The 288,358-nt window shown below is 44.4% G+C and overlaps 2 protein-coding genes across 3 annotated transcripts in view; both read right to left on the bottom strand.

Moving 5' to 3' along the window:
- Positions 1-107,458, bottom strand: part of FBLN5 (fibulin 5) — a 115,006-nt gene extending 7,548 nt beyond the window's left edge. Inside the window, exons 1-9 of the mRNA XM_033952519.1 lie at positions 107,204-107,458; positions 99,945-99,999; positions 92,979-93,027; positions 88,935-89,180; positions 62,197-62,319; positions 25,416-25,532; positions 13,711-13,830; positions 4,131-4,253; positions 773-899 (exon numbers count right to left, since the gene is read on the bottom strand). Of these exons, the coding sequence (XP_033808410.1) occupies positions 773-899; positions 4,131-4,253; positions 13,711-13,830; positions 25,416-25,532; positions 62,197-62,319; positions 88,935-89,180; positions 92,979-93,027; positions 99,945-99,999; positions 107,204-107,217 (974 nt within the window). The 5' untranslated portion in view covers positions 107,218-107,458. The remainder of the gene's footprint in view (positions 1-772; positions 900-4,130; positions 4,254-13,710; positions 13,831-25,415; positions 25,533-62,196; positions 62,320-88,934; positions 89,181-92,978; positions 93,028-99,944; positions 100,000-107,203) is intronic.
- A 27,003-nt stretch (positions 107,459-134,461) lies between these two features.
- TRIP11 (thyroid hormone receptor interactor 11) lies at positions 134,462-288,084 on the bottom strand. 2 transcript variants are annotated; one of them, XM_033951325.1, is made up of 21 exons: positions 287,655-288,084; positions 275,779-275,855; positions 275,493-275,603; positions 273,912-274,181; positions 264,601-264,669; positions 252,506-252,671; positions 245,701-246,048; positions 242,027-242,067; positions 235,857-235,955; positions 233,970-234,185; positions 230,019-233,045; positions 229,125-229,265; positions 215,032-215,225; positions 206,875-207,038; positions 198,170-198,273; positions 194,631-194,730; positions 161,440-161,521; positions 151,900-152,014; positions 151,647-151,772; positions 148,087-148,231; positions 134,462-135,526 (listed from the first exon to the last, which is right to left on the bottom strand). In XM_033951325.1, the coding sequence occupies exons 1-21, from the start codon at positions 287,791-287,793 to the stop codon at positions 135,312-135,314; spliced, it is 5,949 nt and encodes a 1,982-aa protein (XP_033807216.1). In that variant the 5' UTR covers positions 287,794-288,084; the 3' UTR covers positions 134,462-135,311. The 2 variants fall into 2 exon arrangements, with proteins under 2 accessions (XP_033807216.1, XP_033807217.1); XM_033951326.1 differs by having other exon boundaries at positions 252,515-252,671.
- Positions 288,085-288,358: the final 274 nt, after the last annotated feature.

The following is a 288,358-nucleotide window of genomic DNA, read 5'->3' as shown; positions in this document are numbered from 1 at the left end:
AGGCACATCCTCCGTGTCTCTAGTTGACCAGCATGTGCTGCTACTGTATCAACAGCAGTTGGTGATGGCAGCCACCTTCTCTTGCTTCCCACCCCAGCCTCTGGGACCAAGAGCTGGGTCATCATCAGGCTCCATAAAAAGGAGGATGGATTGAGACATCCGCGTTTTACTTCTATTGCTTTCAAAGGAAGTCAAACCCGGAGGCCTAAAATTTAATGCTACGAAATGCAAGTCATGCGGCGCTCAGGAACAAAACCACGTACACTGAGCCTTTGTCGCTAAGCTTCCTCATCAGCCTATTTTCTTCATATTTTGAGTCCCATAAGAATATATAATGGTCTCACTCAAAATATGAAGGAAATAGGCTGATGAGGAAGCTTAGCGACAAAGGCTCAGTGTACGTGGTTTTGTTCCTGAGCGCCGCTTCTGATGGCCTTCTAAAAGCAAGATAAGATGATTAAAAAAGTATGTTGAAAAATGCTATTCTGGTATTGAAGAGACTCTTTGTAAATTACCAAAATTAAAGTTTGTGACCTTTTATAAAGAGATAGCATAGTGCACTGCAGCTTGAGTTACAGGGCTAGCCGATTTGTAACTTGTAATTAATATTACAAGCATTTTAATTTTCTTTAAGCATTTTGATAATGATTCTTCCACTGTTGCATTTGAAATAGTTTGCTCCTGCTATAGTACTGGCATAATGGTCTGAATATTTTTTTTTTTAATTATATTTTAGAACAATATAGTTTGCAAAAGTGACTAGGCCACTTACTTATCATTGAGGGTTATATATGGATCCTCACATTTCACGGGAGCAAGACATTTAAATGACCCCGGGACATTGAGACAGGTCTGCTGCACTGTACATGTGTGGTTCCCATAATCGCATTCGTTGATATCTGAAATGCAAACACAGACGATACGTGTTTTCAAAATCCTTAAATAAAGTAGGTAGAGAATGACATGGGAACAAATTTCTCCCTGTGCTCGCGGGAACTCATTTTTCCTTTCCGGCGAGTTCTTTTCCTGTCCCTGCCCCATCCCTGCAAACTCTGTCCTCATCTGCACAAGCCTCAAACACTTTAAAATCATAAGAAGCAACATTCTAGAGCTCAGATTGTGATGTCATAATGCCTCATTCCACCAATGCCTAAGCTCTGTCCTCATCTGCACAAGCCTAGAACACTTTAAAATCATAAGTAGCAACATTCTAGAGCTGATTGTGATGTCATAATGCCTCATTCCACCAATGCCTAAGCTCCGTCCTCATCTGTACAAGCCTAGAACACTTTAAAATCATAAGTAGCAACATTCTAGAGCTGATTGTGATGTCATAATGCCTCATTCCACCAATGCCTAAGCTCCGTCCTCATCTGTACAAGCCTAGAACACTTTAAAATCATAAGTAGCAACATTCTAGAGCTGATTGTGATGTCATAATGCCTCATTCCACCAATGCCTGAGCTCCGTCCTCATCTGCACAAGCCTCAAGCACTTTCACATCATAAGTAGCAACATTCTAGAGCTCAGATTGTGATGTCATAATGCCTCATTCCACCAATGCCTAAGCTCCGTCCTCATCTGTACAAGCCTCAACCACTTTAAAATCATAAGTAGCAACATTCTAGAGCTGATTGTGATGTCATAATGCCTCATTCCAACAATGCCTAAGCTCCGTCCTCATCTGTACAAGCCTCAACCACTTTAAAATCATAAGTAGCAACATTCTAGAGCTGATTGTGATGTCATAATGCCTCATTCCACCAATGCCTAAGCTCCGTCCTCATTAGAAACATAGAAACATAGAAAGATGACGGCAGATAAGGGCCGTAGCCCATCAAGTCTGCCCACACTATTTACCCACCCTCTTAAATCTACTGACCCCCTAAAGAATAATTGTAATTATACTGTCACTCTACTGACCCGCTCATTCAGTCCTAGTGACCCTATCCCTTGTAATTATACTGTCACTCTACTGACCCGCTCATTCAGTCCGAGTGACCCTATCCCTTGGCATGACCTCGTAGGGATCCCACATAGGTATCCCATTTGTTCTTGAAGTCTGAGATGCTGCGTGCCTCGACCACCTGCACTGGAAGCTCGTTCCAATGCTCAATCACTCTCTCCGTGAAGAAGTATTTCCTGGTGTCTCCACGAAACTTCCCTCCCCTGAGCTTGAGCGGATGTCCTCTTGTGGTCGAGGGTCCCCTGAGAAGAAAGATATCATCTTCCACCTCTACCCGTCCCGTGATGTACTTAAATGTCTCAATCATGTCTCCCCTCTCCCTACGCTCCTCGAGAGTGTAGAGCTGCAATTTGCTCAGTCTTTCTTCGTACGGGAGACCCTTTAGCCCCGAGACCATCCTGGTGGCCATCCGCTGAACCGATTCAACTCTGAGCACCTCCTTACGGTAATGCACAAGTCTCAAACACTTTTATATCATAAGCGTTCGAGGCTTATGCGGTTAAGGCAGAGCTTACAGGAATGGGGAAGGGATAGCGACAAAACTCGCAGGGATGGAAATCCTAAATATATGCTAAATATTTTTCCTTAAGAATTGTTTTAAAACATTCCAAAAGTTCTGCACCGATGAATTCAGTTCCCCAAGCACAGCGTGAAATATGTATGACAGGTTGTGCTGTGGTCAGACTAATTTTGAATGAAAGAACAGTGACTAACCAGACTTTTAGAAAGAATTCATGTATTTAGCATTATCTCAGACCTATATTCAGGGAAGACTGCATGCCTATCGGCTATCAAACAGCGCTTCAGACCTTGGCAGCAAAAACTGCTACTGGAGATACTCTGGGCAGGATCTCTCTTCACCTTTGAGTACAGGAATGATCCACACCTTCCTCAGGCTTTTTAGTAACATAGTAGCTGACGGTAGATAAAGACCCGAAGGGTCCATCTAGTCCAGGGATCTCAAAGTCCCTCCTTGAGGGCCGCAATCCAGTCGGGTTTTCAGGATTTCCCCAATGAATATGCATTAAAAGCAGTACATGCAAATAGACCTCATGCATATTCATTGGGGAAATCCTGAAAATCCGACTGGATTGCGGCCCTCAAGGAGGGACTTTGAGACCCCTGATCTAGTCTGATGAACCTGATTCAATCTAAAAATTTGTTGGGGGTTTGTTGTTTTTTGTTTTTTTTTGGTTCTTCTTCTTAGCTATTTCTGGGCAAGAATCCAAAGCTCTGCCCGGTACTGTTCTTAGGTTCCAACTACTGAAGTCTCCGTCAAATCTCAATCCAGCCCATCTACACCATCCCAGCCATTGAAGCCCTCCCCAGCCCATCCTCCACCAAACAGCCATATACAGACACAGACCGTGCAAGTCTGCCCAGTACTGGTCTTAGTTCAATATTTAATATTATTTTCTGATTCTAGATCCTTTGTGTTCATCCCATGCTTCTTTGAACTCAGTCACCGTTTTCCTCTCCACCACCTCTCTCGGGAGCGCATTCCAGGCATCCACCATCCTCTCCGTAAAGTAGAATTTCCTAACATTGCTCTTGAATCTACCACCTCTCAACCTCAAATTATGTCCTCTGGTTTTATCATTTTTCTTTCTCTGAAAAAGATTTTGTTCTACGTTTATATTTCAAGTATTTGAACGTCTGAATCATATCGCCCCCCCTGTCCCTCCTTTCCTCATATGGCTGTAACCAAACCGCATGGTTTAATTTTATAAAAGCCACTGCTAAGCTATGGACTGGATTCCCAGATATTTGGATTTTCTTTTTTTTTTTTTCAGTTCAAGAACATATTATCTCTGCCTTTGTCAAGAGTCTCAACGGCTGGTAATTCTATCACATAAATAGAGCATTCAATGCAGGTCAGATTTAGAAGGAACAGGGAAATATCTGGTGTCTCATCCTCACGACGCGTGTCAAAGCAATTCCTGACTGGTGTAGCCTGACTTTACTACAGGAAGAGGCAGCCGGAGCAGACCGCGAGTGATTTTCTTCCCCCGCCGGCACTCCAGCTGCCCTCGCCTGCCTCTCCTGCCTTTTGCGGTTTTTCAAAATTCGCGGGGGGTCCTGGAACGGAACCACCACGAATTTCGGGGGGGAGTACTGTATTTACCAACCTTTCTGAAGGTGCCACATCAATGAGGTTGCTTACCTTCGCAGCTTCTGCTGTCGTCGAGCAGAGTGTAGCCGGAAGGACAGGCGCAGTAGTAATTGCCAGGCTGGTTCACACATTTGTGCTGGCACAGGAACTCCGAGAAACTGCACTCGTCCATATCTAGAAGGAGAGCAAAGTCACCGCTTAGGGAAAATGGCATTTCAGGCACAGGAAAAACCCCAAAAAGGGAGCCCAAGGAGGCCTCAACGATGAGACAATCAAGGCACAGTGAGGACGAGATGTCAATAATTCAGCCACGGGTGTAAACGTCAAAGTTCACTTTCTTGACAGTAGCACCGCGAGAACTTGAAGACTCGACACTGATAGGGTTTTGGCATCTATGTCTTTGTCCAGTCTCAACGGCTGTTAGTTCTATCACATAAATAAAGCATTTCATGTGGGTCAAATTCAGAAGGAGCAGGAAAATATCTGAAGTCTCATCCTCGCGACTCCTTTGTTTTGTTTTTTTTTAATTTAAATTTTAATTGCAAATTTTCATAATATACAACAGACATTGAACATCAACCTTCAGTCACATCAATAGTAGAAGCATCAACTACTAAAAATGCTCAATAAAAAAATGCACATTTACCCTACAATTTTCACCCCAGGACCCCCCCCATCCCTCCCATCTCATATAGCCCCAACTCCATACCCCCATCCAACCCCCCCCCCAGAAACCCTCTCACCATCCAATGAGCCAACCAGGCAGAATGAACTAAGGAACCCCTACAGAGTATCCAATAAATCTCTTATTTTGATCGTGACTCCTTTGTTGTGCCATTTCAGACACAAGCCCAGATTGCAGGCTTCCCATCATATTTCTAATATTGGTTCCCATAAAAACCATTTTATTTTCAACTTGGCTGCACGCCGTTTTATGAAGATTTGTACTCTGAGCATGCTAGAAAAATGATAGCAAATCGGATACAAAATCACCCAACTCTATTGAGAGATCACTTTTAGAAATCATATCAACTTATAATGAAACATGTGCTCAGAGACATGGAGGCAAAACACCAAGGGGCGAAGCCCAAGAACATCGCCTCATCATCGCATTTTCAATATATTGCAGTTGATAGCAAAAAAAACTCTTCGTTCACTTTCTCATTTGATTAATAGTTCAAAAATGACAAGCTTATCTTGAATTACAGGTTCCGACGTGGCCCGTTTCGATCCTGCGTCAGGGAACCAAACCCTTAATTCAAAGTGTTATTTCAAAGGTGGTGTTGTCTCAAAAAAATTCCAAATAAGTTCTCAAAGGGGGAGAAGACCCGCTTGATACAACACCTGAGCACCAATAAGAATATCATTTAATGAAAATATGCGAAACGGGGTGTCCTCGGTGTATAAGAACATAAGAAATGGCTTCGCCGGATCAGACCCTAGGTTCATCCAGTCCGGCGACCCGCACTCGCGGAGGCCAAGCCAGGTGTTCCCTGCTGAGAAACCTCGTTTACTCGTATTCCCCAATGTGATTTGCGAGAAGGTGTGCATCCAACTTGCCCTTGAATCCCCGGAATTTTGGTCTCCATCACAACCTCCTCCGGGAGAGCGTTCCAAGCGTCCACTACTCGTTGTGCGAAACAGAATTTCCTGATATTTGTCCTGGGCCTGGTGCCCCTCAGTGTAGGGTCAGCGATAGGAGAAGACCTCCAGCGTTTAACATAGAAGGCACAGATTAACCAACCTGTGTCAGCACACCATCACTGGACACCTCACGTGTGCTCAAATTAATAAGTGAATAACTTAAACAGTGATATGAATACTTTATAAATCACACAACTGCTGTAACAAGCGTGCGTCCCGCTAAGAGAACCCCCCCCTGCCAACTCCAGCAGGTAGTAAACTCCTCCCAGCTGGCTTGGCATTCTAACTGATCGTCAATTCCAACGACACTGGCAGCGTGCCAGATTTTAAGAAAAGATGGGATTGGCATGTGGGATCTCTTCATGGAGGTAGTTAGGGGGTGGGCCATTAGTGTGGGCAGACTAGAAGGGCCGTGGCCCTTTTCTGCCGTCATTTTCTATGTTTCTATGATTATTCTTCTGCCTCCTGTTTGGCAACGGGTTCCTGATGAAGGGACTTTTTGTCTCCGAAACCTGGCTTGGTTGAACCTACTTCCAGGATGCACAGTTAATATGTTCTCCTGTCTTGACTACGGACATTTGGACCAATCATTAAGCTAAGTCTGAGTTTACTACCTATTGGAGTTGGCTGGGGGGGTTCTCTTAGCGGGACGCACGCTTGTTACAGCACTTGTGCGATTTATAAAGTATTCATATCACTGTTTAAGTTATTCCCTTATTAATGAATTTGAGCACATGTGAGGCGTCCAGTGATGGTGTGCTGACACGGTTCATAGACAAAACCACGGAAGACAAAGGTGTGCGCCAACTGAGGACAAGACGGAGGCGCGCGCCGAAGAAAATGACAGTTTTTAGGGGCTCCGACGGGGGGTTTTGTTGGGGAGCCCCCCCACTTTACTTAATACAGACGGCGGCAGCGTTGTGGGGGGTTTGGGGGGTTGTAACCCCCCTCATTATACTGTAAACTTAACTTTTTCCCTGTTTTTAGGGAAAAAGTGAAGTTTTCAGTAAAATGTGGGGGGTTACAACCCCCCAAACCTTCCACAACGCCCCCACAGCGCAGCGCGATCTGTATAAAGTAAAGTGGGGGGGTTCCCCCCACACACACCCCCGTTGGAGCCCCTAAAAACAGTTATTTTCTTCGGCGCGCGCCTCCATGCTGCGCTTAGTTGTCGGCGTGCGCCTTTGTTTTCCGCGGTTTTGACCTGACACCGCTGACACAGGTTGGTTAATCTATGTCTTCTATGTTAAGCGCTGGAGGATTAGGACCGCTGCGAGCGGTGGTCTGAAGATCCCTATAAACATTAGAGTTTTGTCTGCACTCATAGAAAATTTCGGGAGTGGTTAGATACAAGCAGTGGCATACCCAAAAGAGGGTGGGCACTTCATTTATGCCCCAGCCCCGCTCTCTGTGCCCTCCCCCCGATGACCCCCGACGTAACATCATCGTCTTCTTTAAAGCAGGTCAGGGGAAACACGGAAGGTAACACAGGGTCATGGATAGAGTTTGAAGGGAGGGCTAACGAGAACAGAATTATACGGGGACACTTTAGTGCAATATATGAAGGAACAAACGATCCCTCGGGGTCTGGGATTTACTAAGGAGCCAACGTGTTTCTCTTATGATAAAGATTTTGCACTTAACCCGACAGCGGGGAGCCAGCTTGGGACTCTGGGATGATGCCTCTTGTGTTAAATGCAAATGCCAGCCAGGTACGTACCTCCACTCATTTTTGGAATGCTCTAAACTTACTCTATGGAGGGGGGTGCTGGCCAAGTTGGAGGCTATCCTTCAACGGTCGGTGGAATGGGACTATGGGGTTTTACTTCTAGGGTTGCAGGAGCCACTTATTGAACAGGGTTTGTCTGTCCCCCAGCGGCGCTTCCTTTACAATGTATTCTTAGTGATTAAGAAAGCAATTCTTTCTAGTTGGATTTCTGAGGCCCCTCCCCCTACTGCGATGTGGCATGCCAAATTGCGGGACATGGCCACTTTTGAACGCCAGTGGTATGAGGGATCTTCCAACTGTGATAAAAGATATTATGTGGCTATGTGGGAAGGCTTACTGCGCTCGATCTCTGCTCCAGAGCCAGTACCCAGTGACAGCTAATTGTGAGTTTCTGGTCCAGAGGAGAAGACCCCCTTTGGGGTTCTCGGGAGCCCCCTGCTTACCGGGGTGACCTTCTCTCTATTTCTCCTTCTATTTTCCATCCGTAGGCCTATTTCTTTCTATATACTCATAGACAGCTCCTCTATCTAGGACTGGGGGGGAGGGGGAGGTTTGCTTGTGTGTGTGTGTGTGTGGGGGATTAGTGAGAAAGGGGGGTGTGCCTGTTGTCATGTGTGTGCTTGGTGAGCATGGGTTTTGAGTCGGGCTTGGGGGAATGTTTATTTGGTTATTTGGTTATTTGAGGGGGTAAGTAAAAATAGGTGGAGTTGGCACTGCCTTGTGGCGGGGACTTTCCTTGTATTTCTTGTTCATGGATCCTTCTCGAATCCCTGATGTCTCTGGTTTGGTTTGCATTTACCAGCTGTTTATGTATCCCTTGTGTTATCTGCTTGTAGATTATGGCATTGTTGCCGCCTGAATGTATGTGCTGCTTCACTGTTAATAAACATATGTTTAAAAAAAAAAAAAAGATTTTGCAGCCAAATGGAATGCAATTCTGAACAGATGTCGTCAGGATTTAATGTTATTAATGGCGGAAACTATGTCAGGAGTTGAGCAAGAGCTTAAAATGTTTTTTTTTTCAAATTTCTGATATTGAGTCCAAATTGAAAGCTGGTAACAACTTAAGAGACATAAGAGAAGCTTCGAAGGGATTTGCAGTCCAAGATACAGAGACCTTTAAAGATTCACTGTGACAGTTGAAGATTGAAAAATGCAAATGAAATGTACATGATTATCTACAGAATACCATTTATCCATGCACGTGGAAAGAAAGGAGCAAAGTCTATAACCTTGAGACAGTATTTAAAGATTCTGACTATAGTGGAGATAGCATTTCAAACAAGATCAGTAAAGGATCTGCTAAAAGTAATTTTTTTTTTTTTTTTTAATATCTTTCGAAGTGTGGACAAACTTCAGAACCCAGAAGAATTGGGTTTCACAAACAAAAAATGAGCAGTCCAGTAACCAGAGCTGGTTTCCCATATTTTTATCCTTGCTTTCTTCACTGAGCTTAAAGCGTTCAAGTATCTTACGGGCCGCATCGAGGCGGAGGAAGATATCTTCTTTTTCAAGGGTCCCACGACAACAAGAGGGCATCCGTGGAAAATCAGGGGCGGGAAACTGCGAGGTGACACCAGGAAATTCTTTTTCACTGAAAGAGTGGTTGATCGCTGGAATAGTCTTCCACTACAGGTGATTGAGGCCAGCAGCGTGCCTGATTTTAAGGCCAAATGGGATCGGCACATGGGATCTATTCACAGGGCAAAGGTAGGGGAGGGACATTAGGGTGGGCAGACTAGATGGGCCGTGGCCCTTATCTGCCGTCTATTTCTATGTTTCTATGTTACACTATGGCCCTGGTTTACTAAGCCACTGTAGAGGCTTCTACCATGGCCCAGGACACTAAATGCTACGAAGCTCATAGGAATTCTGGGCCACAGTAGAAACCTCTCTACCATGGCTTAGTAAAAGGGGGGGGGGGATATATATGTTGTTCTCCCTGGGACTTTATAAGGCTGATTGGTTAGACCTCACAAGATATTTCTTGAGTTACTCTTTTGGTGGATCAAATCAGAACCTTAAATTTGAGTTACAATTTATTCCAGCCACGGTTTATGATCCTATTATAACTAGAGTGGTCTTTCTTTTTTTTTAGTTTTATTCACAAATTAAAGCTTTGCTAATTTTCAATATTATCTCTACTTGGATTGCATATATTGATTAATCATCCTAGTTTTTGATGGATACCACTAGGATCTATGGAACCCATAATTGCCACATTTAGAGATCTGGTATTAGGGGACATAATCGAAACATTCAAGATAATGAAGGGAATAGATTTAGTAGATAAAGACAGGCTGTTCACCCTCTCCAAGGTAGAGAGAACGAGAGGCCACTCTCTAAAGTTGAAAGGGGATAGATTCCGTACGAACTAAGGAAGTTCTTCTTCACCCAGAGAGAGGTGGAACACTGGAACGCTCTCCCAGAGGCTGATATAGGGGAAAACACCCTCCAGGGATTCAAGACAAAGTTAGACAAGTTCCTGCTGAACCAGAATGTACGCAGGTAGGGCTAGACTCAGATAGGGCACTGGTCTTTGACCTAAGGGCCGCCGTGTGAGCGGACGATAGACCACTGGTCTGACCCAGCAGTGGCAATTCTGATGTTCTTATTAAAAAATATTGAGCGTATTGGACGTATACTAATAGGACAATTATGGGAATCAGTAGCATTAAGAGAATTGCTAAAGAAGAAGATGATTATGATTTTGCAAGCAGATAAGGGAGGAGGAGTCAGTGGCGTAGCGAGGGTGAGTGGCGTCCCTCCCCCACCCTCATCTCCTCTCCCCCCCCACCCCCAATCCCCCTGATGCATGCATGCTCCCTTCCCTTGTACCTCTGGTTGTTCACCGCCGTGAGCAACAATAACCTCAACATGCTCCTCGCGATCCCGTCATCTCTCCCACTGACGTCACTTCCTGTGCGTGGCACCCGGGAGGGATTACGCAGTCGGGAGGAGAACGTCATAGTTGTTGCTCGTGGCAGTGAACAATTAGAGGTAGGGGGAAGGGAAGTGGGCATGTGCTAGGGGGAGGAGTGAGAAGAGGCAGGGCGGAGAGGAGGAGGGTTGCCGACGCCCCCACAAACATGGCCCCTGGGGCAGACCCCTCCCCCCCTTACTACGCCACTGGGCGGGGTGGTGGTTCAACTTTCAGAGATTACCACCAATTGAGGCCTAATAGAAGATCTTGATCAGCGACTACAATGTAATATTAATGGGGGGATTCATTAATGTGTGCTACTGTTAAGATGGGTTATTTTTGCACAAGTCGTGCTATTTTACTACAGGGGCACAATTTGAGGTATAATAACCCGCGGCTAGATCGATAACTGGAACGCTAAGATATGAGCATATTACTCCATATCTCCGTCAACTGCATTGGCTGTCAGTTGTATTTAGAATTCAATGTTATGTCACCAATTCCTATATGGCACGATCCCTGAATTTTTAAAAGAGTTTGATGTCTGGATATCAACCATCACGATCACTGCGCTCCGAAAGTTCAGCATTTGCTGAAGACAAAGGCTAATCCTAAATATGTGGAAATGAAGGCCATGACTTTTACATGTGCCGGAGTAAAGTTGTGGTCGGACTAGCCTGGTTGGTCAAATTTGAAAATGTAGAGACAGGAACTCATTCAGGAAAATGTTAAAAAAAAACCCACAACTATTTGTAGATGCATTTCTTTGAGCAACTGATCTTATGTAAGGATTGAATCCAGGGCCGTATTTAGATGAAAAGAGGCCCTAGGCTATTCCACTTACGAGGCCCTTTCACCTCCCATTTTTAAGTTTGTAAATTACATGAGAGATAATAAAATACATCATTACTGCGATATATATCAATATGTTAAATGAAACATGTTGTTATTGGTACTAACCTTTATAAAAAATGTGACACGGATCTTGAGGCCCTAGGCTGAAGCCTAGTTAGCCTATAGGAAAATCCGGCCCTGATTGAATCTGTCTGCTTTTGTTCTGATTTGTTTTAATATTTTATGTATGTAACTTTTTGTAAACCGTTTTGGAAAAAAACAGTATAGAAATTTTAAAGATACATAAATACATAACAGTAGCATACATTGATGAATTCCCCCTTTAGCAACTTGTTACCTCTGCCATGGATCTCGTATGTTAAGCAGGTTTTCTATTCCGCCTTTACCTATCCAGTTCAAGGTCGGATTACATTACAAGAGGTTGGATCAGTTACCCAGGAAGTTACAATGGACAGATTGATGTGGGTATTCAATAGGGTTGCTAGTATAATTAAGTCATAGTTACATATACATAGTTACAAGAACAAGTAGGTCATCGTTGGCTCTTCGTTATGTCCCAGGAGTTCCATTAGACAGTTTAGAAATGAGTCTCTACAAACTACTGTTTCAGTTACTTCAGGGCTGGCTCCCTGTTTAGGTACAGAAGTGCTTTTAAACATTTTCTGAACCTGAGAAAGGGGTCACAAGATTGTAATTTAAGTGGTTGTTGGTTCCATCATTTTGCTAATTGATATTGGATGGATAAGGTAATTTGCCTGGTAGATTGTATGTTGTTGCAAGCTAGAAATTTTAAGAGGAAAGATTTCTGGTGGAATATCTGTTGAAGGCACCCTGGGGTAGGATGGCCAACTCTGTTAGGTATTTTGGGGCGTTCCCTCTCAGGATCCTAGAGGCAGTGATGCCTAATGTAAACTTGACCCTTGCACTTATGGGCAGCCATTGCAGGTGTTCCGATTTCCATAATCCATATACGAGTCTTACTGCTGCATTTTGAACTCGTTGTAGACACAATAGCAATGTTATGCAGCCAAGAACTAGTGTTACAGTGGTCTAGTCAAGATAGGATTACAGATTGCACCGCAATTTGGAAAGCCTCTGTTTCAAAGTATTTTCTGATGGATCTTAGCTTTCTCATCACAGGGAAAGATTGTTTTATTATTGATTGTACGTGGCTCTTCATGGATAGGTGGTGATCAATTTTTACTCCTAAGATTTGGGATTGTAGTTCTTATAGAAAGTCTATGTCGTCTACTGTAATCTTTGGAGTGTAGCATGGATTAGTAGAGGGGCCTAGCCAAAAGAATTTGGTTTTGTTCTTATTTAGTTTGAGGCGGTGGGTTGAGGTATGTTAATAATTAATGCAGCATATCTTAAAAATGTCAATATTGATGTACCCCCTGTCTATTATTTTACCAACAATTCATAAGAATTTAGCTTCACCTCTGGGCCACCCTATTGTTTCTAAGCAAGGATCAGCATTACGTTGGCTTCGGTTTTTAGATTATTTTTTTTGCAACCAGCTGTGAGACAAGTAACATCACATATGCAAGATACGTGTGTATATTGCGTTTACTTAAGGATGTAACAGATCTTCCTAGACCAGCTTGGTTCGTACGAAGGATGTGACATCACTATATATGCAGATACCACAACAAGAGGCATTATCTGTAATGCAGGGTACGCTTAACAACTGGGTGGGCTTTCAACATGTATCCACTGATCTTTTGATGGATTAGCCACTTTAGAATTATTAATGGTTTCTTAGCAATGGGAGCTTCTCCCCTCAGGGGCTACACTGTGGAGGAAATTCTGTAAACAATGCTCAGAATTCCTGAGTGCTAGATTAAAAAAAAAATATCGCATAAAAAATCTGTTGCAGCCGTTATAGTAGCAATTGTAAAAATGCGAGTCATTCTCCAAAAAAATGCTCATGCAAATGAGGTTGGCGGAAAGTAGCAGAGACTCGCTAGATTTGCATGCGCCCATCGCTGGGTAGAGTGATGGACACATGCGCAGAATAAACACAAAACACATCAACAGCGGGAGAGATGCCCAATGTCTCCCACTGCTAACCAAAACCTCTTTAACTCCCCCTCAGCAGCGGGGAAGATGCCCAATCTCTTCCGCCCACATTTCAGATGCCTAGGGCCGCCTAAGCTCATCTAAGACCACTTCTGGGTGAAACCATGCCCATGCCTAGCCTTGGGCGAGCTTAAGCAACCCTATGTGCCTCCCTAGGCTCGCAAAGACACCTAGAATGTAGGCAGCCTGCCTCGGGGTGTTTAAAAAAACACGTCCTCCAATTGGCTGGTTAGACAGTGGTAGGATGTCTACCGGCTCCTACAATCGGGGCTCTGTTTATAGAATTTGCCCCTAAGTATTAGAAGGGGAAAGTTACACGTTTCTATAAAAGCCATGAGATAATCTGTACAAAACAAGAGACATGCTATGAATGGAAAATGTATGGATTTTGATGTTACCAGAGCAGCTGACACCATCAGCCTCCAGCTCGTAGCCATTCCCACAGCGACAGAGGAAAGAGCCGTAGGTGTTGAGGCAGCTTTGCACACAAGGGTTCTCGGTGGCACATTCGTCGACATCTGCAAGGCAAGAGAACGCTCCTGAATTTTCTCACACAAAAAAAACCCAAAACAATGGTATCTACTGAATTTGACCTTACAAATTTTCTTGAGGATTCGCAGGATGCGACAAAACTAGATCTGCCCTCTTAGTGACTTGCCTAAACAAGAGTGACAAAAGGTTGATGATGAAAGCGTATCTTAAAAATAAGAAAGCAGTGTTTTGTGGTGCCAATGTTTTGATGTTTCCAGATGTGGCTAAGGCAACACAGCTCAGACATAAAGCCTTTTGGGTGTTGAAACCTAGGCCTGTGGCCTTAGGTGTCAGATTATTTTTGAAGTTTCCTTGTAAATGTCTTCTAAATTTTCAAAGTAAGGATTTTGTTTTTGGGGGGATGACCCAGGGGCATAGTAAGGGGGGGTGAGGGAGGCGTTCCGTCTTGGGTGCAATGTTGGGGGGGGGAACACCCATCCTCCTCTCCACCTTTTTGACTCTTCCAATTCCTCCCCTCCCTTCCTCCACACCTCTACGTTGAAGTTATTGTTTGCGACGGTCAACAACGTGCTCTTTGTGACCCCTTCAGCTCTCCCACTGATGTCACATCTGGGTGCCACGCATAGGAAGTGACATCAGAGGAAGAGCCGACGGGGTCGTGAGGAGCATGTTGTTGACCGCCGCGAGCAATAACTTCAACTAGAGGTACAGGGGTAGGGAAGGGGCGCTTGCGGCAGGCGGGATTCTATAAATGGCACCTTAATTTAGGTACCTAACATAAGATAAAAATGCTGTTTAAAACCAATTAAAAGTGGTTTAAAAAAATGTAGGTGCCTACTAATATCACGTCAACGTAGGTATTTTATGATGCATGGCTAACGCTGGAAATGGCGTCAGACAGCGTAAAGTCCTTCTGTAGGCATGATTCACATGAAAAGTTGGCCACAGAAATGCAGGCATTCAAAACCTTGGCCTACTTTTCTGGCGCCTACCTTTCCCGATGATGTAATTCTATAAACAGTGCCATCACATGATTGGCTTGTGATTGGCGACCATTTTTAAGGCGGCGGCTGCTGCCAGCACCATAAAAAGAATCCAGGCCATAGGGAACAGAGCAGAACTACTGGACTTCCAGCGTAGTCATGTGAAGGGCAATTCTATAACTGGGTACCCACATTTAGGCACTATATATTCAGTAAGCGCTGCTCAAAAAAAAAAACCAAACGGTGCTGAAAAAATATCTGCGTGGAACGCAGTTCTACAAATTGCAGTCTGAGCTGCGTGTTGTTTATAGAATAGCGCTTATAGCTGATTTCTTCGCCAAACAGTGGACTTGAGGATTTATTTATTTGGATTTCTATCTTGTTGTCCCAACAGCTCAGAACGGGTTGCAAAAGGACATTCACAGTGTAGGGAGAGGATATGACGCTTAAGACGGACTATTGAGGACAAAAGAAGTAAACAAGGAAGAGAAAATAGCAATAGAAGCATACAAGGGGACAGTGGCCTAACTCTATAGGGGCGAGAGGTTAAAGATAGTAGCTTTCAAAGGGGTCAGATGAAATAGAGAATGACACGGTGACAAAATTCATCACCGTTTCCGTCCCCGCGGATAACCGCGGGAAACCATCTTCATGTCATTCTTTAAAGAGAGAGGGAAGAATCAGAGTTTGAATGGCCACAACCACTGACCCTCAAGCTTTGCTTTGAAGAATGCTGAGACTGAGCAGCAACGTTCCAGAGCAGATATTGTGATGTCATAATGCCTCATTCCACCAGTGCCTAAGAGCCAATCACATCAGTGATGTCACAATGGCTTCATTATCCTTGGCTCCCATAAGAATCAGAGTATGAATGGCCACAATCACTGACCCGCTTTGCTTTGAAGAATGCTGGTGTAGAAGGACAGAGGATGAAATAGACACTAGAAAATGACATGGGATTATTTCCCGCGGTTATCCGCGGGGACGGGAACGGTGATGAATTTTGTCACCGTGTCATTTTCTAAGCTGAAACCTAATCATGATGTGTAAGTTGTACACAGATCCCCAGTTTTCAGTGACACTTTAATAAACACCTCAGACCTGCCCATGCTCCTTTCAGGGCCACGCTCCCTTTTGAGTTGCGCGTGGATCTGTATAGATTAGAACCTACCAAGATGCATTGCATAAATCCCAACTGCTGCCAAGTAACGCCGATAATTTAACACCTAATTATTGTTGCTAATTGACTCGTGCACCTCAGGATAGTGCGCAATTTTGCGTGTGGAAATGTTCACATCATTTATAACACTGGTTCCCAACCTTGTCCTGGAGGACCACCAGGCCAATAGGGTTTTCAGGCTAGCCCTAATGAATATGCATGAGAGAGATTTGCATATAATGGAAGTGAGAGGCATGCAATTCTGCTCCATGCATATTCATTAGGGCTAGCCTGAAAACCCGATTGGCCTGGTGGTCCTCCAGGACAGGGTTGGGAACCACTGATTTATAGAACCCAGCCATATATGTGCAACACGACTAGCTTTATAAGTATAGCTGCTTCCAGGGTGCCTAAGTGCTAAAGAATACATCAACGTAGGAATTTTTTTTAACAGTGAGAGACTACTTTGATATATTCTTTAGTCGAGGGTTCTCTGAGGCAGCTGGAAGCGAAACGTGTCGGAACCCAACGGCATAGCGAGGGAGGTTGGTGCCGTGTGCCCCCCCCATTCTTATTTGCCTCCCTCTATATCTCGTGAAATGTTTGCTGGCACGAGCAGCATTTTCCACCCACTGTTCGCGCCGGCATATGCTCCTTTCTGACATCACATCCTGGTCCCGCAATCAGAAAGTGATGTCAGAAGGGAGCCGATGCCAGCGAAGGCAGCAAGCAGAAGAAGCTGCTTGAGCCAGCGAACATTTAAAAGGAGACACAGGGGGGTGGAGAGAAGGAGAGGCACTGGCGCCCCCCCCCCGCAAAGATGGCGCCTAGAATGGTCCACACTCCCACCCCTCCTTACTAATGCCACTGCCAGTACCCGCTGCAAAGCTAAGTGCAAAATTATACCCTTTTCACTAAATAAGATTTTTTACACTAAAGCATGATTGGGCTACTGAAATATGTGCGATGATTGAGAAATAACAAAGACACACAAATGCTGGGCTTGACCCTTCTATTGGTCTCGTTCCACACCTCTGAGCACATTCAATATAATCTGGAACATACAAGGTCTGTTCAAAAAGTTCCAGGACAGTTTGAATTGCGTGCCAATGGGAAGTTCTTTTGAGACACACTAGTCAGTGTTGAGTAGCTTGAAACCTCACGAGTAACCTCCTTTTTCCTGTTTGTTGACAGACTACAAACCTTCAAAAAAGAAATAAAAACCCTTCTATTCATACAACACATAAAACCGAACTAACACAATCAGAAATGGCCCAAGCATCACCTGCATCTACTACATATGAACTTCCAATACCATGACAACTCAGATGTAATCCTTAACAACTCAAGAAATGTACAAACTACTCCCTAAATACTTCTAATCTCCGGACAATTACATTACATTACATTAGTGACTTATATTCCGCCTTTACCTTGCAGTTCTAAGCGGATTACAGTGTAAGACAGCTGGACATATCCAGGAAGTTACAATTCAGGGGAAGTATACAGATCAGGCATAGAATAGAGGGGGATAGCTGGGGTTTTCTAGGAAGTTATAATTGGATGAAGCTTACATAATAGATGCCGGAATTTACAAATTTAGGAGAAGGTTTAGGTTTGGTTGCGAGGTTGTATATTTTTTTTTGAAAAGTAAGGTTTTGATTTCCTTTCGGAATGATTTAAAGTCGATAGTTGTTGACAGCAAATTGGAGATAAAGGGGTCCAGTTTCGCTGCATGCGTTGCTAGGAGGCCATCATACATCTTCTTTCGCTGAGTTCCCTTGAGTGGGGGATAGGCGAATAGGTTCTTAGTTCTATTTGCCTATCCCCCACTCAAGGGAAAGAAGATGTATGACGGCCTCCTAGCAACGCATGCAGCGAAACTGGACCCTATTTGTAATACGCCTTGAACCGCAAGTTAATGGCAGAATAGAAATCCCTAATGTAATGTGTTTTAGTCTCCAAGCTATGGCAGTTTTTGTGAAATTGTGTTTTCGTGACTGGCTATTTTTCATCATGTGCGACCTCATTAAGCAGCACTACAGAGTGACGTTCTGTTTTAAACTGGGTAAGACCGCTACAGAAATTTATGAAATGTTGAAAGTGGCTTATGGGGAACATGTCACGAGTCGTTCAAGGTGTTTTGATTGGTATTCACGCTTCAAAAGTGGTTGTGAATTAGTGGAAGACAGTTCGCAAACTGGAAGACCATCAATGTCAACTGATCATGATCATGTTGATCAAGTGTGCGCTAATTGGCAATTAACTGTTAGAGTATTGGCAGAGGAATGCAACATCTCCATTGGTTCATGCCACAACATTCTAACAGAGAAGTTGGGGATGTCTTGCGTTGTGGCAAATTTTGTTTCATGGTTGATGACTGACAACCAGAAGAACTACCACATCATGATCTGCTAGAATCTTCTTCAGCAAGCAAATGAAGACAAAACATTTCTTGATAACGTGATGAGACATGGGTCTATGGTTATGACATGGAAATCAAAGCTCAATCATCTCAATGGAGAACCAAAACATCGGCAAGACTGAAAAAAGCTTGACAAGTTCGGTCAAACATCAAAGTGATGTTAACAGTTGGTTTTTTTTTTTTACAGTTGTGGTGTTGTTTACTATGAATTTCTACCACAAGGATAAACTGTCAACAAAAATTACTATCTGAAAGTGTTGAAATGACTCCATGAGAGAATCAGGAGGAAGCAGCCCGAACTTTGGAAGGAGCATTCATGCTTCCTGCATCAAGGTAACGTGCCCGCTCATGCCGGCATCAAAATTTGTAAATTTTGCACAAAACAATGCGATGACAGTTCTTCCTCAGCCACCTTACTCTCTTGACTTGGCCCCTGCTGACTTCTTGTTGTTTCCTAAACTTAAATCCATGCTGAAAGGAAAGTGATTCGACACCATTGAAGGCATAAAGCAAAATTCGACGCAACAACTTTTGACAATTCCTGAAGATGCGTTTAAGGACTGTTTCCAGAAGTGGAAATGACGTTGGGAAAAAAGTATACGTAGGGAAGGGGAGTACCTTGAAGGGGACCCAATGGAATAAGTTGCAAGATTGTTTAATAAATTGGTATAAAATCAGTCCTGGAACTTTTGGAACAGATTTTGGAGATTTTTTTTTTTTCGCTGTGAGTTTGTGCTCGACTTTAGGATTGTGCACTTTCTGTCAGCACATTTTGAGTTTAGTTTTCGCAGTTCTTTTTGGGTAGCCTCACAATATACCACAGCATTAGTACAAATACATACTGCATGGGCAGTGTAGAATTAAAAAAATATATATATGAATAAAAAAAGAAGAGTGAGCTATAAAGGACAGGAAGTGTAGGTACGAAGGAGTAGAGCAACATAGCCAGTAGAGAGTGAAGGGAAGAAAAGAGTGACTAGTCATCACTGGATGCTACTGTTCCCTCTAAGCTGAGCGGGAGTCCTCCACCTACAATCTGGCCAGTGGGTGGTGCTGTTTCATGATCACATTTTCAATAGTGAGAGACAGACAAGCTCTGTAGGACTCCTGGGAACCTTCCTCTCCCTAGCAATTGAAATTACAATACTGAAGCAACACCCCCCATGCCCCCTACTGGCAGTTGGAGGACACCCACTCAGGTTAGAGGGAACAGTGCTGTAAAACGTTGGTATTTGATAGGCGTTTAATCAATCAAATTTTTAAATAAACTTGGTATGCTGAGATATGTACCACTCAGCCATAACTAGGACTGCAGTGACAGTGGGGATAATCCGGAATGCCAAACGAGTGCTCCGGAATGGACCAGCTGAGTTTCTCTGCTCACATGTTGCAGTTTCACTAAGCTAGGTCCATGGCAGCTGAGGACTGTGCTGTGGAATCATTCTTATGTTGATACCTTCCCACTCATTCCTGCCCGATGCCACTGCTGAATCAGGATAGCTGCCAGAAGTCCCAGAAACCATTTTGATACTGGCACCCAGCATATACAAGAGCAGGGGGGGGGGGGAGGAGAAGCGACAGCGCAACCCATTTTCTGCAGGTTGGGAGTGGAGCCTCCGCAGTGCACTTTTTCTGCCGGGAGAGGGGAAGGCAGGTAAGGAGGGCAAGTCATTTCAATTTTAGCTTTAGCTCCTGTTGAAACGGAGTCCTGGATTTCAGCCAAAACAAAAACCACTGGTTTTGGGTTGACCCCTGAGGTATACCTGCACTAGTTGCAAATAATCTTAATCCATGATGCAGAACTTTTCTGTGTAGCAACTACAGGGGATAATGTGAGCATACTGCACCACCCTTTGCACTTATCACGCTTGCTCTACACTCTCGAGGAACGTAGGGAGAGGGGAGACATGATCGAAACATTTAAGTACCTCACGGGACGTGTCGAAGTGGAAGATGATATTTTCTTTCTCAAGGGACCCTCGGCCACAAGAGGGCACCCGCTCAAACTCAGGGGCGGAAAATTTCATGGCGACACCAGAAAGTATTTCTTCACAGAGAGAGTGGTTGATCATTGGAACAAGCTTCCAGTGGAGGTGATCGAGGCAGACAGCGTGCCAGACTTTAAGAATAAATGAGATATCCATGTGGGATCCCTACGAGGGTCAAGATAAGGAAATTGGGTCATTAGGGCATAGACAGGGGGTGGGTAAGCAGAGTGGGCAGACTTGATGGGCTGTAGCCCTTTTCTGCCGTCATCTTCTATGTTTCTATGCTCTTCAATACACTAACATTCTCTGTTGTGTGTGGAAATGATTCAGCATGCCCCCTGGCCCTTCAAGCTTTGCCACAAGGCCCTGCCAACACGTCTCTTGTCTTTATCAGGAGACACCCTTTCTTCTGGTAAGTTCCTTGCCCATCCAGTCCATGGACTCTCTCGTCAGACTGCCCGTGTAGGCGCCGACAAATTTTCTTTTCACAATGCGGATGGATGCCTGACCAGCTGGACTTGGAATCCGCTCAGTTCAATGAGGCCACGACATGGTCTTTTAATGCCAGTGTCTTTTTGTCACTGAGCCTCGGTGCAATCAACATGCCAAACCGTAAATCTATGTTTTCAGCGCAGGGTCCGGCGTTGTGGAACGCTTTGCTGTTAACATTTTCGCCAATCGAATATTTTGTTGCAGTTTAGAAGGGGGGGGGGTGAAAACTGTGCTGTTTGAGCGCTTTTTGGATGCTAGTTATGCAGCAGTGTGATCCAGAGCAGGTTTTTTTTTTTTTTTTGCTGTTTTTTGATTCGTATTTACTTGTTGGTTTTGTGTTTGTCCGCTTTTAATTTTGTTCTCCGCCTAGATTTGCAGATAGGCGGGTTAGAAATATTTTTAAATAAATAAATAAAGCTGGAAGACCCTGTGGCTTTACAGTCATTTCCTGACCCAAATAGTCTTTGCAAACATTCAGTCATTAGTAACCGATTCCGTTGAAAACCCTATGCAAAATATATTTTAGTGCCTAACAGGAAACTGGTACGTTAGTCTCAGTTTCCAACTCTGTGGGCGTCTTTGCCAGCAAAATGAATTTAGTGCAAAAAATAAACATGTTATTTAATATTAATACCATAACAGTGGCATAATTAGCTTGTTCTTTTTTTTAACAGAGAAACAGAATTAAACTTTGCTGCCCACCCAACACATAAAGAGAAAAAAAAGATCAGTAGAGAGATATGATCTGTATCTAGTTACCTACAGCAAGATCTTGTGGCTGATTAAAATATTCACTATTCTGTTCCTTTGTGGATTTTGGATTTGCCAATTTAATTGCTCACGTTTTCACAGGTGATTGTAAACAGTAGTTACTTCCCATTTTGATTGACTGATCGATAGATACACACATATGATTATATTTCCTTGCTCTTATGAACTGAAAGGCATGCATACTTCCAGGGCAAGATTAATTCGTTGAGAGCCCCTAGGCACACAAGTACACTGGGCCCCCTGCCCCGCCCCACCCCACCATGCGCCCAGGCGGAAACAGGAAGCTGCCTCAGAGGGAAGCTTTGGGCAAGCAGCACCGCTTGCACAATTACAGTTCCCATTGCCTTTCTTACCCGCGTTGCTTGCTTGTCTTACTTTCCGTCGATAGGGGGGGGCGCGTTGCCGATCGGGTTGGAGGGGGCCCATCGCCGTTTGGAAAAAACAATGTTGATGCCCTCCTTCATCGGACTCCCCTGACCATTTCGGGCCCTAGGCACGGCACGTAGCCTATTGGTTAATCCTGCACTGCATACTTCAGAGCCAACACAAGAAGGGATTTGGGGTAAAAATAGTGTGGGGGGGATGGTCCTTTTGGAGACTAAGGAAGATGATAATGCAGAAACCAGGACAGGTCCCCGCCCCCAAAGATGGGCCTCTAGCATCCTTTAAAAAAATATAGAAGATCTTTTTAGAATAATCTTCTATTTGCAAATGTACTGGGATCTACCGAGCGTCAGTTCCATCTATAAGGACAGGAGGTGTTTAAATACAAGGTATTATTCAAATCTCACCGGCCAATATTCAGAACGATTTAAGTGGCTGGAAGTGGCCACCAACCGATTAAATCACTTGTTCGGGGTTATTGGGTCATTTTCAGTGTGTCTGGGAGGGAATGCATGGATGGGAGAACATCGCAGGGGAGGAGACATAGGCATCCTGGGACTGTCTGCCAAGTCTCTTCCCTGAAGAAGCCCTTTCTGGAAACGTCAATTGCTCCTCCTAAACTTACTTGCTCCACTTCATCACTGACGCTGAAACCGTGGATTGAAGACAAAGTTTTATTTTATTTTTCTTTCCAGCTTATGATTTATCTTTAATCTTATCTATTGTTTTGCCTTTTGTCTTTGTTTTGTTCTATTTCTATCATTTAAATTTCTCCAGAATTCTACTGTTCAACAGCTCCCCCTTCTGCTTCTATTCCTTTCTCTCCTCTCTTCTACCTTCCAAAGTATTTAGATCAATGCTGTCTTGTTAAAATGTTTATTTTATTTTTATTTTTCCTCTAACTCTACTTTTCACTTCTCTATTACCCTCCAGGTACTTTAGTTAGATTGTGAGCCTTCGGGACAGTAAGGGAATTTTTCAAGTACCTTTCTTATTTCTAATCTTAATGTATATTTTCTGTAAACCGCTTAGAACCTAACGGATGTAGCGGTATATAAGAAATAAATTACATTACATTACATTACATTTTCAGTGCCACTTAATCGGTTATCTTCACTGAAAATGGCCAGTTAGCACCAAATTCATAAGTGGCTAACTTGTGGACATCCTAGGAGTGGAATCCGATATTCGTTTCCTCACTGCGTAAGTAAACCGCTTAAATCAGGCTGCATAAATAGCAGTCCTTTCTTTAACCGGTTTGGCTTATGCAGTTAAGGGCTAAATATTGCCTTAGCTGGCTATGTGTTGTTAGCCAGCTCAAAAAAAATCCCAGATATTCAATGCTGAAGTCAGTGGCATAGCGAGGGAGATTAGAGCCTGAAGCGATGGCATCCAACATTGCTGCACCGTGCGTCCCCGTCCCCCCGCTCCCCGCGTACCTTTTGAAATGTTTGCCAGCACAAGCAGCGTCTTACACCAGCTGTTTGCGCTGGCCTTGGCTCCTTTCAGACATCACGTCTTGGTCCCGCAACCAGGAAGTGACATCAGAAAGGAGCCAAAGCTGCTGCGAGCAGCGAGTGGAAGATACAGCTCGCAAACTTTTAAAGAGGTACATGGGGGGGTGGGGGCAGAGATGAGGAAAGGCACCTGGGGTAGTCTGCACCCCCCCCTCCTTACTACGCCACCAGCTGAAGTCCGTTCAGGTCCCGGCATTGAATATCTGGGAACAGCAGCAGCAAAACATTCAATGCTGCCAGCTGAGTAGCAGGGGATGTGGCACAGTGGTTAAAGCTACAGCCTCAGCACCCTGAGGTTGTGGGTTCAAATCCATGCTGCTCCTTGTGACCCTGGGCAAGTCACTTAATCCCCCCATTGCCCCAGGTACATTAGATAGATTATGGGACAGACAAGAAAAATGTTTGATTACCTGAATAAATTCATGTAAACCGTTCTGAGCTCCCCTGGGAGAACAGTATTGAAAATTGAATGAATAAATAGTGTGAAAAGTTTCAGCCTCTGATAACCAGAGCTGGTATTGTGACATCATAATGCCTCATTCCACCAATAAGAGCCAACCTCATCAGTGATGTCACAATGGCTTGATTATTCCTTACTTGGCTCACTTTTACTACATTTTGATTTCTAGAGTGGTGCAGTGGTTAAAGCTACAGCCTCAGCACCCTGAGGTTGTGGGTTCAAACTCACACTGCTCCTTGTGACCCTGGGCAAGTCACTTAATCCCACCATTGCCCCAGGTACATTAGATAGATTGTGGGACAGACAAGGAAAATGCTTGAGTACCTGAATAAATTCATGTAAACCGTTCTGAGCTCCCCTGGGAGAACGGTATAGAAAATTGAATAAATAAATAAACCCTTCCGAGGAATGTAATCTTTGAAGGCAGTGGCTTAGTGAGGATGAGAGGTACCTGGAGCGGTGAGGCCCCTCCCCTGCCCTCTTTTCTGCCCCCCCCCCACTGTGCACATGCACCCCTTCCCCATCCTGTACCTCTTGACTTCTCCAGCGCAAGCAGCATCACTAATCTGCAGCCCGCTTAGGAGTCGGTTCTCCCTCCGACATCACTTCCTAGGCGCAGGACTCAGACGTGACATCAGAAGGATAGCCAATGCTGGTACGAGCAGTAGGTTGGCATTGCTGCTTGCTCTGGCGATGAGATAGAGGTATGGTGTGGGGGGAGGAAGTGAAGGTACGTGTGCAGCGGGAGGAGGTGTGGGAAAGATCGGGGAGAAGGGGAGGAGAGGAAGAGGGGTGCCAGTACCCTCACCAAGATGGCACACAGGGTGCACTGCCCCCCATCCCCTTACTAAAGCACTGTTTAAAGGGACTGCAGATATATAAAGAGAAAACCCTGCAGAAAGGTTTGGACAAGTTCCTGGAGAAAAAGTCTATAGTCTGTTATTGAGAAAGACACAGGGGAAGCCACTACTTGCCCTGGATCGGTAGCATGGAATGTTGTACTCTTTGGGGTTCCGGAATCTTTTGTTACTCTTTGGGATTCAAGAATCTTACTATTCTTTAGGATTCTGAATGGAATGTTGCTACTTCTTGGGTTTTGGCCAGGTACTAGGGACCTGGATAGTCCACTGTGAGAACGGGCTACTGGGCTTGATGGCTATTCTTTTGTTTTTATCGGTGCTGAGAGCAGGACAGAAAGAAGTCGAGAGCAGGAGGGTTTGCAAGAGAGAAAAAACATGAGCGCACAAATTTTAAAAAGCCCAAACAGAATTAACCCAGAACGGTCGATGACAGACATCTCTTATCCACTGATTAATTTATTCAGGGAGGGGCAAAGGAAGTCTAATATTTGTTTATTATTTTTAAAAGATGTACCTTACCGTTCTCGTATTCACAAGACATTCGATAAGGGTCTTATTGTCTGTCTACAAACCTTGGCACGACCTCCCGTCCTCATTGAGGATGAAGCCTGGATTACATGTGCAGGAGTACGAGCCAGGGACGTTGGCACACAGCTGCTGACAGTAGCCATAACGGCATTCATCTATGTCTGGTGAGAAAAGGCAAATGCATACGATGTTAACAGGAGAGGGAATTAGTGGCAGGTAATCTCAAGGTGAAATATCTGCCTAAGACAACACAGGAAAGAGCATGCTAGGTTAGTATTTCAAATTACCCAACTCCAAGTTCATTCCTTTCCTTTCAGCACCCCCCCCTCCCCCCCCGGGGACTGCAAAAATTATTGGGTAACTTTAGGAGCCAGACTGAACCAGCCATAACAGCATAATAGAGAGATTAAAAGTCATTATTTCTGCTTTAATTTCAATGCTTGGCACATATTGCAACTCACTTTACACCTGGGACTCCAAAATGGCTTAACTGATGTCTTTAGCTATCCAGAAAGCTGCCGATACTGCAGAGTGCAAAGAAAGTTTAAACGCTTCAGCTCCACCTTAAAGTCTCTGCACTGGCTCCCCACACTTTTAGAGCCAAATTCGAAATTCTGACGGTGGCCTTGAAAAGCAACCAGGTGACACACTGACCTATCTCAGCCGATGCCTAAAGCGGAGGATCTCAACCCATACCCGGCCAATTAGTGTGTGAGGATATCCACAATGAATATGCGTGAAATTGATTTGCATGCACTGCCTACTTGGTATACAGAGAGACCCAACACATAGTCATTGTGGATATCCCCCCAAAAAATCCTCCAACCCACCTGCTAAGCACCAATATCTGTCTTATCATTCACTCTGTAATTCCCCCACCTGAGCAGTTTGTGTTGATGTTCTTTTTTTTTAATAATTCTTTATTCATTTTGACATAAACAACAAGTGTACAATGGAATAACAAACAATTTGAAATAGCATCACTTGATATTCTATAATAATATATATCAAGAAAGTTAAAACCCCTACCCCACACCCGACTTCATCAATAACCGAAATACACCCTATGAATGTAATATCTTATTTTTTGATCACATATACAATTAGTAAATCAGCCATATACCCATCCCCCACCCAAAACCACCAGTAAATCATAATTGGGAAAAATGTAAATTATTCATTATAATACTTTAAAAATGGCCCCCACACATCCTTAAATTTATTATAACAACCTTTTTGAACTGCTAGCGCTCTTTCCAATTTATAAACTTGACATACTGAGTTCCACCAGAAACAATACTTCAATCTTTTATAGTCCTTCCAATTCTATGTTATTTGTTGGATGGCAACTCCTGTCAAAATCATTAATAGCTTATTGTTATTAAAAGATATTTGACCTTTATATCTCATAGACACACCAAACAAAATTGTATCATAAGACAACCCAAACTGCAGACTGTGTACAAGATGCAGGCAAAAATTTATTGTACCAGAATTAAAATGGAAATAAGTAAAATAAAACCCTTTTACCAATCAAGGGAACCGACACGGTCCGTGTTTCGGACAAACCTTCGTCAGGGGTCCATGGTGAAAAAGGTTGGGACATACCATAAAAAAATGAAGATAAGTAACAAAGTGCCTGTATATTGTGTTCGCCGAGGATCGCTGCAAAAAGTCTTATCATTCCTTCTGTAATTCCCCCACCTGAGCAGTATGTGTTGATGTTCTCATATAGCTGTGGGGGGAGACAGGATTGAAGTCTACAAAATCCTGAGCGTTGTAGAACAGGTACAAGCGAACTGATTTTTCCTCTGTCAAAATTTACAAAGACTAGGGCACACTCAACAAAGTTACAGGGAAATACTTTTAAAACCAATAGGAGGAGATATTTTTTCACTCAGAGAATAGTTCTGGTTATTTTATTTGATATAACGCAATTTTTTTAACAAAGTTTAAGCCAAAGCGGTTTATAAAAATAAAAAATAATAGGTAAAAGTTAAAAATCTAAAAAAAGACACATAGGGCAAGGGGACCAGGACAAATAAACAAACAGAGCACAAATAGGGCTGACAGGGGGAGGGAAGGTTTACAATTTTATGGGGGAAAAAACAAAAAGGAAAGTAGCAAAAGGTGACAGGATAAAAAAATAAGGGAAAAAGAATAATATTCGTGTTAACCGAAGTAAAAGAAGGCCAATAAAGAACTTGTATCAAATTTCAGAAGTAATAGGCTTTTAATTGTGACTTGAAGGTCTTGAGAGATTTTTCCGACCTTAATGGTTACAAAACCAAAATTTATTGGCATATTCTTTCACTTTTGAGGCTACAGTTTCATCAACTCAAAGATTCACATGGTATCTGTTGATTACATACACTCGATGTACGCCCCCACCTGTTACTCGGCAAACATCGATGCGATAATCGAGCTTGGACCAGATTCTCCGAAGCATATCCGGCGTGATCGCATTTATAGCTTCAGCAATGCATTCCTGCAGATCATCCATCGTTGTGGGTAGCGGAGGTACGTACCCCCCAAAGGAAAAAGACACAAACAGTAATGTCCGGTGATCTCGGGGCCCACTTGAGTCATTTTGTTGCGTTGCATTGTCTGAAGGTTGTAACTTCTGCACCAAGTGCAGCATAGAAGGGTGGAAGTGCAAGTGATTGTGTAAGATCTTGTTGACTGTGCTTTTTGGGACTTGTATTTGCTGTCATCTTATTTATAAATCTATTCCAATAAGTTTTGATTTTGTAACCATTTAAAATCAAGGAGTGTTTTTGCGGGCACCCTGTATAATGGTAGAGAGTTCCAAAGAATCGGGGCCATAACTAAAAAGCTAGAATCCCGGTTAATGTCCAGAAACATCTGCCTAAAAGATGGCACAGATAGTAAATGTTGGTGGGAAGAATGAAGATCCCTTTTTGGTGAATAGAGGATCAGGTAATTAGACAAGAATAAAGGAAGCCAGAGGTCGTGCTAAGAGCAGATAGCGTAGCTGGTTTTAAGAAAGGTTTGGATAAGTTCCTGGAGGAAAAGTCCATAGTCTGTTATTGAGACAGACATGGGGGCTAGAATCCTACAATTTCCCCCAGCCTTTAAGGCATTGCACTTTACCCACCTCACATCTTGCCCTGTTATTATCTATACAAACTAATCTGTCACTAAGTTGATAACTTGCACTATACCCCAGTTATCAAGAGACTGCAAGGATAAACAGGAAAACAACTCCTAGAGGAAGATTCTCAAAACTTACCGTGCCTTTAACGATGGCTGCTAAACCGTCCTTTTAAACCCTATACTCCTGTAGTTTCCCTTTGATGTTCATATCTTATTATGCTTCACTAAATGTTACCCTGTTACATAAATTTTCTCTCAACTTTTTCTGTTACTATCTTGTGTGGCAGAGTAGGTGTTATAAATCTGAACTCGCTTTGGGCTTTTTGGTTAGAATAATGTGCAATTTGTTGTATGTATTTACGGATATTTTTCATTTTTGGGCATTTTAAATATATTTAATAAACTGTGTGTCCACTTATCTGCTTCTTCTGTGACATCCAGAAGCTACAGTTCCATGTTGTTTTGCTTTTGGAATACATAAAATGGCGGTTCAATGACAAAACTGCCAAAGACAGAGGTGCGCGCCGACAACTGAGCGCAAGATGGAAGCGCGCGCCAAAGAAAAAGAGTGTTTTTAGGGGCTCCGACGGGGGTTTTTGTTGGGGAACCCTCCCACTTTAATTAATACAGATCGCGGCGGCGTTGGGGGGTGGTTTGGGGGGTTGTAACCGCCCTCATTATACTGGAAACTTAACTGTTTCCCTGTTTTTTAGGGAAAAAATGAAGTTTTCAGTAAAATGTGGGGGGTTACAACCCCCCAGACCCCTCACAACGCCCCCACAACGCAGCGCGATCTGTATAAAGTAAAGTGGGGGGGTTCCCCCCCAAACCCCCGTCGGAGCCCTTTAAAACAGTCATTTTCTTCGGCGCGTACCTCCACATTGCGCTCAGTTGTCTGCGCGCGCCTTTGTCTCGGCGTGCTTTTGACCTGACACCAAAATGGCAATGATACCAGCAAGTCAGATTGATATTCAAAGACCCTCCAGTCAATGTTGTCAGGTTTTAGTTTGATGAATATTCCACTGAACCTAGCAGGTTAGGTTGAGAGGAGTAAAGGAGGAGCTTAGGGGTTAGTGCAGTGAGCTGCAATCTTGGGGAATTGGACAGTGGCGTAGCGAGGTTGTGAGTAGTGCCTGAGGCGGTGACGCCCCTCCCCTGCCCTCTTCCCTTCCCCCACTCCTTCCCATCCCAGAAGTGACGTCAGAGAGAGCCAACACCGACGCAGGCAGCAAGTTCATGATACTGCTCGCACCGGGAAATTTAAAGAGGTACAAGGGAAGGCGCAGAGCGGGGGGGGGGGGGGAGGGGAGGGGAGTCAGTGAAGGAGAATGGGTACCGGTGCCCCCCACCAAGACAGCGCCGGGGGTGGACCACCCCCTGCCCCCCTTCTACGCCACTGGTACTACAGAAGTCTTTAAAAACATTTTTTTTTCAACAGGCTTTTGTAGGACGCACAGACTGATTTTGCAAGTTTCAGAGTGACATTTCTAATTTCATGCTGTTTTTATTCAGTGCTTATTGTTTGTTATAGTGTTTCAGTTTGTGATTGATTTTATTGTACTTGTTTTATCTGTACCCTGATTCAAATTGTAGATAACGCAGGCTATAATCTTTTAAATAAATAAATAAATAGAAATGATACTTAGTTCCGTGTTTCCCCGAAAATAAGACCTATCCTGAAAATAAGCCCTAGATGCTGGAAGCGGCAGCAGCGCTCCCCCCACCCCCTCCGATCCATCTCTCCCTCCCATCCGAACCGCGAGACAGAAATAAATACCTTATAACAAACCGGCAGCATTGGCAGAAATCTAGACAGGCTGCTTTGCGGCCTTCTATTGCCCAGCCGTTCCTCTGCCATGTTGCTGATGACATCATCAGTGATGCGGCAGAGGAATGCCCGGATGTAAGAAGGGCAGGCCACGATGCACCCTGTGTTGCCGACGCTGCCGTTTGTTTCCAGGTATTTCGGCTCACGGTCGGGGTTTGGATGGGAGGGAGAGATGAACGGATCAGCAGGGGGGGAGTGCGTGGTGTGCAACGGCGGGGGGGGGGATGGAAGGGATAGAAAGATGCTGCACAAGGGGATGGGTGAGAGGGGAGGAAAGATGCTGTACATGTGGGGGAGAGAAAGGAAATAGGAAGAATTGGGGTGGAGGAGAGGAAAGAAGAGATGATCATTGTACATGAAGAAAAATAAGACCTAGTGCCTTTTTTGGGCTCAAAATTAATTAGGTTTGGAGAGTAGAATGTCGACTATTCATGCTAGGATCAGAGCATCAATGATATCTGTGGCTGGCGTAGAACTATGGAATGCCTTGCCTGGTATCCTGCAGTTTTGTATGAGGAGGATGAATTTTAAGAAAATGCTGAAAGCTCAATTATTTGCCAAATGCCTTCTTATGCTAAGATATATTTCAGTTGATAATCGCCTTTTAGAATTTTCTGACATCAATCTATGATTTAAAGCTTGCTTGTATTTCCAAATTGATCAAATTTGCGCTCTATCCCTGTTTATAACAGGGACAATTAATGATGATGTTTAGACATGTCTATGTTATTTGTGATAATCGTAGGGAAACAAGATTTTATGTATGTGATATGGAAACCACATAGTTGTATGCGGTATATAAATTTTTAAATAAACATGACAGTGTCTTATTTTCGGGGAAGCACAATAGTAGCTAATGGGTGAAGTATTTTGAATCCTCTGTTTTCAGACAAGTTGTACTTTATGGTTTATGTTCTGTGTTCATAAAACCATAAAATTAAAAAAAATTGGACCAGCTAGAATTAAGTGATCTTTTGCTAACAAGTAGCACATGTTATCTGCCATAGGGCCTGTTTTATTCCTAGAAACCCTGCGGCAGATAACAGGTGCTAATCATTAGTAGATCCCCTTAGATTAGCTGGGGTTACCCTGGCTAAACTTTGTTTCATGCTGGAAATTAGCCACTTACCTAGGCTTCCTCTTTAAAAAACCAAAGAGGACACTTGGCCCTGCCCCCACAAGAATAATAATAATTATTATTTTATTTTTGTATACCGCCATACCATATAGTTCTAGGTTCACATACAATAAAAATTATATAATCAGTGAGTAAAATACAATTAACTAAAAATCAGTAAGTAAAATACAATTGATTAAAAAGGCATTAAAATCAACTAAAATTCACACACTATAAGAACAATGTACTATTTACCAATCAGGATTCTAAAACATCAGTTTATAAATTTATCAAACATATCAGTTTTTAGCAGTTTCCTATAGGATATATATGAATGGGCCTAAGAAATGATGGTACTTAACCATAAGTTCATTTTACCTGCCTGAAAACTGAGTCATTTATCAAAAAATCTCTTGTATCGGCAAGATTTAATAGTCGGATGAAAAAATAAATATTGCCCTCGAGTAATCCTGTAAGGTTTATATCGTTCAAAGCATGAGGACAGATAAGTAGGCACCATACCAAACAAGACTTTGAAGCAGGTACTACCGAATTTAAACAACACTCTAGCCTCAAAAGGCAGCCAATGCAACTGTTGATATGATGGAGTAACGTGGTTGTACTTTTTCAGACCAAAAATCAGATGGATCGCCGAGTTCTGGATGAGTGTTAACCTTTTTTGAAGCTTTTTATGAGATCCCAAATATATTATATTGCAATAATCCAGAACAGATAAAATGGAGGATTGCACCAGTAACCTAAATGATACACTGTCAAAAAAATTTTTTATCGTTCGAAGTTTCCACAAAATTGCGAAACATTTTTTTGTCAATAGATCTATATGGTCATTCAAAGTTAAGTGGCTGTCCAGTATAACTCCCAAGATTTTAATAGAGGTACAAATTAAGAAAGTTTGACCATTCAGTTGTAGTACCTTTTCTTTTATATTATCAGAAGGACTAGCCCAAAAAATTTTTGATTTTTCCAGATTAAGTTTTAGTTTGGCCCTCGTTGTCCATCGCTCAATATGAATTAGTAAAGAAGAAATTTGGCTTTTTATCTCCCCTGAGAGAGATGTAAGATGAACCACGCGTCTCCTTCCCTGAGCTCGGGGATGTCCTCTGCGCATGCGTGGATGTCGATACGATGACATCACGTGAACCTGCATGTGATGTCATCACATCGACGTCCATACAGGTGCAGAGGACATCCAGACACAGCCTCGAGCTCAGGGCCTTCCAAAACCCAGATGAACAATCCAAGATTCGACACGATCGTGTTTTGGCCAAGAAGGCCTGCCACAGGAGTCTGAAGTTTAAAATAATATATACATATTCAAATGTAAAATATTCATGTTATTTAAATATGTATATGTTATTTTAAACTTCAGACTCCTGAGGCAAGCCTTTTTGGCCAAAACACGATTGCGTCGACTTTTAATTATACAATAAAGCAACTGAGCAAAAATGGTCACCTTCGCAACCATTTTGGTTAAACCACGAACAAAGCAGTATATCAAGAATCTCAAAGGTACCCCTTTCCTACTCTTCAAATGGAATAAAAATGATCCTGTGTGATCTCTAGACACCATCCATGTACTTTATTAGTGAATAAATAGTCCAGCTCAAGGGAGATCCACTCTTGGGAGTGCCACTGGAAAGTATTTCTAGCAGGATACTGTATTTTTTTTTTTTTTACCATTTAAGGCCTGAAGGAGGGCAGGAAGTTGTTTGATTTCAGGATTATGATTGCTTTGTGTTTTTACTTTAAAAACTGCCAGGAAGGAGAGAAGGGGGTACATTTTATTTAAACCTTTTTCCATGTGTTAAGCCCCCCCCCCCCCAGTGGCCTGAAGAACAGGGACCAAAATTACTTTTATTGGTTGTCCTGACAGGGCCCGTGTTTCGGCATGAAGCCTGCATAAGGGGTCTTTCAATTAATCTGTCCCTCTGATGTATTGGAAGTAGCAAAGTCTCATGAAAAATCCCAATACTTGTAAAGAAACCGTATGAGAACATATGTTATGCGCGCCAAACTCCTATTTTCAATAGTCAGACTATTTTGCCGAAACGCAGGTTGTGTTGGGTCAGCCAATAAAAGCAATGGAGAAGACACCGTGCCGTTCATGGAAGGAAGTGTTTATGAACAACTTGAAAAATTGAAGGTGGACAAAGCAATGAGACTGGGCGGGATCCATCTCAGGATATTGAGAGCACTCAGAGAGGTTCTGGCGGGTCCTATTAAAGATTTATTCAACAAATCTTTGGAGAAGGGATGGTTCCTGGGGATTGGAGAAGAGCGGATGGGGTGTCACTTCAAAAAAGTGGTCGCAGAGATGAAGCGGGAAACTACAGGCAGGTAAGCCTCACTTTGGTTATTGGAAAAATAATGGAAGTGTTGCTGAAAGAAAGGATAGTGAAATTCCTAGAAGCAAAATGGTTTTACTAAAGGTAAATTGTGCCAAACAAATCTGATTGAATTTTTTGATTGGGTGACCAGAGAATTGGACCAAGGACTTATGCTAGATGTAATTTACTTAGATTTCAGCAAAGCCTTTGACACGGTTCCTCATAGGAGGCTCTTGAACAAACTTGACGGACCCAAAGTGATGAAATGGATTAGAAACTGGCTTATGGACAGACGCTAGAGGGTGGTGGTTAATGGAATTTGCTCGGGGGAAGGAAAGGTGAGCAGTGGAGGCCCTCAGGGTTCGGTGCTGGGGCTAATCCTGTTCAATATATTTGTCTGTGGCATTGCTGAAGGATTAGAAGAAAAGGTTTTAAAAAGGCACCTTTCTGGCCTTTTCAGATAGATTCCCTGTTATAAAATCAGGCACAAAGGTCCATATTCTATAAATGGTGTCTTAACTTTTGTCCAAATAAGTCTAAAATGCCATTTAAAAGTGAACTTAAAACAAAATTAAAGGTGCCAGAATCATGCCTCCTGAGGCTCTTCATGATGCCTAAGGCCTCTGTAGGCATGACTAATACCGGAAGTGGTGTTAGGCATCATAAAGTGTCTCTAGATGTATAATTCATGTAAAAGGTAGGCGCCGGAAATGTAGGCCTTAAAAACCCTGGCCTACATTTTTGGTGCCTAGCTTTCCCGAAGGCGGGATTCTGTAAATGGTCCCATCACACGACTGACACGTGATCGGCGGCCGACAACAACGCCGTTTATAGAATCCGGCCCAAAGTGTCCAGAGGATAGATAGATAAATAAATGTGGTAAGAGCGGATAGCGTAGCTGGTTTTAAGAAAGGTTTGGACAAGTTCCTGGAGATAAAGTCCATAGTCTGTTATTGAGAAAGACATGGGGGAAGCCACTGTTTGCCCTGGATCGGTAGCATGGAATGTTGCTATTCTTTGGGGTTCCAGAATCTTGCTATTCTTTAGGATTCTGAATGGAATGTTGCTGTTCTTTGGGTTTTGGCCAGGTACTAGTGACCTGGATTGGCCACTGTGAGAACGGGCTACTGGGCTTGATGGACCATTGGTCTGACCGAGTAAGGATAGTCTTATGTTCTTATGTGGCGATGCTGGAGGAAAGGAGATTATCTGATCTGTGACGGAGCATTCTTTAAATTTAGAAGCCAATATCCAACAAGCTGGGGGCAGAAAAATTATTGGCTCACTTTAGACCACACAAAATTTATCCAGTCAGTTGTGGGAAGGGGGATTATCAAATGAAAAGACTTGTTCTAGTAGCGATTGGCCTTTCTGTCTTTCCTCACCTCAGCATCTTTTAGGGCCTAGTCTTGTACTAACAAGAGGGTCAGGATTACAAGAGAGTCAGAAATATGCTGAAGGGCCCTAACATGATCCGTACTGGAAAAACCAAGTAGAGTGGATTAGAAGAGTGCGCCATTTTGCTACGACACTCTCTTAGGAGGTTACTGCAATGGTTATTCCCTAGATCTATAATAGAAAGAGTTTGCAATTAGTTTTAGTCAGTAAAGGAACTCTTTTCTTTTGGCCCATTAAACTTTTACTGTAGTTACAAAGTATAATCTTGGGTTAAAACACAAGTTGAGTACAAATGGTGACTACAAAGAAGGTTTTCCCTTATTTAATGGACATAGGTATAAGTCTATCGTTCCTGCCCAAATGACAAAAGTGAGAAGTACCAGCAAGCCCTCCAACCTGAAGGACCTTGCTAACAACAAAATTAAAGAACACTTGGATACCCAACTGGTACCCATGCTGGGAAGAGAAAGGAGCTACAGAACTATCTGTAAAGGTGAAGGAGGTATCAACAAGGAACAACTCGGAGGTGAAGGAGGTATCAACAAGGTGAAGGAGGTATCAACAAGGAACAACTCGGAAGGTGAAGGAGGTATCAACAAGGAACAACTCGGAAGGTGAAGGCGGTATCAACAAGGTGAAGGAGGTATCAACAAGGAACAACTCGGAAGGTGAAGGAGGTATCAACAAGGAACAACTCGGAAGGTGAAGGCGGTATCAACAAGGTGAAGGAGGTATCAACAAGGAACAACTCGGAAGGTGAAGGAGGTATCAACAAGGAACAACTCGGAAGGTGAAGGAGGTATCAACAAGGTGAAGGAGGTATCAACAAGGAACAACTCGGAAGGTGAAGGCGGTATCAACAAGGAACAACTCGGAAGGTGAAGGCGGTATCAACAAGGAACAACTCTGAAGACAAATACCTCTGCATACAATGTAGTTGTATCTCTGTATTGTTAACACCTCTAGAGAAGCTCATGTAAACCACTCTGAATTGACTCCCCAGTCATTCGTAGTGGTATAGAAACTCTCAAACAATACAGGGGAGTAAAAGATTCATATTAAGGGAAGGGAAATTCAATATGCAATAGGTATTTCCCACACACACAGCCAAGGAGAAAACAAAAGACCACAATGATCCTGGGACTCAAGGAAAAGAAAATTCAAAAGATCACAAAATAAGATATTTAAGAATGTAACAGATCAAAGGTCCATTGAATCCAGCATCTTGTCTCCCATCCAGAACCCTAGCAAGTAACCTGAGAGACTAGTTTCTATTCTTTGCAGCTTGCTTCTCCGGTTAAACAATAGTTGTCCCAAGTCTATTTGGCTAATAATTGACATTTAGTCTTGAAAATTGTCCAAACCCATTTTAAACCCAGCTGCTAAATGTCATGACCACATTCTTTGGCAATATATTCACAGCTTGATTGTTTACTGAGTAAAAACAAAAATACTTCCTCTAATGTGTTAAAAAAATGCCACAAATTACTTGAGTGGAGGGTGCCCTGGTTCTAGTTAATATTAGCGAATTAATAAAGCTAGTTAGCAGTGGGGGAGAGGAAGACAGTCCTAGGGTTGATAAGCAACGGTATCGAAGGGGAAGATATTCTTAAGGTTGAAAGCAAGGGGGATGTGATGTTATGTTCCAAGATTACATCATATAACTGTCTTTATGAGGTTAGCAAGATGGCAATTATAATACCAGTGTTTAATCAGGATGAACACGTGTAGCCTGCAGAGAGTACCAGATACAACTCTGGCTACCTTGCTGGGCAAACTGGATGGATTATGCAGTACAGAATGACATGGGGACAAATTTTTCTCTGATCCCCGCAGGAACTCAATTTTCCCATCCCGTCCCCACGAGTTTTGTCGCTGCCCTGTCCCTGCCCCATTCCTGTAAGCTCTGCCTTAACTGCACAAGGCTCGAACACTTATGATTTTCAAGTGTCTGAGGCTTGTGCAGATCAGGACGGAGCTTAGGCATTGGTGGAAAGAGGCATTATGACATCACAATCTGAGCTCTATAATGTTGCTACTTATGATTTTAAAGTGTTTGAGGTTTGTGCAGATGAGGACGGAACTTAGGCATTGGTGGAATGAGGCATTATGACATCACAATCTGAGCTCTAAGGAAGTCCCTATGGACGAGCCCGAGGCGCCTGAGCCAATCAGGGCCTTAGATCCCTCCCTGTGCATCAGCCCTAAGGAATTTCCTGATTGGTTCAGGTGCCTCAGGCCACTCCCAAGGGAGGAGCCCGAGGTGCCTGGGCCAATCAGGGCTTTAGGCCCCTCCCCGTGCATCACATGATACAGGAGGACTTTGAGGTTCCTCCTGCTCCCATCGCACCCCTCCTGCTCCCAAATGGATCAAAAGAATAAACAGCGAGCTTATGAAAACACATATGTTCCCACTGAAAGATTCTGGTGCCACACTAAGCCATGGAAATTTGTCTTTGTGGTTCTTGATTTCTAGATAGTACATTTTCATTTTAATTCTGGAAGGAAAGACTAACTTTTTTGAGAAGAAAGTAGGCAAGTACCAGCGAATGGGAGTAATGTCCAAGCCAACAGAAAATGCATTTACCCAGGATACTGACTTTTAAAATGGGGATTACAATTTTGTCATCTGCTAACATTTTGGCATCTTGTTGTACGTGGATGAAGTTCTGCAGCTTTCAGAAACTACCTTACTGTGGCACTCTAGACATGTTTTTGCTGCAGCTTGTGTTTTTAAGAGTTTTTCGTACAGTAAAATCCCAACTTTGGGTCATTAAAACCACTTCTTCAAAAAGATATAAAAAGGATGGAATCGGTCCAGAGGAAGGCTACTAAAATGGTGCATGGTCTTCATCATAAGGCCTTTGGGGACAGACTTAAAGATCTAAGGGAGTTGTGAAGGAGGAGAAAGAAATCGCTGAAAAACTTAACATGTTCTTTTCGTCTGTATTTACGAACGAAGACACAACCAACATACCGGAACCTGAGCAATTCTTCAATGGAAATCAAGCAGAAAAATTAACATTCATGGAAGTGAGCCTTGAAGATGTGCGCAGGCAGATAGGTAAATTAAAAATTGACAAATCTCCAGGTCCGGACGGAATCCATCCAAGGGTTCTGAAGGAACTAAAGGAGAAGATAGCAGAACTACTGCAGCAAATATGCAACCTATCCCTGAAAACAGGCGTGATCCCAGAGGATTGGAAGACAGCCAACGTCACGCCCATCTTTAAAAAGGGATCAAGAGGTGGGTGACCTGGGAAACTACAGACCGGTGAGTTTGACCTCGGTTCCGGGAAAAATGGCGGAAGCACTGATAAAAGAAAACATCAATGATCACTTGGAAAGAAACAAACTTCTGATAACCAGCCAACATGGTTTCTGCAGAGGGAGATCGTGCCTAACTAACTTACTACACTTCTTCGAAGGAATTAACAAACAGATGGACAGAGGTGACCCCATAGACATCATATACCTTGATTTCCAAAAAGCCTTTGACAAGGTGCCTCATAAACGACTACTCCGGAAACTGAAGAACCATGGGGTAGACGGAGACGTACATAGATGGATCAGAAACTGGTTGGCGGGTAGGAAACAGAGGGTAGGGTTGAAAGGCCACTACTCGGACTGGAGGAGGGTCACGAGTGGTGTTCCACAGGGCTCGGTGCTCGGGCCGCTGTTATTTAATATATTCATAAATGATCTAGAAATAGGGACGTAGTGTGAGATAATAAAATTTGCAGATGACACCAAACTATTTAGGGGAGCTCGGACTAAAGAGGACTGTGAGGAATTGCAAAGAGACTTGAACAAACTAGGGGAATGGGCGACAAAATGGCAAATGAAGTTCAACGTTGAAAAATGTAATGTATTGCATGTGGGAAGCAGAAACCCTAGGTACAACTATACGATGGGAGGGATGTTATTGAATGAGAGTACCCAAGAGAGGGACTTGGGGGTAATGATGGACAGCGGCTGCGGCTGCTAAGAGAGCGAATAGAATGCTAGGTATAATCAAGAAGGGTATTACAACCAGGACGAAAGAAGTTATCCTGCCGCTGTATCGGGCGATGGTGCGCCCACACCTGGAATACTGCATCCAGTTTTGGTTGCCATACCTTAAGAAGGATATGGCGTTACTCGAGAGAGTTCAGAGAAGAGCGACACGTCTGATAAAAGGGATGGAAAACCTTTCATACGCTGAGAGATTGGAGAAACTGGGTCTCTTTTCCCTGGAGAAGAGGAGACTTAGAGGGGATATGATAGAGACTTATAAGATCATGAGGGGCATAGAGAGAGTAGAGAGGGACAGATTCTTCAAACTTTCAAAAAATAAAAGAACAAGAGGGCATTCGGAAAAGTTGAAAGGGGACAGATTCAAAACAAATGCTAGGAAGTTTTTCTTTACCCAGCGTGTGGTGGACACCTGGAATGCACTTCCAGAGGACGTAATAGGACAGAGTACGGTACTGGAGTTCAAGAAAGGTTTGGACAATTTCCTGCTGAAGAAAGGGATAGAGGGGTATAGATAGGGGGCTATTGCGCAGGTCCTGGACCTGTTGGGCCGCCGCGTGAGCGGGCTGCTGGGCACGATGGACCTCGAGTCTGACCCAGTGGAGGCATTGCTTATGTTCTTATGTTCTTATGTGTGGTGGACACTTGGAATGCGCTTCCAGAGGACGTTATAGGGCAGAATACAGTACTGGGATTTAAGAGAGGATTGGACAATTTCCTGCTGGAAAAGGGAATAGAAGGGTATAAATAGAGGATTACTGCTCAGGTCCTGGACCTGTTGGGCCGCCGCGTGAGCGGATTGCTGGGCAAGATGGACCTCAGGTCTGACCCAGCAGAGGCATTGCTTATGTTCTTATGTTCTTATCTCAATATGTATACTTTGAAGGAAAGGCGGGAGAGGGGAGATATGATAGAGACGTTTAAATACCTATGTGGTGTGAATGTGCATAAGTCGAGTCTCTTTCAATTGAAAGGATGCTCTGGAATGAGAGAGCCTAGGATGAAGTTAAAAGGTGATAAGCTCAGGAGTAATCTAAGGAAATACTTTTTTACAGAAAGGGTGGTAGATGCGTGGAACAGTCTCCCAGAAGAAGTGGTGGACACAGAGACTGTGTCTGAATTCAAGAAAGAGTGGGATAAGCTCGTGGGATCTCTGAGATGGTTACTGTGGATGGTAAGACTGGATGGACCATTTGGCCTTTATTTGCCATCGTGTTTCTCTGTTTCTATAACCATAAAGCTCTATGACCTCACAATGCAGGTGCAAAGAGCCTTAGCCTATAGGAAGAGGAGATGCAAATGTTAAGAGCCTTAGCCAATAGGGAGAGAAGAAGATAGTGGATGCTGCGGATGGGCAGACTGGATGGGTCATGTGACCTTTATCTGCCAGCATGTTTCTATGCTTCTATAACCATAAAGCTCTCTGACCTCACAATGCAGGTGTAAAGAGCCTTAGCCAATAGGGAGAGGAGGAGATATTGGATTTTGCTGATGGGCAGACTTGGTGGGCCATTTGGCCTTTATCTGTCATCATGTTACTATGTTTCTATGACTCTTCTACACTGTGCTGCACAGGTGCATATCAGAAATGATGTAATCTCAGAGGAAGTTAGGTTGCTGTGGAATTGCTTTGAAAGAATTGTCTCCAAGTCAGTTTTATTGCTTCACTGCCTGTTACCAGGTTTTAGGTTTACTCTTTAAAAAAAAAAAAAGTTTATATAAACATGGCACTTTACAAATCAGATTGTATATGTAATTTAAATGATAAATGAGAGTCAATTAGCCCTGATAATTGGACACTAATAATCAATTATCAGTTTCTAGTTTGCATCAATTAAAATTTGCATGTACATCTTTAGGCATAGGGATCTGCGCATAAATTTTATGCGTGGATCCGAAAACAGGGTGCACAGCCATGGCCACTATAGCAGATCAAGAATATTCCTGGAATTTGCATACAGTATTATAGTATTCAGGGGATCCATGCCTAATTTAGGAGCAAGAATTTATATCACGTTTCAGTTGGTGTAAATCCTCGTGCCCAAAAGTGGGCATGAATCGCAGCATCAAATGCTATTCTATATATGGCGCCCAGCTCTGAGTACTGTTTAAAGAGCAGCGCTTAGTGCAAAATTTTATTGGCACCCAAATTTGGGCACCAATTACAGAATCGAGTCCCTTTATCCATGCTACAACACCCCAAGTTCCTGGCTAATAGCAAATGTTTGCCCTTTAACAGCCATCAAAAGTATGGCATCAGACTAGATTAAGATTTTTCACTACTTTGATTTTAACATATGTTGTTCCAAGAGTGAATCATATTTTACTGCCTATATGTGACTGGCCAACCAGTGTTCAATTATGAATGACTCGAAGCTGCACAGAGTGGTGGAGGCAACTCTGTTGGACAGACTGAATGGGCCATGAAGGTCTTTAGCTGCCATCATTCACTGTTACTCCGACTATATAGCTCATAGTCAGTCGCGCGCGAGACACCAGCGCGCCGACAATGGAGGGCAGACAATTCAGCGCAAGACACCAGCACACTGCGGGAAAACTTAGTTTTACAGAACTCCGAAGCAGGGTGTGAGTGCGGAACCCCCCACTTTACTGCATACGGTTCGCGCTGCTGTTGGGGGGATGGGTTTGAGGAGTTGGAACCCTCCATTATAGAGATAACGGAACTTTTTTGATTTTTTTTCTCTATAATGTGGGGGGTCGCACCCCCCCCCCCACACTCCCCCCAACGGCAGCGTGAACAGTATGCAGTAAAGTGGGGGGGGTTTTCCCCCCACACACCCCCATTGGAGCTCTTTAAAACTAAGTTTTCCCGCGGTGCGCTTGTGTCTTCCGCCCAATTGTCAGCGCTCGATTATCGGTGCGCTGGTGTCTAGCGCGTGATTGTCCCATCACCAACTACATAGTGGTTCCAGTGCTCAAGTCATTCTACCATAGCCATATGAGCACACATTGGTTGGAATGGTTGACTAGCATGACCCAAAGGGGGAAATTCTACAAGCAAATCATCCCTTTCCCATATTATTACAGGCTATATTACAGCATATAATAAAAAGATAAATGAACTTCATTAGGGAACTTCTCAAAATTATGTCATACTTAGATGTTGCTTCATATCAACATCTTTCTTCATTAATAATTTTGAGAAGTTCCCCAAGGATGCCCGTTGAGTTGAAACACAGCACTGTGTTGGAGACATCTTCTACTTATTTGGAGAAAAAGGAAGAGGCAAAAGGATACCATATGGATAAGAACACTTGCTTCAATTCCTTATATTCATGAAAAATGAGATATCACTTTCTAGCTAAGTAAGTTGTTTTTAGCTATTTCTTTTTATAATTTCTTTCTTTTTTGCTACGTATTGCATATTGGTGTATTGAAGTGGCCTTTGTTGGTTTTTTGGAAGGTTTTTCCAGGGGCAACAATGAGTGTTCTCTGTCTCCCCAACCTATATAGTGGGGTGATTGATATATTTTGAGCTCCTGTCTTGATTGTTTTTTTGGGTTTTTTTAAATTAAAGTTAGCACCTATAGGTTTATCTTTTCCCCAGTGTCATTTATATTATGAGCCTTTGCCAGTCATAGTCTGTTATTGAGAAAGACATGGGGGAAGCCACTGCTTGCCCTGGATCAGTAGCATGGAATGTTGCTACTCCTTGGGGTTCTGGAATCTTTTGTTACTCTTTGGGATTCCAGAATCTTGCTATTCTTTAGGATTCTGAATGGAATGTTGCTATTCCTTGGGGTTCCGGAATCTTTTGTTAATCTTTGGGATTCCAGAATCTTGCTATTCTTTAGGATTCTGAATGGAATGTTGCTATTCCTTGGGGTTCCGGAATCTTTTGTTAATCTTTGGGATTCCATAATCTTGCTATTCTTTAGGATTCTGAATGGAATGTTGCTACTCCTTGGGGTTCTGGAATCTTTTGTTACTCTTTGGGATTCCAGAATCTTGCTATTCTTTAGGATTCTGAATGGAATGTTGCTATTCCTTGGGGTTCCGGAATCTTTTGTTAATCTTTGGGATTCCAGAATCTTGCTATTCTTTAGGATTCTGAATGGAATGTTGCTACTCATTGGGGTTCCGGAATCTTTTGTTACTCTTTGGGATTCCAGAATCTTGCTATTCTTTAGGAATCTGAATGGAATGTTGCTACTCATTGGGGTTCCGGAATCTTTTGTTACTCTTTGGGATTCCAGAATCTTGCTATTTTTTAGGATTCTGAATGGAATGTTGCTATTCCTTGGGGTTCCGGAATCTTTTGTTAATCTTTGGGATTCCATAATCTTGCTATTCTTTAGGATTCTGAATGGAATGTTGCTACTCCTTGGGGTTCCGGAATCTTTGTTACTCTTTGGGATTCCAGAATCTTGCTATTCTTTAGGATTCTGAATGGAATGTTGCTACTCTTTGGGGTTCCGGAATCTTTTGTTACTCTTTGGGATTCCAGAATCTTGCTATTCTTTAGGATTCTGGAATGGAATGTTGCTACTCCTTGTGTTCTGGCGAGGTACTAGTGACCTGGATTGGCCACTGTGAGAATGGACTACTGGACTTGATGGACCATTGGTCTGACCCAGTAAGGCTATTCTTATGTTCTTATATGTCTCTCTTTGCTTCTTTCAGTTTTGCATGGTAATGCTTTGTGTTCCTCTTCTTGCGTTCTTTTCTGTTTCATGAATGTCACCTCTTTTGCCTCTCTCAGCCACTTCTTTGGAGAACCATATAGGTTTCCTTTTACTCTTGCTCTTGTTTACTTTCCTGCACAAGGTTATATTCATGGGGTGATTAGCCCCTGGAACTGGGACTCGCTGCCAGAGAAAGGATTTAGAACTAACCCCTTGCTGGTGCTTGATTAATCTGTAAACAGAGGAGACTACAAATTGAGGCTTGCAATTATTTTGACTTAAGTTGTGGAGGAAATCTCATGGATGGAATTATTTGAATTTATAATCCTGACAACCTCCACATTCAGCTACAAAACTAATAAATTATTATTTAGTCTTTTGCCTGTGCCAAAATTCAAAATGTCTGCCAGCAAAGCAGCAAGAAAGAATGTGCTAGTGTGGGTATAATACAGACACGTCTCCACAGTCTACTTCACACATTTGGGGATGGCAAAGATTAAAATCTGGACACCTTTCTTTCATTCCAACTAGTTTAGACCATCTGCTATAGATCATCGACATTCAGAAACATTTTCCAAATAAGTGACTATATAAATCAAGTCTGATATTACCCAAGTTTCATACGCTTCTTGTATCAGACATGCTTATCAGTTTCAAATGCACATCTGTGCACACAAACAGTAACCTTTTAATGCTTGCAGTACGCATATGGCTAAGACAAGGGTAGGCAATTCCGGTCCTCGAGAGCCAGAGCCAGGTCAGGTTTTCAGGATATCTACAATGTCTATGTATGAGATGGATTTGCATGCACTGCCTCCTTGAGATGCAAATCTATCTCATGCATATTTACTGTGGACATCCTGAAAACCTGACCTGGCTCTGGCTCTCTAGGACCGGAATTGCCTTCCCCTGGGCTAAGACAACATCTACAGTTCTAGGTTAATAGGTTACTTCATTTGCACAATATTTTTATATCTGCTAACTACTGCTATAATTTATTTGAAAGAGATAATTGAGGCCAATTTAATTAATTTGTACTGATAGTTTAATATGTGTTTGGGCCAACGCATATACACGCTATCTCCAGCGGCACGATAAAAATGCTAAGTAGTAGGGTAATAGTAGATGTTTAGAATTAACCCTCTTGTTTCCGAACAAGTCTAATACTGGATGACGTCAACTGTTACCATTTAAAAAGACATGACACAAACCTGAACAAGGATTAAGCATCATAAGAACATAAAAATAGCCTTATGGGGTCAGACCAATGGTCCATCAAGCTCAATAGCCCGTTCTCACGGTGGCCAATCCAGGTCATTAGTACATGGCCAAAACCCAAGCAGTCGCAATATTCTGTTATCTCAGAGTAAGCAAGAGTAGCAACATTCCATGCAGAATCCCCAAAGAGTAGCAAGATTCTAGAATCCCAAGGAGTAACAAAAGATTCTAGAACCTCCAAAGAGTAGCAACATTCCATTCAGAATCCTAAAAGAGTAGCAAATTTCTAGAATCCCAAGGAGTAACAAAAGATTCTAGAACCTCCAAAGAGTAGCAACATTCCATTCAGAATCCTAAAGAATAGCAAGATTCTGGAATCCCAAAGAGTAACAACATTCCATGCTACCGATCCAGGGCAAGCAGTGGCGTCCCCCATGTCTTTCTTAACAACAGACTATGGACTTTTCCTCCAGGAAATTGTCCAAACCTTTCTTAAAATGATTAGCATGTGTAAAATGCTAAAGATACCCATTATATTGTTATGAGTGTCTTTAGCATTTAGCACTCACTAATCATTAGAACACTAACACAGTTAGCACTCTTTGATAAATCCCCCCCCCCCTAATTTGCTTGTAAGCCAATTTAGTTGGATGTATATAAAATCATGACTCTAATAGCTAAGAAGAACATTACTCTATAGGCAAGTTAAAGGAATAAACACGCGTCTGTGCATTCTTTCCAGAGCTGATTTACAGGATTTGGAATTTGGACGCACTCCCATCTCAGGATCCCTCCAACATTTTCAGTCTACGTCCCTCCTTAACGTTTCCTTCTTCTGGCTCTCACAGCCAAGCAATTCCAAAGAGCGTTAGCCGAAAACAACCAACAACTGTTGTGAAAGAAAAATAAACACTCAAAAATTTGGTTTTCTTTCCGTGGTTCCAGAAGCTCAGATCCAATAAAAGCAGATGGAGCAATCGCAGGCACATTTCATCTCCCAGACTCCACTAGACCTAAAGAGAAACAAATTGAACAAAAGAGAAAAGAAAACAAAGGGAGATCTTGCAGAAGTATATGGGGATAATAATATCCACAGAAGCAGGTTATGATACAACAGGTGAGGGGAAAAAAAAACCCACCCCTAGAGTGGAGGAGTGGCTTAGTGGTTAGAGCAGCTGCCTCAGCACCATGAGGGTGTGTGTTTGATTCCTACTACAGCTCCTTGTGGACTCTGGGCAAATCACTTACACGTCATTGCCCCAGGTATAAAATAAGTACCTGTCTGGTTACAATCAAAGGGCTAGATTCACAAAGAAAACCGATCGGTTTGCGACCCCTTTACGGGCAAATTTCCCTCCGGCCTGATTCACTTACCTCTCCTGCGATCCGCTTCGAATCTGTGCATGCAGATGAGGTGAAACGCATGCAAAGTAGGCAGGGACGCGATTCACAACACAAAATTTCACATCCGACTGGACTGGCCGATCAACTGAAGGAGCGACTGCTGGGGACCGGTCGCACAGGTTTCCGCCGACTCTCCTGCTCCATGGCCCTGCTCTCTGCTTGTGTAGGATGAGGTTTCAGGCACCGGGGGAATCGTGCGGTTCCTGTCCCTGCTCTGCTCTCTGCCCTGAGCTCTGCTTTGGGGTGTCAGGTCAAAAGCGCGCCGGGACAAAGGCGTGCCCAGACAATTGAGCGCAGCGCGGAGGCGCGCGCCGCTCAAAATTAATGTTTTTAGGGCTCTGACGGGGGCGTGGGGGGGAACCCCCCCACTTTACTTAATAGACATCGCGCCGCGTTGTGGGGGTGTTGGGGGGGGTGGGGGGGGTTGTAACCCCCCACATTTTACTGAAAACTTCACTTTTTCCCTGTTTTTAGGGAAAAAGTTAAGTTTACAGTAAAATGTGGAGGGTTACAACCCCCCAAACCCCCCATAACGCCGGCGCAATGTCTATTAAGTAAAGTGGGGGGGTTCCCCAACAAAACCCCCCGTCGGAGCCCTAATTTTGAGCGGTGCACGCCTCCACGCTGCGCTCAATTGTCTGGGCGCGCCTTTGTCTTTCGCGCCGTTGTCTATGAACCCTGCTTTGGAGCTGATTTCTAACCAGAGAAGGCAGGAAGTGTGACTCTCTCTCTGCTGCCTTCCCTGCAGTGCGAGCCCATGGGTTTACAGCCCCCTTTAAACCCGCAGGCTCGCACTGCAGGGAAGGCGGCAGAGAGCAGGAAAGTCTGGGCAGCAAGAGCAGGGCTTCTTTAAATTATTTTTTTCCCTCCGGAAAAGCTGTTGCGCTCCTGCCCCTCCAGGTAAGGCCCTCGCCGCTTCTGCCCTTTACGGAGGCTACCACAGCCTGGGCTTGGACCCCACCGCCCCCACCTCGGTGTCCCCAGCCTGGCTCTCCCCCTATAGCGCTCTCTGGCGGCAGTGAAAAAAAAGGTAAAAGAAAAAAAAGCAGCTTGGACATGCGCATGCTTGGGGATCGCAGAAAAGCGATCTGTGCCGGCAGATGGGGGCGTTCCTCCGATCGCCCCATCTGCATATTTTAGCTTCCAGAATATGTTGAACCTGCCCGGATCAGGCCTGATCGGGCAGGTTGATGAATCTAGCCCAAAGTGATTTACATATTTTAAACAGAAAAAGAAGTATATCAAGTCCTTTACCCTTTACAATCAAGCTATTGTGACATCACTGACGAGGTTGACTCTTATTGGTGGAATGAGGCATTATGACATCACAATTTCAGCTCTGGTTACCAGAGACTGAAACTCTTCACACTAATGGGGGAAGTTAGCAACATAGGCCACCGGGAGTGGAAGAGTGGCCCAGTGGTTAGAGCAGCTGCCTCAGCACCCTGAGGTTGCGAGTTCAATTCCTACTGCAGCTCCTTGTGACTCTGGGCAAGTCACTTAACACTTCATTGCCCCGGGTACAAAATAAGGACCACTTTGATTGTGCAAACCACAAAAAAGAGTGGTATATCAGTCCCATCCCCTTTACCCCAGGGGTGTCAAAGTCAAATCACATAAGGGGCCAAAATCTAAAACGCAGGCTAAGTCGCGGGCCTGATTTTTTTTTATTAAGATACTTACCCCCCCTCCTTTGCTGATGTTCAGCAAGGGCCCCAGTGCCAGCGGCTGCTCCGATGCTCACAAGACTTCTGTGAGCATCAGATCAATCGCTGCTGCCACCAAAACCCAGCCAGCAAAGGAGGGGGTTAGTTTTAGTAGAAGTATAGGGATGACAACCTCTCCAACCCCACATTGGCTACAAAATAAATAAAAAAGACTTTTCCTCTCTTTTAGGTCCTAGTTCACGCTTGCTGTCTAACACCAGCTCTGGCAGGATACACATTTCAAATCTGACATATTGTAATCACAAAATAGAAAATAAAATTATTCTTTCTACCTTTTGTTGTCTGCTCATTTTGCTTTTAGTCCCAGTTTCTCTTTCGGATTTTGTCTATCTTCTAATTCTCTTTCCAGTGTCTGCTGTCCATTTTTTTCTCCTCTTCTCTCTTGCTCCAGTCCCTGTCTCCAACATATTGATCTTTCCCTTTCAACTTTTTTCTTTTTTTATTTTCTGCCTCTGACCACTCAAATCTTGCCCTCTTTCTCATCCTTCTTTTTAAATTTTCAGCTACCTATCAATTTTCCATCTCCAGATCCAACTTTTCTCCCTTTCTCTTCCCAACTGCCCCCCATCCCATCTCTCCCCCTGTCTGCCTGCCTCCCTCCCCCCCCCCAGGTCCACCATTTCTCCCTTTCTCTTCCCAAAGGTTCTCCCTTCAAGTATCTTTTTCCCTCTTCTTCCACACTACCCCAAGTCCATCCTCTCTCCCTTTATCTCGCTCTCTTCACAGCCCAGTATGCCTTTCCCTCCAGCGCTGGTCCCTCTCTCCTCACAACCCGACGTGTCTTTCCCTCCGTTGCCGGTCCAATGTTGTCACCAAGCTGAGGAGACTGCTGGCCTCAGTGATTCTGCAGTGTTGTACATGGCTCTCCCTCCTGTTTTTTGCCTGCCACGGTCTGTCTCCATAAACGCACAATTTCCTGTTTCCGCCTGGTTGACTGCAGCAGACGGAAGGCAGGAAGGGGAGCCATGGACACTGCCAAATTGCTGCTGAAGCCGGAGGACACACTGAGCTGTGAGAAGGGGAACTTCGGGAGCATAACCACGGGCCACATAAAAAGGCCAGGCGGGCTGGATTCGGCCCGCGGGCCTTGTGTTTGACACATATGCTTTACCCCATGAATGCTCCTTGAGGTTTTCTACTGGAAACCAGAGTTTCTTCCCATGCTTTCAGGAATGTTATCTATATAGTACTTTATACTTATTGATTTTATGTATTTAAAAACAAATTTATCACCCACATCATCTACAATTCTAAGCAATTTACATATATAATAACATTAATATAGAGGTAGAATAGTAGGGATCTTCAATGGCACCAATAGGTCATGTTTTGGGGAAAACTAAGCTATAGAAATTAGCCACCTGTGTAGACCATAGATTCCAAAAACAAGAGCTGCAAATGGTCTATGCTAAGGGCCCCTTCCTATGGCATCATGGTCATGATTCTAATTTTCAAGGCCTATATTAAATTGTAGCCAAGGGGTCCAAATGGCACTGTGAGAAGGTGAAGGGGAGAAATATGTAGAAGCTGATAAAGAAAAGGCTGAATTGCTTAACAAATATTTCCATTCTGTGTTCACAACTGAAGCGCCGGGAGCAGGACTGCAGAAGACAACGCGAATAGGGATGGAGGCGTGGTAGACCCTGATCAATTTTCAGAGGGTTGTGTTCATGAGGAGCTAGCTAAATTAAAGGTAGACAAAGTGATGGGGCTAGATCAGTGGTCTCAAACTCAAACCCTTTGCAGGGCCACATTTGGATTTGTAGGTACATGGAGGGCCACAGAAAAAAAAGTTAATGTCTTATTATAGAAATGAAAATTTTGCATGAGGTAAAACTCTTTATAATTTATAAATCTTCCCTCCCCAAAGGCCTGCATGTTCCCCCCTTCTTTGCAGCGTTCTCCCCTGGCCTCCCGGTATTAGTTTCAGCTAATTACCATGCCTGTAGAGAGGATCGCCGGTGCTGTTACATTCCTTGTAGGCTGTCATCGGCCTCCGCAGCACATTCCCTCTGCCGCGGTCCTGCCCCTCCTCTGATGTCAGGGGCAGGATCGCGGCAGAGGGAACGTGATGCTGAGGATGATGACAGCCTGCAAGGATCGCTACAGCACTGGCAATCCTCTCTGCATGCTGCAGTAATAATCTGAAGGTAAGAACTGGAGGCCAGGGGGGAAGCCAGAGGACGCTGGAAAGAGCGGGCAGCACTAGTACAGACTGCGGGCCGCAAAATAGTACCTGGCGGGCTGCATGTGGCCCCCGGGCCGCAAGTTTGAGACCACTGGGCTAGATGGTGTAGATCTGAGGGTGCTGAAGGAACTTAGGCAAGTTCTAGTGGCTCTGCTGACTGACCTTTTTAATGAGTCTCTAGAGTTGGGAGTGGTACCGGAGGACTGGCGGAGGGCGGATTTATAGAGATGCATTCAATACATAAATAGATAATGATAATAAACACAATATTTATCCTTTAGGAATTAAATATGCAGAACATCAAAGGAATCAAATATGTAGAACATCAACATAGAAATTATAAGAGTTCTTTTAATCTTACATTTCTTTCTTTTCTATCAAAACATCTTTTTTTTTTTTTTTCTTTCTCTCTTTCTTTCCTTCATTACTTTTCTCACCTACCCTACCCTTATGTATAAACCTTAATTGTTAAAAAAATTATTATTATTTTTTTTTAATTGTAATTCCATTTTTTCTTTACCCACTTGTTTCAGTTTGTATTAATAAAATATAATGATTAGTTTGTATAATTTTGTCTTATTTGTATTTGTCACCCTAGTTTTTTTATTGTACATTTCAATTATGTAATTCGCATTGAAATATTTGATATTGCATAAAATCAAAATTTAATAAACTTGAAACTTGAAACTTGTCCCTCTCCACAAAAGTGGAAGTAAGGAAAAAGTAGGGAATTACAGCCCGGTAAGTCTGACTTCTGTGATAAGCAAATTAATGAAAACACTTTTAAAACAGAGAATGGTCAAGTTTCTGGAATCCTGTGGATTACAGGACCGGAGGCAACATGGATTCACTAGAGGTAGGTCTTGTCAGACAAATCTGATCAATTTCTTTGACTGGGTGACCAGAGAATTGGATAGAGGATGTGCGCTAGATGCGGTGTATTTAGATTTTAGCAAAGCTTTGACAGTGTTCCACACAGACGTCTAATAAATAAACTGAGTGCCCTCATGATGGGCCCTAAACTGACAGGCTGGGTCAGGAACTGGTTGAGTAGAAGGCGACAGAGGATAGTGGTCAATGGAGATCGCTCTGAAGAAAGGGATGTTGCCAGTGGTGTGCCTCAAGGATCTGTTTTTTAAAAACATTTTTATAAGCGATAATGCTGAAGGTCTGTCGGGGAAGATGTGCCTCTTTGCGGATGATACCAAAATCTGCAATAGAGTAGACACGCCGGATGGTGTGAATAACATAAAGAAAGACCTGGCGAAGCTTGAAGAATGGTCTCAAATTTGGCAGCTGAAATTTAATGCTAAGAAATGCAAAGTCAGACATTTGGGCTGCAAAAACCCAAGGGAACAGTACAGTTTAGGGCAGTGTCTCGCAAAATTTTTCGAGCCCCCTCGTCTACAAAGCCGCGCTAGCGTCTTCCAGGGGCACTAGCGCGGCTTTGTAGAAAAGGGGGGTATACCTAGTGTCCCCGGCTCGAGACACCCGGAAGTGCACTGGCGTCAGCGTGATGACATCATGTGCATGCATGATATCAGCGTGCCGCCGTCACTGCATGCATTAACATCAGTGCACCGCAGTCAGAGCGAGCGCAAAGGCCCTTCAAACGGGCCTTGCGCCGACTGAAAGACTGGCGCTGGAGAGAAGGGGCGGCAGAGAGAAGAGGAGCTGGCATCGGGAGATTGCTTACAGGACATGCCTCTCTTTGCGAGAGACACGTCCTGTAGACAGTCATCAGGGGCCAGCACCTCTCCTCTTCCCCAGTGTATCTCGGCACACCAGAAATCTCATGAGGCACACAGTTTGCGATACACTGGTTTAGGGGGTGAAGAACTTGTGTGCACAACAGAAGAACGGGACTCGGGTGTGATTGTATGTGACGATCTTAAGGTGGCCAAACAGGTTGTAAAGGTGACGACGGAAGCTAGAAGGATGCAAGGGTGCATTGGGAGAGGTATGGCCAGTAGGAAAAAGGAGGTATTGATGCCCTTGTATAAGAATATTGTGTGCAATTCTGGAGGTCACACCTTCAAAAAGATATGAAAAGGATGGAGTCGGTCCAGAGGAAGGCTACTAAAATGGTGCGTGGTCTTCATCATAAAGCATATGGGGACAGACTTAAAGATCTCAATATATATACTTTGGAGGAAAGGCGGGAGAGGGGAGATATGATAGAGATGTTTAAATAAATATGCGGTGTAAATGCGCATGAGTTGAGTCTCTTTCGTTTGAAAGGAAGCTCTGGAATGAGAGAGCATAGGATGAAGTTAAGAGGTGATGGGCTCCGGAGTAATCCAAGGAAATACTTTTTTTTACAGAAAGGGTGGTAGATGTGTGGAACAGTCTCCCAGAAGAGGTGGTGGAGACAGAGACTGTGTCTGAATTCAAGAGGGCCTGGGATAGGCACATGGGATCTCAGAGAAAGGAAGAGATAATGGTTACTGCGGATGGGCAGACTAGATGGGCCATTTGGCCTTTATCTGCCATCATGTTTCTCTGTTTCTATGTTACTGGCCCTCTCGCCATCGCTTAGTCTTTCCTCCTCCTGCCACATTCTGAGAGAGGACTTTTGTCTTTCCCAGCATTTAAAGTAGCAATGAAAACCTACTTTTTTTAGTGTATGGTTCGTCCAGCTGAGGATTGTGTGTTAGACATGATTAATGTTCTTATGAGTTTTTGGGTGATAATTTTTTTTAAGACTGTTAGAATGAATGACTTCTGTTCTTTTAAATTTATTGCTAGAGCTCTTTTCTTCCTTTTTATTAACCTTTTGGAAAGGCGGAATAGTAAATTTTTTAAGTAAACAATAAATTTAACGCGAGAGGAGGACAAGAGCTCCCAGTACAGCAGCATGGATGACTCAATGTAAGCTTTTCTCTAAATCTGGACACAATGTAAAGTTGTTAATGCTACGTAGTGATGCAGCCTGCCTGAGCGGTCGCACGAACGGAGAGCTCCTGCCTCACTCCCACTAAATCGGCGATAAAACCGGCCTTTCTGTGTCCCCACTGCAGAAACGAGCAAGCGGGACGGGGAATAATACCCTACCCTTCCCTTGATCCTCAGGAGCGACCGCAGCAGCACGGGGTATGCCCGTTAAATCGGCAAAAGGCACCCGGGACAAACCCTCTCTTACCCCCTCCAAGATGGCGGCGGAGCAGGCCACATTCACCATCCCCGCTGGCAACTGGATCACCGACATCACGCGATCGGTCACGGCGGCGCTGGCAGATAAACTTAATAAAATCCAGTCGGCGGTGGACGAAATGCACGAAAAATTTGACTCCCACAGCCAGCGCCTGACAGAGGTCGAGCAGCGCGTGTCCGACCAGGAGGACGCGTGCGTGACGCTGACTGCCCAGGTGGAAGACCTAAAACGAACATCGCGGGAGTTACTAGCGGCCCTGGAGGAGCAGGAGAACAGGAGCCGTCGAAACAACCTGCGGCTGGTCGGGCTCCCGGAGACGGTGAGTGAACAGGAGCTCTACACGATTTTCAGCACGTGGCTCCCTGAGACCCTGGACCTGTCTGGGGGCGCGGAGGCCTTCGCCTGCGAACGGGCACACCGTATTGGAAACCGGCCCCTGGAGGGGGGAGGGCGAAGACTGCCATAGCTCGCTACTCTAACTGGAGGGAAAAGGAACTCATACTCAGGGCATTTCGAAAGGCGGGGGCCTTGGATTATAAAGGATCCCGAGTGCTCATATTCAACGATTATTCTGTGCGGGTGGCGGCCCAACGCAAGCTCATGGCGCCCTCCTGCACTGACCTCCACAACAGAGGAGTTAAATTCGCGCTGGTCTATCCAGCGAAGCTTCGAGTCTGGCATGAGGGTAAGACTCTCACCTTTAACAGCGGAGAGGAGGCCAAGGCGTTTCTGGCGACTTTACCCGCCTAATGTTATCCTGAACCGGCTGCTGTTGATTTGAGATTCACCTACAACTACAGCTTGTTATTTCCAGGAGTTGTGTTGGAGTCCCATTGAACCTAGCATGAGGGGCGGATGCCTGCTTGCCCAGCCTTTGTGTGCACCGGGGGACCGTGAGACCAAGCCGCTGTTGCGGTGGTGGGGCTCACTCCCTTAGCTTGGATCTGATTTCCGAACTCGAGTGGCTGGAGCAGCCTGAGTGAACTGCGCACGGCTTTGAGGGGCTGCGGTGCCTACGACTTCCCCGAAGACCTCTACATTTTCTCTGACTACAACACATCCTGAAAGACTCTATCTGACCTTGGTGTGGGCCGCCATGGCTGGAAGGGGTCCCTTTTGGAGCGGCCTGCGGCAGCTCTGGAGAATTCATTTGGACTTGTTGGTATCACCTTTTCACTGTCCAATGTTTATGTTTAATTATCTGCTTTCTTAATGATTACAGGGACCACATGATAGGGGTCTTGTTCGGTGGGTGGGGGGGGAGGGCTCCGGGCAGGTTGGGGGACTCATATATGGGTATGTATGCTGATGGGATGGGATCAGCATGGGGGGGGGAAGAGTGGGGGGGGGAGGGTGGAGGGAGAGTTGTGTGGGGGGGTGTGAGTGGGAGTGTGTGGCTGAATCCGGGATGAGCGGACAGGGGGGGTGGTTGGGGGTATGGGGGGTGGGAATAGAGGGCACTAAGATAACAAGGGCAGCGAAGCTTAGCTGGGAGGCTTCGTCTGGGCCTATCTGCTCTTTCTGCATAGGACGAATGCGTGTCTGGTTGGTGGAGAATGGATGAGTTCACACACCCTGGGAGGGGTATTCCCTTCCGGATTGTAGTGCTGCACAGAGCTACTCTCTCACTATTATGGCTGATTTAAGAGTTGTTACCTTTAATGTCGACGGCATCAGGTCCCCGGTAAAGAGATCCCGTATTCTTACCAGTTTGCGAAATTTGAAAGCGGATGTGGCTTTCCTGCAAGAAACACACCTCACTCAGATTGAACACTCTAAATTGCGGAGAAACTGGGTCGGGGATGTTTATTCCTCCACCTCGGGGGGACGGAAACGCGGGGTGGCCATACTGTTGCACAAGAGGCTGCCCTTTACCTTGCATAAACAATTGACTGATCGGGAGGGGAGATATGTACTTGTGCTGGGGGAACTTTGGGGTTTAAAACTGTTACTCTGCAATTTGTATGCCCCCAACTCTTACTGTCATAAATTTTTCTCCTCGGTTCTCTCCCTAATATCGGCCTATCCGGATTACCAGGTGGTCCTGGGGGGGGACATGAACATCACTGCAGACCCGGGGGTGGACTGCAAACCTCCCAGGGCAGTCTGAAGGATCATGACAACAAGGGGGTGGGCTTCCTGACGCAGCATCTAGGTCTGGTGGATGTATGGCGGACGCTGCACCCATATGACTCGGATTTCACTTTTTACTCTCATGTACATAAAGTATACGCCCGCTTGGACTACATCCTACTGGACCAACGGATGTTCTCCAGGGCTACCAGATCGGAGATAGTGGATTCCACGATCTCGGACCATGCTACTGTGGATCTTACCCTGACACTGGCAGCGGGTAGCAAGGTCTCCTCTTGAAAAATGGCGTTACACCTCTATCAAGACCGAGAATTCCGGACATTTCTCCGGGCACGATGGGCGGACTATCAGGCTACTAACGATACCCCGGATATCGGACCGATATCTTACTGGTATGCCTCCAAGGCAGTCCTGAGGGGGCATGTGATCGCATACACCGCAGCTAAACGCAAGGCCCGGGGAGCTGAGCTCCTGTCACTCACGAGACAGTTGCACAGCTTTCGCAGGGCCCATATCTCCTCCCTCTCAGACAAGGAGAGACAGGAATATAAGACAATACGTGATCGTATCGAGACTTTACTTCATCAACGAGCGGAGCAGACTCTTGCGTTTCAACGGTACAACATGCATAGATGGGGGGGAAAAACGGGGAGACTACTGGCGAATCTAGTGCGACCTTATAAGAAACGTCAAATTATTACAGCAATCCGTGATGCTGGGGGCACTCGGCACGAAGGGGAGAGACGAATTGCGGAACAATTTGTTAAGTACTATGAAACCCTATATGGCAAAAGACCTTTGGATGAGCTGGCCCTTCAGAATTTCTTCAGGGAGTTATCACTCCCACGCCTGGAGGAGGATCAAGCCGCATCCTTGAGCCTACCGATCACCGAGGCTGAACTCCGGGTCACCATACGGTCCCTTAAGCTGGCCAAGGCGCCCGGCCCGGACGGGTTTGGGCCCGAATACTACCGCATTCTAGAAGATCTGGTGGCGAAGACCCTGAGCGCAATGTATAACGAGGTGGCGAAGTCGAGGGGCTCCTTTCCGGATAACATGGCTCACATAGTCCTACTCCCTAAACCGGGTAAAGACCCGGACTTGGTGGGGTCGTTCCGTCCAATCTCCCTGCTAGATCAGGATATTAAGCTTTTAGCTGCGACTTTGGCGAGACGTTTGAATGGTATTCTTCCCGATCTTATTCACCCAGACCAGGTTGGGTTTGTGCCGGGCCGATACGCCTCCATGAATTTACTGAGGGTTTTGGGAGCGATTCATGACAGGGTAGGCAGGGGTGGCCAGGAGGCGGTGGCGGGACTGGACATGGAGAAAGCATTCGATAGCATTTCTTGGGACTATCTCTTTTGGGTCCTGTGCCGGGGTGGATTTCAGGGCGACTTTCTGGCCTGGGCTTCAGCCTTATATCATAACCCCAGGGCGCGTTTAATGATAAATGGGGGCTTAACGGAGGACTTCGGTTTGCAGAGAGGAACGAGACAGGGGTGCCCGCTCTCACCGCTCCTCTTCCTCTTAGCTATCGAACCCCTTGCGGCAAAAATCCGGCAGGATGTGACCATTCAGGGAATCGTGGTGCGGGGACAGGAATGCAAAATCAGCCTGTTTGCAGATGACATCTTACTCTACCTGGACCATGTTTCCATACACCTACCCAGAGCTCTGGAGGTGATTCGAGCCTTTGGTGCGTTGTCGGGTTTACAAGTTAATTGTAGTAAATTGGAGCTTCTGTTACTAGCGGGGGGCCGGGCGGAACCTTGGCATGCGGTGTTGCCAATCGCACCCACGACTAAGCCGATGAGATACCTTGGAATATACCTCAGCACTGATCTACCCACGCTTTACAATGCAAATTTCCGCCGGCCCCTTGAGGCCATCGCAAAATTGTGCCAGGCTTGGCAGGACTTGCCGCTGGGGATTCTGGGTCGGGTGGCCTTAGTGAAAATGATTCTGGTACCAAAACTCTTATATCCCTTACAGGCCATGCCGCTTTGGCTTACCAGACGGGATGAACTTGTCTTCAAATCCACTATCTCTCGATTCGTTTGGAGGTCCCGTACCCCTCGGATAGCGATGTCCAAACTTATCTTGGACAAATCATTGGGGGGACTCAATGTCCCGGATATTCGGCTCTATAATGTTGCTTCTCTCCTCCGCTGGATCCACGAGGGCTACACTGAGTGCCCACGCTACTCCCCTAGGGGATGGATGGCGAACTGGTGTGCCCCTTTTCAATTTATGAACCTCATACACCGACATGATGACCCAGGGAGACGTTACACTGTTTGTTCCCATTTTCTACGCCCGTTTCGACTGGCGTGGCGCTGGTGGAGGCGAAGACAGCAACTGCCACCGGACGTATCCCCTTTTCTGCGTCTGGAGGGCAACCCCAGGTTCCTGCCTGGCAGGGGTAGATCTGTATTTCAGCACTGGGCGGCCCAAGGTTGTATGTCGCTGGAACACATACTTGATTTGTCTCCTACGGGATTTCCTACTTTTCAGCGGGTTCGGGATGAGTGGGACCTCCCCTCGTGCTATATGTTTTCTTATTTTCAGATTCGCCACTACTGGGAGACGGAGCGTAGGGGAGCGGCCAGGGCCTGGGATAGGGGCCCTTTGGATATTCTGTTTTCAGCTACTCAGCCCGCGCTGAATTCTCTTGCGCACTGGTATCGAGTCCTTAAGTCGTCTCTCGCCACGTCGGCACTCACACCGGTGCGTAATTCCTGGGAACGAGACTTGGGACAGGATATTTCTGAGCACCAGTTCACTGCCTGCTTCGCAACACTTTATTCCTACACTAAATCTGCAGACTTCCAAGAACTTCAATATAAACTTCTTCATAGGGCCTTCTTTACGGCACAGAGGGGGGCGCGACTGGGACTCTGGGAGAGTGGTCTTTGTATTAAATGCAAGAGCAGTGCTGGTACATATATACATTCCTTTTTGGAGTGCCCCAGGCTGGATGTGTGGAGGGTGGCCCTCCCCTTGTTGGAACAAGCGGTGCAGCGTACTGTGGAGTGGGACTATGGGTTCATACTCCTGGGTCTGCAGACCTCCCTCCAGGACCAGGGATTCACCACACCCCAATGCAGATTTCTCTATAACGCTATCTTAGTAGTAAAGAAATTGATCCTGACCTATTGGATGTCCGAGGAGCCCCCTCCGTTGCCGCACTGGAGGAGTCGGCTCCGAGAGGTGGCTCTGTTTGAAATTCGATCCCATGCGAGAGCGCCGAGCGTGCTTAAGCAACACTACGCTGGCTTATGGGTGAGACTGCGGGACTTGGTGTCGTCACACGCAAGGGAGGAGGACCAGGGGCCTCCTTAAACTGGATTTTACTTTAAGTTTTCTTGATGGGCCTTCGGCGGTTCACCTCCACCAACTGGCTCTTTTCATCTTTCTCTTTCTTTTCTTTTTCTCTTCTCTTTCGTTACTTTGGTGTCCTGGGGAGGGAGGGGGGAGGGAGATACCCGGGATATGAGTGGCTGGTTTGTACGGGATGGATGATGGTGAGTGCGATTGGTGTTCTGAGTGTTGTGTGGTGTTTGGGGGTTCTTCTAATGGAAAAAGGCGGGAGATCACTGTTCCAGATGGGCGGCGTCCTTTACGATTGTACTTACCAGCTTTTGCCCCCGCTGCTCTTTTTGTTTTGTATTGCTCTATTCTCGTATATTATCTGCCTATGGGGGTACATTTGGGGCAATCCTGCTATTGTTCATGTTCTTGATTGTTGTGTGTGATGGACTGATACTTGCCTTTTTGATGGTTGCTGTTACGCCCTGCTGGGTGGTGTATTTTTCTCGCTGTCAATAAACATACGTTTAAAAAAAAAAAAAAATGCTACGTAGTAAAGTTTAATGTTTAAAAAGCTTTTATATACCACTTCTCAAAATATCAAAGTGATTTACAATCATTTGGTTAGAATAGAAACTACAAATATCTGTTTTGGTTCTCAGGAGATTAGATGGGAGGGAAGCGTTGTTTGAAAGGTGCAAATCCTAAATCACAACGGGAACTGATTTTGCCATAGAAATGCATTGGGGTACAGCACAAGAACTTTTTCAAATTCACCTCCTCCTTTCCTGCAATTCCAGTGCTTCACTCCCACAGACTTTGCAATGGCTGGATTGTACCAATAGCCTCTTTGACTCAGTGGTGTAGCCACCGGGGAGGGGGAGGGGCTCAGGAACTTTGGGCTCAGGAACCCCCAATATTGTGGCACCATTGCCAGTAGCGTAGCAAAGATGAGAGGTGCCTGGGGGCGGTGGCACCCCTTCTCCCCCCCCCCACTCTCCCTGCTGTGCGCATGCCCCTTCCCTTCCTCCGTACCTCTAACTTTTCTGGTGCGAGCAACATCAGCAACTTGCTGCTTGCATTGGCACTAGCTCTTCCTCCAATGTCACTTCCTAGGTGCGGGACCTGAGAGACCGACGCCAGCGCCAACAACAGGTTGGACTTGCTGCTCGCACCGGCGAAGAGCTAAAGGTATGTCTGCGATGATACCCAGATCCTTTTCAAGGGCGCTAATCCCCAAGGTGGACCCTAGCATCCAGTAACTGTGATCTAGGTTATTCTTCTCAATGTACATTGCTTTGCATTTGTCCATATTAAATTTCATCTGCCATTTGGACACCCAATTTCCTAAGGTCCACCTGCAATTTTTCACAATCCGCATGCGTTTTAACAACTTTAAACAGTTTAGTGTCATTTGCAAATGTAATCACCTCACTCGTCGTTCCAATTTCCAGATCATTTATAAATAAGTTAAATAGCACCAATCCCGTACAGACCCCTGTGGCACTCCACTGTTTACTCTCCTTCATTGTGAAAAATGACCATTTAACCCTGCCCTGTTTTCTATCCAATAACCAATTCCTAACCCACAACTGAACTTTGCCACCTATCCCATGACACTTTAATTTTCTCAGGAGCTTCTTGTGAGGAACTTTATGAAAAGCTTTCTGAAAATCTAGGTACACTATATTAACTGGCTATTCTTTATCCACATGTTTATTCACACCTTCAAAGAAATCAAGCAAATTTGTGAGGCTGAACCCATGGGGCAGTTGCAAGGGACAGTTTTTTTTGGGTGGGGCAGTTTGCAGCATGATATGGCAACTGAACAGGGTTGGGTTGGAAAGAAAAAAAAAGGGCAGGAAAAGAGAAATATGGAATTGGAAGCAGCAGGCTATACTGATGCTGGAACTTTAACGTACACAGTTATTCGGAGTATGTTCGAGGAAAGAAGACAAGAGCACCTTGTGAGCATGTACATTCATAGAGAATGGCACGGGGACAAATATCCCTGCCCCATTCCTGCAAGCTCTGCCTTAACCATACAAGCCTCAAACACGTATGATTTTAAAGCGTTCAAGGCTTCGAGGCTTGTGCAGATGAGGGCACAATAGGAATAAAGAGATCCTGCAAGGAAGGGGGAAAATCTGATTGTAGCAGGTTTTCGGGTCTTGCCGCATCTGTGAAGAAAGAACTGACATTTCAGCCATCATGCTGTGACTTTCTTCAGGGTATGCTGAGGTCTGCAGTGTGTCTTTATATATAGTTGGTTCACAGATCTGTTTGAGAACAGGGCAGTCTGTGGATCGAGAAGTTTGAATTTTTGACGAGAAAGTTTGTGGGCTGACCTGATAGAGAACAGGGCAGTCTGTGGGTCGAGAAATTTGAATTTTTGGCGGGAAAGTTTGTGGGCTGACCTGATAGAGAACAGGGCAGTCTGTGGGTCGAGAAATTTGAATTTTTGGCGGGAAAGTTTGTGGGCTGACCTGATAGAGAACAGGGCAGTCTGTGGGTCGAGAAATTTGAATTTTTGGCGGGAAAGTTTGTGGGCTGACCTGATAGAGAACAGGGCAGTCTGTGGGTCGAGAAATTTGAATTTTTGGCGGGAAAGTTTGTGGGCTGACCTGATAGAGAACAGGGCAGTCTGTGGGTCGAGAAATTTGAATTTTTGGCGGGAAAGTTTGTGGGCTGACCTGATAGAGAACAGGGCAGTCTGTGGGTCGAGAAATTTGAATTTTTGGCGGGAAAGTTTGTGGGCTGACCTGATAGAGAACAGGGAAGATGGTTGGTCATGAATTTGAGTTTTGGCGAGAAAGTTCGTTGAAAATCCAAGTTTGAATGTTGGATATTGGCGGGAACGTTCGGGACCCAATTTTTAATGTCTGGAGAGAAAGAGAGAGCCTGAAGTCTGACTTTTAAATTCTGTCAGAAAAGAGGCTGGGACATTTTGAGATGGCTTAAATGTTGGTTCTTTCTACACAGATGCAGCAAGACCTGGAAACCTGCTACAATCATGACGCCAGCCGCGGGAGCCTAAGAGAACAAGGGGAAAATTTGTCCCCTTGTCATTCTCCATAGCTTCAAACAGCATTAAAAAAAAAAAAAAAAAAACCTCCCATGACAGACAATTCTATAACTGGGTACACGAAAAAAGTCAGATTATAGGTTTAGGAAACTCTGGGATTACACCAGAACTGAGTCAGACTATTCTACAAAAATTAGAGCCTTATCTCTAGAACTGGCCCAGCAACTCAGCTTACCTAAACACTGGCCCTCTAGCAGCCAGTAGCCCTCTGTGCAGGAGCAGGTGTAGCCTCCTTCTGTATTAATGCAGACCTGGGTAGGATTGCATTGATGGCTGTCGCTTGAGCATTCATCAACATCTGTAAAAGAAGAATACAGCAGAGCAGTTAGATGAGATAGTATTTGCCAGGAAACTTTACCCATGACAGAAGGTGGGGCAGGAGGCACTTGAGAAGCCGACAGGGCACCATCCAGTCATAGGAACCAACTTTTCAAAATTTTGGGAGGTGCTAAACTCAACACACATCGGTGTTGCCTGGTCACGGTAAAGGGGTTTTCTCAACATTGGGTGTGCTCAAGGAGGAGGCACTGAACGATTTGGGAGGATATTTGATCCTGGACCGTGTCCTGAGGCTTTTCCTCCAATCCAAGGTGTTTTGTAGGGACATGAACTTGATGATGACTTGTTAGGGCATGGCATTTTTATACAAATTTATATATAAGAACTTTTGAAAAGAAAAAAAAAATTTATGAAAAAATTTTCATAACAAAACATTAATATTTAGAAATTCTTAGAGATATACATTTATTGATTGTTGGTAATTAGTAACGTTGGCGATGTGCTCATGCACCCCCCGAGCTGGCATCAATGCTACCAGTATGGAATATTTTAAGGAAGCTTTCAGCCAGGTAGCAAGTCTAAGGGCTCCTTTTTCAAAGCCACGTTAGTTCGCGCTAAACCGCCGGCCGCACTAGACGCTAACGCCAGCATTGAGCTGGCGTTAGTTCTAGCCACGTAGCGCGGGTTTAGCGTGCGCTAAAACCGCTAACGCGGCTTCGTAAAAGGAGCCCTAAAAGTTGGTACCTCACTGTAGACACTCGTATCCTATAATGGCATCTGGGTGCCTAGATTCAATTAAAGAATACGAGGTTGATATCGGCGTTCATACAACTTCCACCCCTGCAGTTACACAGCGACAGAGTCGGTGGAAAAGCAATACGGTCATACGGACAATCCAAGCAAAATATGGAAAACCTTCGGCCTGTTCAAAAACATCAAGATCATCAAACTAGGAGAGCACGCAGTTACGGGAACGTAACGTTTTATGGCCAAGACCAAGGGCTCCTTTTACTAAGCTGCGGGAGCGGTTTTAGCCGCAAATTAGCGCACGCTAAGCCCCGCGCTACGTGGAAAAACTAACGCCAGCTCAACGGAGGCGTTAACGTCTAGTGCGTGCGCTAAAACCTCTAGCGCAGCTTAGTAAAGGGAGCCCCATGACGCTACTTGATTGGTTTTTCGCGCCTTTACAGGGCTGATGGGTTCGTCATCGGCCTGGTTGAACGTGATTTCTTCACTGAGAGGCTCAAAATTGGCTCTATGGTGTATTAATTATTTTAGAATACACAAGAAGAGCGCTTAGCTTAAGCCCGACGGTCACCCGACCGTTTCACTCTCAGGTTTCCTCAGGGGCTGTGGCCTCTTCAAATAATCACACCTCGACTTTTTACTTTTTTTCTGAGGTTATTTATTTATTTTAGGTATTTATATGCCGCCTATCAAAGTTATCTAAGTGGTTTATAATCCAAGCATTTTCCCTATACTTCCTGGTGGGCTCACAATCTATCTAAATTGGGTGCAACATTTCTCTCCCCCCTCCCCTCCCCTCTCCTTCCTTCTCTTTTTCACCCCCCCACCCCATTGGAAGCGCAGCATTCACAACTCACAGCTTTTGCTGGCTTCAGGCCTTCCTCTCTGCCAGGTCCTGCCTTCATGGAAACAGGAAGCAGGTGGCACCTAGCTGAGAGGAAGGCCTGACACCAGCAGAGCAGTAAATTATGGATGAGGCCACTGCTAGAAGATAACGACGCTGGCCCTTGGAGCACCTGTTTATGGGCTGCACCCAGGGTGGACCGCTCCCCCTGCTCGCCCCATGGTATACCACTGCCCCCGAGTCCAATATCTATCAGGCACTGTTGAGGGAGTGGCATCTTGCTGCCGGGCCAGCCTACTTGCTGGTCAGCTCTTTCTACCACTTCCCTTCCCGGTATCTAATCCTTTCACCCTCTCCCCCCATGATTGGCATTTTTTCCATCCCCCCCCCCACCTTTGGATTTATTGCCTGGCGGTGGCAGCTATTCACAGGACGGCCCTGCCACCGACCCTGGCGCTTCTCTCCACTGTGGCCCACCCTCTCTGACAACTTCCTGTTTCCGCTTGGGCAGGCCGCAGTGGAGAGAAGCACTGGGGTCGATGGCAGTACCGCTAGGTGAATCGCTGCTGCTGCCTGGCAACCTTTGCCACAAATCTAAAGATACACATGGGAGTGGAAAAAAATTGCCAATCGGAGGAGAGAATGTGAAAGGATTAGATGCCAGGAAGGGGTGTGGCATGGCGAGCTGACCAGCAGTTAGGCTGGCTGATAGCAAGTGCCGCTACCTCATGAGTGCCGCCACAGGCCACTGCCTCAGTATAGGGCCACCCCTGCTCAGGTGCATGATCAGTCTGTATGCATGAGACGCACCTCTTACTAGAGGTAATCAACAATTTAAATTATCTCTTCCTTCCAAGAAAGGGATTAAAGGAGTCAAGATTTTTAGTCAATCTCTGATTTTTAAGTTTTCTCAACTTTGGAATGATCTTCCACTCCTTTTACGGCGTTCTGGTTCATTTCAACTTTTTCGTAAATCTTGAGAAACCATTTTATTTGCTAAACACTTTGAAAATTAATCTCCCGAAACTTAGTCTTATTCTTTATGGTTTTTATTTGTTAAGTTAACTATTGCAAACCAAGTCGAGCTTTCTTGGAATAACGTCTCGGTAAATAAACCCAAGCCTTAAGTTAGATTAGTTGTTCTATCATGGCAGAATGTTTCCCTACTGACTACTCTCCTAAGCAGAGCTTCTAGCTTCCAGAGATAATCAAGTTTTTCTCCCTCTTTTTGACTTGCGTTTCTAGACTGAAAAGCAGTGCCAAATCTGCTTTCTAGACTGGAAAGCAGTGCCAAATCTGCTTTCCAATGCTTCTAGGCACTCCTCTTTTACAGCTCCAAAAATCTGGTCCCATTAGGCTTTCACCTATTCACCTTCTTTTTTTTCCATGGCGTTGCACTCACTTCAGCACCATCTGGATAGCTTGCTCCATCCAATTTTCGTAATCATCTTCTTCTCCAGGCCCAGGAAATCTTCTTGAGAAAGTTCTTAACCTCTTGTAAACGGTGTTTTCTCTTTGACTCTTTTGATTCTTTTCTAGCCCCCTTCCTAGTGCTACAATAATAGAGGAAACTAGAAACAGTTTCTCTGAGACTGGTTTAATGTCAACCTGGGTTCTGCCTCACTGATTTAAGAATTCAGTGAGTTCCTTCTCTAGAGCAGTGTTCTTCGCCCGCCGGTCCATGGACCGGTGCCAGTCCGCAAAAATCTCCTGCCGGTCCGCGAAGGACCAGTGTCCCCCGCAAGCACTGAGCTAAAAAGGTGGTTCACTGCAAATGCATGGTGGACCACCCAGGCAAAAACACCAGCGCAGCCGTCCTCCAACACCTCCAGGCAGCGCCGGGGCCGCCAACAGGGAGCTCGCACGAACCTGGTGCAGTGGCCGATGGGCAACTCTGGGTTAAAGGCCGCTGGAGAGCTGGAGGTGCGCGAAGCGGGCGCCATGCGGCAAATCCGCCAACCGTGCTGCCCGAAGGCATCCGCTGTGCATGCACAGAAAGCCACCGCCTCCCCGACCTACGATCTCCTCTGGGTCCTCCCTTAAAAGAAGCAGAAGGTCCTACCGCTCCCAGACCCAGCCCAAAAGGAATGAAGGCCATAGAAACATAGAAGATGACGACAGATAAGGGCCATAGCCCATCAGGTCTGCCCACACTGACCCACCCCCAAGTCTACTATCATAGGGATCCCACTCCTGGTGACAGGTTCCCTTGGCTTAACCCTCTAAGGGATCCCATATGGGCATCCCATTTGCTCTTAAATTCTTGCACGCTGTTTGCCTCGATCACCTGCACCGGGAGCTCGTTCCAAGGATCAACCACTCTCTCGGTGAAGAAATATTTCCTGGTGTCGCCATGAAATTTCCCGCCCCTGAGTTTGAGCGGATGCCCTCTTGTGCTGCTGTAACACATGGCACGGAACCGGAGCACAAGACACAACCTCCCGAGCCCCCAGGTAGGCTGAGGAGAAGCCTCCTAATAGGAAAAGTCACTCCCCCCTCCCCCTGGTCTCCCTTGGCAGTCCAGTAGCGGCCACAGTGAGTCCACACCAGCCACCAGCACTCCTCAACTGCCGGTCCACAAAACAATTCCTCCATTTCTGCCGGTCCATAGGTACAAAAAGGTTGAAAAACACTGGTCTAGAGTACTATCCTTTGTCTGTTCTGAGAGACTACTAGCTTCTTTCACTGCTAGAATTATCCAGGATTTGGCCTCAGTGTCTGGCACAATCTCCCATGGACGTTTCCGAGGGTCTGTGTCATGAGGACATACAAACAGGACTAGTAATTTTTCCCGTGTGGAGTTCCCCAACTTACCTAGGATTTTTATACCTTCCACTTTTGTGTTTCTCTCCAGTACAGTCTGAATTTCCTGAGAAATAATTCCCAAAGGAACCTCTTACAATCAATACACCAATTTTGGTAAAGTTTGCCTTGCCATTTTCAGAGTAATATCCCAAAAGCACACAAACCAGTTTCTATTTCAGACCTTTTTCTTGTGTTTATTTTATTTTCAAATCCCTGCCCCTCTGGCACACTTATACAGCAAAGTGAATGCAGGAAAATATACCAAAATTGAGGTAAGCTCTTTGGGATAGGTCCCTGCTGTCCGGTCACCATTTCTGTAATCCCTGGCCTCCTATGGTACCCTATGGCTGGTTATGTGCACAGGAGCCAGGCCAGAAGAACACGCTGTCTGCCTCGATCATCAGTGCAGGTGATCGAGGCAGACAGCGTGCCAGACTTTTAAGAATAAATGGGATACCCATGTGGGATCCCTACGAGGGTCAAGATAAGGAAATTGGGTCATTAGGGCTTAGACAGGGGGTGGGTAAGCAGAGTGGGCAGACTTGATGGGCTGTAGCCCTTTTCTGCCGTCATCTTCTATGTTTCTATGTTTACTGTATCAAGTAAAAAGAGAAGAAAATATAACAAATAGAAACTCCCCTTATACCAGTATATTCAGGGTTCTGGGACATTGATCCCCAGAACTATATGTATAGAGGTAGCCATCTACTTAGAGAAATTCTCTGCTAGCTTCTGGCAAACTATTAACCAGAGAGAGACAAGCTGTTTTGTAAAAAAAAAAAAAAAAAAGGATACATGGCCCCGCCCCATTCTGTCCCAGCCCCGCCCCCACACAAACTTAATCTCTTCTTCCCCAGGTTGGGGCAGCGTCTGGAGGGCCTCTGAGCATGCATGGATGCAATATGATGACAAATTTCCAGGCACAGGCCCTCCAGACACAGCTCGGGGCCTTCCAAAACCTGGACAAACAGCTGGGTTTTGGAAATCTCCCCGGGCACCTGGTCAGTCCTCTAAAAAGAGGACATGTCCAGGTTTTCTCGGACATGTTTCTCCCTACTCCAAAACTGCTCCCTTCCCCTTCTCCCACCAACTGCTTTCTCTTTCCCTTTACACTATTCTCAGGTTGAAAAAAAAATCTCTGTTTTTCGAAAGAGCCAATAGTAGCTTTCTGCTCATGGCAGTGGGAGGAGTCCACATAGGGGGCATGACAGCCTCCCCATTGTCATGATATCAGAAGCAAAGCAGCTCCCTGTACCTTGAAATCCCCAACAAAACCCCCTTTTTCTTCGGCGCGTGCTTCCGTCTTGCGCTGAGTTGCTGGCGCTGAGTTGTCTTGCGCTGAGTTGTCTTGCGCTCAGTTGCTGGCGCTGAGTTGTCTTGCGCCGAGTTATCTTGCACTCACTTGTCTTGCGCTCAGTTGTCCCGCTCGTGCACATTTCGGAAAATAATTTGCGCTCAATTGTCTTGCGCTCAAATGTCTCACGCTCGGTTGTCTTTGCGCTCACTTCAAATACCTCACGGGCCGTATCGAGGTAGAAGAAGATATCTTCTTTTTCAAAGGTCCGACGGCGACAAGAGGACATACATGGAAAATCAGGGGCGGGAAATTGCACGGTGACACCAGGAAATACTTTTTCACCGAAAGAGTGGTTGATCGCTGGAATGGACTTCCACTTCAGGTGATCGAGGCGAGCAGCGTGCCTGATTTTAAGAAGAAATGGGATCGTCACGTGGGATCTCTGCACAGAGATAAATAGGGGAGGGTCATTGGGGTGGGCAGACTAGATGGGCCGCGGCCCTTATCTGCCGTCTTTTTCTATGTTTCTATGTTTCTAATGCTCAATTGACTTCCGCTCATTTGTCTCGCGCTAAGTTGTCTCGCGCTGAGTTGTCTGTGCGATTTTGTCCACGCACGATTGTCTTGCGCGCAATTGTCTATGAACCGCTAATATGCATTACATTTTCAGACTGAAAAATCTACAGGACAGAGGGTCCCCCACAAGAAGGAAAGGAATGATTTACAGCAGTGATTTTTTTTTTTTATCACTTTGTCATGTGATCACTTAAGCACAGAGCCCAGGAAAGGGGAATCACTTCAGTTCTGATGGACTGATCAGAGAAGGGGAGAATCCTTTTAACCTTTCAAATCAATTACTATTCGTACAGGACAGAGGGTCTGTGACCACTCTAAGCTGCTGTTCTGCCATGGCTCACTGGCCTAGCCTATGCGTTCTCGTCACTTTCAGCCTCCTCCATTAGGGCCCGCTCTGCAGATCCATAGGCAGCCACTCCTCAAGGAACTCAACCACTTCTGCATCTGCGAGACTCTCTGGCAGCTCAGCAAGTCTGATGTTATTCTGGTGGGAGCAATTTCCTAAATCATCTGAGTCTCATATTGCTTCAATTTTGTCTGCAACATCTGTATTTGGCTTTGGAGCTCTTCCACTTTTACCTCCCGCTGTTCCAGTTCACTCCTATGAGGCACATAATAGGTTAATTTGGCTGGAAAGTTGGTCAGACCTATTGTTTAAATGCTTGCACTGCCACTTCTGTTAGCTGAGCATTGTGCAGTGGTGGTTAGTATGTTGTATGATGTTCTCTGAGGCTTCATTAGCCATCTTGGTGTCACCTGGCCATGCTTTTCCCCCCACTTTCTATGCTGGGATAATTTAATAAGAAATCCGTCCATTCACCATCTATTTCATATTAATAATCATCCAAAGTTGTTGTCTTTCTGGCAAACAGGGAGGATGAGGGGAGATTGTCAAGTAGGTTCAGCAGGACTGGGAGTTCACATCTCCCATGTTCAGTGCATCTCATGATCCAGTCAGGCCATATGTATGACCCTTCCCCCCCCCCCCCCCGAAGAATGCTTCTGCTACAGATTCTTCAGGAAGTCACTGAGAATGCGCGCGTGTGTGTGTAGATAGAACAGGGGTGTCCAACTTCGACCCTCGCCAGGTCGGGTTTTCAGGATTTCCCAAATGAATCTGCATGAGATCTATTTGCATACAATGGAAGCAGTGCATGCAAAAAGATCTCATGCAAATTCATTGGGGAAAACCTGAAACCCCAACTGGATTGCGGCCCTCAAGGACCGCCATCGGACTCTGGGATAGAAGAACTATGTGGAAGGAGTTGGAAGACCCTGATTTAGGGCTAGATTCACTAAGCAAACCGATCGTGTACCGCTCGGTTTGCGCTCACTTTCCGATTCCGGCTCGATTCACTAACCTTCTTCCACACCTCAACCGCACCCGATCCGATCTGCGCATGCAAATGAGTAAAAAAGCATATAAATTTCTTAACGCATCGATTCATGAAACCATTTCGTCCAAACCGACTGGCCTTTCCTGTCCAAAAAGTTACGTCTGCTGAGGACCAGTCGTTTACATCTTCGCCGACTATTTCTGCCTAGCAACTGACGCGTGCATGTTAAGAACCCCATTAAAAATATATATCTACCCCTCCAAAAATCCAAAATATATCAAAACTTTTAAATATATGTAAACGTTCATGTACATAAGCATTAGAAATATTTTTTTGATTTTTTTGGAATGCACATAGCGAGTGCGGAGTGAATCTCGGATTTGTAATGCGCATGGCGAGAAAATCATGGATTAACCCCGTGCTCTCCTTGCGCATTGCACATTTCAAATATCAATGCCATATAACAAAAAAAAATCCAAAATCAAATTAAATTTTATGGGTCAGCTATCCCTCCCCCCTTCCTTCCAGCTGGATTGTCATTTGCATGTGATGTCAGGGCGTTGCTAGTGGTTGCTAAGTGCCTCACGGCTGATAGAGCCACACAGCCTCCTGGGATTCGTAGGCTGTATATAACAGCGCGTGATCCCAGCGCATTTAACTGTTGTGCCTTTTAGCAACTTAACAGTACTTTTCCAGAGAGAAATGGACGGCGCTCGTCAGCTACTCTATCTGCTTGCAACAGTACTTCAGAAAAATAACGGTTGGTAAGAAGACTTTCTTATATTTCCTTTTATACAACAACAATGCTTTGTGGTGGGCACATTCGGAGCCCGCTAATGACGTCCGCGATTAAACCACGCCCCATTTCTGCGCAGTGAAGTCCTAAAGAGCTAGCGCATGCGTTATGAGCTTCAAAACCATCCAAGGATACAGTGCGCACGCGCGTCGATCGATGTTTCAGCGCTAATAATGGCGTGTTTACGATTGGATCATTTGCATGGACAAGCTTGACTGAATCGATCGGCTACAGTGACTCGGAAACGGATAGGACACGAATCGGATAGATTTCGGGACTTTAGTGAATCCTGCCCTTAGATGGGAGAGGGGAGTATAAAAGGGAAGTGAGGCGTGAAAGCAGGACTTCTGGTTATCCTGTTCTCCCGCCAGAGCTCTGGTACCGAGGGAGACTCCTGAAAGTGCTGACAGTTTGTGGAGGGAAAGTCCATGTGGGTTTGACAATGTTCCCGGGCTGAGAAGTGTGGGTGGGATTCGGTGCAGCTTGCTGAGAGAGTAAATTGTAGGGTTACCAGATTTTCCCAAAGGAAAATCCATGCCCCGAGGACCACGCAGTTCTACCCTGCCCCCAGATGGCATCCGCGCCTGCGCTGACATGATACATCCACGCAATTTTGTTGGGAAGCTTTTCAAAACCCGGACAAAGCACCGGGTTTTGAAAAGCTGTCTGGGGAAATCCGGACGTCTGGTAACCCTAGCAAATTGGAACTCTGCCCTCCCAAGGGTGTCACCAGGAGAGGGCAGAACAAGAACTTACAGGGAAACGATTAAGGTACAGGGAAATACATTTAAAACCAATAGAAGGAAATATTTTTTCACTCAGAGAATAGTTAAGCTCTGGAACGCTTTCCCAGAGGTTGTGGTAAGAGCGGATAGCGTGGCTGGTTTTAAGAAAGGTTTGGACAAGTTCCTGGAGGAAAAATCCATGGTCTGTTATTGAGAAAGACGTGGGGGAAGCCACTGCTTGCCCTGGATTGGAATGTTGCTACTATTTTGGGTTCCGGAATCTTGCTTACGCTTTGAGATTCTGGAATGTTGCTACTCTTTGGGTTTTGGCCAGGTACTAGAGACCTGGATTGGCCACCGTGAGAACGGGATACTGGGCTTGATGGACCATTGGTCTGACCCAGTAAGGCTGTTCTTAACTGTGTGAAGACCCATCTCAGTGGGTAAACGCGAGTGTGAGAGACGCTGCTTACAGCAGAGCCTGTGTGGAGCGTTTTAGCTTGGCAGGAAGATAGCTTGGTCCCGAGCTGAGGGAAGAAGGTGAGACCCAGAGCCGCCCACCGCATATACTAAAACGGTGTCAGATCAAAAGCGCGCCGGGACAAAGGCGCGCCCAGACAATTGAGCGCAGCGCGGAGGCGCATGCCACTCAAAATTAGTTTTTAGGGCTCCGACGGGGGGGCGTGGGGGTGGAACCCCCCCACTTTACTTAATAGACATCGCGCCGCATTGTGGGGGCGTTGTGGGGGGGTTTGGGGGGTTGTAACCCCCCACATTTTACTGAAAACTTCACTTTTTCCCTGTTTTTAGGGAAAAAGTTAAGTTTACAGTAAAATGTGGAGGGTTACAACCCCCCAAACCCCCCATAACGCCGGCGCGATGTCTATTAAGTAAAGTGGGGGGGTTCCCCACAAAACCCCCCCGTCGGAGCCCCTAAAAAAAGTATTTTTGAGCGGCGTGCGCCTCCGCGCTGTGCTCAATTGTCCAGGCGCGCCTTTGACTTTCGCACCGTTGTCTATGAACTTACTAAAACAGTTGAATGAAGGGTTGGGAAACGCATTGGAGGAAGTATTTACATTAGCCATCTTGGTGTCACCTGGCCATGCTTTTCCCCCCACTTTCTATGCTGGGATACTTTCTATTTACTTTAAAGCTTTTACCAATTCCTGCACTCACAAGGAATTTCTGTAAATAGTTTTGGAAGTGGAAACTACAATCAAATGTTTAAGTAAAGTTGAGTTATTAATTTGCTTTCTGTCTCAGGATGCCTGATCCAAAGAGCTGGTTGGTACCCTGAAACTGTGTGAGCGACACCCTTTCAAAATAGCACCTAGAGCCCTGGCAATTGTGAGTAGCACCTTTTGCTGCATTTACAAGGGGGGTGCTGACAAGGATACGGTTCAATCAATGATCTGAAACAATGTCAAAACATACCATTTCGTTTCTGCAAATCGGCACTTAACGAAATAAGATAACACTCTTTTCAGCTACAGCGGCAAAATAACACTCAGAATTTAGGAAGTCGGTTGGTTGGGCTGAGAATTTTTCTAAAAGTGAGCCAAGTATAGGACAATGAAGCCATTGTGACATCACTGATGAGGTTGGCTCTTATTGGTGGAATGAGGCATTATGACATCACAAGCTCAGCTCTGCTTCCCAAAGACTGAAGTCTTCACACTACAAAGCCCAACCAAGAAGAGAATGACATGGATATGGTTCGATCAATGATCTGAAACAATGTCAAAACACAGAATTTTGTTTCTCTAAATTGGCACTTAACAAACTAAGATAACACTCTTTTCAGTTACAGTGGCAAAATAACGGTCAGAAATTAGGAAGCTGGTTGGTTGGGCTGAGAACTTTTGCAGCAGCCCCTCGTACATATGCAAATGGCCTATGATTTCAAGTGTGTATTCATACAATTACCCTTTATGCCTTTTCTCCAATTCTAAAAGAGTTTCACCACCCAGTTATCTTGCTCCTTTTCTTTACATTTGGCCGTATGAAGAATTTTATAGAAGCCACTCTGGAGTTCACATTCAGGCCTAAATCTGACCTATGATGCTTGCTGATTCTGGGTCTGGTGCTTCTGGCTTCAAGCGCACAGAGGATTCTAAGAAATGAGAACATCTGTCTCTTTGTAGTCTGTGCCAAGTGATGCTTGCCAATGCAGACTGATGTGCTAAGTGACCGTTCCTTACTTCTCGTGGATATTACAATGCAACATTTTAATGGAAAGACATTTGAATGTTTGCTCAGGTGCATTGCTTTAATCAGTAAACAGCCTAGCATTTTTGGTGGGAAAACCACCAAAAGACAACAGGAAACATTAAGAAAAAAGTACTCATGTTGAATTTACAAATGGACCCTTACTGCAACTGGTTTTTTCTAATGCTTTACTAGATGTACACACGATTAAACAAACACAGAGGCCCTGATTCTCAAAGCTCCGACAACACGGTAATAAATACCGGGATAGGAGCGATTTCTTCTATCGGGCGACGCTTCGCGCATGCACGCTCTTTGGGGCGGAGCAACCTGGCACCTGCTCACAAGAGCAAATCAGTGAGCTTAGCTCTTCTCCCTGTCCCTTGCCCGCTGCAAAGTCTCGGTCTCTTCTCCCCTGTCCGCGATCAGCTGATTGTAGCGCCGGTGCCAGCTCAGCCGATTGCAGGCACTAGAGAAGTGCTTTGGGACTTAGAGAAAAAAAAGCTAAAAAAACGGGTGCAGCTATTGTGCGTGTGCTGTGTGCGTGCGTGTCCTGCGGGACATCACTCATTAACACGCACAAGAGCTTCCAGCAGCTCCACATCTGCTGGAAAATGTTGCCTTTAAAAAAAGTGGGTGTTTCCTTTTAAAAATGACAGAGTGCTCATTTTAATACTAATGAGCTCCTTGTAATGCATTTGCATAGGTTTTTGGAGGCTACTACCAGGGTTAGTAGCAGCCAGAGAGAACCCTTTTGAGCATGGGAGGCTGAGCTTCCTTACAAATAAGCAATGGCTGGAACAGTGGCGTCCCTTCCCTGCCCCCCCTCCCCCCCGCAGACATGCACCCCTTATCTACTCTGTATCTCTTAACTTCCTGGAGTGAGCAGCATCACCAACTCACTACCTGAGTCGGCTTTCCCTCTGATGTCACTTTCTAGGCACGATGCTGGCGCGAGCAGCAGGATGAAGTGGCAGCTTGCGCCAGGAGAGGGGAAGTGAAGGCGCATGCATAGTGGGGGCAGGAGTAAGGGGCGGAGAAGAGGAGGGGGGCCGTGCCCTCACCAACATGGTGCCCGGGGCAGACCATACCCCCCTCCCTTGCTATGCCACTGCTACTCTTTGGGATTCCGGAATGTTGCTATTTTTTGGGATTCTGTATGGAATGTTGCTACTCTTTGGGATTCCAGAATGTTGCTATTCTTTGGAATTCTGTATGGAATGTTGCTACTATTTGGGATTCCAGAATGCTGCTACTCTTTGGGATTCCGGAATGTTGCTATTCTTTGGGATTCTGTATGGAATGTTGCTACTCTTTGGGTTTCTGTCAGGTACATGTGACCTGGATTGGTCTCTGTTGGAAACAGGATACTTGGCTAGATGCCCAACCCATGCATGCAAAGAAGGCTTTTGAGCATCAGGGCCAGAAAAGAGAAACTTACTGGCTAGTCAAGGCTCCAGAAAAAGGAGGACAGATTGAGACATCTAGATTTTACTTCCATTGCTTTTTCTGGAGCCATATGGGAACCCTAGCTAAGGCATTCTGACAAATCAAAAAGGTTTGCTTCTCAAACTTCTCATAGTGACTGCAGGGTCAGCGACTGTAACAACGCTGTGCTTCATCCCTCCCTCTGAGCCTGTATACGCCACCTCCATGGAACACCCAGGCTCCTTTAGCCACAGAAGACGGGCTTGGCCATCCGTATCTCCGTTTTACAACGATGCAGCAAAATGGTAGCAGACCTTCTCCAAAAGCCAGCAAAACATCCCCAGGAATTTGGCTCAGTATCGAGCAGCAAAGCAGGTACACGTGTCAAAATTAACCTCAGCTGTTGAGGATATCCCAGTCATGTCTGGGCATGTATTTTATGGACTGCCTGAAGGTCTGAGATAACTCAGGGTGAGTCAGTTCAGCTCTGCGAGGTTGAAGCGTCAGGCAAATGAATGAGGTGGTGAGGTTTTGGACAGATTCCAGACAACGTCCAACTTTTCCTTCTTGACTTCTCAGGGCTTCTCAAGGAAACAGCTGGCAGCCGCTCAGAAGCCGACTGTCCACTTTCCATAACAGTCAGAATGGCACGTTATCATGCCAGTCCCTACTATTACTACTGCGCAAACATGCAAGAAATGGTCCCTGCTCATGTCAAGTTTCAAGTTTATTAAAATATTTGTTTGACCGCTTAATCTAATTTCTAAGCGGTTAACATAATAAAATTACATAAAAACAAGTTAAACAGTTACATTGAAACGTATATTAAAACAGGGAAAACAAGTGACTTGCACAGACATACGGCAACAAAGGGACGAATGGGGAAGAACTACAATTGATATAGGATAGGCAAAACATCAATGGCTAAAACAATAGGTTAGGTAAAAAATTATTAATAAAAATTAAGATTTCATTATAAACTTGGCCCTTAAAAGGGCATTTTAACCAAAAGCGTCTCGGAATAAAAATGTCTTTAATCCTGTTTTAAATTGTTTTATATCTGATTCGTTACGAAGATATATAGGCAATAAATTCCAGAGAGAAGGAGCAGTAACAGCAAAATTGTTGGTGCGTAAAGTATTAATTGATTTTAAAGAAGGTATAACTAAAAGATTTTGAGAAGTTGAGTGGAGGGATTTTGACGTAACATACGGGATTAAAAGGCTATTAATAAAACCAGGTTGGTTATTCAGTCTGGTTGTAAATGTTAAAAGTGAAATTTTATAGTTAATCCTATGTTCAATTGGCAACCAATGGGCATTGATTAGGAGAGGGGAGACGTGATCATATTTCTTTGCCCCACTAATGATCTTAATAGCGGTGTTTTGGACGATCTGTAGTCGTCTGATCTCCTTTTTTGAAATGCCCTTATAAAGGGCATTACATTAATCTAAACAGGAAATTACCAATGAGTGAATTAAAGTTTTCAGTGCGGCAGGTTCCAATAACTTAGAAAGAGAACGAATCATTCTCACTAGTAGGAAGAGAACAGTCTTTTAGAAACCATGACAGTTCCAATGGGAAAAATTTACTCTCCAGGAAACTATTGTCCCCCTTAGTCCGGTGAATCGCAAATGGTGTGCCACAGCGAGATTCTGGCGTCGGCAGCTCTCTTCTTTTCCACCCCCACCTGAACCTCGTCTCGTTTTCCCTGAGCCCGGGGCCGTGTCTGGAGGGCCTCTGAGCATGCGTAGACGTTGACACGATGATGTCGCATGCATGCGTACTTGAAGGCCCTCCAGGCCCAGCCCCGAGCTCAGGGAAAACGAGACAAGATTTGTGTCGGGCAGGGCTAGGAAGTGGAGTGGGTGGGGTTGTGGGTGTGCCACAGAAAAACATTTGCTCTGTTAGTGTGGCAGAGCAAAAAAATATATATATATTTGTGGGAATTACTCGTACATATGACAACATTTAAGGAAATTTTAGGAACACTTAGGGGAAGAAGTTTTTTCAGCTATAACCTATTTTCTTGCAATGGTAGGGTTGCAAATTAATAAATACATAAGCTAATTTTAATGTTTCTGCATATTTAGCTAGAAGATGAATTAAACAGAACCACATATTCATAAAAGGGAAGCTGATATACAGAAAATGAATGAATACATTTTTAAAAATTGAACTGAAGCAACCAACATTTATTTTCAGGCTATAGTCCATCCAAACCAGTGCAAAATGTGCAGGCAGGATTCCAGAACTTGGCATTGTGCCTATGAAATCCTGCATCCGGCATTTTGGATTATCATAAAGGGTGCAAAGAAAAAGCACATTTTAAGTATTCATCAAAATACAGAATATGTTAATCCAATCTAATCTACAATTTTTAGAGTCGCACTCTGCCTGAGCAGGCTCATGGTGACGTACAATATGAGAGAGGGAGAGAGGAGGAAACGGGAGGAGACGGGGTAAGACTTCTAAGTGGGCGATACAGGGGGATTTCAAGGTACAATGTACATAGGAGGAATCAGAGTCTTTGAGATAGGACAAGCTATTGTTGATGGAGTAGATCGCCTCCGCGAGAAGATTTTCTGGGGGTTTTTTTTTTCCAAATTTTGAGGTAGCAAGGTTCCGTTTTGATAGCTGTTGGGAGGCTGTTCCAGGTCTTTGCACCGATGTAGGTGATATTTAGAGAATAGTCAAATTCTGGAACTCGTTACCAGAGGTTGTGGTAAGTGCGGTTAAGTAGCTAATTTTAAGAAAGGTTTGGACAATTTCCTGGAGGAAAAGTCCATAGTCTGTTATTGAGACAGACACAGGGGAAGCCACTTTTTGTCCTGGATCGGTAGCATAGAATATTGCTACTCTTTGGGGTTCCGGAATGTTGCTACTCTTTGGGATTCCGGAATGTTGCTACTCTGGGATTCTGTATGGAATGTTGATTCTGTTTGGGTTTCTGCCAGGTACATGTGACCTGGATTGGTTACTGTTGGAAACAGGATACTGGGCTAGATGCCCAACCCAGTATGGCTATGCGTAGCACCAGATTCACAGCCGTCTTTGGGCATGAGGATTTATACCAACAGATACTCGGTGCAAATCTTGGCACATAAGTTAGGCACATGTGCATCTTTAGTGAGTACCCCTAGCTTGCCCATGACTAAGACCCCTACTGAGCTGATAGACAGGACCCTAAAGCCATCGGCTCAATGCGCGGCGGTGGCAGCGAAAGCAAACAGGATGTTGGGCATGATTAAGAAGGGGATCACGAGTAAATCGGAAGATGTCATAATCCCACTTTACAGAGCAATGGTCAGACCACACTTAGAATACTGTGTCCAACACTGGTCTCCATACCTTAAGAAAGATATAACTCTGTTGGAGAGGGTGCAGACTAGAGGCGAGCCACGAAACTAGTCAAAGGCATGGAGAATTTGAGCTACAAGGAATGCCTCGGAAAACTGGGACTGTTCACCCTCGAAAAGAGAAGACTGCGTGGGGATCTGATAGAGACTTTTAAAATATTAAAAGGATTTGACCAAATTGACCAGGAAGCAGCATTACTGACATTTTCAGATGTGACAAGGACAAGAGGTCATAGCCGGAAACTGAGTGGCAGCAGGTTCAGGACAAATGTTAGGAAGTTCTGTTTCACACAAAGAGTGGTGGGCGCTTGGAATGCTCTCCCGGAGGAGGTGGTGGCAGAGGCTACTGCTCTGGGTTTCAAACGCAAGTTGGATGCAGACCTTCTTGCAAATCATATTGAGGGACACGGGAAATCCGGGTCTCCAACAAGTAGCACCTAAATGGGCCTCCGCGTGTGCGGATCGCCGGACTAGATGGACCTTGGTCTGATCCGGCGAAGGCGTTTCTTATGTTCTTATGTTCACTCCATTTGCTAAACACTTTGAAAATTAACTCTTTTGAAATTTTGTCATTATCTTTTATAGTTCCTATCTATCAATTGTAACTCCTCTCTGTTTTTATTTAACTGCTGTAAACCGAGTCGAGCTTTCTTAGAATGAAGACTCGGTTTATAAAGTTAAGTTTTAGATTAAAACTATCCTTCCCCTCCCTTACATGGTATTCTCCACGCAGGTAAACTGGGAAAATCACTTCTTTTCAAAATCACAGGTCTCTGGAATGACCTTACTATCCCGCTGCGGAACCTGAGCTCCCTCCATTTATTCCGCAAGCAACTAAAAACCTGGCTCTTCTCTAACATGTAATTTCTTTTCCCTTACTTTTCCACTCGATTTATAAACTTATGTAAACCTTTTCCTACCCTTTCTCATTTTTAAGTTCTTGTAAACCGTGCAGAGCTCTACTTCTGTGGAGATGATGCGGTATATAAACTTAAGGTTTAGTTTAGATTAGATTAGAATTGCACTTAGCAAGATGCACGCACAGCTCAAAAAAGTCGCCAATTAACGCAAATAATTATTAGCACCCAATATTAGCGCTAATTGGCTCGATAACCAAGACAGTTGTGTGTGCATCTCAGAATAGTGCACAATTTTGTGTGTGCATGGAAATTTGAGATTGTCTAGCTAGTCAGGTGATGTCAGACCACCTGAGGACCACCTTTAGGTCTTCTAACTTCAAGCTGAGAAATAATAGGTAGCAATTCAGAGTATTTGTCCAAAACATATTTTGTAAACTGCTTTGTGCTTTGCTTCCCTCTGGACCCGCACCAAAAAGCATGGAAAACTGACAAAGAAATGATGAAACAGACGTACAATCATTCTTTGAGGCTCTTGGGGATACTAAAAGATTTTCCTCATTCTGTGTGAATGTGAAGAATGCTGTGTACATCAGGCCCATGGGTAAACCGGTGGAGTTTGAGGTTGGAACGTGCAGAAAAACGGTGGATTATGAGAGACTTATGAACTATAAGGAACAACAGTGGATATTCGTGTTGAATACGGTAGCTCCGGTGGGTTTAAATGTAGAGATAGATTGCATGACGCTTCTTTAAGGGAAAGAGAATAGGGACTTGTATACTGCCTTTCTGTGTCTTTCAGAGTATCTTTTTATTCTAAAAGCACTTTTCTATTTGAAAATATTTAAAGTATTTATGAGACCGATGACAATCTTAGTGCTGATTGATTCATACAAGCTGCACTGCTGAGGTCTGTGAGGTATAGATCTTAAGATTTTTTTTGTTTTGATCTGATGTTCATGCTTTAGTCTTAAGTGTGAGAACACCGATTAAAGTGTAAAGCCAGTTTTGACTTCTTTTTGTGTCTTTGACATTTCAAAGCCAACATTCAAAGTGGTGGCACTGGAGGATTAAGTGGCTTGCCCAGTGTCACAAGGAGTAGCACCGGGATTTTATCTCACAACTTTTGGGTGCAGAGGCAGCAGCTCTACCAGTGAGCCCCACCTTCAGACTGTCCTAGTATGGAAATTCTTCAAGCCATTGTGACATCACTGATGAGGTTGGCTCTTAGGCATTGGTGGAATGAGGCATTATGACATCACAATATCAGCTCTGGAATGTTGCTACTCTTTGGGCTTCTGCCAGGTACTTGGGACCTGGGTTAGCCACAGGATACTGGGTTTGATGAAAGGGAATGTATATTGCCTTTTTGTGGCTTTGGCCTTTCAAAGCAGTGGGCACTGGAGGATTAAGTGTGACTTGCCCAGGGTCACAAGGAGCAGCACCGGGATTTGATCTCACAACCTTTCGGTGCAGAGCCCCAGCCCTTCCTCCTTTAAATGGGTCGTCCGAGTTCTGTGAAGCTGAAATAAAAGGAAGTTGGAAAAACGCCACCACCATCTTGACGATGAAGCATTGGGTCAGGAAGGAATGTTGCGTCACGTTTCTTTTAGGTTCTTGTGAGTTTTATGTTTTTCTCCAAAAACAAAATGTAGGTTTTGAAATACCAACAATAAATTTTTGCATTTTGGAGATTTTATATTTGAGGAGGGTCATTGACAATTTGTTTTTGTTGCAGGGGACATCCTTGAAACAGCCGTAAGGCGAAACACGTCAGACATAGTCCCAAGTTGACAGTATCAACATTGATCAGCTAAATCTTTTTTAAAAAAAACATGCAACTGGAAGAGTTATGATTGATTTAATTATACTTTCTTATGGGCAAACTTATGTTCTAGTTACAAATACGAAAGAATGAATGCTGAAATTTGAGGATATAGTAGTGCATTTGAAAGGGTGTGGAGCCCATTGACATCATTTATTGAGTCACAATAGCTGTCATGTACCTTTTATTTTTATCTGACCTCCTTACGCATCCAGGGTGGGAGGGAGGGCGATGGGAAAACATTATAATTATTATTCATTATATCTATTTTATTGAAATTATACATGTGGTTTTATTTTCATTAGGTAAGGGGAGGAGGGTGTGTGTGAAAATGTTTGTTGTTGAAATATTTGTCTATTTAAAGTGCTTTTGTTTGATTCGTTTATGTTTAAATTCACTGTATTGCACTGTTAATAATTGAAAACTAATAAAGATTTACAAAAAAAAAAATTGTATAAAGAAATATTTTGGTCAAGCTTAGAAAGTGAGAAAAACTAATAAAGATTTACAAAAAAAAAAAAATTGTATAAAGAAATATTTGGGTCAAGCTTAGAAAGTGAGAAAAACTATGCCAAATTAATGCAGTAAATGATCGATGATGACTATGGTGCATATTCCCGTGTGGTATGAAGTAAACCAACTGGAGGAACTTCTGAAGATCAAGCCTTCACATACTGTATATACATATAGAGAGAGATGGGTGAAAAGATTTAGGGCTCCTTTTATGAAGGTGTGTTAGGGCCTTAACACGCGGAATAGCACACACTAAAGTGCCGCGTGAGCAGACGGTAGTTTTTCGGCTGGCGCGCGCTAATCCGGCCCGTGCGCCAAAAACGCTAGCGCACCTTCGTAAAAGGAGCCCTTAGTTTAGGGCAGGGGTGGGCAACTCCGGTCCTTGAGGGCCGGAATCCAGTCGGGGTTTCAGGATTTCCCCAATGACGATGCATTGAAATCCGCGCGTGCAAATAGATCTCATGCATCTTCATTGGGGAAATCCTGAAAACCCGACTGGATTCCGGCCCTCGAGGACCGGAGTCGCCCACCCCTGGTTTAGGGTACTAAGTAAATTGTACTAATTAAAGCATGTTCTGAGCACTACTATCTCGCCAAAACATGCTGCGGGCGCTAGAGTGCGTGACTGTCCCCCCCTCCCCCACCACAGAGGGTGCCCTAACCTTTTTGTTACACAAGGTGCCACTGGACGTGATCCTGTCCTTTCATTTAAACATAGAAACATAGAAAAATGACGGCAGAAAAGGGCCATAGCCCATCAAGTCTGCCCACACTAAAGATTCACTTCCCTAAATTTATCCTCCCACATATCCTATATCTCGTCAAGTCTGCCTATTCTGATGACCCTCCCCCCATTTTTACCCTCTTAGAGATCCCACATGCGCATCCCATTTATTCTTAAAATCTGGCACGCTGCTGGCCTTGACCACCTGCACAGGAAGTGTATTCCAATGATCAACCACTCTTTCGGTGAAGAAATAATTCCTGATGTCGCCATGACATTTGTTCCTGGAAACTGTGATTTCTTTTCTATCGTTTTGAGAACGGTTTCTAGAGGCTGAGCACCAGGCTCCGCAATCCGCCAACATCGCCAGTTTCCGTAATGCACTGTCCTCTGGGTTCTATACATGGCGTCCAGATTTGGGCTTGATTCCGAGATGCATGTGCAGCTTAACTGGCTAATGAGCTGTTAACCATTGACGTTAATTGATGCCAATTAGGATTTGCACATGCATCAGGCTGCAGTCTATTTTGTACCCATAAGATGGCCATGGGAGAGGCATGGTGTGGGTCTTGGATGTTTCAACAATTGTGCACAGTGTTATAGAAAATTGGGTTTCTGCACCCAGCTTGGGCACCGGGAGTTACACCAGGTTTCAGCAGGCATTGGTCTGGCACCCAGCGCTATATGCTAATCTATAAAGGGTGCATGACCTTTATAAAATAATGCTTATTTATTTTAAAAAATAATGCTTATTTATTTTAAAAAATGTATATACTGCCTAAAATCTAGGCAGTTTGCAAAACAACATTTACAAAATAAATAACAATACAATATACAGTACTCCCCCGATATTCGAAGGGATTCCGTTCCAGGACCCCCCCGCGAATCTCGAAAAACTGCAAATACAGTTTTCATGGGGGAGCCTGAAGAAGGCAGCGGGAGAGAGCAGCAGGAACACCACGAGTGCAGGAAATCACTCGCGGTATGCTCCGACCACCTCTTCCTGCATTAAGTCGGGCCTTATCCAATCAGGAGCTGCCCGATTTAGTGCAGGAAGAGGCGGTCGGAGCGTATCGCGAGCGATTTCCTGCACTCGCGGCACTCCGGCTGCTCTCTCCTGCCTCTCCCGCTGCCCTCTCCTTGTCGGCGGTTCGCAGTCAGAAAATACCGCGAATGACCGGGACCGCCAACCACGAACGACCGGGGGAACACTGTATACTCATAGATTCTCCTACATCCTCCACTACGAACATACTCATTTCGTTCACATAAATGCATTGTCTTATAGCTAAATTTTCATGAGTTTTTAAAAGTATCACAGAAATACTTACTGTATTTTTTGTTCACATAAATACATTGACACATAACTGTCTTCAAAAGTTTCTTAAAAGTATCCCTATGTTTACATAATCGTAACTGACCTGTCAATGAGTTCCAAAATTTCACCCTTACTATTGAAAACAGAGAATTCCCGGCCCTGGTATGTATCACATTTCTCTCTCTCATCAATGACAATCTCATATCCTGTGCAGATCTTAATTCCCTTCTTGGACAATACAACGCCAATAAATCTCGAAATGTAAAATAAATGTATTTGTCCACGTAACGGTTTGACCTGTGTCCCTTCCCCACTTCCTTCTTTGCTACACCAAAGAGCTACATTCATTAAGAATCAGAATGCCCTCTCCATACACCAGTCTGGATTCAGAAGCTATCACAGCACCGAAACAGTGCTCCTTGATATAATAGATGACTGCTGGAACTACATGACAATGACCAGGATGTTCTCCTAATCCAACTAGACCCGAGTGCAACCTTCGACACACTTGACCTTGGAATCCTACTATCTAGACTGTCTGAGATTGGGATCAGGAATACAGCACTATCCTGGTTTGCATCGTTCCTGACCCAAAGACAACAATGCATCCTGGCAAACTCAGAATTCTCAAAGCTGAGAACCACAAACTACACAGTACCCCAAGGAACATTACTGTCCCCACTATTACTTAACATCTATATAAGACCATCCCTCAAAATTGCAAAGAGACACGGAATCCACATCCACTCCTTCTCAGATGAAATACAACTCTACATCCCACTGGGTGTGGCACAGGTTATGCAACTGTCTTCTTTGTGACTGAACAGCACTGCATGTGTCTGGTAGCGCTATAGAAATAATTCATAGTAGAAGTAGTAGTGTGATGAGTTTCAGTCTTTGGGAAGCAGAGCTGAGCTTGTGATGTCATAATGCCTCATTCCACCAATAAGAGCCAACCTCATCAGTGATGTCACAATGGCTTGATTGTCCTGTCCTCCCCTCTGCCTTCCAACCCAGCCAGCTGATTAACCGTTCCCCTTAACTGTGTCCATGACATCCTGTTTGATTGTTTTGGCTGTTTAGATTGTAAGCTCTTTCGAGCAGGGACTGTCTTCTTTGTGACTCTGTACAGCGCTGCGTGCACCTGTTAGCGCTCTAGAAATAATTCATAACAGTAGCAGTAGCTTCTACTTGTACAGAAATAGAGATAACACCAAGTAAGATCCCAACATGTGGAGAAGTGGCCCAGTGGTTAGAGCAGATGCCTCAGCACCCTGGGGATGTGAGTTCAATTCCTAGTGTCGCTCTTTGTGCCTCTGGGAAAATCAGTTAACACTTACCCCAAGTACAAAATAAATACCTGTCTAAAATATGTAAATTGCATTGATTGTGCAAACCTCACTGAAAAAGTGGTATACAGTACTCCCCCGATATTCGCAGGGGGTTCCGTTCCAGGAACCCCCGCAAATGTTGAAAAACCGCGAATATGGTTTTTAGCGGGGGAGACAGGAGAGGGCAGCCGGAGAGAGCAGCCGGAGCGCCGGCGACCCAAGGAAATCACTCGCGGTATGCTCCAACCGCCTCTTCCTACACTAAAGTCGGGCCTCACCAATCAGGAGCTGCGTGTCAAAGCAACTCCTGATTGGTGAGGCCCGACTTTAGTGCAGGAAAAGGCGGTCGGAGCATACCGTGAGTGATTTCCTTCACTCGCTGGTGCTCCGGCTGCTCTCTCCTGCCTCTCCTGCCCGGTCATTTGCGGTCGGAAAATACCTCGAATGACCGGGGGAGCACTGTATATCAAATTCTATCCCCTTTACTAAAGAGACAAGAAAATAAATTAATTACAGAATCCTTGCATGCTGAAACCAGCAAAAAGGTGCTGTGACAACATCCTCACGTCCTGAAGGGTTGGCTGTGAACACATCAGTCTGTGGAAAAAAAAAAAAGCTTCTCTCTCCCTGTCTCCTTCCTCCACAAGAAAAATGCTTTGTGCTATTTGCGGTGGATGGTCTGCTGTCATCAAGCAATCCGACCAGTCCCCCAAACACCTCTCAGGAAAATTTAGGGCATACGGTTTGGAATTCATGGGAAGAAATGTTTCTGATTTTTCCCAGGGTTCACCCATCCATCACGCAGTCTGTGTATGCTGGTGTTGGCATGTCTTTACCGTTGCATAGCCCAGCACGACTGCTCCATCATTGCTTGTCACAATGAGCTGCCAAGTACAGCATTAAATGATTGAACTATGAGACTTTCCAAATGTAAAGGATAAATAGACTTTAAACTTTTCTGGCAGTGACAGCTACAATCTGGTACACTAGCATTCGACTTCCAAAAAGGCTGGAGAGACTATGGCTGACATCAATCTCTCATTAGCATAGCAGCACTATCCTACATAGTAATATAGTACATGACGGTAGATAAAGACTCAAATGGTCCATCCGGTCTGCCCAATCTTACTCTCCTCTTTAAATTACCGATTTCATTTAAATTCTCCTGCTTAGCCATTTCTGGGCCAGAACCCAAAGCTCTGCCCGGTACTGTGCTTAGGTCACATCTACTGAATCCTCCATCAAAGCTCACTCCAGCCCATCTAAACCAACCAGTAGTGTACCAAGGGCGGGTCATGGGGGGGGTACACGGACCGCTTCGGGTGCACACCCTAGGGGGGTGCACAGCCGGCCGGGTCCAGAACTTCCTGGGACCTGAACTTCAGCGCGGCTGCCGGTCCACCCCTGCGGACAAGAAAAAGGCTAAGAAGCCGGCCGGAGCGGCGAAAGCGTCCTTTAAGGAACACCCTCCCGATCTGGCTCTATCCCGCCCCCTTCGTGACACCACCGGACAGCGTTTTCAGCCATTGGTCGACCTCGCCTGGGCTCTGCGAGTAATCTAAGGATGGAACAGTCTCCCAGATGAGGTGGTGGAGACAGACTGTGTCTGATGTCAAGAAAGCCTATGATAGTCACACGGGATCTCTTAGAGAGCGGAAGAGATAATGGTTGCTGTGGATGGGCAGACTGGATGGGCCATTTGGCCTATATCTACCATCATGTTTCTTTGTACTAATATTTGGCAAACTTCCAGCTGGTGAGAGTCTGGAGAAGTCGTGCAGTACAGAAACCTGACATGAGCAGGTCCTCTTGGGAGTCACTATCGCAGTGTCAGAAGACAAAAACTAAAATGATAACCATTATCTAGAAAACAATTCACACCATCTAATTGGCCAAAGCAACCTTATGAAAGATTTCACACCAACATGCTCCTCTGCCATCCATGAATTCTTTCATCCACTGGGGATTACAGGATTTCACGGCACTAGTCATGCACGTTCCTTCCTCAACTAGAGTTTTCCAATCACCTGTTCTTCTGGGGTTATCAATGTTATTGATACCCTAGAAATACAAATTTGATAGAGAGGTTTAGTGACAAACGGTCTGAACATTATTTGGTCAACAGAATAGAAATGTTTTCATGGCGGCACAAGATAACGTTCTAATTCTGTATTAAAACCTGGGGTGGTGACCAATAATATAAGGGAGAGCCTTGGCCAGGCGCAAAGCCAAGAACTTAGCCAGAAGTTTTCCATCTACATTAATTAAAGAAATAGGCCTGCAATTTGAAACCAACGTAGGATCTTTATTTGGCTTCGGCAAAACAATAGTTAAAGATTCTGCCAAAGTACCTGAGATGCAACCTTTAGTCAGTTGAGCCTGATATAAATTTAATAGATGAGGTAATAGGGGGGAGGGATATTGATGCGAGTTAAACATTGATGGTATTTTAAGTGATGTTAAAGTATAAAATGATTGTAGCTTATGTTACACTTGTTTAAAGTTTTAAAAATGAATAAAGACTAAAAAAAAAAACAAAAAAACCTAGGGTGGTTTCTGAAATCCAGATTTTTCAACTCAACACACAAATCTTAAATACTAATGGTCAATATTACCACTTGGGGGAGGTTTCGGGCATCTTATTAATTTAGATTTTTTTTACTACTTTTTGGAAGAAATTTTCCCACACAAAGAACTGCAGGGTATGTGAGTAATAAAATACAGAACCCATAATGATCCAGCAAGCAGCCCTGGCCCGACGGGACCCGATTCCTCATGGAGGTTAGAGGAGGGAGGGCGAAAAAATAAACTGGTTTGTCTTGCTGTATCTAGTGTTTTTCCAATAGGAGAAAATATTTTTTCACTCAGAGAATAGTTAAGCTCTGGAACGCGTTGCCAGAGGATGTGGTAAGAGCGGATAGTGTAGCTGGTTTTAAGAAAGGTTTGGACAAGTTCCTGGAGGAAAAGTTCATAGTCTGTTATTGAGAAAGACAGGGGGGAAGCCACTGCTTGCCCTGGATCGGTAGCATGGAATGTTACTACTCATTGGGATTCCGGAATCTTTTGTTACTCTTTGGGATTCCAGAATCTTGCTATTCTTTAGGATTCTGAATGGAATGTCGCTACTCCTTGGGTTTTGGCCAGGTACTAGTGACCTGGATTGGCCACCGTGAGAACGGGCTACTGGGCTTGATGGACCATTGGTCTGACCCAGTAAAGCTATTCTTATGTACTTTGACATTGTTGATACATGTTTGCGTTTCTTTATAGTATCTCAATAAAATATGTTTTGGGAAAAAAAAAAAAAAAAATTCAGAACCTAAAATGATCCAGCAGGCAGCCCTGGCCTGACAGGACCCATTTCCTCAAGGGGGTTGCAAAAAAAAGCTGGATGTAGTCTGTACACATGAGAGTCACAGAAAGCTGCTAGGGCTTAGATGGTAGGGCCTTTTCACGACCCCCCCCCCACCCCAAGAAGCCGGTTACAAGTGGCGAAATGTGTCTGAAAACGTATCTGTAGGCCGTTTATGATTAGTGCACTGTTATTCTCTAGTATGCCTACATTTTATCATAGCTATTGAGGTTTTGGAGTCACAAGAAATATTTATAAAGAGATGCATTATCACTAGAACATTATTGGAGAGGTTTTCCAGGATCAAGGATCGAAATCTGGAACCATCAAGCCTCGATTCATGTTTTTTCCCCCGATAACCAAACAGGTTTCTGAGATGCATTTCCTTTCCAGTTATGCTTACTGCACAGGGCAGCGGGATCATTTCGGGGTGCAGTTTGTTTTGAGTTTATCCCACGTTCCATCATTTGTTGGAAAGTAGTAATAACATTCAGCCCACAGGATACAAGGGTGGAAATGATGACACGATTACTGTACTTGCTATTTTCACCAGAACAACATCAAGCAAAATGTATTATGAGCAGTAACTTACCAACACACTGGTTGCTTGCTCCATCGATTTGATATCCAAAACGACAGAGCAGAGGCCTGGGGGCAGAAGGATAGTTTGGAGCAGGCACGGGTGCAGGAGGCGGAGCGTTGGGGTTTCCATATGGATTCAGGTAGGGAGATCGATACACTGGATTGGTTCTGGGAATGCACAAATAGCCACCATTTTGATTTACGCAGAGCATTTCTCCTCTGCAGGCATCAGGGATAGTCCGACATTCGTCAACATCTAAGTAAACCACAGAAAAAAAAAAGAAGAAGGGAGCAACAGGTCACTGGCAGTACAGGTTGTTCGAAGCCTTACTATCTGCCTTGGTAATGAATTTGTAGCAGAAAGTGGAAAGCCTCCTTGGACACTGAGGGACACTTTCTTAAGATTGCCAGCAGGCATGAAATCAGCCCCTTGACCCAAAGCAAAAAAGTGTTACCTCTACAGTGCATTTTGTCCCAGTTTTCTAAAAGAATCAAAGTTTGGGGTTGGGTTTTTTTTTTTTGTTGTTTCTTTTTGTCTTTGGCTTAGCCTTATACTTTCTCAACGTGGTCTGATCTGGGACTAGGACCCTGTACTAGGAGCCTTAAGTTTCAACTGTCTAGGTTTTGTTTTTTTTTCACTCTTGTGTGTTTGCACAACCAACAGATAATTAGCCTTTGGCCAGGAAACACAAGCCATGGCTTCCTCCTAGCTTACGTGCATCTTAAAGCTGGCCACTAGGTGTCACCACAGAACAATGTCTGAGACACTTACAGCATCCCAGCTCAGATAGACAGAAGACCTGATCCATAAACAAAACCCAAGTTCTTCATATGGCGATGCACCGTACTTAGAACTGAGCCATGGGGCCAGTCTAATTTAAACCCATATATCCAGTATTTAAATGGCCATATTAACTTCTAGATCACCATGGCAAGGCCTTGGTTTTATGTTTATTTTCACCATATATATCCTACAAAGGTGTGCTAGAGTTTTAAGCGCCGGCCGCTCGGACACTCATAGGAATTCTATGTTACCCTGTATTGGCTTTGGCGGTATATAAGAATAAAATTATTATTATTAAGCATATCTCCCAGAATCACAAAATATGCTATCCCATTAGTACATCAAGCACTAAGTGGGCGTTCCAGTGTTATATCTGGTAAGGTAATGGAAACTGTCTGCTTTGTTCTTTTGATCAGGTTTGTTCTGCTGTTTTGGGCTTCCTGCTGAGCCCAGACATCAGTCAGATGATGCCAATGTCGGGGGAAGAGTGATCAAATGGTGCCATTCATTCTGTGGGAATGTCCCCACCAGTGGCACAGCTATGGGTGAACCTGGGTGGGCCCATTTTCAGCTCAGGCCACCCAGCAGCTGTGTATATTGTTAGTGTAGCTGGCAGAGTTTCCCATGTCCTGCCAGCTATAGTCACCCCCAGAGCCTCCGCGAGCCGTCTGAATCTCGGGGAGTTGGTGGCATGCTCCTGGCGGCTGGATTGAGAGCCCCTCTGCACATGCTCATTTCATGTACATGAACTGAGCATGCTCGGGGTGAGTTTCATCATTGGCAGCTGGAAGCATGCTGCCGACTGCCCCGAGATTTAGATAGCTTGCGAAGGCTCCAGAGAAGACTAGCTGGCAGGACATGGGGGATCCCTGCCAGCCAAGGTATTAGTTTATTCCAGTGGTTCCCAAACCTGTCCTGGGGGACCCCCAGCCAGTCAGGTTTTCAAGATATCCCTAATGAATATGCATGAGAGATATTTGCATATAATGGAAGTGACAGGTATGTAAATCTCTCTCATGTACATTCATTAGGGATATCTTGAAAACCTGACTGGCTGGAGGTCCCCCAGGACAGGTTTGAGAACCACTGGTTTATACCATTGAGGGGAAGGGAGGGGAGGGGAAAGCAGGAGGACAGAAAATGTGTGGGTCATGCCTACACAGAAATAAAGATCTGGCTACACTCCTGCCAACATCTTTGGGATGGGGTGCTCCTCATGATTAGAATATTTTTGCCCCTTCAAATTTTTAGAAAATCATTAAAAACACAACTCTTTCTACATTCCGATACTCATTCAATTCAACTTTTTACACTCTTAAATAACTTTGCTGAAGGTGGATTTGGGTTGGTCTGACGTATGGAAGACATCTTAGGTCTTAGTTACTTTGTCTTCAACTTTTTGTGTAAACCGAGTCGAGCTTCTGAATTAGATGACGACGCGGTATCTAAGGATTCGATTAGATGTTTTGGGTGTAAGGCTCAATGTTATACCAATGACCAGGGCTGGTTTAAGGACACCAAAGATCTGCCTCACTGGCTGACCCTTCACTACCTAGCCGCTGGCACAGGTTTAAATGCAAGAACTGATACTTCCTAGCAGAGTTAGTAGGAGCAGAGGCAGTTTGAGGTCCCCCAGAATCCCTTCTCGTGGTATTTTCTTAGGAAATGCTGTTGGATTTGGGGGGGTGATTTGCTATGAAGACCAGAAGCTGGTGGGGGATCTGGCCAATTATATACATTTCCTAGGCTAATTTTAGGTGGTCAGCTAGGGTGCCATAGGCTGCCGCCAGGAGCTCTAGAACCAGTAAAGGAAGCGAGAGTGACTGAGCATCTGTGAATCGAAAGAGGAAATTTACCCCCTACCAATGCCAATATTCTGCCGGTCACTGGTGGGGAGTATGGGCTTGCTCCAAAATAACACAAAGCCAGTGGCTTAGGAAAAGGGGGCAGGGGGACGGCCTGCCCTAGGCGCTATGTTGGTGAGGGCACTGGCACCCCTTCTCCCCTCGCCGAGTACGCGTGCCCCCTTCCCTTCCCCCATACCACTAGCGGTTCGCCGCCATGTGTCAGCCTAGAGGCCTCTGGGAGATTATATCAATCTGACCCTGGCATGGGAAGGCAGATAGATCCTTAGTGCAGGGAAACTGTTTTAAGTAGCCCTGATTGATATATTTTAAGTTTCAAGTAGCCCTGATTGAATCATGGCTAGCTAAAAGGTGTTAATGCCTGATTAAGAGGGTGCTTAGGACAAGGGTGCACAGATCAAGCCAGAGACTTAATCCCATCAGGTTTCTCACCCTCCTTTGTTAATTAAATTAACCATTGTCTCAAACAGTTTACAAATTCTAAACAGAAAGATACTGGGAGATACAATATTTTCTCTATTCAGAATAAGATTCCAAGGTATAAAAGCCTGCTCTCTGCTCTATCAAGTTAGCTCTCTTTTTCTATCAAGCTAGCTCTCTCTTTTCCTATGGAGCTATCTCTTGGCTCTTCTGCAAGCTTCTATGTCCCTCTCTGCCTCTGACCTCTGTAAGGCAGTGAGACTGCTTGCTCTCTGCTTCAGTGTAATGCTCTCTGCTTAATTGTAATGCTTATAAATATTACTTTTCTGTAAGCCTATTTCTATAATATATTCTTTATGCAATCACCTCTGGTTGTGTCTATTATTCTACTTCCTGGTGAGTCATCTGTGAGGGAACTGAACCTGGGACCAGCGTTTGTCAGTACGCATTTCACTTAACCCCTACCACCTAATATTGTGGGGGCCACTTTCAAACTGACACCATGAACAACAACTTCAACGTGCTCCTCGCAACCGCATCGTCTCTCTCGCCGACATCACTTCCGGGTGCCACACGCAGGAAGTGACGAGGGTCACAAGGAGCAAGTTAAGTCACGCTCCATTCTGCCCTCCCCCCCTTCTTCTCGTGCTTGGAGCCGCGCCGGGAGGGCATCTATGCATGCGCAGATGGGATGCAATGTCACCGCATTGCATGTGCAGATGTCCTCCCTCGAGCTGGAAGCTTTCCAAGACACAGACAAAGCCGTCCGGATGCCTGGCCAGTCCTCTAAAACGAGGACATGCCCGGGTAAATCCAGACGTCTGACAATCCTAGTTTTGAGCAGCTATTCTCAAGCCTGTCCTGGGGGAACCCCAGCCAGCCAGGTTTTCAGGATGCCTATGAATGCGTGAGCTAGGAAGTAGCCGTCCCCAACCGAGCTCGCTGAAAAGCTTTTTATTAAGAGCACATTTCAGTGTAGTCCTACCTATGCACTGTCCAGTTGAACGATCCACGTCAAAACCATTTGTACATTGCTGTGAAGGAGGGAAAAGAAAACAAATAATATAAATGTAACACTTGCAGCTCGGCTGAGAAGACCTACTCACTTTGTAACATAGTAACATAGTAGATGACGGCAGATAAAGACCCGAATGGTCCATCCAGTCTGCCCAACCTGATTCAATTTAAATTTTTTATTTTTTATTTTTTTCTTCTTAGCTATTTCTGGGCAAGAATCCAAAGCTTTACCCGGTACTATGCTTGGGTTCCAAGTTAACTGCCGAAATCTCTGTTAAGACTTACTCCAGCCCATCTACACCCTCCCAGTCATTTAAGCCCTCCCCTGCCCATCCTCCACCAAATGGCCATACACAGACACAGACCGTGCAAGTCTGCCCAGTAACTGGCCTAGTTCAATATTTAATATTATTTTCTGATTCTAAATCTTCTGTGTTCATCCCACGCTTCTTTGAACTCAGTCACAGTTTTACTCTCCACCACCTCTCTTGGGAGCGCATTCCAGGCATCCACCACCCTCTCCGTAAAGTAGAATTTCCTAACATTGCCCCTGAATCTACCACCCCTCAACCTCAAATTATGTCCTCTGGTTTTACCATTTTCCTTTCTCTGGAAAAGATTTTGTTCTACATTAATACCCTTTAAGTATTTGAACGTCTGAATCATATCTCCCCTGTCTCTCCTTTCCTCTAGGGTATACAAATTCAGGGCTTCCAGTCTCTCCTCATACGTCTTCTGGCGCAAGCCTCCTATCATTTTCGTCGCCCTCCTCTGGACCGCCTCAAGTCTTCTTACGTCTTTCGCCAGATACGGTCTCCAAAACTGAACACAATACTCCAAGTGGGGCCTCACCAATGACCTGTACAGGGGCATCAACACCTTCTTCCTTCTACTGACTACGCCTCTCTTTATACAGCCCAGAATCCTTCTGGCAGCAGCCACTGCCTTGTCACACTGTTTTTTCCCCTTTAGATCTTCGGACACTATCACCCCAAGGTCCCTCTCCCCGTCCGTGCATATCAGCTTCTCTCCTCCCAGCCTATACGGTTCCTTCCTATTATTAATCACCAAATGCATTACTCTGCATTTCTTTGCATTGAATTTTAGTTGCCAGGCATTAGACCATTCCTCTAACTTTTGCAGATCCTTTTTCATATTCTCCACTCCCTCTTCGGTGTCTACTCTGTTACAAATCTTGGTATCATCTGCAAAAAGGCACACTTTTCCTTCTAACCCTTCAGCAATGTCACTTACATACATATTGAACAGGATTGGCCCCGGCACCAAACCCTGAGGGACTCCACTACTCACCTTTCCTTCCTTCGAGCGACTTCCATTAACCACCACTCTCTGGCGTCTGTCCGACAGCCAGTTTCTGACCCAGTTCACCACTTTGGGTCCTAACTTCAGCCCTTCAAGTTTGTTCAACAGCCTCCTATGAGGAACTGTATCAAAGGCTTTGCTGAAATCCAAGTAAATTACACCTAGCATATGTCCTCGATCCAGCTCTCTGGTCACCCAATCAAAAAATTCAATCAGGTTCGTTTGGCACGATTTACCTTTTGTAAAGCCATGTTGCCTCGGATCCTGTAACCCATTAGATTCAAGGAAATACACTATCCTTTCTTTCAGCAATACTTCCATTATTTTTCCAACAACTGAAGTGAGGCTCACCGGCCTGTAGTTTCCTGCTTCATCCCTGTGACCACTTTTATGAATAGGGACCACATCCGCTCTCCTCCAATCCCCAGGAATCACTCCCGTCTCCAGAGATTTGTTGAACAAGTCTTTAATAGGACTCGCCAGAACCTCTCTGAGCTCCCTTAGTATCCTGGGATGGATCGCTTTGTCCACCTTCAGTTTTTCAAGTTGCTCATAAACACCATCCTCCGTGAACGGCGCAAAATCTACTCCATTTTCTCGTGTAACTTTGCCAGACAATCTCGGTCCTTCTCCAGGATTTTCTTCTGTGAACACAGAACAGAAGTATTTGTTTAGCACATTTGCTTTCTCCTCATCACTCTCCACATATTTGTTCCCAGCATCTTTTAGCCTAGCAATTCCATTTTTTTATCTTCCTCCTTTCACTAATATATCTGAAAAAATTTCTATCTCCCTTTTTTACATTTTTAGCCATTTGTTCTTCCGCCTGTGCCTTCGCCAAACGTATCTCTCTCTTGGCTTCTTTCAGTTTCACCCTGTAGTCCTTTCTGCTCTCCTCTTCTTGGGTTTTTTTATATTTCACGAACGCCAACTCTTTCGCCTTTATTTTCTCAGCCACTAGGTTGGAGAACCATATCGGCTTCCTTTTTCTCTTGTTTTTATTGATTTTCTTCACATAAAGGTCCGTAGCCATTTTTATCGCTCCTTTCAGCTTAGACCACTATCTTTCCACTTCTCTTATGTCCTCCCATCCTAACAGCTCTTTCTTCAGGTACTTTCCCATTGCATTAAAGTCCGTACATTTGAAATCTAGGACTTTAAGTATCGTGCGGCCGCTCTCCACTTTAGCCGTTATATCAAACCAAACCGTTTGATGATCGCTACTACCCAGGTGAGCACCCACTCGAACATTAGAGATACTCTCTCCATTTGTGAGGACCAGATCCAATATCACTTTTTCCCTTGTGGGTTCCGTCACCATTTGTCTGAGCAGAGCCTCTTGAAAGGCATCCACAATCTCCCTACTTCTTTCCGATTCCGCAGACGGAACATTCCAGTCCGCATCCGGCAGGTTGAAATCTCCCAACAGCAGAACCTCCTCTTTCCTTCCAAACTTTTGGATATCCACAATCAGATCCTTATCAATTTGCTGCGATTGAGTCGGAGGTCTGTAGACTACACCCACGTAGATAGAAGTTCCATCTTCTCTTTTCAGAGCAATCCATATCGCTTCTTCCTCTCCCCAGGTCCCTTGCATTTCGGTCGCTTGGATATTGATCTTTACATAGAGAGCTACTCCTCCACCTTTATGACCATCTCTGTCCTTCCTAAAAAGATTATATCCCGGTATGTTTGCATCCCATCCATGTGATTCACTGAACCATGTCTCTGTGATAGCAACAATATCTAGATCTGCCTCTAATATCAGGGCTTGCAAATCATGAACTTTGTTGCTTAGACTGCGAGCATTTGTGGTCATCGCTTTCCAGCTATTTTTCAGCGATAATCTCCTTTTTCGTATGGATTTTTGGTCATAGAGAATGTCCCTGTTCTCGTCATTCACTGCGAGAAAACCCCATGTCATTCTTTAAGGAGTGAGGGATGAATCAGAGTATGAATGGCCACAACCACTGACCCGCAAGCTTTGCTTTGAAGAATGCTGGTGTAGAAGGACCGAGGTTGAAACAGACACTACAGAATGTCTCTGGTATCCAGAGTAGATATTGTGATGTCATAATGTCTCATTCCACCAGTGCCTAAGAGCCAACCTCATCAGTGATGGCACAATGGGTTCATTATCCAATACTTGGCTCACATAAGAATGGGCCCAGCCACTGACCCTCAAGCATTAAAGAATGCTGGTGTAGAAGGGCTGAGGTTGCGATAGACACTAAAGAATGACACAGGATGGTTAAAATATAAGACCATAAGTGTTGCCATACTGGGACAGACTGAAAGTCCATCAAGCCCAGTATCCTGTTTCCAGCAGTGGCTAACCCAGGTCCCAAGTACCTGGCAGAAACCCAAAGAGTAGCAACATTCCAGAGCTGAGATCGTGATGTCATAATGCCTCATCCCACCTCATCAATGATGTCACAATGGCTTCTTTATCCTATACTTGGCTCACATAAGAATGGGCACAGCCCCTGACCCTCAAGCCTTGCACTGAAGAATGCTGCTGTAGAAGGACTGAGGTTGAAACAGACACTATAGAAAGACATGGGCTGGTTTCCCGCGGTTATCCGTGGGGTTGGGGACAAATTCAGGAGCTCATTTCAGCTGCTCTTAGCTTTATGTGCAGGCAGGGCAGGATTAATTTGTCGAGGGCCCCTAGGCACACAAGTACATTGGGCCCCCTGCCCCGCCCCACCATGCACCCAGGCAGAAACAGGAAGCTGCGTCAGAAGGAAGCTTTGGGCAAGCAGCACCGCTTGCACAATTACAGTTCCCGTTGCCTTTCTTACCCACGTTGCTTGCTTATCTTACTTTCCGTCAAGGGGGGGGGCCTGCTTTGCCGTTCGGGATGGGGCCCGCGTTGCCGATCGATGCTGGAGGGGCCCATCGCCGTTTGGAAAAAACAATGTTGATGCCCTCCTTCATCAGGCCCCCCTGACCATTTCGGGCCCTAGACATGTGCCTACTTGGCCTACTGGTTAATCCTGGTCTGTGTGCAGGGAAAGGCCAAGGCAACTGGTCTGATCCTTCCACTGAATAATCAAGAGCTGAGGGTACATGTGTGCTACAAGTTAACTAGCCCTTCAGCTGGTTTTCAGAAGCACAGAAATAGAGGTTCAATACAGCAAAGTGCAAGTGTTTTTTGTTTTTCTTGTCAAACTGAGTGGCTTTCTGGCCTTGGTTAAATAGATGTGCCAATATTACAACACTAGTCTTTAAGCCCGTTACATTAACGGGTGCTAGAATAGATGTGTGTGTCTGTCTTTCTTTCTTTCTCTCTCTCCCTTTGGCCGCTGTCTGTCTGTCTATGTTTATTTGTTTTTCTCTCCTTGGACACTGCCTGAATGTCTTCCTTTCTGTCTGTCTCAATGGCCCCCTGTGTGTCATTCTTTGTGTCTGTGTCCTTGTGTCATTCCCCCGCCCCCCCAGAGCTAAGCTGTCTGCTTCCAGCATACTCCTTCCCCCAAAGCAGCCCCCTTTGCGATTGCGTCAGAGGGAAAGTGCTACCACGTGGAGAGCGGCCTGCGAGGTTCGCTACAGCCGACCGCGAACCTCAGCAGGCCGTTTTAAATAGGAATGGCAGCGGTGACTGGAGGGAGGGGAAGAACAGGAGTGGTAGCGGTTGTTGCGGGAGGGGGGTGAGTCGGCGACGTGCAGGCCGCTGTGAACAGGAGCGGCAGCGGTGGCAGGACCATGAGCCCTCCTCCTGCCATCCGCTGCCAGAGCCGCTCCTGTCGCCCGATGCAGCTAACTGGCGCATACGCCTCAAACCGCGGCCAAGGCTGGGGACTCGCGCATGCGCACTCCTGCGGCCACAGACCTACACTGCACAGAACACGCAAATAGGAGTGCACATGTGCGGCTAGCTCTTTATTATATAGGATAGTAGACCATTTTAGCACAGTTTGAGGACCAATGATAAAGGCTGCCTCAATGACTAGAGAAGCCAAGAACTATTGCAATTCTGTTAAAGCATCCTCTAGGCCAGGGGTAGGGAACTCCGGTCCTCGAGAGCCGTATTCCAGTCGGGTTTTCAGGATTTCCCCAATGAATATGCACATAGGTCTCATGCATATTCATTGAGGAAATCCTGAAAACCCGACTGGAATACGGCTCTCGAGGACCGGAGTTCCCTACCCCTGCTCTAGGCCCCTGACTATTCTGATTATTAGAGGTTGCTTTTGATTGTGAAAAGGTTCTTCTCCCGGTGCTTCTAGGCATTGCATCATAAAGCAAGAGCAGCCAATCACAGTGCACCATTTCTTCCCTCTATGTTCCAGGCCAAATGACAGTGTCTCACTGTTAGAATCTCGGAAGATTCCCTTTACAGAATGGCAGAGAATTTGATTCAATCTTTAGCCTTGTTTCTATGCAGTGTGAGCCCCCTCCCCTTTTTTATTTGAAATGGCTTTGCCTACAATTTCCAAATTTGGGGAAAATACAGGAACATAAAGGAAGATTGAACTTTTACAGTTTATTTTATATTATATTAATAATTTATATTCCGCATATTCTACAATTCTATGCGGATTACAAATTATTCAGGTACTCAAGCATTCTGCCCTAACTGTCCTGGCGGGCTCCCACTCTATCTAATGTACCTGGGGCACTGGGGCTTAAGTGACTTGCCCAGGGTCACAAGGAGCTGGGCGGGATTCGAGCCCACAACCTCAGGGTGCCGAGGCTGTAGCTGTAACCACTGCACCGCACGGATGGGCCACATCAGAGCAGTATGGAAGAAAAACTTTAGAAGGCTACATAACACCTAACTCTGAGATCACGGCAGAAATTCCGGGGCGAGATTGAACCACAACTATTTGTAATACCTGCAATTTTGCGATAGGGCTCTCAACATTTCAGAGCTTGGGGGAGGGGCCGGAGGTAAAGAACTAGAAACCTCACCTTATGTTGGAAAGGTACAAATCTATGGTGAGACCTCATCTGGAATATTGTGTACAGTTCTGGAGGCCACATTACGAAAAGGATGTGCGGAGAGTTGAGTCGGTTCAGCGAATGGCCACCAGGATGGTCTCGGGTCTCAAGAATCTCCCGTATGAGGAACGGCTGGGTAAGTTGCAGCTGTACTCGCTCGAGGAGCGCAGAGAGAGGGGAGACATGATTGAGACGTTCAAATATGCCACAGGCTGTATCGAGGTGGAAGAAGATGTCTTCTTAAAGGACCAACGACAACAAGAGGACATTCGTTGAAAATCAGGGGTGGGAAACTTCATGGCCACACCAGGAAGTATTTCTTCACCAAAAGGGTGGTTGATCATTGGAATGATCTCCCACTGCAGGTAATCAAGGCCAGCAGCGTGCCTGATTTTAAAAGAAAATGGGATAAGCATGTGGGATCTCTTCAAGGAAGAATTTAGGGGGGTGCGTCATTGGGGAGGGCAGACTTGGTGGGCCGTGGCCCTTTTCTGCCGTCATTTTCTATGTTTCTATGTTTCTAAGGTTAACTCTAAAAGTGAACAGCTGTTCACTCAGTTCTCTACAGTGAATTGTGAGCAAATGCCTAGCTCCTAATAATAAAACTGAGCTGAAACGCTCTCTCCATCATGCATCACTGCCACTCAGATCAAACAGCACTCACCTGGGCAGCTCCAAAGTCTGTGAGGCAAATAACCAGCATGGCAAGAATAAGTGTTCTGTAATCGAAAGCAAAACCATGAGTCAGTCTTTCTAAGTCAGTAGCCAGAACTTCATTATACACGAACAGTTCACCACAGGGGAGGGAAATGATCAATGCAGGCTACCATTACAATGTGTTATTTTCCTGTGAACCCCCGTCATTAGTAAAGGGGGTGGGACTTGTATACTGCTTTTTCTGTGTGGTTTGCACCATCAAAGCAGTTTATATATTTTAGGCAGACACTTATTTTGTACTTGGGGCAATGAAGGGTTATGTGAGTTGCCCAGCGTCACAAGAAGCTGCAGCGGGAGTCAAACTCAAAACCTCAGGGTGCTGAGGCAGCGGATCTAACCACTAGGTTTCGTTGCATAAAATGGGACCTGGGCTAAATCAACACAATTTACTGGTGAAATAACATCTTAATGGTAGCCCAGATTGGTAACAATGTGTGTTCGGCCGCAGGTGGCTCAGAAATCCAGGTATTCCACATGCATGATGTGGCTCTGTGGCAACTCTTGCACAGAAGAGAGGATTGTTAACCATCGTATTAGAGTTTCAGAACTATTTGATTCTTGGGATATTCAATATTGTGGCCCACCTACATCCCTAAACTGTCTCACTAGACTTACAGAGAATCTATGCATTTCAGTGCCAGATTAAAGTGCTAGATTGTGACCTGGATGACAAAGGAATGTAACAAAAAAGAAATACTTTTTATTCATGCATAATGAACTGCAGTTTATCCTTGCCTCTGTATGTACGTACTGTATCTCCATATCTTTTCCTGCTTTCTCACACACGATAAGCTCACTATGACTAGTAAACCTAAATAAACATATGTAATTTGCATATGTAATCTTTCTTTTCTTTTAGCTATTACCTGAATTGTCCCCCCTGTTCTTGCTTCCTCTCCTCCCCCTTTTACAAAAGTGTAGCACAGTTTTTAGCGTTGGCCATGGCGGCAACAGCTCCGACGCTCATAGAATTCCTATGAGCGTTGGAGCTGTTACCGCCACTGATTGCCCTGGATCGGTAGTATGGAATGTTGCTACTCCTTGGGGTTCCGGAATCTTATGTTATTCTTTGGGATTCCAGAATCTTGCTATTTTTTTACGATTCTGAATGGAATGTTGCTACTCTTTGGGTTTTGGCCAGGTACTAGTGACCTGGATTGGCCACCGTGAGAACAGGCTACTGGGCTTGATGGACCATTGGGCTATTCTTATGTTACTGCCGTGACCGGCGCTAAAAAACGTGCTACGCTTTTGTAAAAGGGGGGCTAATGAATGAAGCAGTCTGTCTCATGCCTCAGACACTTGGAGGCATATTTTCAAAGCAATTATATCTACAAACCTTTGAAAAGTGCTTTGACAATGAGCCCCAGAGGCTACAAAACAGTGAGATCATACCGTTTGAATTAAAGTTACAGCCTCGAGTTATCACTGAACAGGAGTGGGAAAAATAATCATAATAACAAGCAATGCAAATAAGTGTTCAGGACATATTTTAACAAGCCAGATTTGGATTTAGGTTAATTACTCACCTTTTCCCAACCTGGGCTTAAAGTGAGTAGCATTTAGGTAGATTATAAATACACCTGAGGCAAGGTAGAGTGAAGTGTCTTACCCAAGGTTATAAAGAGTGGCAGTGGCAGAGATGGGATTTGAACTCATATCCCTGGTTCACAAACTATCTTCCACTTCAACTCTCAAAAAAACCCCAAAAAACTGGGCGACGAAGAACTTTGGGAATTAATTTTTTTGTAAATATCTTTATTAAACCTCCCCCCCCTCCTTTTTTACAAAACCGCAAAAGTGGGTTTTACTGCAGGCCAGTGCGCTGCTCTGCGCTTGGTCCCGACGCTCACAGAACTCTATGAGTGTCGGGAGCAGCACAGAGCATTCAGCTCGGTGGCCTGCGCTAAAATCCGCTTTCGCGGTTTCGTGAGGGGGAGGGGGGGCTAAAGAAATATAACGCTGGTCAACAGGTAACACAGAAGAGTCAGGATCTGAAGCCTCAATTCCACGTACAAGAAAGGTCCATTTGGAAATAAAGAACCATCATGGGGCTCTTTCGTTAAAGCTTGGCGTGTGCTAACAGAATTAGTTTGCCCTAAATCAGTGTCTCACCAACTTTTCCAGCCAGCGGCACACTAAAACCAGTGCCCCGGCCGGAAGGTGCGACGTCATCGTGTCAACATCCACGCATGCGCGGAGGCCCGTCTGGCCACGACCCTGCCGCTACAGAGATCAGGGAGGTGCGGGGGAGAAGAGGAGAGACGCCGGCCAGGAGGAGAGTCAGCTGCGCCGCGAGAGGCACATCCTGTAGGCAGGCATCCAATGCAGACAACTCTCCTCCTCGCCAGTACGTCGCGGCACACCAGAAATCTCAGGAGGCACACAGTTTACGATACATTGCGCTAAATGCTAAGAAACCCATGGGTATATAATGAGCTTCTCAGCATTTAACACAAACTAATTCTGTTGGTATTCTTTAAGATTTAGTAGAGATAGTTTAGAGGAGATAGCTGGCCAGACCCCACTAGGAACATGATAGGGTGAACACAGTGGAGATACCCAGAATTGCTGAGGATATGATAAACAAAGCAGTGGCGTACCAAGGGGGGGATATGATGTGGGGGGGGGGGGAAGTCCGCCCCGGGTGCACACCCCAAGGGGGTGCACAGCTGGCCACCCTCCCTATTCTGCCACTGCTCCGTCTAACCACCGCTTCCCGGCACCAACTCCCCCGCAGAGTCACTCCTTAACCTGGCCGGCAACTGTGTGGTAGGTGGAGGCAAAAGGTAAGGCGGGCTGGTGGGTGGGGAAAAAGTGCAAGGACCACAAGACTTCACCTCCGGCGTCAATTCTAACGTCGGAGAGGAAGTTCTGGGCCAGACAATCGCTGTCTGGCTGACCTGGAACTTCTCCCCGTTAGAACTGATGCCAGAAGTGAAGTCTTGTGGGCACCGGTGCTTGTATGCCCCAGGCCTGGCTCGGGGAAGGAGCAGGGAGAAATCAGCTGCTGGCTTGGGGGTGGGGGTAGAGAAAGAATCGGGGAAGTGGAGAAATCAGCACAATGGCTTTGTGGGGGCTAGGGGGAGAGAGAAAGAAAGGTAGATCATTTTGACTTGTTCATTTTAAAAGTAGCTCACAAGCCCAAAAAGTGTGGGCATCCCTGCTGTAAACAGTGGTGTCTGTTCCAGCTTATGCTCCCTCCGGTGGTTGTTTCACTTCTGGCTGGCTTCCCTGCTCAAAGCCGCAGGCGTCGGCTCTTCACGCAATCCGCGTCTGCATCTGAAGGCTTCCAACGCAGGCGTGGATCGTGTGAGGTGTAGACGCCCGCTGCTTTGAGCAGGGGAACTGGCCAGACATGCTGGACAGGGAAGAGATGTTGCTGCTGCACAGGGAAAGGGGGGGAAGAAATGCTGCACAGGCAAGGGGAGAGAAATGCTGCTGCTGCACAGGGAAGGGGGGGAGAAATGCTGATGCTGCACAGGGAAGGGGGGAGAAATGCCACTGCTGCACAGGGAAGAGAGTGAGAGAAATGCTGCTGCTGCACCCAATTGGGGAGAGAGAGGGAAGAAGGGAGAAGGGAGAAGGAAGACAATGGAGAGGAACCAGAGATGCCAAGTCCATGGGAGGGAGGGAAAGGAAAAAAAGGAAAGGAGATACCAGGTCATGGAGGGGGAGGAAGAGATGCCATGGCATGGGGGAGGGAAGGGAAGGAGATAGAGATACCACACCATGGTGTGGAGTGGGAAGGAAGGAAAGGAAAAGAGAAAGAGAGAGATGCCAAAGCATAGGGGAGGGGGTGGAGACAGAAAAATGGAGAGGGGGTGAAGCTGAAATGAATCATGTGCAAAGGAGAGAAGGGACCCTGGATATACAGTTTATTGAAGGGACATAGAAAGAGGGAAGATGTCATATGGAAGAGAGAGAGAGAGGGTGGACAGTAGATGGAAGGGGCAGAGATAGTGTGGGCAGTAGATGGAAGTGGTAGCGAGAGAGGGCAGAAGCTGGGTTGAAGGGGCAAAGAGAGGGCAGATGTTGCATGGAAGAGAGAGAGGACAAGCGCTGTATAGAAAGAAGAGAGCAAAGAGAAGATGATTAAAACAGAAACGACAACAGTTAGAAAGATTTTTTTGTTGCTTTACTTAGAATCAAGTAGTATTGTAACTGTATTAATAAAAGTTTATAAATAGGAAATGGAAATAAGGCAATTTTTTTGGACTAAACCCCTTTCCTCAGGACAGGATAGCATAACAGCAGTATACTGTACTGTTCTGAAGAAAGATTTGGCCTCTGAAAGCTAATTGAAAAATGGATTAGTCCAATAAAATAGTATTTTTTTTATTTCTCATTATTTGTTTTATTTTTATTTGTTAATTTGTAAAGTGGTGATTGTTATGTATCAGTTTTTTTCAAATTTACATCTATTGTCTTTATATTTTGCACAGTATTAGGGGACATGTGTCACTATTTTTGTGGTGTTGTGGTGTTGCATTGTATGCAGAGTCTGGTTTCTTGGCGGTTCAGTTTAACTTTTGTCTACATATTTCTATTTTTAGTTTGTTATTATTCCATATTGGGCAAGGGTGTATCTCTGTCCTGTGTGTATGAAAAGGACATAGTTTTCAGTTGGCATTGACTGCAGGATCAATTGACTGTGTGGGATCTGGCTTGTTTAGTTTTACAATGTATGTGTTGGTGTTCTAGTGCTCACTGCAGTGTTTAAGATGCTGCCTTTTCCTAGGTGCACTCTTTTTGTGTGATATGTGGATTGTTACTAAAAATCTTATTTTTGATATAGATGGGGGGTGGTGTCAAAAAGTGATGGGCCCCGGGTGTCACATATGCTAGGTACGCCACTGAAACAAAGTACAGATAACTAGAATTATCAGGAAGTATGTAAATCTAAGATGAACATAGAATATGACATGGGTCTGCAAATAAGTAGGATTTAGTATGAACATAGTACACGATACTAGTATTATATATGTACTAGTCTTTAAGCCCATTACATTAACGGGTGCTAGAATAGATGTGTCTGTCTGTCTTTCTGTCTGTCTCTCTCTCTCCTTAGCCGCTGTCTGTCTTTGTTTCTTTCTTTCTCTCCTTGGCCGCTTTTGCCTCTCTGTCTTTCTTTCTGTTTCTCTCTCTCTCTCCTTGGCCACTTGCTGTCTGTCTTTCTTTCTTTCTGTCTGTCTCTCTGGCCCCCCCTGTCTGGTCTGTCACTCTTTCTGTCTGTGTCTCTCCCTGGCCCCCTGTCTGTCTTTCTTTCTCTCTCTCTCCTTGGCTGCTGTCTGTCTGTCTTTTTTACTTTGTCTCTCTCTCTCTTTGGCTACTGGCTGGCTGTCTATCTGGCTCCCTGTCTATTTATAATTCTTTCTGTCTGTCTCTCTCCCCGGCCCCCTGCCTGCCTGACTCTCTCTGTTGCGCCATGCCTGCCTGTCTCTCCGTGGCCCCCCTTCTGTCTCCCCCCCAGAGCAAACCAAGATTGCTGCCTGCCCCCCAGCACACCCCTCCCCCCAAAGCAGCCCCCTTTCCTTCTCCCCCTCCACTTCCCTGTGCAGCAGTAGCAGCCAGATGCCTTGCAGCACCTGCACCCTGTCAGCTTCATCCAGGCCGAAGGACACCCTCTCGCCATCGCTAAAACAGCCGCACATGCCACAAATGGAACACAGCCATGGAGGCACAAATCAAGGCGGCAGGTATCACACCGTTTCAACTGGGCATGCGCGGGTAAGGGTTTTATTATATTAGAAGATATACATAGGATGATTGACTGATATAAATGTCTGTATTGAAAACCATCTCAGAAAACGCTAACTCTGTATTGTAACACCTTCACAGAAGCTCATGTATTGTAACACCATTACTGAAGCTCATGTAAACTGAATTGACTCCCCAGTCATTAATAGCGGTATGGAAGTTTTCAAACTGCGGGAACTGAGGGTGATATAGCACATACAAAAACGAGCTGAAGACCCCAATGCGCTCATTTTTCAGTGCCCAGAAATATCTAATATCTAAGAAAAGTTATTAATTTATGGAGCATGTATGGTTGGGCAGACTGAATGGACCATTCCGCTCTTTATCTGCCGTCATTTACTATGTAATACAGTTAACAGCCTCTGTACTTCCTTCTGAAAACACGTGCCAGACAGCAGGTTGACACTGCCCCTAAAAAAAAATCCTGCTTCCTCGTCCCAAGTGAGAGAAAACCAAGTTTGCTCTCCTGGGTTCTGACTGAACCAGCCTTCGCATTATTTGGGGGTTCAGTATGTAACATTTATGCATGATGAATTCACAGCTATGCTCCTCTGAGGTGAATGGTTTCACTTGGTTATTAATAAACTGAATATTTATGACAAATTTTTTTTTTTTTTTTGCTTTCCAGCAACTTGCATCTGTTAAGAAAGAGAAACAGTTCTCTAAAATGAAACGGTAGCAGGCTTCAAGTCATCGTCTTTTCCAGCATTTAATGGCATTCTACTTAGGATTATACTTTGCTGTGTCATTGCTCACCATGAGTTAGAACAGATACAAGCAATTTTCTGTAAGTTTTTAAATCGTGGAAGCCTGCCATGCTATTCTGGTTCTTATTTGACTGAAGAATGAGGCATATGAGCCGCTCAAATAAGGCTGCAAGGCTTCGTTCCTCTGAAATTTATTAAATGACACAGAGGACTTTAATTTGGTCTGCAGACAATAGATAAAACAGCAATTAATTTCTGTAAAGGCATAAGGAGCTTTAAAACAGCTGTTCTATGAAGCATGCCTAGGGCTACCATATGACTCCAGAAAGGAGGACAGACTGAGACATCCGGAAGCAAAAAAGACAGATTGAGACATTTAGGTTTTATTTTCATTAAAAGCAATGGCGGTAAAAGCCGGATGTCTCCGTCCATCCTCTTTTTTTTTTTTTTTTCTGGAGCCATATGGTAACCCCAGGCATGCCTGCAAACAGCTCTGCTTAGGCTGAATGAGAATGAACCATGTCACAAAATGCAGCAGCCAGACAGCCAGCTTGTTCAAGAGATATAAAAGGCGGGAACTGAAAGTTAACGGGCAGATTCGGAAAGTGGTTTTCGCCAACCCTAACAACGGCCCCGCGTTAAGCAGTTATCATACGAGTGAACGTTTCTTTCATGCGACGTCATACAGACTGTTGGGTCACAAAAAGACTGATAAACAATAGAGGATATTATTGCTTACCTTAATGGTGACATTTTAAGCTTGTATCACTGCTTCAGTAAGAAAAACTTTAAGATTTGAAAAAAAAACTTGTCGTGCTACCACTTAATTATACAACCCAATCTGTTGCAAGTTTTAGGGTCTTTCGGCAGTGCTAAAGTCCGGTCGTGAAATGCAAGTGCCAGAGAAGAAGAGAAAGAGTCTGATCCGCCTGAGACGCTGGAGGGAGTACGGAGACGGCACCTGGTTCCGTTTAGTTCTCTTCTGTAATTCAGCATTAAACCAATTGGAGGAGGAATGTTAAAAATGAACACTTCATTTTCTAAGTATGTTAAAGAATGCTAATAGGGGCCTCAGTCAGAGGACAGCTGGTTTAGATTACAAGCTCACCAACTGGCCAGACTCCTCGCAACAACCTTGGGGAGTTTGCCAGGATATACAAGAAAAATAGAAAAAAAAAAAACCAACAACCACCCCAGTTTAACCTCAAAAAAACCCAACAAATCCTCTTCTGAAAATGAGCCCATGAAGACCTGCACAGAAAGGGAATATACGGGACAACAGCCTAGAGCAGGGATAGGGAACTCCGGTCCTCGAGAGCAGTATTCCAGTCGGGTTTTCAGGATGTCCCCAATGAATATGCATGAGATCTATTTGCATGCACTGCTTTCAATGCATATTCATTGGAGAAATCCTGAAAACCCGACAGGAATACGGCTCTCGAGGACCGGAGTTCCCTACCCCTGGCTTAGAGGCTCTTTTTGTTTTGAGGTGTGAAGACTGTGTGTTAGGTAGTCTAGAATCAGTCATTGAGAGAGAGGATAGATACGAACAGTGTTCTATTACATGCCAGAGGTACACTAGGTTAGAAGTGATTTTGGCAGAGTATGACACAACATCAAAGTTTAAACACGAGAAAAGTCATTCTGAGTTAAACTTAAGAACAACAATAATGTAGACAACATACTCCACTGGAAAAAAAAGTCCACAAAGACAGTAACAAAAAAATGTGGAGCAGGTATATGGAAATAGTCAAAGATATATTCATTCATTCACTATTTGCAAATGCATTGGCTGATTCAATATCATAAAACTATTTTGATGGTTGCTATTCAAAGAATCCTGTGGGAGGAGTGGAAAGACCTCAGTAATTACAGAACTAATCTACTCCATAGGGCTTTTTATAATCATTGGTCATACCACCTCCTCCATGAATAAATATTAAATGTGTGCCGATACTTATAGTTTCTAATCTTTCACTTATCCAAAACACTGGAAACTAAAAACTTAGCTGTAGATAGCGGGTTCAATCTGTAATTCCAGATCTCAACGGGACCCATTTCACATGACTTCTTCAGAAGATTGTATGTTTAAATGATTTTTATTATTCCAGCAGTAATAAGCAAATACAAACAGTAGTACCATTCAGGAAATAACATTTTCAACAATATAATCAGTTCCCCTCCCATCCCCCCCTACCCTCCCCAAGAATCCATGGCCAGTCCAACAGCTGAGAGTGGGAATAAAATCTTAAAGATTCAAAAGTCTACTGCGAGCACGCGGTGTGAGGTCCTGCCAGAAGTGCTCCCACACCTGACAAAATTTGCGACCCGGGCCAAGAGTCAAATCTCCCACCATGCGTCTCTCCAGTGTTGCGTGCACTATCATTAGGGATCTCCATGGTGCATATGACGGGGGATCACGGGAGAGCCAGTGGGTGAAGATGGCTTTTTTTTTTCCCACCAAAAGGGCTCTGGAGATAAATGCTGACATTCCCCCGGGTTTGGGCGAGGCTATATTATAAAATCCAAATAACGCCCTCGGTTGCGGAAGCCATCGCCTTCCCCAAAGTGATGTAGTATATAGGCCAAGATGTCTTCAAAACTGCTGGATTGCGGGGCAGGTACAAAACATGCGACTCAAAGATGGGTGAGCCTGATTGCATTTCGGGCAAGAATGCGACGCAGTAATCCCCATCCGGGCTGCACGTTCCGGTGGAATGTACTTCAGAAGATTGTAAAAAAAAACAAAAAAACAACACTTTCTTTTAGCCACGTTCCGCTTTTTACTTGCATAAGCGTGCCTGGTGCATTCTTCCGCTTATCGGACACCACGCTTCAGGATGGCTGGTGTCCGATAAGCGGAAGAATGCTCCACATTTTTTGGTATTGAGTTAAACTTAAGCCCATTGAGTCCAGCATCCAGACTCTAACAGTGGCCACAAATACCCCATAGATCCCCAAAAGTACTCTATTTTGACACATATACTATGCCCATGCATACAACTCACGCTTATTGTTGGTGTTGAGAATAAAATGGGTAAACTGGGTGGAGGTAGCTCTTCTTTTTTGCAGGACCTCTCCTCCCCCGAGAGTGTGACTGAGGCATTAGGGCAGCTTCAGCATTTGACATCATCTGCTACTACTGGAACATGAATTTAAAAGCGGAGCACACCTGCGCCTGGCTGGAGGTATCTGCTCTTTTTGCCGGACTCCCCAAGAGTGTGACTGAGGCAAAAGGACGGCATTGGCATCCAACATCAGCTGCCGCAGCCAAATATCAATTTAAAAGAGGAGTGTGCCTGTGGGGCATGCCTAAGGGGCATGTTATGCCCTTGGGAGCCCCTTAGAAGCCCAGAAGAGCCGGAACCGTGGTCCATTTTCTCTTCTATGAAGTACAGTGATAAATCAGAATCCAAACACCCCAGAACTCTAACAACTTGGAATCCAAACTTTTTTTTTTTTTTTTTTAAATTAAATTTTGCCCTGGAATCCGAACGCTGCTTTGGAATCCGAATGTACGGGAACTGCAAGCATTGCTCAGCCCAAAGCTTCCCCTCTAATGCAGCTTCCTGTTTCCACCTGGGAGGGAAACTTTGGGCTGAGTACCGCTTGCAGCTGTCGTTGCCGATCTTACTGTCTATGCCGGCGGGGGACCCGATCTTGCTGCCTCTATTAAATTTATTGGAAAATCTGAGTTTGTGAAGCATAGAATATGATGGCAGAAAAGGACTGGCGGCCCAACAAGTCTGCCCGCTCAAGAAGCCTCCCTCCCTTGAAAATCCATCTTTTAAGCATAACTCTGTAGCAACCCCATCTGTCCCATCGCCTCTTGAAGTCGAGCACGCTACTGGCCTCGACCACCTGGCATGGAAGACCATTCCATCGATCAATCACCCTTTCGGTGAAGAAGTATTTCCTGGTGTCACCATGAAATCTTCCCCCCTTAAGTTTTAGCGGATGCCCTCTTGTCGCCGTGGGACCCTTAAGAAAAAAGATTTCTTCCTCCACTTCAATGCGGCCCGTGATGTATTTGAATGTTTCTATCATGTCTCCCCTTTCTCTGCGCTCCTCGAGAGAATATAAGCGCAATCTGGTCAGATGTTCTTCATACGGGATATCTTTAAGTCCTGAGACCATCCTAGTGGCCATTTTCTGGATTGACTCCATTCTCTTCACATCCTTTTGATAATGTGGCCTCCGAAACTGGACACAGTACTCGAGGTGAGGTCTCACCAAGGATCTGTACAACGGCAGTATGACTTCAGGTTTTCGGCTGATAAAGCTCCTTCTGATGCAACCCAGCATTTGTCTAGCCTTTGCCGAAGCTTTCTCCACCTGATTGGCAGCTTTCATGTCATCCCGGATGAGTACTTCCAAGTCCCTTTCTGCAGTAGTTCTTGTTAAGTTTTCACTGTTCAAGGTGTATGTTCTGCATGGATTTCCGCTTCCAAGATGCATTACTTTACATTTTTTGGCATTAAAGTTCAGTTGCCAAGTTCTGGACCATTGTTCCAGTAAAAGTAGGTCCTGCTCCATAGTGTCGGGCCTGGTTGCGCTGTCAGGTTCTGTTGCCCTGCCCACAATGTTGCATAGTTTAGCGTCATCGGCAACTTTTGAAAACGATTGGGGGGTGCCGAGCAAAGAAAACCAAAATACATCTGGTAGCAAATGACCAGCCTGAACCTAAATGTCAAGAGCAGAGCAGATAATGCGGACAAATCAAAAGCCAGGGTTCCTGCCACTCTCTCCTCTCCCTTGTTACTTGTCAGCATCACACGCTCTCTCTCTTCATTCAAGCCATGTCTTACAGCACTTTTCTCCAACCAGTCCCTCAGCCTCTCATCTACACCATACTTTTTTCCTTCAATTTTTTTTCACTTTCCCTTAATTTTTTTTCCTTGCTCCTCCCTCTGCACTTTTTATTTCGTTCTCCTTTTGCACAGGCATAATTTGAGGTTTAAATAGCTCTCTCCCTGCTTCTCACGTCCCCTTGACCCAGACTTTTTTGCCTACACCCCCCAGCAAATTCCAGTGCACTTTTCCCTAACCCGTTGCTGTTCGATGCAGGTTTAGCTCACCCATCCCTTCACTGCTTCTCGCTCTCTACAGATGAGACCTCCTTTCCTTTGTCTTCAGTTTGTGACTCCCTATTGACCCCAGGCATGGATCATGTCCCTGCTCTGCTCTCTCTGGATCCAGGCCCATTCCTGTTCTCTCATTCTCTTTTGCACCGCAGCACTTCACCTGGTCCTCAAAGATTCCGGGCCAATGACCCCCCCCCCCTTCTGCCTGTACAATCTACATGAGATTTTTTGCCACACACTCCCCCTGAGCTCTGGAAACCCAGCAAGGATCAGTTTGAAACCTCAGAGATTACACATTGAGTGGGAAGACATAGTAACATAGTAGATGACGGAAGATAAAGACCCGAATGGTCCATCCAGTCTGCCCAACTTGATTCAATTTAATTTTTTTTTTTTCTTCTTCTTCTTAGCTATTTCTGGGCAAGAATCCAAAGCTCTGCCCGGTACTGTTTTTAGGTTCCAACTACTGAAGTCAAAGCTCACTCCAACCCATCTACACCCTCCCCAGCCCATCCTCCCCCAAACGGCCATATACAGACACAGACCGTGCAAGTCTGCCCAGTACTGGCTGTAGTTCTTCAATATTTACTATTATTTTCTGATTCTAGATCCTCTGTGTTCATCCCATGCTTTTTTGAACTCTGTCACTGGAGCCCAGTGTATAGAAGCATGCACTCGTACTAAGCCACTATGTTCCGGACTGCCTGCAATGTGTTGCTCCAGTGGCCAAGGAACAAGAACCCAGCTCAGGGAACCAAGCTGAGACCTGGAAGATGGCTCTAGAGTTTTGCCAAGAGGGGAGTAAAGATTCAGCAACTAAACAGGAGGAATGCCAGAGAGCCAAAGCAAGAAACATAGAGTTTGTGAGACAATATGTCCCTTCTCCCCCTCCCGCCAACTTTGTCAATGATTTCCTGCTACCTCTTCCTGCTGCTTTTGCTGGGCTACTTATTTGGGCCCACATAACCCAGTGCCCATTTCTACCTCCTGTGGGATATGATGGGGAATAATATTTTTAATTTTTTTGAGGAACTGGAACAGTGCCACTCTCCATTCCCCCTCAGTTCAATCCCTGACCACAGCCCTTCTTAATAACAGAGCTCCCAAGAGAAAGTTACAGGGAAATACTCTTAAAACCAATAGGAGGAAATTTTTTTTCACTCAGAGAATAGTTAAGCTCTGGAACGCGTTGCCAGAGGTTGTGGTAAGAGCGGATAGCGTAGCTGGTTTTAAGAAAGGTTTGGACAAGTTCCTGGAGGAAAAGTCCCTAGTTAGTTATTGAGAAAGACATGGGGAGGCCACTGCTTAGCCTGGATCGGTAGAATGGAATGTTGCTACTCTTTAGAGTAACGGAATCTTTTGTTACTCTTTGGGATTCCGGAATCTTGCTATTCTTTAGGTTTCTGAATGGAATGTTGCTACTCTTTGGGTTTTGGCCAGGTATTAGGGACCTGGATTGGCCACCGTGAGAACGGGCTACTGGGTTTGATGGACCATTGGCCTGACCCAGTAAGGCTATTCTTATGTTTACAAGAGAGATTTCTAGTTCATGAAGTCCAAGATTACACAACTTTGTTTCCTTTCCCTATTCTTCTAATGAAATACTACTATTAAAACCTATCTCTTTGATAAATTTCTCTGACTCCTGCCCGCCTTGTTGGACCTCTGAAATACTTGTATCCCTGATATTCTTCCGGATATATCTAACCTCTCTCGACTTACCAATGTAATTTGAAAATATTTTCTGTTACATCGCTGTCTGTGTACAGTCTCTTCCTCTGTAAACCGCTCTGAACTGCTTGTGGTATTTGCGGTATACAAAAATAAAGTTGTTGTTATTATTATTATTATAATTCTACTACTATTTATAATTTCTAATGTGCTGAAAAGGCTTACACAGTGCAGTATATGAGCATTTAACATGTAATAAATGGTCAGAAGAGTTTACAATCTAATTTAAACAAAGAGGATATACAGGGGTTGGAGAGTTTCGCACAGACAGAATGGTAAGATGGGCCACAGGTATCTTATGGTGAGTGGGAGTTAGGAATTAAAAGCAGCCTCAAAAGAGTGGGCTTTTAGCTTGGATTTGAATACCGCTAGAGATGGAGCCTGATGTAATGACTCAGGCATGCTGTTCCAGGCATACGGCGCTGCAAGATAGAAGGGACAGAGTCTGGAGTTGGCAGTGGGGGAGAAGGGTACTGATAGGAGGGACTTACCTGATGAAAGGAGTTCGCGGGAGGGAGCATAAGGGGGAGATAAGTGAAGAGACATATTGAGGAGCTGCCGAGTGAATGCACTTGTAGGTGAGTAAAGGGAGTTTGAACTGTATTCGGAAATGGAAGGGGAGCCAATGAAGTGATTTGAGGAGAGGGGTAATTGTAAGTATGACGGCTCTCGCGGAATATAAGTTGTGCAGCAGAATTTTGGATGGATTGAAGAGGAGAGAGATGGTTGGGCAGAAGACCTGAGAGAAGCAAGTTGCAGTAATGTAAGCAAGAGGTGATGAGAGTGTGGAATAGGGTTTTGGTAGTGTGCTCAAAAGGAAAGGTCGGATTTTGGTAATGTTATAGAAGCAGCAGTGATAGGATTTAGCGGTTTGTTGGTTCTGAGCGAAGGAGAGGAGTCAAAAATGACCCTGAGGTTGTGAGCGGATAAGACAGGGAGGATGAGAGTGTTGTCCACAGAAATAGAAAATGGGATGGGGGGAGGAGATAAGGGAAGTGGGTTTAGGAGGAAAGATACCTTATTTATCCCTGTGACTGCAAGGTTGGAAGAAAAGAGCAGATACTCCAAAACTGATCCAGCTCAATCATCAGTATAATACAATTCTACCCAGTAATTCTTGGGCTCGCTCAACTGATAGATTCAAACTATGCTTCCAAAAGGGATGTCTGACCAATGTCATTTCCTAAGCAACTGGTCCTGCTTCCTTTTGCAGCTTATTGGCTAGCTAAGGAATGTCTGACCAATGAGCTGCAGGGGAAGATGGAAGTAGTAGCTAAAGAGACACTGCCTTTCTTCCTGCTTTCTCCTATAACTCTACATTGGGAAGTGCTAGAAAGAAAATGGGGGGTACTCTAGCACCCACGGCAAAATTCCTACTTTCCTGCCATGACTCAGATCTCTAGGTTTAACATAGTAACATAACATAGTAGATGACGGCAGATAAAGACCCCAAAGGTCCATCCAGTCTGCCCAACCTGATTCAATTTTAATTTTTTTCTTAGCTATTTCTGGGCAAGAATCCAAAGCTCTACCAGGTACTGTACTTGGGTTCCAACTGCCGAGATCTCCATTAAAACCTACTCCAGCCCATCTAAACCCTCCCAACCATTGAAGCCCTCTCCAGCCCATCCTCCCCCAAATGGCCATATACAGACACAGACCGTGCAAGTCTGCCCAGTACTGGCCTTAGTTCAATTTTTAATATTATTTTCTGATTCTAGATCCTCTGTGTTCATCCCATGCTTCTTTGAACTCAGTCACCGTTTTCCTCTCCACTACCTCTCTCGGGAGCGCATGCCAGGCATCCAACACACTCTCCGCAGTGGCGTACCTAGGGTATGTGGCACCCGGGGCCCATCATTTTTTGACACCCCCCCCCCCCCCCCCTCATGTAAAATTTTTTTTTTTTTTTTTTTTTTGCAATAACCATGAAATGGAATAAATGGTCAGAATAGAAACAGGCAGTGAAAATTTTCTTTTTTTTTTTTTTTTTTTTTTCCAAAGTATTTTTATTGAGAATGGCAAAAGGTCCAGACAAGCAACCATGGTCTGTACAGAAACTTATACATTATCAAAAAGAACACAGAATGAGAGTAACAGCAACAACAAGCATGAACAAGCCTCTCCCAAGAGAAAATTGCCAATGAGAGGCATAGCAATACACAACAAAAGGCCAAAACTTGGGGCAAGCAAACAAATCCCACCCCAGAACCCACAAGAATAATAAGCCGGACTAGACCCTCAGCCATATTTTATAATGAAAAAAAACCCCCACAAGCAACAACACCCAGACCGCTCACCAGACACACCAATCCGCACAACAAGCACCCAAGAAACACCCAGCCACCACCCAGACAAAACTACCAGACACACCTACCCCACCAAGCCCAGACCCAACCCCCCCTCCCCAGAGAGTGCAAGCGCAAAGTGGACCGTGAAAAGGGCAGCTGCAGAAGTGGAAAGCCCCAGATAAGTAGGTTAGCTAAAGAAAGCCCACAGATAGAAGAAATCAGGATAACAGAAGTTCCAACAAATGCTCCCACAGAAAATTTTCTTTTATTGAACCTCATTTATGTAACCATTATTCCAAACATAACATAACATAAATTATGTCTGAATTGTCATGACATCAGAAGTACATATGGAGTAGTTGCAGGTGATGCTTGGGACAGTTCTGATTATGTTAGTTTGGTTTTATGTGTTTTTTTAATAGAAGGGTTTTTATTTCTTTTTTTAAGGTTTTGTAGTTTGTGGTCGAGGTCAATAGGTTGTAGAGTTGGGGGTCAAGTGTTGCAGCTCGAATGGCTAGGAGGTTGTCGAACAGTTTTTTTCTTTTGACGTTTTTGGTTGGAGGGTGTGTGAATGGTGCGTGAGTTCTCCTATGTCTGTTTGAAGTGGATTGAATTATTTAGCTGAAGAAATTAGTTACCCCCCCCCCCATTCCACACACATTAATTCTCTTCCATTTTTGTTCCCATTATAAAAAAACACTGATAAGTTCCCAGGAAAAAAATACATTAAAATAAGAAGTGAAAACAAAGGCCCCTACAGATGAGAACATAACATAAGAATAGCCTAACTGGGTCACACCAATGGTCCATCATGCCCAGTAGCCCATTCTCATGGTAGCCAATAGTGCTGCCCGATTCAGAGAAAAATATTTCATTCGATCCGATTCACCCTGTTGAATCGATTTTTCGATTAGATTCACTGTTAATGACACCGCTTTTTAAGTTTAAACAAAGTATAACAATAAATTTCACAACAACAATAAATTTCACAAAGTACTTAAAAAAAAAAAAAATCACATTTTTCCATTAAAGCAGTTCTGGAGACATTTGCTTTAACAGTCTTTTTTCCCAGTCCATAAGCAAGCAATATGAAAAAGATTTCCTTAATTATCTACTCAAACATTTTTGCTATTTACTTTCATTGTACCTATACTATTATTCAGTAGAAAAAATGGACTTAACTGTGCAGGAAATGAATCTCCTCATACACCCACCATATAGTGCAAAAATGTGCAAAGGTCTGTTTTTTTCTTTCGATCACTACATAGCCTAATGCCACACAAGCAGCGCTGTTACAAACATATTCTGAAGGTCAATGCTAAGGTTGACAAAGTTTCCTTCCTTGGACCAGAAGGAGATACTGACAAACCACTGGAAGAGATTCTAAAACAACTACCCAGAAATAACACCCAAAGACCCACTCAGTGTGTGAACCAGTTGAGTGGAGTGGACTAACTGGGGGTGGAAATGGGCCCAGAGTTTGCTCAGCAGAATTTCCCAGACTACCTCTTCCTCTCAACACACTGACATGCTACCACCACCACCAACACTAGGAACACCTCACCGAGTATGCCAGCAATGCTTATAAACTTTATAAAACACATTATTATATTTTCTTATAAAGCATATATTTTAACTGAACTCAGCCTTGCCATTCACAAAAATAGAAAAGTTCCCATTTCAAGCTGTCTCATGTACACTTTTCAAATCTAACATATTGTAATCACAAAACAGAAAATAAAATTATTTTTTCTACCTTTTGTTCTCTGATCAATATTCAAATCTTGTTGGTCCCAGGCTCTTGTTGTCTTGCTTGCCAGGGTCTCCTTTCTCCGTGCTAACCATCCGTCTGCCATCTCTGTTCTCCCCTTCCGTTTCCCTTCCCTCTCCCGGAGATCTGGCATCTTTCCTTTTTTTTGTCTCCATCCACAGATTCACCTTTTCTCAACTCCCCACCACCCCAGGATCCACCATCTCTCCCTTTCTGTTCCCAACTATCCTCCTATCCAGTATCTCTATCCCCCCTCCACACCATCCCCTGTTTCCAAGTTCTCTCCCTTTCTGTTCCTTCCCTCCCTAAATCCCATTATGCACCATCTCTCTCCCACTCCTCTGTTTTTAGACCCATTATTTCTAACCCCCAAAGTCTGGCATATGCATGTATCTTTGAACCCCCCCTTCCCTCTCTCCCTCTGTGTACTTTTACACCAGGACCCCCCTCCCCCGAAGGTCTGTCCCCCCTCCGAAGGGCTACACCCCACCCCTGAAGACCTGCACCCCCCGAAGGACTTTACCTCCCACCCGAAGGTCTGTCCCCCTCTGAAGGCCTAAACCCCACCCCTGAAGGACTGCACCCCCCCCCCCCCGAAGGCCTGCACTCCCTTGAAGGTCTGCACCCACCCGAAGGCCTGTCCCCCCCTTGAAGGCCTGTCCCACCCCCTTGTAGGCCTGTCCCCCCTTTAAGGCCTGCCTGCCTGCCTTTCCCCCCCATGAAGGCCTGTCTCCCCCTTGAAGGCCTGCACCCCCCTTGAAGGCCTGCACCCCCCCTTGAAGGCCTGCACCCCCCCTTGAAGGCCTGTCCCCCCCCTTGTAGGCCTGTCCCCCCCCTTGTAGGCCTGTCCCCCCCCCCTTGTAGGCCTGTCCCCCCCTTGAAGGCCTGCCTGCCTTTCCCCCCTTGAAGGCCTGCACCCCCCTTGAAGGCCTGCACCCCCCCTTGAAGGCCTGCACCCCCCCTTGAAGGCCTGTCCCCCCCCTTGTAGGCCTGTCCCCCCCCCTTGTAGGCCTGTCCCCCCCTTGAAGGCCTGCCTGCCTTTCCCCCCTTGAAGGCCTGCACCCCCTTGAAGGTCTGCACCCCCCCAAAGGCCTACACCCCCCCCCCCGAAGGTCTGCACCCCCCTGAAGGCCTGCCTGCCCCCCTTGAAGGCCTGCACCCCTTGAATGTCTGCACCCCCCCCCCGAAGGCCTGTCCCCCCTTGAAGGCCTGCCTGCCTGCCTGTCACCCCCTCCCCCTTGAAAGCCTGCTTGCCTGCCCGCCCGCCCCACCCTGAAGGCCTGATGCCCCGACCCACCCCGAAGGACCGCTCGCCCCCCTGGCCTCCCCGCACCACCTATGAACAGCCGCAGCAGGATCGCGAAGTCAGCGTCGGGTACCAGCCCTAAGGGGGTGTTCCCGGCCTTGCCGTTCAGTCCCCCGCCACCCCCGAAGGACCGCTCGCCCCCCTGGCCTCCCCGCACCACCTATGAACAGCCGCAGCAGGGTCGCGAAGTCAGCGTCAGCGATCCCTGCTGCTTCCTGCGCCACGGTCCCGCCCCTCCTCTGACGTCAGAGGAGGGGCGGGATCGCGTCGTAGGAAGCAGCGCAGGGATGCTGACGCTGACTTCGCGATCCTGCTGCGGCTGTTCATAGGTGGTGCGGGGAGGCCAGGGGGGCGAGCGGTCCTTCGGGGGGGGCGGGGGACTGAACGGCAAGGCCGGGAACACCCCCTTAGGGCTGGTACCCGGGGCGGCCCGCCCCCCCCCCGCCCCCCCCTAGGTACGCCACTGACTCCGTAAAGTAAAATTTCCTAACATTGCTCTTGAATCTACCACCCCTCAACCTCAAATTATGTCCTTTGGTTTTACCATTTTCTTTTCTCTGGAAAAGATTTTGTTCTACGTTAATACCCTTCAAGTATTTGAACGTCTGAATCATATCTCCCCTGTCCCTCCTTTCCTCTAGGGCAGGGGTGCCCACACTTTTTGGGCTTGCGAGCTACTTTTAAAATGACCAAGTCAAAATGATCTACCAACAATAAAATAAAAAAAAAAAAAAACACAACGCACACTGTACGCATAGAAAATGTTAATTATCATTCCTATTCCAGGGTTTTTCAAAGAGGTCAAAGCAGATGACTCTATGCATTATCACCTCAGTAACAACCATACAAAAATAGACAAATATACCCCCCTCCCTTTTTACTAAACCACGATAGCAGTTTTTAGTGCAGGGAGCTGCGCTGAATGCCCAGCGCTGCTCTTGACACTCATAGGCTCCCTGCGCTAAAAAACCTCTATTGCGGTTTAGTAAAAGGGGACCTTAGTGTAAAATATAGACAGCAGATATAAATTCAGACACATTTTGATCACTAAATTTAAAATAAAATCATTTTTCCTACCTTGTCTGGTGATTTCATGAGTCTCTGGTTGCACTTTCTTCTTCTGACTGTGCATCCAATCTTTCTTCCCTTCTTTTAGCCTGTGTGCTTCCTCTCCTCCAGACCTCGTTCCCTCCCCCAACTTTTCCTTCCTCTCTCCCTGCCCTTTCTTTCTCTCTGCCTCCCTTTCTTTTTTTTCTGTTTCTCTTCTTTCCTTCTGTCTCCCTGGCTGCCCTTTTACTTTCTTTCTCCCTGCCCTCCCCCAAGCCACTGCCATCGGGGACCAGAACCCAAACCGCCACCAATAACAGGCCCGAAAGCCGCCGCCGCCCCAACCTCTCCCTGCTTCGGCTGACCAGCATCGCGATCGAGCTGTTGGGGGAAATGCTGCCGGGTCCTGCCTTCGCGGAAACAGAAAGTAGGCAGGACCCGGCATCAAGAGAGGAAATGCTTCATTAACCTGTCTCCCGCCTTAGCCCATAGCGAACGCTTGCTTCAGGGCTCTCAACATGTGCGTGCCGTCTTCCCTTCTCCCCCACCCCCCCGGACATAACTTCCGGTTTCGGAGGGAAGAGAAGGGAAGCTGGCACGCACAAGTTAGAGCCACGGAGCATAAGTTCACTACGGGCTGAAATCTCCAAGCCGTTTTGTTTGTTTTTTTTTAATGTTCAGCAGCGGCGGCAGCAGCAGATGACAGCTGGGCGGACCGCCCAGCTAAAAGGCCCTAGAGAGAACACTGGAGAGGAAGGCTGATTGGCCCGGTAGATCAGGACGGCAACACGAGTCTATCACGGAGCCCAGGATGGGCTCCGCGATCGACTCGCGTTGCCTTCCTGAGCTACTGGTCGATCGCGATCGACGTGTTGGGCACCCCTGCTCTAGGGTATACATATTCAGGGCTTCCAATCTCTTCTCATACGTCTTCTGGCGCAAGTATCCTATCATTTTGTCGCCCTCCTCTGGACCGTTTCAAGTCTTCTTACGTCCTTCACCAGATACGGTCTCCAAAACTGAACACAATACTCCAAATGGGGCCTTACCAATGACCTGTACAGGGGCATCAACACCTTCTTCCTTCTACTGACTACACCTCTCTTTATACAGCCCAGCATCCTTCTGGCAGCAGCCACTGCCTTGTGACACTGTTTTTTTGCCTCTTGATCTTCGGACACTATCACCCCAAGGTCCCTCTCCCCGTCCGTGCATATCAGCTTCTCTCCTCCCAACATATACGGTTCCTTCCTATTATTAATCCCCAAATGCATTACTCTGCATTTCTTTACATTGAATTTTTGTTGCCAGGCATTAGACCATTCCTCTAACTTTTGCAGATCCTTTTTCATATTTTCCACTCCCTCTTCGGTGTCTACTCTGTTACAAATCTTGGTATCATCTGCAAAAAGGCACACTTTTCCTTCTAACCCTTCAGCAATGTCACTTACATACATATTGAACAGGATCGGCCCCAGCACCGAACCCTGAGGGACTCCACTACTCACCTTTCCTTTCTCCGAGCAACTTTCAATAACCACTACCCTCTGGCGTCTGTCCAACAGCCAGTTTCTAACTCAGTTCACCACTTTGGGCTCTAACTTCAGCCCTTCAAGTTTGTTCAACAGCCTCCTATGAGGAACCGTATCAAAGGCTTTGCTGAAATCTAAGTAAATTACATCTAGCATATGTCCTCGATCCAGCTCTCTGGTCACCCAATCAAAAAATTCAATCAGGTTTGTTTTTCATGATTTACCTTTTGTAAAGCCATGTTGCCTCGGAGCCTGTAACCCATTATATTCAAGGAGGTACACTATCCTTTCTTTCAGCAACACTTCCATTATTTTTCCAACAACCGAAGTGAGGCTCACTGGCCTGTAGTTTCCTGCTTCATCCCTGTGACCACTTTTATGAATAGGGGCCACATCCGCTCTCCTCCAATCCCCAGGAATCACTCCCGTCTCCAGAGATTTGTTGAACAAGTCTTTAATAGGACTCGCCAGAACCTCTCTGAGCTCCCTTAGTATCCTGGGATGGATCCCGTCTGGTCCCATCGCTTTGTTCACCTTCAGTTTTTCAAGTTGCTCATAAAACAAAGTAGTACCATAAATTTGGATTGGTCTTGCGGTTTCAAGTCAGGTGACCAAATTGAACTTATGGCACCATATAGCTCAGACTTGCAGAGAGTCACACTAGGGAAGCAGGGAGCCCATCGTTTGTTCTGCAGCTGAAACCAGGTGAGGGAAAAGAGACTGTGTAAAGCCTGGGGGGGATTACATGAGAGACGGAAAGTAGACTGGATGAAGGCTGTGGGTAGATGAAACAGAGAGAGAGAATGGCTAGGAAGGGATGACACACTGTTGTAGTTTGCCGCTATTTGACGACGCATATGGCAAAATACAATGGTGTGTGTTTTGACCCTATGCTACAAAATATAAAATATGGCCTCTGATAGAAAAAGATTGGACAAACATGATCTAAAAGGTCTCATAGCAGAAGATTTCTGGAAATTGATAAACCCACATCCTGCCCGATTCCTAATCCGACATGCTATCAGGCAAACAAGCTTCTCTAGTAAGCCCTGGCAATGTTTTCCATGGCCAGCGCAGTCAGGGAAACAAAGTTATCTTGGTCCATAATGAGAGAATCCAAATACAAGAGTCGTGAGGAACAGATGTCACCAGCCAAGAAATCATTCAACAAGTAGAGCTTTATTGCGTCTGCTATTGATCTAGACAGTGTTTTGGCAGCCCTTGCCTTCAAGTGTCAACTACTTGTCTATCAAGACCCAAAATTTGAGATATATCTATCTATCTATATAAAAAGCATATATTAGATGTAACTAACAGTTGTCTGGTTCCTCTGCTGTTTTCCAATAAAACTCTCATAACAGCATGATGATATTTCCTGGCTGGTGACATCTCTTCCTCACGATTCTTGTATTTGGATTTTCATTCCCGTCATAGAGGTGCTGATCTGGTTTCATTTCTGCATTCCGTAACAAGAGAAACCATTATGGCTTTCTGCAGAATGTAAAATAAATTCTTAATTTTGAGGAAAACATACATATTAAAGAAATGTACACATACTTGGATTCTCATAGTTAACAGATATGGCACAAATCAGAAGACAGTTTTCCCTAAAAGCTTGTTTTAATCGTCATTGTAACAGAACAGTGTAAACTGACTTGCATTAACTTCTTACCAGTTCATAAAGCATTACATACAAGGCATTAAAGACTTCTTTTGAATGGGCTCTTTTTATTTTTTTTTGAGGAGTATTCAAGTCTCTATCAAATGCTTATTGGAAGTTAGATAATTCTGCTTGTGATCCCTGGATGAATAAATAAAAATAACTAATTTGCATTGCATTTCTACAATTTTCTTAAAATACAATTCAGCTTTAATCATTTCAGTTCAGGCAAAAAAAAAAAAAATTCCTGCTAATTCACAGCACACCTCCCTGAAGCATGGAACAGCATAACAAAAAACATAGAAGCATTTTTGAAAAGGAAAAATGATGTCTTACCTGATCATTTTCTCTTTTAGTCCAGAACATACGGGTTATGCCCATTGGCCAGCAGAAGACGACAGAGAAACCATGTGGTTTCTCCTTAAAGGTACTGTGCAGCCTTAGACATGCTCAGTATTTTGAATGACAAGCAAAGGAACTCTGCCGCATTTATCCCTTACCGAACCCAAGAGAGTAAGGATAAGTCTAAAACATCCATTGTTTATCTCTGTGAGCAGTAACTTCAGCTACTAACTTCCCTCTTCTCCCTATCTGGCTCCCTATCTGCCATCACATACAGTTCAAGACCTACAAATGTGTTCATTCTGCTGCCCCTCAATCTCTCTCCCTTTCCTTACACACCTCCAAGAGAACTCCATTACTCAGATAAGTTACTCTTAGTGTTACCCTTCTCCTCCACTGCCAATTCCAGACTTCGTTCCTTTCATCTAACTGCCCCCTATGCCTGAGTTTGTCCACTTTTTTGATACAGCTTTCAATCCTTAACCCTACTCCTCTGCCCTCCAACCCAGCCTGCTGATTGACAGTTCCCCTTGACTGGTATCCATGACATTCTGAATTGTCTGTCTTGCCTGTTTAGATTGTAAGCTCTTACGAGCAGGGACTGTTTTCTTATTCTTTGTGACTCTGTGCAGTGCTGCATGCATCTGAAAGCGCTATAGAATTAATAATAGTAGCAGTAGAGAGTTTTCTGTGAGTTATGCTCCAGCTGTGAGAAGAGGGAAGTCAGTAAGATGAAGTTACTGCTCAGAGAGAGAAACAATTAACTTTCTTCCTTATTGTTTGGAAAGATTTTATACAAGACAAAAAGTTTTCTGACTCCTGAGGTAGGCTTTCTTGAGCTGAAACATGGGCCATGTCAGGTCCAATAGATACATGACAATAAAGATATATTTGAAGAATTCAAAAGGCCTGTTCAAAGTATTGCTTGCAGTATTCTCCTTGGTCGGATGTTTTAGACCAGTGGTCTCAAGCTCGTGACCCGGGGGCCACATGCGACCCACCAGGTACTATTTTGAGGCCTTTGGTATGTTTATCATAATCACAAAAGTAAAATAAAACAGTTTCTTGATCATATGTCTCTTTAGCTATAAATTACAATATTATTATTAAGACTTAGCCAAAAGGAAAGATTTATAAACTACAGTGGTGCCTCGCATAACGAACGCCACGCACAACGAACTTCATGTCTTGCTTCCTACAACGAACTTCGTTTCACACAACGAAGTCGCCCGAGCTGCATCCTTCCGCGCAGGCACTGCGCTTAACTGCCCTCTCTCCGCATGGCTCCCTGTGCAGTGGCGGACCGTCGGCTCGCAGGGGCCCGGCGCCTACTGCTGATGCGTTGGGGGGGCGGAGCTACTCTCGCCGCTTCCCCGATGCTAGAAAAAAAAAATGAAGTTAAGTCCCAGTTTTTGCCGCTGAGACTCTGCCCTCTCTCACTGTAAAATTAGACTCTATTTAGTCTGTCTTTAAATTTAAAAAATGTGTGTTGTTTTAAAAAACAATTATGTTTTTAGATGTATCTAAATAAAAATAATAACAAAAAATTTATCTTTTTTTATGTCATCTTAGCATATTTTATGCTACAGAACGAATTATTTTTTTTAACATGTATTGTTATGGGAAAACGCGTTTCACATAACGAACTTTTCGCATAACAAACTTGCTCCTGGAACCAATTAAGTTCGTTGTGTGAGGCACCACTGTATAAAGAGTTTTTACCTCTTGCAAAATTGTAATTTCTTTCATAAGACATTAACTATCTTTTCTGAAGCCCTCCAAGTACTTACAAATCCAAAATGTGGCCCTGCAAAGGGTTTGAGTTTGAGACCACTGTTTTAGACTGATCCTCAACTCTTTTGTTGTTGTTTTTTTTTGGGGGGGGGCTGTTGCATTTATCCCTTAATCAGGCACAGAAAGCACTAATGCACTTTACTTTCACACAGTTTTCCAATGGGTCAGGAGCTGTCTGAAAATCTGATCAGAAAATCTGAGGAATTTCTAAAAAAAACATCTTGTGAAATGATGAGAAAGAGAAGAACACAGAATGGAAGTAGGTGCAGTAATATTCAGTTGGGTTTCTGGCCTGGCCTGGAAGTATAAGGAAATAAGACAATAGAACATGTGAGATGTAGCAAAGCAGTCCTGAAGTCAGTGGGACATGAAAAATCCCTGCAATAAGACATTCTTCTATGAATATAGTAAAAGTGTGTGCCCATAGGGAAGAAACATCATGCTCAGAGAAGGAATAATGGAACAACCAAGTTTTAATGGACTAGAGCAGGGGTGTCAAAAGTCCTTCCTCGAAGGCCGCAATCTAGTTGGGTTTTCAAGATTTCCCCAATGAATATGCATGAGATCTATTTGCATGCACTGCAACTGGATAGCGGCCCACGAGGAAGGACTTTGACACCCCTGGACTAGAGACTATCAACCAGGATAAGTGGCAGAGAAACTTCCAAAGGAGGCTACTTCCTGCCATGTATATTATTCTTGTTTTTTTAAATGACTCCTAGAAGTGTATGTGGGAATGCAGGTCATTGCCATTAGCTACCTGAAACAGAAGCGCGTGGGAAGGTGAAGAAACTAATGCATATGAAATGCCACCCACATTTTAATTCAGTAAAGACTTGGAACTGCACTGTAATATCCAAACCTAAGTAGGATAAGGTAGCTCCCTTTTCTTTAAAAGAGGGAAAATAAGGGAGTACCTGCAATGCAAGTGGCAACTCATAAAAAGCTGGCGAATGTAAGAAAACCCGAAGTAGCAACTAATGCGACTTCCCCTAGAGCAGGGGTGTCAAAGTCCTTCCTCGAGGGCCGCAATCCAGTCGGGTTTTCAGGATTTCCCCAATGAATAGGCATGAGATCTATTAGCATACAATGAAAGCGGTGCATGCAAATAGGTCTCATGCCTATTCATTGGGGAAATCCTGAAAACCCGACTGGATTGCGGCCCTCGAGGAGGGACTTTGACACCCCTGCCCTAGAGCATACAGGACACAGCACAAGCAGGGAATCTGCGTGGCTTTGTTTTAGGCTTGGTGCCTCTGAATTGCCATGACCTAGCTGCAGCTTGTCAGATTCCTCATTCACACACATACTGAAAGGATAGGGGAGAAGCAAAATGTTTATTTAACTGTCTGCTCCTAGTCTAGGCTAAATATACCAGCAGACCCGGTGAACTGATAAGACCTTTCTTCAGAGTTTAAGCTGACTGTATCTTCAGACAGCTAGAAGTCTACAGAACAGAGAGCTCATAACTAGTTGCCCGTCCAGTCCCAGCAGATACTCTGAATTGTCAGGATAGACCTGCAGAGTGAGGTGTGTATTTTCCTTAAATGGAAGCAATCTTTCTGACAGATTTCAAAACTCTTATGGGCACCAGCCTTGAAACTGGAACCTTTAAGAAGAAAGTCAGCCATCTTCCAGGAGAAGCTATTCTGCTCTTAAGACACTGGAAATTCGTGAAAAGGACAAAGAGAGTCATTGGTGTCATTCAACACATTAGCATATATGGCAGCAAAATAGCCTAATATAAGGACAATTACTTTGCAAGATAATTTGCTCAAAAGAAAAGTGGTAAAGTAGCATGGGGAAAGAATATCCATTGTTCAGGGCCCCTATAAAGAAGCATCCTCTCTAAGAAATGCTGCCTAGGTAGATAAATCTGTCTAATGAGAGAGAGATCAAATCTGTGTATGCTAGCAAAAAGTGTGGCAGAAAAGCAGGAGCTCCTCCCTGTGTACCAGAAGGGAAGCAAAGTGTACATGACCGTTGATGGAAGGACCTGCCGACAAGTTGAAGCAGAAGAGAACGAATGCTTATCCCAAGAGATAGAGTTGAACATTCGACGTCAACTAACCATAATTAGTTCTAAAAAGGTGAGAGCGCCAAAACAACTGAAAAATTTGCTGTTTATAATAGCAGTTCTAGCGACCAAAATAGAGGCTGACCAAAACTGGATTTTGGGTTCAGCTGAAACCGAAACTGAAGAAACTCTTCGGCTGAACCTCAAATTTGGTTATGTGAATGTGAACCAGCGAGCGCCACCAAGGATTGTAAGAGCTTGCATTCTGCATCTGTCTACTAAACCCACAGTATCCAAGGCAGAACGTAATTTGAATAATGAAAGACTTTTACCAGCAAGCAAAAGAGCCTGTATCTAATAAGGCAGTGTATTGCAAACTGTGTGCTGCTGGCGAGGGCTGACTGCCTACAAGACGTGCCTCTCGCGGTGAGAGGCACGTCCTGTAGGCAGTTAGCCAGCACCTGTGCCTTTTCTCCTCGCTGGCACCTCTCCTCTTCTCCGTGCCTCCCCTGCTCCAGCACCCCCCCACTGGTGGTTCAGGACCCTGTCTGCGCATGAGCGTGACGTCATCATGTCGATGTCCGCACATTTCTGGGTGCCTTCCAGCCAAGGCCTGGAGCTGACTGTGCCACAGAGCAAAAAAAAGATTTGCGGGACACTGTAATAAGGGAAAGGGAATGAGCCTTTCTGTGGTTATAATCAAAGCGGTTTACGTATTATACACAGGGCAATGGAGGGTTAAGTGACTTGCTTAGAGTTACAAGGCGCTGCAGGGGGGAATTGAACCCAATTCCCCAGGTTCTCAGACTACTGCACTAACCACTAGGCTACTCCTCCATTTTAATACCACCACAGAAATGCAGTATATCACAGAAAAGAAATCCACTGCTAATGACAACTAAAACTAAAAACCACAGTGCTTTTACAGTGGCTGACTTTGTGCCACACTCAGTGTGACAGCTGACAACGTAACGTCACAGGAGCTTATCATCCCAAATTTACAGATTAAAATTATTGATAGTAATGTGTGTATCAAAAGCATTTACTTGCAGCTATTGTGCAAGATCATAACTGCATTACTTGCAACCGCAGAACAAAAAGAAAAGAATATAAAAATAGCCCTACCCCAGGACTACCTTACAACCTCTGTGGTCTAGTAGTATAGTCACAACAGGAGTGAGACCTCAGTTGTTGCAAGCATTTTGAGAGCAGGCCAGAATGGGCAGGAGTAACTAGGGATTGCTCAAGCCCCAACTACAGCCCTAGACCATCAGAGATTATAAACTACGCCCATAGTGGCCTATGGGTTGAGGGAAAGGTATCTGAAAATGGTCTGGGAGGGTGAGACCACTCTTTTTTAGGAGCGAGGGAGACAAATGGAACAATGTACAAATATTCAGCTTTGCCCACATGGTCATTTTCAGCCAAAACAGAAAGTAAGGCTGAAAATTAAAATAACCTTTCGGCACCAAAACTGAAACCTGGTCATTGTCTAGCCTCAAACCCATATCAGAAAATACTCCTATATATTTGGCTCTGAAGTTGAAATAAACTAGTTATATTTAAATGTTTATTTTGGAAATTTTCAATAAAAACAAACATCTCAAGAACAAGAAATGTACAGTAGAACATAACAAGTGCACCCCATCGGAGAAAAACGCAGCTACTCCAATATAACCGCTAGCTATGTTCTGAGTTTTTCTCCGATGGAGTGATTTTCTCCTGCTTCCAAGCCTCAGGATTACGTTTAACGGATTGAGAAGTCATTAAGAAGACAGCAATTTTCAGATAAGTGACTTTATTGAAAATTTTGAAAGAGAGACTTGAAACGGACTGTTATCTTTTTTGAAAGTAATTGTGAAATTGCGTCTTCAACTTTTTGGGAGTTTTTTGACCGAGGATGTGTCTACTGGTTTCAAGTGATATTTGTAACCAGCTTGTCTATGTGGGTTGCTGTTTGGATAGCCCCTATTAGACACTGAGGTCTTTTCTACCTTTTAGTTAAGTTAAGTGACATTATCCTGAACATTTTGAGGGTGTATTTTGTGGATATTTATAGAGTCAAACACATGCCATTTACCATCCAAATAGATTTTCAGGACAGCCGGGTAAAGAAAGAAAAAACGGCATTTGAGGTCCGCTAGTTTCTTGCAAAGAGGGTAGAATGTTTTCCTTTTATTAGTCAAAGCAGCCGAATAATCCTGCCCAATCCGAATTGGCACGGAATCATACTGCAAAGCGTCCCTCTTTAGCCGAAATTCCCTTAAAATCTCCACTTTGTGCCTGTAGTTATGGAGTTTACCAATCACTACCCTGGACCTCTGATCTTTTCCATTATGAGGCCCCACTCTGTGTACACGCTCAAAATGGGCTGGCCCTAACGGAGCAGGCATTGGTAATTCACTAGCGAGCCAAGATTCCACCACAGAAAGAAGCACAGAGTCGGCAATTGTTTCGGGGAATCCCATGAAACATAAATTGCCCCTACGGGACCTGTTCTCCAGGTCCTCCAGCTTTTCCTGATGTAGGCAAAGCTGCGTTTTCAGGTGAGACACTTCCGTGTCCACAACTTGGGCCCCATCCTCCACCGTCTAAACATGCTCCTCCAAAGCAGTAACCCAATTTGAATGGTCTTCTAGGAGGGATTCCAGCTTGGTGAGTTGAGCCAATAACTGCTCCATGCAGGGTGTGAAGGCCTGGGCAATAAGCTGTTTTAGCTCCGTGAGCGTCTCCGTGGTAAATTGTTTAAGTGTGCCACAAGGGGAGTCCGCCATTTTCTCCTCCCCTGGCTTGCCCTTGTCCTTATCTTTTTTCGTCGATTTAGACGACATTGCAGGCTGATTCTTGGCCAAATATTTGTCCATATAGTGCCCCACCTGAGCAATGAAGATCTTTGGACAATAGTTGTTATAGTTCCTGTTAGCAAAGAAACGGAGGGGCAAGGTTCCGGAGCTGACAACGCAAGCTGCTTACCGGCTCACAGCATCACGTGGTCTCCTGAAATAAACTAGTTAATCCCACTGCACAAGTACTGTAGATGAAAACTTCCAGGAGAAATAAGATTCACAGCTCTGGAAGAGAGGAGCACAGGAATAAGAACTCCAAATGATAAAATGAGTTGTAGACACGGCCCCATAATAATAATAATAACAGTTTATATACCGCAGGACTGTGAAGTTCTATGCGGTTTACAATTATTAAAAAGATGCTACATATTGAGTAGAGTTAACAAAGTTAAGGGTTAGTGATAGCGGTTCTAGAGATCAGTTGTTGTGGACTAAGATTGTATAGGTCAGTTGCCTAGATACTTCAAGAACAGATATGTTTTTCGGTGTTTCCTAAATTCCCCATAAGTAGTAGATGTAAGCAGTTGTTCCAGATCTTTACCCCATAATGCTGCTTGATGTGAGAAAAGATGTTGATGATGACTTGAATTTACATCCTCTAACCGGTGGGGAGACAAAATTCAGATGTGAGCTTCTATTATGTCTGTTGGTTGTGAAAGAGAAAAGGTCAGTTATATATTTAGGAGCTAAACCGTATAGTACCTTAAAGCAAAAACATGCAAACTTGAACTTCACACATGCCTCCATTGGCAGCCAGTGTAGAAGTCGGTAGGAAGGTGTTACATGATCGAACTTCTTCAACCCACAAAGTAGCCTGACCACCACATTTTGTACCAGTTGCAATCGCCGCATATTGTTCCGGGAAATTGCCAAATAGGCAACTAGCTTGCTCTAAGAGAGACTGCCCCACCCCCTTAACTAAGACATTGGAAGGGAAGTAGATGGCATAATTTGAGGTTATAGGGAAGAAGACTTAGGAGCAATGTTAGGAAATATTTCTTCACGGAGAGAGTAGTAGATGCCTGAAAGCCCATAAAAACTTACAGAATCAGTTTAGGAAGAAGTTGACTAAGGACAAGAGAATGTGCCAGCTAACCCCAGACACACGGGTATTACTACTGAACCTCTCCTTGGACTAGAAGGAACTGTGGCATAGCATGTATGGATGCCACCAAGACAAAGATATGATGACCTAATAAATCACTTTCTGTGGTCCACACATGCAACTGAGGCAGAGATCAATTTAAAGGAAGCAGAGAGACCCGACATGATCCATGTTTTGGCATATTGCCTGTGTCCAGGGGTCAGATGATTGTCTCAAAAGTGTAAAGCTACCCAATCAGGTCAGTGAACCCACTATTTACAAAGTCACACTGCAGCCTTCAGAGCATACCCTGAAGAAAGCCACAGCATGGTGGCTGAAACCTCAGTTTCTACCTGACAAAGACACAGCGAGACCCAGAAATCTGCAACAAGCACAATACCAGCTGTGGAAATCCTGAGAAAACATCTAACCCAGCTCCACAGGGAGAACATCTTTAAACCTACCAGAGACTTTTCCATTCTATGGACTTTCCTGCCAAAATTCAAATTTCTGACCAATTGACTTTCCTGCCAAAATTCAAATTGATGGACTGTCCTGTTCCTAATCAGGTCAGTGAACCCACTATTTCTAAAGTCACACCGCAGACTTCAGAGCATACCCTGAAGAAAGCCACAGCATGGTGGCTGAAACCTCAGTTTCTACCTGACAAAGGCGCAGCGAGACCCGGAAACCTGCAACAAGCATAAAACAATCAATTGATGCATCTCTCATTGTTACTCACAAGAGAAATTAAATATCAAAACCAAGAGAGGAAGCTGCTAAAATAGGATTTCTCTTGACTTCTGAATTTATAGAACCAAGTATCAACACTGAAAGGAGGAGCCTGAGGGGAGGAGGGACTTCTCTAAAGCACTTCCAGTCAGCCTCTAAATTTGATCCCCATAAGATGGGTGAGAATGAAACTGCATAACTTGTTACTGAGTGATGTGTTTTCCACTCTTCATGGAAGCTCATCAGAAGCATGGCTGAAACCTTGAGGCCCTGGCATGAATTAGTCCTGACCATGCAAAATGGAAGATACAAACAAGGATCTCCTAGGAGTTTCGTCAGCCGTAAGCCTGAAGTCATTATGCCATTGTATAGATCCATGGTGAGGCCCCACCTGGAATACTGTGTGCAATTCTGGAGGCCGCATTACCTAAGGATGTGCTGAGACTGGAGTCAGTCCAGAGAATGGCCACCCGGATGGTCTCGGGACTCAAGGATCTCCCGTACGAGGAATGGCTGGATAAATTGCAGCTGTACTCACTTGAGGAACGCAGAGAGAGGGGTGACATGATCGAAACATTCAAGTATCTCACGGGCCGCATCGAGGTGGAAGAAGATATCTTCTTTTTCAAGGGTCCCGCGGCAATAAGGGGGCATCCGTGGAAAATCAGGGGCAGGAAACTGCACGGGGACACCAGGAAATTCTTTTTCACTGAAAGGGTGGTTGATCGTTGGAATAGTCTTCCACTTCAGGTTATTGAGGCCAGCAGCGTGCCTGATTTTAAGGCCAAATGGGATAGACACGTGGGATCTATTCACAGAGAAAGGTAGGGGAGGGTCATTGAGGTGGGCAGACTAGATGGGCCGTGTCCCTTATCTGCCGTCTATTTCTATGTTTCTATGATGCAAGACTCTCCAGCAGTGAACCTGTCCAGGAACTGTTAGGCCCTGCATAGGGATGGTTAAGATCTCTCTGCTCTGCATACTGTTACCTGCAGAAGGATCAACATGTGCCTCTATCTAGAGGATGCCAGCAATAACAACAATACTGGATCAGACCAATAGTCCATCTAGCCCAGTCTCCTGTTTCTAACAGTGGCCAGTTCAAGTCACAGTACCTGGCAGAAACCCAAATAGTAGCAACATTCTGTGCTACTGATCCAGGGCAAGAGTGACTTATTTTATATCTGTTTCAATAGAGACTATGGACTTTTCCTCCTTGAACTTGTCCAAATCTTTCTTAAACCCAGCTATACTAACCACTGTAACCACCTCCTCTGGTAACGAGTTCCAGAGCTTAACTATTCTTTGAGTAAAAAAATATTTCCTCCTATTTGTTTGAAAAGAATTCCCATGTAATTTCATTGAGTGTCCCCTGGTTTTTGTACTTTTCGAAAGGGTGAAAAATTGATTCACTCTTACCTGTTCTACACTACTCAGGATTTTGTAGACCTCAATCATATCCTTCCTCAACCGTCTCTTTTCCAAGCTGAAGAGCTCCAAACTCTTTAGTCATTTCTCATATTAGAGGAGTTCCATTCCCTTTATCATTTTGGTCACCCTTTCTTGAACCTTTTCTAATTATTTTTTGAAATATGGCACCAGAAACATGAGCAATACTCAAGGTGAGGAGGCGCCATAGAGTGATACAGAGGTATTATAATATTCTTGGTCTTATTTACCCATCCCTTTCCCATATAATTCCTAACATCCTGTTTGCTTTTTTGCTGAAATCGAAACATTGGGCAAAAGATTTCAGCACAGTATCTAGAATGACACCCAGATGCTGAAATGTTCACATAAATTAGGGAGGCATACTCACGGTTGATTCCCTACCATTAATATTTTGGTAGGAAGGAGTCTTGAGGGATTTCTGGGGCACAGCCATGCTACACTACCAAATCATTCCAACAGATAAAGCTTTTCCTTGCTGCATGCTGAATCTCAGCACTCTAATTTAAAGCCTCATTTACTGAAATGTAGAGAAGGCTGAGAAAGGGTAAAGGGTTAGAGAGCTTAGAAAATTTGAACTATACTCCTCCTCCAGGCAGAAAAATCTTTTTATATACACATCAGAAGCTTGAAGCCCAAACCTTAAGAGGTATCTTTAACTCAACTAAAGCTCAGTTTTAAAACTGGTTCAGAAGCCACTCCAAATAGCCCAGAAGCTGCACGGTTAGGTCATTAACCATCTGCTGGAGATAGAGAAATACTGAACATCCCAAGGCTGCATGGTACCCCTAAAGAGCGAGTCATACAAAACTACTGTTTCTGTTTCCATCCTTGGTGGTTGATGGATATAACCACGATTTTGGGTTGGTCTGGTATGAATGCTAAGGATTACGGTAGTTCTTAAACACTGTGCTGGCTGGCTGGCATTTCTTTCTCAAACCTGTGCTAACTTTCTGGTACATCTGCTAAGTATGATACAGACTCACTTCTTAAGGAGCTGCTGATATTTTGAACTAGTGATTCCAGTTAAATCTTGCTCCCCTGGCATCTTGGCAAATCACCCACATAGGACACCATCCCTTTTATAATGCCAACATTGCATTTTCAAAATTTGCATCATGAGATGAGGAAAGCGGGCCTACAAATTTTGAAAATGAATCAGCTGGGCTGATCTTACAGAAATATTTGGATTCTGCATGCTAAGGGTTGCTTACCCCTGGATAGAAGTCATCAGAGCAACATTTACAGAGCAGTTGGATCCACTCAAGGGTCAATGCCCTCACACAGATCAATTAGACAGTAGAGATCAGCAACCCCAAGCCTTCTCATTTTTAATTATCTGTACATTTATTCACACTGTAAACCTACAAAATTGTTCAAGAAAAGGTACTTTTTAAATAGACATACATGTTGGCATTGTTTGAAAACAGTTATATGTACAAGGGAGAATATGTCTGTACAATATTTTACAACTGGCTTGGGATATTTTTCATCTATGACCTGAATGAAAAGAAACTGTGGAGAGAAGGTTGAAACAGAAGGGTCCAGACACAGCACACATAAAATGATCTTTTCTTCTGTCTCAAGATAAGATGGAATGTCTTTGCCATTCCATCTAGTGTGGTTAATACAGAATTTTAGGGTGTATGTAAAGATGTTAGCAGTACTGGTCACAAGCAGTGTCAGAGCTCCATACTTAATGCTTTAATGTGCTTTAAAATTGGCCCAAAAATAGGGCAAGTACTGAACCTCCACCAAGAGGGACATAAAACATTGTTTTATGTAACAAAGTTATATAAAGTGTCTAAAAGAAATAGAACAGGAAAGTGCTTTTCTGACAAATACTGCTCTATAGCATTTGCAGACCTTATGGCTTTAGTGTTTCTCGTGTTTACCACTTTTTTTATTTTTTATTTCTGAACAACGAAGCTAGACAGTCCTGTCTGTGCATCTCTTCCAGTTAACAATAAATTTTTGAAACATTTGTTCTGAAATCACCTACAATTAATTCAACCATTATAAAATAATTAGTAAATAAATGCAAGTTGAGTTGCAAATGAGGTGATTTCACAAAAGGCCCCTCTGTGTGTGAATTATATACAGTTGAGTCCTCACGGTCCTTAAAGTGCAAAGTTACTCCAGAATGCTGATTTGACACCACCTATTGCTTCAAGAGGTCTTTCAGTACAGCACCAGCACTTGCATCTGCCGATACTGGCAGAGGTGTAAATGTAGGCAAAGCATCGGATATTGGTTTCATGAGTAGATGCCCATAGCCACTAGTTCCATGAGAAGATGGAGAGATAAGGGGCACAGCTGCAGACCGTGGAGCCAAAAATGGATTGGAGTCCATCTTTCTATTGAATCCCGTTCCTCCTGTGTACAAAAGATACAATACACGGGTTTCATTATTTCTAGCAATTGCCTTCTATTTGCCTACATAGAGCAAATTAGTTTGCTACACTGGCCTCAGTAAAGACAAGGGGAATCTAAGAATGAGTTTAGTTTGTTGAGAGGCTGAAAGGTACACTGGTACATAATATGCAAAATATGGGGATTCTTAACTGTGGAAGGCTGATCAAACAGCCACTGATCAAGAGTTTCTCAAACTGGAAACATTTATTAAAGAAGTCTTGTCAAGCTGGTTATGCTATGGTCAACCAAAACCAAAAACGCTGTGGAGAAGATGTCCAAGATGCAGGCTTTTCTGAAGATACAGTCATAAAATCCACATAATAAAATGTCTAGGACCCATAAGATGGAACTATGGACCCAACACAGTCCGTGTTTCGACGACCCTGTCTTCCTCAGGGGTCCCTAAGAGTCCTAAGTCAAAGAACGTGGATCAAAGGCTGAGAACAATCCTGCACAAGAGCTCTGATCCACGTTCGACTTAGGACTGTTAGGGGCCCAAGAGGAAGACAGGGTCATTGAAACACGGACCGTGTTGGGTCCATAGTTCCCATCTTATGGATCCTAGACATTTTATTATGTGGATTTTATGACTGTATTTTCAATAAAGCTTGTATCTTGGACATCTCCACAGCGTTTTTGGTTTTGGTTGCTCTTTGATTCTGTGGAGTACCAGGGTCAATTTCTGTTTGTTTATGGTTATGCTATGGCCAACAAGGTTGATGATTATGCTGCTATAAACCTTAAAAAAAAAGAAGAAAAAAAGCCCTTTCTGCATGCTAAAATGTGTCTTTCAAGAAAGAAATTGGCACTGTCTGCCAAAACAGAAACATGTCATGTTTAAAAAAAGAAGCACATCTTAACTTATCTTATTTCTTATAGCCTGAAGAATACATATTCAGCTCATTGTGAATAACAAACTAAGAGGAACTAGGAATAAAACAGTCCTGGGTACTTTAGTTTTTTCAGTAATCCAAAAACAGAACTGCTGACAACAGATGCTTCTGAAATCAACATTTTAACTGTTTCCCTAAATACTAAATTTTAATTCAACTGTCTTATTGAGAGAGGCAATGCATTCCATATTGCGACTGCCAAATATGAAAACGAGGCAGGTGAAAGCCTTATATAGCCCTACTGAAGTCTTAGTGGAATCACTTTTTCTTCACTCTGACAAACACTAAGAAAGGGAGCTACTACTCATGCTCAAGGGAGCATCTTGGTTTAATCCCATTTCATTTCTTACTATACTGATCCTCGTCACTATTTTATCTGAGACTGTTCAGTAGAGTGTTTTCCTAAATTGACCTTTAGTTTAATTTACTTTACTATAGCACCTGTATCTCACATTCGGCCTCGAGTTCGTAGCATACAATTATTGTCAAAATTATCAGAAGAAAATAGCTAATACAATTTCAACATGGATCTATATAGATAATGCCAAAATATGAAAAGGTGGCTAATATACCCCAGAAATGCAAGAACCTCATCTTCTAACAAAGAAAGAATTGTTCCCGAAGAAGGTAACCTACTTAACTATTCATTTAACACAAACCTTCTAAGCAAAAAAGATTTGAGTTGCTTACAAAACAAGATATGGTTTTCTTGAATCCTAGTTCCCATAGATAACAAATTCTACCATTAGGTAGGTTTGATAAGAACACCAAGCACAGTATACTGACTTTTATACTATTTTCCTGCAATTTGGACAATGCAAAATCATAGTAATCTAGTAAATGACAGCAGCAGATAAAGACCTAAATGGTCCATCTGCATAGTCTGCCCAACAGTTAAGCTCATTAAAAATTCACGCTTAAATTGAATCCTCTTTTTTTAAAAATAATATATATATCCCTCCTCTCCTCTATGGTATACATATTCAGGTCTTCCACTCTCTTCTTATACATCTTTTGGTTCAAACCCCCTACCATTTTTGGCTCCTTCTACTGGACCACTTCAAGACTTCTTATGTCCTTAGCCAGATATGGCCTCCAAAACTGAACACAAAACTCCAAGTGGGGCCACGCCAACGACTTATACAGGGGCATCGGAAGCATGGGGCTGTGAGGTCGAGTGCTTCGCGGCTCCGATACGCCCGCCACAGCTTTTTTGTTAATTAATCGGCGCTTTTCGCCGGACACTGCTCCCCCGGGCTGTGGGATCGCCGCGCTTGATCCGCGCTCCATTTTCACTGCGGGTGCAGGTGGGATGGCCGCTAAGACGCCGGCAAAGAGCCGCGAGCGTGGGAAGCCGCAAGACAGCAAGATGGCGGCGCACGCGGCTCCTGCCTCGCCGGAGTCCCCTAGCTCGCTTTGGGTGGCGGAGGTGTCGGCGGAGGTGCAGGCCGCGCTGGAGGGCACGCTCGGTGCCAAACTGCAGAGGATCTTAGATAAGCTGGACTCGATGGACCAGCGTTTCGCTGCTCTCACCTCCGAGGTCCGGGACACCCAGCAGAGGGTCAGCAATGCGGAGGATTCGGTTCTCCGGCTGACTCAGGAACAGGGGGTGCAGGCTTCCTCTCTGGCGGCGTTGAAGGCCAAGGTGGAGGACCTTGAGAACCGGTCCCGCCGGAACAACTTGCGGTTTGTCGGCCTGCCGGAGACTATTGCGGAGAGCGACCTGGGGGACGTCTTGGAGCATTGGCTGACGGAGTCCCTGGCTCTACCACAAAAATTGGGCCCCCTGCATATCGAGAGGGCCCATCGTTTGGGACGGCGCAGAGACGGCGCGGATCGTCCGCGGGTGGTGATCTGCAGGATTTTGAATTACCGGCATAAGATGGAGGTCCTTAGAGCTTTGCGGCAGGGGAAGAAACTGCAATATAACAACGTCTCCATCCTCTGCTTTCAAGACTATTCTGCGGAGGTTTCCCAGGCTCGTCGCAAGTTTTCTTCACTTTGCTCTGCGCTGGTTCGCCGCCATGTTCCTTTTTCTCTGCAGTACCCGGCACGTCTGCGGGTGATGTTCTCTGGCTCGGCTCATCACTTTGACTCTCCTGAGGCCGCTCAGAAATTTGTGGATGAGCACTTTCCTGCTGCCTCCTCCTAGTTTTTGAAGACTTTGCTGTTGCACCGTTGGAGATCCTTTTGAGATCTGGCCTTTTGGGGCTGTGGATCTCGGGGGTGCCTCCGTGGACCGACTCCTCTGCCTCCCTCTGGTCTTCTGGTGGACGTGCTTTGGCTTCTGAACTCTTTAGGGGCATTAGCTCCATGCTGTAGGGGTGCTTTTGACGTCTCTTGGTGTGGAAGGATGGGAGTGTGAGAGTGGGTTTGGTTGATTGTTGTCTGGGGGTTCCTTTGTTTGAGGTGGGCTGGTGGGTATGTGTGGTTGGACCGGGGGTTGTGAGTCGGGGGGGGAGTTTGGTGTCTGGATATCCTGCTGATCCTGTGGTGGGCGTATCTTGCTTTCAGGAAGTGGCAACCGTTGGGTTGTGGTGTGGCTGGTGGGTAGGGGGGAAGTGGGGGGGTTGGGGAAGGTGGGGAGTTTCTGGGACGGGGAGGGGGAGGTTTTTGGAGGGTTGGGGTAATCCTAGGTTTAGACTGGTGGGGGTCCGGAGGGCTTCTTGGTGGTTGATATGGCTGGGGGGGTGGTGGCTGGGACACTCCTCTGGTTCTGCTCAAAGGGTTTTATTGTACTTGCTATGTTATCTCTATCTTGTTTTTTCTGGAACATAAACTGATTTCCTGGAATGTGGGGGGTATTCATTCCCCAATTAAACGCTTTAAAATATTACAGCAGCTTAATCGGAGACGAGCTTCCTTGGCGTTCCTGCAGGAAACTCGGCTAACCTCTGTGGAACATGCTAAGCTCTGTACATGGTGGGTGGGTGATCATCTGGAGGCTCCGGCTCTGGGGGGGAAGGGAGGTGTTGTGATTCTCTTTCGTAAGGGCCTTTCGCTACAGACTCACAGGGTTCTCAGGGATCCTGGGGGCCGGTATTTGATTGCTTCGGTTACTCTTAACAATAAACCTCTGCTTTTATGTAACCTCTACGCTCCTAATAATCCCTCCGCCAAATTTTTTAGAAAGCTGCGTTCTCTTTTGTTGCAATTTGGTGAGATCCCTTTGTTGATTGGGGGGGATTTTAATGAGGTTCCGGACCCGAGACTGGACCGCTCTTCCTCGGCGGGAAGGGAAGCCCACAAAACTTGTACGGGGGCTCAGCTTTTGGCGTCTTCACTTGATTTGTTGGATGTTTGGCGGGTTTTGCACCCGGTGGAACGGGATTATTCCCACCTTTCTAGGGCCCATGGGTCACTTTCTAGGATCGATCTGGTTCTCTTGTCCAGGGAGTTGCTTCCGGTGGTTCAGGATGCAGCGATTGGCCCCATTGAGATATCCGATCACGCGTGGGTGAGTCTGGTCTGGCAATGGGGGCCCTCTAGAGGGGGTGGCGCCCGGTGGGTGTTCCCTTGTCATTTATATCGGAATACTCGATTTCATGATTTTCTGTTGCGTAAGTGGGGGGATTTCCAGCATACCAATTTGGAGCATAGAGACGATCCTATCCTGTATTGGGAAGCTGCGAAAGCCGTATTGCGCGGGGAGATCTTGGCGTTTGTGGCCCACGAAACTAAACTGCGGCACCGGGCAGTATTGGCGCTGGAGCGTCGGGTTTTGCTTTTGCGGAGACAGTATGCTGGTGGTGGCTCCTTGGAGCTCCGGACGCAGCTTTTGGAGGCTCAGCAGGATTTGAATGAGCTCTTACATCGGGGAGCGCTGAGATCACGGGATCACTATAAATTCCAACTCTTTCGGTTTGCCAATAAGAGTAGCCGGCTGTTGGCTCGGTTGGCCCGTTCTCATCGGGGGGCGTCCGGTGTGGCGGCGTTGAGAGACTCGGGAGGGGTTCTACACCATAAGCCTGGAGATGTTAGTCGTATTTTACGTGATTTTTTTGCCGCTTTGTATGATTCGCCTGACCCGGACCTCCTTGATGGTAAGGTCTATTTGGATAGTTTGGATTTGCCCCGCCTCTCGACTTTTGACTCTGATATGTTGGACTGTCCTCTTACTGCTGAGGAGGTGGAGAGTGTGATTCATGCGTGCCCGTTGGGCAAGGCGCCGGGGCCCGATGGTTTTCGAGGGGAGTTTTATAAGTTGCTCGCTTCCGAGATTGCCCCGATTTTGTCGGAGATTTTTAATTTGAGCGTTGCTAAAGGTTTTTTGCCTCGTTATTTGAATCTTGCGCAGATTATCGTTCTTCCCAAGCCGGATCGGGATCCGGTTTTGCCGGAATCCTATAGACCCATTTCCTTGCTGAATTTTGAGACGAAATTGATGGCTAAAGTGCTGGCCAATCGTTTGGCCCGGGTGTTGCCTTCGTTGGTGTCTGACCAGCAGGTGGGCTTTGTACGTGCTCGACCGGTGTCTAAAAACATTCGTCGTATTCTGTTGGCTTTGGAGAAGGCTGGTGTGGAGGGCACCCCCGCCCTACTTGTTAGTTTTGATGCTGAAAAGGCCTTTGATCGAGTGGGGTGGGGGTTCCTCTTTGCTGTGCTTCGTGCGTACGGGTTTGGCCCTTTCTTTTTCAATGCTCTCCAAGCGCTATATAGTGATCCAGCGGCACAGATCTCGGTGAATGGGGACCTTTCGGCCTCCTTTCCGATTCGGAGGGGTACCCGCCAGGGCTGCCCTTTATCGCCCTTGCTTTTTGCTCTTTATTTGGATCCGTTGATTCGGGAGCTGCAAGCTAATGTGGACATCTGTGGCCTTCATTTGGGTGCCACTCATTTTAAGGTGGCAGCTTTTGCTGATGATCTTTTGGTTTTTTTGTCTGATCCACACCGCTCCTTGTCTACTCTCTTGGAGAGTGTTCGGGAATTTGGGGACTTTTCTGGGTTTGCATTGAATCTGACTAAATCTGAGGCATTGGCCTCTTCGGCGGGGCTTCGGGCGTCTTGGGGAGGGACTTTTCCTTTGAAATGGGCTGATTCTTCCTTCCGCTATTTGGGAATTCGGCTTTCTATGGATGTGCGGGAACTTTACCGGTTGAACGTTACGCGTCTCTTGTCTTCTATGGGATCGGTTCTGGCTGCTTGGCGGGAGTTGCCGCTCTCCTTGATGGGAAGAGTGCATCTCTTTCGGATGGTGCTCTTTCCTCGATGGTTGTACGTCCTGCAGACGCTTCCCTTGTGTCTTTTGCAGCGGGACATACGGACTTTTTACTCTTTGCTTTCGAGGTTCTGTTGGGGAGGCCGCAAGCCTAAGCTACGGTGGCGCTTTATGGTGGGTTCGTGGGACCGGGGTGGCTTTGGGGTGCCGAATCTTAGGTTGTATAACTGGGCTTGCCTATTGCGGCATATTCGAGATTGGACTTTGGGTACCGCTCTGTATACGGACATCTCCTTCGAGCGCGATTATTTTTATCCTACCCACCTTGTGTCTCTTTAGCACGCACGGTTGGTGGAGGTACCTGCTCCTGGTAGACGTAGTGTCTTGTTTCGCCCCCTTTGGGAGGTGTGGCGGCGGATTCTTCCCATGTGGCATCAGGACTCGCGGGTTAGTGTGTTGTTGCCCCTGGCCGGTAATCTTTCTTTCCCTCCGGGATTCGGGCCTTCAGTTTTCGGAAGATGGCGGGCTAAGGGCTGTGAATATCTCTTTCAGGTTCTGCGGGATGACGGGGAGCTGCAATCCTGCGCAGACTTGCGACAGGGGGGTCTTCCTTCTCAAGGGCTTGATTTCGCGCATTGTCAGCTGCGTCACTATGTGCGCTCGCTTCCTAGAGATTCTCTCTCTTTGTCCTTTGGGCTACGGTTTAGAGCTTTTTTGGAGGGGGGGGAGGATCCGGAGCCTCAGATTTCGGTTTCTTTTTTTCACAGGCGGCTTGCAGCCCTGGAGCCTCCCCATGACTTTTCCTTGGTTTTGGAGGCTTGGCGGAGGGATGTGGGGCGGGAGCTTAGGGCAGATTGGTTGCTCCACGCTATACGCCGGATTCCGGCCCTAGTCTCAAATGCTGAGCTGCGAGAGTGCCATTACAGGACCTTGCTGCGGGCCTATACCTCCCAGAGCCGGGCCTTCTATATGGGCTGTGTGGATACCCAGGTTTGTCTCACCTGTAACACTGAAGTGAACTCTTATTTTCATGGCTTTTGGAGTTGTGAGAGTATACAGGGTTTCTGGGGGGCTCTGGCCTCCTTCCTGCAGGATCTCCTTCAGGTTCCTGTTCCTCTTTCTATTTTCCACATGTTGTTTGCTTACTTCCCTGCATTTTCTGGTTTTTCTTCCGCTGAAAAGTTGTTCTTGAGTAAATGTTATATTTTAGGGAAGAAGTGTATCTTGAACCATTGGCTGGCCGATGTTCCTCCCTCCTTCTGGTATTGGAGGAACAAACTACATGAGCTGATGTGTTGGGAGGCCCGGCTGGCTCGTTCCTCCCGCCGAAAGAGTAGTGACTTTATTCGTACTTGGCTTCCATACTTGGACAGTTTGCCGCCAAGAAGTCGTAGTCGAATTGTAAATGGGTTGCAATTATACTCTGCTCCACCTGTCTGACCTGGGATTCTTTCTGTTGGGGCTGGGGGGTGGCGGGGTTTGGGGGGAAGGGGGGGGGTATGGGTTTGAGGGGGGGTGTTTGGGTTTCTTTGTTCCCTGAGAGGACATCAGAGTCCAGTCCTCTTTGGGGGGGAGGTGACCTCCTTTGACTTTTCTTGTAACTGTTACAATCCTTTTCTGTATTCTGTGGTTGTGAGTTGTTATTCTATTTACCAATAAAAAAGAGTTTCATAATAATACAGGGGCATCAACAGCCACTGCCTTATCATACTTTTTTGTCAACTTCAGATCCTCAGACACTATCACCCCAAGATCCCTCTCCCTGTTTGTGCATATCAGCCTCTCACCTCCTAGCACATACGGGATTTCTACTCCCCAAATGCATCACATACTGCACATCTCTGCATGAATTTTAGTTGTCAAACATTAGACCATTCTTCAAACTTTTGCAGATCTTTTTTTCATGTTTTCCACTACCTCCAGTGTGTCCACTAGGTTACAAAACTTGGTATCATCTGCAAAAAGGCAAACCTTACCTTCTAACTCTTCGGCAATGTCACACACAAACATATTGAACAAAATCGACCCCAGCACTGATCCCCGAGGCACTCCACTACTCATCTTTCCTTACTTTAAGCATTCCATTAATCACCACTCTCTGGTGTCTGTCAACCAGTTTCTAATCCAGTTCATCACTTTGGGTCTTAACTTCAGTCCATCCATTCTATTCAAGAGCCTCCTATGAGGAACCATGTCAAAGGCTTTGCTGACATCTAAGTAAATTACATCTAATGCATATCCTTGATCCAATTCTTTGGTTGCCCAAAAAATTCACTTTGATTTGTTTGGCATGATTTACCTTTAGTAAAACCATGTTGCCTCGAGTCTTATAAACTACTAGATTCTAGGAAATTCATTATCCTTTCCTTCATCAACGCTTCCATTATTTTTTCAATATCCGAAGTAAGGCTTACTGGCCTGTAGTTTCCTGCTTCATCTCTGTGACCACTATTGTGAAGAGGGACCACATCTGTTCTTCTCCAATCCCATGGAACCTCTCCTATCTTTAAGAATTTATTGAACAAATCTTTAGAGAGGACCTGAGCTCCTTCAATGTCCTGGGATGGATCCCATCCAGTCCCATGGCTTTGCCCACCTTCAGTTTTGCAAGTTCTTCTGTGAATGGTGTGGTATCCATTCCATTCTCATTTATAAATTTGCCAGCCAATAGTGGTCCTTCTCCAGACTTTTCTAACGTGAACACAGAATAGAAGTATTAAGTATATTCAGTTTTTCCTCATTGCTTTCCACACAGCAGTTCTCAGGATCTTTTTGTCTCAATTCCATTTCTAGTCTTCCTCCTTTCTCCAATAAACCAGAAAAAATTCATCCCCTTTCTTTACATCTCTAGCCATTTTTCTTCTGCCTGCGCTTTCACCAATTGTATTTCTCTATTCACTTCTCCACCAGCAGTTTCAGCCTCTTGCACACTGTTCACATAACTAGCTGACTTCAACCAAGGCCTTTTCCTGTTGCTCCATTGCAATCTGGGTGAGATACCTTGCTTTCTCCATTTCAGTAAGCAGACCTCCTGCCTGCGTCTACAGTGTTTCAATGGCAAATAGGTTACCTGCTCTTGCAGCTTGGTAATCTCCTCTGACTTCTGCTTCAGACACTTCTTCAGCTCTCTGTCACCATTTAGAACCAGAACTTCCTGGGTCTTGGCCTTCAGCTGGGATTGTAGCCAGGCATTCTGGATCTGTGCCCACTCCTCTCCTTGTCCAGCTGATACTCTGTGTAGCTTAAGGATATTTTCAAGGCCAGTCTTGCTTGTGTTTCTGCTTCTGCAACTAAGGACTTGTCATTTAAGTACCTTATCTCCACAGTCTTCTGTGCCAAAGCTCTCCTGAGCTGTTTTTTTCCTACTTCCATGTGCTAGAACATGCTTTTATATTCTCTCACTTTTCTATTTTGACCTGCAACTGGTCCTGTTGCCTCTGAAGGGTCTTCTTTTCCTCCCTTAATGGACCTGCATACTCTGCAGCTTGCTTCAATTCATCTGTCAGCACTGTGATATAGCAGTCAGCCTTCTCTAACTTGCTGACTAGATCCTGAGGTGGGCCCTGAACCTCTAATGGGTGATCCTCAATGGCTTCTGCCTCTTCCCCTGGCTGAGACATCAAGACACTCAAGTTCAAGTCTCCAGTCACCTTTAACCCACAGTGGCCGACTTCCCTACCCTTCTTGGGCTGCGCATGAGACAGACACTTAACCTCTACCTGTTGTCCATGCCAGGTCCCCTTTTCTGCCTTAGGGCTTCTGGGCTTTGGTTGCAATTCAGCCTTTTGCCCAGGAACCACTTTCCTTGGCTGCTCAGCCACTTGTCTCGCTTCTGGATTCTTGCTTTTGTCAGGGCGCTTAATCTCCTGAAGCCCTCTGACTTGAGGCAAGTCCCTTGACTGGTTCCTTTAATTTCCTTAACTTCTCTTTACTGTAATGGAGTGTCTGGTTTCTATTCTCTTTAGGCACAAGCCAGAAACCCCCCAAAAGTCAATTTTCAGACCTTTCCTGATGTCATCCATAGGCAGTACTTACAATCCTGTCAGGTGCCTGCCTGCATCAGCTTCACACAGCAGTAGGACTCTGGAGATTTTCTGCCTCAGACAAGTATGCAGATCTTCCAAAAGCTCCACAAGCCTGAAACTTTCAACCCCATTAGCTCTACATGCTTCTTCAGGGGGGGAGGGGGGATGCAGCCAGCACCCGCAAATCACTCAGGACTGATACGAGGGCCAGTCAGCCTGCGCTCAAACACCTGATGAAGCAAGGGCAAGGTGCGCTCCCAGGGGACCAAACCCCAAGTTGTCCAAAATATTAGTGCAGGCTGGCTAGGTAGGTGCTCTAAAAGAAGAGTTGCAAACTACAGATCTCTGATTACAGGATCTGTATCTTCTCCTAGGCCAGGGGTGTCCAATGTCAGTCCTCGAGGGCCGCAGTCCAGTCGGATTTTCAGGACTTCCCCAATGAATATACATGAGGTCTATTTGCATGCACTGCTTTCATTGTATGCTAATAGATCTCATGCATATTCATTGGGGAAATCCTGAAAACCCGACTGGATTGCGGCCCTCGAGGACTGACATTGGACACCCCTGTCCTAGGCAGAGATGCCTCCCAGGAATTCTGGGGACCTCTTAGGCACACCTAGACCTCCTAGAATCAGATTTTTAAAAATCTGAAAATAAAAAAACAGATGCAGAGCAGAAGACGAGACACCTTCGCAGCTGACTGCAGAAGGAAGAAGAGCACTGCCCAGTGACACAAGGAGGTGGAGCTGAAAAATCTATTTGATGCCTTCTGTACGTTAGATAAAACCTATAGCCCAGACTACTGTACCCTTTGCATTGGAAAGGCAGTACATCAAGTCTTGTTCCCATTCCCATATACCATGAGAAAGTTAAAGAACAGAGTTTAAATAAGGAACATGCCTCCACTGGCAACCAGTGTGGCTTCATAAGCAATATATCACTCTCATATCTAGATACTGTAAAAATTAATTGAGCTGCAATATTTTCATCTGTGAGAAGTTTACTTATTACTGTATCTTTGCATTCCACATAGATTATATTACAGTAGTCGATGCAGGCTATTACCCACAATTATAAGGGGAAATGTATCTGCTTGAAAATAGGCCTTAATCTTTAAGTTTCCATAACACCTTATAGATTTTCATAACCTCAAATGTGAGGAAATTATATATTAACACCCCTAATACTTTTGAACTACATTTGAGCTTATAAGTAACATCAATAAGTAAAATCAATTGCTTTTTTGAATTTCGTCACCATTTTCATCTCCACCACCTCCCTCAGGAGGGCATTCCTAAAAGGTCTACTTATGATCAAAAATTTAATTTTTTTTCTCTAAGTTTCAATTTGAAAGTTGTAGTCCATGATTCTAATGTGTCTAAGCACTTTTTTAAAATTTCAGACAAAATCGCATCAATATGATCAAACAGCAAATAATAAAAATAAAAAAAATTATTTCAAACGTGTAATGTTTTATTTTAATAAATTACAGATTTTTAAAAATTATTTGTTATTGGTTTTATATTTTAGAATTTGTTTGTTGTCAGTAATTCCTGACCTCAAAAGCAAAACAAAGGTTTAGTGCCATCAAGCTGATGTGATCTCAGGTGGCATCTTAAGAAATAACTTGTCAACAGGTTTGGTAAAATGTCTTCAGTGAAACATACTGAAGGACAGATTGCTAGAAAACTGTAAGACAGCTTGAATACTTTAACTGTCTGAACATTTCTCCATATCACTAGGTAGCCTTCATTCAATTCTGCCTCCACAGTGTGCATTTGCTTAGTAAGTAAAATATACACACCAACCAGGATTAGATTAATACAAAACCACATAAGTATGATGACTGCTGTATAACAGGGAAAAGCCTCACATACAACAGAATTACTGTCATGTATATTCATCACATTAGCAATTTGCCAGGTATTTAGGGGGAAAAAAAGGTAAAATCTATTTTTGAACCTGTGTTGAGATCCCGAGAGGGTGGAAAGCCATTTAGGTTAATCTCTGAGAAAAAGGGTATAATTTTTGTTTGTAGGATAATTTTATATTGTTGCTTTTAAAATGTGTAGTTCCTTTATAATCTGCATTTGACAGTCTGGTTAACTGAGTTTGCAGTATATAAGAAATAAGTTACATATACAGTGATACCTTGGAATCCGAACTTAATCCGTTCCAGAACCCCGTTCGAGTCCCAAGACAATTTTTCCCATTGAAAATAATAGAAACTGGATTAATCCGTTCCTGGGTCCCACAAACTCAAATTTTAACAGGAAATACACTGGATTTTAAGGTAAAATATTAACAAATATTCCAAAGCAGCATTCAGATTCTGGGGCACAAATACACACATACAATGTGCAGGGCGTTCGGATTCCAAGTTGTTCGAGGTCTGGGGCGTTCGGATTCCGAGGTACTACTGTAATTCCATCTTGTTTCTACCTGTAATGTTACTTGATGCTGTGCCTGCAGGTTTTCTGCTTCCTGTTGAGCTTATGGGGGTCAGATCAAACACTGAAAGTTTAGGAGGAGGAACTGTTGGACGTGACTCAGTTTCCAAGAATTTCACAAATAGTTCAGAAAATGACTGTAAAGAAAACCCAGCAAAATATATAGTCAAAGCTTCAGTTATAACGTGAAAAAGAACAATTTAAAGGCATCAGTTTAGAAAAAGCTCTGATATTATAGAACAAAAAAAAAAACAGCAAATGCTAAAAGTCCCATTAACGAATATTTACTTTTTTTTAAATCTGGCAATTTCCCCCCGCTCTTCAATACTTCCAACTCAATTAGAATCCAGGTTGAGATCTAGCACTATGAAACCTTCATTTGCAGTTATCCAGGATTCATTTTCTCTGTTTTATATTCCCACTAAGTCATAGCTTGGTCATTGCAGGGACAGTCCTTGGTCAGGGGCCTTGCCCCACTGCACCTTTCCTTAGTTCTCCAGACCCGTTCTCAACAAGTGGATATGAGCCAGCAGATGGGAGACCAAGAATAGATCTTACCTGCTCATTTTTGTTCCTTTACTATTTCCAGACCATTCCCAACTCCACTTAGAATTTGGGGATACGATTTTTGATGCTGCTCTGTATTTTTGTGTACAACCTTTTTTCAGGGAACCTAAACTCCGAAAGGCAATGTGCTACTTTAGTCTATGCAACAACAGTAGAATTTCTGCTGGTTGTTTCCTTCTTTTGTTTTCTATCATGTTGCTTTGTCACTAGAAATATTGCGGGCTGCAGTAACATAATAAATGATGGCAGATAAAGACCAGAACATTCTATCTAGTCTACTCAACAGTCATGTTCATTATCAATTCATGATTAAAGCAACAATGAAAGTGATTTACGGGAAGACATCACTCTGTAGTTCTTAGTCTCCATTCTGCTGATAGGACAACACATACCCACTCGTCAGGAATGGTCTGGGGAGACTTAAAGAACCAAAAATAGCAGGTAAGATCTAATTTCTTTTTCAGAACACTGCAATTAAGTGCCCTAAATCTAGCTATTAGATACTGCCACAGAACAATGATGGGCTTCCTTTCCATCCTTTGGCCAATCTAAAAAGAAGAAAATCCCATCCAAATATTGAGAGGTCCTTTTGCACAGCATTGCCTATAATCAACCCAGATTCTCAATGAAGCCACTGGTGACCACATACAGAACTTGGTTTAAAAAGAAAGAATCTACAATGTGCCCAGAAAAGTACAGGTTCAGCACCTTTCCCTCTTCCCTCCAGCTCCCCCTCCTGCAAGTCCTGTAGCTATCTCCCTTACCTTCAGCTCCAGCCCCCATCTGGTACCATTTCATCCAGCTCCAACCCTCCTCCTGGGCCAATTCCTCCATCTACTTTTCCATACATTGTTCCCTCTCTTCATTGGGGCCGACAGTTCCTCCATTCACTTGCAGGTCTGGCGGGTCTAGACGGCTTCCTTCCGTCCCTACCACTGGCACACACCTTGCAGCGCGAGCCAATCTTGTGGCAGTTTTCCCTCTGCCAGGCTCCTCCTTTCTGTCTTTGTGTAAAAAGGAAGTTGCATCATAAGGCCACAGCACAGAGTCAGTACTCCTAGATATCATCGATGACAGCTGGTCAATACTCAACAAAGGCAGCGATGCCCTACTAGTCCTACTTGACCTCAGTGCTGCCTTTGACACGGTTGACCACCACCTCCTCATATTCAGACTCTATGACCTTGGAATCAAGGACTCTGCCCTCCAATGGTTCACCTCCTTCCTCCACCAAAGGACCCAAACTGTCCTACTAGGAACGCACAAATCTAACCCCAAGCTTATCAAATATGGTGTTTCCCAAGGCGCCCTTCTATCCCCCCTCCTATTCAACCTCTACATCAGAAGTTCAACATTAAAATCCACTCCTATGCTGATGACATCCAGCTGCTCCTCCCTCTAGGCGAAAACCGATCGTCCCAAATTGCTAACCTCCAACACTGCCTCTCTGACATGAAAACCTGGATGACAAACAACAAACTACAACTGAACGCCTCTAAGACCGAACTCTTATGGATCAGGAAAAAACACACCAAATACACACGCCCAACACTATCATGGGACTCCACTCTACTAACGGCAACAGATCAAGTACACAGCCTAGGAGTAACCTTAGACGTACACCTATCCCTATCCACCCACATATCCCAAGTAGTCTCTACCTCCTTCTACTACCTCCGCCAACTGAGAAGGATCAAACCCTACATCTCCACACCTGACCTAGCCCAACTCCTCTATGCATATGTCCTCTCCAGAATGGATTACTGCAACTCCCTATTTAATGGAATAACCAAAAAAGATCTCAAGCGCCTCGAACGGGTCCAAAATGCAACTATCCGCCTCCTACACAGCCTCAACTACCATGATCCCATCTCCCCAGCACTCTGCGCTGAACACTGGCTCTAAATTAACCAACCCTGGCAATAGCACACAAAATAATTTATGCTACCACCCCCTCCTACATAAAATCCAAGCTACCCATATACATCCCCACCCGCACCCTCCGCTCAGAAACGGAGATATGCCTATGCATTCCCCCTGGAAGGTCCCTCCTCTCAGAAACCGCCCACAAACGCTCCTACAGCCACTTTATTCCCCAACTCTGGAACCAACTCCCCCCTCAACTCAGACTACAGAACTCACTAATGACATTCCGGAAAATGGTAAAGACCCTCCTCTTCAACTAAAGGTCACCCTCAATTTACATCCAACCCCATTAAACCCCACCTCTACCCTTCTTTCTCCATTCTAATCTTCTGCCTAAATTTCTGTATAGTCTACTCTCAGCCTATACTCAAATAACTTGTATCTAAACTAAACTACTTATATTTAAACTACTGTTCTTAATTTGCTGTATAGTCCCTATATCTAAACTGCTGCACAGTCTCGTATGTCCAGGTATTTAAATCTACTGTATAATCTTGTATGTCCAATTCACTCCATTGTGAATGTTTACTTGTAAACCGTTCTGAGCTACTGGGAGGACGGGATAAAAATCTAAATAAATAAATAAGGAGAAGCCTGACAGAGGGAAGGCCATGAGCACCTTCGAGAAAGCCTGTGTAGAAATCAGATCGCTCTGCAAGGTGTGTGCCAGCGGCAGGGAAGGAGGGAAGCAGGCACTGGACCCGCAAGTGAGGGGGGAGGGGTAGGCTAGAGCCACCAGACCCGTGAGGGAGGGCCTGGAACTGCCGGACCCAAAATGGAGGGAGGATGGTGGGATATCGGGGAGCTGTGGTGGGCGGGGCTCCTCACAGGAACAAAGCCGTTAACCGCTCTGCGGAACAGCACAAAGCTTTGTTCCTGCACGTGCAGTGAGCATGACTCAGCAGATACCCCCCTGCTAAGCTGTCTGGGATATATGTGTGCACAGAATCTTGAGATAGCTGATATATTGAGAAAATAATTTATATTTTCTCTGTACCTATTCTGATGTGCAGCTTCAACTTCTCACATGTTTACTGTAAAAGTAAAATTTGTCCTTACACTATTGAACATTGAGGGATGGTTTGGCCTGTGTGGTGTATTAGGGACACTCTTTGAACCAGATCCACCTCCACCAAACCAACCAGTTACCCATCCAGTGACACCACGGTGCTCTTCGAGAAAGATCTGGAAAAGGAATTTAAAAATCAGATAAATAATTAAGACATTTTCCCATTTTTACAATGCATTTATTTTGCTTCATCTCAGAATCTAGAGCATGTAGAAACATCACCTCCTCTCATCACAGGGTTACCTGATCCATCTCTTCCTTTTGGATTCCCAGAATACTTCCCATTAACCGCAGCACTTCGATACGTTTGTTCTTTGGCGTATGGAAATGTCCAACAAAAAGGTTCCTCATCAGAACCCTGGAAAGTAAGGAAAAAATATATAGCCTGAAATAATCTGCAAATTCATATGTACATAAGACATGGATCCTCATATCTCCTAGTCACACTAACCTGATAAACGGAGTCTAACCTCTCACAACCTGATCACAGCTGTATTAGGCTAATTCTTCACCTGCAAACTGCTCTGCTGTCATTTCTGTTTGCATTTCTACAATAAAGCAGTTACCTACCTGTAGCCGGTGAGGACAGCAGGCAGATATTCTCACATGTGGGTGATGTCATCCACAGACAGTCAACAAGTACATTGTCACTTTAAAAACTTGAAGACCACCCACACCGCACATGCGTCTGTGCCTTCTTGCATGAAGCTGGCTCGCAGGACCATTATCTCAGTAACATTACATTAGATTTCTTTTCCGCCACTACCTTGCACTTCAAGGCGGATTACAAAAGAGTTATAGAAAGAGGGTTACAAAGGAAGATGTTCGGTCATTTCCAGTGAAGGTAAAGAGTAGATCAGGTAGTTTCGGGAAGTCGGGAACTTGTGGAGTTAAGACTTTTTCAGGGATTTCTTGAATAGTCTTTATTTCTTTTCTGAATATCTTGTAGTCTGGGGTCGTTATCCATAGATTGGAGATTTGGTTGTCTAGTTTTGCTGCTTGAGTGGCTAGGAGGCCATCATATAATTTTTCCATTTAACTTCTTTGATTGGAGGGTATGTGAATGAAGTGTGAGTTTTCCTATGCCTGGTTGAGGTAGTTTGGATGAGGCGGTTGTTCAGATAGGTTGGGCGTCTCCATTTATAGTTTTAAAAAGGTAAACAGTAGAATTTAAATAGTATTCTTTCTGGAATTGGAAGCCAGTGTGAGATGAGGAAGTTTTGGAAAAATATTTATAACATGATACAGTTTTAAAAAAAATAAAAACATCAGAAGCCTTATGATTGCACGACGCAAAGCTAAGAGCCAACTTGGAGAGGTGGGAGGGTAGTGAGAATAACAACATAGTACATGACAGCAGATAAAGATCTGAACAGTCCATCCAGTCTGCCCAATAGTCACACTCGTACATTCAAAGTTAAGTTGTCTTTTTTCTTTAATATTTCTGGGCAATAGACCATAGAAGTCTGCCCGGTACTGTCTTTAGGCTCCCATTGCTGCAGTTGCCATTGAAGCTCACTCCAGCCTATACTAACCATCAAAGCCCTCCCCAGCTCATCCAAAACCAAATCACCGTATACGGGACACAGGATTGTCCAATACTGGCCTTAGTTTATTTTATACCATTCATTTTATAATTAGAAATCCTCTGTGTTCATCCCAAGCTTTTTTGAATTTCGTCACCATTTTCATCTCCACCCCCTCCCTCGGGAGGGCATTCCAGGCCTCTACCACCCTCTCTGTGAAAAAGAATTAACTAACATTAGTCATAAGTAAATTCATGCCCTCTAGTTTTACCATTTTCCTTTCTCTGGAAAATATTTGTTTCTATATTAACACCTTTTAAGTATTAAAAGGTCTATATCATATCTCCCCTGTCCCTCCTCTAGAGTAAATGAAATGAAAAAAATTTTTCCTTTGGATCAGGTACCTTGCTGTCAGCGTCGAGAGTCTTGTGAATTAGCTGTATATCTGTTTAAATGCAATTTTAGCATTATGTTTACAATATGCATCATTTTCCTTTTTTGCTGATTTGTTTTAGGATATATTTCAATTCGTAGTTCATTAGCAGCTTAGCGGGTTCTCTGAGGAAGCCAGTCAGGCGAAACGCGTCAGAACCTCGCCGGGTCAACGCTGACTGAACATTTAAGCTAAGTCTTTTTGAACTCACCTTTTTTGAATTTACAGTACAAATTGGATATTTATTTCACTATATGGACATAAAAGTATTTATGAGGGTTTTTCAACAAGCACTTTTAATTACCTTTTACTTCAAAATGATGCAATGATAGATTCTGCAAGAAGCTCTTTAGGGGTTTGTACCCCACAACGAGTTTTTTCATTCCATCTTGGATTCTGAGCGCCACTCAAGTTTAAAAAGGTATTTAAAGTACTTTTGTTTGTTCCTTTACTGGTCTTTTTGCAATTTACGCAATTTTGGGAACACATTCCTTATTTGAACATTACCCAGTTGTTTGTATTGGGCCTCCTCTAGAGTATACATATTTAGGTCTGCCAGTCTCTTCTTGTACATCATTTGGCGCAAGCCCCATATCATTTTCGCTGCTTTTCTCTGAATTGCTTCAAGTCTTTTTACATCCTTGGCCAGAAACAGCCTCCAAAACAGAACACAATACTCTAGGTGGGCATCAACAACGTCTTTCTACTGGTTATGCCTCTCAGTACACATCCCAGCATCCTTCTGGCTACAGCCACCGCCTTGTCACACTGTTTCATTGCCTTCAGATCCTCAGACACCATCATCTCAAGGTCCTTCTCCCCTTTCTTGTGTATCAACCTCTCACCTCCTAGCACATATGGTTCCCTCAGATTTCTACTCCCTGAAGTGCATCACCCTGCACTTCTTCGCATTGAATTTTAGCTGGCAAACACTATTCTAACTTTTGCAGATCCTTTTTCTATTTTCCACCCCTCCTGGGTGTCCACTCTGTTATAAACCTTGGTAATTGTTTGCTAGAGAATCATGTGGCATTATCGTATGACACCGTTTTATTTGGCATATCTATGAGAGCCAAGAGCCAAATATCTTCCAATAATAATAAACTTTTAATGATTCTGACAGGAGTTGCCATTCAACAAATAACACATAATTGGAAAAATTGGAATAGATTGAATTATAGTTTTTGGTGGAGATCAGTGTGTCATATATATAAAATGGAAAGAACATTAGCAGTTCAAAAAGGATATTTTAATAAATTTAAGGATGTGTGTGGGCCATTAATAAATTATTGTAAAGAATAGATATCATTTTCCCCTGATTAACATAAATGAAAAAATGGGGAGGGGGTGGGTTTTTAGATTTCAGTATTTGTTATGAAGGGATGGAAGAATTTACTATATTATATGCATCTAATATAATAAAACGCTAAGCGCACATGTGCACTCTACCACCGTGTTGCCTGATCTGTAGTTCCGTGGTCGGCAGAGTGCGCATGCACGCATACAAGGGTCCCTCTCTCGCAGGTGATGTGCGGTCTTGCCGGCTCCGTCTCCCTTACACTTCACGGCCGACGTTTGTAACACGGAGGCAGGGAACACACCAGTGACTCCCCTTTCTTCCCCTCACTCCATCTAACATAGCGGACTTAGCAGCGACACCCCCCTCCCGTCGTCAAACTGGCCGGCAGCGCTGGACTCCCTGGTCTCCACCTCTCAAGCTGCGGTGTCGGCTCCTCTCACGAGCCTGCACCAGCGTCGGAGAAGGCTTCTGACACTGGCGGGGATTGTGAGAGGAGCCGCCGGTGGCATTTTTAAACTTTAAAAAAAACCTTCGACCGCAGCAGGCCAGCCCGCGGGAAAGGAAGGGGGGGGCCGAAAAAGAACAGGACTCCAGCTGCAGGAACGCAGGCTAGACCGCGGAAAGGGAAGGGGGAGGGGCCGAATGGAGCAGGCCAGATTGCGTTAAGAGAAGGGAGGGGCCGAAAGGAGCAGGACAGCTCACGGTAAGAGAAGGGAATGGGGGTGGGGGAAAATGCTGCTACTGCTTCACAGGGACCTGGAGGGGAAGGGGGGAGGAAATGCTGCTTCTACTTCACAGGGACCTGGAGGGGAAGGGAAATACCGCTGCTGATTTTGCAAAGGAAAGTGGGGGGGGGAAGGAGGGAAATGCTGTTGCTGCTGCACAGGGAAATGGGGTGAACATGCTGCTGCACAGGGAAAAGGAGGGAAATAATGACAGAGACAGCAGGAGGGAGGGAGACAGAAAGAAAGGAAGAAAGATACAGGGGCAGGGAGAGGGATAGAAAGACAGACAGAGAAAGGTGGCCAGGGAGAGAGACAGAAAGACAGACAGACATATTCTAACACCTGTTAATGTAATGGGCTTAATGACTAGAGAGAGACAGAAAGAAATACAGACAGACAAAGGAGGCCAGGGAGAGAGACAGACAGAAATAAAGACAGACAGGGGACCAGACAGAAAGAAAGACAGACAAAGGGTGCCAGGGAGAGAGAGAGAAAAATAGCAGGAGGGACAGAAAGAAAGAGACAGAAGCAGGGAGAGAGACATAAATAAACAAAGACAGACAGGCATATATTCTAGCACCTGTTAATGTAACGGGCTTAAACACTAGTTATTTAATATTATTATGGTGGGAGGGAAGGGGATAAATTTTATTTAATGAAAATGTTTGTGGAATTTCAAGTGATGTATTAGTCAAATTGTTGTTACTTTCTGTGCACTTGATGTTAAACATAAAATGAATAGAGAATTTAAAAAAAAACCCACAAAAAAACAAACCTTGGTATCACCCACCTAAACCCATCTTCCTGCTTCCCTCATTCTCTATCTCTGTGGACAACACTCTCATCCTTCCTGTTTTGTTTGCTCATAATCTTGGGGTCATATTTGACTCCTCTCTCTCCTTCACTGCCCAGATACAACATATTGCTAAAACCTTCTTCTCTGAGCACACTACCAAAACATTTATCCATGCCCTCATCACCTCGTGCTTAGACTACTGCAACTCGCTACTCTCAGGCCTTCCATTTAGCCATCTCGCTCCCCTCCAACCCGTCCAGAATTCAGCTGCACGACTCTTATTCCAGGAGAACTGCTATACTCACGTTACCTCTCTTCTAAATTCACTTCACTGGCTTCCCATCCGTTTCTGAATACAATGCAAACTTCTCTTTACTGACCTACAAATGCACTCACTCAGCTGCCCCTCACTATCTCTCTTCACTGATCTCCCCCTATGTTCCCCCTACCCGCGAGCCCTCCTATCTGTGCCCTTTTCTTCCTCTGCCAACTCCAGATTCCATCCCTTCTACCTCGTTGCACTGTATGCTTGGAACAAGCTGCCCGAATCCCTACAGCGGGCTCCGGTAGTGTTCAATACCCATTTAAAAGCCCACCTCTTCAAGAGTGTTTCAACTCCTAACTCCTCTCATCTTAGGTTCTGCATCCCCAACTCTATATGTCATGTCTGTCAGTCCAAGTTAGATTATAAGCTCTTTCGAGTAGGGACCGTCTATTAAATATCAAAATGTACAGCGCTGCATACGCCTTTCAGCGCTATATAAGTGATAAATAGTAGTAGTAACCCTTCAGCAATGTTGCTCACAAATATATTGAACACAATCGGCCCAACACCGACCTTTGTGGCGTCAGACTCACCTTTCCTTCCTCCAAGCAAAATCCATTAACCACCATCCTCTAGCTTCTGTCCGTCAACCAGTTTCAAATCCAGTTCACCATTTCTGGTCCTAAATTCTGCCCATCAAGTTTATTCAAGAGTCTTCTATGTGGAACCATGTCGAAGATTTTGCTGAAATTTAAGTAAATTACATCTAGCATATGACTTCAATCCAATTCTCTGGTCGCCCAGTCAAAGAATTCAGATTCATTTGGCATGATTTATCTTTAGTAAAGCTATGTTGCCTTAGATCCTGTAACCCATTGAACTCTAGAAGTTCACTATCCTTTCCTTTAGCAATGCTTCCATTATTTTTCCAATAACTGAAGTGAGGCTTAATGGTCTGTAGTTTCCTGCTTCATCTCTTTAACCACTTTTGTGAAGATGGACCACATCCACCGTTCTCCAATCCCATGGAACCTCTCCTGTCTCCAAGGAGTTAAGAACATAAGAATAGCCTCACTGGGTCAGACCAATGGTCCATCAAGCCCAGTAGCCTGTTCTCATGGTGGCCAATCCAGGTCACTAGTACCTGGCCAAAACCTAAGAAGTAGCAATATTCCATGCTACCGACTATGGACTTTTCCTCCAGGAAATTGTCCAAACCTTTCTTAAAACCAGCTACGCTATCCACAACCTCTGAAAACACATTCCAGAGCTTAACTATTCCAAGGTGGACCCTAGCATTTGGTACCTGTGATTCAGGTTATTCTTCCCAATGTGCATCAATTTGCATTTGTCCACATTAAATTTCATCTGCCATTTGGATGCCCAGTCTTCCAATTTCCTACGGTCTGCCTGCAATTTTTTTTACAAACCGCATGCGTTTTTAACAACTTTGAACAGTTTAGTGTCATCTGCGAATTTAATCACCTCACTCGTCATTCCAATTTCTAAATCACTTAATAAATAAGTTAAATAGTACCTGTCCCTGTACAGACCCCTGCAGCACTCCACTGACAAAAATGACCATTTATCCATACCCTCTGTTTTCTGTCCGATAACCAATTCTTAATCCACAACTGAACTTTGCCACCTATCCCATGACTCTTTAATTTTCTCAGGAATCTCTCATGACGAACTTTATCAAAAGATTTCTGAAAATCTAGATATACTATAACAACCAGCTCCGGGCTTCCACGAAGGCATTTTCAAATAACATTCCACCTTTGCTGATATGTGGAATACATCTGGTCTGGGCTTCCACGAAGGCATTTTCAAATAACATCCACACCTGATTTACAGTCCTAACCGTTGCAACTGATTCTTTTAGCTTCTTTTAACCATTTTCCTCATTTTATCATAGTTGCCCTTTTGAAAATTAAATGCCTCTACAGTAGATTTCTTTTGCAATGTCACTCCGGGTATTAGCTCAAATTTGATCACGTTATGATCACTGTTTCCCAGCGGACCCAACAGTTAACTCCTGTACTATGCATTGCATTCCACTAAGGACCAAATCTAAAATAGCTCCCCCTCTTGTCGGTTTCTGGACCAGTTGCTTCAAGAAGCAGTCATTTATGACGTCTAGGAATTTTACCTCCTTAGCAGTCCCTGATGTAACATTTAACCAGTCAATGTTTGGGTAATTGAAATCACCCATTATTAAACTGTTGCCCAATTCTCCAGCTTTCCTAATCTCTGAAAACACTTCATCTGTCTGCTCATTTTGTCCCGGGGGACGGTAGTATAACCCTACCTTTATATTCCTTCCCTTCATATATGGAATTTCTATCCATATGGATTCCACACTGCTATCTATGTCATGCAGAATGTTTATTTTAATTGATTCAATTCCCTCTTTAACATATAGCGCAACCCTAATTCCAATTTGATCTACTTTATCCTTTACGATATAATTTGTATCCAGTTAATACAGTGTCACACTGATTGTCCTCCTTCAGGTCTCTGAGATGCCTATTATATCTATCTCATCATTCAGTGCTATATAGACAAAATGTCCTTCTGTCCAGTGATGTATGAAAAGCACTAATAACACTGAGTTGAACTTTGATTGATTCCCTATAAGGAAAGGCTAAAGTGGCTAGGGCTCTTTAACTTGGAGAAGAGATGGCTCAGGGGTAATATGACAAGACGTCTATAAAATACTGAATCTAGTCCTCTAAATTTTCTCTTCATTTTGTCTCTTCTTCCACTGGAGTTCCTTTCTACCCTAACTCTTGTTAACCGTGTCGAGCTTTACGAATGTAGAGATGATGCGGTATACAAACCTAAGGTTTAGATTAGATTAGATTAGAGTGGAAAGGGAAGATGTGAATTGCTTGTTTATTCTTTCCAAAATGATTAGGACTAGGGGTCATGCGATGAAGCTACTGTAGATTTAAAACAAACCGGAGAAAATATTTCTTTATATAATGTGTAATTAAACTCTGGAATTCATTGCTGGAGAATGTGATGAAATCAGTTAGCTTAGCAGGATTTTAAAAAGGTTTGGATAATTTCCTAAAAGAGAAGTCCATAGACTATTATTGAGATGGCTTGGAGAAATCCACTGCTTTTTCCTAGAACAAGAAGCATAAAATCTGTTTTACTACTTGGGATCTAGCAAGGTGCTTGGGACCTGGATTAGCCACTGTTGGAGACAGGATGCTGAGCTTGATAGACCTTTGGTCTGTCCCAGTACGGCAATTCTTATGTTCTTATGTAACCCAGGGAAAACAAGTCATGAGGAGGGCCATTTTCTGAGCAATGCCACCATATCTTCTCTGAAAGTTGTTCCCTTTGCACCAGTCAAGAGATGTTCTGAAAAGTTGTTTTCCCTGAGTGCTCCAGTTTTTTATCCTTCTGAAAGCAGTGTGTACAGTATCTTGCAAACCTCTTGCACAGCTGATAAAATGCTACTAAGAACAGCCATTCCACCACATCAAACACAAAATGTGCTCCTCGGGCCCACCCAGAATGGATTCCAATATGAACCTATAGGGAAATCTATAGATTTTAAAGAACTAAAGTAATTGGGAGTGAGGAGCGGGGAAGCAGGCAGAGTTTAAGCAAAATCAGAAAATATGGACAAAGCTGAGAAAACAGTCACCAATTTTGACTCCATTGAATAATTAGGCAGAAATGTGATGAGACCTAAGACATCAGAGACAAGGAAGAGAAGATAATCAAAGCAGAAATAAGATCATAAGAACATAAGAATAGCCTTACTGGGTCAGACCAATGGTCCATCAAGCCCAGTAGCCCGTTCTCACAGTGGCCAATCCAGTCACTAGTACCTGGCCAAAACCCAAGGAGTAACAATATTCCATGCTATCGATCCAGGGAAGCAGAGCCTTCCCCCATGTCTTAATAACAGACTATGGACTTTTTCTCCAGGAACTTGTCCAAACCTTTCTTAAATAGCTACGCTATCCGCTCTTACTACATCTTCTAGCAAGTTCCAGAGCTTAACTATTCTCTGAGTGGAAAAAAATTTCCTCCTTTTGGTTTTAAAAGTATTTCCCTGTAACTTCGAGTGTCCCCTAGTCTTTGTAATTTTTGACAGAGTGAAAAATCGATCCATTTGTACCCGTTCTACTCTACTCAGGATTTTATAGACTTCAATCATATCTCTCCTCAGCCGTCTCTTTTCCAAGAACAGCCCTAACTGTTTTAGTCTTTCTTCATACGAGAGGAGTTCCAACCCCTTTACCATCATGGTTGCTCTTCTTTGAACCTTTTCTAGCACCACTATATCTTTCTTGAGATAAGGAGACCAGAATTGAACGCAATACTCCAGATGAGGCTGCGCCATGGAGCGATACAGGGGCATTATAACATTCTTAGTCATGTTAGCCATCTGTTTTTTATTAATTTGCAACATCCTGTTTGCTTTTTAGGCTGCCACTGCACATTGTGTGGAAGGTTTCATCATATTGTCTATGATCATACCCAGATCCTTTTCTTGGGCGCTAATCCCCAAGGTGGACCCTAGCATCCGGTAACTGTGATTCAGGTTATTTTTCTCAATGTGCATCACTTTGCATTTGTCCTCATTAAATTTCATCTGCCATTTGGATGCCCAGTCTTCCCGATTTACCAAAGGTCCAACCTGAAATTCTTCAGAACAACTTTTAAAATCTTTGGCTAAATATAGTCCTGCAACATGACATCTCCCACTTACTTGTCCACTTTTCCTTCTGTGCTGTTCAACAGGTCCACTAACTTGTTCTGTGCATCATCCAGCATCTCTTGCATCATCTGACCTACAATTTGAATACATGTTGCATATGAAAAGTGTCAAAACAGAGCAACATATTCTATACGGAATTTTAAAAGAAATATTTTCATGACTTTCATTGTTCCGGAAATTATAAGCACAGTTACTAATATGACACCTCAAACTCAGATTCTGCTTCCCCCCCCCAAGTGAAATCCGCATAAGAGGGGTCCTTTTATTAAGGCAGGCTAACTGATTTAGCGCATGCTAAATGCATCCATTATATTCTGCCACATTCTAGACCAGTGTTCTTCAACCTTTTTGCACCCGTGGACCGGCAGAAATAAAATAATTATTTTGTGGACCGGCAAACTACTAGGACTAAAATTTAAAAACCCCGTTTACGCCCCATCTCCGCGAGCTCGGTCCCCGCACACCATCTGATCCCATCTGCACAAGCCGCAATTATGATTTTATATTGAACGTATTTTATTAAAGTATAAAAAGAAACAATATTCTGAACAATTGTGATTTTATAAATACAAATATACAGAGCACGGACCAACAAAACCCCTGTCTCCCCTCCCCTTCACATATATCCCCTCTACTATCAAGAAAACTGAACAAGCCAAGTTATTATAGAATGCTACATAGAAATATCATGCTAACAGAATACTGCAGTCCCCAGTTATGTCTCTAGCAGGATATATAATTCAAATCTGATATATTCTAATGACAAAATAGAAATAAAATTATTTTTTTCTACCTTTTGTTGTCTCTGGTTTCTGCTTTCATCTTCTTTTCACTCTTTTCCTTCCACCATCTGCCCGTTCCATCCAATGTCTGCCCTCTCCCCCTTCCATATGTATCTGACTTCTTTCTATGCCCCTCTTCCTTGTCCATCCTCCTCTCTCCTTTTTACATCATTCATTCCAGCTTCACTGCCTTCTTCATTTTTATCTCTCCTACACCAGATCTAGCATCTTTATCCCTCTCTCATTTCTCTGCTGACCCCCTTTCCATAATCAATGTCTCTCTACTTTCTCATTCCTCTCTCTCCCCTTTCTCTCATCTGATCTCTCCATTTCATCCTGACCCCTTCCCCTCCTGTAATCTCCCTGCCAGCTGTTTCCTTCCTTTTTTCTTTCTCCCTACCCTCCTTCCTTTTTTCCTTCTCCCTTCCCTCCTCCCTCTATCCAACATTAACTCTCTTTCCATCCCTTTCCCTCCTCCCTCACAGCAGCATCTCTCCTTCTTTTCCCTTCCCTCCTCCCTCTATCCAACATTAACTCTCTTCCCATCCCTTTCCCTCCTCCCCTCCCAGCAGCATCTCTCCTTCTAACTTCCTTCAAGTCCAGTAACAGCTCTCCCTTTTCCAGCACCTTCCCAGCCTCCTACAGTGGCTTCCTCCCCTTCCAGCAGCTCTCGGTACTTGCCTGCAGGAAGTTGCCGGTAAATCACTGCCCTGGCAAATAGGAGAGCTGGTGGGAGGGGAGGAAGTCACTATGAAGGCTCCCCAGGATCTTGTTCGCACATGCTGACCATCTCCCTCCACCTGCACCTGAATCTGAAGCTCTCTCCGGTCTAATCGCAACTTCCCCGCGGCCCTCTTCAGCAACTCGGCAGGGGCGGCGATCAAGACACGCTGCCGACGTCGGGACCTTCACTCTCTGAGTCCCGCCTATTTTGTTTCAACTTCCTGTTTCCGAACAGGCGAGACTCACAGAGGGAAGGCCCCGACGTTGCAGCCTGTCTTGATCGCCTGAGGCTGGGAGGAACATTAGTCAGCAGGAACCGCAGTCAGAAGGAACCGCAGTCGGCAGGAAATTTAACTGCCGACTTGATCTCGCCGGCCCTGTGCGGACCGGCAGAAATTTTCTGCGGACCAGCACCGGTCTGCGGACCGCCGGTTGAAGAACTGTGTTCTAGACAATCTGTACCGTCATAACAGTTTAATTCTCAAAACTCAAATAAAAGTGAGCAACAATAGTCAATGAGAGACAGGACAATGGTCTGCTGCACTACTAGTCTTTTGAAGTGAGATGGATATCCTGGACATACAGATGGATAAACTGGACATACTGGCCTCACTTGTGTATACTGGACACTACAGACATTTTTAACATATTGGTAAAGTGATCACATGCTTGCATATTTTCTACATTCCGTTGTCTGAAAATAAAACTCAAAACGCTTTAAAGTAGGAGGATTTTTCCCCATCAATCTACATAACATTTCCTACGCTTTTAAAGTGAAAAAGTTATAGAAATAAATGTCCAAGGGAGGGAGTTTGAGCAAGATCCAAGCAGAACAAATGGTGGCAATATAGGAGGGAGGAGGGTAAGGGAAGAGAAGGTGGGTTGATGGGGAAAGAGGTAATTTAGGCTAGGTAGTAGCATAAATTGGAACTGAAGAAATAACAGGATATCAGGATAGTGTTAGGAGGCTAAAAATGATAGATGTAACCATTCAATGGGAATTTGTTTTGGGTGGTAGGAGGGGGTTGGAAAGGGGAAGCGGATAGGCTGATTGGAGAATTATTTCAGGGGTTGACATGAAGACGGCTGGATGATGATTTAAAGGTTAAAGTTAATGGAAAAAGTTGTGGTATAAATTCTAGTATATCTCACATTGTCCTGCCACATTTTATGATGAATGTTTCACAAAATAAATCAAAATCAAAACAATATTTATTGAAACAGATAAATATTAAAAAATGTAATTAGGAATAAGAAATCATTTATTTGGTTTTATTTCCCATCCTCCCAGGAGAGTTCAGAATGGGTTACTAGTTATACATAGCAAAAGCATGGTAAAACATAGCATGGCAGCTTTGCATGGCAAACGGTCTTATATATACAAGTTCAGCATAGCATGATAAACACAGTATTACAAGCGTGGCTAGCATGGTATGGCAGATATATTTATATCTATCTATCTATCTATATAGAGAGAGAGATAGCAATGTTACTTACCGTAACAGTTGTTATCCAGGGACAGCAGGCAGCTATTCTCACTAGTGGGTGATGTCATCAGACAGAGCCCCGGTACGGACGTCTCACAAGCACGTGTTGCTTGTAGAAACTTAAAGTTTCTAGATGCCCGCACCGCGCATGCGCCGGTGCCTTCCTACCCGGAGATCCGGGCGTGTCTCCTCAGTTCAGGTAGCTAGCCTGAGAAGCCAACCCAGGGGAGGTGGGTGGGACGTGAGAATAGCTGCCTGCTGTCCCTGGATAACAACTGTTACGGTAAGTAACATTGCTTTATCCCAGGACAAGCAGGCAGGTATTCTCACTAGTGGGTGACCTCCAAGCTAACCTCAGTGGGATGGAGGGGGAGTTGGCGACTTAAGAGAATAAATTTTTCAATACTGTTTGGCCAAACTGTCCATCCCGTCTGGAGAGGGTGTCCAGACAATAATGTGAGGTGAATGTGTGAACCGAGGACCAGGTGGCAGCCTTGCAAATTTCCTCGATTGGTGTTGATCTGAGGAATGCTACTGAGGCTGCCATTGCTCTGACCTTATGGGCTGTGACCTTACAAGGAAGTGATAATCCAGCCTGGGCATAGCAGAAAGAGATACAAGCCGCCATCCAATTAGAGATGGTGCGCTTCGATATGGGTCTTCCCAACTTATTAGGATCGAAGGAGACAAAAAGTTGAGGAGTGGATCTGTGTGGCTTGGTGCGATCCAGGTAGAAAGCCAAGGCACGTTTGCAGTCTAGAGTGTGAAGGGCCGATTCTCCGTGGTGAGAATGAGGCTTAGGGAAGAATACTGGAAGTACAATGGATTGGTTGAGATGAAATTCGGAGACCACCTTAGGCAGGAATTTCGGGTGAGTGCGGAGGACCACCTTGTCATGGTGGAATACTGTGAATGGTGGGTCTGCCATCAATGCCTGGAGTTCGCTGACTCTGCGAGCGGACGTAAGGGCTACAAGGAAAAGCACTTTCCAGGTGAGGTACTTCAGAGGGGCCCTGTTGAGTGGTTCAAACGGGGGCTTCATGAGGTGGGAAAGGACTACATTGAGGTCCCAAACCACTGGGGGTGGTTTGAGAGGAGGGTTAACATGGAAGAGTCCTTTCATAAATCTGGCGACCACCGGATGGGCCGAGAGGGGTTTCCCTTGTAGAGGCTGGTGGAACGCCGCAATAGCGCTCAGATGGACTCGTATGGACGTGGACTTGAGCCCAGATTGAGATAGGTGTAGGAGATAGTCCAGCACGGAGGATAAGGAAGCTCGCTGAGGTTCCTTTGACTTAGAAACACACCACGAGGAGAATCTGGTCCATTTCTGGGAGTAGCATTGTCGAGTGGCGGGCTTCCTGGAAGCTTCCAAGACCTCCCTCACTTCTTGTGAGAATTGGTGAGGGGTTACGTTGAGAGGAACCAAGCTGTCAGGTGGAGAGACTGCAGGTTGGGATGAAGTAGTGATCCTTGATGTTGAGTAAGTAGTGAAGGAAACACTGGAAGTGGTACTGGTTCCCTGCTGCTGAGTTGAAGTAGGAGGGAGAACCAAGGTTGTCTGGGCCACCGAGGAGCTATTAGAATCATGGTGGCCCGTTCGAGTTTCAGCTTGACCAGAGTCTTCTGGATCAGCGGGAATGGTGGGAACGCATATAGAAATCGTTTCCCCCAGTTCAGTAGAAAAGCATCTGCCTCGAGGCGATGAGGAGTGTAAATCCTGGAGCAAAACTGAGGCAGTTTGGCGTTGTGGGGAGCCGCAAAGAGGTCTATCTGTGGCGTCCCCCATTGCGTGAAGATTTGGTGAAGGGGGCTGGAATGGAGAGTCCATTCGTGCGGTTGTAGCAGATGGCTTAGTTTGTCTGCTAAGACGTTGTTCTCCCCCTGGATGTATACTGCTCTGAGTAGGGTGTTGTGGCGCACCGCCCAGTCCCAGACTCGTAGAGCTTCCTGGCAAAGGAGGGCCGAGCCCGTGCCTCCTTGCTTGTTGATATAATACATGGCGGCCTGATTGTCTGTGCGAATGAGGATTACCATGTCGTGGAGTAGGTGTTGGAAAGCTTGGAGCGCATTGAAGATGGCTCTGAGTTCCAGTAGATTGATTTGGTGTAGTCTCTCCGCATTGGTCCAGAATCCTTGTGTGCGGAGACCCTCCAGATGGGCCCCCCATGCGTAATTCGACGAATCGGTCGTGAGGACTTTCTGATGGGGGGGAGAGTGCATCAGCAAACCTCTGGATAGATTCGAAGAGGTCATCCACCAAAGTAGAGACTGCCGAAGAGCAGGTGTGACTAAGATGCGTTTGGATAGTGGATCGGATGTCTGATTCCACTGTGATGCCAGGGTCCACTGGGGGATCCTGAGGTGGAGTCTGGCAAAGGGTGTCACATGCACTGTGGAGGCCATATGGCCCAGGAGCACCATCAGTTGTCTCGCCGGTAGGGTTTGGCGAGTCGACACCGACTGGCAGAGATGAAGAAGAGACTCCATGCGTTGCCGAGGTAGGAATGCTCGGAGTCGGGTGGTGTCCAGGACCGCTCCGATGAAGGGGAGGGACTGGGTGGGTTGTAGATGAGACTTGGAGAAGTTGATCTCGAAGCCCAAATTCTGGAGGAAGTAGGTTGTAGCCACGGCCGCCGAAGTGACCTCTGGGGCTGACGGGGCCTTGATGAGCCAGTCGTCGAGGTATGGGAATACCTGTAGACCCCTGTCCCGGAGTGCTGCGGCCACTACCACCAGGCACTTTGTGAAGACTCTGGGGGATGAAGATAGGCCGAATGGTAGCACTCGATACTGTAGGTGCAGATTTCCCACCCGAAATCTGAGGAATTTTCGGGAGGCCGGGTGAATGGGGATGTGAGTGTAGGCCTCCTTGAGATCCAGGGAGCATAACCAGTCGTTCTGCTCGAGGAGGGGGTATAGAGAAGCCAAAGTCAGCATGCGAAACTTCTCTTTGACCAGGAACTTGTTGAGGGCCCGAAGGTCTAAAATGGGTCGCAGGTCGCCCGTTTTCTTCGGGACGAGGAAGTACCGGGAGTAAAACCCTCGGTTCAATTGGTCTGACGGGACCGGCTCGACAGCCCGAAGCTGGAGTAAGGTTTGGACTTCCTGAAGAAGAAGGGCGGTCTGCGTCGAGCTTGAAGGATACTCTCTTGGGGGATGGTCCGGAGGGACCTGGTGGAATTGAAGAGAGTATCCTTCTCTTATGATGGTGAGGACCCATAGGTCCGTAGTTATGGCCTCCCATCGATGGTAGAAAAGATGGAGGCGGCCCCCTATGGGAGAGGCCGAGGTTATGCTCCCGGGGGGGGCGTCAAAAGGGCTGGGGGGCCTTAGGTACGGCCGGTGGCTGAGGTTTTTGTTGAGACTTCTGGGGAGGTTGTCTCTTCGCAGGCTGCCTCGCAGCAGGCGTTTGTCTGGGCATGTAACGCCGCTGGTAAATCAGGGGTGGCCTGGGAGGTCGAGACTGTTGAGGCTTGGGTTTAGGCCGCAGGATGGACTGAAAGGATTTTTCGTGATCCGACAGCTTCTTGGTAACAGTTTCGATAGATTCATCGAACAGGTCAGCTCCAGCACATGGTACGTTGGCGAGTCTGTCCTGAAGGTTGGGGTCCATATCGATGGTACGGAGCCATGCCAGGCGACGCATCGCTACCGCGCTTGCGGCGGCGCGTGCCGAGAGTTCGAATGCATCGAAGGAGGATTGCATCAGCTGGAGGCGTAATTGGGAGAGGGAGGCTACCACTTCCTCGAACTCGAATCGAGCTTGGTTGTCTATGAACGGAGTGAACTTGCGGAGCACCGGCAAGAAAAACTCCAAATAGGAAGAGAAAAAGAAGTTGTAGTTTAGCACCCGTGACGCCATCATGGAGTTTTGGTAGAATTTTCTACCAAATTTGTCCATCGTTCTCCCCTCTCGGCCCGGCGGTACAGAGGCGTAGACCTGGGAGGGATGAGAGCGTTTTAGGGAGGACTCGACCAGCAGGGATTGGTGGGAGAGTTGGGGGCCCTCGAACCCTTTATGGTGCACGATGCGGTATCGAGCATCGAGTTTGCTAGGGATCGCCGGTATGGAATACGGCGTTTCGAAGCACTGCATGAAGGTCTGGTCCAGTAATTTATGCAGGGGGAGCCGAAGCGACTCCGTTGGGGGGTTAGGTAAATGCATGGTGTCCAGATACTCTTTGGAGTATCGGGAGCCCGTGTCAAGGGTCACATCCAGATCATCCGCCATTTGTCGGAGGAATGATGAAAAGGATAATTGTTCCGCCAGCGTCGGTCTGTGGGACGGGCTGGCGGAGGAGGAGGCCTCCAGGTCCGTGGACATCGGGGAGTGACAAGGAGAATCGGGCACCGGTGTCTCCTCGTACTCTGGGCCCCTCGGAGGGGACGCCTCTGATGAGGAGTATCCCCTACGTTGCAGTTTTTTCTGCGGTGACACCTCCGAATAGCGTGAGGAGTGCCAGGATGAGTGTCTCGATCGGTGTCCGTCTCGGTGGCGGGACGGGGATCGGGATCGTCTGTGCATCGCATGGTCTCCCGAGGTCCCCAAGTGGATAGGGCTGGAAGCAGTGGATCGCCACTGGGTTTGCGATGCGGGTTCCTGCGATGCTACCCAAGTCTGGTAAGGAGTACGGAGGAACTCTTCCTGACTATGCCCAGGGCTTCGAGTATCGATCGAAGGTCTGGTCCCATGTTGGCGCGGAGGCGTAATGGGTTCTAATGGCGGCATGTCGGTAAGCGAGGCTTGCCGCGTGGGTATCGCCGCCCTCCCTCGTTCGTCCTCGTCGGTTGTCGAGGTCGAACGGTGTGGGGGAGGGGGAGGGGGCGGACCGCCCCTTTGGACCGGTACCGGGAGGTCACCCTGTATGGCAGCGATGAGCCCGGGTCCGATGGTCTGCATGAGCTCAACGAATTGAGCTTCCAGCACGGACCGTAGCGAAGCCGATAGGGAGGGATCCGCACCGAAAGGGGGTCCTCCTGCACGGACATCGCGCTCCTTCGAGGTCGAGTGCTTCTGCTTAGTAGCTTTCGGCACTTTGATGACCATTGGTGGCACTGTGGAAGGAAGAGGTACCTGAACCGAGGAGACCGGGGCAGGCACCGACGTCGAGCTCGTGGATGGTGTCGGGGCGAGCGATGCCGGTTTCGCCGCACTCGATGCAGGAGGAGTCGATGCCGGTTTCGCCCGCACCGGGGAGGTATCTGATGAAGTGGAGGCTGAGGGATCCTTAGCTGCGTCCATCTTGAACATCGATTCCCACAATAGGCAACGCCGCTTGAATGAGCGTGCCGTAAGGGTAGAGCAAGGCCCGCACGATTTCGGGATGTGGTCAGGGCCCAAACACTGCAAACAGCGCCAGTGAGGGTCCGTGAGTGAAATCGCGCGTTGGCACTTGCTGCACTTTTTAAAACCGGTGATTGGCCGGGACATAGGCCGGAAAATCTCTGCCGCGAGGTCGAAGCCCGTGGGCCTGAGCCACGTGGCCGGCCCGTTCGACCCGCCGGAGGAAATAATCTTCTCCTTTTTTTTTTTTTTTTTTTGAAAAAGAAAAGAACTGTTAAGTAATTAAAAGAAACGAAAACGAAAACGCGGACAAGGAAGGCAAATTTAACTGAATTCAGCTAGCGCATGAAGAAGTTGAACTTCTCAGCTCCGCGGAAAAGAAAGAACTGAGGAGACACGCCCGGATCTCCGGGTAGGAAGGCACCGGCGCATGCGCGGTGCGGGCATCTAGAAACTTTAAGTTTCTACAAGCAACACGTGCTTGTGAGACGTCCGTACCGGGGCTCTGTCTGATGACATCACCCACTAGTGAGAATACCTGCCTGCTTGTCCTGGGATAAATATAGATATAGATATACACACACATACATATATACATGCACACAAGCATAGCATGGCAAACATAGTATGGCAGACATTGCATTATACATGGTGAAATCACTCGCAGTATGCTACGACCGCCTCTTCCTGTACTTTGACAAGCAGCTCCTGATTGCTGAGGCTCAACTTTAGCACAGGAAGAGGCGGTCGTAGCATACTGCGAGTGATTTGTTTCACTCGCCGGCGCTCCGGCTGCCCTCTCCTTACTCTCCGGCTGCCCTCTCCTGCCCGGTCATTCGTGGTCAAAAAATACCGCGAATGACAGGGACCACAAATTCACAGGGGAGCATTGTATAAGAACATAAGATTTGCCGCTGCTGGGTCAGACCAGTGGTCCATCATGCCCAGCAGTCCGTTCACATGGCGGCTCTTAGGTCAAAGACCAGTGCCCTATTTGAGTCTAGCCTTACTTGCATATGTTCTGTTCCAGTAGAAACTTATCTAACCTTGTCTTGAATCCCTGAAGGGTGCTTCCCTCTATAACAGCTTCTGGAAGAGCGTTCCAGATTTCTACCACTCTGAGTAAAGAACTTCCTTATGTTTGTACAGAATCTATTCCTTCTAACTTAGCGAGTGCCCTCTCATTCTCTTCACCTTGGAGAGGGTAAACAATCTCAATTTCTCTTTAAGTCAATTCCCTTTAATATCTTGGATGTTTCGATCATGTCCCCTCTCAGTCTCCTCTTTTCAAGGGAGAAGAGGCCCAATTTCTCTAGCTTCTCATTGTACAACACTCCTCCAGTCGCTTAATCATTTTTGTCACTCTTCTTTGGACCCTTTCGAGTAGTACTATGTCCTTTTTCATGTACGGTGACCAGTGTTGGATGCAGTATTCCAGGTGGGGGCGTACCATGGCCCAGTATAACGGCATGATAGAAACATAGAAACATAGAAACATAGAAATAGACGGCAGATAAGGGCCACGGCCCATCTAGTCTGCCCACCTTAATGACCCACCCCTACCTTTCTCTGTGAAGAGAACCCACGTGACGATCCCATTTGGTCTTAAAATCCGGCACGCAGCTGGCCTCAATCACCTGAAGTGGAAGACCATTCCAGCGATCCACCACTCTTTCAGTGAAAAAGTATTTTCTGGTGTCACCGTGCAGCTTCCCTCCTCTGATTTTCCACGGATGCCCTCTTGTAGTCGTGGGACCTTTGAAAAAGAAGATATCTTCTTCCACCTTGATGCGGCCCGTGAGATATTTGAACGTCTCGATAACCTTTTCAGATCTGTTCATGATCCCCTTCTTAATCATTCCTAGAATTCTGTTTGCCCTTTTTGCTGCTGCCGCGCATTGCGCAGACGATTTCATTGACTTTTCTACAAGTACTCCCAAGTCTCTTTCCTGGGGGCGCTCTCTGAGTATAGCACCAGACATCCTGTATTCGTGCATATGATTTTTGTTACCGACATGCATCATCTTGCACTTAATTTTATTTCTTCCATTTGTGCGTCACACATACCTATACAAGCTCTTGGCGACATTACAGAGGAAGGGGTTAGAAGAGGGTAGGGAGGACAATAGAGAGCAGGAAGATACAGGAGGAGAAGAGGATACAAGTGATTAAGTGTCAAATAGATGAGTTTTCAGTTTCTTCCGGAATTTGGTGTGGTTAGGTTCCGTCCTGGTCATTTCAGTAAGGTCATTCCAAGTTTTTATGCCTAGAAAGGTGAGCATGGAGTGGAAAACACGTTAGTATTGCAGATTTTTTGTGGAAGGGAGATTTAGAAGTATTCTGTTGAGGGTTCTGTGGGAAGTAGGCCATGCCTTGGAAAAGATCTGGATGAGAGGAGCCGCGGAGTTTCCGTAAAGTATACGGTGAATGATGCATGAAGTTTTGAAGGTTATTCGTGACGGGATGGGTAGCCAGTGCAGTTGCCTGATGAAGGCTGTAATCGAGTCATATTTCTCAGGTTGAAGATTAGTCTGACAGCGGTGTTATGGATGAGTTGCATTTTGTGAATCATGTTGAACCTAATTTGCCATTTCATGGCCCATTCCTCGAGTGTATTTACGATTCATTGTAGGTCTTCGCAATCGTTCTGTGTCCTCACTACTCTGAATAACTTTGTATCATAGGCAAATTTAATCACCTCATTCGTCATGCCAATTTCTAGGTTGTTTATAAATATGTTGAAGAGCACAGGCCCGAGCACCAAACCCTGCGGTACTCCACTCGTGACACTTTTCTAGTCTGAGTATTGTCCATTTACCCCCACTCTTTGTTTCCTATCCGCCAACCAGTTTTTAATCCACGTGAATATATCACCCTCGATTCCATGGCTCGCAATTTTTCAAAGTAGACATTCACATGGGACCTTGTCGAACGCCTTCTGAAAAACTACATATACTATGTCGACTGGGTCATCCTTGTCTATCTGCCTCTTTACTCCTTCGAAGTGCAATAAGTTTGTCAAGCAAGATCTTCCTTTGCTGAAGCTGTGCTGGCTTGTCCTCATCATTTTGTATCCGTCAAGGTGATCAATGATGCGGTCCTTTATCAGCATCTCTACCATCTTTCCCGGTACTGAAGTCAGACTCACTAGTCTGTAGGTTCCCGGATCTCCCTTCAAACCTTTCTTGAAGATTGGCGTAACATTCGCAACTTTCCAGTCTTCTGGAATCTTTCCTGATTTGATAGACAGATTGGCTATTAGTTGAAGCAGTTCAGCTATAGCCCCTTTCAGTTCCTTGATTACCCTTGGATGGATGCCATCTGGTCCCGTGGATTTATCATGTTTAAGCCTATCAATCTGCCTGCATACCTCTTCTAGGCTGACCGTCAATCCTGTCAGTTTTCTGTCCTCCTTTCCTGTGTATAGCCTGCTGGCTTCCGGTATGTTGTGTATATCCTCTTCGGTAAATACAGACGCAAAAATTATGTTCAGTTTGTCGGCGATGGCTTTTCCTCCTTTAGCACTCCCTTTATTCCATGGTCATCCAACAGCCCCACCACTTCCTTTGCAGGTCGTTTCCCCTTAACATATCGAAAGAACGGCTAGAAGTTTTTCGCCTCATTGGCTATTTTTTCCTCATAATAAGGTTCATCATAAAGGAATACAAAGATACTTGCCAGAAAAATTGGTAAGTTTTGCACTCTTCTCAAAAATGTTTGCTACAGTTTCCCTCTTTGTACTCTGCTGTACATATGTTAAGAACTATCAGAAAAGCACAGTTACTTACCATAACAGGTGTTATCCAGGGACAGCAGACAGATATTCTTGACTGATGGGTGACGGCACCGACAGAGCCCCGGTACGGACAATTTTTGAGTGATTGCACTCTAAGAACCTGGAAAGTTCTAGCAGGCCGACAGAGGCGCGCGGTCCCCAGTTAGGATAAGCCAGCTAAGAAGCCAACCCGGGGAGGTGGGTGGGATGCAAGAATATCTGCCTGCTGTCCCTGGATAACACCTGTTACGGTAAGTAACTGTGCTTTATTCCAGGACAAGCAGGCAGCATATTCTTGACTGATGGGTGACCTCCAAGCTAACAAAAAGAGGGATGGAGGGAAGGTTGGCCATTAGGAAAACAAATTTTGCAAAACAGATTGGCCGAAGTGTCCATCCCGTCTGGAGAATGCATCCAGACAATAGTGAGATGTAAAAGTATGAACTGAGGACCAAGTAGCAGCCTTGCAGATTTCCTCAATAGGAGTGGAACGGAGGAAAGCCACAGATGCTGCCATAGCTCTAACTCTATGGGCCGTGACAGAACCTTCCAGTGTCAGTCCGGACTGAGCATAACAAAATGAAATGCACGCTGCAAGCCAATTTGACAACGTACGTTTAGTAACAGGACGTCCTAATTTATTCGGATCAAAGGACAGAAAGAGTTGGGGAGATGATCTGTGGGGCTTAGTACGCTCTAAATAGTAAGCTAGAGCCCGCTTACAGTCCAAAGTATGCAGAGCCTGTTCTCCAGAATGCGAGTGAGGTTTCGGAAAGAAGACAGGCAGAACAATAGATTGGTTGAGATGGAATTCAGAGACAACCTTAGGGAGAAACTTTGGATGTGTACGCAGAACCACCTTGTCATGATGAAAGACAGTAAAAGGTGGATCTGCAACTAGTGCATGTAGCTCACTGACCCTCCTGGCAGAGGTAAGAGCAATAAGGAAAAGTACTTTCCAAGTGAGAAACTTGAAAGGAGCGGTAGCCAAAGGTTCAAATGGAGGCTTCATTAAGACAGAAAGAACCACATTGAGATCCCAGATAACAGGAAGGGCTTTAAGAGGTGGTTTCACATTGAAAAGACCCCGCATGAATCTGGACACCAAGGGATGAGCTGAGAGGAGTTTTCCATGAACTGGCTCATGAAAAGCAGCAATAGCACTGAGGTGGACTCTGATGGAAGTAGACTTGAGGCAAAGAAAGAAGATAATCCAACAACGTCTCCACTGCGAGGGAAGTGGGATCAAAATGATGAAGAAGACACCAGGAAGAAAATAGAGTCCACTTCTGATGGTAACATTGTACAGTGGCCGGTTTCCTGGATGCGTCCAGAATGGAGCGAACGGGCTGAGACAAGAGTATCAGTCGAAGTCAGCCCGAGAGATACCAAGCTGTCAGGTGCAGAGACTGGAGGTTGGGATGTAGAAGGGTCTCCTGATGTTGTGTAAGCAGCGAAGGAAACAGTGGAAGAAGAAAGGGTTCCCTGGAACTGAGTTGAAGTAGAAGGGAGAACCAATGTTGCCTGGGCCACCGTGGAGCAATCAAAATCATGGTGGCTCGTTCCCTCTTGAGCTTGAGCAAGGTTCTTAACATGAGAGGCAGAGGAGGGAAAGCGTACAGGAACAGATTGGACCAATCGAGGAGAAATGCATCCGCTGCCAGACGGTGAGGAGAGTAGAGTCTGGAGCAGAATAGGGGCAGCTGGTGATTGTGAGGAGCTGCAAAGAGGTCTATCTGAGGAGTGCCCCACTGAGCGAAAATGGACTGCAGAGTTAAAGGATCGAGTGTCCACTCGTGAGGCTGGAGAATTCTGCTGAGCTTGTCCGCCAAGGAATTCTGTTCTCCCTGAATGTAGATAGCTTTCAGGAATAGATGGTGATCTGTGGCCCAAGCCCAAATCTTCTGGGCTTCTTGGCACAAGAGGCGAGAGCCTGTCCCATCCTGCTTGTTGATGTAGTACATCGCAACTTGATTGTCTGTGCACAGCAGGAGGACTTGAGGAAAGAGAAGATGTTGGAAGGCCTTGAGGGCATAAAACATCGCTCTGAGTTCCAGGAAATTGATGTGATGCTTCATTTCCTAGGCTGTCCAAAGTCCTTGAGTTTGGAACTCGTTCAAATGAGCTCCCCAGGCATAAGGGGAGGTGTCGGTGGTAATGATAAGTTGATGAGGAGGTAGATGGAACAGAAGACCTCTGGAGAGATTTGAGGATATCAACCACCATTGTAGAGACTGACGAAGAGATGATGTCACAGAATGTGACGTGAGCAAGGATCCATCGCTTGGGACCACTGGGTAGCTAGGGTCCATTGAGGAGTGCGCAGGTGAAGACGTGCGAAGGGTGTGACATGAACTGTGGAGACCATGTGACCCAAGAGTATCATCATTTGCTTGGCAGAGATGGAACGTTGTGGAAGCACCTGCTGACACAGAGATTGAAGAGTTTGAAGACGGTTGGACGGCAGGAACGCTCTCATGAGGACTGTGTCCAAGACAGCTCCAATGAATTGAAGTCTCTGAGTGGGGATGAGATGAGATTTGGGTAGATTGATCTCGAACCCCAGAAATAGCAGAAACAGGATGGTCTGGTTGGTGGCCTGGAGTACTGTCTGAGATGAATTGGCCTTTATCAACCAATCGTCCAGGTAAGGAAACACCTGAAGGTGGTGGGAACGTAGAAAGGCAGCCACCACAATCAGATATTTGGTAAACACTCTTGGAGAGGAGGCAAGACCGAAGGGAAGCACCTTGTACTGGTAATGACAACGATTGATCATGAAGCGTAGGTACTGTCTGGAGGCCAGATTGACCGGTATGTGAGTATATGCTTCTTTGAGATAAAGGGAACATAGCCAGTCGCCTTGATTGAGAAGAGGGTAAAGAGTGGCCAGAGAAAGCATTCTGAATTTCTCTTTGACCAAGCATTTGTTGAGATCGCGAAGATCTAGAATGGGTCTGAGATCTCTTGTTTTTTTGGGAACTAGAAAATAACGGGAGTAGAATCCCTGCCCCTTTTGATCTAGAGGAACTTCCTCTATGGCGTTCAGAAGGAGGAGGGATTGAACCTCTTGAAGAAGGAGGGAAGACTGAGGAGTGTTCAAAGCAGACTCTTTTGGTAGACCTTGGGCAGGAAGAGTCTGAAAGTTGAGAGAGTAGCTGTGGCGGATGATGTTGAGGACCCACTGATCCGAGGTGATGGTTTCCCAACGGCTTATGAAATGAGTAAGGCGTCCTCCTATAGGCAGCTGAAGATGGGCAGATGGAGGGATACTGGCTATGTCCTGGAGAACCAAGTCAAAAGGGTTGTGAAGATTTTTGTGGAGGAGGAGGCTTCACCTGTTGTTGCTGCTGTGCCGGTCTATTGTTTTGCCTCTGCTGTTGCCTCTGACGCCTGGGTTGTTGAGGTGCCGGTGGTAAAGGACAAGCCACAAATCGACGTTGGTATGCCGATTGCTGACGAAAGGGCCTGGTAGGTGGGGTCTTCTTTTTTGTTTTGAGAAGAGTATCCCACCTAGTCTCATGAGCTGAGAGCTTTTGTGTAGTGGAGTCCATGGATTCTCCAAACAGCTCATCCCCCAGGCAAGGTGCATTAGCCAGTCGATCCTGATGATTGACATCAAGTTCTGAAACTCTGAGCCAGGCCAGTCGACGCATGGCCACCGACATAGCCGTGGCCCGAGAGGTCAGCTCAAAGGTGTCATAGATCGATCTGACCATGAACTTACGGAGTTGTAAGAGTGATGAAGAAGTTTGGCGAAGGCAGATTTTTTACGGTCAGGGAGGTATTTTTCAAAAGATGACAAATTCTGAATGAGATGCTTAAGGTAGAAAGAAAAATGGAAAGCATAGTTCCCTGATCTATTAGCAAGCATCGCATTCTGATATAACCTCTTGCCAAACTTATCCATGGCTTTACCCTCTCTGCCAGGAGGGACAGAGGCGTACACACTCGCCCCCGTAGATTTCTTTAAAGTGGATTCCACTAATAAAGATTCATGAGGGAGTTGCGGTTTGTCAAAACCTGGAATAGGTATGACCTTATATAAGGAGTCCAGTTTGCGAGGAGCTCCTGGGATGGTCAAGGGCGTCTCTAGATTTTTGTAGAAAGTTTCTCGCAAAATATCATGGAGAGGCAATTTTAGGAATTCCCTTGGAGGCTGGTCAAAGTCCAGTGCATCGAGAAATGCCTTGGATTTTTTAGATTCAGCCTCCAAGGGAATAGAGAGAGAGTCACACATCTCTTTAAGAAAAGAGGTGAAAGAAGTTGCATCAGGTTTGGAGGACGGATCTAAACCAGAAGGATCCTCGTCCCCTGACGAACACTCTCCCTCAGAGAGGAAAGGCTCCTCTGAATCACCCCACAGATCAGGGTCCCTCACTTGAAAGCTGCAGTCCCGTGACTCCGGTGTGGAGGGTTCTAGGTGTCGAGTTTTGTGAGTTGACTTACCAGACCTCTGTGAAACGGTACCGGGAGATGTTATAGGGTGTGTCGGTGCCGAAGTTTGCACGGCCTGGTGTAAGGACCTCGGTTCCGGCGCTAAGATCGGCATGGATACCGAATAAGCCGTATGCACCGGTACCGACAAAGTGGATGCCGATAAAAGAGGCTGCTCCACTGCCGGTACCGGTGGCTCAGACCGGACCGGGACTGGAAGGCTCGGTGTCAATAGAGCAAGGAGGAGCTGCTGTAATTGCTCCTTGAGCTGCACCTGCAGGACGGCGGCAATGTGCTCGTCCAGCGAAGGCACCGGTACTGCTTTTTTCTTCTGCGGTACCTTTGGTGCCGCTCTACACTCCGAAGAGGAACCCGAGGTCGAGGGGCTGACCTCAATCGGAGCGGAGCGCTTCCACTGGCGCCTCGAGGTCGGCAGGATTGGACTCGCTGCCTCTGAGACCGGAGGGCGCTCCAGCGGGGAAGGCTTCTTAGCCGGCTTACCTGAGGGATGCGACGCAGGCGCGGTGTCGATGAGGTAGGTGCCGACTGCGTCGGGGCCGAAGTCGGGACCGGTGCCGCCGAATCCGACATCTTGGTACCAAATAATAACCGCTGTTGGATTTGGCGGTTTTTTAAAGTTCTCTTTTTTAGAGAGGCACAGTGGGTGCAGGTGGACGCCCGATGGTCAGGACCGAGGCACTGTAAGCACCAATTGTGCGGGTCGGTAAGAGAAATGGGCCTCGCACACCGCTGGCACTTCTTGAACCTGGGTTGGGGGGGCATGAAAGTGAAAACGGCTTCTGCCAAATCGAAGGCCGAGGCCTCGATGATGGCAACAGGCCCTGCCGGGGCGAACCGATAGGAATCAAAAAACAAAGTTGTTTTTTTTTTAAATAAAATAAAGAAAAGAAAAGAAATAAAGGAAACTTTATTTCCAGAAGGGTTTACGTGAGCGGGAAGGCGATTACAAAAAAATCTTTCAACAGTCGTTGAAAGAGACGCGTCTTCTTAGCTCCGCGGAAACTAAGAAACTGGGGACTGCGCGCCTCTGTCGGGCGGGAAGGCACTCGCGCGTGCGCGGTGCGGCCTGCTAGAACTTTCCAAGTTCTTAGAGTGCAATCACTCTAAAATTGTCTGTACCGGGGCTCCGTCGGTGCCGTCACCCATCAGTCAAGAATATGCTGCCTACTTGTCCTGGGATAATAAGGCTTTTTGCTATGCTGGTTTTCTGCTTTGGAACCCACTAGCCATTGAATTTCATAGCATCATCAGTTACATTACATGTTGCAAAGCTTTAAAGACCTGTTTATGCAGAGGTTTAACTTTCTGAAAATTATTTCTGTATTGAATCGTTTTTTAACTAATTGTAATCTTTTAATTTTTATTGTAAACCACTTGAACACTTTATTATATTAAGCAGTATATCAAAACAATACATCAAATCAAATATCAATAGTATTTAACACAGAATAGATTTAGTAGGAGAAGAATATAAGACTTGCCATACTGGGACAGAGCAGAAGTCCACCAAGCCCAGTACCCTATTTCCAACAGTGGTCAATCCACTGGCAAAATCCAAAGAGTAAAACAGATTTTATGCTGCCTATTCTAGAAAAAAAATGCTGTGGATTTTCCCAAGTCCATCTTAATGACTTATGACTTCTCTTTTAGGAAATTATCCAAACCTTTTTTAAACAATGCTAAACTAATTGCTTTTACCACAATCTCTGGCAACGAATTCCAGAGTTTAATTATACATTGAGTGAAAAAATATTTCCTCTAGTTTGTTCTAAATTTGCTACTTAGTAGATTCATTGAATGTCTCTTAACCCTTGTATTTTTGGAAAGAGTAAACAAATGATTCACATTTACCATTTCCACTCCACTTAGTATTTTATAGACTACTAGTCTTTAAGCCCGTTACATTAATGGGTGCTAGAATAGATGTGTCTATCTGTGTTTCTTTCTCTCTCTCTCCTTGGCCGCTGTCTGTGTCCTTCTAATCTAATCTAATCCTTAAGTTTATATACCGCATCATCTCCACGAGAACAGAGCTCGACACGGTTTACAAGAACTTAAAATAGTGGGTAGAGAAGAAGAAAAAGGATTACATGAACTTATATGTAGAAGGGGGGAGAGAAAGGGGGGAAGGATAGAGCTACAATTTGCTGTCTTCCCTACACCCCCCCCAAGCAAAGCTGTCTGCCCCGGTACACCCCTCCCCCTGACTGTCTTTCCATGGCCCCCTTCTGTATTCTCCCCAGAGCAAAGCTGTCTGCCCCCAGCACACACCTACCCTCAAAGCAGCCCCCTTTCCCTCTCCCTGTCTCTCCATGGCAGCTTCTGTCTTCCCCCCAGAGCAAAGCTGTCTGTCCCCAGCACACCTCCCTCTCCAAAGCAGCCCCCTTTCCCTCTCCCTAACTGTCTCTCCATGGCCCCTTCTGTCTTCCCCCCCCAGAGCAAAGCTGTTTGTCCCCAGAACACCTCTCCCCCCAAAAGAAGCCCCCTCTCCCTGTCTCTCCATGGCCCCTTTTGTCTGCTCCCCGAGCAAAGCTGTCTGTCCCCAGCACACCCCTCTCCCCAAAGCAGCCCCCTTTCCCTCTCCCCCTGTATTGTTTCCATTCTTACCCTCCCTCCATCCTGGCATCTTCTGGCCTGCTCCTCTTCAAAGCAGCCTGCGATCATGGCCAGCTTTAGTGAACCTCGCAGGCTGCTCTCCAACTCGGTAGCACGTTCCCTCTGACACGATCCCGTGCGTCAGAGGGAACGTGCTACTGAAGTTGGAGAGCGGCCTGCACAGTTCGCTAAAGCAGGCCACAATCGCAGGCTGCTTTGAAGAGGAGGATCAGTGGTGGCGGCAGCAGCGGTTGGTGAGTGAGGGCAGGAGGGGGGAAGCTCCAGTGTGTTCCCTGCCGAGGACGCGGGCAGGGAGAGAGCTTGCCTGCGCTTCCTCCAGCGGTTGGTAAGTGAGGGCGGGAGGAGGGGAGTGGACAGAGTGATCTCTGCCGCCGCGTTCTAAAATAGAATCCGGCCACAGATCAGAAAACACGGCTGCAGGGATCACGAAACCCTAAGTGCGCATGCGCGCGTAGGGTTTTATTATATAGGATTGTATCTTCCCTGAACCATCTCTTCTCCAAGCTAAACAGCCCTAGCGTCTTATTCCCTCATAAAGAAGTTGTTCCATCCCCTTTATCATTTTCATTGCACCATGGAACGATAAAAAGGCATTATAATAATCTCTGTTTTGTTCTCCATTCCTTTCCTAATAATTCCTAACATCCTATTTGCTTTTATAGCTGCTGCTGCACACTGATGCTTCCAGATTCTCTAGCATATGCTGGAGAATATACAGAGGAAGGGTTTTAAAAAATATATCTGGTGGCAAAGCCCAAAAATTAGAGTGTTTTGGAATAAAATTAATAATGCAAATTAAATTAAAATCAAACATTAAGTTGGAATGGGGTCCCAAGATACTTTTATTGAGATTGTTCCATGAGAATGTGCATAAACTAATACTTCTTTATTTGACAGCTAGTGCCAGAAGCGAAATATCTCTAAGCTGGAAATAGCTAGAACCCCTTGGCATGTTTCAATGGCATAAGAGAACAGATATGATAAATCTGAACAATGATCACCCCTATTTAAATATTTAAAGACATAAAAGTAAACTCTTGAGGCTGAAGTGGCAAAATACATATTAGGAGATTGTATATGGATGATTGTCTAATAAAAGTAACCACAGATGTGGATTTCGGAAAATTGGGGAGAGGGGAAGAAAATGAAAATAGATTTGGGGTATCTGAAGAGCTCTCTTGCTGGATTGAAAGAAAGACACTTAGGGCTCCTAATGTTTTTAGTGCACGCAGGAAATTACCAAGCGCTACGCTTCTAGAACTCAATGGTGGCGTTAAGGTCTAGCACGTGTGACAATGTAGAATGCGCTATTCTGTGCGTTAAAGCCCTTAGTAAAAGGAGCCCTTACTTATGCATACCTGAATTTGTATTTAAAAAAATGACACATTTTACATTTTTAAACATGCTATTAGACTAGTAGGATGACATTAATGGGTGAATAGCATTATGCTGGACCTACCTCAATTAGATATCTAAGATGAATATCGCAGGAAGTGCTACATGTAAGGGATTTGAAAAATCAATTTACAAGGAAGATTATATGCTATGGTAGAAGTCATTAAATCATTCAAAAGGACAAATTAAAGGACCCTGCTAGAACCACTTCCATGTAGTAACATAGTAAATATTGGCAGAAATTTCAACCAGGATTGGAAATGGGAAACTTAGAGATGGGAACAAAATGGATATGCCAATTATATAATAAAGGAGGAATTCTTAGTAGTAGAATCTCTCAGCTGCTGACTTCTACGGCTATCTGCAGGAATGACATTATGTGGGGCAGCAAAGAACACAAAAATTGGTTAATTTAGGCCATACCAAATAATAATTCTCAGTGACTTATGAAAATGCTAAGGGAATGATATGGGAAAATTAGGTTCTTACCTTAATAATTTTCTTTCTAGTAGGACAAAGGATTCCAGATGATAGGTGAATACCTCCTTTCCACGAACTGTTGCAGAAGGATGCCAATCACATCTTTCAGCCCTGCCTCCTTCCCAGTGGACTGTATCGCCACCTTCAATTTGTACCAAAGCAGTTGAATACCATTGTAACTAAGAAAATATGAAGGTGGGGAACAAATCAATTCTATTCTGCTCTGTAAGAAATATCATTTAAAAAAAAATGTTAATAAACAACATGAAACTTCTTAGGTGGAATCACAACCCACCAGTCTGTGTGCAACCAGCACTAACATTAATGGAGCTCCGAGGCCTTTTTTCCCCCAAATTCTACTTCTCAGACTGTCAAAAGAAAACCTCAGCTCTAGATATACATACATATCTGCCTGAGGTAGAAAAACAAGCGAAGGAACTGACAGGGTGTCCAGAGTCCTTTGCCCTTCTACTACAAAGAAAATAATGGAGGTAAAAACTTAATTTTCCCTTGCAGTGCAAAGGCTTCCGGATGATAGGTGATGTACCAAAGCAGTCTCTTACATTTAGAGTGGGATAGCTGAGCCTTCCCTTAAAACTGAGGAACCATAAGCAGAGTCCTCCTGTGCCGCTACATTTACTCTGTAAATCTTTGCACGGGAGAGAGTAGACCACGTAGTTGCTCTACAAATCTCTTTGGGTGAGATCGTCTGGGCCTCTGCCCACAAGGAAGACACACTTCTTGTGGAGTGCGCTTTGAGAGAGATAGGTGGCTGTTTTCCACAGCCAATGCAGGTTGAAGAATCACCATGCAAATACATCTAGATATGGTTGCTTTAGAAGCTGGCCTGATTCATCTGGCCTGGTTGGCCAAAACAAAAAGATGATCAGATAGTTGAAACTCATTGGCTTCTTCCAGTTAGCAGAGAAGAACTCTCCACACATCCAGCAGTTTCAAAAATTTATCCTGTGCCTTTGAGCCCGTGGGCTGAAACATTGGTAGAGCTCTACGAGGGAGACCTTTCTTGCGCAGCCCCTGTTGTGTCTACAGATAGGCTCAGTAGACCCCAGGGAATTTAAGTAAGCTTTCCACATTAAGCCGACAAAGTCTGGGGAAAACCTTTGACCAGAAGGCCCAGAGGACCTCTGTAGAGACTCAGTCTGACCTCTCTTGGGCTCTGCAGCAACTACGCATCTGCATTTCGCAACATCACTATTTTCAGGCTCCAGAATGGATTTTTTGCCCCAACAAATGGGCCCCCTGCAGTTCCCCAGCCTGGAGGTATCAGAGGAGGCTAAGCCCATGGCTCCTGCCCCCCCCCCCCCACATGCCATACAGACGCTTCCCAACCGGTAATCCAGTGCAAAGCTGGCATGTTACAGGGGTAAAAAGAACTAGGGAGTTCATCCATATCAAGTTTAACCAAAATTAAGAGGTTTTTAGGCAAGTGGAGGTTCTTAAAAAAAAATTGGAAAATCCAAGATGGCTGCTGCGATAGCAATTTTGTTTCAAAAACGGCCCGGGGAGGCTATATTAAAGCTCAAAAAATTTGGATCTGAGGTAGGGAGCCTTAGCTCTGGCCCTAGAAACCCTCAAAAATGACAATATTAGAACCCCCCCCCCACACACACTTTTCCCCATAGGCTTCAATAGCCTGTACTCACAGATCTGTGCTGCTGCTGCTTGCCTGTTTTAGTTGAACACTGCAGCTGTGTAGGAGAGAGAAGACTTCTGCCTCTGGACTGGATTCTTCGGGCTGCTAGTCTGGTCAAAGCTGGCCCCGACATCAACCCCTCAAAAAATTGCACATCACGATTTGAGGGGGAAGAAGTGAAAGAATACAGACAGCACCCGTTAAAGCCCTCGGCCCATCACGGTGCCAAATAGCCTGCGCTCAAGCTCCTGATAAATCAGGGATGCGAGTTAGCGAGTTAGGGAACAAATCTCAAGCTCCAAAAGTGAAAAACAGGCTGGTTAAACAGGGACCAAATGGAAGCCCTGCGAACAGCAGACAACTGCTGACAGAGTCTATGCCCTCTCTCAGGCAGAGCTGTCCCAGAAACCTGGGATCCTCTGGGCAGCAGAGCCTCCAGAAAAAAATTGGAGTAAAATCCCTGAAAACAACAAAAATTGTCAGAGCAGATCAGAAAATACCTTCTCAGTTCGCTTCCTGTGGCCGGGCCGGCTCCTGAGTAGGTGGGAAGCCGGGCGCGGACCACAGGTAGATTTATGTAGCGCCTTTTATGTGGCTGGTGAAAAGGAAAACCCGGAAACAGATCTTCTGAGAACAAAAGTGCAAGTTTATTAAAGTTTCTTTAAAGAAAAAAAATTAGCTTGGAATAAAAATTCAGCTTTGCACATTCTGAACATTCAAACAATGCTCAAGTCCTTAGGCTTCGCCTGGAGCCTCCAGGCTCATTATTCAACGTAAGTTCAAACAAACTGAAGCACAAAAGAAAAAACCACAAAAGTTTGGCTTTCAAGTTTTCTGCTGAACACCTCTGGTTGGGGAAGCCGTTCCCTGCAGTAAACCACATTAATTCCCTTCCTTTCCAGGTCTCAAGAAGGCACCTTAAAGTTGCTGGTAATGCTTTCTTTTCCTCATAAAGCAATTTACTTCTGCCCTCCTCTATCAGAAAAAAGAAGTGAAGGTGACAGTACATTTATTTATTTATTCAATTTTCTATAGTGTTCTCCCAAGGGAGCTCAGAATGGTTTACATGAATTTATTCAGGTACTCAAGCATTTTCCCTGTCTGTCCCGGTGGGCTCACAATCTATCTATGTACCTGGAGCAATGAGGGGATGCTTGTCTCGGGTGTTTACAGAGCGCTTAAGACACTATTTTGCTTCGTTGGTTTGTGGAGACCGAACTATGGTTTCTTTTGGGAATTCTTCCTGTTGGGCACTTTACTGACAATCTGCCTGTGACAGAGCAGCTTTGAGGGAGGTTAATTTCAAATTTTCTTTAACTTTTATTGAAGCTCCTATAGGTTTAGTAAGTTTGTTTTGATAGTGGACAGAAGAAATCATTACTGCTGAAGTGGGAGGAAAAAGGATTACACAGCAGTCCTAGTCCTAGGGGGTGAAGAGGCTATAAAATAAACCCACCAGGATGTTTGAAAAAAAACAAAAACCAAAAACCCAAAACCAAACAAACACCCTATTGGGCAGGAAAATCAAATCGAATCGAAAAATCAATTCAATAGGCTGTATCAAATTGAAATTTTTTTTCCTGAATCGGGCAGCACTATTAAATACTACCAAGCACTGACAGGAGAGATGAGGGAATCCCTGCACCACCTCAGAAGCCACCTAAAAGGTTTCTATACTGTAGGAAGGTTCCAGGCATACTGGTTCTGTCAGAAAACATCACCAGCAAGTGTGCCTGTATTTCCCTGCTTGCCTAAAAAGAGATAAATAGAAAGAGATAAACCCAAACTCTTTTATTGCAATCATTTAAGAGTCTAAAACACTGCCAAAATTCAGAATGGACCGTCTGCAACCCAGACATTTACAACTTGTCTCTAATAATCTGTTAACCATTTATGGTAATTCATAAAAGTGCATCTGGCTGCCCCTATGTTTTTTACTGCCAAGTCTATAGAGGAATCCTTCAAGAGATTTGGCCAAAGCGGCTGTGTCTGGGAATGCATTTGGACTGTTTTCAGTAAGACGTATGTTTTCTTGTGTAAATAATGTCCTGGAAAATTGAGCGCCTTGAATAAAACAATAAACAGCCCCTTCAGCCTACACTATGAAGGACAAAGAACTTCATACCCTGCTTTCTTTAAATAAACTTTACTTTCAAACTAACATGCTTACAAAATGAGATCAGGTTTGAACCAATTAAAAGCCCCATTTCCAGGTTCACTCAAGACTTTAGTTAATGCCATTTTTTTAAAACAATGTTTCTGCCTTCTATCATTTGAGAGTTGTAAATTTTGCAGCATGTGAAAGCTGTGCCCACAATAGTAACAAGTGTTTTTCTCCATCCTACCTGGAGTAAAAACTTAACTGCACCACAATAGATTGGACCACACTTGAAGTTTGCTTACAGGTTGTTTATAAGGCTAGAAAATGTGGATGAAAGGAGAGGAAACCAATCATACAAAAATGGATGATTGAAACACCTGGAAAAACTGGGCCTGACCAGCTTTCTCATTTAAATTTTTACAAAATATAGGTGGGAATATAGGTTTGAAATGAACTCTTATCTTTCCTGAGGGTTTGGGAGGGGGGAAGGGTATGTTTGGGGTTCTGATAACAGTTTCTGAATGTTTATAAATGTTCAATATATGGATAGGACATATTTGTTATAAGGTATTTGTTATAAATCCTGAGAACTAATGGATAATTTGATTGATAATATGGGGTGGGGGGAAGGATATTACTTTGTTTAAGTCATGTAAGGATATTAAGTATTGTTTAACGTGTAAATGTCAAATTTACTGTTTTCACTTATTGAAAGTGTCAAAATGAATAAAGAATTTTAGTAAATAAATAAATTTGGACAAATGCAAAGTGATGCATATTGGGAAGAATAACCTGAATCACATTTACTCGATGCTAGGGTCCACCTTGGGAGTTAGCGCCCAAGAAAAGGATCTGGGTGTCATCGTAGACAATACGATGAAACCTTCCGCCCAATGTGTGGCTGCAGCCAAAAAAGCAAACAGGATGCTAGGAATTATTTAAAAAGGGATGGTTTAATAAGACTAAGGATGTTATAATGCCCCTGTATCGCTCCATGGTGTGACCTCATCTGGAGTACTGAGTTCAATTCAGGTCTCCTTATCTCAAGAAAAATATAGCGGCACTAGAAAAGGTTCAAAGAAAAGCGACCAAGATGATAAAGAGGATGGAACTCCTCTCATATGCGGAAAGACTAAAAAGGTTAGGGCTCTTCTGCTTGGAAAAGAGACGGCTGAGGGGAGATATGATTGAAGTCTACAAAATCCTGAGTGGAGTAGAACGGGTACAAGTGGATCGATTTTTCACTCTGTCAAAAATTACACTTGATGAAGTTACAGGGAAATACTTTTAAAACCAATAGGAGAAAATATTTTTTCACTCAGAGAAGTTAAGCTCTGGAATGTGTTGCTCGAGGTAGTGGTTAAGAGTTGACAGTGTAGCTAGTTTTAAAAAGGTTTAGACATTTTCCTGGAGGAAAAGTCCATAGTCTGTTATTGAGACACTGCTTGCCCTGGATCAGTAGCATGGAATATTGCTACTCCTTGGGTTTTGGCCACCGTGAGAACAGGCTACTGGGCTTGATGGTCTGATTGGTCTGACCCAATAAGGTTATTCTTATGTTCTTATCCCTTTGCACATTTGCATTTAAAAATAAAAAAATAAGAAAAATACTAGGGCATTGATGTAAACTGCTCCAGATTGCTAAAAATCACACCAAAAATGGGCCATTGGAACAAAATGCAAAAATTTTAAAAAATAGCGATTTTAGGGTTTTAGAGGAGGGGGACCCAAGCACTAACCCCAGAAAGCACTAAAACTCCAAATTTTAGGAACCCTCCACCCCCCCACCCCCATTTTCCTCTTAGGGAATAATGGGAGTACTCACTGTGACTTCAGGTGCCTGTTTGTCTGAATCAGCCTGGGTGCAGGGAAAGGAATTCTGCCTTAGAAACTGCTCAGACCTCAACCGTTGAAGAAAATCTTCCGGGTGCCGAATGGACCATGGTCACAGACTCCCACCCCCAGGATACCTCTTGCAGCAACGAGGGTAATAATAATAATAACTTTATTTTTATACACCGACATACCACAAACAGTTCTAAGCGATTTACAAGGGAAGAGACTGAATACAGACAGCGACATTATAGAGAACTTTCAAATTTACATTGGCTTGTTAAGTTTAGTCAGGTTTATCTGGAAGTATATTGGGAGTACATCAGGTTGAGGTGGGGTCAGAGAAATTTGTCAGAGAGATAGATTTTTATTGATTTTCTGAACGTTTGGTACAAGAGTGCGTTTGAGATGAAGTTGGTTAAACATTTATTCCATTTGCCTGCTTGGAAAGATAGTGTTCTGTCGAGGTATCTCTTGTAGGTGCAGCCCTTTAGGGATGGAAAAGCAAACAAGTAGGTACTGCGTGTGTTAGCTGTGCTTGGGAATTCAAATTGGTGGAACAGATAGGCTGGGGATGAGCCTGTCATGGTTTTAAAGCAAAGGCAAGCAAACTTAAAAAAGACCCTTGCTTTCACAGGCAGCCAGTGTAGTTTTCTGTAATATGGGCTTACATGGTCTGATTTCTTGAGGCCATAAATGAGATAGACTGCAGCATTTTGGACGACTCCCAGTTATTTGATGGTTTTTTTGAGGGATCCTAAGTATATAATGTTGCAGTAGTCTAAGATACTTAAGATCAGGGATTGAACCAGCAGTCGAAAGGAGAAGAAATCGAAGTATTGTTTAATGGTGCGAAGTTTCCATGGGTGAGAAAGCATTTTTTGACTTGAGCATTAGTATGATCTTCAAATGTCAGGATTCAGTCCAGGGTGACGCCAAGGATTTTGGTTGTGGGATTAATTGGGTAGTCTGCTCCGTTTAGTCTCAAGGAGGTGTTCACGATCTTGTTATTGGGACTTGCCAAGAAAATCTTGTTTTTTTCGGGATTTAGTTTTAGTTTGGAGTGCATAGTCCAATGTTCAACCTTGGTAAGGACAGATGAGATGAGTTGATCTGTCTCTTGGGTCAGTGAGGTTATGGGAATAATAATTGTTATATCATCTGCGTATATGTACGATTTCAGTTTTAAATCGGATAACATTTCCCAGTGATGCCATGTAGATATTGAAGAGTGAGGGGGAGAGTGGGGAGCTCTGTGGTACTCCACAGGGATTGGACCAAGCTTGAGAATAGGTTCCTTCGCTGTAGACCTGGTAAGTATGTTTTTTTAGGAAACCCGTGAACCAATTTAGCACCTGTCTGGAAATGCCAATGGAATCAAGGCACCTAAGCAGGAGGTCATGATCGACAAAGTCGAAGGCACTGCTCAAATCGAACTGCAGTACCAGTGCACTTTTTCCCTGGGAAAACAGATGGAAAAGATAGTCAGTCATAGAGGCCAAAACTGTTTTGGTGCTGTAATTTGTTCGGAAGCCAGATTGAGAATCATGTAGGATGTTGAACTTCTCTAAGTATTTTGTGAGGTTGATGTTAAACAGACCTTCCATTAATTTAAGAAAGAATGGTATGTTGGCAATGGGTCTGTAGTTGGCCGTCAAAGGAAATGGACTCCTTTGGGTTTTTGATAATAGGAGTCACGAGGATATGCCCGAGATCCTCCAAGAATTTATCGGTATGCATGCATGAAGAGATCCTGCTGAAAAGTTCAGTCTTGAAGGAGATAGGAGCTGTTTTCATAATGGTTGGTGGGCAGTTGTCCAATAGGCAATTGGATTTTACATATTTTGAGTAAAGCTTGAGGAAGTGGCTCCAGTCTGGGTTTTCAAAGTGGTTCCAGATCATGTCAACAGCTGTACCTTCTTTGTCTAAGGCAGTAAGCGTGTTAGATAAATCTATGTTTGAGCTTGTACGGGACGATCTCAATTTGTGGATTTTTGTAGCGAAAAAGTCAGCTAAGATCGCAGCGGGGGGTGGGAAAGTCTGTATTGGGGCGCTTGTGGGATTCAATATCAAACAAAGAATTGACTATTTTGAAAAGTTTGTGACTGTTTAAAGTAGGAGAATTAATTTTTTGTGAGTAGTGTTTGCTACGCTTTTCTTTGATCATTATTTTGCATTCTTTAACCTTTAGTCGCCAAGTAAGTCTATCCTCATCTTTCCCTGATTTGCACCATGTTCTTTCCAACTTGCGTAATTCTCGCTTTAAGGCCATTAAGCCGGTGTCGTACCAGCTGTCTGATGAACGTTGTCTTTTTTTGCGTTTTTTCAGAGGGGCTATGTCATTTACGATCTGATCACTAAAGTTTTTCCATCCTAAAATGAAGTTAGGGTCAAACGTTGGGTTGGAGATTAAGCTATAGTGTGTCCAAAATTCTACTGGGTTCAGCTGTCCTATTGTGCAAATAGTTTTCTCTTTGAAGTTGTTCCTTGGTTTTGTTTTAAGTTGTCTTTTAATCTAGCATAGTTCAAAGTTGCATAAGAGATGGTCCAACCAGGGAGTATTGGACCAGATTTAATCTTTGAGACTTATACTGGGGGTCGTAGGGGCATTAGAAAGGAATGTGATCAGATCTAGGTAGTGACCTTTCTGGTGGGTTTTAGTCGGGGGTGGTTTGGAGAACCCTAATGATGTGAGGAAGGAAAGTAAGTCAGTTACGTTGGAATTATCTGCCCGTTCAAGGTGTAAATTAACATCCCCAGTTATAAAGTTGTAGGCACTGGCTGTTGAGTCTGTAAGGAGGAATTCATAGAATTCCTCTTTTGTTGGGGGGAATGTAAAATATTGTGAGGATCAAGTTGTCTTTGCAATCTTCTTTAGATTTTTACAGGTGAGGATTTCCAGGTCAATAGTCAGTTTGGAGTCTAATACTTGGAACTTTAAGTGGTCTCGGAGAATTATTGATAAACCTTTTTTTGAGGTTCTTGATAAAGAGATAATTTTGTAGTCTGAAGGTAGTAAGTCACCTATGACGATATCCTGATCAGAGATTAATCATGTTTCGGTTAGAAGTAGAATATTCAGGTGGGTTTCTTCCAGCCAGTCTTTGACCAATTGTGCCTTATTCCTGACTGAACGGATGTTCAGGTAAGCTCCAGATAGTTTGTGGTGGTCTAGAGCACTGTTCTTCAACTGCCGGTCCGCAGGAAATTTCTGCCGGTCCGTGCAGGGCCGGCAAGATTAAGGTGACTGTTTTCAGACCTCCTGTCCCGTTGTCTCCACACACAGCTTCAGGAATGTGTCCCGAAGCTGTGCTCAGGGACAACTGGACAGGCGATCATTTCCTGTTGCGCAAAAAAAAAAAAAAAAAAGCCTCCCTCCTTCCTTTCCCCTGGTCCTCTGCTCTTACCGCCCTGCTGTTTCTGCTAAAGCTGACAGGAAGTCTTCTTTCCGACATCAATTCTGATGTCGGAGAGGACATTCTGGGCCAGCCAATCGCTGCCTGGCTGGCCCAGAACGTCTTCTCCGACGTCAGAATTGATGTCGGAAAGAAGACTTCCTGTTGGCTTTAGCAGCAGCAGCAGGGCGGTAAGAGCAGGGGAAAGGAAGGAGGGCGGGTTTTTTTTTTTTTGCATGGCAGGGAGGGAAGGAGGTAGGCAGGCAAGCAGGCTGGCTTTGGCCAGGGAGGGAGGGAGAGAGGTAGAGAGGCAGGCTAGCTTCGGGGATGGGACAAAGTGTGGAAGGCAGTGAAAAGGACATAGGAAGGAGGCACTGGGGGCACTAAAGACAGGAGGGGGCACTAAAGACAGGAAGGGGCACTAAGGACATAGGAAGGAGGCACTGGGGGCACTAAAGACATGGGAAGGAGGCACTGGGGGCACTAAAGACATGGGAAGGAGGCACTGGGGGCACTAGGGACATGGGAATGAGGCACTGGGGACACTAAGGACATGGGAAGGAAGCACTGGGGGCACTAAAGACAGGAAGGGGCACTAAGGACATGGGAAGGAGGCACTGGGGGCACTAAAGCCATGGGAAGGAGGCACCGGGGGCAATAAGGACATAGGAAGGAAAGAGGGAGGGAATAGAAAGGGACAATTCTTGGGCCTGAGTGCAGAAAGAAAGAAATGAAAGAAAGAATACACAGACAGAAGGAAACGCAACCAGAGACTCATGAAATCACCAGACAGCAAAGGTAGGAAAAATGATTTTATTTTCAATTTAGTGATCAAAACGTGTCAGTTTTGAGAATTTATATCTGCTGTCTATATTTTGCACTATATTTGTCTATTTTTCTATAGTTACTGAGGTGACCGAGCTTGCGAAGATGGGGCGGAAATGGGGTTTTAAAATTTTAGTCCTAGTAGTTTGCCGGTCCACAAAATAATTATTTTATTTCTGCCGGTCCACGGGTGTAAAAAGGTTGAAAAACACCGGTCTAGATGAACCAACGGCTCTGAGTATTGTAGGTTTTTTAGGAGACGTTGTCTTTTTGTGTTGGTCTTAAGGGACGGCGGGAAGAGTTAACCACCGTGACTGGAAAGGGTCCTGTTTCCGTGCAGTCATGAAGGTGGCGAGAGGGGTGAAAAGATTTTTCAGATCTGGTGATTCTATCCCATGTAAAGTGAGTTTGAATTGATTCGAATGCTAAGCCTCTTGATATCAGACTTCTCGTACCTAGTAAGTAGAGGACCAGTAAGGCTAGGATCTTTCCTGCGATATTGGCCATGGTGGCTCTGAGATTAAGGTTGGGGGGGGGGGGGGGGTAGATCCTGAGAGTAATAAGAGAGTATTAAGAAAGTAAAACAAACAAACAAAAACAAAAAAAAAGCAGGAGCCCTGGGCCCTTTGAGGGGCTGCATATAAGCAGGCCGGCTCCGGGGAGAAGGGGGGGCCGAAGATGGAAGTATGAAATGTAGAAATTACGCAGCTGGCTTCCTGATACCCCTAGGGTTCTTATTCAGGGGCTGCACAGCCTGCGCTCCAGCATCTGATGAAATCAGCAGGAGAGCTGCTTCCAGGAGGACAGATCCTGAGATCCTGAAGGGACCCAAAGCAGGCTGGCTCTGCAGGTACTCTGAGAGATTAGCCTGGGAATTAAAGGGGATCTCTTGAGCACCGAAGCCATGAAGAACTTCAGAAATCCATTAAAAAAGAAAAACGGAACAGAGTAAAACACACCTTCTGATTTAGTTTAAAGGAATAACTGAGGAGGGTGCTGTGCTCCATAGCAAAAGGGGAGGAGTTTTCAAGTTTTTAAAGGAATATCCTTCAGCAGTTCGCTGGAAATGAGAATCAACAGTTCAAGTATCCACAACAGAACCTTTTATTTGTACCGTGGATGTCAACATGACAAACAAAAATAACTACAAAGCATTCAAAACACAGCAATAAACAAATAGCTCAAAAAAAAAATCATAAGAACATAACAAGTTGCCTCCGCTGAGGCAGACCAGAGGTCCATCTCGCCCAGCGGTCCGCTCCCGCGGCAGCCCATCAGGCCCATTGCCTGAGCAGTGGTCCCAGAATATCCCTATAACCTACCTCTACTCCTATCTGTACCCCTCAATTCCTTTATCCTCTAGGAACCTATCCAAACCTTCTTTGAAGCCTTGTAACGTGCTCCGGCCTATCACAGCCTCCGGAAGCGCGTTCCATGTATCCACCACCCTCTGCAAAACATATATGCTACATATGAAGAAAGGGATGAACCGCAATTAATTTGTGCATTCAGTGGTGAAACTGGGCAGTGTTCACCACACAAGAACATTTTTTGTGCGTTATTTCAAATTGTCTAAGATCAAGTTCCCCATACATATACAGTACTCCCCCGAAATTCGCAGGGGTTCCGTTCCAGGATCCCCACAAATTTTGAAAAACCGCAAATACGGTTAAAAGGCAGGAAAGGGCAGCTGGGGTGCCAACGGGTGCAAAATCGCTCAAAGCAGGAGAGGGCAGCTGGGGCACTCGAGGCAGGAGAGGACAGCTGGGACGCCAGCAGGTGCAAAATCACTCAGGGTATGCTTCGATCGCCTCTTCCTGTTATTAAAGTCAGGCTACACCAATCAGGAGCTGCTTTGACACACAGCTCCTGATTGGTGTAGCCTGAATTTAGTACAGGAAGAGGCGGTCGGAGAATACCGCGAATTAGTGAGTCCGCGATTCGTGAAATCGCAGGGGAACACTGTACTGCAACATGCAAAGTTAGAAGCACTTTAGGTGGACTACAAATACACTGTTTGGGAAGAAAGGGATTACTTTCACTTACTGGATTACAAGATTTTGCATACTATTACTCAATCGCAAACAACAAAGAGGAGCTGAAATTGTTGGATTGTGCTATCCTTCAAGTCTGAGGATCCCTTTCTTCATATACAGTATAATATATATGTTTTACAATAGCAAGCTATAGTTTTAAAAAACATGACAAGTAAGATGGGAGCTACTTATTCACCTGATATCAGATGAGGATAAATACTTGCACTTTAGTTCCAGAATAAAAAAATTATATATTACATGGTCCAAGCCACATTTCTAAACAATTCTATTCAATCACAAACACTATCACTTTCAACATTTCCAGACATTTTTACCTTCTTTTTTCAGTGTTTCGATTTGCTCCTCTTTGATATCCAACTGTTCAGTCAGTCTGGAAGCAGAATCTAGAGCTGTGTTAGCTTCTTCTAAGCTTTCCTGTAAGGGCACAGAAGCACATTTTATCATACACACTATCAGTCTGCTTAAGATATCACATTATCTATTATTTTTTACTTCAAAAGAGAAAACATAAAATCTTGCAGGAACTGGTGTCTGAAAACTAGCACATTTGCAAACACTATGAAGAAGGGCCTTTTTCTGATGGTTGAAAAGCTTAAAATGATTATCTAAACTAGCAAGGAGGTTTACTCTATTTTCCCTATAGATTTTAAGCAAAATCGAGGGGTTCTGAGGCAGTCAGAGGCTTTAGAAAAAAAAAAAAAATTGTATAAAATCCAAGATGTCTACCAGTGAATTCGTGCCAAAAAACCATACTCGCTGTGCAATGTGGTACCTGCCTGCCTCAGCTCAGAAGTGCATCTGGACTAAATGGAGAAGAACTCTGTCTTACAAGTTTGCTCTATGAGCTTGGTCTTCGGGCTGCCAGTTGGAGTGATGTCTAACTGAACTTCAACCTCCAGAAACTCTCTCGCCAAGACGTTCAGAAAAGAAATAAAAACCACACTTTTCAAGAAATTCCTGAAGCAGCAATAACACCACGACCTCTTAGTAACTCTAAAACTGACATTTGATCTACCCATTACTGCACTAATAATAACAAAAGAATCTCCACTATGACCACCTATTAACTCTCTTACAAACCACCCCACCCTCAACAACCCGCTAAATGTTCATAAGATCTACAACTTACCTCTCTAGCTAATCATTGTAACTCTGTTTTTTTAAATTAACCTTTTGTAATCCGCCTTGAACCGCAAGGTAATGGCGGAATAGAAATCCCTAATGTAATGTAATGTAATGTAATGTAATGTAATGTAGGGTGTGGGGGAGGGCTATGCAGCCAGCCCGGTATTAATCCTGGCCAAGCATTCATGCTCCTGATAAATCAGGGATGCAAGCAGCTACTCAGGGGATGGCCCCCGAGCTCAAAAAATATTACAGCAGGCTGGGTAGACATGTGTACCCAATGGCTGATCCTGTTAGCAGTGGACTTCCGCTGTGCAAGTCTGCATTTTCTCCCAGGCAGAGGTCCTAACAAGAGGAAACCTCTGGGCACCGAGCTTCAAACTTAAAACAACAGGAAAAAGCCCGAAAATAATAAAACCACAGAACAGATCAAAACACATCTGAGCAACTTGCTTGCAGAAGAAAAACTAAGGGGGCAGGAGCAAGCCTACTGGGAAGAAGGTGGAGTTGAAAGATGAGTGATATCATTCTGCAAACAATTTCTGCGTTTAGATGCATAACTCCAGCATTCAGGACTACTAGACACATTGCACTAACAAGATGCTTTAACTGCAGCTAGTTCTTGTCTGCGTTGTTGATCTCTTCCCTCACAGAAGAGAGTTGCAGACAGATGGGGCAAGCCTTAAATGACTAAATGATTGTCCTTAGGACAAATGAGCCACAATGGATACAAGCCATGGAGATTGGTTAATATGAGTTAACAGGAGTCAGCAAAATCAGTTCCTAAATGGGTTACCTATATAGAAAGAGCAGCCATAGGGATGTGTGGGTGCAGAGGAAGGAGGGAAGGAATAAAATTGTAGTAATCTGAATTTCTATAAACAATGAACCTTATATTAAGACAGACAGTAATGAGATGATAGCTATCCAGAAAAGCAATTCAAAAGTTTCTGTATTAAGAGGGAGAAAGAAAGCTTCTTTGTTTGTTTTTTTATATGATTTAAAAGCAGAAAAATACTCAATATCTTAAAAAAAATACTGGTCCCAGCAGAAACCCTGGGGGCTCTTGTCTGGGGTTTTTTTTTAACCTTGTAACCAGTTTCTATATAAGAGGGCATTGCCTCCTATCCCACAGCTTTTTAACTTTATCAAGTCTCTTCCTCATAGGGTACTCAACTATTTTTGAACATCCAGATATACTAGATCAGGGGTGCCCAACACATCGATCGTGATCGACAGGTCGCTCGCTCAGGCGACCCCAGTCGATCGCAGAGCGGGTTCCCTTCTCTTTTTTCCCCTCCTGACTGGCCTGCTCCTGAATTCTGCTGCTGCCTCCGCTGCTCAACATTAAAAAAAAAAAAAAAACGGCTTGGAGAATTTATGCTCCGGGGGCTAACGTGCGCTTGTACTGGCTTCCCTTCTCTTTCCTCTGAAACCGGAAGTTATGTCAGGAGGGGGGGAGAGAAGGGAAGCTGGCACGCACATGTTAGAGCCCCATTCGCGCGCTAAAGCGGGAGACTGGTCAGTGAAGCTTGCGATTTGCTCTTCTTGCTGCCAGGTCCTGCCTACTTTCTGTTTCCTCAAAGGCAGGACCAGGCAGCATTTCTCCCAATAGGTCGATCTTGGGCCGATCAGCCTTTCTCTCCCCGACGTCAATTCTGCCTCGGAGAGGAAGTTCTGGCCAGCGTAACTTCCTCTCCGAAGGCAAAATTGACGTCGGGGAGAGGAATGCTGGTGCGCCCGAAGCAAGGAGAGCTTGGCCGGCGGCGGGCGGCTTTGGGGGCCTGTTATCCGGCGGCAGTGGCAGTGGCTTGGGGGAGGGCAGGGAGGGAGACAGAAGGAAAGAAGAGAAACAGAAAAAAAGAAAGGGGCATGAAGAGAGAAAGAAAGAGAGGGCAGGGAGAGAAGAAGAAAACGTTTGGGGTGGGGAATGAAGTCAGGAGGAGAGGAAGCATACAGGCTAAAAGAGAAGGGAAGAAAGATTGGATGCACAGTCAGAAGAAGAAAGTGCAACCAGAGACTCATGAAATCACCAGACAAGGTAGGAAAAAGGATTTTATTTTAAATTTAGTGATCAAAATGTGTCTGAATTTATATCTGCTGTCTATATTTTACAATATGGTCCCCTTTTACTAAACCGCAATAGAGGTTTTTAGCGCAGGGAGCCTATGAGTGTCGAGAGCAGCGCTGGGCATTCAGCGCAGCTCCCTGCGCTAAAAACTGTTATCGTGGTTTAGTAAAAAGGGAGGGGGGTGGGTATTTGTCTATTTTTGTATGGTTATTACTGAGGTGACAGTGCATAGAGTCATCTGCTTTGACCTCTTTGAAAAAACCCCGGAATAGGAATGATAATTGACAATTCTATGCGTACAGTATTTTTTTAAATTTTATTGTTGGTAGATCATTTTGACTTGGTCATTTTAAAAGTAGCTCGCAAGCCCCAAAAGTGTGGGCACCCCTGTACTAGATCAACTGGCTCATGGTTATACACACGTTTATTCATGCCTTCAAAACATGCAGTAAATTAGTGAGGCAAGTCTACCCTCAGTCAAATTCATGATAACTATCTTAGAAAATGTACTTTCAGGTCAGAGGATACAAAGACTAAAATCTGTCTCTGTGCAGTGGAATGAAATAAAGTACGAGATAAATGGAGGGTAAATAGTTGGAAGAGATTTCATAAGACTGACAAAATGCATGAAGTAATTCTAAGTTTCTCTCAGCCTACCTGTAATGAAATAACCCTGTTTTCAAACATTTCTGCCTTTCGCTTCAATTCTGCATTCTGTTTTTGATGTTTCTCCAATTCTGCTGAATACATGGCTTTCTCCTCTAAAACACAGAGTCACAGAACAAGACATGATATTAGCTTGTTAAACAGTGCAACAGTCTCATTTATGTACATAGTAATGCGAGATGTAGAGATAAAAACTTAACTAGGAAAATCTAGTGAGCAATAAGCAGTATGTGTGAAAATGAGTGCATTTGCCTAGAGTCAGGGCAGCTGCGCATAATGTCACCCTTTCCATTTTTACAGCTGAGAAACAGATATTATGAAGACAGACATCTAAAACAGGGGTTTTCGACCTTTTATCCTTCAGGACATCTTCATATGTGACACACTGCAGTCATTCAGCTAGCGGCTCTGCACCGAACAGGAGTGCCAGAAGATTGCTCCTGCTCGGTTCACCACTGGACCACCAGGGAATTGAAAGGTACATGGTGGAGGTGAGAGGAAGATAAAAATTGTCACAGTTGGCCGGGACATGAGGCAGGAGAGATCCCTCCTGTCTCAGTCCACCACTGGACCACCAGGTCTTATAGCAGGCCCGGTGGAGGACTGCAAGGCATCGGGAGGGAGAGAGAGGTTACAGGGCAGGGAGAGGGAGCAGGGTGCAGAGCCTGGCAGGGCAGGAAGGGAATGGGGTTGGATGCAAAGCCTGAGGAGTGCACTTGAATATTAAACTCCCTGGCTTATATTCGACTTAATCCTTTTCCTCCTTTTTTGTGGTGGAGGGCTACCTTGGCTTATAGTTGGGTCGGCTTATATTCGAGTATATACGGCAGTGTGCCTCCTGAGATTCCAGGTGTGCCATGACACACTGGTGAGGAGGAGAGTCATCCACGCTGGCTGACTGCCTACGGGACCTGTCTCTCGCAGTGAGAGGCATGTTCTGTAGGAAGTCAGCCGGCGTGGATCTCTCTCCTCCTGGCCGGTGTCTCTCCTCCTCTCTCCACACCTCCCGGATCCCTCCACTGAAGCAGGTCGCGGCCAGATGGTCCTCTGCGCATGCGTGGACATTAACATGATGCTTGGACGTCCATGCAGTTCTGTGTGCCTTCCGGCCGGGGCACTGGATTTAGTGTGCTGCCAGTCGGAAAGTTTGAGAAACACTGATATATGGTAAGTCTTTGGTGAGGCCCCATTTGGAATTTAGACCACTCCTTCAAAAAGATATAAACAGAATGGAGTCAGTCCAGAGGGCTGCTACAAAATTAGGTCATGGCCTTTGTCATAAATCATATGAGGACAGACTTAGAGAACTTAATATATATACTCTAGAGGAATGGTGGGAGAGAAGGAATATGATAGAAACAATTCAATATCTCCATGGCGTTAATGTACAGGAGGTGAATCTTTTCAAATAAAGGAAAATTCAAGAAGGAGAGGGCATAGGATGTCAATTCTTTTTCTTAACTATAACTATTGTCAACCAAGTTGAGCCTTGTTTCTCAGGGATGACTTGGTATATAAGTCATATAAAAACATAAGAACATAAGAGATGCCGCTTTTGGGTCAGACCAGTGGTCCATCGCGCCCATCAGTCAGCTCATGCGGCGGCCCTTTTGGTCAAAGACCAGTGCCCTAACTGAGACTAGCCTTATTAGCGTACGACCTTGTTCAGTAGGAACTTGTCTAACTTTGTCTTGAATCCCTGGAGATTGTTTTCCCCTACGATAGCCTCCGGGAGAGCGTTCCAGTTTTCCACCACTCTCTGGGTGAAGAAGAACTTCCTTACGTTTGTACAGAATCTATCACCTTTCAACTTTAAAGAGTGCCCTCTTGTTCTCCCTTCCTTGGAGAGGGTGAACAACCTGTCCTTATCTACTAAGTCTATCCCCTTCAGTATCTTGAATGTTTCGATCATGTCCCCTCTCAACTCATCTGTTCTAGGGAGAAGAGGCCCAGTTTCTCTAATCTGTCACCGTACGGCAGCTCCTCCAACCCCTTAACCATCTTAATTGCTCTTCTCTGGACCCTTTCGAGTATTAATATGTCCTTCTTCATGTACGGCGACCAGTGCTGGACGCAGTACTCCAGGTGAGGTCGCACCATGGCCCGGTATAGCGGCATGATAACCTTCTCTGGCCTGTTCGTGATCCCCTTCTTAATCATTCCTAGCATTCTGTTCGCCCTTTTCGCCGCCGGCGCACATTGTGTGGACGGCTTCATCGACTTGTCGATCAGAACTCCCAAGTCCCTTTCCTGGGAGGTCTCTCCAAGTACCGCCCAGGACATCCTGTACTCTTGCCTGAGATTTTTCTTACCGACATGCATTACTTTACATTTATCCACGTTGAATCTCATCTGCCATGTCGATGCCCATTCCTCGAGTCTGGTTATGTCATGTTGCAGATCTTCGCAATCCCCCTGTGTCTTCACTACTCTGAATAACTTTGTGTCATCCGCAAATTTAATCACCCCGCTCGTCATACCTATATCCAGATCGTTTATAAAGATGTTGAAGAGTATGAGTCCAAGCACCGAGCCCTGTGGCACCCCACTGGTGACCCTCTTCCATTCTGAGTATTGCCCATTCACCCCCACTCTCTGTTTCCTATGTTCCAGCCAGTTTTTAATCCACGTGAGTATTTCTCCCTCGATTCCATGGCTCGCAATTTTCCGAAGTAGTCGTTCATGTGGAACCTTGTCGAACGCCTTCTGAAAGTCCAGATATACAATGTCGACTGGGTCACCCTTATCTATCTGCCTGTTTACTCCCTCGAAGAAGTGCAGCAAGTTCGTCAAACAAGATCTGCCCTTGCTGAAACCATGCTGGCTGGTCCTCATCAGACCGTGTCCGTCAAGGTGATCAATGATGCGGTCCTTTATCAGTGCCTCTACCATCCTTCCGGGTACCGAGGTCAGACTCACCGGTCTGTAGTTTCCCGGATCTCCCCTCAAACCTTTTTTTAATTTCGGCGTAACATTCGCCACCTTCCAGTCCTCCGGAATCTTTCCCGTTTTGATCGACAGATTGGCTATTAGTTGAAGTAGCTCAGCTATGGTCTCTTTCAGTTCCTTGATGACCCTCGGATGGATGCCATCCGGTCCTGGGGATTTATCGCTCTTAAGCCTATCAATCTGCCTGTATACCTCTTCTAGGCTGACCGTCAACCCTGTCAGTTTCCCGTTTTCACTTCCAGCATATAACCTGATGGGTTCCGGTATGCTATGTACATCCTCTTTAGTAAATACAGATGCAAAAAATGTGTTCAGTCTATCGGCAATTTTTTGTCCTCCTTTAGCGCTCCCTTTATTCCTTGGTCATCCAACGGTCCTACTGCTGCCCTCGCGGGTTGCTTTCCTTTAATATATCGAAAGAACGGCTTGAAATTTTTCGCCTCCTTGGCTATTCTTTCCTCGTAGTCACTTTTTTTTACTTTTACCGCCTTGTGGTACCTGCGTTGATGTTGTTTGTGCTTATTCCAGTTTTCATCCGTTTTCGATCTTTTCCATTCCTTAAATGAGTTTTTTTTGTCTTTGATTGCTTCCTTAACTTCTACAGTGAGCCACGCCGGTTCTCTATTCTTTTTCCTCTTTGATCCCTTGTTGATATGTGGTATATATAGATTTTGCGCCTTGGTGACCGTATCCTTAAAAAGAGACCAAGCTTGCTCTAGCATTTATCCTCTTCTTAATTTTCTTCCCCACCAAGCGTCTCATCCCTTCGTAGTTTCCTTTCCGGAAGTTTAGGGCCATGGCCGTTGTTCTGGGCTGACGTTTCGCCCCTATTTCCAGGTTGAAGCGGATCATATTATAATCGCTGTTTCCCAGGGTCTCTTCTACTTCTACATCCTGTGCCGGTCCTCGCAACCCATTTAGAACTAAGTTCAGAATTGCATCTCCTCTTGTATTTTCCTTGACAAGTTGCTCCAGTAAGCAATCACCTACAGTATCTAGGAACTTGGTCTCTCTAGCACAGCTGGAGGTGCCTAGGTTCCATTCTATCCCCGGATAGTTGAAGTCGTCCATGACAACCGCATTGCCTCCCTTGCAGTTGCATTCAATCTCATCCGTCATTTCTTTATCAATTTCTTCTGACTGCCTTGGGGGTCGGTAGTAGTTGCCTATCCTCGTTTCTGGTCCATTTGTTCCTGGAATTTTGATCCATAGAGACTCTAACTTATCTGTCCATTGTGGCATGTTCTCTCCAGTAGATTAAATTCCCTCTTTGACGTATATGGCAATGCCTCCTCCCTTTTGAGCTACTCTGTCTCTGCGGTATAGTTTGTATCCCGGTAGCACCGTGTCCCAGACACTTTCATCAGTCCACCATGTTTCTGTGATGCCGATGATGTCGATGTCATCCTTTTGTGCCACAGCTTCTAGTTCACCCATCTTATTTCTAAGGCTCCTTGCGTTTGTGTACATACACTTGAGTTTGCAGCCTGTTCCCTTCTTGCATGTCCTTCCCTCTTGTGTCTCTTTCTGACTGTCCTGTCCACGATCTGGTGAGTCCTCCCCTCCATCTTCCTGCACGGTATCCTCCGGGTATACCGATTCCCGAATCATTGACTCTCTCTCTCGGTCAACTGTCGGCTTTCCCCCTCTTCCTAGTTTGAAAACTTCTCAACTTCTCTCTTGATATAGATTAGTTAAGAGGTAATAGGCACAGGAATAATGTAGGAAAATACTTCATTCCATGCATCTATCATCCTTTCTGTAAAGGTCTCCCGGTGGTGGAGACGAAGACTGTATCTGAATTCAAGATAGTGTCGGACAGGCATGTGGGATCTCTTAGGGAGATAAGAAAATAATGGATGGTGGGGAAGGGCAGTCTGGACAGGCCATTAGGATTTTATCTGCCGTCATGTTTCTATATTAGACACTTGACCATGTATACTCGGGGGGGGGGGGGTGAGGGAATGCTCAAAAGCTTACTCACAAGGCAGCTCAGCTTCCAACACTTGAAAGGGTTCTCAAGGGCTTTAACTAATTGCAGTAGCAGCCACTGAGAACCCTATGAAAATGCATTACAAGGAGTTCATTAGTATTAAAATGAGTACTCCTTGTAATGAAGAGAAGGGAATGCCCACTACTTACTGTGGAAAATCTTCTGGCAGGTGTGGAGCTGCCAGTAGCTCTTTGTGAATGTTTTGTGTGTGTCCTGTGTCTATGGTCAGGAATGCAGCTGTTAAGCGCAGGACACACTCTCACACAACACACACACACACACACATGTGCATCAATATTGTGGCTGAAACAAACACAAAACCCTCCCATAAAAATAAACTTACTGCAGAGCGCTGGCAATCAGGAACTGTACTGGGTCTGCACACAAGCGTTGTGCCTTCTGCTCAGCTCTTATGTGCAGGCACAGTTCCTCCCCCTTTCACAAATAGTATGCATATAATTTGGATGCTTTTTGTGCTGAGCATGCCCTGGCAAAATAAAATCGCTCCCAACCCAGTATTTCCTAAACTGCAATGTTACAAGGAGACACTTCAGTTCCATGTTTAGCATAAGGGTAGAATAAGGGGAAGTGAGTGGGTAAAACAAGGACTTCTATCCTGCTGAACATGGAAAACAGCTGATACAGGTTAGTAAGAATAAGGATATTAAGTCTTTACAAGTGGGACTCCTTAGCTACAGAGAAAAAACCCCAGAAAAATTTAGACTATAAATAGGCAGAAAAAAATGTTTTTGCTGGCAACAGGCCTTTTTCAGTTTTTGTGTTATCTTAAAAAAAAAAAAAGAGAGGCAACTTGGCAATCATAAACACAGGCCCAAGCATGGATGGAGTTGAATTCTAAACCTCCAAGAGATTCTACAGGACAGACTGACCAAATTTACTGTCTCATCAGGAGCCCTTTCCAAATAAAAAATGAGATATAAAGGCATGGACCAAAGCCCATTATCCCAGCTTTGCAAATTTTTTTTTATAACATTAAGTTCTATGCAGTTCACAAAGTATAGTAATACAAATGAATAAACAAACATCCAATATCTAACTTCCGAAAGATTCCCTAAAAGCACGTCAAAATTATTGATACAAATTTGAGAATATGAATATGTGCGTTAAATCCCTAGTCCATAAGGCTGCCTGAAAAGATCTGAAATTTCTTATATTTACATCCCTTTACAGAAGGGAATGAAAATAATTGGGGCCAAGTCAACTAATACTGTCACAGCTCAGAACTGTTAAGCTTAACATTATCCTTTAGGGTTAGACTTGAAGGAGATGTAATTTGTTAGCCAATTAGGTAAGATACATTTGACAACAACAATCTTAAGTTTACTGGTGTCAAAGGCTAGTCCACTCCAAATAGAAGCCTGAAGCTCATTTGAAATCATCATCATCATAGGTCTGAGAATAGTGTTTTGAAAAGTCTCTTACAAAAAGGTCCCATGTATCAAATCATTCTCACTGGAGTTGTTGAGGAGAGTGTTCTTGAAAGTGAATTAAATCACTAGTGAATAGTATGGAAACTCCTGCATTTCAAATCTGGGAACTTCTGGACTCTATAATACAAGTCTGACTTTTTTGCTCACAGGGTTAACAGAGAAAATGATCACATACATTTTCATCTATGTATCTCTAAAGATCTTGTAAATGGGTAGTGTTACTCTTTCTTTGGGGTGACTAAGGAATTGGAGGCCCAAAGTTCCTCTTCCTCCTTCTGTAAATGAAGTGGAATGCTCCTTGCCATTTCCTTAGCAAAAATCTGTGAACATGAAATCTTTTAAATGGTATTCTTTGTTTGAAGTAGAGGAGTCCAAGAAATAACCAATGTAGCTCTCCATGCAAGAATACTCTGTTGGTTGGCAATGCAAATCCCAGCACTATTCAAATTCTAAATCTGAAAACTGGTCTGCAGATGAAGTCTGTGTGCCTGGCTAGCAGTAAAGGACTTAGTAAGGGCTCTTCACCTTGATACTGACGGATGCCTCGGGGAAAATTACAGCAATTGACAGAGTCCAAGGATTTTTGATCCCTCATCAAAGAGCTATCAGGCACTGTATAAATCTTCAGACAGGCATGACATCCTTGATGCCAATAGTATTGGTGACAGAACATGGAACTGACCCAAAATCTGGCAAGCATCCCCTCTATCCTCCTAATTTCTCCTTGAAGACTACTGATATTAAAGCCAGATGAGATGACTTTACAGCTTATTGGTCACCTCAGGTGGTACTGTCCCAAATCACTTGCAAATGGCATGTTCTATCTAATTTTGATGAGGTTGAGTGATCCCCCTATTTGACTCTTTTTCTTCTCTCCATGTACCATATATATATTTGTGCATATGTTGAGAAATTTTGACTTCAAAATGTCATTAATAAACCAGGGTCATCTTATCTTTGGGTCATAGCACAGACTCTGGCTATGCTGAAGTTATTTTTGAGAATAGAGCCAGTGCTATATAAGAACATAAGAATAGCCTTACTGGGTCAGATCAATGGTTTATCTAGCCCAGTATCCCATCTTCACAGTGGTCAATCTAGGTCACAAGTACCTGGCAAAAACCTAAACAGTAGCATTGGTAAATAAAAAGGTTTTTAAGATCTATTTTGAATTTTGTGTGCTAAATTTATGTCTTTCCAGCAGCAGTTCAAGGTCAGTAATAATATGTTAAAGTATATCACACTGAATGGATTTCTGATCTTTACTTATTATTATAATTTCTTTATTCATTTTTTCAAATTACAACAAGTGTATCAGAAAAATTTATATGATCTTATAAATACACACTTGATTTACCTTCATGACCACTTTAAGTACAACATATCATATTTATATACATATTTTATAATGTTTTAAATAATATGTAATTCATTTAATATGTATGACCAATATAAATAAAATAAAAAAAATCTCCCAATCCCTCCCTACCTATTTCCGATCTTTAAACAAAATGTAATATTAGAAATAGGGGAACCTAGTAAACACAACACACTATTTTTAAATTACTTGTTATTTAGGGAACAGCTATCCAACATCTATATCACCCAACTGAAAAAGTAACTACCTGCTAAACTTAATACCTGGTTATACTTCAAATAAAAGCTTCCTCAGGAGAAGATATGCCCAAAGGTTCCCCGTAGATTAGTCTGTGTTCAGGCAGCACTGACATCGAATACCAGTTCTATTAGAGTTTTTTCTTCTTGAAGTGAAACGGAGAATCTCTGTTAAGAGTTAATATTTCTAAAGGCCTGGCTGTTCACCCACCAGCAATAATGAGCTAAGTTCTCTCAAATTGTCTTTGTAGCTAAATATTATCTGCAATTTCTATATGAGAGAAGGGGGTTTGTTTTTTGGACCAGTGATTGCTCATGTTAACGGTGTCTAGACAAGAAGTATCTACATCTGACACCTGTGGGCACTTGAGGTCTGTTTTTTCTCCCCCTAAAAAGAGTTGTTCACACCTATTGGATTTTCCATATTTTGTTGTGTATTTTTCGTTAAAAATATCCTATACATTAAATGCAATATATACAGCCTCGATATTACATTCAATGATAATAAAAATCTTCCACCGATTCCCACCAATAGCCTTAAAACTTCCTTTTTGAACTCAAAGCCTCCTATTTCTTTTTCATTGTACCCTGCATATATACAGTAGGGCTGTCTCTCTATAGTGCTGTATATATAAATTAAGAGAAGAATAAACTGAAAAATGTCTTTCTTGCCTGGTGTTGCTGCTTACCCTGTTGAAACTGCTCAAGCACCATCTGCAGGTTGGCCAGTGATAGTGCGTATTGTTTAACTTGGTCCTGGGAAGCATTAAACTGAACCAGAGCATCATCTCTCTGCCGGGAGACCAGACTCAGCTGTTCTTGCAAAGACTCCACCTGCAGGCTGGCTTGATGGCTAAACGAGTTCAAATATTGAAACAAAAGGGGAGAACAAAAGACAAGATAAATGTTCAGCGACATGGTCACCATTTAACTTTAAGGGCTCCTTTTACAAAGCCACGCTAGGGCCTTAACGCACGGAATAGCGCGCGCTAAACTGCCGCACGTGCTAGCCACTACCACCTCCTTTTGAGCAGGCAGTAGATTTCTGGCTAGCGCGCGCTATAGCGCGTGTTAATCTGGGGCGTGCGTTAAAACTGCTAGTGCGGCTTTGTAAAAGGAGCCCTAAATGTATAGTTCTCTCATTCAGTACTATCTATTAAGTTTCAGCATGAAAAATTCATTACTCCTACACAAAAAAAATTCAAAATTCTGCACATGAAATTAGCAAATTCTACAAAACTCTGCAAGCTTATTTGTCAAAATTTAAACAATATTTTTGCTAATTATTAGCCATATTCTATTTAAAACAAAAATGTTTGCTTCTATCTCTGTTGTCTGGACGTTTTAATTTTCCATCATGTTGGTTCCAGTTTCTCTTTTCTGTTTTCCTGTCATTTGCTAATTTTCCTTCAAGCAGCTACTATCCATTTGTCTTTTCACCTCTCTGTCTATTCCCTCACTACACCTGTCTCAGGCATATTGAACATTCCTTTTTATCTCTTTTCTGCCTCTTTCTTACCTTTCTCCTCTTTTTCACTTTTCAGCTACCTATCAAATTTCCATCTTCTCTCCCATTCCCCATCTCATTCCTTCTGCAGCCCTCCAAGACCCTTTCATCTTCAACGTATCCCCCAGTGCCATATTTATATCCTTTGTAATATCCATTTCCTTGCCACCCTCTCCTCCCCCTCAGGGTTCTACCGTTCTCAGTATCTTCCTTCATCAACCCTCATAACCCAGCATCTGCTCCCTTTTCGTTCACTCATAGCCTGACATCCCCCTCTAACTTCTGTCTTCCCTCCTGCACACTCCTCCATGGTCCAGCATCTCTCCCACTCTCCTCCCTCACTCCCATTGCCAGGCATCTCTCCATCACTCCACTTTGCTCCTGGATCCAACATTACCCTCCTTCCACCTGCTGTGTATCTCTCCCTCCCTCTCATCCATCCCTATGTTCAACACCCCTCTCTCTCCCTTGCATCCCTCCCCATGCAGCATTCTCTCATGTCCCTCCTTCTACTGCCATATCCCTCTCTATCCCCCTCCGTGCATTATCTCTCCCTTCCTCCCCTCCATTATCAGGTGTAACATTTCGCCCTCTCCCCTCATCATGAATGTCTCCCTTCCCTCCTCCTGTGCAAACATCTTTCCTTCCTCTCATCCCTCCCCCTGTGCCAACAATTTTCTTTACTCTCATCCCTCCCCTCCTTTTGTGGTAGGATCTTTCCTTCCTATCACCCCTCCCCGTACAGCATCTTTTTTTTCCTCTCACCCCTCCCCCTCCCAGCATCTTTCCTTCTTCCACTCTACTCTCCTGTACTCTCTCTCCCTAAGGCAGGCTTGCTTCATCAGGTCATGTATTTGGCCGTGATTCCCACACACTGCCTGCTACTAACCCGGAAGCCTCTCCTCTGCTGCAGAGAGGCTTCTGGGCTAGCGGCAGGCAGCATATGGCAATCACTATTGATACCGCAACCCGATGAAGCTGTAACCATCCCTGAAGGGGAATTCTGCGCAACTGGGGAATTCTGCAGAAATTCTATGTTGTGCAGAATTCCACCAGGAGTAGTTTGCGTATAACTTCAAATGGCCAATTATATATTCAAAGTTAAACCTGCTGTTTCCCCATTATACATTCAATTCCTAAATTTCACTACTGAAGGCTTATGTTTTTTGTGCCCTCTTTGTTCCACCCCAAAACGCTCGCCATTTTGGATGTACTGTATAACTTTGCCCATTTTGCAGGCAAATCTACAAAATGCCTCAAAATTTAGGTGCCAAAATGCAGTGCACTGAGTGTGAATTCTATGATGGCATCTGAGCCCCCAAATTCCACTATAAAATACTGGGGTAAGTTGCCATTTATGAAGGTGGCTTGAAAAGTTTGGTGAAACCCCCCCCCCCACCCCACAAGTTAAAACAATTAAAAAAAACAAAATAAACAGTTATATTCTCAAGTCTCCATCATGGCCTGTACTCTTAGTTCATCCCATCAGAAAACTAGGTTTTGTCAAGTTTTAAAAAATATTTAACTTTTTAATTTTTTTTTTACTGAACTTTTCAAACCACCCTCAAGTGTGCACACATATAGCATGTTATCTACGCATATATATTGTGTAATGCTTGCCCATTCATGTGCCTCTACCTGTAAACATCTATATGACTTGCACTCTTGCATTATAGAATATGCATGAATGTATATAATTAAGGGATCTGCAAATAAGATTGCCAAAGTTATACAAAACACACACACTCACCACATAAGCGCTTTTAAATATTGATTTTTTTCCCTATGTGTACACAGTAAATCCTTCAAAGCATGTCAATAGATACTTTTTTAACTAAAATTTTAATACACACAAAAGAAACCTGATTTTATAAATGCCTACACCACAAACTTGATCTTTTTATTCTGTACAAAGCCATTTAAACACGCAAAATGTATTTCAGGTGTTCAGAATTAATTGTTTTAAAGTTGCAATCCAGATCTTCATATTCCTATTACTTTAAAACTTTCATTCTGTCTTTCACATCAAGAAATGTACAAGGCAAAGTATCAAAGTATAAATGTAACAAAACAAAATGGATCATCAGCTTAAATTTTAAACTCAGTCCTGGTAATTCATTCTCTCTTCTGTTTGTCCCTGAGAAATTTTTACGAGGTCTGCTCAAAAAGCATCAGACCTTAATTTTTCTTGCGCAAACAAATAAAGCTAGGGAGGCATGGTTTGGTGCACGTATGTAGGCAACCCTATTGCGCATGCTTGAATTTTTTTGCCACCTACAGAAACTGTCAGTTGCCAGCAGACTGCTGATGAGTGAGGAAGTATAAGTGAGTGCCGTCCGATTTCCATTTTTGACAAAATGACAGAAAAAGTTGAACAACACTACTGCATTAAATTTTGTGTAAAGTTTGTGAATTCTCAAGTGGAAACGATCCACAAAATTCAACAAGCCTTCGGTAACAAAGCAATGGGCACCACACAGATAAAGGAGTGTTACAACCGCTTTAGAAATGGCCGCACATTAGTGAAGAGTGAAGCACTTTCTGGTAGGCCCTCAACATCCAGAAATGAGATCGTCATTGACAAAGTGAGGACCCTGGTGAAGCAGGATCATCGAATCACCAAGGAGTACTTCAAAAAGGTTCTGCGTTGCCTTCTTAATGCTGTGAGATGCAAACGGCAGGACCTGTGGGCAGCTGGCAATTGGCAGCTCCATTACGATAACGAACCTGCCCATTCTTCACATTTGATAAGGGGTTTCCTGACCAAACACATTTGTGATTCCTCAGGCTCCCTACTCTCCCGACATGGCTGTGTATGACTTCTGGCTTTTCCCCGAGCTAAAAATGCCCCTGAAAGGGACCAGATTTCAGTCAAGAGAAGACATCATGCAGAATACGACGGAACATTTGCAAGCAATTAGAGAATGACACGGGGAAAAAATTTGTCCCCATCACTGCCCCATCCCCACGACCACTGTCCCCGCAGGATCCATACAAGCCTCAGTACTGCAATATTTAGCTTATTCCTTCCTTATAAATCAAAGTTCTGGCTGCTGAACTACAGAAAGAGATGTTCAGCTGGCAGGGCTTTGTTTATAAATTTTTTTTTTTTTTCATCTTTATTTATATTTTGAACATATTATCAAGAATAATCTTCTTGTACAGAATATGATTGAGTCAACATAATATAAAACAAATGAAGTAACAATTATATGACAAAATTACTATTTACTCATCAAAATTAAAGTCCCAAAATTAAATTGAGATCCAAGATGTTCCTGAGTGAGAATTATTAAAAGAAAAAGAATAAATTCAAATTGCAATTAGGCGGTCAGATGAGAGTGGACCAAGAGTAAATTATACATTGAGATCTTTTTTATCCCCTTCAAGGCCCCTCCTGGAGAGAAATCCTGTCAACTGAGAGGGCTCAAAGAAAATATAATTGCAAGATTTATACTTTACAATGCATTTGCAAGGATATCGTAAAAGAAATGATGCCCCCATTGTAGTGACCCCAGGCTTAAGAAGCAAAAATTCCTTCCTTCGTTTCTGAGACTCCCTTGTCACATCTGGAAATATTTGAATTTTATGTCTAAGAAATTCTTTATGTCTGTTCTTAAAATAAAGCTGTAATATCCAATTTTTATCTGGTGATAAAACCACCGTAGCTAATAGGGTAGCTGGAATAGCTACCTCCCTCATTGAAGATTCCAATAATAATGTTATATCCATTTGTTCACCCTGACCTTGTTGTTCTGGTGGTCGCTGTTCTTCCAAATTTTTTGATGTTGGCAAATAATAAATTTTGGAAAAGGGAGGAAAGGCATCATTAGGAACATTAAGAACTTCACAAAAGTACTTTTTCAAAACTTCTTTTGCTGATAAAGAAGGGATCTTTGGAAAGTTCAAAAATCTAAGGTTATTCAATCGCATATTATTTTCCATCATTTCCACCTTTCTCCTAAGGTTAAGATTATCCTTAATCAGTGTCGTTTGGATTTGAGTTACTTCAATTATCTTTTTATCTATTTTTTCCACATTATTTTTCATCGATATATTTTCCTGTTTAAGTCCATTTATTTCATTTCTTTGTTCTAAATATTTCTCTTCTAATACTTTAATTTGTGGTGACAATGTTTGTCCCAGAGTAATTACCAAGTCCCAAATTGAGTCTAGGGTAACATTCATGGGTTTAGGAACAGAGAAAATACTTGCTTGCATTGTACCAGCTTCCACAACAGTGGCAGTCTTCTCTCTCTGGAAACCTTGCTCCATTTCAAGTCCCCTTGTTGTTCTCACCGCAGTCTCATCTTCTTCCAGTGCTTCGCCCATTCCAGCCTCCCGGGAAACGAAGTCTGCCTCCTCGGGCTGGCTACTCTCCCGTGGGGAGCTAGCACGCTGCGGCTGAGGGGGCGGGGTTCTAGCATCGGGGCTCAGAGTCGACTCTAGCCCAGGGAAGCTTGCCGCGACCTCACTCCTCCCCGGCGATTCCAGCGGGCGACTCCCCGATGCAGCTGCTGCCTCTTGGTTCAGACGCTGCAAAAAATCCTCCATGGACATCTGAAGAGGAGACTCCAGGCGCCTCGAGGCTCCAGAAGCGCCTTTCCCTCTCCTCTTCGGCATCGAAACGGCACCAGGTAAAAGTTTTTCCGTTAGAATCTCTGGCGGCGTCTCACACGCTCTCATCGGCACGCGGCCATCTTGAATCCCAAGAGTTGTTTATAAATTTTTTATCAACACAACTAATATACTAGTTTATCCTAAAGCAAAAAAAAAAAAAAACAGGAAATAAATAGAATTTATTTTTCTACCTTTGTTGTCTGGTTTCTGCTTTCCTCATCTTCTCATTCAATTCCTTCCATCCACTGTCTGTCTTCTCCATTTGCTCTTCCCTCCGCTGCCCCCATAGTCTATCATCTGTCTTCTTCCCTTCCAGCGTCTTCTCCCCACTCTGTCTTCCCCAATCCCCATTTCCCTTCATCGTCTTCTCCCCACTTTGTCTTCCACAATTCCCTTCAGCGTTTACTTCCCCAATCCCCATTTCCCTTCAGTGTCTTCTGCCCACTCTACCTTCCCCCATCCCCATTTCCCTTCAGCGTCTTCTCCCCACTCTGTCTTCCCAATTCCCTTCAGCGTTGTCTTCCCCAATCCCCATTTCCCTTCAGCGTCTTCTGCCCACTCTGCCTTCCTCATTTTTTCCCTTCAGCGTCTTCTCCCCACTCTGTCTTCCCCAATCCCCATTTCCTTTCAACGTCTTCTCCCCACTCTGTCTTCCCCTTCAGTGTCTTCCTCCCACCACCACTACCCTTCCCTCTCGCCACCTCACCGCCCTTCAGCACCCTTCGCGTGGCCCAAGAATCTCACTCCCTCCCCCTTACCTTCGTGGCGTGTTAGTAAAGTAACTCACTGAAGCCAGCCAATCCTACTTGCAGTCGCGTGTGTGTGGGCAGTAGTTGTGTCAGAGGAGAAGCTTCCGCCACACACACGCAATTGCAGGCAGGCTTGGCCGGCTTCAGCAAGTTACTTTACTAACGTACTACGAAAGTAAGGGGGAAGGAGATAGATTCGGTAAGGAGGGAGGGGGTCGCGCATGTTCCCTCCCTTAACTACAGGGACAAGGCCATTCACTGCTCCACGAGCATTTTTCCCCCCTCCACCGTTTCGGCAGGTTACCTGCGGCTAGCCGTGGGTAACAGCTACTGTGTCATTCTCTACGAGCAATCTCAAAAGAGGCATTCCAGTACTGCTTCTGACAGTGGCAGAACCATTGGAAAAGTGTGTGGCAGCCCAAGGGGACTACTTTGAAGGAGATTAGTATAAAATTGTTGTATCTGAATATGAGTATTTTTTATGAATAAAGGTCTGATACTTTTTGAACAGCCCTCGTATATAGTCTTACCATCTTTTACCCACTTTCTTTTCCATGAAGCACACCATAAATTTGCTCCTACTCCTCAAATACCCATGTTTTCAATATCTTCTGAAATCATATATAGATAGTCTTCCCTTGTTTCCAAAGGCAAACTTCCACCATCCTAAAAACAGCTGAAAATCTCACGGTCCTGGAAATGCCAGAATAGATGCCCAATTTTCTCTTAGACTTTGCATCAAACTCATATTTTTGTATCTTATCTTGCCAATAAACCAGGCCAACTGTGCAAAATGCTCAAACACATCACATAAACCTAGAACAGTACCTAGAACATAAACCTAAACAGAACCCAGAACAGAACCTAGCTACACCATATTCTGGAAGAAACTGAAAACCCATCTCTTCGACACCTAGTCTCCCAAATCCCCTCTTTCTCCTTTCTAGCCTGAACTCCTCCCCCCTTCCTCTCAACCTCTCCCTCTCTTTCTCTTACATTTCACTGTAAGTCGCCTTGAGCCTGTATAGGTATGTGCGACACACAAATAGAAGATTAGATTAGATAAACTAAACTAATAGTATCAAGGGAAGCCAGTGAGATTAAGGCATACTAGGTCAGACCATAGGTCCATCAAGACCTGCATTCTATCTCTAAGTTATCAAACCAGATCAAAAGCACTCAACAGATTCTCAAAGAGCAGAATCACTTCCGACTACTCACAACCAGATATATGTGATGGCTTTTCCAAGTCTATGTGGATAATAATGGTTTATGGATCCCTCCTCCAAGAATCTGTCTAAACTTTTTAAATCCAGCCCTGTTGTTTTGATCAAATTTTCCAGCAAGAGATCCTATTATTTAACTGTATATCAAATGAAAAATATTTTCTCTGTTTTGTTTTAAAGGTGCTACATATTTAGTTTCAAGGCCAGCCTCTTTGACTTACTACTGTTTGAAACAGTAAATTACTGTCCCTTCCTACTCATAATTTTATACACCTTTATCACCAGGCTCACCAAATCCCAGGTGCCAGGTTACCTTGAAATTGTACCTTATCGCCTAGAATTTTGTGCCCTTACACATTTCCTGGCCAAACAGCACATAGCTGGCTATCTTCTGCTGAATAACCAAGTGGGCGGATAGCCTGGTGACCGGCTATGTCTCGAGATGTAGCTGGTCACTGCCAATATTCAGCAGTTCACTGGTTAAGGCACACAGCCAAAAAGACCCACCTAAAAAGCAGGCCTGTCTTTGGCTGCTAGGCTTTGATAAGCTGCTGAATATCGGCTTGGCCGGCTAATTCTGTGGCAGCAAACTTTATCCCAGAAAGTCAACGCCAGAGGCTAGATATAGCCCTGGAATTAAATATTCGGGATAGCTGCTGTCTGCAGGAAGCTGCCTGGCTGCCTCTTGTGGTCTATTGGGCCCTGTGAGACCATTCTTTACAGAGGCAATTTTCAAGCCTTTACCTTGCATTCTCAACAGCTGTAGATGATGACAAAAGTTTTTCTTCCAAGAACATGTTCTTTCTTCTCAGGTCAGCCTCTCGATCTTCAGCTGCTAAAGCTTCTCGGGTGTACGAGTCCTCCATCTCTATCAGATGGTTGCGCAGCCTCTCCAGCTCTTGATTTAAACGCTGCTCTTTATCACGTAAATGTTGCACCTATGTACATTACCAGATAAGTATACAAACATGAGACACCTTAACAAGGATCCAAAGAACCCACATGACAGTAATGAACTTGGACTTATATAATTGGTAAAGCCCATAGGACATATATATATATCTTTTCTAAAAATTCAAGTTATTTTATTCCTTTATATGCAATAGCTTATTTTAGAATTTTGGCCTAGACAACATCCTATAACTTCTGGCTTTCAACCCCCATTTCACAGTCATTTATGATGATAAAGGAAATCTAAAACAAAAGTACCAATGTCTTAGTTTTGGCAATCAGTTCTTGTTCTCACAGTTATACTGGTGTTATCGGCATGTCTCAGATTGAAAGATATGGAATGAAGTTCCTTTTGGAACATTGTTTAAGATTCCTTAATATGACCAAATAAGTACTGTTATAAGGCATCAAAAGTCTCATCTCTAGAGGGCCAATCACTACTTCTGTAAGACAGAATAGTGCTACCACTGCCCTATCAACAGGAAGAGCATCAGGAGGGATTGTTTGTAAACCTGCCCGCTCAATTCTTCCTTTTGAAAAAGAATGTTTTGAAACACAGCCTGTGTTAAGGAGGAGAGAAGAAGTGAAGGATGTTGTTTCTTTTTTTTTAAACTTCTTTATTCCTTTTCATATTTTACATCAAGTGCACAAAATATTGAATTACAACAAATTAATACACAATATCACTTTTATATCTACTACATAAATTCTGAAAATATTTGTGTCCCCTCCCCCACCCCCCACCCTTCAAGTACTTTCCAATCATCTTATACACATTATATACCATATTATAACATATTATGTAAACTTGTTTTCATTACCCACCCCTCCATATGTGCCATAAAGAAGACAACAAAAAAAGAAAAGAAGAAGAGAAAACCTACTATTCATTCACTACAATATTTTGTCAATGGCCCCCATATTTTTATAAATTTAGTATATGTCCCTCTTTGTATTGCTATTGCTCTTTCCATTTTGAATATATGACAAATTGTATTCCACCAAAATGTATAGTTAAGGTTACTATGATTCTTCCAGTTGTTGGTTATATGCTGAATGGCAACCCCTGTCATGACTAATAAAAGCTTGTTATTCTCTGGTGAAATTTGACTTTTTTTCCTCATCATCATTCCAAATAACACGGTATCATATGATAGTGCTACATGCTTTTCCATCAATGTATTAATTTGTGGGCAAATAGCATTCCAAAGGATGCTGATTCATCGTTTTGTTTGGTCCCGTGATCATATGAAGGAGTTCGTTTAATCACATTTGTGGAGGATCTATTTGCACTCAGCACTTGCACTTTATATACTTCATTTTGTGGAATTTTTGCTTCTTTTGTCACTCTGCACTTTGAACTTTTTAGAGCTCTATTTGTCATCTTGGATTTCTTGGAGCCTGCACGCCTTGGAATTCTCGGCTGTTTGTTTTGTTTTATGTGCTTATTTGGACTATTTTGAGATAAGTATTTATTCAGTACTCATTTTATTTAATCTTGATTAGTGAACATTTCTTATGTGTTTATCTTTGCACATGATTATGTTTGTCTTTCATGTGATCATGTTGGTTTGTCTTTTTAAAGAAATATTTTTGATGTTATAATATTAATAAAGTTGAGATATATTTATTTATCATATTAGCTATATATTTATACTGGTGTAGGCATTACTTGAACAATTCACATCAATTTCTGTGTTATTAATGTATTAAGAAGATTTACCGAGAAAGGTTTGCTTGGAGTATATGTATTTAATTATTTGGGAACCCTTGATTTCAGTTTTTGATCTCTCAGGGTTTTGTTGTTTACTGTACCAAATAGTGGCATGAAAGGAACTTAGTTTTTCTTTACTATTTGAGGTAATTAAATCCCCTCAAAAAGTTCCAACGATAGAGAGAAATAATAATATTTTTTAAGGTTCCATCCATCCGTACATTTTTTTGTTTACAACTCGGGTAGTTTGCCTTGTCCCTCTTTAACACTGAATTTTTCTTTATAGAACCGTTTTTCCTGGCTGAACAAGGTCCGGGATTAACAGAGTGGTGATCTTCTACTCCTGAGGAAACTAGATTATAGTGAAACGGGGAAGCTCTGTTAAAGAGCTGAAGATTTGTTGCATTGCACAGTGGATCAACACTACTTTGCTTAAAACAGAGTCTAATTCAGTTGTTTGTCCAATTTTTGGGGGATTATATGGAATCAGACTTTCCATCCTCCCAGTCAATGACAGACTGAACCTCCTTGGTCCATGTCTGCATCCTCATCTGGTTGAGGTGCTACTACCACTGATGCGCTGCTAACAAATGCTGAGGATCCTCACGGGTTCAAATAGGTATGCCACATAAGGCTCACAAACTCCAAAGTGAAGCCTTGTCTTGAAGATCAAGGCAGGAACCCCCTGCCAGTCCTCCTGGGTTCTGCGGCACCTACACGGTTGTGCTTGGCCAACACATTTTCACAGGGTCCTGGACAGGGTTTCTTCTCCTGGGAACATACCTCCTGCAGATCCCCAGCCATGGAGGACTCAGAGGAGGCTAAGCCCAAGGCTCCTGCCCCCTCCCCCTGCATGCTCTGTTGGACACAGGCCATGGACACTTCTCAGCCAGCCAGCCAGCGCTAACCTGGCATGATATAGGGATAATAAGGCTTGAGGAGTCCATTCTCGGCAATTTTAAGCAAAATAGAGGGGTTTTGAAGCAGATGGAGGCCACAGAAAAAAAGACTGTTTAAAATCCAAGATGACTGCCACCAGAAATATCATACCAAAAACAGCCCATGGAGACCTCCCCTGAAGGGAAAATACCACAGGGAAAGCGGTTTCATAGGTGGGGGAATTAGGTTCTGTAGTCAGAAACCTTTAAATTCAACGTTTTGAGGATTCCCCCAAAAAAAGATTTTCCCCATAGGCTACAATAGCCTTATTTACTGTGCCATGTGTGATGCCTGCCTGCTTCAGCATAGGATTTCAGCTGGAATTAATGGAGAAGAAATCTCTTCTGGTTGCCAGTCGGACCAAGGTCAGACTAAGCTTCAACCCCCCAAAAAACACACTGCAAAAGGGGGAGGACCACTGTTAGTCCAGGCCGAGCCAGGAAGAAACCAAACAGCCTGCACTTAAGCTCCTGAGTAAATAAGGAATGCGAGCAGCTATGTAGGGTTTGACCCCTAAGCGCAAAAAATATAAAAGCAAGCTGGCTAGAAAGGTGTCCCTAAGTGCTGATCCTCCTAGCAGCAGACCTCCGCCGCACGGATCTGCGTCTTCTCCCATCGCAGAGATCCCAACAAGTGGGAGCCTCTGGGCACCAAGACTTCAAACACTGAGAAAAATACCTGAAAATAATACAACTTGCTTGCAGAAAACAAAATGAGGGGGCAGAAGCAGCTTCCTGGAAAGGAGGAGGAGTTGAAAAAAATGACTAGTAGTTTTCTGCGAGCAACTTGCAAGTTGAGATACAGAACCCTATCATTTCAGGACCACTACACATAGTGCACTAGAAAGCTCAGTTTTACTACATCTTCTGTGACAGCTAAAACAGGGATGCCAGTGCCCAAACTATTTCTTTGATCCTGTTTCAATGGGAAGGCAGTGATAAACTTCACATTTTCAAATGGTGGCTCAAAAGTAGCATATTGGATTTATCTATTTATGTGGGTTGGACACTGATAGAATCTTTTCTGCCCTAAGCAAAATAAAAATTCCTGTGATTTGCACCCATTGTCCAGAATTTTATTCTGTTTGCCAATTGTAGAAGTATGGAAAATCAAATAATAAACTGTAATTAAACTAAACATTTTAGATGGGCTACTTCTCCAACACAGAAGAGGAGGGACAGAGAAAAATATGCCAGTGCAGAAAGAGCAATGACAAAGTAAAATGAGCTATTTTATTCTGCTGTAAATACTTTCAAATATTTATCTCAAATGTAGAGTGATTAGGAACACCAATTAATGAATCCTATTCAACACTTTCATTAACTCCTTTAACAAGACCTGCTCTCTTTGTTACAGTAATTAATACATATTGAAGCAAATCGGATCAGCATGGCTGAAACTATGATCTAGCTGTACTTTTGCTCTCTAGGAAATATACCATTATAGGTCTCATCCTAGGCATCAGAATGGGAAAAGTCACAATTGCCATGCTTTTACCCTTTATCTTGCCTCTCCTGGGGTGATGACTGTATTTTCTGCCTAAGAGATGTGATGTGGCCATCTGACTATTCGGCAGGGGCGACCTTGATCATCTGTTCATGCTCAAAGCCAGTTGGCTTCCATCTCTTCCAAAAAGGAAGTTTGGAGGAAGAGGAGGGAGCCAGCAGGTCTTGAACATGCATAGATGCTCAAAGCCCTGTGCCAGCCACCTCTTAGGCTGATGACAGAGTTGTTGCCCCAGGGGACCAAGATAAGGGAGTAAATACCTTACTGTGATAGAGAAGAGATATGATGAACGAGGGAAGGAGAATTCCGGACACCATGGGCAGGAGGAGAAGGATGAAGGGAATGAGAGAGATGCTGAAAAGAGAAATGGGAATGCTGGACACAATGGGCATGAGGAAGAAAGGAATATGAGAGATGCTGAAAGGGGGCAGAAGAATGAATAATAATAACAACAGTTTATATACCGCAGGACCGTGAAGTTCTATGCGGTTTACAAAGATTAAAAGATGGTACAAATTAATTGAACTTAATAGAGGTGAAAGAAAGTGGTTAAAAGGTCAAGGGAACCGTTATTGAAGAGAAAGAGATGTACGGGTTAGCTGTCTAGATACTTCAGGAACAAATATGTTTTTAGGCGCTTCCTGAATTCCTCATAAGTAGTGGGCGAAAGCAATTGTTCTAGATCTTTACCCCATAATGCTGCTTGATGTGAGAGAAGGTGTTGATGGTGTTTTTTGAGTTTATATCCTCTAACTGGGGGGAAACGAAGTTCGAATGTGAGCTTCTCTTAATCTTGTTGGCTTAAAAGGAGAAAAGGTCAGTTATGTATTTAGGGGCTAGACCGAATAGCACAGTTACTTACCGTAACAGGTGTTATCCAGGGACAGCAGGCAGATATTCTTGACTGATGGGTGACGGCACCGACGGAGCCCCGGTACGGACACTTTTAGAGTGATTGCACTCTAAGAACTTGGAAAGTTCTAGAGACCGCACCGCGCATGCGCGAGTGCCTTCCCGCCCGACCCCGACGCGCGGTCCCTCAGTTAAGATAAGCCAGCTAAGAAGCCAACCCGGGGAGGTGGGTGGGACGCAAGAATATCTGCCTGCTGTCCCTGGATAACACCTGTTACGGTAAGTAACTGTGCTTTATCCCAGGACAAGCAGGCAGCATATTCTTGACTGATGGGTGACCTCCAAGCTAACAAAAAGAGGGATGGAGGGAAGGTTGGCCATTAGGAAAACAAATTTTGTAAAACAGATTGGCCGAAATGTCCATCCCGTCTGGAGAAAGCATCCAGACAATAATGAGATGTAAAAGTATGGACTGAGGACCACGTAGCAGCTTTGCAGATTTCCTCAATGGGCGTGGAACGGAGGAAAGCTACAGATGCTGCCATAGCTCTAATTCTATGTGCCGTGACAGAACCTTCCAGTGTCAGTCCGGACTGAGCATAGCAGAATGAAATGCACGCAGCAAGCCAATTAGATAGTGTGCGCTTAGAAACAGGACGTCCCAATTTATTCGGGTCAAAGGACAGAAAAAGTTGGGGAGATGATCTGTGGGGCTTAGTACGGTCTAAATAGTAAGCTAAAGCCCGCTTACAGTCCAAAGTATGAAGAGCCTGTTCCCCGGAATGAGAGTGAGGTTTAGGGAAAAAAACAGGTAGTACAATAGATTGGTTGAGATGGAACTCAGAAACAACCTTAGGGAGAAACTTTGGATGTGTACGTAGAACCACCTTGTCGTGATGAAAGACAGTGAAAGGTGGATCAGAAACTAGTGCATGTAGCTCACTGACCCTCCTGGCAGAGGTGAGAGCAATAAGAAAAAGTACCTTCCAAGTGAGAAACTTGAAAGAGGCAGTAGCCAAGGGTTCAAATGGAGGCTTCATCAAGGCGGAGAGAACCACGTTCAGATCCCAGATCACCGGAGGTGCTTTGAGAGGTGGTTTCAGATTGAAAAGACCTCGCATGAATCTGGAGACCAGGGGATGAGCTGAAAGGAGTTTCCCCTGGACTGGCTCATGAAAAGCCGTAATGGCACTGAGATGAACTCTGATGGAAGTAGACTTGAGACCAGAAGTAGACAGAGAAAGCAGATAATCCAATAGAGGTTCCACAGCAAGAGACCTGGGGTCATGATGATGTAGGAGACACCAAGAAGAAAACCTCGTCCACTTTTGATGGTAACATTGTAGAGTGGCTGGTTTCCTGGAGGCGTCCAGGATGGAGCGAACAGGCTGAGATAACAAAGAATCAGTTGAAGTCAGCCCGAGAGATACCAAGCTGTCAGGTGCAGAGATTGCAGGTTGGGATGGAGGAGGGTTTCCTGATCTTGTGTAAGCAGAGATGGAAACAGTGGAAGTAGAAATGGATCCCTGGAACTGAGTTGAAGTAGAAGGGAGAACCAATGCTGTCTGGGCCACCGTGGTGCAATCAGGATCATGGTGGCTCGTTCCCTCTTTAGTTTGAACAAGGTCCGAAGCATGAGAGGCAGAGGAGGGAAAGCATAAAGGAACAGATTGGACCAATCCAGAAGAAATGCATCCGCTGCCAGACGGTGAGGAGAGTAAAGTCTGGAGCAGAATTGGGGCAACTGATGATTGTGAGGAGCTGCAAAAAGGTCCACCTGAGGAGTGCCCCATTGTGCAAAGATGGACTGTAGAGTCGATGGGTCGAGAGTCCATTCGTGGGGTTGGAGAACTCTGCTGAGCTTGTCCGCTAAGTAGTTCTGTTCCCCTTGAATATAAATTGCTTTCAGGAATAAGCGGCGCGAGGATGCCCAAGACCAGATTCTCTGGGCTTCCTGGCATAAGAGGCGAGAGCCCGTTCCCCCTTGCTTGTTGATGTAGTACATAGCCACCTGGTTGTCTGTGCAAATTAGAAGGACTTGAGGAAATAGAAGGTGTTGGAAGGCCTTGAGGGCATAGAACATTGCCCTGAGTTCCAGGAAATTGATGTGATGCTTCTTTTCCTGAGGAGTCCAAAGGCCCTGAGTTTGGAACTCGTTCAGATGGGCTCCCCATGCATAAGGGGAGGCGTCGGTGGTGATGACCAGATGATGAGGAGGCAGATGGAACAGAAGGCCCCTGGAGAGATTTGAGGATATCAACCACCATTGCAGAGACTGACGAAGAGACGATGTCACAGATATGTGACGTGAGCAAGAGTCTGTCGCTTGAGACCACTGGAGAGCCAGGGTCCATTGAGGAGTGCGCAGGTGAAGCCGTGCCAGGGGTGTGACATGAACTGTGGAGGCCATGTGACCCAAGAGAATCATCATCTGCTTTGCAGAAATGGAGTGCTGGGACAGCACCTGCTGACAGAGCGATTGGAGGTTGTGAAGACGGTTGTCCGGCAAGAAGGCTCTCATCTGGACCGTGTCCAGTACCGCTCCAATGAATTGAAGTCTCCGCGTAGGAAGAAGGTGAGACTTGGGTATATTGATTTCGAACCCCAGGAGTTGTAGAAAAAAGATGGTCTGGTTGGTGGCCAGAAGAACAGTCTGAGATGAAATGGCCTTGATTAACCAATCGTCCAGGTAGGGAAAAACCTGAAGGTGGTGGGAGCGTAGAAATGCTGCCACCACTACCAGACATTTTGTGAACACTCTTGGAGAGGAGGCAAGACCGAAGGGGAGCACTCTGTATTGGTAATGACAGTGATTTATCATGAAGCGAAGGTACTGTCTGGAGGCCGGATGAATTGGAATGTGAGTGTAGGCCTCTTTGAGATCGAGAGAGCATAGCCAGTCGTTGTGATCGAGGAGAGGATAAAGCGTAGCTAGAGATAGCATCTTGAATTTTTCTTTGACCAAACATTTGTTGAGATCTCGCAGATCTAGAATTGGTCTGAGGTCTCCTGTTTTCTTGGGGACTAGAAAATACCGGGAGTAGAATCCTTGCCCTCTTTGGTCCAGAGGAACTTCCTCTATGGCGTTTAGAAGTAGGAGGGACTGAACCTCCTGACAAAGGAGGGCAGATTGAGGAGTGTGCAAAGCAGACTCTTTTGGTAGACTTTGGCCCGGAAGGGTGTGAAAGTTGAGAGAGTAGCCGTGGCGGATGATGTTGAGGACCCACTGGTCCGAAGTGATAACTTCCCACCGGCTGAGAAAGAAAGACAGTCGTCCTCCTATCGGTTGAGGGAGGAGAGGAGATGGTTGAACGCTGGCTATGCCCTCTAGGATCAAGTCAAAAGGGCTGAGTCGATTTTTGTGGAGGAGGCTGCTTAGCTGGTTGTTGCTGCTGAGGTCTAGGTGTTTGCCGCTGCTGTTGACGCTGCCTCCTAGGTTGCTGAGTGGAAGGCTGCAAGGGGCGAGCCACAAAACGCCGCTGATAGGCCGTTTGCTGTCTGAATGGCCGTGAAGGTGGAGGTTTCTTCTTGGTCTTAAGAAGGGTATCCCAGCGGGTTTCATGAGCCGAGAGCTTCTGGGTCGTTGAGTCCATAGAATCTCCGAATAGCTCATCCCCTAAACATGGGGCATTAGCCAACCGGTCTTGATGATTAACATCAAGCTCAGAGACTCTGAGCCAAGCCAAACGGCGCATGGCCACAGAAATGGCTGTTGCTCTAGAGGTAAGCTCAAAAGTGTCATATATAGACCTTACCATGAATTTCCTAAGCTGGAAAAGAGCTGAAGAGCACTGATGGAAAGCCTCACGATTCCCCACAGGAAGGTACTGCTCAAAGGAAGCCATGGTGGTAAGGAGATGCTTTAAATAAAATGAAAAATGAAAAGCATAGTTACCAGAACGATTAGCAAGCATCGCATTCTGGTAAAGTCGCTTACCAAATTTGTCCATGGCTTTACCCTCTCTGCCAGGAGGGACAGAAGCATAGACACTAGCTCCTAAGGACTTCTTGAGGGTGGATTCTACAAGAAGAGACTCATGAGAGAGCTGTGGTTTATCAAAACCAGGAATAGGGATTACTTTATAAAGGGAATCCAATTTGCGAGGGGCTCCCGGGATGGTAAGAGGAGTCTCCAGATTCTTGTAAAAGGTCTCCCTCAGGATGTCATGTAAAGGGAGTTTCAAGAATTCCTTTGGAGGCTGGTCAAAATCAAGAGCGTCCAAGAAAGCTTTGGACTTTTTAGACTCAGCCTCCAATGGAATGGAAAGAGATTCACACATATCTCTTAAAAAAGAAGAGAAAGAGGTGGAATCAGGTTTGGAGGAAATATCCTGCAGAACAGGCTCGTCCTCCTCTGATGAACACTCCCCTTCTGACTGAAGAGGTTCTTCAGACTCGCCCCACAGATCAGGGTCTCGAACATGGGGACCACGGTCCCGAGACTCAGGGGTGGATGGTTCTCGGTGTCGGGACTTCTGTACCGACTTACCCGACCTCACCGACGCGGTACCGGGCGATGTTATCGGTCGCACCGGAGCCGATGTCTGTACCGATTGGTGATGAGACCTAGGCTCCGGTGCGAGGACAGGCATCGATGCCGATGAGGTCAAGTGTACCGGTACCGAAGGAGTGGATGGTGACAATACTGGCTGTTCCACGATCGGTACCGGTTGCTCAGTGGGGACCGATACCGGAGGGCTCGGTGTCAGGAGAGCTGGAAGGAGTTGTTTGAGCTGTTCCTTCAGCTGTACCTGCAAGATGGCCGCAATGCGATCATCAAGGGAGGGCACCGGTACCGCTTTTTTCTTCTGCGGTACCTGTGGTGCCGCTCGACGCCCCGGAGATGAGGAGCCCGATGTCGAGGGACTCACCTCAATAGGGGCGGAGCGCTTCCGCTGGCGCCTCACGGTCGGCAGGATTGGACTCTCTGCAATGGAGACCGGAGGACGTTCCAGCGGGGAAGGCTTCTTAGCCGGCTTACCTGCATGCTGCGACGCCGACGCGGTATCGCGTGGCGTCGATGAGGTGGGTGCCGACGAAACAGGTACCGAGACCGGCGCCGAAGACGCGGGGTCGGACATGTCGGTGCCGAAAAGCAGTCTCTGCTGTATCTCTCGATTTTTGAGAGTCCGCTTTTTCAAAGTGGCACAGCGGGTGCAGGTAGAGGCCTGATGTTCCGGACCCAGACACTGAAGGCACCAGTTGTGCGGGTCTGTAAGGGAAATAGGCCGTGCACACCGCTGGCACTTCTTGAACCCGGGCTGGGGGGGCATGAACGTAAAAACGGCTTCTGCCAAATCGAAGGCCGAGGCCTCGATGATGGCAGTAGGCCCCGCCGGGTCAAATCAAGAAACTTGACAAAAACAAGAGAAATTTTTTTTTTTTTTTTTTTTAAAAGAAAGAAAAACGGAAGGGCAAAAAGAACCCGAAAAAGTTTACGCGAGCGGGAAGGCGAATGAAAAAATATTTCAACAGCCGTTGAAAATGCGACTTCTTAGCTCCGCGGAAACTAAGAAACTGAGGGACCGCGCGTCGGGGTCGGGCGGGAAGGCACTCGCGCATGCGCGGTGCGGTCTCTAGAACTTTCCAAGTTCTTAGAGTGCAATCACTCTAAAAGTGTCCGTACCGGGGCTCCGTCGGTGCCGTCACCCATCAGTCAAGAATATGCTGCCTGCTTGTCCTGGGATAAAGTACTTTAAAGCAGAGGCAGGCGAACTTAAACTTTACGCGTGCCTCCATCGGTAACCAGTGCAGCTGTCGGTAGTAAGGTGTCACGTGATCAAACTTCTTCAGCCCAACAATTAGTCTGACCGCTGCATTTTGCATTAATTGTAAACGTCGCATATTCTTTTGGGAAATTGCTAAATAGGCGATGTTAGAATAATCAAGTTGACTCAGTACGAGGGATTGTACCAGGATTCTGAATGCCGACATATCAAAATATGCTCTAATGGATTGAAGTTTCCAGAGAGTGAAAAAACCCTTTGTGATTAAGGAGTCTACTTGGTTTTTCTAAGTTAGGCATTGATCCAGTGTTACACCCAATACCTTCATAGTAGTCTGAAAAGGGTAACTAAGTTTATTGATGCATAGTGGTATTTTGGTGTCAAGCGGATGTGGCGAAGCGACGAAGAATTTTGTTTTTTCTGAATTAAGTTTTAGCTTGAAGTCAGTCATCCATTGCTCCATCAAATTTATAATATAATAATAATAACTTTATTCTTCTATACCGCCATAATCTTGCGACTTCTAGGCGGTTTATAACTGAAGAGAGCTGGATAATCAGCAACTTACAGTATGCAGATAGAGAAATTACAGTATACAGAATCTTAGATATGCAGCAATTATAATATACAGTTTGTTTAGAAATTCAGAGAGGTTCTTTTTGATAAAGTGGTGAATTACATAATACTGTTTATTTAGAATTTAGTGCTTCTGATGCCTTGGGAGTAATTTCCGAGAGTTAGCAAATGGGATGATGATCATAAGTTGTCTGCGTAACTGAATAATTTTATCCCCAGCTGGGTTAATTGCACACCTAGAGAGGACATGTAGACATTGAAAAGCAATGTGGATAGCGGTGACCCTTGCGGTACACCAGATGGATTGCTCCAGTATCGGAGAGATCATAATTGAAACGTACTTGATAGGTACGGGACGTAAAGAAGCCGCAAAACCAGTTCAACACCTCTTCCCTGATACCAACAGCATCTAGACATTGTAGCATTTTCCCATGGTCCACTAGGTCAAAGGCAGAGCTCATATCAAATTGCATGATCAGGGCATTGAGGCCCTTGCTGAACAATAGACGCAGATTATCTAAGATAGACGCAATTACTGTCTCCGTACTGAACAAAGGTCTAAAACCGGATTGAGTTTCATGTAAGAGAGAGAACTGATCAAGATATTCCATCAATTGGGTATGTACCAATCCCTCCATGATTTTTACAATAAATGGAATGGATGCTACTGGTCTATAGTTGGTTACCAGTGCTGATGATTCTTTACTATTTTTTGGAATTGGGGTTATTATTTTGTGACCGTTATTAGTGAGGAACTTCCTATTTTTTAGGTTATGGGCTAAGTAGTACAGCAAAGATAGTTTAAATTCTAATGGCGCCGCTTTCATGATTTCCAGGGGACATGAGTCCAGAACGCAGTGTGATTTAGAGTATTTGTTATATAGTTTGATATAATTATTCCACTCTAAATCTTGAAAGGAACTCCAGATTATGTCTGCTGGTATTTCATTTCCTTGTGTGTTAGCTATTTGATGATCACTAGGGTCAATTGTTGAACAGTTGTTTCTTAGGTTTTTAATTTTTGAATCGAAATGCTGTGCTATATCATTTGCTGATGGTAGATTAATATTGTGTACGAGTTGAGTGTAGCGTGTGGTGTCAAATAAATTTGTAACCAAGTTGAACAGCTCTTTTGTATTGATTCCTTGTGAACCGGTGCAAGATAAGCTGATTTTAGTAGAGTAGAATGCTTTACGTTTGTCTTTTATCAGTTTGTAGATTTTTATGTTAGATCTCCATTTGTTACTGTCTGCCAATTCTCCTGTTTTCTTACAAATTCTTTCCAGTCGTCTTACTAGTTGTTTCATTTTTAGAAGTTCAATGTCAAACCATTTGTTATATTTATTTGCGCTGCTTTTGCTATTTCGTTTAGGGCAATTTCATCTAAAATGGATGTGCTAGTTTTCATCCAGTGATCCCAGAAATTGACCCCTTCACCTAGCTTTGCTTGTAGTTCATATTGTGACCAATATTCTTCTGGATTAATATAACCTCTTGTGTGATGTTCTCTTTTTATCCTCGGATGTGTTTTAGATTTTAAACGAGTCCAGATTAGCTTGAAATAATAAGAAAAATGGTCAGACCAGATATCGTGATACCAGGTGCCATCAGGTAGAGAGATGGCAGGGTCTAAAATTTCCTTTGTGGACATGGCTACCACATCTAAGTGATGGCCTTTTTCATGTGTTTGTGTGGGTGAAGGGAGATTGTAATTAAGTAGGGATAGAAAGTTTTTAGTCTTTTGTATCTGGATTGTCCTCTTCATCTAGGTGTATGTTTATGTCTCCTGCGATGATATTGTAGGAAGGACTAACTGAATTATGTAGATGAATTATGTAGAACAAATTCACAGAAGTCTTCTTTGGCTTTTGGCCAGCTTTTCAGTGGGACATAGAATAATATGCACGATAGGGATTCTTTTAGTTTATTGTTACTGATTTTACAGGCTAAAATTTCTAGTTGATTGGTTATTTTTGAATCCAATAGTTCGAACTCAAATCCTTCCTTAAGAATAATTGCTAATCCTCCTCCTTTTTTACCCTCACGGTTTAGCGTGAGGATTTTAAAATTATCTGGTAGAAGAATGATGGACAACATGCGCAAGAGGGGGAAACGGAGTGAGAGAGATGCTGAAGAGGGAAAGGGAAAAGGAAGGAGATATGCTGAACATCGTGAACAAAAGGAGGAAAAGGGAAGACGAGTGAAAGAGAGAGGTGCTGGAGGCTACTGGAAATGGGGGAATGAGGAAAACAGAGAGATACTGGAGACTATGGGGGAATTTGAGAGGAAGGAGAGAAATGTGGAGGTTATGGGGCAGAGAAGAGAGGAAAGGCCGAGATACTAGAGACAAAGGGGGGGGGGAGATGAAGGCGAGAGATACTGGACACTATAAGAATGGTAGGGAGAATTTGGGGGTAGAATTAGGAGCAGAGCTTGGGTATCCCAAACAAAAAAACTTCTGCTGCTCCTGGGCCCGATTACTAAGATGTTTTCTCACAGGTACAGAATGGGAACAAACACTGAAGATTTTCCAATCCTAGTACTTTCCTGATAGCTCTCTTTCACTGCCATACCTCATTCTGGAGGGCAGTGCTCTCCATCTGCTTTTGTTTGAGTGCCACCATGACTTGGTCTCTCTCATGCTGGAAGAGAACAGCTTTTTCTTGCATTGACCGCACTTCATTTAGCAGATGGTTCAACTCCCCTGTCTTGCCCTTTATTTAAAAAAAAAAAAAAAAAAAAACACACACACACAAAAAAAAATCCAAGTTATTTACACTCTCAAATACTAAAGCTAAGAGGCTCCAATATTTTGAAAAATACGCTGTGTGACAAGCAATTTATAAGTACATATTGCTAGATAAGGCAGTTTACATGCTTTTTAAGATTACACTGTATATAATCCAAGATTTCACATAAGTTAATAAAAATAAAAACACAAAATAATTTAAACATTTTTATTAAACTACATCCCATTCCTCGAATTCTATTCTGACTTGAAAAAACAAGAGCGTTAACATCTTAAAGCTAGTCAAGAAGCTTAAGGTATTTTTTTTGTTTAAATTTGTTAACATTCATTTCTTTGTACTCAATCCAAGGTTTTATAAAACATCTAATTTTTTACCAAACATAAGATAAATCGTTTTTGTATTTCACTAAAAGATATTATTTTGTCATTTTACTGTACCAGTTCAGAGTGCTGGAGGGAGGGGGGATGACTCCTAGTGGTACCACCACAAGACTACAGCTAGGGCTAGCGGCAACATTTTGGATAACAGTGCATAACCCAGGCAGCAGCAATGAGACTGCCACAAGAACCACTGTAGACCCTCATGTAGATTAGAAGGGCTCGATCAGGGCAGGAGGTTCAGGGTATGAAGTTCTGACAGCTGTGGGGATTGGGTCAGGAGATATCAGGGAGGGGGACCGCCACAGAAGTTCTTTCTTTATTTTTCAGTGGGGCTTACCTGTTCCTTTTCTTTCAGTAGTTGTTCAAGAGCAGAGGCTTTTTCTTTCATAGTGTGGGATTCAAATTCCTTCTCTTTTAGCATCACTGAGAACTGCATATTGGTTTCCTGCAGTGCTCTGAATTCAGTATCCTTCTCCCTGCTCTTTGCCATGATTCTGTCATTTTCTTCCTTAAGCTTATTAATGTCCAATTCCAGAATCATAGTTCTTTCTTTAAGGTTAGTCACAGCCTGTTTCAGAAGTTCATTTTCATTTGCTTTGCTTGTAAGGTTCTCACTTACTGAGTTTAACTTATCCCCTTTTGATTTGATTAAGAGGTCTTTTTCCCTAAGTGATTTCTGGAAGGTATCCAATTTCTCCTTCATCTGCCTGATCTCTGAAGCACTCTCTTCTTGATCTTTTCGTCCTAGATCAGAGGATGCAACCATAGAATCAGCCAGCCTTTGATTGTTCTCTTGAAGAGTTCTTATGATTGCATTTTTTTCTTGCAACAGTTTTTTCAGCTGCTCTTGGTCTTCCTGAAGTGTATTACTATTATTGCTATGACTTCCAGGAGGGGCATCATTGAAAGACGAGGACAGTAGAACAGTAGATTCCTCTGTTGCAGGCTGTACCAGTTCAAGTTTCCCCAGAAGAAGATTTTTTGTGCTGTGAAGCTGCCCTATGCTGTGCTGAACTTGACTCAATTCCTGGCTCAAGCTTTTCAGCTTGGATTCATTCTGCTCATAACCTTGAATCAAGTTATTGTAGTCCATCTGTAATTTACAGTTGCTATCACTGTCAAAGGAAACTTGTCCCTGAAGCTTATGGAGTTGCTCCTGAAGATGAGCTGATTCATGCTGCATGTTCTGCACAGTCGTTATCACCTGCTGCTTCCACTCTTCCATTTTCTTTACCTGTTGCTTTAACTTGTCCCGCTCCTGTAACAGCTGCTCAAATTGGTTGCTGTTAACACCTCCTGAATCACTGCTACCACCTCCACTGGATGTCTGCAAGACCATCACCAAAGTTTGGCATTTTTGACTCAAAGCGTCTATTTCAATGTCGCGCTCTCGAATGATACGGGATAGATTCTGAATAGTCTCTCTGAACATTTCCTGGCTGCTATTTTCCTGCTTAATGGACAATTTTTGGTTCGCTTCTTGTAGCTTCTGCAGGGCTGCTTCTTTGGCAGCTACAATGTCCATGATTTTATGATAATCTGTTTTTAATTGACTGTTTTCTCTTGTCTTTTCACTCAAAACTGCCAACACCTGTTCCCTTTCAGTAGCATGGGCTTGTAACTGCTGCTGTAAGTAAACAACATCCTGTAGATAAGATCCAGCGGGAACTCTTGCATGAAGAGACTTTATTTCTAGGTCTTTCTGCTGAATGATCTGTGTGAGCTTGCCCACTTCAAGTTTGGACAACTGGTCAATCTGCTTTGTTAGAGTCAAGTTCTTTTCATTTAGAAGTTTAATCTCCGTTTCTTTCTCTTTAATGCCCTTGACCAGTTTTTCAATTTCTACTTTAGAGAAGTCATGTTTTTCATGACCATTTTCTCCATTGACACTCTGAGCTTTGGTATCGTGAAAAATGACAGATGAGTCTGTGTGAATGACCCTGTCTTCTTTCTGCAACTGAGTTTTCATTAGCTCATTTGTTTCTCTCAGACTGTTAATTTCTTCATCTTTCTCTGTGAGAAGTTTCTCATATGTGATAACCATCTGCTCTTGTTGAGATTTAGCCTCATCTCCCTCCTTTCTCTGTGCCTGAAAAGACCACTGAAGTTGCATAATATTATGATTAAGTTCTTCAATTGTCTCTTTTTTACATTTCAGTTCTTCTTCCTGATTACTCTTTGCTGCACTCAGATGTGATATTTCAGTTTCAAGCTCAGTTATGATATCTAGAGTCTTAGGCTCTGTTACTGGTTGAGATCGACTTTGCTGTTCTTTCAGGCGTTCAATTTCTTCCTTAAGGTGATTGTTTTCTTCCTTCATTACTGCAAGAGTTCTTTCCTTTTCTTCTAGGTTTCGTTTTAAAAACTCAGACTCCTTACAAGCCTTACTATTATTTTCAAGTTGTTCTTGTAATTCTGAAATTTGTTTGGTTAGTTTCTCTACAAACTTCTCTTTTTCTTTTATTAACTCAGTCAATTGCTTCTGACCAGCCAAACTTGAGGTCAACATCTCCTTTGTTTCTTCATGGTCCGCTTCCACCTGCTCAATATTCCTTTTGGCTTCTGCCAATTGGAAATCTCTCTCTTTGTTGAGTTTAATAAGACGCTCATGTTCTGATTGTAAAGCAGTGGTACTCAAATTGCGAGCGTTTGATAGTTCCTCAATAGTTTGTTCATATTTGTGTGCTTGTTCCACCAGCCTTGCTTCAACCTGGTTCAACTCTGTCTCCAGCTGTCTTCTCTCCATTCTCAAGGCCTCCAACATAGTGTCTCTCTCCAAGGAATCTTTACTCTTTGCAAAAACAGTTTCTTGCAATTGTAACTTTATTTCATCATTGGTCATCATTAGCTTTTCATTGTCAATCTTAAGATCATGGACTGTTTTTTCTAACTTCTCATTTCTCTCTCTATTTTCTGACATGTCTTTATTTAGTTTCAGAATCTGTGCTTCTCTTTCTTGGACCCTCTGATCTTGATTGCTACCACTCAATTCTTGCTTAGCTGAATTTGTTAACTCATTTCTGGCTATGTGTATTTCTTCTTCTAATTGTTTCAGATTTTTTTTACATTCTGTATTTTCTTTCTTCAAATCAGAATTATAGGCATGGGATTTCTTTAATTGATCTCCTAGATCCTTAACCTTATCTAAAAGTTGCTGCTTATTCATGTGTAAATCGTTCAGTGCAAATGCACTCTGGCTTAGCTTCTCTTTCTGTAATTCCAGTTCTTTATTCATATCCAACTTGTCAGCTTCAAGCTTCAATGATTTCTTTTTTTCACATTCTAAGTCATGTTTCATCTGGTTGATAGTACTCTCTGCTTCAGTACGCTGCTTTGACAGCTGATCTTTCAATGTGATCATATGCTGAAACACAAAAAATTATCATCTTGAACATTTGAAATAACAAATGTGATTTAACTTTTACTATTTTGCAACAGGAAGAAAAGAAAGGTTTTTCCCCAAAAAGAATGTACTAACACAAAACAAATACCATGCAATGATGACTAATTTAGTATCCAGTTATGACAAGACAGTTATATAAAATATCATAATGGCTATAAGATCATCACACCCTGATGTTTCCATGAGAGAGGATGAGGAATCCCTGCATACACAATTTCTGGAGTAATTACAGGCCACTTACAGGCCTATTTATTTTGAAATGGTTTAAATATGTAGTATTTGGTTTTTCATATGTGCATTCCACTACAGTATGTAGAAACTGTTTTAATTATGTCATACTTATGATTTTAAGTTTTATTTTTTTGTATTTGTAATACTGGTAGAACCCAGACACCTTGGTTTTGAGGCTTTGAGCCAGAGCCCAAAGCGGATTGCAAACAATTAGCAACAGGGGACTAAGGGCTCCTTTTACAAAGGTGTGCTAGCGTTTTTAGCATTGCGCTACCCGATAAACTACCGCCTGCTCAAGAGGAGGTGGTAGAGGCTAGCGGGCGCGGCATTTTAGCGCACGCTATTCTACGCGTTAAGGCCCTAACGCACCTTTGTAAAAGGAGCCCTAAAAATAAAATAAAAAGTGGAGCTCAGGCTGCACTATCACAATATTTCCATACTGAAACTTTAAAGTTTCTTATATTCATTAGATAGCCCAGAAGGCCCTGCTGTGTTCCATGGCAGTTTTCTGTCAGTGTTGCTCCATGTGGTAGGACACACAAATTTGATTTAACTTATAAGATTATCCCAGGCTAAGAAATGTTGAAAGCTACTGCTTCAGACAAATGCGATAAAGTTAAATAAAAAATATTATTGCACTGCAAATTCTATTACCTGAGTGGCTTCTTGATTCTGCCTATCCAGTTCTTCCAGTTCTGCTGTAAGAGCATCTCTTTCAACAATTCTTTCATTCAGTGTTTGTTCCATCTTTCCAAACTCTTCATTTAGCTGGTCTAATTCTCTGTTCCTCTCTTTAGTAGATACGGTTTGAGTATGCTCACTCTCACGTTGGAAATCCTGACAATCTGCCAATTCCTTCTGTAATTTTTCCTTGCAACCAAAAAAAAAAAAAAAGGATGAATAAAAATTTAAAATTACATAGCTGAATACCTTTTCTGTGAATTCAATAAACCATATTTAAATGTAAAAACTTGACTTCATTCTCTTACTCTCTGATCAGATAGAGAGAAAACACATCCCAGGAAAACAGTGATTTCCCATGCCAAGAGATGAGTGATGGCAAGTGAACACACTTTAGAAAGGTCCTTGAAGTTTAACCTTCATCCTCCAAAAAAGAGAGAAAGGCCATGGCACAGAATTTGTTCGTGCTAGACCAGGGCATCCAAACAGACTTAACTAGAGCCACACAATTTGAAAAGGAAAAACAAACCATTTGCAAGCACTCACTGGGTGATAACTAAATTAACTATCATACTCTACTTTAATTGCCTTTGGAAAAACTGATCATAACTAATTGGATTGGGCAAAGTGTTTTAAACTCTTGGCAACAAAAGAGTTTAATTATGTGTTCCTCACCACAGAAAATTCTCCTTTGGTGTAAAACAATGTACAAAAAAAAAAAACCCATTTACCTACTGACATGCATACCCTGGACATACAGATGATTCAACTGGACACTACAGACCTATATTCTCACTTGTGTATGCTGGACACTACAGACCTATATTTTCCCATAGCCAGGCCCAGCCTGTACCTTGCTGTCTGTAAACATCTGCAGCCTTTGCAATGCTAACAATGATGTTCTTGTTTCCATTCCCTGCTGGGAGGATATCCCTTCAAGGTTCTGCTGAACTGTTATCAGTGCTGTATGACTTCATATGCCAGGCACCCTAGAAAGCCATAAAACTTTTATAATGAGCAAGGAGCCCTGCTCATGTGGGTGTAACGAGATGAAAGAACTTGGTACCAAAACATTTGCTCCCTGTCTCTGAACCAAGCTATGGGAACCAAGCAGCTGGATTGTTGAAAGGTCACCTTTGCCAACTTTCAGCTTACAAGGACGCCATCCCAAATATGCACAGAATTGTAAAATCACTAATTAGCATCTACATGTCTCAGTGCTGAAAGAAGAAAGTTCACCAAGAGTTCTCTGTTTCTGCAAGGCCCCCCCTTTTACTGGGGAGGGGGGTGGAGGTGAGAGAGGCGTGGACGGAGAGGAGGAGTTAGCTATACATTATTTTATATACCAATAGGGAATTACATAGCCAGAATTCGGGGATGGACTTTTTTGAGACAAAGGAAGAATTTCTCTGTATAAAAATCACGTGCATTCTAGGTAAAGCCAGAGAGATTCACTTACTTATGCTATGGGGATCTGCTAGCCCCCTGCTAAGCATATGGGTGCAAGTTCTTCTCTCCATTGCATATTCTGAACTGACAATACATTTTTCAGATATGTCTCTGCTGCTGTAATACTGTAAGTTTTTATACTAACAATAAACGAATATTGTATTAGATAGATTGTGAGCCCACCGGGACAGAGAGGGAAAATGCTTGAGTACCTGATTGTAAAAACCGCTTAGATAACCTTGATAGGCGGTATATAAAATCCTAATAAACTTGAAACTTGTCTGTTTTGGAAGATACAATGCCGTCTTGTAGTTATTCCAATGAGGTAAACAAAGCAGCCTTTACTTCACTACTTTAAGACTTAATACCATTCATAAGGTAGCCTTACATCTAAATATACCTATTGTTCACCTTTTCTTTTTCTAGCTGGCATTTTTCTTCTTTAAGTTTCTGCATGAAGGTTTTTAGCTCCACATTCTCATCCAATACACTTCTGAGTTTCTCATCTTCCTAAAGAAAAAAAAAATATAGTTGACAAACACTAAAATAGTATTTTTCTCTTGTACCAGTCCTATATCGTTCTGAGGATTTAAAAATAATTCTAGAACAGCTTAGTGACAAATGCTGTACACTGCAATGCAGAAAATCTGGATTTGGCTCCCAGGTCAAAGGCTGGGGATGCAGCAGAGGTATCGCCCACAGCTTCAGAGGTGGGGGATGCTGCAGATATATCACCCACAGCTTCAGAGGTGGGGAGAGCAAGAAGTCTTTGTCACTGTAAGATAGTGACTGGCTATACAGCTTATGAACATGCTTACATGGCTTAATAAAACTACTCCTGGACTGTGAACCACAGCCAAAAGCATAACCATAACAGCCAGATAGCACAGTTACTTACCGTAACAGGTGTTATCCAGGGACAGCAGGCAGATATTCTTAACGTATGGGTGACGTCACCGACGGAGCCCCGGTACGGACACTTTTAACTAGAAAGTTCTAGTTGGCCGCACCGCACATGCGCGGGTGCCTTCCCGCTCGACGGAGGAGAGCGTGGTCCCCAGTTAAGATAAGCCAGCTAAGAAGCCAACCCGGGGAGGTGGGTGGGTCGTAAGAATATCTGCCTGCTGTCCCTGGATAACACCTGTTACGGTAAGTAACTGTGCTTTATCCCAGGACAAGCAGGCAGCATATTATTAACGTATGGGTGACCTCCAAGCTAACAGAGAGGGAGGAGGGATGGTTGGCCATTAGGAAAATAAATTTTGTAATACAGATTGGCCGAAGTGCCCATCCCGTCTGGAGAAGGCATCCAGACAGTAGTGAGTAGTGAATGTGTGAACTGAGGACCAAGTGGCAGCTTTTGCAGATCTCCTCGATGGGCGTGGAGTGGAGGAAAGCCAAGAAGCAGCCATAGCTCTGACCCTGTGGGCCGTGACAGCACCTTCCAGTGAGAGACCGGCCCGAGCATAACAGAACGCAATGCAGGCAGCAAGCCAGTTGGAAAGCGTTCGTTTAGAGACAGGACGACCTAAACGGTTAGGGTCGAAGGACAGAAAGAGCTGAGGTGACGTGCGGTGAGCTCTGGTACGGTCAAGGTAGTATGCCAGGGCACACTTACAGTCCAGCGTGTGTAACGCCTGTTCCCCAGGATGAGAGTGGGGTTTAGGGAAAAAGACAGGCAATACAATGGACTGGTTGAGGAAGTCCGAGACCACCTTGGGAAGAAATTTAGGATGGGTACGCAGAACCACCTTGTCATGGTGAAAAACCGTGAAAGGTGGGTCAGCGACCAGTGCATGCAGCTCACTAACCTTCCTGGCAGAGGTGATGGCAATGAGGAAAAGCACCTTCCATGTCAGAAATTTGAGTGAAGTTGTGGCAAGAGGCTCAAATGGAGGTTTCATGAGGGCTGAGAGAACCACATTCAGGTCCCAGACGACTGGAGGAGGCTTCAGCGGTGGTTTGACATTGAAGAGGCCTCTCATGAAACGGGAAACCAGGGGATGAGCCGTGAGGGGTTTTCCGAGGACAGGCTCATGAAACGCAGTGATGGCACTGAGGTGGACTCTGATTGAGGTAGACTTGAGGCCAGCGTCGGAGAGAGAAAGCAAATAGTCCAGTACAGTTTCCACCGCCAATGAGGTGGGATCGTGATGATGAAGTAGACACCAAGAGGAGAACCGGGTCCACTTCTGATGGTAACATTGGAGGGTGGCCGGTTTCCTGGAGGCATCCAAAATACGACGGACAGGCTGAGACAGATTCTCTGGAGAGGTCAGCCCGAGAGAAACCAAGCTGTCAGGTGGAGCGAGGACAGATTGGGATGTAGTAGAGACTGATGCTGCTGTGTAAGTAGAGTAGGAAATACAGGAAGAGGAATGGGCTCCCTGGAGCTGAGCTGGAGCAGGAGGGAGAACCAGTGTTGGCGAGGCCACCGAGGAGCGATGAGAATCATGGTGGCTCTGTCCCTGCGGAGTTTGGATAATGTCCGCAACATCAGAGGTAGTGGAGGAAAGGCATAGAGGAACCGATCCGTCCAATCGAGCAGGAATGCATCCGGGGCCAGACGGTGAGGAGAGAAGAGTCTGGAACAGAACTGGGGCAGCTGGTGGTTGTGAGGAGCTGCAAAGAGGTCCACCTGCGGAGTGCCCCAGCGCGCAAAGATGGAACGGAGCGTGGGAGGATCCAGAGTCCACTCGTGAGGTTGAAAGATGCGGCTGAGATTGTCAGCCAGGGAGTTCTGTTCGCCCTGGATATAGACAGCCTTGAGGAAGAGACTGTGGGCCGTGGCCCAGGTCCAGATGTGGATGGCCTGCTGACAGAGGAGGGGAGATCCAGTACCGCCTTGCTTGTTTACGTAGTACATGGCGACCTGGTTGTCTGTGCACAGGAGAAGGACCTGAGGGTAGAGAAGGTGCTGGAAGGCTTTGAGAGCATAGAACATGGCTCTGAGTTCCAGGAAATTGATGTGATGTTGACGCTCCCGAGGGGTCCAGAGTCCCTGGGTGCGAAGATCTCCTAGGTGAGCTCCCCACGCATAAGGGGAGGCATCTGTGGTTATGATCATGGAGTGAGGGGGCAGATGAAAGAGTAGGCCCCTGGAAAGATTGGAGGAGTTCAACCACCAGTGAAGAGATTGCTGAAGAGACGATGTCACAGAGATGGGATGAGAAAGAGGATCCGTGGTCTGTGACCATTGGTTGGCCAGCGTCCATTGAGGTGTCCTGAGGTGGAGTCGCGCCAGGGGAAGCACATGGACCGCCGAGGCCATGTGGCCCAGGAGAACCATCATTTGCCGAGCTGGAATGGAGCGATGAAGGAGCACCTGGTGGCAGAGGTGGAGCAGAGTCCGTTGGCGGTCTGAGGGGAGAAACGCCCTCATCAGAGTGGTGTCGAGGACGGCTCCAATAAACTGAAGTCGCTATGTGGGAAGCAGATGCGACTTGAGGTAGTTGATCTCGAACCCCAGAAGGTGGAGGAAGGAGATGGTGTGCTGAGTGGCTTGTAGCACAAGAGGAGACGTAGGTGCTTTCACTAACCAATCGTCCAAGTAGGGGAACACCTGAAAGTCGTGAGACCTGAGGAAGGCCGCCACCACAATAAGGCATTTGGTGAACACTCTGGGTGATGAGGCGAGGCCAAAGGGTAGCACTTTGTACTGATAGTGATGGTGCTGTATCTGAAACCGTAGATAGCGACATGAAGTCGGATGGATTGGAATGTGAGTGTAGGCCTCCTTGAGGTCTAGGGAGCATAGCCAGTCGTGGTGAGAGAGAAGAGGGTAAAGAGTGGCCAGGGAGAGCATTCTGAACTTCTCTTTGACCAGACACTTGTTGAGGTCCCTGAGATCAAGGATGGGACGAAGGTCTCCGGTTTTTTTGGGAACCAGGAAGTAGCGGGAGTAGAATCCCTGACCCCTTTGGTCCGGAGGTACCTCTTCGATGGCATTGAGGAGAAGGAGGGATTGGACCTCCCTCAGGAGGAGGAGGGTTTGGGAGGAGTGAGAAGCAGACTCTACGGGAGGATGGTCTGGTGGAAGAGTCTGGAAGTTGAGAGAGTAGCCGTGGCGAATGATGTTGAGGACCCATTGGTCTGATGTGATGACCTCCCAACGGCTGAGGAAGAGTTGAAGGCGTCCTCCGATCGGCTGAAGAAGAGGCGATGAAGGTGGGAGACTGGCTATGTTCTGGAGAAAGGAGTCAAAAGGGTTGAGACGGTTTTGATGAAGGAAGAGGCTTGGCAGGTTGAGTCTGTGGGCGAGGCTGATGCTGGTGGCGAGGACGGCGAGACTGTTGTGGAGGCGGGTTGAGAGGTCTGGCCGAGAACCTGCGTTGGTAAGAAGACTGTTGCCTGTAGGGGCGAGCAGGTGGAGTCTTCTTTTTAGGTTTGATCAGAGTGTCCCACCTGGTCTCGTGTGCTGAGAGCTTCTGGGTGGTCGAGTCCAGGGATTCTCCGAAGAGTTCATCACCCAGACAAGGTGCGTTAGCCAGGCAGTCCTGGTGGTTAATGTCTAGGTCAGAGACTCTCAGCCATGCCAAATGGCGCATAGCCACCGCCATGGCAGATGCGCGGGAGGTCAGCTCAAACGAGTCGTAGATGGAGCGAACCATGAATTTCCTGAGTTGGAGGAGGCTGGAAATTTGTTGCTGGAAGAGAGGGACCTTACGTTCAGGAAGATACTTCTGTAAGGAGGAGAGCTGTTGCACCAGATGCTTCATATAGAAGGAGAAGTGGAAGGTGTAGTTGTTGGCTCTATTGGCCAGCATGGCATTTTGGAAAAGGCGCTTACCAAATTTATCCATAGTTTTTCCCTCTCTGCCAGGAGGGGTGGAGGCATATACACTGGAACCCTGAGATTTTTTCAAAGTAGATTCCACCAGAAGGGATTCGTGGGGCAATTGAGGTTTGTCGAACCCTGGGATTGGAATAACCCGGTACAAGCTATCCAATTTGCGAGGGGCCCCGGGAACAGTGAGGGGAGTCTCCCAGTTTTTATAGAAAGTTTCCCTTAAGATGTCATGGACGGGCAACTTTAGAAATTCCTTGGGAGGTTGCTCAAAGTCTAGGGCATCGAGTAAAGCCTGAGACTTTTTAGAGTCGGACTCTAAGGGGATGGAAAGAGCTGCTGCCATCTCCCTAAGGAATTTAGAAAAAGAGGATTGTTCTGGTTTTGAGGCGGTATCGGTCATGGAGGGTTCTTCGTCGGTTGATGAAGCGTCCTCTTCGGTACCGTGCGGGGAGTCTTCCCACAAGTCTGGGTCTCTAACGTCAGGGTGTGCACGGCATGGTGTGCTCGGCATGGTGGGTCTTTGAGAGAGATTTGCCTGAGCGCACCGAGGCGGTACCGGGAGAGGAAGACCGATGTCGTTCCTGGGACCGGGAAGGGTCGGCAGCAGTACGGGTATGCACTGTAGGTGTTTCAGCCAAGAGCACCAGCATGGAGGTATTAATCGGTACTGAGGGGGTCGACACCGATGGGACAGTGCGAGGCTCGGACCGGTCCCGTACAGGAAGGTGCGATGCCAGCAACGCCAGCAACAGTTGTTGGAGTTCTTGCTGGAGCTGCTCCTGTAACTGGTTTTGGAGTATGGCTGCGATGCAGTCATCCAGGGGGGGCACCGGTACCGCTTTTTTCTTCTTTGGTACCATAGGTGCCGCTCTACGCTCCGGCGATGAGGAGGCCGATGATGAGGCACTCACCGATATCGGAGCGGAGCGTTTGCGGGGTCGGTGCGGTGCCGGGAGGGCCGGTGTCGCAACCGTGGCAGGAGGGCGCTCAAGGGAAGTGGAAGGCTTCTTAGCCGGCTTACCTGGGCCCAACGACCCCGAAGAAGGGTCTGGTGGTGTCGACGTCGTGGGTGCTGATTTTTGTGGTGCCGTCAACGTCGAAGCAGGTTCCATGGCAGATCCGGTACAGAATAAAAGATTTTGCTGGATCTGCCTGTTTTTAATGTGCACTTTTTAAGCGTAGCACAGCAGGTGCAAGTGTCAGCCCGATGCTCTGGACTCAGGCACTGCAGGCACCAATTGTGCGGGTCGGTGAGAGAGATCGGGCGTGCACACCGCTGGCACTTCTTAAAGCCCGGTTGAGGGGGCATGAAGGGAAACACGGCCTCCACAAAATCGAATCCGGAGGCCTGTATGGTGGCAACAGGCCCCGCCGGAGCTGGCCTGAAAAAATAAAGAAAACCGGACAAGTTTTTTTTTTTGTAAGTCAAAATAGGGAATCCGAAAGGAAAAATTAGAAGAAAAATGAAAAATTACGCGAGCGGGAAGGCAGAAACTAGCTTTTCAACGGCCATTGAAAGCACATGCATCTTCTTTGCTCTGCGGAAACGAAGAAACTGGGGACCACGCTCTCCTCTGTCGAGCGGGAAGGCACCTGCGCATGCGCGGTGCAGCCAACTAGAACTTTCTAGTTAAAAGTGTCCGTACCGGGGCTCCGTCGGTGACGTCACCCATACGTTAAGAATATGCTGCCTGCTTGTCCTGGGATAAAAATTGTAAGGAGGAGGATATAAAAACACAGGAAAAACAACATCAAGGAGGAAAACCACTGGCCCTTCCACAACTGATTTTACCTTTTGCAAGCTATTAAGTCTCATTATTTCATTTTTTGCACCTGCAAAATAATAAAAGAATACTATTAAATGATTAAGTATCTATATAGGTGTATTAACTGTTATATAATATTTCTTACTAGACTTACAAATTTTAGCTTATTAATGAAAAGGTACAAAAACAAAGTTTGAACAAGTTTGTGGAGAGCATTAATAGACTACAGGTTCAAACCTACAATAAGTTCCCTATTGTTCTTGCCAAACCAATTTAGACAAGTGGGTTATGTCCCCCTTCGTTAGAGAAAAACAGCTTAGAGCAGACTTCTCTTAAGAGGGGGCTAGTGCTGCTTTCAGCTCTTTAATGTTTCTCTAGCTCCAGCAGATGCTGCAGACATGTGGCCTGCTAAAACAACCGAGTAGGTCAAAAAGGTCTCTCCCAGAATGATAATAAGCCCAGATTTCCAGTGGAGCTTAGACAGAGTCTGGGGATGCAATTTAACATTCCTCTGAGGATGATTATACCCCTCCCCCAACCCTGGAAACCGACTAGAGGGCTAGGATTGGTGGAGGCTGGTCCAGAGAACCAAGGCATGCTAAACCCAGAGGTATTGGGTCCATCCTCTCCCTCCCGATCCTTTGGGATGTTGTGGCTGCAGTGTTTACTGACCTCCCCTACCTCTTGGAAGGGAGACAGAAGAAAATAAAACAAAATAATGCATTCTATTTGAGAAAAGAGTGTGCTATTGATGACACTGCCTCTGGAATGAAAAAAAATTTAGAAACCCTGAAAAAAAAAAAATTCCCATAAATTTCAGAAGAAATTAAGAAATGTTGGTCTGCACACCCCTATCATTTACTTAGCTAAAGAGACTACCTGCAAGGTATCCTAATCCAGCCAAAACTATACTTTTAGCCACACTAGAAGGCAGTGTCTCTAACATAAGAACATAAGCATGGCCTCTGCCGAGTCAGACCATGGGACCATCATGCCCAGCAGTCCGCTCCTGCGGCGGCCCCCCAGGTCCATGACCTGTAAGTGATCTTATACCTATTCCTTAATCCTTTATGGTAACCTTCTAACTATACCCTTCAATCTCCTTTTCCTTCAGGAAATCATCTAATCCCATTTTGAATCCCAAATTCGTACTCTGCCCTACCACCTCCTCTGGTAGCGCATTCCAGGTGTCCACCACCCTCTGAGTGAAGAACTTCCTAGCATTTGTTTTGAACCTGTCTCCTTTCAATTTTTGCGAATGCCCTCTTGTTTTTGTTGCCCCCGCTAGTCTGAAGAATCTGTCCTGCTCTACCTTCTCCATACCCTTCATGATCTTATAAGTTTCTATCATGTCCCCTCTAAGTCTCCGCTTTTCCAGGGAAAAGAGCCCCAGCTTCTCTAGTCTTTCAGCATACGAAAGGTTTTCCATGCCTTTTATCATCCTTGTTGCTCTTCTCTGGACCCTCTCGAGTATCGCCATATCCTTCTTAAGGTACGGTGACCACTCCAGATGCGAGCGCACCATCACCCGATACAGTGGCAGGATAACTTCCTTCGTTCTGGTAGTGATACCTTTTTTGATAATGCCCAATATTCTATTCGCCCTCTTTTAGGCCGCAGCACATTGTGCCGCTGGCTTCATTGTCCTATCCACCAAAAACCCCCAAGTCCTTTTCCAGTTTGCCTTCTCCCAGTACTATCCCCCCCATCGGGTTTCCTTTCCCTATGTGCAAGACTTTACATTTCTCCACATTGAAGCTCATCTGCCACTTGTCTGCCCACTCATTCAGTTTGTTCAGATCCCTTTGTAGCTCTTTGCATTCCTCCACAGTTTTAACCCTACTGGAGAGTTTTGTGTCGTCCGCTAATTTTATAACTTCGCACTTTGTCCCTGACTCCAGGTCATTTATGAATATATTGAACAGCAGCGGTCCCAGTACTGACCCCTGCGGGACGCCACTCATGACCCCTTTCCAGTCAGAGTAGTGTCCCTTTACTCTAGGCATGTGTATACATTTGAGGAAAAGAAAGAGCGCCTACACTGTGTAAATCTTTGTTTATTTCCATTAGGGATGTGCATTCTGTTTGTTAGCATGTTTTAAAAAGTTTATTGCAGGATAATTAAATTCAACATGGAATTATTTACCTACAAATTAGCTTATTTAGTTCATTAGCGTGTGTCAATTTCTAATACAGATTCATTTTTTAAAATTAATATTAAAACAAGTGTGTGAAATTAACTAAGTGTGAAAAACAAGGAAAAATCCCAAACAAAAACATGAACCAAAATTTTTGCTTCACATATACTCTTATTTTCCCTGGAAAAGGTACTGGCAGGCAAAATACCCTTGGCAATTGTCACAGTGAAAAGACCATGAGGGTATATTGAACCTACTTTTCAGTAATACAAAGGGCACAAGTTTTTCATAATGGGGGAATCAAAGCGAGGCATGCTTTCTTCTTAGGTGGCTGCACTATTTGATGAGAATGAAACTAAATCATAAAATCAATTTTCATTAAAATATGAATAAGTACCATATATACTCAAATATAAACTGAGGTAACCTTTCCCCCCAAAAGGTGGAAAAAAGGATGACTCAAATATAAACTGAAATTAGAAATTTAGGTGATCCTGGTGAGCCAGTCTACAAAAACTTTAGAATATCCACTGCTTTTTTCTAGGCTAAGCAGCATAAAATCTATTTTTTTGGGATCTGGGCTTGACTCAATAGTATAGTCAAGTGGTAACTGGACCATTGGAGTACTTTTCTAAATCCAAATAATTAACACTGAAGGAATACACCAGAAAAGGAAAATACATTTTAAGAAATACCAGTTGGTATTGCTGTACACACATTCTAATTCAACGAAACCCTGTTCTTACAAATGCATGAAATGAGCCGAAAAGTCTAAAAATATGTGAAAAATCCAATGGAAAAAAAATCATGTTTAAGCATGGATTTCCTAGACGTATTAAAATGACATCACCCTTGGCAAATTAAGGTAATTAAATAAAGTAGATAACAGGCATATGCTACAACTTTCCCATCTTCTACCCATCATTTGGGCTCAGCTAGGGATTTTTGAGGAACTTATCGTGGTTTCAGACTGAATTACTGCTACAGCAGGTAAAGAGAGTTAGTATAAGAGTAGTTGCTATTTAAATAAATATACTTCTATCAACATCAGGCAAGCCTTTCAATCTTCCTAAGATGGTACATTTCAACATTGTAATACTGTAACATATACTGCTCACGTGCCTGGGAGAGTTGACGACATCTGTGTGTTCTCATGAATGAAGGATGCGCCACTGAAAAGAGGTCATCAAGTGACTCAAACGGATGGCAAACTTAGCCTACCAGACCATGAGTAGTAAAAGAGAAGTGCCATGTTGATAATTGTTCCTGATCTGCTACTTGTCTATGTACATATACTAGTTCAACATGTTCAGGAGTAGAAAAGCAACCCATCACTCATCTATCCCAGTGAACTTTCAGATTGATTGCACACATTTCCCAGGTGTACTATCAACATCTTTCAAGTATGAAAAGTTTATATTTCAACCCTCTCCCCTCCTGGAATCCTAACCTAATATTGAGTTGTCAAATCAGAAATGGAATTGCTTCCTTTCTCCAAGCTTTAATGATAGCCTTAGATACACATTACACTACACACACAATAAACTGGAGTAAGTTCATACCAGCCAGAGCGTCTTCTAGTTTTAGCACCTGTGCCTCCAGTGACATTGTTTGTAAATCATCATCATCTTCTTTTAAAGAAGTTTCCCGTTGTAAAGCCTGGGTGAATTTGGATTTTAGTCTTTCATTTTCTTGCATCACCTCACTTTTCTCCATTATCATCAATTCTTTCTCCTTCAAAAGGCTATTCTTCTCTTTTTCAGAAGCCGACAACCTCTTGCTTATATCTTTTATTTTCACTTCCAGCTCCTCTATGGTCTGTGTAAATGAGGCCTTTTCACTTTCTAGTGTCTGCAGTTTTTGTTGCAACTGAAAGACCGACTGGTCAGGAATGCCAACTTCTGAGTTACCTAAATACAGAAAGGCTAAAAGTTAAGAGTGAATCCAGTTAGCAAAACCAGGGAAGTTGTAGTTATTTGTCCAAGTATATGGGAAAGGTAGATCATGTATAATGTTTAAAACTTATACTATTTGTTTTATGTGTTTTAATATGAGCCACTTTCTGGTATCACATGAAAGGCAGGATATCAAGTGTTAATAAATCATAAATCAAATTAATATATTTCATAATGCAAAAAACAGAGCAACTAAAACTTCCAGAAAAAATGTATTTACCATTAAAACATGCTATAATCTCTTATATTTACGCAACATTTTGGCAGAAGTACAACTTGGCTGTGCAGTCCCATCTACAATAAGTCTGACAAATTCCACACTCACATGGAGAAGACAAAGAAAAATGTTCGAATTGAACATACTGTTGGATACTGATTACAAGAACCTTCCAGCAACGCCTCACAGTTCGCCAGCTAAACCAGTCGAATCAAGTGCTGCTGCTCTTAATATACTCACCAACAACCAAGACAACAAAATCCTGCAGAAAAAAAACCTAACATTTTGTGAGAAAACATCAAACAAAACGACAGGGTGGTGTCTGTGCCAATCTGGAGGGACTAAGAGAAAGAAAATTAGCACATGAGAACCTAATTTCTCCTTCTTTATCATACATCCAGACCGGCACAGAACGGATATGATGTACCAAAGAAGTACCCATCATGGGTGGGACCCCTGAAAGGCAGCCACAAGAACACGCATACCAAACACTGCATCCCGATGCGCCTGAATGTCCACACAGTAGGAGCGAACAAAGGAATGGAGAGAAGACCAAACCGCAGCTTTACAGATATCCATCAGAGGCACAAGCGAACTCTCAGTCCAAAAGGCTGCCTGACCCTGAGAGGAATGAGCTCTGAGAAAATCCAGAATGGGTTTCTTTTGAAGATATGCTGAGGCGAAAGCCTCCTTGATCCAACGTGCAATGGTAGTCTTGGAAGCACCGTCCCCCTTAAGAGGGCCTGCGAGAAGAACAAAAAGATGATCCGACTGACAGAACTCCTGGGTCCACTGAACATAAGTACGAAGGACCCTACGGACATCCAATATGCACAATTGTCTCTGCTCCCAAAAACCCATCCGACTACTCAAGACCGGGAGGACCACAGACTGGTTGACATGAAAAGGCAAAACTACCTTCAGAAGAAAGGAGGGAACTGGCCGCAGCACAACCCATTCCTTAGAAAACTCCAGGAATGGCAGCCTACAAGAGAAGGTCTGCAGTTCGGAAACACGTCTCATGGAAATAATGGTCGCCAAGAAGACCACCTTAAAAGTAAGGTCCATCAACTTGCAGAAACCAAGAGGTTCAAAAGGCAGATGAACAAGCACAGAAAGAACCAGATTGAGATCCCAGGTAGACAAACCAGAGGGCGGAGCAATTTCACTGCCCACAAGAAACAAATCATATCTGGAGAAGAGGCCAAGCACTGACCATGCAACTGCGAAAAGAAGACAAAGCCACAATCTGCACCCTAAGAGAGAACCAAGCAAGGCTGCGCTCCAGGTCATCCTGCAGAAACTCCAAGATGTGAGACAAAGAAACTTGAAGGGGAACCACACCCCATGCAGAACACCACTCCTCAAAAAGACGCCAAACACGCACATAAGCCAGAAAGGTGGAAAGTCTCTAAGAACCCACGAGGGTGGAGATCACCTTATCCGAATAACCTTTCTTACTTAGGCGTTCCCTTTTTAAGACATAAGGGAGCCGGATCGAACATTGGAATGGGACCTCGAGTCAGAAGATTGGACGAGATGGACAGCGGGAGAAAATCTGCCACGAGCAGATGAACCAGATCTGCATACCACAGGCATCTGTGTCAGTCTGGAGTCACAAAAATCATGTGGCCTGCATGCTGGGCAATCCAAAGAACTTTGCCCGCCAGAAGCCAAGGTGGACATACATACAGCAAGCCATTCGTCGGCCAAGCCTGCACTAGGGCTTCCAGCCCCTCAGCTTGGAAATTCCTGTGCCGACTGAAGAACCTTGGCACTTTGGCATTGACACTCGTTGCCATGAGGTCCAAGATCGGCCAACCCCAGGACCAAACAATCAACTCAAATGCTTTCTGTCTAAGACACCACTCGCCGGGATCGAGCACATGACTGAGGAAGTCCACCTGGACATTGTCCACTCCGGCTATGTGGGAAGCAGAGATGTCCAAAAGATGAGCCTTCGCCCACTCCATGAGAAGGCCTCCTGCGCCACCAAATGACTCTTGGTTCCCCCCTACCGATTGACGTAAGCCACCGCTGTGGCATTGCCTGAGAGAACTCGAATTGACTTGCCTCCAGCAAGTACTGGAATTCCATCAATGCTAGCCAAATGGCTCTGGTATCCAGAACATTGATTGACCAGGATGCCTCAACCGGCGACTAACTGCCCCGAGCCGAGCGATTGAGATTGAGCCCCTCAATCGAGGAGTCTGATGTCCGAGAGAAGCATGGTCCACTGGGGCTGATCGAGACTCACTCCCTGAACCAGATTGGAATACTTTAGCCACCAGCGTAGGCTGTAATGAACTAACTCACGAAGAGGTACAGGAGAGTCCATTGTGAAACTGGGGTGATCATTTCTGAAGTGCATACTGAAGAGGATGCATATGAGCCCAAGCCCACCTGATCACTTCCAGGGAGGCCGCCATCAACCCCTAGACTTGCAGAAAATCCTGTGCCTCAGGTATCGATAATCCATCAGGGACCAAAACTGCGCCTGCAATTTGCATACCCAGGCCTCTGCAAGGAATACGCTCCTCAAGCTGGCATCAAAGACTACACCAAGATACTCCAAGTGCTGAGACAGAGTCAACCAGCTTTTGGATAGGTTGACAACCCACCCCAGCAACTGCAGAATCTCCACAACCCAAGTCATAACCTGGGAGCTCTCCTGAAATTACTATGCTTGAATCAACCAGTTGTCCAAGATAGGGGTGAACCAGAATGCCCTCCTTGCAAAAGGCCACTGCTACCACCACCATAATCTTGGTGAAGGTCCACAGTGCCGTGGCTAAACCAAAAGGGAGTGCACAAAACTGATAATGCTCTCCAAAAATCGCAAAGCGAAGGAATCACTGATGGGAGGTCCGAATCAGAACATGCAGATAGGCCTCCAACATGTCGAGAGAAGTCAGAAATTCTCCAGGCTGAACAGCAAGAATTACAGATTTCAGGGTTTCCATATGAAAAGACACCTTTCAGATCCAAAATGGGTCGAAAGGACTCCTCTTTCTTGGGTACCATGAAGTAAATGGAGTACCTGCCGGTGCAAATCTCCTGAGGAGGCACTGGGACCACCGCTTTGAGGTCCAGCAACCTGAGCAGCATCTACTGAAAAGCCCTCCTCTTCCAAGCTGCCTGACAAGAAGAAGAGAGAAAACGATCTGGCAAAGGATGGGAAAATTCTAGATTATAGTCGTCCCGAATCACTTCTAGGACCCACTGATCCGTTGTGAGCTCAGTCCACCACCGGTAAAACTCCCGCAACTGGGCTCTCACTGGCACTGGGGGAAGGACTGGCAGCAAGTCATTGGGCCGGGCGGACCAAAGAGGAGACCCTGGAGGTGTATCCCCCCCCCGGTGGGCCCCCCGAAAGGACTGCATGCGCTGAAAGAAGCGACCTCTGGAAGGAAAAGGGGGTGATACCTACGAAAATCACACAGACACCTACAGGCGGCATCACCCCATGAAGCCTGGCGTGGTCAGTCTTCCAGCAGACAAGGCACCATAGAGTCACTCAAGGCCTGAACCAACTTGAGAAAGGAGCCCAGAAAGGGAAATTTACTGAGCTTAGACTTAGATGCCACATCAGTCGACCAACCCTGAAGCTACAGGGTACAACAGGTCACCACTCCGAGGGCCATGGACTTGGCCGAGGCCTGCAACACATCAAACATGACATCAGAGATAAGAAATGCCGAGCTCAATCTTAGCCACCTCCTGATCCATTAAGGACCAATCAGCCAACTCACGGTTCAGAACCCACACAGACCTGAGATACAAGACTGCCACAAATTGCCGTCTGGACAGCCAAGACAGCCACATCAAAACTCTGTTTAAGGAGAGCCTCCATCTTACAGTCCTAAGGGTCTCTCAGGGCCAAACCGACCTCAGCTGGCACTGTATGTCTTTGAGCAATAGCAGAGACCACCGCATTGACTACAAGAGACTTAAAAGTATCCCTATCCCCATCAGGAATGGGGTAGAGCTTGGCCATGGACCACACCAAGTGAAAAGGCGCGTCCAGAATCTTCCAGAGCGTACACCACATCCCGAATATCCTGATGTATAGGGAAAGAGTGGGGATGCTGACCAGATTCCTCACAACGGAGGGTCCACAACTCGAAAGCCGAAAGCCTGAAGTCATAATGCCGTTGTACAGGGCCATGGTGAGACCTCATCTGGAGTACTGTGTGCAATTCTGGAGGCCACATTACAGTAAAGATGTGCGCAGAATTGAATCGGTTCAGCGGACGGCCACCAGGATGATCTCGGGGCTCAAGGATCTCTCGTATGAAGAGAGACTGAACAAATTGCAGCTCTACACTCTCGAGGAACGTAGGGAGAGGGGAGACATGATCGAAACATTTAAGTACCTCACGGGACGTGTCGAAGTGGAAGATGATATTTTCTTTCTCAAGGGACCCTCGGCTACAAGAGGGCACCCGCTCAAACTTAGGGGCAGAAAATTTCATGGCGACACCAGAAAGTATTTCTTCACAGAGAGAGTGGTTGATCATTGGAACAAGCTTCCAGTGCAGGTGATCGAGGCAGACAGCGTGCCAGACTTTAAGAATAAATGAGATACCCATGTGGGATCCCTACGAGGGTCAAGATAAGAAAATTGGGTCATTAGAGCATAGACAGGGGGTGGGTAAGCAGAGTGGGCAGACTTGATGGGCTGTAGCCCTTTTCTGCCGTCATCTTCTATGTTTCTATGAAGTGGTCATTAGCTTCCTGCTTGAAGCGTAAGACCGATGACACCTGAGGAATAAGCTCTTGCAGTTCTTCCTGGTGAAAAATGCGCATGATCAACGCATCCTCGCCAACTGGCGCCTCCAAAATCCCTCCATCCAAATGATTAGACCCCCCCCCTAGAGGATCCTAGAGGTTCACCCCAAGATCCAAGTCCTCATCCGGTGAAACCAGATCCTCATCCCAAGTCACCCGCGGCAGCTAGAATAATGGCTGAGGGGGCTGGACAAAGGCAGCTGGAGCAGGAAACTGAACAGGGGCAGCTGTGGAAGATAAAGACCCCCCCAGAAGACCCCAAGATGCCTGGTACAGAAGCAGGACCCCCAGCCACCTGTAAATAAGCCTTGGACATGGTTAAACAAAATCAGGGCTAAACAGCCCTGACGGCAATCCAGAATTCACAGCAAGAGCAGAAGACACATGTAAGACCTGTTCCTGTCATGCTAAGACAGGAGGAAGGTCGCCTGAGGACACAGGCAAAATGGTTGTGCTTTCTGCCAAAACTGAGGGAAGGCCTGTTGACAAACTTTCTCCTAAAAGAAGCAGCAGCAACAAGGCCTGACTAGACCCCGCCACTAAGGCAGGACCACCTGTAGCCACTACTGCAGTGGCAAGGGAATCCCTAGCACTAGGGGGTGGTCAACAACGCCGAACCTCCCTGACCACCGGCAGGTGAGCAAACACCAGCATGGATGGCAGGTGAAGCCCAGGCATCTCCACCGCCCCCCACCAATGAGTGGTGCACATGCAAAGGGGAGCCCAGCACACCGACACCTAAAGTAGACGCCGGTTCCCCCATGAGGCAGTCAAAACACTCTGTGCACATGCCAGCCGCATCCACCGCTCAGTGCTCATAAATAATGCACTTTTTCTGCTTTTTAGAAGTGCTCATAACGAATGCATCGAAGACACCCACACAACAACACTGTATAAAAACAGAGGCCTCAGGCCCTTTTTACTCTCCATTTCTTGTTCTTTTTTCTTCTTCTCACAGCTCACCAGCTGTATCAAGAGAGCAGACTCTCTAAACCAGTGGTTCCCAACCCTGTCCTGGGGGACCACCAATCAGTCAGGTTTTCAGGATATCCCTAATAAATATTCACGAGAGAGATTTGCATACCTGTCACTTCCATTATATGCAAATCTGTCTCGTGAATATTTGGTTGCCACTTTACATTGTTAGAAGTGCTCTCCCCCAAGGAAGAATGCCTCTTGCTATGTGTCCATCAAGTCTGTTCTGTGCACTTAGACTGCTGGGTGTACTTATTAAATGGCCTTTCTGTTTCTATAGCTGCTGGTGTATAGTTTACTATTTTCTCAGCCTTTCTGAAAGGTCCCCACCCACCTTTACAGATCTGTATGTGTGACTATAAGCTGAGAGACTGGAAAAAGTAAAAAGAGTGGGCTAAGGGTGACTAGAATTGAAATGGAAAACCAAACCATGCTGACTTTGCTCTTCCAGTTCCTCAATTCTGTCTTCATATTCTGCTAATTCCTCTCTGTGCCGGCGAGTGATTTCTGCCAGTTTCTGACGATGCGCATCTTGCAATACTGAAAGCTCATGCTGATGTTCGTCTATTTCCTGACTTAATTTTTGTTTCAGTTCCTACAACAACAACGTGGAATTTAAGAGTTAAGCAACAAACAGTTACATATTTGTAATCAATAATATTGAGCCAGATGGGTTGCTTTTACGTGGTCAAGGAAAAAGAACTACGTACATAAAATGTTTCAATCTCTTTTCAGAAGGGAAAGGTGGCCTCTCAGCTATGGTCTAGCCTTATAACTGGTCCTATCAATTTGCTTCTCAAAATACAATTTCCTAATAAGCCCACAAGGAAATGGAAGGATGCAGAGAAACCGCCCCCCCTCCCCCCACACACACACACAGTTCTTGCCATGTAAATATATTAAACTGCATTTCAGAAACAAGATCCTAATGTCCCCTCTGCTGTCTTTTAAGAGGTTTCTTTATATTGTTATTACTAGAAATAAGAGCCTTACTCTAAATGAGAGGGGTCAAAATGACTGGAGAATAGAGAGCAGGTCTGGTTTTTGGAGTTTCATTATATTGTTATAACATTGTGAACATCAAATTTATGGTATATGAATGGTTCTTTTGTGCTGCCTATTAAAGTGTTACAATGTCAGCAAAACACCAAAGAACCATATTTTTATTACAGTATATATCAAATTGTTGCTATTACTTTAATTTAATTTATCTATTTCCAAGTTTACTTTACTGTTCTGTGTGTTAAGCCAACATTTGGTTATTTTACCATTGCTATTATTACAATGTAAGTTGACCATGTCAATCTATGCATAAGAATTTTCTTGAGTGAAATCTCTTCCACTTGGTACTTACCTTGATAATCTTCTTTCTAGTACATAGGATCATCAGTCTTCAATTTGTGGGCTGTGTACCTCTGATCACGAGATCTGGTGTAGAGAGATTTTTCTGCTCCGCCTCCCATCACTCTGGGCTGTCCTGTAATTTCTCAGTTCGTAACAAAACAGATGGTCAGCCCTAGAGGGAGGGGTAACAGAGATTTAAATCTGTTCTGTTCTTACCACAACATTTAACATAAAATAATTATGAACAACTCTTAACATATAACGAGGTGGAATGAACAAGCCACCTGCCTGGACGCAACTTGCACTAACGGTCTTGGAGTTCTGAAAGGTATCCTGTGATTTCCCCTATCCCTGACCTTGCTGGACAGAGGAAAGAAACAAGATATCCGGTAATACTGACATGTCCGAGACTGCAAGCAAGATACTGAACATCTGACAAGGTGGGTTTCAAGATTGATGTTCCTATATACTAGAAAGAAGATTATTGAGGCAAGTACCTAATCTTCCCTTCTAGTGCAATAGAAACATCAGTCTTGAACTTGTGGAATGTACCAAAACAATCCCCAGCATCTAGGGTGGGACAGATGAGCGAGCCAACTAAAAGTACTGAAAATCCGAACACAGTATCCAATTTGGCCACTACACTAAGCCTATTAAACTTTATGAAAGTTTGGAGGGAGGACCAGGGTTGTCTAAAAAAAACTAAAGTTGGAAAAACTGCGTGAACTGAAGTTTTCCCAATAAATTTGATTGTGTGATCAGAAAATAATTTTTTAAAAGCCCGAGTGTTGCAAGGAAAAGAACAGCATCACAGACTTTATCCAGACTGTCTCAAGTAGATATTGATTACCAAAATCTGCAATAGAGTAGACATGCTGGATGATGTGAATAACATGAAGAAAGACCTGGCGAAGCTTGACGAATGGTCTGAAATTTGGAAGCTAAATATAATGCTAAGAAATGCAAGATCATGCATTTGGGCTGCAAAAATCCGAAGGAACGGTACAGTTTAGGGAGTGAAGAACTTATGTGGATAGACAAGCGGGACTTAGGTGTGATTGTATGTGATGATCTTAAGGTGGCCAAACAGGTTGAAAAGGTGATGGCGAAAGCTAGGATGCTAGGTTGAATAGGTTTGGAAAAAGGAGATATTGATGCCCCTGTATAAAACCTCATTTAGAATATTGTGTACAATTCTGGAGTCCGCACTTCAAAAAGATATAAAAAGGATGGAGTAAGGCCAGAGGAAGGCTACTAAAATGGTATGGTTTTCATCATAAGGCGTATTGGAACAGACTTAAAGATCTCAATCTGTATACTTTGGAGGAAAGGCGGGAGAGGGGAGATATGATAGAGACGTTTAAATACCTACGTGATGTAAATGCGCATGAGTCAAGTCTCTTTCATTTGAAAGGAAATTCTGTAATGAGAGGGCATAGGATGAAGTTAATCTGAGGAAATACTTTTTTACAGAAAGGGTGGTAGATGCATGGAACAGTCTTCCAGAAGAAGTGGTGGAGACAGAGATTGTGTCTGAATTCAAAAGGGCCTGAGATATGCACGTGGGATCTCTCGGAGAGAGAAAGAGATAATGGTTACTGCAGATGGGCAGACTAGATGGGCCATTTGGCCTTTATCTGCCATCATATTTCTATGTTGAGTGTTTGGAATGCCACTGGACTGCACCAAAGTGTACATGTTTAGCTATTAGTAAAGTACACTTCTCCCTCCGTATTCACGGTTTCTACACTCATGATTTCGATTATTCGCAGTTTTTATTTTGATGGCTTTCCCCCGCCCCGGTCCCACACCCACAACAATGAACTTACTTTTCCCTGGCCTGGCTTTCAGATAGCATGCCGTTCCTCTTACCTTTGGCTTGCAGAAAGCTCCAAATGTCAAGCCTTTCATCCCTCCCTCTTCCTTCCTGTCGCAGAGTTAGTCCTGGAGTGCTGACATCTTATTGGCTAGGGTGGCTGCCAATCGGTGTCATCACACGCCTTCCAGCCCTGGCTCTCCATCTGATTGGCTACGTAAAAAGAGCCTGCATCAGCTCCCCTGCCCTGCCGGCTCTCAGAGTGCAGTGTGCACGTGGTGAGGCAGGATTCTCCTGGAACAGGGCTGAAGTGCATGCGCGACAAACAGCAAAGCTTCCTCCTTCCCCCTCTTTCTCCCATTCCATGGCACAAGGGGGAATTAGAAACAGTCTTCAAATTTTTAAACAGCTGCTGGCAGGTGCCGGATCACTGACGCAAAGCTGAGCAGAGTCTGGGCAAGTACATAGAAATAGTTATTCGCAGGCCCCTAACCCCCGTGAATACGGAGGGAGAAGTATATATAAAATTTCTGTGATTTTTTCCACAATAAAGTGCAGATATTGAGGCTTTATTTAATAAAATACTACTAGATGTTTTGCATAAAATGTCTTTTTATCATTATTTGATGACAGGTGAATGTTGTCCTATTCTTTTGTGGTTGTAACACTATTAGCGGGGTCCTAAGGAATCTGACCCCACTTGTTATAAGCATACTGGAGACACTAGTGTTATTTCTGTACTGATTTATTGTTCTTTTTCAATAAAAGACTTTACGTAAAAAAGATTTTTTTTAATCGATGTATCATTGCTGTGTGTGAAAACATAAAAGTTATAGCTATAATACCAAGAAATTTGCTCCATTAAGCAAAAAAAACATAGTTACTTACCAGAACAGGTGTTATCCAGGGACAGCAGGCAGATATTCTCACAGATGGGGTGATGTCATCCACAGCTTTCAATATCACCTCTATCCTGATGACTCCCAGATCTACCTCTCCACACCAGATATCTCTACAGGAATTCAGGCCCGAATCTCAGCCTTCCTGTCCAACATTGCTGCTTGGACGTCTCACCACCATCTCAAACTGAATATGGCTAAAATTGAATTTCTTATCTTTCCACCTAAACTCACCTCCCCCTTCTAATTGTTCTCCATTTATGTGGATAACATTAGCCTCCTTCCTGTCTCGTCAGCTCCTCTCTCTCCTCTGCTCAGATCCAACAAACCGCCAAAACCTGTCGCTTCCTCCTCTATAATATTACCAAAATCTGTCCTCTCCTTTTTGAACACATTACCAAAACCCTTGTCCACACTCTCATCATCTCACCCTTAGACTACTGCAACGTAATTCTCTCAGGCCTCCTGCGCACCCATCTCTCACCTCTTCAATCTTTTCAAAATTCTGCTGCATGACTCATATTCCATGAGAGCTGATATTCTCACATTACCCCTCTCCTCAAATCACTTCATTGGCTCCCCATCCATTTCCAAATACAGTTCAAACTCCTCTTACTGCATTCAACTCTGAAGCCCCCCCCCCCAATATCTCTCTTCACTTATCTCCCCCTATGCTCCTCTCTGTGAATTCCAATCATCAGGCAAGCCCCTCTAATTCGTAACCTTCTCTTCCAATGCCAACTCCAGACTCCGTCCCTTCTTTCTTGCCGCACCCTATGCCTGGAACAAGCTGCCTGAATCAATACGTCATGCTCCATCCCTAGCAGTATTCAAATCCACTTTTATGAAAACTGCTTTCAACTCTTAACTCCCACTCACTGCTGCCAGATACCTAGACCCACTGTTTCATTTCCTTTATCATAATCTCTCCAACCCTGAGATGTCCTGTCTGTCAAATTAGATTGTTAGCTCTTCTGAGCAGGGACTGTCTATTGAATGTTAAATGTACAACGCTGCATATGCCTTTCAGTGCTATAGAAATGATAAACTGTAGTAGTAGTAGCCCGGTACGGGCAGTGCTAAAGTGAATTGTCATTTTAAGCTTTAGAAAGTTTTGAGACTGCCCACACCGCGCCTTCCCGCCTGATGCCGACTCGCGAGGTCGTCAGTTCTATACCCCAAGTGAAGCAGCCAACTAGGGGAGGTGGGTGGGATATGAGAATATCTGCTGGCAATCCCCGAATAGCACCTGTTACAGGAAGTAACTGTACTTTATCCTTGGACAAGCAGACAGAATATTCACTCTTTAGCTTAAGCAAAAGGCTTGGAGGGAGAATTGGCCTCCAAGGAAAAAAAGAAATGTTTAGTGCCAAGCCTCAAAATCAGATATTGACCGATATAAGTTGGTGGAGAATAAGGGAATTAAATTAACTAGAGGACTATTAAGAGGTATACAACCATCCTTGGCAAGAGGGAACGATATGGGCTCAACAAACCCAATGTGTATGGAGCTCGTGAAATAACCTTTCTGCCCTGCTGCGGAATCTGGGCTCCTTCCAATTATTCCAAAAGCATCTGAAAACTTGGCTATTCTCAAAAATGTAAATCTCGCTACCCTCTTTATAATCTCTAATTCTTTTTATGTCTTTCCTTCCTTATATTAAAGTTCCTGTAAACCATGCCGAGCTCTATCTTTATGGAGAGGATGCGGTATATAAACTTAAGGTTTAGTTTAGAAATAGAAGCCGACCTCAGAGCGGCAGGCGAATCCGAGGATAGGAGACGGAGAGGCCTAAAAATCTAGGAAGAAACAGTAGATTGGATATTGGAAAGAGGCACTTCTAAGATTTAAAATAAAACAAAACAAAAAAAAAACCCCCACTAGTTGAAGCCATTCATGCCCCAGGTTGACATAGATGGGAAACGAAAGGGAAAAATGGCAAAGCAATGACAACATGATTCACATTGATAGAATAATGTTGTAGGACAGGAGTAGGGAACTCCGGTCCTCGAGAGCCGTATTCCAGTCGGGTTTTCAGGATTTCCCCAATGAATATGCATTGAAAGCAGTGCATGCAAATAGATCTCATGCATATTCATTGGGGAAATCCTGAAAACCCAACTGGAATACAGCTCTCGAAGACCGGAGTTTCCTACCCCTGTTGTAGGAAGAGACAGGAAAGAAAACAAAGGAAGGAGAGAAACTCCCTAACTATGGACGGCAGAATGTGGAATAAGTTGAAAAGGAAGAATGGCTGACTGGGAATAAGGCCATATGTCAACAGTACTCCCCCCTGAGGGCTGTCTGAGAGCTCTGGTATATCTTGTAAAGTGAATAGAGCCAGTATTCGAAGTTTATCAAATATTAAGAGCGCAAGTAAATAAATGCCTCATCAAATATGCAGGGACAAAGTATACCTTTTTTGTTCCTGACCATCTGCGGACTTTTCTAGACTTAAAGAAGATCTCCAGAGGTTAAAAGGATGTAACATAGATATTAGGAGTCGCCGTTAAGCCTTTTACTTTTCTTTTTTCCTAAAAATTTATAGTCCCATGTATTAAAGACTTCTCCCCCCCTTACAGGTTTTTTGAGGTCTAAGAAGATAAAATAATTTGTTTCCTATATACCACTTAATTAATTCTAAGATTGTCAATTGTTTTCTTTCATTTTTCCTGCTCAAGTAGTAATGCTTGTATAATTTTTCAAAATATAATAAATAAAGAATGAAAACAAAAAAGAGTGCAAGTAAAGAAAAGAAGTAGTACTTCTCAAGATATCTGCCGGAAAAAATGGGAGCAGATGGAGATCAGAAGTTACTGACTGCTTCTGTTAATGAAGTAAAAAGTGGAAGATGAGAGAGGAATATGCAAATTTATGTGAAGTATCCAGTCTCAGGCCGTACTGATATATTGAATTAGAGTATAAAAGTTCTGAGCAAGAGAAATAGGACTGTTGCCTAGTTTAGCAAAACATAGTAGGAAAGGCACAAAAAAAGAGAGCAATCATGAATTTAGATGCGATTGGTGGAGAAATAGAGCAAGAGGAAACCATACACATTGGAAGCTAACTCCGGAATGCCCAGATGGCTTCCAGCACTAAATAGTAGAACGGAACCAGACAGTAAAGACAAAGACCTTCTGGATAGGGAAAAATTTATGATGTATACTTCTAAGAACGATCTGGAATGTGAACTTTGGACTTTCGGACCAAAAACCAGGACTTTACCTCTGAGCCAAATTTGTTCAATGATGGTAATATGACAACTGAAGATCGGAGGCTCAGGAGAACTAGAAATGGAAATGGGTGTATGCTCATTGGAGTTAAAGTTGCTTCTTAATTTATTTAGAAGCCAGAAACAAGGTTAGGGCCAGCAAAGAAATGGCTAGGCAGCAGAAGAATGTGATAAACAACCATGCAACTACAGTGTGAACTGGCTGATAAAGAAAGAGACAATCTGGGTTAATCCAAATTGGAGGAAACAGATTGATATTAGGAATTTCCGAAAAGTAGATGTAAAGAGTGGCAGTGGAACAGAACGTCTACTAGCCCAGTGGGAAAGAAGAGGAAACTTGTTAAGAAAAGCACTCTGTTTACCTTGTAGCAGTAAGAAAATGGAATAGTACGCACAAGAAATTCAAAAGAGTAGTTGTTGGAACTTTAAAAAGGAGTGCATAGAATCTACTGCATGCAGGTAGGCACACATAGAATAAAATGAAGTGATAGGAGACATTTCTAGAGCCACAAGAAGTGGCAGTGGGAAACAAACCCAGAATTCCCAGGTGCCAAGGCAGGTGCCCCAAGCACTCATACGCTCCCAGAGAATGGAGCGTTAAGCTATACTAGTGTGTCGCAAACTTTTTAAACTGCGGCACACTAATCACAGGGCTGTGGCTGGAGGGCACCTAGAAAAGTGCGGACGTTGGCATCATGATGACATGCACATGCATGACATCATCATGTCTGTAGGGACGCCAATCTGAAACAGGGCGAGATCGGCACAGATTTCACCGCCCCTGTGAAAGAATTATGAGCCCCTGTGAAAGAATTATGAATTATTCCCATTCCCTCTCCCTTCTTGCCATGCAGCTAATTCTAAGTAAAGGAAAATTCTAGAATCTTATCACAAGACCTTTGTCACATATTAACCTGACACAAGTTTACCCTTATCCCTTATATGGGCAACAATCAGTCTTTGCCTGAACAGGCCTTGACTTAACTTAAGGCTAATCTAGAGCGCTTAAGAAGCATGCATTATAACCTTTGGACTGTCACATGCTATAGTAAGATTTGAGACATATCAACATATCAGAAATGTACACATTGGGAATCACTTTATTGTAACTGTTATTATGTATTCATATATCATGTGAGATAGTAACTTTGAGAATCACATGAAATATGTAAACAATGTATTGACTTGGTCTAATCCTCACTGTAAATGCATTATGACATTATAATCTTGTAGAGCATTAGCTAAATCATTAATGGAGCAATGATTCTCAATAAAAGGGAGAGAGACCATCCATTTAGGTCGCCTCATCCCACTCTGAGCCTTGTGTGTGCAGCATCATTCCTACACATGTTGACATCCGCTCATTCGCAGATGTCCTCCAGTCACGCCCTAAGCCTCCTATTGCCACCGGGGGAGGGGGGGGAGAGTGTGTGTGCTGCAGAAGGAGAGATGAGGATGAGAGGCGCCATCTGACTGACTACAAGACATGCCTCTTGCCGCGAGAGACATGTCCTGTAAGCAGTCAGTCGGCGCCTCTCCTCTCCTCCTTGATGGTATCTCGGGGCACAACTGGAATCTGTTTGTGATTAGACAGTTGCACGGGGACAGAAATCTCACCCATCCCAGCCAGGATCCTCTCCATCCCCACTCGTCCCCGCCAGGATCCTCTCCGTACCCACCCGTCCCCGTCAGGATCCTCTACGTACCCACCCATCCCCGCAAGGAATTACCTCCATCCCCACCTGTCCCCATAAAAAGCAGCAATTACTTCTGACAGGAACATCAATTCCACAGTTTCTTTTGCTGTTTTCCTTGTGGAATCTCTTTGGTGGAACTCTTTTTATGTTTTCTGTTCAGGTAATTAACTTATAAACCCCCTCTTTTACTAAGGCTGATGTGTCCATTATATTATATGGATGAACCCTTCTTCCAAAGCCTTCCATCCCCGTGGGAGTCCCATTGGCTAGAGGGGGGTCCCCATGGGCCAGACGGGGGTCCCCGTTAGAGAGCTGCATGGGAACGGGGATGACGGGAATCCCGCGGGTTCCCCCTTTGGGTTACGGGGATCCCATGGGGACACCCCCTAGGGTCGCGGGGATCCCGTGGGAACGCCCCTCGTGCTCTCGGGGATCCCGCGGGGTTCAATGCTTTTCCTACCTGCCCTGTTGCGAGGCCTCGTCTTCCATTTTCTGCCTGCCCTGCTGCAGCACACATAGCCAATCGGAAGTCTTCCCCGATGTCAGCGCTGACGTCGGAGAGAGGGCTTAAGCAAAGCCCTCCCTTCCTCCGACGTCAGCGCTGACATCAGGAAGACTTCCGGTCGGCTGTGTGCGGCAGGGTAGGTAGGGAGAACGCAGTGGCGTACCAAAGCGGGGGGCGGTCCGCCCCGGGTGCAGCCATGGGGGGGGTGTGTGCACAGCCGGTCAGGTCCCCTAACCTTTGTGGCGCTTCCCCCGATCGACCGACAACAGGCCCAGCCGACAAACCTCCCTGCCCTGTAGCCGCGAATCTAAATTACCTTCTTACAGCAGCTTTAATACTCCAGCTGCTGTAAGAAGGTAATTTAGATCCGCGGCTACAGGGCAGGGAGGTTTGTCCGACCGGGCCTGTTCTGTTGTCGGTCGGGTGGGGAAGCGCCACAAAGGTAAGGGACAGGGAGAAAGGGAGGAAAGGTGGAGTGGAGAAGAAAAGACGCTTAAGGGAAATGGGTAAAACTGAGGGGGGAGAAGGACTGAAAGCACTGGGGCAGACAAAGGGGTGGAGAAGGACGCTGAAAGGACATGGGGAGGGGAGGAGGGGGGAGAAGGACACTGAAAGGACATGGGGAAGACGGGGGGGGGGGGGAGAAGGACGCTGAAAGGACATGGGGAAGACGGGGGGGGGGGGGAGAAGGACGCTGAAAGGACATGGGGAAGACAAAGGGGTGGAGAAGGACGCTGAAAGGGCATGGGGAAGACAAAGGGGTGGAGAAGGACGCTGAAAGGGCATGGGGAAGACAAAGGGGTGGAGAAGGACGCTGAAAGGGCATGGGGAAGACAAAGGGGTGGAGAAGGACGCTGAAAGGGCATGGGGAAGACAAAGGGGTGGAGAAGGACGCTGAAAGGGCATGGGGAAGACAAAGGGGTGGAGAAGGATGCTGAAAGGGCATGGGGAAGACAAAGGGGTGGAGAAGGATGCTGAAAGGGCATGGGGAAGACAAAGGGGTGGAGAAGGACGCTGAAAGGGCATGGGGAAGACAAAGGGATGGAGAAGGACGCTGAAAGGGCATGGGGAAGACAAAGGGGTGGAGAAGGACGCTGAAAGGGCATGGGGAAGACAAAGGGGTGGAGAAGGACGCTGAAAGTGCATGGGGAAGACAAAGGGGTGGAGAAGGACGCTGAAAGGACATGGGGAAGACAAAGGGGTGGAGAAAGACGCTGAAAGGACATGGGGAAGACAAAGGGGTGGAGAAGGACGCTGAAAGGACATGGGGAAGACAAAGGGGTGGAGAAGGACGCTGAAAGCACATGGGGAAGACAGGGGGGAGAAGGACACTGAAAGCACATGTGGAAGACAGAGGGGGGGAGAAGGACGCTGACAGGACATGGGGAAGACAAAGGGGTGGAGAAGGACGCTGAAAGGACATGGGGAAGACAAAGGGGTGGAGAAGGACGCTGAAAGGACATGGGGAAGACAAAGGGGTGGAGAAGGACGCTGAAAGCACATGGGAAAGACAGGGGGGAGAAGGACACTGAAAGCACATGTGGAAGACAGAGGGGGGAGAAGGATGCTGACAGGACATGGGGAAGATGGGGGGGAGAAGGACGCTGAAAGGAAATGGGGAAGAGAGAGTGGGGAGAAGACACTGGCAGGGAAGAAGACAGAGATGCCAGACTATGGGGGGAGCGGAGGGAAGATGGGTGCCAGACCAATTTGGAAGGGGGGAGAAAGGGAGAGGCACAATAACAGAGTAAATGGAAGATGCAGAGAGAAGAGAGACAGTGGATGGAAGGAATTGAATGAGAACATGAGGAAAGCAGAAACCAGGCAACAAAGGTAGGAAAAAAATTCTTTTTTATTTTTGCTTCAGGATAAAGTAGTATATTAGTTGTGTTGATAAAAATTTATAAACATTAGAGGCTCTGGTAGAAACCCGTTTACAAAGTATGTATTCTTCCCAATATTTCCAAATTAATAAAGTCTTTTTGCTTATTTTTAAATGGGTTTCTACCAGAGCCTTTAATTCAGTAGCATAATTAACTGAAATAACTATTTCTGAAGTTTATAGGGACGGGCGGGGACGTAAGGGATTCCTCGCGGGGACGGAGGGGATTCCTCACAGGGACGGGTGGGGACAGAGGGATTCCTCGCGGAGACGGGTGGGAGTCCTCATGGGGATGGGTGGGACTTATATCCCTGCGCAACTCTCTAGTCCCCATGGGAGTTCCGTGGGTTATGCGGGTATTCCCGCGATCCCTGTTCCCGTGCAGACCTCTATTTGTGATACACTGAGCTATATGGTAGAGAGACTTAGGGAAAAATAATCAATGTGAATATAACTCATTACATGGGGTAGGGTAGGAACAGGCACTTGAGAAATCAAACCACTGCTAAGGTAATTGCGTACAAAGTGCTATTGCTGGCTCTCTTGGGGGGGGGGGTTTCCTCCATATACAGGATTTCAATTCAGGACTTCAATCTGCTTTAATTAATTAATTAAATTTTTATTTTATCATTGTAGATCGTTATATTAAATATTATGTATTAGAAATGTATTATTTTTCTTTTTTTATCTTTACTATTTAAATGGAGTTCTTTTCATAACTTTGACTGAATTATGTTGTTAACCACTTCGATCCTTTTTTGGGTTGTTGTCAGAGAATGTGGTAGTAATTCAAGTTATATTCGTGGTGGCATATGAGTTTTAGTGAGATTCCGTTTGCTGTATTAGTCGGTGCCCTTTGAGTTCCATCCATCAGGGGTGCAGACACGGGTCGTTAAGGAGTTGGGTTTGTAAAGAGGAAGGTTTTTACGGCCCTCCTGAAGTTCTATAGACTGTCTAATAATCTAATGGATGGGGGGGATGATGTGCCACCCACCAAATTTCAGCAAAACGTACCTGGCCATTATTTTTTCACCTAAAAAAAATACTCAAAGTAAAATCAATGTCGCAATGCTAGATTTAGGTAAAACACTTGTTACCATAAACAGCTATGAATATGATCAGCAAAAAAAATCTCTCAATCTTCTTACCTTAATGGTGTTTTGTAATGTGCAGATTTCACTCTGACCAGTTTGATCTGTTCCTTGCACTTTAGAAGACTAGAGAGAGAAGGAAGAAAGTTTGCATTAGACCTTGACTTGCCCTGAGAAAATATCTACAAAGAAACAAAATGTTATTTTTTCCTTAACAAAGAAACAAACGTAATTATTGTATACTGTACCTTCTTTAATGGATACAGAAAATCTATGTTCCCATGAATGCTTTTCAAATGCTATTGAGCCAGTGCATTAGACTTGCATGCTACTGTATAAGTCCCCCCCCAACCAAATCATGCCTTCTAAGAAAAATATTTTGCAGGAGAGCAAACTACCCCTCCCCCCAAAAACGTGGAAATGCAACAACTGGATAAATCACCAGCTCCTTAATACTTAGTGAAAGCACCTTATTGACAGCAATCACAGCCATGAGTGTGTCGAGAGAGATTTCCATCAGCTTGCATCCATCGGCATCCACTACTTCTATCATTATTATTAATTATTTCTAAAGCACTACCAGATGCATGCAGTGCTGTGCAGAGTCACAAAGGAGACAGTCCCTGCTTGAATGAGCTCAAAATCTAATCAATAAACACAGACAAACAGGATGCCAGGGTAGGGGTTTCAGTTAGCAGGGATGGTTAAACTACTGGCTAGGATGGTGAGCAAAGGACAGTGATGAGTAGGGTTATGAGATGAAAGCTCTCTCAAAAAGGTGGGTTCTCAACCTACTATTGAACAAGGGAAGGGGTGCGACACATGGGCTCTGAAAGTTTATTCCAGGCATACCGGGCAGCAACATGAAAGGAATAAAGCCTAGAATTTCAATCTTTAACCCTACTCTCTGCCTTCCAACCCAGCCAGCTGATTACCCGTCCCCCTTAACTGTATCCATGACATCTTGTTTGTCTATCTTGCCTGTTTAGATTGTAAGCTCTTTTGAGCAGGGACTGTCTTCTTATTCTTTGTGACTCTGTACAACGCTGTGTGCGTCTGGTAGCACTATATAAATAATTAGTAGTAGTAGTAGAAGAATCGGCAGTGGAGGAGGAGGATGCAGATAAAAGCAACATCTGAGGAACGGAGTAATTGGGGAGGCACATAAGGAGAGTCAAGAGAGGAGAGATACTGAGGGGTTGCAGAATGAACACATTTGTAGGTTGGTAATAGGAGTTTGAACTACAGTGGAACCTTAGTTTACGAGCATAATTCATTCCAGAAGCATGCTCGTAAACCAAAATACTCGTATATCAAAGCGAGTTTCCCCATAGGAAATAATGGAAACTCGCTTTGATATGTGTCCCCCCCCCCTCCAGGCCAGCGGCGCTGCTTCCCCCCCCCCCCGCTCGCACCGGCACCCCCCGCCCGAACAACTTGATCTTACCCCCCCCTATCTGGCTCCGGTACGCAGCCCACAGGACGTGCTGGTTCCGCTTGAAGATCTTCCTGCCTCTGCCGGGCCTTGAGTATGCATCAGCGCATGCTCAAGGCCTTCTAATTCTCCCTCTGAGTTTAATTGTAATTATAATATAATCTTTTGTAAACCGCATAGATTCTCACGGTTATGTGGTCTGTAACTTGATTTTATGTTATGATTTAGAATAGATAAAACTCTGGTGATGAAAGCATATTTTTGTAATAAGGATGCTAACATCTGTGGTCAAAAAATCCAACTCTTTCCTGGATGTAGCCTGAGACATAAGGCCTTTTTGACTCTGAAACCTCAGCTAATTTCAAAAGGTGGAACATTTATTTATTTCAATTTCTATCTCGTCCTCCCTGGAGCTCAGAATGGGTTACAAGCTAACATTCACAGTAGGTAAGTTTGGCAATATAGTAACATAATGACAAGGCTGGGCAGTACAGTAACTTAAGGTCAGCTTGGGATCGGGACATTTTATTTGACGTTTCTTTGTGTTTAGACACCTTTGAAGGTAAGAGTTCTATATTTTTTTGAACCTGGTCAACTAGAGAATCTTCTTTCAGGAGGAAATACAATATAATCTTCTCAGCAAAGGAATGGGGTGGGTTTATAAAAGATTGAATAGATATTAGGCACTAATAGTTAGGATTGTATTATCCTGTATATATTTTTTTTATATTATTTCTATTGTTGACTTATTTTCTCCTTACCTCTCATGTGGACTGTTTCACAATATGTATGTGAGATTTTTTTTTATATTGCTTTTAGAATTTTAAGTTACCTGATTTGCTTGTTCATATATGTAAAAACTTTAAAAAGAAAAGAAGACTGCCATCTTACGACAACTCTACAGAAAACTTACAGATCAAAATATCTTTCTGCACTATTCCAGTAATCATAATCCTTCCCTCAAAAAAAGTCTACCATAGTCATAAATTCTGAGACTTAAAGTTTGTTTATGACTACTCTGATTTTGAGGAAAATGCAAACAAAATGCAAAGAGATTCCAACATAGTAGATGATGGCAGATAAAGACCCGAATGGTCCATCCAGTCTGCCCAACCTGATTCAATTTAAATTTTTCAAATTTTTTCTTCTTAGCTATTTCTGGGCAAGAATCCAAAGCTCTACCTCAGGGGTAGGGAACTCCGGTCCTCAAGAGCTGTATTCCAGTCAGGTTTTCAGGATTTCCCCAATGAATATGCATGAGATCTATTTGCATGCACTGCTTTCAATGCATATTCATTGGGAAATCCTGAAAACCCGACTGGAATATGGCTCTTGAGGACCGGAGTTCCCTACCCCTGCTCTACCCGGACTGTGCTTAGGTTCCAACAGGGCCGCCATCAGAAATTTCTAGGCCCCTTACTGAGCAATCCTATTGGGCCCCCCATGCACCCCTTCCCCCCCCCCCCTTCTTCCATGGGCCGAATACACACATACTTTTCTGCTAATGCTCCACCTAAGCCAGTCCCGTAAAATCTTCTCACGTCCATTGGGTGATTTGGCATAGAGGAGATATTCATAAAAAGAACGTCCGTCAAGATCTTTACTCATAGACTGTGCCCTTTGCTTTAAATCATCTTCCATCATTAATCCAAATTGCACAATTCTTTCTCTGTCTTTGTCCTGAATGACATCTGGCCACATTGCTGGATCCTTCCAGTCAACAAATTTATGAGCAGGCGCGGAGAACGCATTTTTAAACAAATGTAGTTTATCCTTGTACTCCTTATATAATTTTAATCATCTATGGATATGTTTGTATGTTTATTGTTCAAATGGTTTATTTATTTCCCCAAATTTATTTTTGTTATACGCATTGAAAATATTTGATATTGCGTTTAAATCAAAATCTCAATAAACTTGAAACTTGAAACGAGTGCCCGTGAGATTGTGGGAGGATTAAATACTCAAAACTTAGAAGAATAACAATTTACTTAAAGTTTTTGCTACGCCAGCTTTCTGGTATCTTTACATACAGTGGCGTACGTAGCATATGTAACACCCGGGGCCCATCATTTTTTGGCACCCCTCCATCTGCAAGAAAAACATGATTTTTAGTAACAAACTACACGTCACACATGAGTACCTAGGAAAAGGCAGCATCTTACATATTGCAGTGAGCAGTACATCAATACACCCATTGTAAAACTAAACAAGCCAGACCAATCAATCCTACACCGTCAATCCTAACAGAAAACCATGTTTTTCGAACACACAGAACACAGAAAACACCTTCGCCTAGTATGGAATATGTCATCACAAACTAACTCCTCATTCTTTTACAAAACTGTAGTGTGGATTTTAGCCACAGTGATAACAGCCCTGACGCTCATAGAATTCTGAGCATCAGAGCTGCTACCACCATGGCTGGCGCTAAAAAACGCTCCACAGTTTTGTAAAAGGGGGGATAAAATAGAAATACACAGTTTCAACGCTCTAGCTCAGAGGTGCCCAAACTTTTTGAGCTTGTGAGCTACTTTAAAATGACCAAGTCAAAATGATCTACCAACAATAAAATTAAAAAACACAAAGCACACTATACGCTGAGAAAATGTTAATTATCATTCCTATTCTGGGTTTTTTTCAAAGAGGTCAAGGCTCTATGCATTGTCACCTCAGTAACAACCATACAAAAATAGACAAATATACCCTCCATCCTTTTTATTAAACCACAATAGCAGTTTTTAGCGCAGGGAACTGCACTGAATGCCCAGCGCTGCTCTTGATGCTCATAGGCTCCCTGCGCTAAAAGCAACTATTGCGGTTTAGTAAAAGGGGACCATATTGTAAAATATAGACAGCAGATATAAATTCAGAACTGTGCATAGTAAGTGAAGGGAAGTTTTCATCTCTGGGAATTTACCCAGTTAACTATTAAGTTATTTGGGCAAATTCCTTTGAAAACTATGGTAATACTGCCTCCACTTTGCTAAATTTAAAATAAAATCATTTTTCCTACCTTGTCTGGTGATTTCATGAGTCTCTGGTTGCACTTTCCTCTTCTGACTGTGCATCCAATCTTTCTTCCCTTCTATCAGCCTGTATGCTTTCTCTCCTCCACACCTCATTCCCTCCCCCAACTTTTTCTTCCTCTCTCCCTGACCTTTCTTTCTTTTTTTCTGTTTCTCTTCTTTCCTTCTGTTTCCCTGCCTGCCCCCTTTCTTTCTTTCTTTCTCCCTGCCGTTCCCCAAGCCACTGCCACTGGGGAACAGGACCCACCAATGGCCCCAAAGCCGAAGCCGACGCATGCTCTCCCTGCTTCAAGCCGATCAGTCTTCCTCTCCCCGACGTCAATTCTGCCGTCGGAGAGGAAGTTCCGCCCAGCCAGGCAGCGATTGGCTGGACCGAACTTCCTCTCCGACTGCAGAATTGACGTCGGGGAGAGGAAGACTGATCGGCCCGATAGATTAGATCGCCAAGACAAAGTGAGTCCTGGGTGATCGACTCACTTTGCCTTGGCGAGCTACTGACGCCATTGCCTTAGAACACTGCCTAGGACCCTGGGGGAGCCCGGGCCCCCTGTCAGCTCTGGGCCCCTGAATGCAGGACTGGTAGTACTGCCCTGATGGCGGCCCTGGGTTCCAACTGCCGAAATCTGACAAAAACCTACTCCAGCCCACCTACACCTTCCCAGCCATTGAAGCCCTCCCCAGCCCATCCTCCCCCAAATGGCCATATACAGACACAGACCGTGCAAGTCTGCCCACTACTGGCCTTAGTTCAATATTTAATATTATTTTCTGATTCTAAATCTTCTGTGTTCATCCCATGCTTCTTTGAACTCAGTCACCGTTTTCCTCTCCACCACCTCTCTCGGGAGCGCATTCCAGGCATCCACCACCCTCTCCGTAAAGTAGAATTTCCTAACATTGCTCTTGAATCTACCACCCCTCAACCTCAAATTATGTCCTCTGGTTTTACCATTTACCTTTCTCTGGAAAAGATTTTATTCTATGCTAATACCCTTCAAGTATTTGAATGTCTGAATCATATCTCCCCTGTCCCTCCTTTCCTCTAGGGTATACATATTCAGGGCTTCCAGTCTCTCCTCATTCGTCTTCTGGCGCAAACCTCTTATCATTTTCATCGCCCTCCTCTGGAGCGCTTCAAGTATTCTTATGTCCTTCGCCAGATACGGTCTCCAAAACTGAACACAATACTCCAAGTGGGGCCTCATCAACGACCTGTACAGGGGCATCAACATCTTCTTCCTTCTACTGGCTACACCTCTCTTTATACAGCCCAGCATCCTTCTGGCAGCAGCCACCGCCTTGTCACACAGTGAGGCTGTCCTATTTCTTCTATTAATGAGGTTATCATAAAGCATGCCTGAAGAACAGAGAGGAACTTCTCCAGCCTGCCGTCAAAGTACTTCCTGACATTGTGTGCACTTTAAGATATACACATTTATCCAGAGACATTCGGAAAATTATGAGAGCAAATTGGAAGACACTAAAAGGTCATCAATGCTTCAGAAACAAAAATTTGGTAATCGCATATTCCAGAGACAAGAACCTAAAGCAGAAACTAGTTCCATCTAACTGTCCACTTTATCTCCATCAACACCCTCCATTAGGCATTCTGGATATATAACACACTCATTGTCTCGAGGTGGCTGAATTTATACATCCAAGAACAAGAGTTTTGCATAATATCTTCCTTTCGTCAGATTGCAATTCTTCATGTGTAATCTATGTTAATTCAGTGACCATGTCTGTTAAAGTATGTTGGAAAAACAAAAAGATTAATAAAGACCCATATTATACAGCACAGCACTGTTTTGTCAGCACCCTTGGTATCACATTAGGAAGTGAATAGTCATACGATAAATGATCTTACATTTTTTGCTTATAGGATGGAGGTGGAAATATAGGGCTCCTTTTACTAAGGTGCACTAGCGTTTTTAGCGCACGCATGAAATTACCGCGCAGTACGTTCTAGAATAACGCCAGTTCAATTCTGGCATTAAGGTCTAGTGCGAGCAGCAATTTTGCGTGCGCTATTCTGTACGTTAAGGCCCTAACACACCTTAGTAAAAGCAGCCCATAGATGCTGGTCTCCTAAGAGTGGAACAATGTATGATTCATGACTTAGACACCCTAAATCCTCAAGGTCTTAATAACGAGGTAGATTATTGTGTGTTTCTTTAAGCAAACTGCTAGCTGGAATTCAATAACTCATATACATTTCTCCCTCCGTATTTGCTGTGATAGGGGATTAACAGACCCGTGAATACAGAAAAACCGCGCATAACTTTTTCATATGTTATTCGCTGTTTTCTATTAAAAACCATCGTGAATATTGTGAAACCACGAATAAGATGGTGGGAGACCTGGCCTGTTCCTGAAGGAAAGGCAAAACATGGTGAAGAAAGTGCTGGGAATCAGCAATTTTCTCTGTATATGCCTGGAATCAGCGATTTCTTTAGGAAAACTGATGTAATGGGGGGGGAGGACCCAGCAAACTAAAAACCGCAAATAATCGAAACCGCGAATGCTGAAACCGCAAATACGGAGGGAGCAGTGTAGTCAAATATAATTAGGTATGTTATTCCTCTCTGTAACTGTATTTGTGTCTCTCATATATTATTCAGAAATCTAGTTCCTCAATCTCATTATTCACATCCATACACTGTACATAATTTTAACATTTATTAATAATTCCTTTGTTATGACAGGATAATATTCCTAGATGGCATTATGAGTTTGTCTTCATCATACAAGTGCCAACTTGATTTTCCTTTTCCTCCTTCTTTCCCCTTTTTATTCTTTTAACTTTGTTTCCCCTTTTTTCCCTTTCAAAAGGTTTACTTTTCTAATCACTATTGTTGTTTATTTCCTTCATATTCACTTACACTTGTTATTAGTTTGGTGTTTTAATCTTTATCACGAGCCTTCTGCATATTCCTTTCTGCTTTAAAAGAATCAGCAGTCAGTTAATAAAGAAAGACGAAGAGTAGTTACCTTCATCTACCCGATACGCAAGAATATGCCCCTCTCCCTTTGTGACAGAAGCACTTTCCCTACACTATGTTGTATTGATCAAGTATTTAAAGGCCCTTCAATCGCTGATTTCTGACGGTACCTTTGTAGATTCTTGGGTAACAGCCGTGTTTATTCCTTCTTTTTTTTTGTACCATGTTAAATTTCTAACTATGTATTTAGCCTCTTTTTTCATTATATTTTGCCTGGTTGTTTCTCTTTAACAGCGCATTTCAACACCTACAGTGTATACATAACTTCATTTGCAAAGGAATTTTTGGCGACTCTACCGCGGATGGAGTCGAAAGAAAAAAAAAAAAAAAGAAACAAGTATGTCTGCCATTACATACGTTTTGTTTCTTTGCGGCTTTATTTACCATTTCCGTGTTTGTCAGACATTGAGCATGACTGATTCACATCTAAGGATTTAAACTTTACTCAAACTGCTTCCTTTTGGGTCTCTGCTTATCATCATCACCTTTTTTTTCTCATTTCTGAAATCTTGCCCAATAAGCCTTCTTAATGGTGCATTTACCTAGTTGTCGTACAATCCCTAGTGATTCTCCGCTCTGTTTATCTTTACCGTTTCTTGACAGTGCATTTTTTTAAAGATAATTTTATCCAGACACGTCGGCTATTATGAGTTTAGTGCGCGTTTCACTTTTTGCACGGTGCCTGTGGTGACTTTCTGCTCTGCTAATGCGCCTTTCAATACTTACATCTGCCCTTTATCTTTGTTTGATCTCCACTTTTTGTAGCTGCACTCTTCATATCATTTGAGATGGATAGTTTGATTTATATGGAAATTATTCTCCAGTACATACGGTGCATCATTCTATATATTAGTATTTTTTTCCCCTTTCCCCTTTTCTCCCTTCTACCTTTTTTTTCTCCTTTTTACTTTCATATTTTTTCTTTTTTTTCTGCTTTGGCTCATTGCCACTGTGACTATTTGTTTATTCTTTGGCCACCTGGATGTTTGATGCAATTTCATGTTCAGGTTTATTTTCATAACTTATAACTTGGTTTTCATGTGTTTTAATAATGTATTATATTACATTACATTAGTGACTTCTATTCCGCCCGTACCTTGCAGTTCTAGGCGGATTACAAAAGAAGCTAACTGGATATTTTCAGGAAAATTATAATTTTGGATTTAGGATTACAAAAAAAAAAAAAGATAACTGGACATTTCCAGGGGAATTACCATTTATGAAATGCATGTATCTCTTGCATTTCATTATTGGTTTATATATGCTCTAAATGTCAATAACATATATACATAATATTCCTTCTATGATTATTTTTATCACTTATTCATCCAGTACATTCTGATTTCTGGTTTTATCTTTATATTGTATTGTTGCAATAATATATTTTATTTTACTGGAGTGAAAACATTTTTCTTATTATATGTTTTAACCAAGTTTTATAAATATTTTTCTCTATATCTGTTTTAAACATACATTTTAGCATGGTACTTATTGTTTTATTTTCTTATGAATGTACATTATTTTAGTGTCCCCTGAGGAAGGCATATACAGATGCCAAAACTTTGATCCTTTTGGGATGAACTTTTGAAAAATAAAGATACCGTTGTATGAAAGGACATCTCTCTTGCTTTTTGGTTTTTTCTGTTTCCATAACAAGGCAAAGGTCTTTTCTCTTTCTTTGTGTAAAATTTCCACTGGTTTACTACTGGGCATGAATCTTATATATGAGATCATAACTTGACAGCCTGTTTTACAAAGCCACACAGCAATAGCCTCAAACCCCTTTAAATCTCTATGGGTTTCGGGGCCGTTACCAAGCAGCAGCTGCTAGCGCGGCTTTGTAAAACAGGCCCTAAGTGTTCAACTTCAAGATATGAGCACAAAGATATGAAAATCCAGTACCTGTGCAAGCTGCCTCCAGTGTAGAACCTCAGCTTCAAGCCTAGAAACTTGGCTAAACAGTGTGTTTATTTTTTGCTGGGACCAGATGATATCACCAAAGTCCATCTCATCTCCTGGAAAACCTGGATGATGTCCAGCCACAGGACTAAAAGAGGCAGATGCAGTGGCTGGAGGGGAAACACCCAGCTGTGTTGACTGAGCTGCTGTCTGGGATGTCTGCAATTGTTCCTGGAGTACATTCTGTCTAGTTTTTAGATGACTGATTTCCACCTGAGTATTTAGATGAGAATAGAAATTTCAGAACATCAGAAAAAACTAAATTCAACCTATTGTAAACAAAATAGCATGTTCTCTCATATTTCTTGGATTGGTCACCGTGAGGACAGTCTACTGAGTTAGATGGACCATTGGTCTGACCCAGTAAGGTTATTCTTGTTATTTGATAAGCTGTACTCAGTTTCTTTGACTTTTCAAAATCCCTATCATCCAGACTAGCAGAAATTTACAAACTCATCTATCAAGAAAGGCTTAATTAGACACTTCAGTTTCACAATGGATTCTTTTGTAATCTTTATTAATTTTAAAACTTACAATAAGTGTAACATAATATACAATCATTTTATACTTTAACATCTCTTAATAGTCTATCAGAGATAAATTCAGATCAAATACCCCTCCCTCCCATACCCCCATCAACTGTCATTAAACTTAAGAAAACATAAAACATAAAATATCCTCCCTCCCTACAATAAAAGGAAAATAAAACAAAATTATCTCCTCCGCCTCCTTGGACGTGTATATTCAAAGGGAAAAAGTAATATTGATTCTTTACAATATTTTATTAATGGCTCCCAAACATTCTAAAATTTCTTGAAATTACCCTGCAGTATGGCTATTACCCGCTCCATTTTAAAGATGTGACATAAAGAATTCCACCAAAAACTGTAATTCAGTCAATCCCAATTCTTCCAGTTTTTCATAATATGTTGTATGGCAATCCCTGTCATTATGAGCAAAACTTTATTATTGTTAAAAGATATTTGGCTCTTAGCCCTCATTGATGTACCAAATAGCACAGTATCATAAGATAATGCCAATTGTTTATTTGATTCCAAATTGATTTCCAAAAAGCAAGTACCAATGGACAATAGAACAGTAAATGATCCAATGTCCCCGGTTCAAGATGACAGTGCCAGCATCTATTAGACTTAGAGCTGTCTAACTTCTGTAAACAAACTGGATTCTACACAATGGATTCTACTTTGGGATTCTATTCTAATAGTGTGTGTCCTGCAGTAATTAATGCACATTAATGATATTAGATCGTGCTATCAGTAAAGGACCCCCTTTTGTACCTATGGGAAAAGTGCTAAGAGATATATTTGCATAGATCTTTATAATTCAGATACCTATATTTCTCCCTACATTTAAAATATTGTATACCCAAATAGAAACCCACTGCCCTAAATTCAATCCTCTTTACCCAGCCTCCATTTTCTTTTCTTGCCACCCCCACACACTGTATGAAACAGTTAATATAGTAAGACTATTGCTAAATGAGATTCCATATTATCAGAATACCTCTTTTTGTTGTAGTTGATTCCTGTACTCTGCAGACTGCTGTTTTATCTGGAGCTCAGAGGCTTCAAGTTTCTCTTCTATATCAGTATACAGCTTTTTCAATCTTTCATACTGAAGAAAACAAATATTTGTCATGTTAACTGATTTTATTTCCTCTCTCTAGAAAATATAAAAATTGATTAGTGCTGGATCCCTCTAGAAAGTAACAGAGGCTGCATAGCTTCCAAGGAACACAACATTTAACTACTTCAATAGTCACTTTTAATCAACTCTGTATAATATTTACCTCCAACTTCTGTGCAGCATAAATGCCCTCCACTTCTCTCAGTCTGGAACTAGATACCTGCAATTCTGTAGCAGCATCTGAAATATCAAGAGAGGAAAGAAGCAGCTCAGTTATATATCATCAAAATCCACAGCACAATGAACATGAGATTCCTTTAGCAATGGGGGAGGGGGTTATATTCCTGTTTTGTTATAAGGGATTGTGATTTTAAAAAATAGCATAAAGGGAGGAGAGATCAAGGGATCAGTCTACAGAAGAAAGATGGAGAGTGTTCCTCCAGGGCTTGAAGAATGTTTGGATAGTCTCTCAAACAATGCCACATCTACGGGTATATAGAAAAAGGAAGGGGAAAAAAAAAGAAAGATTTAAAGAAGTAAACCTCCTAATCACTGCATAATTTGAATGTGAAGTAAGAATATAACTAAACCGCTGACAACCCTGCTTAGGATTCAATCAGAAAATAATGGGTATACGTTGAAGGAACTAAGGCCAGTATTGGGCAGACTTGCACAGTCTGTGTCCCGTATATGGACATTCAATTGAGGATGGACTGGGGAGGGCTTCAATGGCTGGGATGGTTAAGATGGGCTGGAGTGAGCTTTGAAGGAGACTCCAGTAGATAGAAACCTAAGCACACTACCGGGCAGGGCTCTGGGTTTCTGGCCCAGAAATATCTAAGAAAAGGACCATTTAAATTAAATGATTGATTTATGGCGCATTTATGGTTGGGCAGACTGGAAAGACCATTCAGGTCTTTATCTGCTGTCATTTACTATTTATATTACTATGTAAGATCATGATCACAATTCTAACTTCAAATATTTGCCTCTATCTTTAAGTCAGATTCTGAATATAGCAAACATCTTTGTGGATTACATATCTATCTCAGGGATTCTCAATCTAGTCCTCGGGACACACGACCCAGTCAGGTTTATAGGATACTCACAATGAATACACAAGAGAGAGATTTGCAGTGCACCCTCATTGTGGGTACCACAAAAACCTGATTGGCTAGGTGTGTCCCAAGGATTGGATTGAGAACCCCTGTAGTTCAGCGGTCTCAAACACGCGGCCCACAGGCCGCATGTGGCTCTCCAGGTTTTATTTGCGGCCCGCAGTCTGGAGGCGATCATTCTCTTCCTTTTGGAGCAGCAGCCGGCTCGTTCGTTCAAAGCCGCGGGTTGGCGGCTCCTTGTGCTATCCACTCCTGCATCGGAAGCCTCTCTGATGTCACAACATCAGAGAGGCTTCAGACGCAGGCACGGATTTCGCAAGGAGCCGCCACCCGCAGCTTTGAACGAACGAGCTGGCCAGACACGCTGCTGCTCCAGTGGTGTACCAAGGGGGGGTGGGCGGTCCACTGTTCTCCCTAGAGTGCGGCTCGCGGCTTGTCTAGAGAAGTAGTGCCCAACCTGCTTCCCTTCCCTTCTCACTGCTGCCATCGGGGATCAGGCCGGCACTGTGTTCTTTGATCTCCCTGCTTCTCTTCCCTGCGGGGCCGACCAACTCTCACGGCCCGATGTCAATTCTGACGTCGAGAGGATGTTCTGGCTAGCCAATCGCTGCCTGGTTGCCCAGAACGTCCTTTCCGACGTTAGAATTGACGTTGGGCAGCGAGAGTTGGTCAGCCCCGTGCAGAAGAGAAGCAGGGAGATCTTGGCCTGTTCCCGATAGCGGCAGCAGCCTATTCCGCGGCGGCGGTGGCATGGGGGAGGGCAGGAAGGAAGGAAGACAGAAAGAAAGACAGGGAGCCAGAAAAAAAGCAAAAAATGGGGCACAGAGGAAGGAAGGAAGAAAGAAAAAAGGAGGGGGGACAGGGAACCAGAAACAAATCAAAAAATGGGGCACGGAATCAGAGAAAGACAGACATAGAGAAAGAAAGAAAAAGTTGGGGGAGGGAATGAGGTCTGGAGGAGAGGAAGCATACAGGAGGCTGAAAGAAGGGAAGAAGTATTGGATACACAGTCAGAAGAATAAAGTGCAACCAGAGACTGATGAAATTATCAAACAAAGGTAGGAAAATGATTTTATTTTCAATTTAGTGATTGAAATGTGCCAGTTTTGAGAAAGAAAAGATATTGAATTTTTAATGTGAGTGCTGCAGAAAAAAATAGAGTACTTGGAGAGCCACAGAAAAAATAGTTAATGTCTTATTAAAGAAATGACAATTTTGCATGAGGTAAAACTCTTTATAGTTTATATATCTTTCCTTTTAACTGTTAAAGGAAAGTTTTATAAACTATAAAGAGTTTTACCTCATGCAAAATTGTCATTTCTTTAATAAGACATTAACTATTTTTTCTGCGGCCCTCCAAGTACCTACAAATCCAAAATGTGGCCCCGCAAAGGGTTTGAGTTTGAGACCACTGCTGTAGATATATACACACACATACAATTGTTCAATAAAATAACCCTCTCTATAGTCTTTAAAAAATAATTCACAGCCCATTCAAATGAATTCTAAAAAAACCAAATAAAATAAAACTTAGATGACTGGCTATATATAAATAAAGTACAATATGAACTAGATCAAAAGTCTATTTTATTCTTTTACATTTAGCTTGTGCCTTATCATTTATAGCTGAAGGTGTGTTACAGAATATTCAGGAATAGGTATTTCTGTTTCCCCAGAGGCTTATGATCTAAAATATATTAACGAGAATTACTGCGTATTGTTTAACACAAGCCAATTATTCTCAGTGGGGCCTATTTACAGTACTAACAAAGTACATGTGTTAATGCAAGTTAAGAGATCAAGCCCTAAGCTAATATCCGCGAAAAAGAAAAATGACTTGACTTCCCTTCTTCTCAGCCTGCCGCTCTAACCACTAGGGCTACTCCTCCACATTTAAGGATAAAAGAATCAGCTAATAAAATAGGTTTAATATCTAAGACAGGCAACGTTTCTTCAGTTCAACTTTCTTTATTGAAAATTTTATTTCTCAGAAAAGGCCAGTCCAGTGGAGCACCGATGGTATGCAGCAGACGGAAAGCAAAGTCCATGTATAAGCAAAGCTGCCTCTGGAGTTCTCCTACAAAAGTTACTAAAGCACTACTTACAAAACCAGTTTTTTTTCAGCTGCTTCCGGCCTGCCTCTGGAGTTTTCTTACCAAAGTTGCCAAAAAGCACTCACTAGGCATAAAGGACTACTGTGTTGTACCATGCACAAATGTGTCCTGCGTACAAACCCAGCGTCATCAGAGGGCATGTTGCCATCATGCATAATCTAGGCCAGTACATATACAAACAAAGTTTCACTGTATTATCTATGATGAAAAAATTCCATTAACAAACTGGTTGTCGGACAGATGCCAGAGGGTGGTGGTTAATGGAAGTTGCTCGGAGGAAAGAAAGGTGAGTAGTGGAGTCCCTCAGGGTTCGGTGCTGGGGCTGATCCTGTTCAATATGTTTTCAGTGACATTGCTGAAGGGTTAGAAGGAAAGGTTTGCCTTTTTGCGGATGAAACCAAGATTTGTAGCACAGCAGACACCGTGGAAGGAGTGGAAAACATGAAAAAGGATCTGCAAAAGTTAGAGGAATGGTCTAATATCTGGCAACTAAAATTCAATGCAAAGAAATGCAGAGTAATACATTTGGGGATTAAAAATCGGAAGGAACTGTATGTGCTGGGAGATGAGAGGCTGATATGTACAGATGGGGAGAGGGACCTTGGAGTGATAAGTGTCTGAAAATCTAAAGACGAAAAAACAGTGTGACAAGGCGGTGTCTGAGGGGCTGTATAAAGAGGCATAACCAGTAGAAGAAAGATGTTGATGCCCCTGTGCAAGTCACTGGTGAGGCCTCACTTGGAGTATTGTGTTCAGTTCTGGAGACCGTATCTGGCAAAGGACATAAGAAGACTTGAAGCAATCCAGAGGAGGGCAACGAAAATGATAGGACATTTGCGCCAAAAGACATATGAGGAGAGACTGGAAGCCCTGAATGTGTATACTCTAGAGCAAGGGTAGGGAACTCCGGTCCTCGAGAGCCATATTCCAGTCGGGTTTTCAGGATTTCACCAATGAATATGCATTGAAAGCAGTGCATGCAAATAGATCTCATGCATATTCATTGGGGAAATCCTGAAAACCCGACTGGAATACGGCTCTCGAGGACCGGCATTCCCTACCCCTGCTCTAGAGGAAAGAAGGGACAGGGGAGATATGATTCAGACGTTCAAGTACTTGAAAGATATTAACGTAGAACAAAATCTTTTCCAGAGAAAGAAAAATGTTAAAACCAGAGGGCATAATTTGAGGCTGAGGGGTGGGGGACTCAAGAGCAATGTAAGGAAATTCTTCTTTATGGAGAGGCTGGAATGGATGCCTGGAATGTGCTCCTGAGAGAGGTGGTGGAGAGGAAAATGGTGACAGAGTTCAAAAAAGCTTGGGATGAACACAGAGGATCTAGAATCAGAAATTAATAGTAAATATTGAAGACCTAAGGCCAGTACTGGGCAAACTTGCACGGTCTGTGTCTGTATATGGCCGTTTGGTTGAGGATGAGCTGGGGAGGACTTCAATGGCTGGGATGGTGTAGATGGGCTGGAGTGAGCTTTGATGGAGACTTCGGTGTCAGGTCAAAAGCGCGCCGGGACAAAGGCGTGTGCAGACAATTGAGCGCAGCGTGGAGATGCGCACCGAAGAAAATTACTGTTTTTAGGGGCTCCGACGGGGGTGTGTGTGTGGGGAACCCCCCCCCCACTTTACTTAATACAGATCGAGCCGCATTGTGGGGGGTTTGGGGGGTTGTAACCCCCTACATTTTACTGAAAATTTCATTTTTCCCTGTTTTTAGGGAAAAAGTTAAGTTTCCAGTAAAATGTGGGGGGTTACAACCCCCCAAAGCCCCCACAACGCCACCGCGATCTGTATTAAGTAAAGTGCGGGGGCTCCCCAACAAAACCCCCTGTCGGAGCCCCTAAAAACAATAATTTTCTTCGGCGCGCACCTCCATCTTGCGCTCAGTTGTCGGCGCACGCCTTTGTCTTCCGTGATTATGTCTATGAACCGAGACTTCAGTAGACAAAACCTAAGCACACTACTAGGAAGGATTCTGGGTTTCTGGCCCAGAAATCTCTAAGAAAAAGGACCATTTAAATTAAATGATTGATTTATGGCACACAGTACCAGGCAGAGCTTTGGATTCTTGCTCAGAAATAGCTAAGAAGGAAAAAAAATTTTTTTAATTGAACCAAGTTGGGCATACTGGATGGTCCATTCTGGTCTTTATCTGCCGTCAGCTACTATGTTACTATGTAACAAAAAAAGACGCACCCCCCAATCAATTTCTAGCCAGATAGATCTTAATTGTTTTCTATTCCTGCCATCTTCCTGCTAGCATTTACTATTTCAAAAATATGTATCATACAAATCATATTCCACCTGTAAGAGCCACTGGATGGAAACATTTTGAATCAATTAGATGGAATTACATACAAAGCTACTTTAATTTAAAATGTCTGACAATGTCTTCTCATCAATATTGAGTTCTTGAAGGTTTAGCAAACAGGTGATCAGTGAGTGTAGATTGTGCCAACAAGCAATCATAAGTACATAAGAATAGCCATACTGGGTCAGTCCAATGGTCCATCTAGTTCAATATCCTGTTTCCACAGTGGCCAATCCAGAGCAAAAATACTTGGCAGAAACCTAAGTACCAGTAGTAGCAAAATTCCATGCTACCAATTCCAGGTTAAGCAGTGGCTTCCCTATGTCCATCTCAATAGCAGATTACATACTTTTCCTCCAGGGACTTGTCCAACAGCTACACTAACCGCTGTTACCAAATCTTCCAGCAACGAGATCCAGAGCTTAACTACTATTTGAGTGAAAAAATATTTCTTCCTATTTTTTTAAAGGTATTTCCATGTAAATTCACTGACTCTCTCAGTCTGTAAATTTTGAAATACGACAGAATTAGAAAAGGAACAGAAGAGAGCAGCCAAAATAATTAAGGTGAGGAAACAAGTCTAAAATGAGAAAAAGCTAAGGAGATCAGGCGTGTTCAGTTTGGAGAAGAAACCGCTGAGGGAAGACGAACATCAATCTTTGAAATTGAATCAAATTTCACAGGCAAAGCAAGGGCATCTTTCACAACTACTACACAGTACATCTACTAAGCACTTTCATAAGCACTATACATAAAAAGGATATGAGAGTCCCTGCTCAACACAGCTTACAGTCTATTCAAGACAAATAAGGGATTAGAGAATTATCGTGGGAATCATCAAATCAGACATGGCTACGTAACAAGCTTGACGTAACTCAGGAAGTCTATTCCATGCATATGGCGCAGCAAGATGGAAGGAACAGAGACTGGAGAGGGCAGTGGAGGAGAAGGGTACCCAACACTATCAGCACGGCTAACTCTTACATATTACAATTTTTCAACCAAGGTAGCCAAGTCTCCATCAGATTTAACTTATTTACCTTCATCCAATGGGACTACTGAATATATCCAGAGATTTAAGATTCCCATGGTTTCTGTTGACAATACCCTCTAAAGGAAAATCGATTTCATCATCAACAACATACAACAGATATTGCATCCAAAATCTTCCATTAAATTTCTCTCTAAGTATTATTAAACCGAACAGGGAAAAGCCTAAAACTTTGAGGCACTCTACAGTGCAACAGCCATGGTTTAGAGATGCAAAATCAAACCCAATTACATAAAAGCTGTGTTCCATCTCTGGCGTAACCTAACCAGTAAAATAATATGGTCAATTGTACTGAATGCAGTTGATAGATCTAACAAGGGAAGGAACACAACTTCTGTCTACTCATTCCCTATCACAAATAAGGCCCTCTCCATGCTATGTCTCAATTGAAGTCATGATTAAAAATCATATCACAAGAATGACAAACTATCTGCCAGAGAAAATAAGAATTTTTTCCTTCACTAAACATGCATCATTAAGACCTAATTAAACACTGCTCAATCTCAAAAACAGCTTTGTAATACATTTAATCTACGCTGCTTAACTTTGTTTTAGTTATGGAACTAAGGGCTCCTTTTACAAAGGTGCGCTAGCGTTTTTAGCGCATGCATCGGATTAGTGTGCGCTATAGCACGCGCTACCCAAAAAACTACCGCCTGCTCAAGAGGAGGCGGTAGCAGCTAGCGCACGCGGCAATTTAGCGCGTGCTATTCCGCGCATTAAGGCCCTAACGCACCTTTGTAAAAGGAGCCCTAAGTATATACCTGTACAAAAAAACATGCAAAACCACTGGTTCTTGAGCTTCTAGTCAAGCAGCACCGAGTTAAAAAATGCTGTAACAAGAAACCCTAAAAGTTCAATTAAAGCCAGCATTAATCCAGCAGGCCTGCCAATTCAAACACACAGAAACATTACGGCAGATAAAGGCCAAACGGCCCATTCAGTCTGACCATCAGCAGCAACCACTATTTCCTCCTCTCCCTAAGAGAACCTACGTGCCTGTCCTACACTTTCTTTAATTCAGACACAGTCTTTGTCTCTACCACCTCTACCGGGAAACTATTCCACACATCTGTCATCCTTTCTGTAAAAAAGCATTTTCTTAAATTATTCCCGAGCCTATCACCTCTTAACTTCATTCTATGCCCTCTCAATCTGGAGCTTCCTTTCAGCTGAATATGTGATCCCTAAGACTCCAAGTATGTGAAATGTATTATTAGTGCTGTACATATACATCAGGCCTGCCCCCTGCCTAATGGAAAACCTTTCCCATGAATTGATAACTGATTAGAGAAAAAGGGAGCATAGTAGGACTAAATGGTCAGTTTTCCAAACAAAAAAATTCAGTAGCAAAGAGCTCCAATGATCTGTACTCTGATGTGTGCCATTTGACATATTCATAAATGAGCCCCTCAGAGAAAAATAGGCATGTCACTTTTTGCATTATTTCAGAGTGAGACTAGAAGGCCTTGAGCATGTGCAGATGCTCAAGGCCCAGCAAAAGGAAGACAGCAGATCTTCGGGCACCAGCATGTCCTGTGCGTTGGTGCTGGTGCCGGTGCCATATGGGGGTAAGCCAATGTGTTTGGGTGGATGGGAGATGGCAAATCGCAGTGGAGGGGGATGCCAGATCGTGGGAGGGAGGCGCTCGTAAATCGAGTCAAGCTAGGTTTCAGAGGTGCCGATTTTGCGAATGTTTTGCTCATCTTGCAAAACACTCACAAACCGGTGCACTCGTAAACCGAGGTTTGACTGTACTTTGACCCTTTATCTTTCAGATTATTAGTGCAAGCGCTAGTTTTATCCATATTGGATTACTGTAATATTATCTATCTGGGAGCCCCAAAGAAAATCTTGAGAAAATTGAGAATATGGCTGTTCAACTGATATTTGGGTTGAAGAAGAATGACCGTATTAGTCCTTAGTATCGACTGTTGCATTGGCTCCCAGTAGAAGCACAAGTGCTATTCAAATTTTCGTGCATCTGTTTTAAGCTGGTTCGGGGATTGGCCCCAAATTACCTTTTATCTCATTTTGTGTTATATAGTCCAATGAGGATAACTAGGAATTCTAATTTATTTACATATCAAAAAATAATTGGTTGCAGATACAAGACATTTTTGGATAAAACACTAGCATTTCAAGAAAGTAAGCAGCAGATCTGGTGAGGGTCATTGTATTGATGGAGTTATGTTGCCTTATGGTGCATTTTGAAAAGTAATTAAGTGAACACTGTTTGACAAATTTATTTCCTAACTGAGGATACTATTGTTAACCAAAACTCTTATATTGAATATTTTAGGAAATTTGTTGTATTTCAATTAACTGTATTTCGCTGATTGTCCAGCCTTCTTCTATGTAAACCTCCTAGAAATTGTTTGATTATGGCGGTACAGAAGAATAAAGTTATGTTATGTTAAAAAGGAAAGAGAATGTTGAGGATTATTTGAAAAGAAATGGAAAGCAAAACTATAAAAATCATTATGCCTCTTTATAGGTTCATAGTGCCACTGCACTATGCATATTGTTCTGGTCACCCCGTCTCAAAAAGAATATAGCGGAACTAGAAAAGGTTTAGAGAAAGATGGCAAAAATGAAAAACCTCTTTTATGAAAATAACGCTAATCGGGTTACAGCTATTCAGCTTAAAAAAAAAAAGAACACAACATAAGCATTGCCATACTGGGACAAACCGAAGTATCCTGTTTGCAAAAGTGGTCAATCCAGGTCACAAGTATCTGGCAAGATCCGAAGAGAGTAAAAACCAGACCTTCTTTAAGCCCTTCAGCTAACTGCTTTTTACCACATTCTCTGGTAACAAATTTCAAAGTTTTAATTACATGATGAAGAAATATCTTCTCTGATTTGTTTTAAATGTACTACTTAGTAGCTTCATTGCGTAGTCCCTAGTCCTTGTATTTTTAGAAAGAGTAAATGAGCGATTCAAGTCTATCTGTCCCACTCCATCAGAATTAAAGACCTCTAACATATCTCCCCTCAGCCCTAGACTCTTTAGCCTGAGGTCAACTGCAGTGTGAGATAGCTGCTGTGATCCTGAATTTGGGTGCCAATTGTGGTTTGTTTTTAATCTTTTAGCATTTGGATTTCTTGAATGGTTTGTTTCTATCATTTGGGATTCCTGATGCAGGCACCATAGCCAAAACACAGACCATGTTGAGTCTTTACCATATTTATGTCACTTTTCATTTTTTTGCATATATAATTTATTTACTATTAATAAAGAGGGGTTTGAAGACCAGGCACGCTCTGCTTTTTCATTTGGATTTTGCCACTTAGTGTGCAGAGTAACTATCTCTCTTGTGGTTGCATGTGAACAGGGTGGACCAGTTAAATAGCGATCTCTTTAATCTTTCAAACACTAAAACAAGAGGAAACTTCATAAAATTAACAATCGGCAAGTTGAAAAAAACTCTGAAATCTACTGCTGGAGAATGTGGTCAAGATAATTAACCCTGCAGATAAAGAATGTTACGGTCACAGAACTCATCATTTCTGTTCCTGCCGATAACCGCGGGGAAATCACCCCATGTCTATCTCAACCTCAATCCTTTTACACCAGCATTCTTTAATGCAAGCCTTGAGGGTCAGTGGTTGTGCCCATTCATACTCTGATTCTTCCCTCTGTTTTTACAGAATGACATGGGGATGGTTTCCCGCAGTTATCCACGGGGACAGGAACAGTGATGAATTGTTGTCACTGTGTCATTCTCTACCTGCAGGTTAGTTGGGCAAATTTCTGGGAGAAAAGATCATAAAAAATTACCACACAGATAAGACTTGGTAAAATTATTGCTTAATCCTAAAAGTTATCTGAACAAAATTATCTACTTCTTGAGACATAACAGGCATATTTATGACTCAGAATGGCTACTGTCAGGCTTGATGGACCTTGGTCTAGCTCACTATGATTTACTTATGTTCTATTCCTGCAAACAGGCCTTTTATCTTTCAAGATATTTCACATCTTTTTACATAGTGTTCCCAAAGTCCTCTACAACAAAATAATACTGTACATCAAAATCTGGGAACAGGCGAGTAGAGGAAATTCCAGGCTCTGGTTCTGCCCATCTGTGGGCAGAAAACAGGCTATTGTTCCTAATCGCTACTCTTCCTCAGTCCACACAAGCAGGAACCACCTCTGGAAGGAAATAGATACACCATCTCATTAATGTCTTCTGGTCTCCAGAGCTGATAAGTGACCCAGGGTCCAGCCTTAGTTTTGAACTTATATCCCAAAGACAGTATTTGTAGTCCTTGATCCCACCCATTTAAAGTCATACTGCAGGTCCATATTAATGCAATTCAGGATAAGGCTGCCTGAAATCAAGTACAGTAAAACCTTGGATTGCAAGTAAGTTGGTATGCAAGTGTTTTTTTAAGACAAGCAAAACATTTTATTAAATTTTAACTTGATATACAAGCAAAGTCTTGCACTACAAGTACATACAGTATACACACATCACATCAGAACTGAGCTGATGTTTATTCGCTCTCCGACACTGCAAGAGTGTAGCGACTGTTCTAAACAAGCAAAATCTTGCAATACAAGTACATACAGTACACATGTGTCACATCACAACTGAGCCGATGGTTCTTCTCTCTCTGATGCTGCGGGAGTGTAGCAACTGTTCTAAACGAGCGAGGTCTTGCAATACAAGTACATACAGTATTTTGTATTAAAGTTTTTGGGTTGTGGAACGAATCATCTGAATTTCTATTATTTCTTATGGGGAAATTTGCTTTGATATACGAGTGTTTTGGATTACAAGCATGGTTGTGGAACAAATTATGCTTGTAAACCAAGGTTTTACTGTACTTGAATCTTGAAACAGGATAACTTGACAGCCTGTATCTCATACTCCTTATGGTTGTGAGAGATGCACCACTTTTTGAAGTGTGCTCTAAATGCAACCAATTGAGAACATCTCATAAGAACTGCCAAACTGGGACAGCCCACAGTTCTCAAAGCAGGAATAATAAAAATAAGTTGTTAGTTAATGGTATACTTTTATTTTGCTGATAAAATAACTGAAGTGTGCCCTTCTCTTGCCAGTCTATTCCCATCATAAGAATTACCATACTGGGACAGACTGAAAGTCCATCAAGCCCAGCATCCTGTTTCCAATAGTGGCCTACCCAGGTCCCATAAGAAGCCGGCTGTCATCCAGTCAGACAAAAAAAAAAAAGTACAGTATCAACAGAATAAGGTCTGACAAGTGGGAACGTTTGTATTAAAAGACTACCACTTTTTAGTATTAAAAAACATGGGCAAAAAAACCACCTCCCAGCAGCAAAGATTTTAAAATCTGGAAACTTATTTCCCAACCAAGCTCTGCGAAAACCCCGGCATTCAGGGTATGCAGTGCTCCGGCTGCAGCAGCATTTCAGGGGCAAGGAAGGAGCCCTCCTCACCTCCCACCTCCTGCGCGCCCTCCAGCAGCATGTCCTTGGTAAAGTTCGAGATCTGTCCGGTCAGGGAGGACAGGCTGCCCCCCACCTGCCCGAGGGACTGGCCCAGGCCGGAGCCGATCCCCCCCAACCACGACGCCATTGCGAGGGAGGCCGACGACGCAGAAGCAGCGGGCTGGCTTAGACCTCCGCCCCCTCCCCCCGGCCCGCCGCTTTCCTCCGGACGGTGTCACAGGTGGCCGGGGCTCCTCATAGCCCGTCCTCGCTCCCTCTCCGGAACGCGCCGCTCGTCACGCGCCACGGCGGAGGCGCCGAAGCTGCTCGCTCGCGCCCGTCCTGCCCTCAGCCCGCTCGACGGCCGCCATGACAGTGTCAAGAGCCCGGGCGCCGACGTGTAAAGCGGCCGAAAAGCATCCTGGGCCGGAGGCGGACTAGGCGCAGACCCGGAAGCAGGAGGCGGACGGACAGAGCCACGTCTCCAGCCCGGCGATGCCGCCGTGTCCGCCCACCTTCACTGCTATAAGCCAGGGAAAGTGGAGTCGGATCGCAGCAGTGGAACCAATAAAATACATTATGGAAGATGGCAAGTTACCCGGGACCTGTAGTGCTTGATCCGCAGGATTAATTCTTCGAGGGCACACAAGTACACTGGGCTCGGCCCGCCCCCGTCCCTATCTATCAGTTTTCTTATTCATAAGTCTTTCACT

The sequence above is a fragment of the Geotrypetes seraphini genome, chromosome 7, assembly GCF_902459505.1.
Source record: "Geotrypetes seraphini chromosome 7, aGeoSer1.1, whole genome shotgun sequence".
NCBI lineage: Eukaryota > Metazoa > Chordata > Amphibia > Gymnophiona > Dermophiidae > Geotrypetes > Geotrypetes seraphini.
The sequence above is the reverse complement of the archived record's forward strand: the minus strand, read 5'-3'. Positions and strand labels throughout refer to the sequence as shown.

Bases quoted from the DNA above. Each gene is read 5' to 3' on its own strand.
- TRIP11 (XM_033951325.1), bottom strand. From the start codon at position 287,793: ATGGCGTCGTGGTTGGGGGGGATCGGCTCCGGCCTGGGCCAGTCCCTC. The intron at 252,672-264,600 runs GTAAGAAGATTG...TTGTTGTTGTAG, and splicing joins CATTACAAAACACCATTAAG to GAACTGAAACAAAAATTAAG. The intron at 233,046-233,969 runs GTAATAGAATTT...TTTGTGTTTCAG, and splicing joins AGAATCAAGAAGCCACTCAG to CATATGATCACATTGAAAGA.